The 288,358-nt window shown below is 38.4% G+C and overlaps 2 protein-coding genes across 4 annotated transcripts; both read left to right on the plus strand.

The window, feature by feature from the left end:
* Positions 1-2,237: 2,237 nt before the first annotated feature.
* DGKH (diacylglycerol kinase eta) lies at positions 2,238-151,886 on the plus strand (the record flags this gene model as incomplete). Its single annotated transcript, XM_083884657.1, has 31 exons — positions 2,238-2,294; positions 8,498-8,683; positions 82,343-82,453; positions 84,605-84,685; positions 100,414-100,518; positions 100,862-100,994; positions 107,533-107,639; positions 108,750-108,875; positions 110,049-110,151; positions 111,834-111,996; positions 114,432-114,540; positions 114,845-114,984; positions 116,607-116,691; positions 119,062-119,147; positions 120,568-120,667; positions 121,874-122,147; positions 122,636-122,764; positions 126,166-126,300; positions 128,172-128,289; positions 128,712-128,822; positions 128,977-129,073; positions 131,559-131,666; positions 134,549-134,662; positions 134,952-135,086; positions 136,175-136,341; positions 137,469-137,574; positions 138,412-138,504; positions 142,701-142,820; positions 143,222-143,330; positions 144,733-144,863; positions 150,692-151,886. 31 exons carry the CDS (start codon positions 2,238-2,240, stop codon positions 150,779-150,781), a joined length of 3,729 nt encoding a protein of 1,242 aa, XP_083740783.1. The 3' UTR covers positions 150,782-151,886.
* Positions 151,887-176,308: 24,422 nt separating this feature from the next.
* Positions 176,309-218,626, plus strand: AKAP11 (A-kinase anchoring protein 11). Of its 3 annotated transcripts, none has more exons than XM_083884828.1 (12): positions 176,309-176,385; positions 184,869-184,976; positions 190,573-190,689; positions 194,143-194,190; positions 195,570-195,704; positions 196,536-196,800; positions 197,254-201,907; positions 204,156-204,311; positions 208,150-208,263; positions 208,976-209,022; positions 211,488-211,648; positions 214,257-218,626. In XM_083884828.1, the coding sequence occupies exons 2-12, from the start codon at positions 184,917-184,919 to the stop codon at positions 214,401-214,403; spliced, it is 5,904 nt and encodes a 1,967-aa protein (XP_083740954.1). In that variant the 5' UTR covers positions 176,309-176,385; positions 184,869-184,916; the 3' UTR covers positions 214,404-218,626. The 3 variants fall into 3 exon arrangements, with proteins under 3 accessions (XP_083740954.1, XP_083740955.1, XP_083740956.1); XM_083884829.1 differs by having other exon boundaries at positions 208,180-208,263; XM_083884830.1 differs by lacking the exon at positions 204,156-204,311 and having other exon boundaries at positions 208,180-208,263.
* The last annotated feature ends 69,732 nt before the right edge of the window (positions 218,627-288,358 follow it).

Consider the following 288,358-nt stretch of genomic DNA (forward strand, 5'->3'; position numbering starts at 1 on the left):
TCTGGGGCCTATACTAGCTTTCCACTTATGGAAACCAAGGTTTGAACTCCAGGGGATGAAATAAGGTGAATGCAATTGCAGATCTAGTCACGGGTATAAGATTCAGGGCAGATGAAACAGAAAATGGGGCTGAAGGCACAGTGAGAAACTGAATTTCAGGGCAGAAAGGGACATATAGTGTGTGAACTGAAGAAGTAACTTCAAGACTCTTATAGTTTTAAGAGACTCAGTTTTTGTGGTTCAGCAAGCAAGGGAATGAGAGAGACTTTATATGACATATATTCCATGGCAGGTGACTTTTGCCACAAAGCTCCAGCATGACCAAGGCTAAAGAGGGCCAGATGTCAAAAGGTATAAACAACCATCATGTGAGATCCTCTGGTGCATCATGAGGAAAGGAGGGGAGCTGACTAATCTTACTCTGACACTCCTTCTTAGTGTAAAGCCCTTTATAACATGGCATTCCTCAGCAGCCTCTCATACTTGGGGAACAAAGGGAAAGAGACCAGACGTCCTTGGGCCACTGTTACTCACCATTAGCTTTAGAAAGCCACCTTCCAAAAACCAAAATGCTCTAAAGTCATCTTGTTTTCTTCCTTTTGAGGTTACACTCTTACCATCAAGGCAGTTCATCAACTCACTGCTGATAAACTTACTATCAACAAAACTAGTTCCTTTTTCTACATCTGGAAGAAGTGCAGCAATTTCAGTTCCTCAAATGAGCTGAACTTCGGGCCTGGCTTAGTGGCAAACTTTCTTAACTTTATGGGAGTATTTTATACCCTTAGTTAAATGAGTAGATAAAATTCATCTTTTTGCACCAATAGTACTCCTACATCTTTGCAAATAGATGTATTTTGCAAAAGCTAAGGCTCATGTCAGGGAGCTCTTTTTTTTTTTTTTTTTTTTTTTTTTTTTTTTTTTTTTTTTTTTTTTAATGAAAAAGCTTTGAAACACAAAGAAAATGAAAAGATATAAAATTACAACTATTACAACTATTACAAATACAAATTCCTTTATTTTTCCTTGTGAAATACAATTTCTTGTGCATGTTTGCACTCATCAAGTAGAAGATAACTTGTTGTAATCAAACATGATAGCGGCAAATTCAAAAGGGCAGGCTGGAAGTGAAGAACACCGTTATTTTGGATGGTGACTATGCTTCATTTTTTTTCTCTCTCCTCCAGTCCCTCTTTTTCAATATCCTGCTCTTCCACAACAGGGAGAAACAAATGAGTGAAAGTGTTGAGTTCAAAGGAGATACAACATCCACTTGGAGAGTTGTAATGCTTTGGCTGGTGTTCAAGGGATGCTGGTATCTAGTAAACCGAGAAGGCTAAAGTATACACACTGTGCATTAATAAAAGGTGTAGTGGAGGGCAGGGAAATCCTGCTACTCCATAAGGTTGGCGTGGTGGCCCTGGAAATTAGAATCCTCTGTGTCAGACATGGCCTACACACCCGTGCTCTCTGTTCCACAGTGGCTGTGCCCTGTCCCAGCTCCCGGCACTTTGTCTTAACGTGCCCGTGGGACCGCCCGGAGCCGCTGCGGGGGAACGAGGCGCCGTTTCACACTCAATTTAACTTCCACAGGGCGTCGAAAGCTCAGTAGGGCTCTCTCGGAGCCTTGGCGGAGGAGTGGGGCTGTCCCAGCACAGGGCCTTGACCCTGGCTCCCTCCTGGCAGGGCTCGGGGGGAGCAGCGATGGTCCCTCCCGGCTCGCAGCACCCAGGGGGGCCAGCCTGGGGGCCGGGGGAGGCGGCGTGTCCCGGCGGGGCAGGAGCGGCTCCCGGCGGGGCAGGAGCGGCTCCCGGCGCACCGAGGGGTTTTCTCCCCTGGCCGCGGGGCGCATCCTCGCCCGCCGGCCCCGCCGCAAACCGGCTTACGCCCGAGGCGATTTGCCCGTGATCCGCCGTCGGGAGGGGTCGGGCGTGCGGGGCGCCCGGGACAGCGCGGCGGGCGGGCGGGGATGATGTGAGCGGCGCGGCAGCTGCAGGCCGGCTCCCCCGGGAGCCAGGGCTGAGCCCGGTGGCCGTGGGAGGGAGAGGAGCCGGGCGGGGAGGGAGGAGGGGGCCTGGACAGAGCCGGGGGAGAAAAGGGAGGAGCGGGGCCGGGGTGGGGGGAGGACAAGCGGCGCCGGGGAAGCGCTGCCAGCCGGAGCCGCGGCAGCGGCGGGAGGGAGGCGCAGCCCGGCGGACCCGGCTCCGCTGCCCGTCGGCGCTCTCCCCGTGGAGGTGATGGAGGAGCATGGGTACCCTTCCTATAGCGCTCGCAGCCCCGCCTGGGAGGAGCTGGTAGGTACATGCGTGCCTTGCCGTTGCACAGGCGTTTCCTACCCTTTTTCCTGCCTGTATTGTTCAGCCGGGGGGTCGGGCTATCATCCTTATCTGTGCCTTCCAGCCCCCCCTTCCCTTCTTTCGACCCCCCTCCACGCCAGAGCCCGGCCGCCGGCGCTGGTCCCCTCCCCGCGGGGAGCGGGGGGTGGGAGCCTTTCGCCCCCGCCGTGTCTGGCCATTTGTTGACGAGCTCGTCCCTCTGGGAGACGGGGTTCATTGCCCTTTCTGAGTTTCACTGCCCGGTTGGAAAGCCCGGGATCAGCACCGAGAGCCTTGCCTTCAACTTTGCCGAGGGGGGTGGGTTGGATGTTGGCACCGTTAAACTCCTTCTCTTAAGCACAGCAAAAGCGACGTGTCCAAGCAGCGTTGGGAGGCAGTTTCCAGAAAGAGACACACACTTTCCCCCCTTCTTCTTCTGCAGCTAGGCTGGGAATGCTCCCATGGCGGCGGCAAAGCGGGACGGGGCTGGGGTACCCTGCTGTCACCCTGCCTTGGGGGGTGTGGGGAAAGTCGTGCCTTTGGGCCGCTGCGAAGGGAGGGGAGTGCTCGAGCTGGCCAGGAGGAAAGCTGCGCTGAGGTGCCTTTGCGGTTTGTTTAAGCAACTCGAAGACCCTCCTTCCAACCAAAGGAAATCATGTCACCGGCATCCTCAGCAGGCGATAAAATCAGATTTCCCTTTTCAGGGCAGTCTGGTCCCGCTCCTGGGCTTTTCTCCATTGTGCACACACACACATCAGGCAGAGAGGGCTAAAAATAGGCTTTGGGTAGCTGCTTGGGAGATTTCAGGCTATCGAAGAGGTCAAGGCTAGGCTGCCTCTGGCCCTGAACTTGGCAAAACAACATGAAGCATGGACCCGTGCCACTGGCGAGCTCCCCTTTAGATGGCTGTACCATGTTTTGCTAACTCGTTTTGTTGGTCCAGGTTTTACTTGTAAACCCAGTTTTAAAGAGCAAACGGAGGAGACACATTCTTTGCGTGGCTTGGTGTGCACACCCTCAGGAAAGCAGCAGCCGAGCCCTAGAGCTACCCACAACGAACTAAGTTCACTCCCTTCCTTGTTAGGATTTGTAGCCCTCACAAATATATTTTTACTATCCTAATTGTTGTTAAGTTGAACATCCCCCTTCGCTGCCCTCTGCAGCCCTCAAGCCCCAAAACTGTTGCTGGAGATGCAGCTGTGATAGGGAAAACAGCTGTATGTGTGTTCCGGTAAGACGGAGCTGACATAGAACGGATCAGGCAAGGGAAACCCGAGATTTTTGCCTGGAGAGATGAAGACATCGTGGGAGGAAGGCAGCGTAGTCAATTCCTGCGAATGCGTTATCCTATTAAACAGTGACATTTAAATTGCTGCCGTCATCCCAAACTCAGCTGAAACTCAAGAGGCAGATGGATTGCAGCCCCTCTCCACTTGGAAATGCAGAGTCCTGGCTGAAGCATCCAAGCCCGTTTCCTTCTGTGCTCACGGCTTAGATAAACATGGAGTACTTTTTTTCCTTTTTTTTCCCCCATTTTTTTCCCTTTCATTTCCCCCTCCCCCAGTAAGGGCCAGGATTTGGGTCACGTTTATCATTTCATTGCTGCATTTGTTAAAGAGTACATCCATGAATGCAGTTTTAAGGTTAACCACTGCACCAATTTCCTTTACAAGACTCTAATTTCAGCTGATCCACTCAATCCTTTACCTGGTAACCTGCTGGTAAAATACATGGTCTTTGTGGCAAGAGCCACATTGTTCTTTTCATCCGCTCATAAGCAGGCTTTTTACAATAATGGGAGCAAAGGGAGATTTAGGTGAAGAGCTGAGTGATGAAAGGTAAAACATACTTACCTCTCTCCCCTGCTCTTAAAACACAAAACGAAGAGCAGTAAGATAGGGAAAACTATTTTTTGCAGGTTTTGAATCAGTGCAAGTTAATAATCTATGTCAGATTACTGTGAAGTGTTCTTCCTATAGCTATTCTGAGAAATAAGTGATGGACATTAAACGCAGCCACATGTCCTTTGCCAACCAGGTTTGGACTTGTCTGTGTAGTACTTCAAATTTCTATAAAGTCCTTTCCCTAACTCACAGCACACTTTTTAATGGAAAAGCTCTTCCTGAATCCAATAAGAGTTGTATAAGAGCCCATGATGGAGCTAAGTAAAAGTGACTTAAAATGTAAGGCTCACCCTGCATTCTTGCAAGGAAGGTTTGGTGGCTTTGTAGTAAAAATGTGCCTAACATATGACTTACAAAGCTCTAGATACAACTTTCATATTTCATATGAGACCTGAGTCTTGGCTTTACCTTACTCTTGAAATGCATACGTAAGTCCTAACACATTCACAAACCATCTGTTTACTTTTATTACCTGCCCTGGTTTGGACCTATTCAGTCTGAAGCATACAACGTAATTTAGTAGTTTTCTTAATATTATAACCTACAGGTACAGGATTCCCTTGGCTAATCCCAAACCACAAGTGATGTAGTTACTTTCTTTAACAGTGGCATGGATACAAGTTGTTATAGTTTAGCTTCCTCTTTGCTAAGTAAGGAAGTCAAGAAAGAATAGTATCACTAATTCGATCTGCAGAGGGAGTTCAGACAGGCAGATCTAAAATGAACTTGTCCAGAGTGGGGAGCCCAGTTAAAAACCATAGCTATCACCAACCACCAAAATTAGGAAAGATTCAATAAAATCTTTTAAACATGATGAATAATGTATTGTTAATCTGACACACTATTGATTCAAATTCCCTCAGAACAACTTTCTGAGGTGTAGAAAAGTATTACCCTCTAGTTTTTAGATGCCAAAGTGATTAAAAAATAAAGATGTAAAAATGCTTGTTACAAAGGGAATCAGTTTTAGGTCTGGAATCAAATAGTGCAGTAATCTATTATAAACTATAATCTTCAGTGTAGCTAAAGTGCATGTGTATTTAGATTTTTTTCCTACACTGAATATGCATTTTAGTGACACATATACCATTATTGCGACTCAATGTGGTTGAGCTAAAATGTTCTCACAGTGTATATATGTATATTAAATGTATGCAATATCACAGTGTAAATATGTATATATTGTATATAAAGGGCAGCTCATCAGCTGATATTAATTGCCGTAGCACAAATGATGTCAGCAGAGCTGTTTTTGTTAGTTGAGTATCTTCCTTTAAATGCCAAGCTTTCTTTATGCTGTTTACTCCCTTGCTTCAGTTAGAAAATTTAAGGTCATTACTAAGAAGTGTGAAATTCTTAAGTGAAAGACACAGCATGTGCAAATATTGTATGTGTTTTTAATGACTGCACATAGTTGCACATTGTTCAAGAGCCCAACTTGCAGAAGTCTAGTGGTACCATTTGAGTATTTGTAGCTGTGGTCACTGAGCTGAAATGTGCTATCCAATATTTCTCATATTGAGTCTGACATTGATCACCTGGGAGAATCCAGCTGTGAGTGGAAGGGATGGAAGTCAGGTTGCAAGTCCTTATTGAGGTGAATTCCATGGCTACCTTAGGCAGCTTTATCTGGGTAAAGGCTGCAACTGGATCCTGATTATCTATCAATACCTTTGAAAAGAAGAACTAAGTGGAAATAGTGATATCTTTAAAACTGTCTTTGTGCCTGGGCAATGTATATCTTGGTAGAAACAACATTCTATGCTAACATGAGTGAGTAACTTCTGTATTTTCAACAATGCTTAACACTTGGTTTCTCCATTGCAGAGAACTCTTTAAACATTAAACAACTGCAGACTTTAGAGCCTGTAATTTCACAGAATCCACTGCATACTTCACAGAAACCATGTTCTCATATTCTCACTGAACTGTTCCTGTGGGATATTTCCTATCATTGGCAGACTTAGGTTATTGCTACTAAAATCTTCACATTAAGTAACCTGAGAGAACATTCCTAGTACTTTTTGGTTTTTTTCATAGCGCTCTGAAGTTTACCAAGATAGGATGGAAAGGACTTGCTTGGAAGTGAAAGGCTAGTGCCTTCTTTCCTGGTAACCACACTTTTGTGTTTGGACATTCGGGGGTGAGGAAGAGCACACTGGGGTAGCCCAGGTGAAGATGCACGGTGCAGAAAGTGTGCAGCAACTAGTGCTCATAGTTAAGCTCTAAAAATGAACAGAAATTGAAGAATTGTATTTATTCTAACAGTAACTACTATTGTTCAGCCAGCGCTATTTAATTCAGTTGAATTAAATGTAGTCAGCGTTGCTTGTGTTCTGTTATCACCAAGTGTTTCTCAAATCACAGATACTATTATGTGCACTATGGTAGCATTAATTAGGAAACTATGTCTTCTTGTCCCCTTGCAATATTCAAGTGACATTTACCTTCAAAAGAATTAAAGAATTACAGTGAGACATGTTCTGGCATAATTTGCTATTCCCAAAATTAAGATGGGGAAGAGGAAGAAAAGGGGGTGGAAAGACACAGTGTCCATAAACATTGCTTTTAACTCTTTTTCCTCCTAACTGTGCCCTAAATTAACTACTGAGAGGAATGCATACTTGCATCTGCTCAAGTTTTTAAAAATGGAGAACTCCCTCTCAGTTGAAGAGTGAGATAAGGCAGATAGTCCAGTTTCACAATCATTTTGAGATGCAGTATTAATGACAGGACTTAGGCCTTATTAATATTTTAATAGAGCATGTAGGTAATTTGATCAAAATACCTTTAAAATATAACTTAATAGATATTTTTAATTTTTAAATGCTACTTTTGATATTTTAAAAAATATAACCTCCACAATTGGTCCTATGTGGAGGTGGTTAGTAGAATCGTATTTGAAGCATCTGGTGCAGTAACACAGAACTAAGCCACAAGAACTCCCAGGCTTCATGGAAATATTTGTATCCCCCTACACTACTAGAAATAAATAATAAAAAAACCCAATAAAAGCAATGGGCTGGACTATAAAAACTCTGGGCTATTTGAAATTCAGACTGTGGCAAGGTGTCTGCAGTGTAGGACAGGCTGTTTACTTTTCCTCATTAAATGCTTTGTATTTAGGTACTGTGGCATTATATTATAGCATGTTAAGAGATGTCAGTTCTCTTGCTAGAAATATAAATAGAATTGTGGGAATATAGAAGCCACAAGTATTGATTGCTTTCTTATGTTTAATCCGGTCCATGCAGCTCGGAGTTGTGTGTTTTATTTAGTATCGCTGTGATTTAAACACTTATTTGGAACACTGACTACATACAAGCCACAATAATTTCGAAGTCCCACAATTCAGAACATGTGGTGACATTTCAAGATCGTGCGACTCGCCAGATCTGAGATGAAAAAGGAAAACTGGCCCTTTCTTTCCCCAGAAATAAGGGCTGCTCTTTCACAAAGACAAAAATGAATTGAATAACAAGAAAATTAGGCTGTTAGGAGAAAAATCACTGGAAAGCAATAGATGCATTTACTAAAACTGTCCAAGGCTTTGGCGCTGATGGATAGTTACCACGGGGCTGGCGGGCTGGAGGAACAGCACACAGATAAGAAGCCCATCGCACCAGATGCCGTCCGTGCAGTCCCGGGGAGAAACCCTGCGCTCCCGGGGGACAGGGCACAGCCTGGGCCGGGCACCGCCCGCTCCCGCCATCGGGGCGCTCAGGGCTCGGCTCTGCCGTGGGGCACCGGAGGCTCGGAGCGCACGGCGGGGGCCGTGTCCCACCTCCCGGCCAGCCGGGACACCCGGGGAGCCCCGGCAGGTGCGGGGCGCTCCCGCCGCTTGTCTGGCCGCCCGGCCCGGCCCGGCCTCACCTGCGGGGCGGGCACCCTCCTGCGGGGCGGCCCTGCCGGCACCGCCGCCCCCTGCGGCCGCCCCGGGCCGCTCCCGGTGGGCAGGGGGGAGCTCTGGGGGCCGGGCCCGGCTCTGCCCGCCGGCGGTGTCCGTGCCGCGGTGCCCGGAGCGGGCGGAGGCGGCGGCGGCCCCGGCCCGTGGTGAGGGGCGGCGGAAGATGGCGGACGGGCGGGCAGACGGGAGGCCCCGCTCCGCTCGCTCCGCTCCGCCACAGCCACCGCCCCCGGCCCGCCCCCCGCCCGCCCCTGTCCCCACCCTCCCTCCCTCCCTCCCGCCCGCCCGCCCCCGCCTCCTCCTCCTCCCCGGGGAGGGGAGCGGCAGCGGCTGCCCTGGCTGAGCCGGGCTCGTGTGCTTTCTCTCGGTAGGAGTCCGGGAAGATGGCCGGGGCCGAGTCGGGGATGAGCGGCGCCGGGATCCCGCCGCAGCCCCAGCCACAAGCCCCGGCGGCGGCGGCGGGGCCGGCGGACGAGTCGTCGGACAGCGAAGGGGAGCACGAGGGCCCCCAGAAACTCATCCGGAAAGTGTCCACCTCGGGCCAGATCCGCAGCAAGGTAAGGGGGGCAGGAGCCGGCCGGCCCCGCCGCTTTCACCGCCGTGTTCCTCATCCCTGTCCCGGAGCGGGGCCAGCCCGGGGCCGGGGACGGCCGCCGCATCCCACCCGCATCCCGGGAGCGGCGCCGGGGGGGGGAGTTGAGACAGCCGTGCCTCTTCCTTCCTTCCCTCTCCCCTCCTCCCGTCCAGCTGTTGCGTCCACATCTGTCCCCGGCTGGCAGGAAGAGCCCCCCGGGGCGGCGGGCTCCGCTTGGCCGGAGGGGAAGCTGCCTGCCCCGGCAGCCGCCCTGCCCTGCCCTGCCCTGCCCTGCCCTGCCCTGCCCTGCCCTGCCCTGCCCTGCCCTGCCCTGCCGGCCGTCCTGGGTGTGGGGGAAGCGGCGGGCTGCCTCCCTCCCTCCCTCCGGCTCCTCTTCCTCGGCGGCGGGCACCGCTGCCGCGGGGATCCCGCCCTGCCACCCTGCGGCGGGGTGGGCTGGCTCAGCGAGACCTTCCTCGCCCCTTTCCGTACCCGCCGCCCCTTGTTAGTTCAGTCCCGGTCCCGGGGCCGCCGCCGTGAGCCCCCCAGAGCGGCAGGCACCGAGCCTGCCCTGCGGTGGCACCTCAGGCTCCCCTTCGGGAGCAGGAATTCCGCCAGGGAGGGAAAGGCGGCTTCCACTTTGAGAGGCACCTCGCGGAAAGAGAAGTAAACTTCTATACATCCTCGCTCGTGGCACTGGATGCGTAAAGCAGCTGTCAGAATTTTAGGTTAATGCAGTTTTTTTGGCTGTCTCGGGCTGCCGAAATTGTCCCAGTGGAATTAACTTTTTTCATGGGTGGTGTATTTAGTTAATATTTTTTTTCCCCCTGTAAAATCAACAAACAGGCATTTGAAAGCATAAAAATAATGAAACAGACCTAGTTGTTGTGTAGAAGGATCCCATGACTTTTTACAGAGCGTGGTCCACAGTCGGTGATGGGGTGTGCACAAACCCCCATGGGGGAGAGCTTATGGATGCAATGACATGAAGATCAGGGTTTTTCCTGGAAGTGTCTGTTTTGAGGGGCAAAGTGACTCTATGCAGGCCTGGACTGATCACACCTAGGGTTTGATTTCTACACAATAGGTCATGTGGTGTTGTTTCCTCTACAGAGCACCCGTTAAAGTGAGTAGTTTGTGAAGTCCTGTCCGGTTGGTGCTGTTCTTCCCTTGGGCTTTTGCTCCATGCACTACGTGCAAAAGGCAGCCACCTTTAAACAGAAAGCCTGGTTGTTAAACACTAATGTTACTCTGTTATGTGAGGTGGAAAGCAGTTTTTTCCTGAAACCTCCTAAACAAGGTGTGTCATTCCATTTAGTTGCTCAATGTTAATTTTGCATTTACAGATGTTAGGCCTGGCTGAAAGGTTACTATAGTAAATAATGTACAACTGTTGCATTGTGTTGGAAGCGTAGTTCTACACAAACTTTAAGCTTAACACCCTTCTGTGTGGCAGTCTTCAGAACGTTTTAAAAGTTACAGACCATGATACTTTTATTAGCTGTAGTGGTATTAAGTGCATTTGAGTGTTTGCTCTCATAAAGGTTGATACTTGCATGAGGAAAACTTGCCTCTTATGAATGTTATCGACAGAGGTTTGTGAGAGTGAGATCCCAGCCAATTCTTGCCAACTGTTACAGATGGGTGGGATATTCTGTATCTGAAGGCTGTGAATGAATGCTAAGCTGGGATCGCCTGAAGACCTAAGACAGCTCTGCAAGTCTTGCTTTTGCTTATCTTAGCTTGAGTCCCAGTTCTATTTCTGTGAATCAGATATATATAGGAAAAACTGAGTGCTGACATAATTGGAGTTAAAATGTTGCTTTACTGGTTGCAATTTACAATAATATGCAACTCCAAATAGAAACATCTTTCTTTCAATTTAATTAAAAGTGATATATCATTGTTAAAGATGAGACCCCTGTTAAATAATTCAGTAGCACTTTATTTTATAACTCACAATGCATTATTTAAAAGTAGCTATATTTAGACAGACAACTCCCATTTAGTTTAAGGGTGTTGTATGTTTGCTGTTGTAGTAGTTGGTGATCAGTGGTTACATGAAACCACTAGAGCAAGGAACATCAGGGAGCTGCTCTTTTACCCAGCTAGTAGTCCCTTTCATTCAAATTAGATTTGTTAAGCTTCACTTACTTGGTGGATGTGTTTGTAAGCTAAGGTTTTAATTAAATGGATTGGGTTTGTCTTACATCTAAGAATAGACACTTGAAAGAACCCAAAGCATGTATATTACATTTATCATTGATGCTTGTGAGCCATTTAGGACTGTGCTATTTTTCTCCAGAGGTTGCTTATTTACTTACTTGAAGCATTTCAGCAACGTGGTATTGATTCCTTAGCTCAGAACTATACCCAAAAGTCTCTGCTGGTAATTGTTTTTATTTTACTTAAGGAAGATGTTATTTTTAGATGTTTTGGTACAGTTGATCATTTGTGAAAGCTACCATATGGTGATACTTTGCAGACAGAATCACTCAGGAGTGGATTTTTTTTAATGTGTGTATAACAAGATTTAGGAAATATATGCACAAGAACAAACCCCTTTCACTAGCACAAACAGAAGCCTAAAATCTTCTAACATCTGTAGCTCTCAAAGGGAGTTTTTACTCTTTGCTCTTTTCTTCCTAAATAAAAGCAATAAATTATTTAACTGAGGGTAGAGGGTGAATAAGAGAATGAGAAGATGAAAAGCAAGAGTACTGTATTGGCAGATGTAATTTCACAAAAGTTTATTGCTTGTTTGTGATACTCTAATGATTGGTTCACAGTTCTATTTAGAAAAGCGTTGTCCAGTTTTGCCATAGCTTACCCACATTGGATAGCAACTTCCTTGGCAAACTGCTTACTTGATTTCAGTGGAACTACTTTTACAGTCAGTTGCTAAGAGAAACAGATTGGTGATACGGCTGGACATCATTGTAACTTCTGTTATGGGTGTAGTTTTAGTTTATGCATTTCTATCTCTTAAATTTTTAGAATATTTTAAAGGCATATCTGTGTCAAAATGTGGCCATTGTTAATTACCCAAACAGAAAACTTGAAGATCAGCATGTGTTGGTGTCTGCCAACTCGAGGAGGAGGGAACAAGTAGTGGTGGAAAGGATCAAAGGACTGTTCTTTTGGCCGATGTGTCATTTGTCACTAGGAACTGCTTGCTAAAGCCCCATACTTGGCTGTAGAGAGACACTGTAGCAGTAGATACCTTTAGGGAAATCAGGACCAAAACTGATTAGGACTTCTGTGAGATTAAAGCCAGCATCTTTAAATGTCATCCTGGAAGCTTTTTCATCAGTGGAGTTTGTCTGTGTTCCATGGAGGAAATGCTTGTGAATAAATCGGTGACAGGTACCCTGTGAAGTTTGAGCACTTTTGAGCCAAAATCACTATTGGAAACAGCCCTTGGTTTTGTAATGTCTACTCATTGTTCCCCCTCATTTGGGGAGATCTGAATATTTAGTACATAAAATGTGTCTCAGTAAAAAAAAAAAAAAAAAAAAAAAAAAGAATATACATTTTGGTTTTATGAGAACTTTGGAAAACTATAGTCAGACAGTTTTGAAGTAGTATGTGTGATGATACTGGGTTACAAACAGGGTTACATTGGAGATTGAAGTAATGGAAAGTTTTCCATGTGAGTGTTAAATTTGGCTTCTTCATTTTTAAAGATGCTGCTTAAGACAGTCAGAGTCAGTGCCTTCCTTAAACAGATGACTTCAGTTCTTGGGGCTACAGCCCGAAAACTGCCTGTCATCAGCTGGCTTCTAGTTGCTTTAAAGTTAATTGCTGTGGTGCAAAGCACATTCCTTAAAAAGATTGCTTTGCTTCAGTTCTTTATAGCAGGAACACGTCGAGAAGGGAAGGTTCAAATTAGAGCTCACACTTTTTCTCTTTGAATTCTTCTCACCTTGAGAATCAGCACAAGATTAATAAATGAAACAATCCCTGGGTACTTGGAAGTGTAGTTGTCAGATGAGCACAGTTACAGTTCCCACTCTTGCCTTGAGTACTCTGCAGAAAAAAGTGGATGTGAAGAGTAGCACTTTTATCACTGGCCTAGCTTCCTATTTTAATGGGTCCATAACCAGTTAATGCAAAAAGCTTTGTTGGATATGTGTTTTGCTCTCAAATCTGCATTGAGTATCTGGCCTGTGTTTATTTTTGCATGAAGCAGACATTCTGGAGCAGAAAGTATAATTTAGGAAATGCAAGAACCCGTGGTGTATTGAGTAAGATAAATACACTTGTAAGGTGTGTGGGACAAAGCTTTCTTCCTCTCCTTCACCCCCAGTGGTTTTTGTTAGTAATGAAGTTGCTGTAACATGGGAGATGTTCAGAAGTGTGACTGTGTTATAATTAGTGGAGATAATATAAATATTGTTTGGTTAAATGGCACAAATTATTACTTGAATTTTCTTGTCTGAGTTATTAATATATTTTTTGAGATCTTAAATCATCGCAGAGTAATAAAAGTAAATTAATTAAATTCCCCACTGTGGTTTTATTTGCTTTAACATCAGCCATTTAGGAACTGAGCTTTCAAAAAGTTTCTAACCTTTTCCATATGGTGACTTTTGACAGTGCCAAGTCCCAGCAGTCACTTCCTGTTTGTTTCTAGTATACATTTCTCTCAGTTTACCATAGCTTGTTAATTCACCTAAATGTGAAGTGCTGTGAGTGATACCAGTGTGCAAATGCATGAGCATCATTCTTTGCAATGTAATCTGCTTTTCTTTGTTTTAATGGTTCCAAATTTACTCAACTAAGTAGTGGTTCTTTCCTTTCTGGTTAAGGAAACATGATTTTTGATGCACCCAAAGTTCTCAGGAAAATGCCATGGTAGCAAAGTTTACCCCAGTGGTGATCCTTTATATGCATTAGGATTGTGTGACTCTGCACAGCTTCAAAATGCATCGTAATTTTTAGTATGTTCTGCAACTGCGGTAATATGAATAGTGTCACTAGTGAGGAAATGCACAGCAATTGTCCTCAAGTTCTTGCCACCTGGTAGTGTTCACAGAACAGACTGAAGGGTTCTGCAGGATATCTGTCTTCAGAATTCATATTTTCCATAATTTTCATTCTGCAATTAAATTGATGTACTGTATAGCCATCCTTAGTAAAATATCTCAGCAACTTCCCCCCCCCGCCCCCAACTGTTGTAAAATCTGGCAAATTTGTTTCTCTCACCACATCCCAGGGACTTTAACCTATTTTTAAAGTGAAATATCCATTAATGTGTATTCTTGATAAATGCAACACACATATGTATGCACAGGGCATAGTATTTAAGTTTTGATAGGGATATATATATATATATATATATAATTTTGTTCTTGAGTATGCCTGGACAAAGCAAACCAGTTTTTAGCATTAAATGGTGTGCAATATTTGTTGTTTCTTATAATTGCTGTGTGTCTACATAAGCTTTCAAAATAGAGTCCATTAAAGGAAACCTTCAGGCAAAGATATGATAGTTTGGGGAAGTTAAAAATGACTGAACACACTGTGTAGAAGCAAGCAGGGTTAGAATGGAAAGAGTTACACTATTTAAGGCACAGTGGTCATTACCAGTCCAAATTCTGACACATGTTTGTATAAAACTGAAATGAAATCTGCTCAGGCGTTTTAGTGATGCATGTGTTGGCAAAACTTAAATTGCTAGCTAAGTACCAGAAAGGAGGAGCTTGTAACATTTTTCAGTAGGTACTTGCAAGCAGGTCTTCAAAGAATGTTCCTTTTGAGGTTTGGGCGGTTTTTAAATTTTTTTTTTTATTATTTTTTTAATTTATTTGTTTGTTTGTTTTTGGTTTGTTTGTTTGTTTTGTTTTGTTTTTTCATTTTCTAGAATCTTTAAAGTACTAATGCTATTTTGTACTGTGAGATGACATGGATTACCCCTTTTTCCCCCCCCAGCCAGCTGGGTGAGCTGTGAAGGTGGAAAAAAGATGATTCCTTTAATCTTTAATAACACTTCCATTTTTAATACAAGAATTTGATTATTTTATGTTTTGTTCTAAGGAGCTGGAGAATGCTTTTCTGTGAAAAAGATTGGGTGAAACACTTTAAGTTTATTTTGTACTTTAAGGAGAATTTCTGGTTTTTTAAGAAGCAAAAGAAGAGACTTTTTTCAAGAATAAATGATGACTGGGAATCCCTTTCCGAGATGCCTTATCTTGTGAACTTCATGTGCAGAGTCCCCGAGACACATAACAGCCACGCCAGAGCTGGAGAAAGGACTATTCTATAGCCGTGTCTTTATCCATGTAAGGCTATATAGATCATTTGCAAACATTTTGAATTGTTTCCAGCAGCTACGTCAGAATGCAGGATGCAAGACTGTTGTATGACTGCTGTATGACTACTGGATGACTAGCTGGACTAGCCAAATTAGTTTGGGTATCTAAAACAGAATACCTAGAATTACAGTGGTTTTGTATTTGAAGTAGTGATTAAAAGAACAGTCTGTCTGGCTATCACAAAGCCTTTTTCCAGAGGGAAGTATTGAAATTCTCTTGACTAGCTGAAGAGAATAAAAGGTGGCTTAGACCAATGTTCTTACTCTGGAACACTCCAAAAAGATATATATGTATGTTTTTTTAAAAACAATGTTCCTCTCATTTTCTTTGAACTCTGACCAGCCATGCTTCTTGTAAGGGATCTATAGAGGAACATATAAAATTTGTAGACCTCAAAATCTTAGCAAAGCAAGAAGGTAATGTGTGGATTCATTGATGCTCAGAATATAGAGCTTTGGGTTTAAAAGAATGCTCTGTAGTCATGCTGTTTTGGTTGTTTTCCTCTGACAGGGATAATTAAGACATAGTTTGATGTCTTGTGAGAGTACTTCAATAGCTTACTTGCAAAGGAACCACAAGATCAGTATTTCGTTCTGGTTGGCCATTAAATTTTTGAGATTTTTTTTATTATTATTTGTCAAGTAGGCGTAAATGATGTCAACAACTTCTTAAAGTTGTTGACAGCATGGCTAGTTTGTTTGGCTTTTCTTCACTCTGATATTTTGGTATCTGAACTTTGTCTTTATTAAGCGAGAGAACTCTTTCTTTCACCTTTGTATCTGCCACCTTTTTACATTGCTGTTTTATCCTTTCCCCTCTGGCCTTGAAAAAATCAGTTGCATTTTCCAAAATCTTCTTTTAAAAACCTAAGAACAGGCTACTAAATATATGCAGTAACCATAGCTGTATAATACTAAGTTCAAGCCATGACTCTCAATTTGCTACCAATGGCAAAAAAAAACCCCAAAAAACAACCCAACAAAAAACCCCAAAAAACCAAAAACAAAAACCAAAAAAATAAACACAAAAAAAAGGTCTGACTTGGAGGTATGCATAAATTATAGTCTCCATATCATACTGAAGAGAAGCCTCATTCTTTCTTAATGTAAACATTGAATTTATCACAGCAAACAAGCTTAATGCTGATCCAAAATAAATATTATTTCATTGATATGCTAAAAATAAGACCACTACATTAGATGCTATTTAAAATGAATTAAGAGATTTATTCTAGTACACCATTTGTGCACATACTGAAACACTTTAGTCACCCTGTACACTTTTATGTGACTAATTACTTCTTAAAGTTAAGCTGGTGCTTAAGTGCTCGTCAGATGTGGGTCATAAAAATTTTGTATATAAAGTCAGATCATAGTTGACTTAAAAACTTTTGCCATGTAGGAATTATCATGATATATTGCATAATTATGAAGAAGGAGCAAAATAATTATTTTTCTAACTAAGTTTTTTGTTTGAATAATATCCCTGGTTAGGAATATTTCACCACTTAGATACTGAAAGCACATTAACAAAACCTGAGCTTGTACTCTTGGGAGAGTTAGCATTATTGTAATGAATTCAGCAAGCTTTTACATTTGATGAGAATTTATTTATTTATTAGATGGACAGCATGAGATTTATGATGATCTTGACAATTCATTTCCTTGCCTTTAAGCATTTGGGGTTTGCAAATTGTGTGAGATTGCACTACTTTATTGTCACTTAGCAACCTGAATAGGGTTTTGAAACTGAGTAGTAGCTTGTGGGTGGCAAGTCTCCCTATATATTTTCTGGGTGGGAAGCAACAGGAGCCCCTCTGTGGGCAGCCACCAGGAGGATATGTGTCCAGCACTTGCCAGGGTCTCTCAGATGTGCTCGCCAAGGAGAACGGGCTGTGCCCTCAGTGTCATTTTGCACTTCTGGCATAGTTCCATGCTGGGAAGATCTGCTGAGGTTTTTCATGCCTGCAGAGATTTAAGTGGTTCTAAAGGACTGTCATGCTGCTCTGGTCAGTTATGTCCTGTTGTGTGGTTGCTTAAATTTAGTAACTGAGTTTGAATGGCTTCAGTTTGACTGCTGGTAGTCCTTACTGCTGCTGTGATCCGCTGGAGTGAGAGGAAGGTCAGTGGCTTCTCTGCTTGTAAGAAGGGTGACTTGCTCTGGTTCAGCTAAGGATGTTGGAAGGGATCAGTATGGCTGATGTCCATCAGGCAGAGACTTTTTTCCTCCCTGTGCACACTCTCCGTCGACCGTGAAGACAGGCACATAGTTCTGTGTTTGTTTCAATGCTCCCATAGAGACATCTTGCTTTACGTTCTCTCCCTCCTTTCCTGCCTGCTGCTCTCACAGTTTCTTCAGGAATTTGAACAGAGAAGGAGTGACATCCCTTTTCCTTTTAGTCTAGGTCTCTGCAAGATTTTTCCCAATGGTTCCCATAAGGAGAGTAACTGCCAAAGACCATGAAGTTTGTCAGGTGTGGAGTCTTGAAGAGGGTGTCGATATATGAGTTTGCTTCTTTTATATCATTTTACCCTTCACTGCCTCCTCCTTCAGTGGTGCTGATCAATCCTGGGAGCAGATGGTTCACTGTGGAGCTATTGACTTGAAAATTAATGCACTCTTTTTGCTGATTTTTCAGCTATTGTCATTTTTTGCCTGAAGCATCAGGGAGCTTCACATGAGTTACTCTCTAGACAAACATTGATTGGCCTCAGTCTCAGAGATCTATTAAAGTGAATAAAAGAGAGCACAAAGGGTAAAAGGGGGTTTGTGAGTCAAGGATCAGAAAAGAATATGGTGGTGTTCATGGTGTAAACAGTATTTTTTAAAAATTGTATATAATGGTACATTTATAATATGTGGGTTCTGCCTGGGATGACTGCGGAGGGGATGCAGATCTGTAATGTGGAGCTAGTGTGATTTACTTGGGTGTGAGATGAAGAACCAATTCCTCCTTTGTACAGCTCATTACAGACAAAACCAGGAATAACTTTCAGAACCATCTATCTGATGTTAAACTTGATTTTCTTTCCCCTGAGTGAAGTTGTTTAAGCAAACCTTCATATAAACCTAGAAGTTTGCATTATGAGGGTTTTACCGGGGGAAACCAGAATTTAGGAAAACCTCTTCATGTAGCTCAGTTGATTGCATATTGGATTTTTTTTTAAATTTGGTTATTAATGAATATTGGGCTAATAAACCTGATTCTGTGGTGCTTCTGGAAGCAAAGAAAGAACTTACACCTGTACAGAGTCTACTGGTTGACATTTTGTAGAGAGCATTAACATTATAACATTGACCAAAATGTGCCTCAAAACTATGGGCAGGTAAGATAATTTATACCTGAGATGGTTTTCTGCTTAGGCTGGTGGTCTCCAACACTCCCTGATCCACTGGCAAATAGTCTTTCAGAAATCTAAAGGCAGGTTGCACAAGTTAGGCTCTGTGTGTGTATCCTGTCTACTAGATTACAAGTTTTTCCCTTGCCCAACTTGGTAATTCTATAAAAGGCACTAAAAAAAAAATCCTTCAGGCTTCAGAGGATTGTCAAGTTTCTATCTATGCCACTGATGCTGCCTTGCAAGACTCTGTTCTGCTTCTTCTTCAGCATTTCAAAGGAACCGAAGATATTGGTAAGTACAGAACTTCTGACGAACTCCTGTCAAAAGCAAGCTATTAAATGTGCTGGCAATGTCAAGCTGTATGTTTAAAGACCTGCCAGTGCTTTTGTGTATTATCTCATGTTACCTGCTGTTGCCAGGTAAATCCAACTGCAGTGAATCAGTGAATAGCTTTTTTTTAATTTATTATTTATATTTTTTTTATTTTTTACTATATATAATTTTTATACAGGCTTTCTTAAGCTTTGCATTTTTGCACAGTTGTGATCATATGTGTGCTTCAGATGATCTTATTTCTTGCACAGAAAACAGTATTTAGAGCCCAGTAGTTCTGTGCATGTGTGTATGTGCATGCAAACTGATTTTTTTTTTTTTTTTTTTTTTTTTTTTTTTTTTTGCTTACACTGTTTAGGGTAAAAAAAAAAGATTTTTTTTTTTCATATGGTTGCTGTGTGCACCATTGAGGAGGAGATAAAAGGAGTTAACATCATAGGTTCTGCTCCATCAGCCAGGGATCTGCTGCCAACAGTTTTACAAAGGGCTCATATTTCAAATTACCCTTTGAGATTTTGATAAATCTGTGTCCCTGAGAGGTTGTCTCACAGTGAGGTGTTGGAAATGACAGGGAAATCTTACATTTTTCTATTTGAGTAAAAAGAAATAAAAACAAGTCATATCCAGGGCAAGAGGCATATGAGCTTCTGCTGAATTTTGTTACAGATGATTATACCTTTTCTTTGAAATATACCCCAAGGTTATTTGTAGCTGATCTATAGTTTAAATTACTGAGTGTAGGTGTGACAGGTTATAGAGAGGGACTTTTTATAGAAAAAAAATATTTATGAATGTTGTTATAGGATCATAATAGTAATCTGGGTTGGAAGACACTTTGGGAGGTCAAGTGTCCTACCCCCATGCTCAGAACAGGGACATTTTCAAGGTGACATTTGGGTGCCTGGAGCTGTGTCTCTCTGAATGTCTTACAGATCAATAGAATGTGATTCCTGATTTATTACAAATCAGGTATTCTGTCTTCCTTTTACACAACTGTTGAGGATAACCTGTGTCTGTTGAGGAAGATTTGTCTGTATTTAAAGGCCTGATTAAATACTTTCAGGAGAAAAAACCCCACAAAACCCAAAAAACACCCTTCTCTCCTCCAAAAAACCCACCACCAAAACAACTTTAAGAAAAGTCTGAAAAATGAAAGTGCCTTTCTTCTCCCCTTCCGTACCTCATAACATGGGTCAGGAGTGAAATGATGTGATTGTGTCTATTTATAGATTCAGTAATGTGCCAGCGTACACTTATTACACCTAATTAGGAGTATTCTAAATAACTTGTTGTTTGCATTACAGATACAGCTATATGATTGCAGATCAATGGCATGGAATTATGTCACACCTTATCAAGGTCTAAAGTCTTTCTCCTCTCTATAAATTAAACTTCCCTGTTCTGATTGCTTTTTTTTTTGAAAAGTCTCCCTACTGTGGCTGTGATTTATTTGCTGTGAGACTGTTTGTGTGCTGATTTAGTTAATATTGAAAGCTAGATTTTGAAGAGGGACTCAGGCCTCGGGGGAGCTGGGATGTGCTATAAAAGAAAATTGCAGGAATTTAAATAATTGCCCCCTTTTATTTTTTTAGTTTTGTTTATTAGTTTGTTTCTGATATCATTCTGTATCACATTTGATGACCTAGGATTTCACAAAGTGCAGTTCATCAAGATGCATTTGAGGGTGCCTGGATAGTGCTACAGCATTTTCACCATTCTTCCAACATTACTGGGTCTGGCCATGGAGGTGGATATTCACCATTTGGAGGTGGTAACAGATGATTCAGAAGTCATGAGTATGGTACAGAAAAGGACCCAAATAAATGCAGCAACAGAATGTGTGACACTGGGACTTGATAAAATGTAGACTTCTTGACTTCTTGGCCATTCATGTTCTGGTTATACTTTTAATACTTTCCCTCTAGTAAGTTGTTTATCATGGAAATGATTATCAAGCTTTTCAAGCTGTCTTTTGTTTGAGCCCAAGCTTCATCTTTCATTTTATTTGACCTTTGACCACGTAAACTTGGCTGATTGTTGCTAACACCGCTTGTCAGTTTTACCACAGCATATGATGATGGAGAAATAGTGATTCCAGCTCTTCTCCCCAAGGAGTTAAGCAATACTGAACCTCTGATTCTTGGTGTGTGCAGGATTTTGTCATGTATGGAAAAGCACTTCTGTGTTTTTCTTTCATTGGAGAAATATGTAATGTAATTTAAACAAAAAGAATTTTATAGTAAGCTATATGACAAAAATATCCAGTACCAACAGAAAAAACCAGGTAGTTCGTAGCACTGAATTTGCTTGAAAATTTTGATCGATGATTAGGGCCTAAGAATGTATGCAATGTTGTATTAGAAACACATCCAAAAGAAATTTTGTTCTTTAGGTACTACACAGTGTACAAAATTATTATTCATCTTGATAGTTACAAATAAGGAAAAAATGTTCTGACACCTAAGGTTTAATGGTGGCTTTTGTTTTAATTACTAAATTGCCTTATTCTTAGACTGAAAGGTTGACAATCCCTAGCAGTATCTTATAATAGGCTTCATTTTTCTGTTCTTTAGAGCCTCCTAAATTTCATTGGATCTGCACTTAATTTTTACTCTAGGGAATGGAGCTTACGGGGGGATTTCTATACATGCTATCTGAAAATTTCTTATTCTCAGTTTTAACTGACATGCTATGATGTTCTTAATCAATTAAAAAAATGTCCTTTTATATATTGGCAATAAAATGAATTCTAAACTGAAACAAGAATGTGGTCTTGCATGTTTTATTGCTCAGAGTTAATATATTGTGAAAGCTCATTTGAGAGTATTCAGGAATAAAAGCTGCTCATCATTGCAGTCTCTTGGCAACCTGTGCTGGGTTCATTGCATATAGGCAAGCAGCTGAGCATTGGTGGGAGGTTATCTTTGTTATTTTCACAAGTTGCATAGAGGAGATGTCAGCTTCCTGGGATTTGAACAATGGGGATAGATATGCTTAACGTTCCTAAAACCTTCAATGTAAAAGAGTGCAGGATGCAAAGGGCACTCTGCACATTTCATCAGTGTAGTTGAAATGGAATTTAATGTGTGGAACAGCTTCTTTGTGAAGGTACATCAAAGCAGAGGCAGAGGATTGTTTGCGAACAAGAAAGTAATTGAAGAACAGATTTTTTTGGGGCAATGTCTTGGAATCCTGGAAGTGCACATCCCAGTGAATGCTTAACTTGACTGTCTGTCTCAGTGACCTCTAAGTCTTTTGTTTGAGCCTTGACATGGGCATAATGTTGCCAATGAACAGGACTGTTCTTACAGCTTATAAAGGTGTCTTCATGTGTCATCACAGCCAGCAGAAGCTTTAGTGAAGGCTTAGTGAAGGAGAGGGTGTTCAGTGTGTCAGCAAGGAAGGGTGTAGTACTTAAGTCACTCGTGTGTATGCTCCTGCTTCAGACAGAGAACCAGACACAGAAATAAGGAGTATCTGTGGAGTAGAAGTAAGAGTGAGAAGTGTGATTTTAGTGTTTTGTGCAGTTTTCTTAGTATGCACCTAACCTGTGCTCATAGTAAACAGATCACACTGCAAAACTTTGTAGCAGAGAAGCAGGATTTAAGTGCCTGTAGATTTTGCTGGCTGCTGCACATGTGTACATCGAAATACCATGGGGCAGCTTGCTCAGGAAGATGACCTGTGGGCATTCCATGTCCAGCTCCATATCAGGTATTGCCTGTTGCAATGGCTTTGTGACAGCTTTTCTCCCGGAAGAGAGGTGCTTACAGGACAGGCTTTATTCTGTGGGTGGATCTTAAAAGGGACAATATTGCCTTGAGGGCAGTGTTGGGCCTCTGAAATTTTTCATCCTTTTTCTGCAATCTGTAGCTTCTGAGGCACTCCTTGTTTGTTTTCCTTGTTTGTTTTCCTTGTTTGTTTTCCTTGTTTGTTTTCCTTCAGGTGGGTCTCTTCCGTGAATTTAGTATATTTCTAAATGCTGCTGTTCGAGCCAAATAGTAAAATGTGACTGCTTATCTTAAAAATTCAGCTACGCCTTTCCATCTTTCAGGAGTGAAATGATGATGTTCTAAACTTCATATATGTTTTGAGGATAAGAACATATTTTGATTTTAAAACATTTATTACCCTAATAATTTGCTACACAAACAGGGAAGGTGTAGTAGGCTGGTAGGATCTGCCATGAGTGAGCCGTTTGACGTTGTTTTCTGTTCTTGTGGCTTTTCTTTTCTAAAACAACAGGATAGCTTCAAAGGGCTTGTGTTGCAGTGAGCACCAGGGTAGGGTGCTGGGCCACAGTGATGATCAGATTTGGCTGAACACCGATCAGCAGCCACGTCATGGGGACAAATGTCATGATCTGTAATGAAAGCAGCAGTGGAGGAATCTATGCTCAGGCAGGATCTGTGCTCTGTCTGCTCATCAAAAGGAGGAGCTCTCTTCCAATGTTGGTGAAACAACCAGCCTTTTTGGGGTGTAAGTGGATGCTCTCACCTTTCTTTTCACAGCACGTACTTCACAACTACTTTTCCAGTAAAACTGTGCCTCTGCATGTCGTGGTGATGATGATTATTTTTATTGTATCATGCTTTACCACTTCAGCTGATAATGTCAAGGAGGTGTTTCTCTGGAGGAGAGCAGTGCTGCTCGGTAGCCCTAAGTGAACCGCTTGCCTTCTGTACCCAGTGCAACCCTCTTGGGCTTTGTTTCTAACAGGGCTAATTAGTTGGGGTATTACATCATGCTGGAGCAGTTAACTTGCTTCCCGTTCCAAAGTGCTTCATTTAGCGATAGCTCACATATCTCTGCAAAATACAGCATTGTATTGTTTAGGCCAGTCCCAAAATACTTAGGAGGAGAGATTTATAACAGGGTGGTCAGTTCTGCTTCCTTATTTCTTTGGTCTTTGCACAGTGGTGAATTAGCTCCTCAGTTTGCGGGGATTTCTTCTAGGCCTGTTTTTTACTTCCTCCTCCTTTCTTATTTGTGTCACAATCAAACTCGCCTTTCTGCATCCTAACAAGCCCTTGGTCTTTTGCTCCCTCACTCAAAGTAATGATTGCCCTAGGAGTAGCCTGCCTTCCCTTCTCTCTGTGCTTATTTAGGAATGTGGTAACTAGTGGACTACATGAGGAGGGAGAGGGTATTGTGTACTTCCACTTGTCCAGTAGGGGAGAATCCAAAGCTTAATGTGTTCTGTGTAGGAACAGTATTTGTCTTTTCCTGCCTGCACAGTACAATGAAGTGCACTAAGCAATGTGCAGCAACACTTCAGAAGCATCTTGGTAATCGCCTTACTTCTTTCAGGGTCTGAGATCAGTGGAAGTGGAAAATGGCAGGGGGTTGGACCTAGATAATCTTTAAGGTCCCTTTCAACTCAAGCTGTTCTAGGATTCTACAATTCAATGAAGAACTGTCTCCTGTTTTCAACCTCTTCATTTTTTTTGATAACCTGTGTCCCCAGTAAAGAGCTAGTGTAAAGCTCAAGCAGAAGTGGATTCAAAATGCCCTAGTCCAAGTAGAAATGCTGATACTTTGAGGTGGTCTAATCAGGATCAGAACTTCCCTGGTACAGAATTTTCCAATGTGTGTGTGTTGCCTTTTTTGTTTGTTTGTTTTGTTTTTAATTGTCCATTGACCTAAGAAATACAGTTATTGTAGCTAACAATACTGTTATAATACACAGTGACAAAATCCAGATAACTCAAAGTTGGGCTGACACTTGATCCTTTACTCACACTATTGTTCCATAATATTTTTTCCTCCATGACATCATGAACTATGAAAGTGCCAACATTTTTTTTAACTACTTAGCCTTTTCTTCCTTCATGCTATAACCTTTATGTTTAAAAATAACTTCTCCTTTTTTTCTTTAATTTCTTTTAAAATTTAGTGTACATTTCAAGAGGAACCTGGTGGCCATGTAAGAGTGTTTAACATCTGTGGTGCTTCACCACCACATATTCCAAGCAGTTGTCACATATATTTATCTGCAGGGGTACAATGACATTTTTCTCAGCAGCTGTATCCATGACAACAACTGGGAAGGTCCATGCCTCCCCTTTAGTTTTCAGAAGAATGTGAATTCTTACCTTCCTAATGAAAGGCCCAGAAGAAAAAGCTATCTGATTTTAATTGTGGCAAATTCTTTTCAGTCATTCAATAATGACCACTCCCAAGTGTTTTAGTATCAAGAAGTACAGAGGGAAGGGCAAGGGTCTGTTTTATGGCCTACTACAACCAAGGAGAGGTTGTGGAAGTATTTGAAAAATGAGGCTACTTGGGAAATTTATTTTATTTTCAGTATGGAAATCTGTACAAGGTAGGTAATTTAAACACTTATGTTCAGAGAAACATGGAAGAGTGTATCATTTTGAAAGGCATTTTTGTACCACAACAGAACTGCTCTCCCTGTGTGCCCAACAATCAAAGTTGCTCCTGAGTAGTGCACTGTCTATCTGTCAATGTCATCTTTAAATCCAGTGAACAGTATGTAAAGTACTATAGAAGTCTTAGTTGGGTCAGCTCTTCAAGAACACTCAGCATCCAGCAAATCCAAAGTGACTTATTTACATGCCTAAATGGGACTTGTTGGTGCTGATTGCTCTTGAAAATTTGAGAGTGTTTAAAGCAGTTTGTTATCATGAACAGAGCAGAAGATGGGGAATAAAACAAGTAACTTTATTTTGCTTTAAACAGAAATCTTAGTTCAAGGACAAGGCTAATATTCACATCCTGCTAATATATGGGCTGTCAAAAAGTAGTAATTTCTTAGGAGATGAGATTTTGATTGCTGTGAAAATGAAGGTATAAGACTTACTGCTTTGGGAGATTTAACATCCATTTTGACACCTCTTCATGGTGTCAAAGAGCAGCATACTTTTTATGCTGTTCTCACAAGTAGTTTCTGGACCTCCAAGAAGAGCCAACTTATACCAGATTTTTAGATCACTTATTACTTTAGGAAACAAGAAACACTATGACAGGTGGTAGAAGTATTTCAATTGATTTATTCATAGTTACCTGTACAAATACTGTCTATTTTTTCCTCAGATAATTGGAAGTGTGGGAAGCAGGATAGAAGACAGTTTGCTTACTGTTTGCTGCCTCTTGCTTCCTGGTGAGGAGTGGGGAGGCGAAGAGGAATTAGTACCTTTATGTTTTGGTAAATTGCAGTAGAAAAGGGGAGGCATAGCCATGATGGAAGGAAACGGAAAGGCTTCTGAAGAACATGTTCAATTGAAGAAACCCTGAGAATTGTCAATGTACAAAGAGATTTACCCTTACCTCTTTTTAGATAGCTAGGGAGAGGTTTGCATGCAAAGCTTGTAAATGTTTCACTTGTTAGTTCTGAATTTTCACTATTTACAGGGTTATTATGCATTATAATGAAGTATTATTTCAGGGGTTCAGAATTGTTTTGTGCTTTTTGCTGTGCTCACCTGGAGGAAAAGGAGGTGGAGGATGGCTGGCTAAGGGTTCTGTTATGCCTCTTAACCTCAGTCCGTGGCTTTTCAGGCTAAGATCAAAAGCTTTTCTATACCCAGGCAAGAAGAAGAAGAGGCAGCTATGACAAACTCAGGAATCCCGAAGGACAACTTGGATCCTCCTCTAGAGAGAAATCATTCCCCAAAAGAGAGAACAGCATGTCTGGAGAGGTTGTTACAAAGCCATTACATGGAAAATCTGTCTGTTTACCCATCAGGGCATACGCAAGCCTGGCTTATCTGATGATTTGTGAGAGTAGTTGGAGGCAAGATAGAAGCCCTTGGGAAGGTGGGGAGAGAGACAGATTTACATGGGTTTTGGACTGGAATAAAGAGAGGTCTTTTCTACCTCATGATGAATCTTCTGAACTGTTCCATGAGAGGAAGATCAAAAGACTTCTTGCTGGAAAGGAAGTTGGGAAGATGTCTGTTTTGTTTTGAGCTCCCAGACTACCAGAAAATGACCGCTGTAGATCTGCCCCAGTGATTCAAACCCCAAACCTTTAATCTTTTCTTGTGAACATCTTCTTGTGAATTTTTGTGAATGAAGTAAATGGAAGTTCTTAATCTTAGCAAAATCGTGGGTATGATAGAGAATATGACCCCCTTATCCTTGCAGGAAATGAAGAAAACTTTGGAAACCAATTAATTGGAAAAGCAATTAAAAAGACATCACTTTTGTTGTATGAGCATAGTTGCCTTTAAGAGAACTTGGTTTTGATTTTGCAGACAAAAGTGGCAGGGTAAGAACTGGCTGTCTTTTTTGAAATCTCAGTTGCTCAAGTAGTTTATTATTGTGGGACTTGTGAAATGTCCCTAGTCCTGGTTATGTGTCCACAGACACCTTCTATTGGAAGTGTTTAACCAGAAGAAATGTATGTACAGTAAGTGTCCACGAGTTTTCAATGAGATGACCCCAGAGAATGACCTTTGGATTCAGCACGTTGGCTGGGCATCTGCCAGGCATTTAAGGTTCCTCTCTGTTTCTCAGCTATGAGTGGCATGGCTGGAGGGATCAGCTTCCCTTTTCTGGGGGGAACTGATGGGCAGCACCTGCCGCAGTGAGTCAGCAGGGCTGGACTGGCACTGGCTGTGGCATTCCTGCACCTGTCAGGAGCTGGTGCCAGCCAACCTTTGACAGTGTCAAAGGAAATAGTGATTTGAGAATAGTGGCACACTCTGCTGTCAGTATTTTACTGCTGTGCCCTAGGAATCTCCTCCCATCCCTGTTACTGGGAGTGCTGTGGTTGCTTCTTTTTGATTAAAACAACCACAGCTTCTTTTTCTTCTAGCTTCTACATTTGTTACATCATTTAGTTGCGAATGATGTTTGGTTTATGCTGAATGCATACCTGATGGAACTACTCATTTGAGTTCTTGGTCTCTATGCCAATAAACAATATACCTTGGCAGCACCCAGCATTTTTTCCCAGTGAACGTGTCAATGGTTTCAAGGACTGGATGGCAGTAAAAACTCGCGGATGACCTTGAAATAGGTGTATTTTTAATGATCGTTCCACTTCCTTGTTTTTTTTTGGTTTTTTTTTCTACTTTGTAGCTTTTTGTCCAACAAATTTATCAAAGCCAGGACGATAAGTTTTCTGAGAAAAAACTGTATGGAACCATAATTCAATAGTTCAATGAACTTCTTAGTTTCAAACCTCAATATTACTTCAGTGAATCGATTTATCAAGAGAACAGGCTATTTCACTAGAAAGATCTGAAAGAGATAATTAACTCTGTAGCTGATTCTGTCTGTCTGTCTTTTGTCCAATGGAGTCTGGAAGCAACTTAATAGAATATAAAGTATTTAAAATTTCATTATCTAAAATTGCTTTCCTTAATTCCATTCACTTTACATGTTGTAACACTGAATTAGTATATATTCTGTTCAGAGCTGCTAATGAACTACATTCTCTTTACCTGGTTACTTCTAGGCTTCTCTAATAAAGTAATGAACTAATAACCTTCAGAGTTGAGGTACAGCAGATGTATCTGGAAAGGTGTCTGGAAATAATGGTGATAATAAACAAAACAGGTTGTCATCTGTTTTGTTACAGATAACAATTAGTGTAACAGTGGAAAAGAGTCTAAACTATGGGGTTTTTGGGGAGTTTTCTTTGAGAAAAAGGGAGTCTATTTTTTGATATCAATGTAATTTTCCAGCTAAACTTTCTGCCACTTAGGTTCACATTGTCCAGATATCATGTCCATGCAACATTTATTAAAAACATTTTTTTTAAAAAACAATCACTTCATAAACGCAAATATAAATATGTCTTTCATTACAGAATTCACACTTTTTATACTGCTTTACCTTCAAAAATTGCTTTATGGTGCAGATAAATATAGATAATATCTGAAATGCTTTTTAACCATCAGTCTAAATATAAAGCCATAGTGCTTTTTGAGGTGAAAATAGATTGTCAGAAAAGCTATATGAAAAAATAATTTAAAAGCTATTTTGCTAAACCAAATTGTTTTATATAAAATGCAATATGTACAGCTTTTATAATCTCCAGAAGGAGTAGTTAAGAGGGGATTCATGTCTCTTCATTTCACTAGTACCAAGGTTAGTCATCTACCTTGTTACCCACACTCCCTCTATAGTTAGTGGAAAGAAAAAGGTCCTTGTCTAAAGCAATTACTCTCATTTGCAACCCCCATCTTTTGGGCTTCCCTTTTATTTTTCATGCCTTTCTATTATACGGCGAGATTTTACTTTATTTGGTCAGTAATGGGACTTGCAAACATTGAGCCTGATGGATACAAGGGATTTCTGTAGGATACTGCTCCTTCCCTTATTCCTCTTCACAGTAATTTAGATTGGGTGTATACTAGCCATTCATTGTTGTCTGCTGCAATGTACATAACTGCTCCAAGTACTTGGAGAGGATCTATTCTGCCTCCAAAAAGGTGACAGGTTTGCTACTCAGTAGGAAGGGAGTTGCCAAATCTTACCTAGCATTTAGGTCACCTTCTAAAATGCTGTATTAATTACCTTAGAAGAGCTGGCTAAATAAGAACCTGAACAGGGTAGCTGTGTATTTGGATAGCAAGAGCAATTCAATCACAAAACTTTCTGAATGCTCAGAGTCAGGTTTTCACTCTCTGTTCAAGGCAAATCTCACAGATCTAATCTTTCTCATGCCCTTTCCCACTACATGGAAGTGACTTTTAGTAGGGTAGTTCTACTAGTTTACGACTGCTGTGTAGAGCTACAATATCAAGTGTTTTGTGATTTATTTTATTAATATCTTCATAGAAGGTATGAATCAAAATAGCATGGGGAAGGGAATTCCATTTTCACTTAGTGTATCAGTGAATTTACACAAGACTTCTAGCTCAGCTCAGCAGAGGCAAGCACTGTATATTAGGCATTAAAACTGTTGTTTGCAAAACAGGGAAAATGTATCTTGTAAAGAGCACCTGAGCCATTTTACTTTACTTATGTTTAAGTAATTAGATAATGTAGTTAGTAGATGCATATTTAATGAGAACAAATTCAAGTGCCATTCCTTGGTGCTGGAATATAAATAAATGATTTTACTTTATTAGAAGGTTGTTTTAATCAGCTCCTGGTTTAGACAAGAAAATATACATTTTTTTTTTTTTTTAATATAGACATTAGTTAAAGATGTTAATAGAAGCTTTTAGGATGTGTAGACAAGTTAAGGTGTCGTGTCAAGTGGTTGAGGTGACCTGGGAAGGCAGAGGGCTTTTGTTCAGTAAATATTACAGTATTTTCACTTCTTTGTGTTGCCTCCATGCTTTTTCATACCTATCCTTCACTCCAGTGCCTTTGGACTTCAGTCACTTGTGTCATTGAATCCACCCTCCTTATTTCTTCCTATGTGTCATTATCCTCACTTTTCTGTATTTTGGGTTCCCACCTGTGACACTTGTGCCTTTCATGTTTCAGTCCTTAGATTACCCATGGGATAGAGGTCATCCATTGCAAGGAGGCTTTTCTGGGAACATGAAAGGTGCTGGGAGATGAGCAGAAAGTCTTTGTTTTCTGTGTTTCATTTATATTCTTCATAACCCCCCCCGCCTCTTACCTGACTCCCTGGGCAGGTAGTGAGGAGGAGCAGGAGTGGCTGCTCCCGCCTTCAAACTCCTGGATGGTTCAGTCTCATGTTTCCCTCCAGTATGAACCATGTCAATGCTGGTAAGAAATGCTGATGTTTAAAAATATCTTAAATAGCTGAAAATACTTGGAGTGTAGCTTTTTATTTCCTTGTAGATGGAAATTCTCTTTTCCTTCAGAGTGTTGTGCTCATGGAACATCCCAAGCTGGAAGCTCAAAATATTGCTTTATATAGCAGCATTTTGCTCTGCAGTTTAACCAATAGGATGAATTCTTTCTATATTAGATTATGTGGGGAGTAATAAATCTGACTGAGGGCAGTGGCATATAAAAACGTTGAGAGGCAGAATAGTTCAGTACATACTTGAAATCTTCTATTTTGCAGATTTGTGGGAAAACTCCTGGGAAATAAGAGTTAGACTAGACTTTTGGATTTGTCGAAGACATAGTTCTAGAGACTCAGTGAAGCAGTAAGTATTGTAAGAATGTTAAGCTTGTTAACTCCTAGGTGTGTATCTGTAAAATCAGATTTCTCTGTAAAGGCAGAATGATGGATTTTAACGGAGCTAATGTCAGCAGTAACATGTAACTTCAGAAAAACTTGTGCAGTGAGCTTAATTTCTTCTACAACAGATGTGTTTTATAATCATCAGTATGTTGGAGGAAATCACTGATTTCAGTATTTCTCAGCTCTTCTGGTCTTATGTCTATTACTGCTTTATCTTTTGTTTAATTGTAATTTTTTATTATGTTTTTGTATTAATCTACAACTGTCTGTCTTTCTCTATGTAATACATGCCATTATCTGTAACTAATTTACCTTAGTAATATGCAGTGAATATTTTGTTATTTGTGTAGCACCTGTTGGCTTACATTTTCTTTAACTGGAGGTATATAAATGTCACTTACCTGAAACTATTTTACCCTCTTCCTCATAGTGTTTTCTTCTCAAAATTGTCATGCTCATCAACAATAGCAAAGATCCAGAATATTGCTGTGCAGGAATCAAGCTTACATATTTGTGTTGCTGCTGGAGGTACAAAAATATTAGTTTTATTTTGATTCCAATTTTTATGAAGATGAAAATGATTAGTGATGAATGTTTAGCATTAAACATTGCATAATGAGTTATTACAATAGAAATGCTCAATGGTGGCTGCCTTCATACTAATTTTCTTAATTATTATGTCAAATTAAAAGGAATACATTTTGGCAACAGCTAGATCATTAACTTTCTCTTGAATCTTTTTACACAGAAGTCAGATACTTTATATCTTACTTAACTGAAATAACTATGTACTTGAGGTTGTTGGAACAGGTATTTAGAACCTGTCAAGGAGAGTATTATATTATGTTGCTGAATACTAATTGATGTGTACTAGTAGATAAATTGGTAGATAAAATACTTTATTTTGAAAGCACAAAGAAGCAAGATAAGTTGCCTGTTGAACATACAGCTGCGTTCTTCTTTTACCTAAGTTACTCTTAAATGTGACTATTAAATGTCAACTCTTAGCATTGTATAGTATTAAACAATTAAATAGGTTTGGTTTATTGATGTTTCTATTATTGTGGATGTTCTGTCTGCATTGCTGTGAAGCAGGCATGTCCTCTGAATATCATCATCCTCAAAAATATCTTCTTTAAATTGTTCATTTCAGTAAAGAATTCTAGTAAAAAACCTGTAAAATACTAAACATAAAATTAATTCAAAGAAAAAGATTTCCTATCTCAGTCTTGACTAAGTTTCCCATATAAGCACTACAAGAAGTAAAAATGGGAAGCCCATTTGGAATCAGCAAAGCATCCCTACAGAAGAAGGAGAAGGTTTATATTATCATACCTTTTTATGTACTATCGTATACATGAATACACAGACTTCCCAAAGATTAAGGCAGACTAAGCACATAGGTTGTCTCTGTGATGCTTATGTGGTTATGGAAGATCTGCTTGCTAGGATAGAGAGTGAAAATGCTGGATAAGGAGACAAAGGGAAAACCTAAAATGAATCCATCAAAAAAGTAAATGCATGGCATTGTTTGTAGGAGATTTTGGTTAATTCAAACTCATATCAAAGCGATGAAAACTATCAAGCCCATTACACAATGGAGCTTTTCCTGGTCCTGTGTTTGATATGTCTGCCTTGCTGAAGAAGTTACTCTGGTGTACTTAACAAATGAGTTTGCGTGACTTGCTAATATGTTTGAAAATTCCATCTTTTTTTTTTCCTCATCTCAGCTTCACTAAAGAGCATATTTTATCCGAACGCTTAGTGTTTCTCCATGGTTTGGGCAGAGTTTTGCAAAACCATTAGGAATTGCACTTTTCTCTGATTTCTAGTGAGGTTTTGCAAGTTCTTTTTCTTCCGTGTCTTCATTGCAATATTTTTCACTCAAACTACCAGGATAGTGAAGTCATACTGATTCTATTAATTACTGGTATCTGCATTTGGAGATGAATCAAAGAATCATACAATATTCTGAGTGGGAAGGGACTCACAAATTAATGCCTCCCGTGGTGGTTGCTTTGATGTTTTTTGGTTTGTTTTATTTTAATTTTATTTTAGTGTTGCCATTTGCTTCTCTTAATTATGCTGGTACAGTTTTATGGTTTACTCTGTAAATTATATGTTTGACATAATCTGGGATGAAAATAATTTAAGTTTTTTTTTTTTTAAACTCAGTTATTTCATTGATTCAGGCTTTATCACTGTAGCTGACAGAGGGCTGGAATACAGGTCAGTATATGAGTGACAGAGAATGGGAAGGAGAGGGTGAGCATCTTTAGGCTGCGTTTGCATGCAGGAGACAACCTGTTGTGCAACCAAGTTAGGTTTCCTACCTTGTTGACAGAGAGGAAGATGCCTCTGAAGGCCTCCAGAGGGAGATCCTGTCCACCTCGGTTGAAGTGCTTCAAGTTTAAAGGGGATTCAGAGTGCAGTTTATAGTATAATTAAGATTACCAGTAAATTCCATACCAACTGATGCAGCTCCATTACTAAAAATGTCTAAAATTAAATGGACTAATTTCCGATGAAAAAATCTATTTAAATTTCCAAGTTATAATAATAATTTTTATTTCATATTTTAACCTTGTGATGCTAAATTTCACTCCTGAGTTCAGATATTCCTATTTATAAATATAAGACTCCATGTCCCTAAATATATGTGAAACAGGGAACATGTTTCATTTTTCATCTGTGCTCTCTGTCGATATCCAGATTGCTATTTAAGGAAATAAACTGTAAAGAAAGGCAAAATAGGCAAAACAGCTAAAAATAGGCCCCCACTAACTAATACACACTCATCCAAGTAGAACATGTGGAAAACTTCTGTTGAGCATGCTGGGGATTAATTTTCCAGAAAAAAAAAATTGTTAAACTGGGGATAAACACAGTGTTTTACAGAGGAGGGGAGCTACGCCAGTCTGTTAGTTTAAAACTAGCAAGGAAATGGGGAAAGGAAGAGGGAGGTTTGTGCAGCCTGTGTGGTGAACTTGATCTGGCTCAAAAATAGAAAACTAGGGAAAAAACCTGGGAGGCAGAACCAAGTGAGAAGAAAGCTGGGATGTTTTTAGGGTGTGTCTGTGTATCTGTTGTTTTCATGCCATGTCAGCCCAGTGGTGAACTTAAACAGAGTTTCTCCAGTTGAGTGATTGGAATTTGGGAAATAGACTAGAGTGCCTTTCAACTGCACCATCAGAACAAATACTTTAATTCTGGTTTTATATTTTGGCACACACATTTTTTAATCCTTTTTTTTTCTCTGTCAAAGCAAATGTTTTCATCTAGGTAGAGCATTTTCTGCCCACTGGCGTTAAGTACTTTAGTGGATTATTAAGTCTAATTAAAAGGTCAGATAAAGGAGAAACAATGTGTTTTGAAATGAGATGAGGAAAAAGATATTAGCAAAAAACCAAATACATTTTGTTGAAAAGGCGGAAGATTAGAAGGAATGAGTAAGAGGGAAAGGCATGATCTGTGCTACCAGTGTTGGTTGCTATAACCAAGCAAGTTGGAACAGACCTGCAGTGTACCAGGAAGTGAAGACCAATTATTTGTAGAGCATGAATTGTGTGGGAAGGAGAATAAAGTCCAATCTTTGTGCTTCATTTAACCCAAGTACCGAAATTTGCACAAAGGCCTGGTTTAACCACCATTCTGGTCTATCACTAGAGCAAGGGTGAGGTTAAAATTTCCATCAAAATAAGGTAGTATTTTGGCAATGGAGTAGATTCCAGTATCTTGGATTGTGTTGATAATTTAAATCACAGTTCAGTAAGCATACCTCCTTATGTTGGGTCTCTTGATAGTGTAATGCGTCTTCATCACTAGGATCAGTTCTGATTTTAGAAATACAGTTTCTAAAGTGATACAAGAAGCATAGAATCACAGAATGGTTTGGGTTGGAAGGCACATTAAAGATCATCCAATTCCAACCCCCCCCACTAGATCCACTAGACCAGGTTGCTCAGAGCTGCATCCAGCCTGGCCTTGAGCACTTTGAGAGATGGAGCATCCACAGTTGCTCTGGGCAGCAGTACTGAGCAGCTGCTTTGGACAGAGGTATGAGTGCAGAGGTTAATGTCATATACTGGGGAGCCCAGAGCTGGATGCAGGATGAACAAAGGGAAGAATTTTGGACAACAGTTTTAGTATCTTTTGCACTTTTTTCAGAAAACTACTTTTAAAGAAGTTTTCCTTAATACATTTTTATAGGATATTGACCTTCAGGGGAACAATTTCCCCCATTCAGGGGAACAATTTCAGCTTGTATGGGACATAAAACAGAGAAAAAAATTATTTTCTAGTTGAGAAAAATGTGTTTGGGGACTAAGATGTTTTATTTCCTATGAGATTTTTTTTTTTTTTAAATTTAAAGCCTGTCCTAACCAGATTACGAAGGAGTGTTTCCTTATTCATCTAAAGGAGAACAACTGCATGTGTGAGACTATATATAAAGTAACTGTACCTTCATATTGCACTGAGGCATTTTACAGTGTATGAAATTCTGATGTACAGAACTGAGCCAGCTGACTGTGCTGATCAATAAAAACATGAAACATGAATTGCTTGAGAAAGAATTGAGTGTTTACGATTTGTAGAAAAAAAAGTGATGAATGCAAGCGAAAAGCAGTAACTTGTAGGAAATAGAGTTGATCATTCTGGAGACAGCAGCTCTTGCTATTTGTTGTGAATACTCTGGTTTAATAATTATAACTCATGTTAATTCAGAAAACAGATGTTAAGCTGATGAGAACAAATCCATTGTTGTTTTTTCCCAGTTCTGCTGTGAATTTTTAGTTCAGCTTCAGTAAATAAAGTCCCAGTGCAGTTAGTGGAAACCCTGGGGTAAGAGTCAAATGAAGCCCCCAGACTCTGCTCAACTTCCCTTAGTGCGTTGCACAGCTGGATGAAACTCTGCATCAGTGAAATGGTGGTGATAACCCTTCCATCTCCCCACAAAATGGGAGCACAGCTCAAGTACATCAGATGGGATGGTCCAGTGAATTGGAGATAAATTGGTTCTGCACCCAAATTTACTGCTTGGTTTCATTTTTAAAACAATAGGTTATTTATACTGTTTTATACTTTATTATATTTTGATTCATCTACTTCACCTACTGTCTGTTCTACTTCACCTACTGTCTGTAGTGGATGATGTACTTCATGATGAAAAGTAGGAGGTCAGCACCTGACATGGAGTAAAAAGCCTGTGTTGTCAAGAAAAAGGAAATTTAAAAATATGGGATGAGGAGTAAGGGTAGAATCTGAGAGCTTTGTGGTTTGAGGTGTAAGTAACGGTTAAAGATGATTTTCCTTGTTTTGAAAGCACTTTCATTTTTGACATTTTTCTCATGTGTTTTGATAGCTTTAAAAAATTTAAGAGTTGGATCAAATAATAAAGCAATTGAGTTAGAGATGTAAAGAGGCCAGTGAGCAATCCCTTTAAGTTAAAAAGGGTAGAGTTTTTTCTTTGCTTCAATTAACTTTCAGATATTCACTTTCATAAATTTCTAAGCTATGGCCTATGAATTAATTAGTGCTTTTGGGGACTTTGGAGACAGAAATACAGTGTTGTAGCTCTCCTCATTTCCATGCTTGTCAGTATTGAGCAGCAGTGTGAAAAAGAGGACTAGAAATAAGAGTGGTTAATGTGCTCTGCTGTGGAAGCAGGCCACAGTCCAAATTAAATTAATTGCATTTTATTTATCTATTTATTAATTTATTTATTTACTATCTGGTTCTCTTCATCCAAAATTTACCTTATTCTTGGGATGGAAATTTTGAGGAAGAAATGTGACTGAGATTTTGTCTGTGTGTGCATATATGTAAGTGCATTTATATGCATATTCACATATACAGAAATATATACAAAATAAGCATAGCTATGCTGCTTTTGGCTGGGATAGAATATTTCTGGGTGCCCAGTGTGATGCTTGAAGAGTTCGAGATGACAACAGATTTGATAGAAGAGTGCCAGATTGGATTTATAGGTGTTACTGTTACTGCTGTTTAGCTCTTAATTGGCAGGCTTCTGTGTTTGCCATGGGGCTTGCTGGCCTGTTAGACTTTAGTGCTCATTAGTGGCTGCTTTTTGCAGTGATTGTCGTGGTTTACCCCCAGCCAACAACTGAGCACCACACAGCCACTCACTCACTCCTCTCCAGTGGAACTGGGAAGAGAAGGAGGAGGCTAAATGTGAGAAAACTTATGGATTGAGACAAAAACAGTTTAATAGGTAAAGCAAAAAGTGCACACCAAAACAAAAAAAAAAAACAAAAACAAAAACAAAAACAAAAAAAAAAAACCAAAACCACAAACAAAACAAAACAAAACAAAAAAAACGCCAAAAAAACCGAACGAGGAATTCATTCACCAATTCCCATGGGTAGGCAGATTTTTAGCCATCTCCAGGAAAGAGGGGAGGGGGTTCCGTCACATGAAATAGTCACTTAACACCATCATTCTGAATTTCTACCCCTTCCTCCTTCTTCCCCCAGGTTTCTGTGCTGAGTGTGACACTGTAGAGAGCATCCAAAAAAATGGCAACAAAGATTGTGGAGGGTCTTGAGGAGTGGCTGAACTTACTTGGTCTGTTCAGCCTGGAGAAGGGGAGACCTCATTGCAGTTACAGCTTCCTCCTGAGGGGAAGAAGAGGGGCAAGCGCTAGAACAGCCTCCCCAGGGAAGTGGTCATAGCCCCAAGCTTGACAGGGCTCAAGAAGCGTTTGGAAAATGCTCTCAGGCGCATGGTGTGACTCTTGCAGATGGTGCTGTGCAGCGTAGGGAGTTCGGCTCAATGATCCTTGAGGATCCCTTCCAGCTCAGCATATTTCTGTGATTTTGTTACATGTTATAGGATATTCCTTTGGCCAGTTGGGGTTACCTGTCCAGGCTTTGCCTCTCTCCCAGGTCCTCATACACCCTCAGCTCACTCACTCTTGGGGCAGCATGAGAAGCAGAAAAGGCCTTTACTCTGTGTCAGCACCTCTCAACTGTAACAAAAACATACCTGTGTTAATACTCTTTTCAGCAAAAAACTAAGGCTTAGGACCTTCCTAGCTACTGTGAAGAACATTATGTCAGCCCAAACCAGCACACTAGTTGTAGATATTTATAATTTGAGATTTTTGTAATATTATATGCATACATGGGGCCTTCTAGACACATGGAGCTGTACACATCCATACATGTGTCTCTGTGTGTATATATCTGTGCATGCTAAAATGTGTGCATTAGGCATGCATGAAAGTTTTTAGGGAATTTTAGGGATGTTAGCGGTTTTTGACATATTTTGCCAGCAGAGGAGCATGTGAGGATTTTTTTGTTCTCTGTTTTCCCCACTCTTCTTTTTCACCCCAAAAAAGTCCTTGAGATGAATTGACATGTAGTGGCATTCCTGCTTTATCTCAAAGAGGAGAAAATTGTTTGGACATTAATGTTGGTTAGAAAAGCCATGTCTTCATTACAGTTTTTAAACAGATGTGTAATTGGTGGATGGGGTTGACTGCTTTCTGTCAGTATTCTGTGAGTCACTATAGCTGAAAGTTGACAGCATCTTTCAGATCATGGTTGTTTTCTAATTATCGATTTCCAGTGTCTTGCCTTTAATTTAATTAGCCATTTTGTGTGCGTGGGTGTAGTTAAGACTGAGTTATTAGAAGTATGACTGTCCTCTTAGTTACTGAACTTTTCTTATAGATGTATATATATATCTTATATATAAGAATCTGCTTAGGTACTATTCAATAATAACCAATTTTCCATCTGTTTTGGGGGCTGAATAGCAAGTTACAAGTGAGAACTGTGGCTAACTTTTCCTTTGAGTCTGGAAGGGAGAAAGTAAACAGAATCATGGCTTTAAATGATCTTACTGCATTAACTGAGTAATCAGCTCATTGTAAGAAAATATTAAAACCATTAAAATGGGTCTGAGGGCAAATGCCTTTTCTTAAACAAACTGCTGATGACTACTGATATGAGATCTAGCTAAGTAGGATAATCAGACTGATAAATGGAAATTTCCTTTTCATGTATCAACTTGATTGGTTATCTTAAATAATTTTAAGACATACGTTTTAGAGACAAGTCTTTAGTGCAGTATTTTTGTGAGGTCATTAGTGCAATGTTCTGCACAGTCCATACTAATCTTCATTGTTTAGCGTTGTGCTGGCTTTCCATCTAAAACACTTTTACCTCCAGCCCACAATCCTTTTCAAAACCAGCTGTATGCTGAGTTAAAAGATATATAAAGCGTGGTCTGATCTCTGGTTCAAATTTAATCTTAAATTCATTGTACAGTGTATTCTGGGTGATGTGGGAAGATAATTGGTTTTGTATTTTTATTGATCATCTCAATTTTATTGTGCTCATAGTCTACTGAATGATACTATTCATATTCTACCTTGATCTTGCCTCTTTATTTTGCTCATAATCTACTTTGATAACTATTAGAGGGGAAAACCCCAAATCTTAAAAAAATTGGTTTTATCTTTGCCTGTTTTGGTTTGCTGAGTTAAGAACTGTAAGGCAGTATGTACACTTCTAGCATTAGTCAGAGATATTAAACAGAAGGTTAATAAGTGGTCTGTTTCTCTGTTATCTCCTGTATTAATTTTTGTCTTCTATGTTACATTTGTATGTGTACAGCAGCAGATACTTTCATCTGACAACTGGTAGCATCTGGAGGAGTCATCCATGTAATATTAATGTTACTTATTTTTCCTAAGAAAAAATTACATGTTTAAGTAGCTAGAATATTCAAGCAGACTTATTTTTAAAATTAATTTCTGTTCACTGATGCTCAGTGATCATTCTGCACATCATTCCTTTGATCTGAATGTTTTTTTAATGTCAAATTGATGTTTTGCTAGGAAAGCTGCTTGTAAATACAGAATGACATAAAAATGTAAATTCTTGAATGTTAGAAAAAGCTATTTTTAAAACTCTGCTTTAATGGTCCAGTGGTTTACTTTAAGGAACAAACAGTTCATTTTTAAACATCCTGCTAGATGCAACTTTTACCAAATGAGCTGGACTGGGATTTTTTTACCTGTGTCTCTTCATTGCTCTCATATACTGGATGTCCACATACCTTCTCTTTGAGCGTACAACTGTATTTCCAGCGTGTGAGAGTGTGTGGAGGCTGACAGCTTTCTTAGGCTTGCCTGCAGTGATCTGAAGTATGAGATTAAAGGTTGGCTGTCCCCAGCAGAAGGAGTACTTGACATTCTTGCCTTTATTAGACTTATGACTGTACATTTTGAAAAGAGTTTAAAATCGCATTGATTTAAATAGTCAATCCATCAGCTCATTTGCTTGGCCCATGTAGTATTTCTAATGATGAGAAGGTGCAAGAAATCAGAGAATGTATTTTTAACCATTGACCAAGTTAATGTTAGATTTCCAGCTCTTTAGAATTATTGTTATTTAGATTTTTAGAGTGGGTTTTTTTTGTTTTTTTTTTTTTTTTTTTTTTTTTTTTTTCTGAAAAATAATTCAGATCTATTTGGGGTTTTAGGAGTTCTCCTTTTGGTTTTTAAAATAGATATTAGTAAAGAACTGTTATTCCCATTCTCATATCTTTGCCTGAGAGCCCCTTGATTTCTAAATTATAATAATTCAGAGGGAAGGGATTTACATCCATTCCAAGGGAGGCTCCTGCCTTCCTTAGCCGACGTTTGTCTTTTAAACCAAGACAATTTCATTTAATCACTGAAGCACATGTAAAACAACATAGAATATTTTTTTATTCAGGGAGCTCTAATGTAGTTCTGTTAATTCTGTGTATGTATTTTTGTGGATGACCATTATATTCTCCCCTTCCTGTTTTCACTGTCTTTAACCATTGAATGTGGGCATTGATACAGTTACTCTGTTTTGAAATTGTAGAGACCTCAGATAAAAACAACTTACGGTTGTTTGTGATCTGCTGAGACCTGACCACTAAGATACCTACAACTACTATTTTCAGATACTTCAATCCCAGTCTTAATACACTTTATTAAAGAAGAAGAATGTAAGAAATAGGCATTTTGAGTCTGGTCTTTCCTAGGAACAATTTTCATTATTCATCTTCAAAGGGAGGAAGTAGCCAGGCAATCCAGAAGCAAAGGAGAAATGAACATGTATAACGTACATGTAGAAATCCCAGGAGTCAGAAGTATAGTGATGAATACTTACAGTGGGTAGTAATAAATAAAGCCTAGATCTTTTTATTTATTTATCACTGTTTTGCAGTGACTCTAATCACTGCATTGGGTGCATCATCAATCTTTCTGGCAATTTGTATGCAGACAGAATTCTGCAAAAACAACTCATCTGCTTGGATTTTCACTGTCAGGACTGGCTTTCATTTGCCTTGATCAAAATAAATCCTGAAGTTTACCATAACCTAACCTCTGGATCTAAATGTTACATTTATAATTAGCTCTTGTATTTGTGAGTTTGTTTGGGGGTGGTGATGAGGGTGGTTTGTGGTTGTTTATTGTTTGCTTGTTTTATTTTATTTAACTAAGATATGATATTTTTCATGCAGAGAATCCAACTGACATTTGGTAAGCATGAATATCAGATATTGGAGTTTGTAACTGAGAGAGAACTGGCAAAGAAAAGCAAACAGAATAAAAAAGACAAAGCAGGAATGAGTCTAGACCAGCAAAAATGACAGTCACAGCTAATATTCATATTTCCTAATTTTAAGCCAGTCACTTCCACTTTATAATCAGCAGAGAGAAATGGGCACCATTAGGGTGATAGCTGGTCTGGTTTAGAGACTTCAGGATAAAGCACATCAAATATTTCTATTATATAAATATATCAAAGAATAAATAATTAAAAAAAAAAGATCTGAGATGTATAAATATATCAAAGAAAGGGGTTTTCTAACCTCTTCTCCACTGTCTACCCAGGCATTCTAGAGGGAGTGTTTGGGACAGATCCCACAGTGCTGCCTCGGACCTGCATCAGCTTTTGCAAGGAGAACAAAAGAGTTTGAAGAGGGAGGCTTTGTCCACACAATCCAAGTGCAAAGTCCTGCAGCTGTGTCAGGGTAACCCCAGATATGAGTACATACTGGAGGAAGTAGTCGCTGGCAGTGGCTGTGCAGAGGACATGGAGATTCTTCTAGGTGAAAAGCTGGACATGAGGTGCTGGACAATGAGCCAAGAGTGAACTTGCAGCCCAGAAGGCCAACCACATTCTGGCCTGCATCAAAAGCAATGTGGCCAGCAGGTCAAGAGAGGTGATTTTCCCTCTTCTCTGCCCTTGTGAGACCCTCCCTGGAGAGCTGCATCCAGCTCTAGGGTCCTCAGCACAAAGTTGTGCACATCATAGAGTGGGTCCAGAGCTGGGCCACAAAGATGGAAAACCTTCCTTACAACAGAGCAGACTGTGAGAGCTGGAGGCTCCAGGGAGACTTTATTGCAGCCTTACAGTACCTTAAGGGGGCTTATAAAATGGAGAGAGGAGGACTTCTTATAGAGGCTGAGAGTAACAGGACAAGAGATAATGGTTTTAAATGGTAAGAGGGCGGGTTTGGACTAGATGTTAGAAGGAAATGTGGGTGGTGAAGCCCTAGTGCAGGTTGTCCAGAAAAGTTGTGGATGCCCCACTGCTCTAAGTATTCAAGGCCAGATAGGATGGGACTTGGACCAACCTGATCTAGTGGAAGGTGTCCCTGCCTATAGCAGTGGGATTGGAAATAAATGATCTTTAAGGTTCCCTCCAACCCACTCTAGTCTATAATCTTTATCATAATGCTTCAAGTCAGGCCTGTGATACAATCACGGGTAGGATTTTAAGTTGCAAAGAAAGCAGCCTAATGAATCACAAAATAATACTCATTAGAGGAAAAAAGTTTCATATCTTTCAACAATAGGAAGAAATTTAATGAAGTGATGACAGTGGGTGAAATAACATTTTCCATCTTCATCGTGTTAGTAGAGTTCATTCCATCCTTCCAAAAGAGGATTTGGCTGTACTCATCAGTACATGTTGAAAGCACAGTTAAATATCAGATACTTTTTTTTCTTGGGTGTATTAGTCTAGAGAAAGAGCCTGTGTCTCTTTTGTGACTGAATATTCTATTGACTAAATTATTTCTGTGCTTGATGTGAAGAATGAGAGGTGATTTCCTCTTGTATAGTGTTTGATAGATTTTCTTTCCCATACCACTGCTCGGGAAAGTTTATGAGAGGGATAATGGACATACTTGTCCCATTTTATTGTCCCCATCGTTACATGTGGGCCACTGGTTGCCATAAGGAGAGCAGCTATTTGCCATTTCTCCACATCATGTCTGTGTGTCTATGTCCAGCTGTGTCACTTCTGTGCCCTCCAGTTCCTGTTGCATGGAATCATAGAATGATGTGTGTTCAAAGGAACCGTAAAGATCATCTGGTTCCAACCCTCCTGCCATGGGCAGGGACACCTTCCACTTAGACCAGGTTGTTTGGGGTCCCATCCAACCTGGCCTTCAATGCTCCCAGGAATGGGGCATCAGCAGTTTCTCTGGGCAACGTGTTCCAGTGCCTCACCACCCTCCCAGCAAAGAATATCTTCCTCATATCTAATCTCAACCTATTATCTTTCCGTTTAAAGCCATTCTCCCTTGTTCTATTCAGTTGGATAGTCAACATCCCAAATTTATTTTTAGGGACAGCTGAGGCCTTGATCACAGTTCTCAAAGACTGTAATAGACCAAATCATAGCTGTATCAGAGACTGCCTTATGTCCATGCTTAGCAAAATAAGTTTAATTCTAGTAGCTAATCAGACACTGAGGGGAAAGTGCTTGAATTTCCAGAGGAGTTTCTAGGCTAAAGATGTGCATTTTGTCCCTGTCCCACAATATGACTATGTGTGCAGAAGAACATAAATCCTTCTTGAGTCATTAGCAACAGTGCTATCTCTTTTAGGACAGTCTAATGGTATATTGACATTTCAGAGCAGTGAATTCCCTACAATTCTGAGCCAAATTGAACCTGTTGAAAACATTTAAATAATGAAAGTTTTGAAGAAAGATGGCTCTGTGATGATTTGTCAGGATTAGTGAAAAGTCAGTCATACACATCTTTGAAACCATCATCATCTTCAATAGTCCACATTTTCTAGTGAGGAAGGAGTGTTGCTTTCTCATTGTGTTTAATATTTTGGGCACAAGAACAAGGAGATTTCAGTTTCACATGTTACATAAAGTTTAGAGTCTTTGACTGTGTGACACCTCCCTGCCTTCCCCCTCTCCCTCCTTCTGCTCCCCCTGCCAAGCTGTTTGAAGCTGCATTGTCAAATGTTTTCCATAGAAACCTCCATGGAGATGTCTTTGTGCAGTTTTCTTTGCAGTTCAACACTTGGGATCAAAATTTTGCTGTTCTCAGTGGCAGCGGGTGCACTTCTAGTAGCTACCAATTCAGAGATTGTTTCTCTCTTGTGGCTGGTTCCCTCTGCTTTCCCTGCCTTATCTTTGAGCTGGGGGGGAAAAGTGAACTGTATGCAAGAAATGATACAGCCTCTGACAACTTTAATTTAATTGCACGTAGTTGGTAGACCAGGAACAGTATGAGATGGGAAAGAAGGAAATGAGGTCAACATTGCACTGATGTGGAAGTATCATTTCACTGAGGTGAATTTGGGATTTGTACATTATCTGGCCCACGGCTACTGCTTGAATTCAGACTGCAGCTGTCTGATGAACTACACTTTTAATTATTTTTTAAGGGCATCAAGAGTCTGCAGTTGGTGTTTTTTTATTCTTGTCTACGTTGTCTAACACTTTTCATTAAAAAAGATTCTGTTAAGTCCATTATTTACTGCAGGCCTTTGAAAATCAGCAGAGATAACTGCAAAGCCAAAAAAAGTGCTTTTTCTTTGTTGCTTGAAATCTTAGAGTGGCTTTTTTTTAGCTAAGTTACAAAAGATTGAAAACAGATAGTCTTTTTTTCTTGTTGCTTTTGTTGTCTTCAGAATTTTGGCAGCTTGTCAAAACACTTCCTGAGCACAAATATTCTTATCAAAATCTGGTCCCACACCTTCTGTCAGTAGCGTACGGTGCTTTACTGGGGAGGAGGGAGCAAATGGTATCACTTGGAGGAAGAAAGTTGTATCACTTCTCCAAGAAGGGCAGGGCTTTTTATTTGTTTTATTTTGCAATACATGGTTAACAGATGGACAGGATTCAAAAAGTTTGGAAAGAGTGAAGGCAAGATGCTGGGGCTGTAGTCTGAAAGTGCCATGTCTCACCATTTGTGTAGGGAAGCCAGAGATTACAAGGATAGGAAGGCTGATATTATGAATTAAATGAGTGATATACAAAGGAGGCTGTATATGAGCCTTGCTTCTTCTTTAAAGGATTAACTAAAACAACTTCAGCATGGATGGCCACTAAAATTGCAAGTTGTCTGCTTTTGGATGTTATTTATGGCAAAATAGGACTCTTACCATTTCTCCTGAGGTACATGGGAACATTACATGATAAGTCCATCTGTGAACTACAGGAACGAGCAATCTGTAAAATTGTGGCTGGAGACAAGTTCTGAAGTTTTGTTCCCAGCTCCATCAGTGATTCACTGCCCTTATTTATACAAGGGGAAAGGTATGTTCTTATTCCACAGAACAGATAAGAAGATAACATGCACTGGTGCTTGAATGATGTGATGATGAAAAGTATCTTCTTAAAAGGAAATTGACAGTTCTGAAGCCAACAGGAAGTCTGGGTAGTGTAGCATCCCCAAATCATCAGGATAAAAAGAAATACATTACTTTCTTGCTCTTTGAGGAGCTTATATCCTTCTCACTCTCTCACCTGCCTGGAGTTGAGGCTTCAGTGGAAAGAAATAGTGTATCATTTTGTAATTGCAGATCTTTAAAAACATTTTTGTCATTTACAGAGCTAAATAACAACTGCTCAGCCAAACTATTCTGGTTTAGTTAGTTTCTTAGTGCTTGACTTTGTCACTTAAAAAATCTTTCAGTGAATGTAATGTGACAATATTTTTGAAATAAAGATAGACCCAGTATAAATACTTGTTTCTTTGCTTCTTTTTTTTCCCTTATAATTGTAAAATGCTTCTCATGGTCTAAATAGTAACATTTGTGTTGCTACTCCTGATTGTATAATCAGGGCTTTTAATTTCCTGTAAGAAAAGTGGGAGTGGATTTTTTCTTAATTGTTTTGTGTAAATAGTAAACTGCGACAGAGTGTAATTAGATGACTCTGCTGGCTTGTCTTATTTCAGGAGATAGCTTCTCTATTTGGTTTAGGTGTTGTATTAAGTTTGGCTAGAAGCTGATATTTTGCAGGTTGCAAGGGCATTGTATCAAACTTTCTCTCAGGCTGCTTTCAGCTAAAGCTCTTTACCAAGAAATTCTAGTAATAATTTTAGTAGGAAAAATTTCTATTTATAGCTCTGCTCTCTCCACTCACATGTTTTGGTGGGGTTTTTTTTGTTGTTGTTAAGTTCCTAGAGAGCTCTAGGAATGAAGGGAAAGTACATCTACCGAAGTCTTCTTTAAACAGACTTATCGTCTGCTTTTTCTGCAAATAAGCCATTACCTGTTTTTAGACAGACTTCTCCTAATAGGGATGAATAGGTTCCTGTTATAAACTCGTGACCTCCTCACTCTGTTTTGTGGAGAATGGGGCTGGTAATCAGAATTTTCCAGAGTGTACCTTGTATTGTAGAACTGATCCTCCTCCTTCTCTGTATTTAGTTAATTCTTAGAAAATAAGTCTTTTGCTTAGTAAAAGAAAATTTCTGTGGAAGAGAAAAGATAATAAATACTTGAAATCATGCTTTCATTTAATCACTTTCTAGTCTCCCAGTAAAATATCTGTGCTTGGGACATTGTACTCTGAAGAGTTTTTTTGTGAGGCAGTTTTCCAAGCTGCACATGGATATCCAATCCTGTTTAGCTGCTGAACCACCATTTATCCTTCCCTTCCCTTCCCTTCCCTTCCCTTCCCTTCCCTTCCCTTCCCTTCCCTTCCCTTCCCTTCCCTTCCCTTCCCTTCCCTTCCCTTCCCTTCCCTTCCCTTCCCTTCCCTTCCCTTCCCTTCCCTTCCCTTCCCTTCCCTTCCCTTCCCTTCCCTTCCCTTCCCTTCCCTTCCCTTCCCTTCCCTTCCCTTCCCTTCCCTTCCCTTCCCTTCCCTTCCCTTCTCATTCTTTAGATATGTCCTTGTCTATGGCACCCTAACTGAACATTGGAAGACTTGTTCATTGTGAAAGAAAGTGAGAGAGTAATTAATGTCTCTCCCTTTAATGGGTCTCATGTAATGACTTGTGAAGCATTCAAATTCTTTCAGTTCTCTTGACTGAGTTAGAACTTTCTTTCAGTAGAAATTTGGGCACTGAAGGGTAGTTGACAAACTACAGAGTGTGGATATGTGAAAGGAAAATGAAAGATGGAACAGAAAAGTTTTAAAATTTGTGGTTTGGTAATCAAGAGAACTGGTTCTTTGGAACTAAACCTTTGATAACATCACTGAGTTACAGAAAAAAGGAAAAGTGTATTAATGAAATATGTTTGGAATTAGGGTGATGACTTAAAGCTTAATTTTGTTTAATAATATTGTGTATTTTCTTCCTTTCCTTAAACACTTGATCCCTTTGTGCAGATGGCTTAATCAGCAAAATTTAAGTAGCTGTAATCTATTGGGTAGACTTTATTCAAATTTCTCAGGTCTTTTAGAAGAAAATTATTTGGTTTTCTGACTAAAGAGGTCAGGAAGATCTGCTTTTGGTACTTAACGTGATCCAGGGTACAGGCTTTAGACTTCTTTAGATCTCAGTCACATGTGTTAAATTGGTCATACATGACATACATACATGAAACTTTATTCAATAAACTAAAGCACAACTTTCCAAAGACATACCCTACTCTGGCAAAATTGCAGGACCAGGCATTAAGTGCAAAGTAGCACTACCTCTAACTCTAATTCAAGTAACTACTCAAAATATCATTCATTTTAAAATCTGCTGTATTGTGGCTTTGCTTGCCATCTGCCAATAGGAGAAGGCTCCAAGGAAAATCGTTTGTACCACAGGTGAGATACAGAATTTTGTTGATGTAATACAATAAGTCTCTGGCTCTTAACAATCAACTGCACATAGCAGGCAAAGAGGATCATGCCAGCTCTTCAGTTCCTTCTTTTAGTGCTTAAAATCCTTAAATTCTTTTGCAGTCTCTGCAGGCACCGATTATAACTTGTTTTCTCAGGCAAATCTGTAGAATGACGCACACTATAGTGTATTTTGCTTACATATACAGTTGGCATTTCCGTATTTAATTGAAAAATCTGTTCAAGATACCTGCTGATACTGGCTATTGGGAGAGCCCATTTTTCAGTTATGATCTTCAAATTCTTAGAGTCTATAAGTAGCCCATATTGCTTTTTTAAAAGTCACGTTTCCATTTATATTTTTTCGAAGCAAAGATTCCCAGCACTTTTACAACCATGCAAGACTAACTTCTCGTCTTGTGATGAGCATGTCATGAGAGATTGTCAAAATGTTTCAGAACATGTTGTTTTTCTGTATCCCTGAGTACTGTATTTTTCTGTATTTTACAAAGAAAAATAATTTGATCATTATTCTTTTGCTCTTTCTTTATCCCTCTTCTTAACAACAAGGATGATGTTTTTCTCCTTGGTCTTCCTGACAGGTGTTTCCCTGACTTCTCAAGGGTATTGCTGATGTTCTGTCATGAATTTTGTTACATTGCAAGCAAACATTAAGAACTGATGTCTTTTGCCACTTGTTTTTGAGAAAGTGGGTGAAGGGATTTGGAGTCTTCTGCAGCCACTGCTTGCCAGCTTTCATTTTCCTTTCTTCTCCTTCTCCAGCATGAGAAAACTTAATCTCCCTGGAACAAAATAAGAGCTACAGGGTTGGGTTTTTTTTTCTTCACTGCAGTTTTTTTTATTATTTATTTTATTTTTTTAATCATGTATTAATTTTGTTTTAATGACTTGCTTCAAATAGGAAAAAAAAATCCAGTGGTAAAGCTTTCCATTTGAAGCAGAGTCTTTATTAGAATTAGATTAAATAATGAAATGAACGTTGTTTAATGGCCAAACAATTTCAGGAATAAATGTCATGTTGCAAAAAATAACCTCTTTAGTGTCCTTTGGTTATGTTAAGGTTATAAGCTCATTTGCCTATGTCTCTGTAGTCTGCAAGTCAGCGTCAGCAGAGATAGCAAGTACAGGCCATAATTACTGGTTCGTGGCAGGATGTTGAGTGTGAAAATAACTGGGTGTCATTGAAGGGGTTAGATTAACTCTTAGAGCTGACAAGATATAATTGCTTATGAACCACTTTCTTTAACAATGAACATTGTGTTACTTGAGGCTGTTTCTTCTTAGCATAGTGTCTGTGTCTGGCTGTGGAACTGGTTTTAATTAGAGCTTGGAACAGCTGAGAATTAAGTGCTCATTTATTTTTAGCCAGGATAAATATTAACTAAAAGATTTTTTTTTCTCAGAATAATATGAATAAAGGGCAATGTCAGACAAATATTTGAAAAAGGAGATACTGGTAGCTTAATTGAGTTTGAAACCAAGGGCTTCAAGCTCATAGTGTGAATAGAATCTCTCTCTCTCTCTCTCTCTCTCTCTCTCTCTCTCTCTGTATATATATATATATAGTCTTAATGGATTTCACCTTGATAGTGCTGACCAGAGAAAGGATCAGAGTTCAGCATGATTTTCTTGTCTGCATCAGTGTGTGGACTCTCCATAGGCCTTTTCAGTTGTCTGCTCTTGCATGGCAAGCTGGGGTTATTGGTAGTAAAGTTTAAGCCTCACTTTGTCGTGGCTGCCATGCTAGGTGCAGGTGTGGGAACGAAGGTTTGGCATATCGGGGCTGCTGGTGGATGTTAACAAGGTTTTGAGATTTTTAAGTTTTGACAAATTATGTATGCAATAAGACCCCAGTTATTTCTTACATTTTTTCTGGACCAGATTTTATGAATTAACCTAAGTAATCTCTGTTTCTTGGTTTTTCCCTTATGTGGATCAGTACTCAATTTGCTGCATTTCACAAGGGCTTCATTTCTTCTGAGACATCAGTCACTCTTTGGGCATCCAGAATCTGTGAAGGTTTTGTGCCAATCTTGTGCTAGTGTCTTTGTATCAAAACTCGTATAAGGGGAAAGAACCTCTGAAAGAATGTAAAAGCCCTTCCCATATTAATAGTGGTGGCCAGAAATGGCTCACAACACAGAACTGATCGCTGTCTAGCTGGGTGCAGTGTGAATTCTGGAAGGTTGTTATGCCTTTTTTGTAGACCTGGGATGACTCTGCCTGGTCTACAACATGAAAACCTCACCACATAGCCACATCCTGTTTTGTATTCAGCATTAATGTGGTGAATGCAATGCTTGAAACATTTCATGTGGCAGTCTGGAGCATGTAAGAAAGGTGGTGATGTCCAGTCCATACTCCATGGTCCAAATGCAAATTAGCCTTGTGTTTTGATAGAAATATATTATGGAAAAAAGTTTTGTCACTCCTTCTTGAGTTAATCAATTTTTATATGATATTTTACAGATTGGTCAGCTAATGTCAAGCATTCTTATGTTATTTGCATTAATATTTTATTCTATGGAATCTATTTTGTTGAAAAGTAGCTCAACTTTCTACTCAATTTTGAAGAAAATTTGTCAATGCTTTTAAGAGGAAAACATCAATTTGGACTTAACCCTCTTTTCCTCAGTCTTTGAAACAACCAGTGAATCCAGAAAGAGTTTCATGGGGACCTTTGGAATGGGTTTTCAAAGGGAATCATTTACCTTTCCCACTCTGATTGATCTCTTCATCTCTGTATGTAGTTTGTATCTTCCATGTGTCAAGTTAGTTACGTCTTGAAACAGTTTTAGGAGAATTGTAGAGCCACAGAGTGATTTGGTTTGAATTGGAAGGGACCTTCTAAAGATCACCTAGTTCCAGCTGCCCTGCAAAAAGTAGGGACACCTCTCACTGGAGCAGGTTGCTCAAAGTCCCGTCCAGCCTGACCTCCAGCACTTACAGGGATGAGACATCCACAGCTCCTCTGGGAAACCTGTGGCAGCATCTCATCACCCTCATTGTAAAAAATACCTTCTTTATTTCTAATCTAAATCTACCCTTTTGTAATTTATAATCATTATTCCATGTCACATAATTTTTTTTCAATACAACTTCAGTAAAGGTAAATCTGACCCCTTTTTTTTTTTTTTTTTTTTTTTGCTTTTGGACTCAAATAAAGAAAATGAAATCACAGAAGTTTAAAGTCGCAATGTCTGGAGTTGTAGACAACTTGTGCAGGATAATACACAGCATTTCAAAACAGTATAGTTGAGCAATCCTGTGCTCAATTAAGTTCAAATTAGGTTCATTTCAGTATATTTTATCTTAGTAAAAGTACTGATCTGAACAAAATGTATGTGTTTTAAACTAGTACGCATCCTTGGCAAGATTCAAATTAGGGTTTACTTTGCACTTTACATGAGACTTCATCTTTTAAAAATTCCCATCTATGCTCAAGACATCAATGTAGCATATGTTGGCTGATAGAGGAAGAACCTAAAGTGGGTAAAAAGCTATCAGGGCTGAAAAGTTGCCAGAAATTAATCTTCTCAGTGTTGATTTTAACTGGGCTCCTCTGAGACTTGTGCACTCAGAACCAGAGCAGCAGGGGACTGGCAGAAAACTTGCAGCTCATCAGTTGATGCTACTTTGGAGTTCTACTCTTAGTGAGTAGGTAGTCTTGAAAATGTGAGGTGATTTTCACAGACATAAGAAACACTTTCCCAGAAACCTGGTCGTGCCTTAGAAATACAGAAACAGGCTACCCATTAGTGCTTTGAGGCAGACAAGGAGCATGAAACTTTTCACCTTGACATGTCTAATTTACTTTCCGTGTGGTTCTGATGAATAGCTGACCTGGTTAATGTTGATAGGTGGAAATTCAGAGCTACTGTATTGAGGAAGTCTGCATTGTTATCAAAGGATACTTTTCTTTCCTGGTCACAAGCCAGAGTACCATACGGAAAGTTTAACTGTTAGGATATTAAAGCTGAGCTTTCCAGTTCTGCTGGCACCATCAGCATGTCTTTTCCTGGGAAGAAATCTCAAGGTGAAATTTTTGAATGGTTTATGTTTCCTTTGTAGTGACAAAATTATGCTTCTGTAGCCTTTTGGTGAGGACAAATGGGTGGGAGAAAGGTGCTCAGTTGAGGAATTAGAATGGAATGTGCATTTGCAAAACTGAACTAAGGTATTTGATGGCCACAGTCCAATCTGCCTTTTTCTCTGTGTCTTCTGGTTTTGTTTGTTTGGTTTTTTTTGTTTGTTTGTTTGTTTGTTTGTTTGTTTGTTTTGTTTTCTGTTTTGTTAAGATTTTCCTGAGAGCAAGGAATCCAGGCCTGTGGATATTGGGAAAGATGGGTAGCATAATGAGCTGTTTAATGAATGTTTTGAGAGCCAAAGGGACTCTTTCTTAGGATCACTTGCCAGGAAACATCTTGCTTTGCTTGTGTGTGAAGCCTTATTGGCAACACTGCCTGTGCTGGTGTGTGCATTGTGCAATGTTAGAAAGCTTGATGTGAGATTTACAGAACTCTTCAGAACTGCTCCAGCTTGGGTCTGTTCTGCAGGAGACAGTCTTTTAGGAAGAGACTGCTCCAGCATAGGTCTCCCATGTGGTCACAAGTGTTCCCAGCATGGGCTCTTCTCTCCATGAGGCCACAAGTCTTGCCTGGAGCCTGCGCCAGTGTGGGCTTCTCACTGGATCTCAGGACGTCCACCTGCTCTGGCATGGCATTCTCCACGGGCTGCAGGTGGATCTCTGTTCCCCCTGGGACCCCCATGGGCTGCAGGGGCACAGCTGCCTCACCATGGGCTGCACCAGGGGCTGCAGGGGAATCTCAGCTCCACTGCCTGGAGCAGCTCCTCCCTCTGCTTCTTCACTGACCTGGGTGTGTTTGCAGGGCTGTTTCCCCCACATTCTCAGTCCTCTCTTCTGGAGAGTTCAAGCCAATGTTGGGTGCATTGTGACCTAATACAATGCATAAATTCTCTAGCTTTTATAATATTCAGGTAAAAATCTGGACTCTCAGCTAGTCAGAAAAACAGCAAGCCTAATAGTTGGAGGATTTGACAAATAACCAATCATTTTTTTAGGACAGTTAGACATAAATGCTTGCTTTACTGAAGTTGTTGGTGATGGTGCTTTTGTGCCAAAATACACTATAAAAATCATTGTAACGATGTGTAAAAATACAAATATTTCATAGCAAAACCCCTGTAAATTCAGATGACTGTATTGCAGGTTAACTTGAGTGATTGCACTTTTGAAGTGTAGATAACCTTTAATTTAAGATGTAAGTACTACTGGGAACATCCCTAAATCAGGTACTTGATTTGCTGCTTTGCTTTGGATTAAAACTCTGAGATTCTGTCTATCTGAGCTTTGTTCATATATTACTTATGTTAGATTGTCTGTCCTTTATAATTTTTAATTTCTGTTTTGATTTGAACAACTTTGCAGGTATTAATCTAAACAGTCTCAAAACATTCTTTCTGGGGGTCCTGCAGCTAAAATTGTGCTCATTATCTAAACAGTTCAGATGAAAATTGTCTGCTTTGTGTAAATTTTTTTAAACACTAACAGAAAGGTTGTATATTTAGAAATAGATTGTGTATTGTACTCTTGAAAGTCTCTGATTACAGTTATACTTTCTCCCTTGTGTAAAGTAAAGCAATGCTCCCACATGGGTAGGCTATGTAGTAAATTAAGAAGCTGCTGCCATATGTGCAGGCACTGAACTGATTTCCAGAACACAAAAGCATAAAACAACTCTCTTAATTTATTTAGGAAGATAACATGAAAAATATTTCATAGGTTAAGATACTATTTAATGCTGTGTTAAATTCGTCATGCCATGCAGTCTTTTCACTTCTCATCTGATGTGAATGCTTTTTAAAAAAATAGATGGTTCCCTTCTAAACATTCAATAGACTGCAGTATATATTTATATTGCATAGAATTTATTTGAAGCTTCTGCCAATAACATCTGCCTGTCTTACATTCTGGATATTAGAATGTCTCCCATGGCTATTGTAACTGAATGAATCATCAAAATAACTAAATTTATCTTTTCTCTGTTCTATGAATAAAAAGGTATTTTTGCTATTTTAAACTCTGAAATGAAGGTATAAAGAGAGTGAAAAGTTACTTAATGCAATCATCAAGCAGCCTATAGCAGATGGGACCTGAGTTCCTGTTCCAAAATCACAAGTTGTACCTTTACCACACTGGTCTTTACAGGCTTCTTAAACAGTTTTGTAAAATTCATAGTTTTTCAGTACTATTTATACTCCATAAGAAGTCTGTAGTCATTAATTTACTTTCAGTTTTGACATAAGATTGGGCAGTGTATAAAAGGTTTCCATCCACTCTTTGCTTCAGGTTCCTCTTTTGTGAGGTGACATTATGAACAAGCCACTGAAGCTTCTAAATTGGCTCAAACACGGATGTACATGTGAGCATTTGGAAGAGATGTGAGGTGTTATTTTTAGAAATATTGTGATAAAGACAAGTGAAGAAAAACAGGTGCAGAATATAGAAATTATTTGCACAGTCTCTTTTTGCAATTTTTGTTCCTTAAGACCAAATCCCATTGAATAACAACTTCTGACATTCTTATGTTCTTGGAGCAGATCTGATTCTACTGAGAATAACTTTTACATACATATGTGAGCATTTTATTATCTACAACACAAGAGAAAGCTAAGATGCCATAGTCCTAAATGGTATCACTGACCGAAATGTTAATGAAATTAAAACATAATAGTAATTTTTTCCCTAATTATTTGTGATTGACATTTTGGCCTGTGTTGCTTGTCATTTAGAAGAAAGTTTGATAAACATATTTCAGAAGATAGATATTATTTTAATTCTTAAGAGTTTATACATGTAAGATGCTATTAAATATGCAGTTTAGTAGGTCTATTGTCTCCATCTCTATTTAAAGAAATAATTAAAACAGAAGAGTTTTTTTGAAATGCAGTTACTTTTACATTTCTTTATTTGTCTAGTGTGTGAAACTTCCTTTTTGTTTGGTTCTTGCAGACTACAAACAATTTAACAAACACGATTTGGCAGCCAGTAATTTGCCAAAGAAAATGTTTGCAACATTGTCTGAAACAGCTGTTCCTAACCCAGAAAACCATATGATTTTAGTCTGTTGCATTGTTTTTTGTAAAAAACCCACCAACATTCTGAGTTTAGGTCACAAGAAAGTGGGATGTGATAAGCTGGTCTGAACTAGTCTAATGTACAGTAGGCAACAGATGGAGTTACATAGATGGTTAATTCTTCATGTGTGTCTGAAGTAGCATGAAGTACTGGAGTGCTCCCAGATTTGCATCTAAGTGGGGTATGCAGAAACAGAGATTTTTCTGTTCATACACTTGAGCTGAGAATAGGAATGTGGGAAGATGAGATAGGATGCTGTGAATAGCTGTGTATGTCCTGGGATGAAAAGGTACTTAAAAGGGAAGCTGAACTGTGAATTCTTTGGGAACACAGCCTTCCTCCTTCCATCAAAAACAAAGGAATTTTTGCTGTTGACTTGGAGAGGACCTTGAATAACATCTGGGCATAACAGATTGCTGTGTCTGCCTTTGGGAGTGCTGTATCAGTGCAGAAAAGGAAGAAGCTGTGTTTCCAGTTAGGAGTTCCTGTTGGAAAAAAAAAAGAGGAATTTGGCAGCTATACTTAGAATTGCTTCCCTGTTCATGACAGTAGTATCCGGATGTATAACACAGGGTGTCATGTGCTTTTGTTGTGCCTTAAACAGATTTAATCCTCTCATTGGCATTAAATAGCTCAGTTACTCAGGGAAGAATCTATTTGGGATTGTCTGCAGCCTAGATAGAAGAGTGTTAAACTGGTAAAAGGTTTTTTTTTTTTGCCATCGTTCATTTTAAATAAAGAAAATTTTCAACACCCAAAGTATTGTAAAGATGAAAAGAGACTTGAGGAGTCATAAATTCATGTGCTAAAACCAGATTATTAATTGACGAATGAGTGTCAAATATAGCATTGCACATTCAAAACAAAGTTATTTTTGGGTGCTGGTGGTTATTTTAAGGTAAGTGGCGTGTTGACAGTGTAGGAACAATAGTAACAGGAACCTCAAAATGTGCAGATGTAAAGCTGGTCTGCTAATTCACAAGGTTTTGTGGTGTAAATACATCTATAAAACTATATTTTTATTTAATTCTGGAAGTAAAAGTGTGCTTTTTGTTTGATAGAATGCTTTCTGGGAAAGTGTTTGTTGACTCATGGAGTCATGTTGATTTTTCAGAAGCCCTTTGGACATTGCTAAGTATTATTTGCCAAGTGATGCACCTTCGGCGTTGCTGTAGGCAGTTGCTTCTTGACTAAACAGTTTCTAGTGAAGTTCCTCCCTTCAAAAGGGACAGCTTTGGGTCCCCTACAGTTTTGGGTCCCCTGCAGCTGAAGAATGGAGTGCAATCATGGGTTTCTTGCAGCAGGGGATAATACATTAAACTGGACCTACTTGACCATCAATGCTTCCATACGTCCCTCAATATAAGTGATTGTGATGGCTCTTTCCTGGGGGTCTAGTTGTAGGTTTTGTGCAAATTTATGCTGACAACAGCTGCCAAATCAGACACTTCTGGGATATCATGGGAATTCGAAGCCTGTTTCCGGTGTGTGCATCTGGACCAGGCAGATGTGGCCCAATGTGAGCACTTGTAGAATCAGAGCTTCAGCCTCCTATGCAGTACTTTACTATTTGGAAGCTGAGGAGTCTGAAGAACCAGGTGGTGAGGAGTTTTATTAAATCATGTTTGGAACCTTAAATAGAACTTATTTTGTCCCAAGCCAGAAAAATTAGCTTCTTATTCCACCCGCTGAAATGCCTATGGAGGGTATTTGTCAGCTACCAGGATGTTGCTCTGGTTTGGTTTTGGTTTTCTTGAGGGAAAAATTTTTCACTTTTTGGGTACTTTTTCACCCAGATGCACAGTGTCTGTGGAAAAGTTTTGCTTCTGTATGTCCCCTTTCATGCTTGGTGGACATGAGAGCAGAGAGGAGGCACTTCTGAAAACTTGCATTGGACAATGTGTTTTAAGGAACATAGATTTTAGAAATGTTTGGTACACAGGATAAGAGGATTTGAAAGCCATAAGGATGTGCTTCTTATTTATCTTCAGTGCTGATTGGTGTGGTTATATTTTCAAAAGTGCAAAAACAGTTCCTGCATCAGTTGTGGTACTTAGAGATATGTTGAAGTAGCAGGTATACTTTAAATGACTGTAGAAGTCTATTCTTTTACCTCTTATGGTTCTGTAGAAGCATAAGGCATTGTAGAAAAATGCAATAAACAAATAACTTTGAAACATAGCCTCCAGTGTGGTTCCCTAATTTGTCAGGAAGCTCTTAATTTTGCTTGTCCCCACTGGTTGCTGTTGTGCTGTGATGAACAATCAGACATCATTGGGATGGGTGGAAGTGCAGACATTTGCATCCTTCTGTATTATTTATTTTAATTTTGATAACATATTCATTCAGGCTGTTATGCTGAGGTTGAAATCTTGTATAACATTCAAGTTCTCTAGGTTATATTTTCTGTGCTTTTACTACATAGAAAATTGTTACAGGGATGTCTTGAAGTTGTGTTCATGGCTGATAATCAGCAGTTTTACTCAAATGTTTCATATTTAGGAAGCATATGTGCATGAGATTTATCTTCACTTGTGTTCTAGGCTTGGACTCACTAGTGTGATTGTATGAACATTACTCTTGCCTTAGGGCCCTTTTTTAAGAAGTTATTAATTCTCCTTCATTATTCTATGTCCCCATATTTTTTGATTGTTCACTTACCTTCCAGACCAGTATGATGCCTGTTGCTATTTTCCTCCCCCTTAGAGAGATATATGCATGTAAGGTATGTAGCCTGTATACTGCTGCTAATATGTAGTTTTTAATTAAGAAAATGTAGCTTTTCTTATGATTATTTTTGACATTTATTCCCCTCTTCAATCTTTGCTTAATGGGATTGTGCTTCTTGTCAAATTCTGTGGCTATTCACTGAATTAGTGTTTCCATATCTGTCTGTATGTAACAACTAGAATTTCTGGTAGAAGTGTCCTCAATGATGTGCCTGATTGTTAAGCTCTGTTTTGTTAAATATTACTTTTTTTCTGTATATTTTTTTTATTGAAGTAATTAGTGTCAAAAATTTAACTCCTTTTTTTGCCATCCTCACTATTATTGGTACAAGCATAAAAATAAAAGGTCCATATTAAACACTGAATTTTTCCAATAGATCCTGTTGTACCTTTTTTCATCCTTGGATTTTCCAGGACAGGGTAAGGGCGACCAATAACTTCTCTAATTTATCACTCGAGAATGGAAACCTTGCACATCAGTGTAATCAGAAAACATGATTATGTGAATCATGAGCATTAAATAGACTTAAGATGTGCTTAGGGATTTAAGGGAGAGATATATATTTTTTTTAATTTTACCTTTTTTCACTTTACCTTTGGCATTTTGCCTGTTTGACTCTTAGCACTATCAGAATTTTGCCCATTAGGAAACCTCTTTGTATCACTAGTGACAGACAGTTTTTGTTTTGGAGTATTTACACATGCTGTGCATTCTTTGGGAGCAAAGTATTTATGGTTCCCTTTACGGAGCTACGTTCTGTTCGTGCTTACCCGCGCGTGCACCTTCAGTTAACGGGGCAGTGGGAGTGGCACGGCTGCAGAGGAGGAATGGTTTTTGTAAAGTGGAGAAGTGGAGGCTTTGGCAGCTGCCTTTGGCTCTTGCCTGCCAGCCTTCATCTTTAACCCTACGCTAGGCATGAACTCTGCTCTTTCTCCTAACTGTGCAGGGAGGTTCTTGCTCCCTGTATCCCGTGTTAATTGAATTTGTAAATGTGTATAAGCAAACACTTCCAGATCCTCTGTTGAAAAGCTTGCTATTAAGCTTTAAGCATTACTACTGCAGCTGTTAAAATGCCAGCTGTCCATCAGCAGTGGGTGTTTTCATGGGAATGAAAAAGTCCTGCTTCTAAGGAATGTACAGTAGAGTCTTTCCCACTCTACTGGGGGCAGAGCAGTATTTTCTTGGTGGTGTTTGCTCTTCTTGAGTAACGAAGTTCAAAGCTTTGTCTCACTTCTGACTGATCACTTGAGAGAATATCTGCATGAGACATGAACATTGTCCCCCTTGTGGAAGTGTGACAGAGATTGGGAGTGGATATTTTATGGATACTAAACAAATGTAGTATGACCTGTGCACTTCACTACTGGTGTTTTGTTTTGGGTTTTGTTGGGGGTTTTATTGAGAAAGAAATTGCTCCACTTAAACTCAGAGCTTAACTAAATCCTCCCACAAAGGGTCACATTTTAGGCTTGGCCTCTGTTTCCTGTGACCGTGATGCTTAGAGATGTAAGGTTGAGTTATTCCATCATCTTGACATAGCCCTGTGCTGTTGGCTATTATCCAGAAACGTTAAAGAAATATTTTTTCCCCTAAAAATAACAGCTTTTGATTTTTAATTTTTTTTTTCCATGCAGAGATGTGATAATACAATTTGGTTAAGGCCAGATTGCATGTCACCTGAATAAATTAGGTTTGATATAGCATTTCTTAGCCCCATTTTTCTTGTATTAATATATTTTGTTGTATACCTCAAAGGTTAACTTAATAAACACTTTTCAAAGTACTCCTTATAACTTGGTGTTTCATGCCCCGAAAAAATTAGAATTTTACTTTTGATTGCAATTTTAATTGTGTTAAACATTTATAGCAGCTATTGAATGTGTTGGCTGGCCATTTAGAAGTGTTCTGAGGTGCCTGTTCTTTCTACAAAAGTTCACCTCCCACCACTGAACCGAGTAGATTATGGAATCTTGCCAGCGAGAAATCTTAAGGGAAAAACACTGTGTTCAGAAAATGCTGCTGTGTTCGGAATCCTAGGACTTGTTCTAAAAATAAACTTAATTGAAAAGATTTGTTTTCTTTTCTAATGTGGTTTACATCACTGTGTTATTAATATTTAAATAACAGAATGTTGTAGCCCAAAGTACAGAAATACTTCTGTACAGAGCTTCCACCAGAATCTTGGAAACCTTGCATGAAGCATTATGATGTTTATTTTGCCACTGGCAATTTTCTTAGTTTAACGTTAGAGTACAAAGGAAGATGAAACTCTGGGTTTTCTCCAGAATGAAAACCAGATGATTAATGGGTTAAAAAGGAAAGTCATTAATTTTACTAAGTCGATGTGCATAGTCGTGAATAAGGCTTTATTTGCCAGGCTTTACTTGTGAGAATCTTTGAAAATTACTTGGAAATTTCTTTTTTGCTTGCACCAAACTTTACAACCTGACAAGAAGCCGAATATAGATCATGCAAATTTTGATAAATTATATTTTTTATTTGCAATTATTTTACTATATTAAACACAAATTGCCTAGCTTCCTATCTGTTTCCAAATAATTATTGTTTTTTACTTTGAAGAGAAATAATTGGATTGATGCAGAGCTCAATGACTGGCTTGTAAATGAAAATCATTTTTTCCAAAAGAAAACATTATTTTTAGTAACTTTGAAGTTGCAGCTTCAACTGAAAGCTCTGAGCAGGCTGGCCTCTCTTCCAGTGGCTACCTATATTAATGTGTATCTGTTTAGTGTATTGATTTCCTTTTCCTTTTTCCCCTGCTGTATTATCCTCCCATAACCTGCTATGCTTATTATAAATGTGGTCATGACAAAAATAGATGCTTGATAAATTCAGATGCAATGAATCTAAGGTCAGTTTGACATTATCAGGAGCTTGCCTATGAACAGGTTTATGACATAGGTTTTATCTTACAAAGCTTGAGTAGGAGTACAGAGCAATTTGGGGACCAGCCAGGCTTTTCTATTTGTCTCTTGAGTACTAAAGTAACAGTAATGCAGTGAGTAGTGGTGCTTTAGAGTTATTTGTCAAACAGTTACTTTGCATGCAGGTATAGAAGTTTCAGTTTTGTTATTATTTGATAATTTAGTATATAAACTTTAGGATTTTCTCTGAATCATTTTTAGCTATGTGAGAAAATAAGAATAGACTAAAAATGATGGCAAAAGTGAAAGCTTTTTCTTAAGGCCAAAAGAAATAATATTAATTACACTTTCTAAAGTAAATCATTATTTGAGCCATTTGGAGACTGTATATTTGTTTCACCTCCAGGCATCCACCATTGACTGTTCTATTTGAAGCGATGTTGAATGAAGCTGAAGAGGCAAAACTTTTAATGGGCTTTTTTTTGCCCCCTAAACTTTCAGCTGTAGTTCTGCTGATCTTAATGGAAGTTATACCACCCTATTATATTTTAAAGACATTTTATCAGAGTTTTAAAGTACAGAATTATGTAACTTGGCAGTGTGACTTGATGGAGATGGAGACAGAAAGTAAATCAGACTGCAGTCACCTCTACTTGAAAGAACAGTGTATTTTCATTTTCAGCTGTCCAGTGCTTCAGATGAGCTGCTATTTTTAGCAAAATGTAGTAAAAATTAGCTGTTTGCCAGAGATCTTATCTCTTCCTGTGTAAGATCACTTAGGTGGAATCAATGAGATGATGGCCTTTCTTTTTCTTTTCATTGTCCTCCTCTTATGCTGTGCAGAAAATACCTTGTCCTCTCCTGTTCATCTACCTATTTTGAAGAGGGATCAATATGCATGATACACAAGGAATGTTCTTGCTCTAATTTTTCCTCTCATCCCCTCCCAAAACAGAATTTCTCTGCTTTTATATGTGGTGTGCAGTTCCTTAAACTTGCCATGAAATTGTCCACAACTTCTTCAAATTTCCAGGATTTCCTCAAACTTCCCATGAAGTTGTCTACAGGTGGAGATTTTTGTCCCCATTGCCATGTAGGATTTTTTTGTTGAGAAGTTTGAACCTACTGATCCCAGATGAAAACAGGTACCACAAGGAGAAGATATGCTTTTGTTGTGGAAAAGAGCCCCCATCTAGTCTCCCAATGTCACTTAGAGAGGAGATGTGGCTTCGCTGTGTGCAGATACACACATTTGCAGCATAGTGGATTTTTGTAAGCATTAGGTGTATTACTTGTGGTCCAGCTCACACTCATGTGTCCATAGGAAAACTTCTTTTTCCAGAGTTCAGCAGCACTTTAAACTATTTGCTGTGTTCACCATGTATGAATTTTACTTTTAGTCTGCATGTAAATGTTCAAGAAAGGCTGCATTTCCTTAGGAAGCTTTTATTACATTAATTTTTAAATGGTCTTCTGATGAAGCATATTGTTGACTTGAAGTAAAAACAATTCAATACAATTTCTGAAGATCTATTGAAGTAATAATCTGTCACAAAGCATCCAATTGCTGCAAACGGGGTGAAAATTTTATTTGAAATTGTGACAGAAGTGCACACATAGCATCCAAACTTTTCCAGTTTTTTAAAGGTTATTAAATTCTAATATGCTCTAATTCACAATTAGAAAGGAGCAATTAACTAAATTGAAACACTTCTGGTTTTTGAATGAAAAATAGGAAGAAGTGTTAGAGCATTCAGAATTTTCAGCATGCTTTTGTATACTCATTTTCCAAATATTTTTTTCTTGCTGATTCTAAATTAGGGGTTGGTTATTTGTTTTTAATTTAAAATGGCCTTATGGGTTGAAATTAGCCAAGTTACACAGAATTGCTATTGGTTTCCTGGTTGCATAAGCCTACCAGGAAGGTTGTGAGAGGTCATGCTGCCGGGGAGAGCGTGGCTGCAGTTTGGGTGTGCTCTGGCTGAACTAATCAGAAAAAAAATGTTTGTAAAGCAGGGAGTGGTTCTGTGTTAGTTTTTGCATGAGGAGAGGAACTACTTGCATCTATATTTCTGTTTTCTAAGGCAATGAGAGAAGGCTCAGTGAATCAGGTTATTTAGTGTCTTTTGCATTGCAATATGACTTTCATTTATAGGCACCTAAAATATCTGTCTTTATGTTCCTGTACTGCCATAGGCACATAGCTTTATGAAATTTGCAGAAGCATTTTTAGGTACCTGCTGTTCCACATATTTCGTTACAAGTAATGTAGCAATTTGAGGAAGTGCTAATTCTTCAAATGTAGTTCAATCCTATTCTCGTCTTTGCTGTAATACTTTCAGGAAACTTCATGCAAAGTCCTCTGCAAGAGGGGATGTACTTGGAGTTGTCTTCTGCCCTTCTCTTAGAATCACCATTCCTTTTGAAGAGTGGGAAAATGGATAACCTAGGAATATATTCTTTCAGCTGTGAAAGGTAGATCTAGCTCTCCTGTGGATCAAACAGAAATGGAGGAAGTGATTTAGCAAAGCAGCTGTTGAACCCCTAATTTTACTGTGTAGATAGAAATGCAAATTTCTGATGGCAGTAAATAGAATATACTGATTTTTTTATTCCACAGTTAGACACATGACACATCAGTGGAAAAAAACCTGTTCTCTACATGTTTGAAGACTTTTATTAACTACTTCAAGATGTCTACGTTATTAGAATAACTGAGAAACAAGAGCAGAAAAATTGCACAAACTCCTGTTTTGTTAGATGCCCCAGAATATGGAAACTATGCACAAACTAGAACTAAAATTACACATTGATGGCTCTATCACACCTCTGCTTCCTTCTGAAATTATGATGTTTCTGTTACAAACCCCACGCACTTCTCATAATGTTTTCAGATATTTTTTTGATTACAAAATTTATCTTCCATTATACTCTGTCAAACATGATTGTCTTGTGATATGAGTAGTCCCTTTTTTAGAGCAATTGATCCTAAAATATTTTGAACCAGCAATGAAAAATCATTTATTTTGGTAAACTGTGGGTATTTTAACATTCCTTTTTAAATACATGGTAGTGTTCTGTGTTAGAAAAACACAGAAGGAGGTGTAGGAATAATATTGTCTACTTTAGGAGATCATGACTATAAAGCTGGGTCTTCCAATAAGCAAAAACTAGTGTTTTCTCTCTGAGTTATGGTAATTTGATTTATATCCATTGCAGGATGCATTGAAAATAACCTGGCACACTGTAAAACAGAAGGAGATCAAAGGCTGTGTACAAAGGCTAAATAATGACTTCCCTGCCTTCTCTGATGGTGGAGGCATTGTCTTCTCCTCAGTGTCTACAATACATGTCATGGGAAACACGGGTGCTGGAAGATGTTAAAGGCATTCCAGGATTACTAAATGAATCAGTAGGGAGGAGTTTTGATTTTGGAAAGTTGATCCAGTAGTTGTTTTCTAAAGAAAAACCCCAACGTTTCTGTACACCCAGATACATAATTGGAAATGCCTAAGTTTTTTATACTTGTTTCAAGATCATGACAGCCCAACCAATGAATAGTATAATCAGATCAGTGCTCAGTTTGCTGGTCGAGGGTACTCTGTGCTCTGAGTCAGTTTATTTTTAAAAACAAGTGTATTATTTCTGAGGATTGCTTTTACCACTATATTAAATAATGTAGTCTTTAATTCAGAAGTATATTTTGTGGAAGAGTACAGTCTGCACTAGCATTTTATGGGGTTTATTTCAATGTTCTCACAATAAATGCATTGCATTTCTTAAAGATTTGTGGACAGTTGATATTGGAGTTGTTCTCCTGGAAATGGAACGTGAAGGTCTTTAAATTGGATACTGGCTCAAACTAATTGAAACCATTTCAGGCTATTTATAACTGAAATCATTCTGGCTATTTATAATTATCAAGTGAATGGAATATACAGTCTCATAATTCTTTACCATTGACTTGACTTTAATTTGTCAAATTTGATTGTTCAAAAAACCATTTTGGACTTGATTCCTTCAAGGGGAAGGATTAGGGTTAGACAAACGTTCTTGGGGAATTTTTCAGCCAGTGTCTGTGCATCTGCACAGAGGTTTGGGATCTGTGAAACCCAAGAGAAACTTCTGTCATTGTGAGGAGGGAATCAGAGTGTCATTAATATTTGCATCAAGAACCTAAACAAACTATCAAAAACCACCATAAGCTTTCTAGTACAGTTTGTTAAAATTATTTCCTAGTACAATTTATAATTCTTCAGACAACTGATGTAGCTTATGCTGGCAAAAATTCAGTTTGCTAGTGTATGTGTGACTTTCACAGTATCTGTGAAAGTCTGTTGTCATACAGGTACGTGTCATTACAGCTCTACCTCTTTCCAGTGCAACTAAAGTTGAGTGGTTTTAAAAGTGCTATTTTAAAAACCTTGGGGGAAGTTGTCAGTAGATTTTTTTTCTGTTTCTTTTCTTTCTTCTGGGTTTTGAGTGTTTTCTGCTATAGCACCTGTGAGTTCACAGCCCTCATGTGCTCCCAACTGGCAGCTAATTTTCAGCTCTTGAGCAATTGGTAACAGAAAATTTCACACTGGTATCTTTAGAAGAGTGAAGAGGTGATATGGCCCCATAACCACTGCCTGTTCTCTACTGTTCGGAATTTTGTGATCTTTACCTTTCCTTTGTTTCAAAAAAATTAATTTCCTCACATACTAGTTTTGTTTTAAATATTTTAAAATACATACGTGTATCTATTAATTATTTTATTATAGCCTTTCAGATACTTTAAGAGGCCTTCACACTCATGAGGATGTTCTTTAAACAGTGCACTAACCATTTCATAGTCTCCAGAGTGCTTAGCACAGCCAGGTGTATCATGCCTCTGATTTTTGCTCTAGCAATGGAACATACGGCATAAGCAGCCTTTGTGTGACAATTTCTAGGCAGAATTTCACATCTTTCCTACTTCTCATAATGTGACTGACAGTCTGTGCTGCTGTAGCCTTGGAGGGTATGAGGAAATTGCAACAGAAAGATAAGAAATTCAACTGTTTCCCCCATGCAGCAGTTAAATATATTAACAACTGAGTACTTTGCCCCTTCTATTTAGTTCATTTGTGAATGAAGACATGAAAGAGAATTTTGTAATTGAAGCAAAGCTGGGACATTCCTGCATTTAAGGCAATGCTAGAAAACGTTATGTGACTCCCTAGTGTCCTTAAGAGTAAAGTTTTGGGTTCTATCTTGACCTGGCTGGGCATGTCCTTGGTTACCTTGGTTACCAACCAAAGGGAATTGCCTTCTCCCAGCCCTAAGACCTGCATGGCTTCTGCTGTGCAGGGATGGCTTTGCTCTATTTATGACACCCCAGGGAGGCAACTCTTACCACTCTCAGTGAGGTTTGAAGCAGGAGGGTTGACAGATTTAGATATAGTGTAGAAGGGAAGACTTTGGCCTTTGTGTAGTCTCTTGGTCTGAGTTGTCTATAACAGCTGGAGGAAGAATAAGATACTACTCTGCTTTCAGCAGGCAACACTGGAGCTTTCAGTGATTTTTTTTTTTTTTTTTTTTGCAAGAGACTTCTCATGAAGTTGGGAGAACAAACAGGATCTGTGGCATCATTTATGGGGATCTTCTGAGTTTTGAAATGGTCATTTTATATGAAAAAATACATAATTTAATGTTATTTTTGTTCTCTGAGCCAGAACAGATGATTCCTGAACAATATTGTGTATTGATTTGCAGATGTAATATCTATATTTTAGGTTATGTATTTTGTGATCAGTGTCTTTTATTGTAGAAATATATTTCTAAGGAGATGCATTAAAACTATTTCATATCAGTCGTCAGGAATGCCCAACTTGACTCATTTATCTAGCATTAAGCAAGGATATCCAACATGACATGGGAAGTGAGATCACAGAAGTTCATTAAAAAGGAATGAAATGTCTCCTTGGTTGATTTACAAGAGTGGGCTGTAACATGAAAAATTCCACTTACAGAAGCAGCTTCATGATTTGAGTGGGTTATTGCATAAAATACAAGTAGAGTAACTGGATGTGGGAAGTAAGTCAATTTAGTAGTTTGAGAATGGGATTAGGATTTCGATCAACTGTTCTGTTGGTGCTGACTCACTGTGACCTTACGCAAGTCAGTGAGGTTTTCTACATATCAGCAGCTCAGCCTAAAAATATGCTATTCCTTCTCACCTTTGCTTGCAAGCTTTCACTGTTGCAAATGAAAGGGCATAAGTACCTAAAAAATAATAAGAAATTTCTGAATCTTGTTCTTAAAACACTCTCTAATGTCTCTGAGTTGCATTTTCCTGTTTTATTACTGTTTTGCAATGTCTTTCTCTGCTGCACTCTGGAGAATTTTATATGGGAAAGAATTGTCTCTTTGCCTTATTTTACAATTAAAGCAAATATTTTATAAAATAATTAGCAAACACAAACTAAAACCATGAATAGCTTTTCTAATCCCTTTTGATCATGTTTAACACTGGCATTTTAGTTACCATGTTATTTGTGCCAGAACAACCTGCTCAGCCTCATCTGGCTTAAGGGGAGGGTATTAACTTAACAGATTAGTTCCTCAGTGATAATATTGTATTATTTAATATTAATTACTATTTTATTGTTAAAAAAGGTAAAATCATTCAGGTAAAGTGAGATAACATGGTATTTAACCAGGCAGTTGAAGTTTCTGATTTTAAGCCTCTCCTTTTTCAGAGAGTTAATGTGGTAAATAAGTTTTGTGCTCGTGAATTTTGTTGATATCTACTGCTGCTACCCTCATTTGTCTGCTCCATCATTTTTTGTCATGAGATACCTTGCCCCATTCTGAGCTGTTTTATTTCTTCTAGTGTTGATTTAATGAATCATCCTGACAGCAAAGAAGTTTGTTAGCTGGGGATTAAGGAAACAGGAATGTGATGCTTTTGCTTGGGGGTGAGTGACTGCACATTGGGTTACTGCTCGGCTGTTACGCTTTTGTGTCAAACATTCCCATAATGGGCACCAACTTTCAGGTCTGGGCAAGTCCCTAACAATACTTCTTTTAGTGCTGTTCACAGATTGTAGGAAGGCAGGAGTTTGACTTGGTAACATTTTACTTACGAAAGCACTGAGTGGAAAAATGGTTGGGGAGGAACAAGTCAGTGGGCTATAGTTCAGCTTGGCTTGGCAACTCCAAGACTCCTTTCTTTTCCTGGCTGTATTCTCTGGCAAACTCTGACTGTATAACAGTGCTATGTGATTGGGACCTCGATATGTGTAAAAATAATTAATATTTGAAATATATTCTATTATATATCAAAAAATAGAATATATAAGAGTAAAACAATAGAAAGTTTGAATTACTGTGGCTGAATAGCAAGAAAAGATATGGCAAAACCAGTTTGTTATGATGCTTAGCTGAGCTGTATCTTCTATGTACTTAGAGCTATTAATATAACAAGGAACCACTTTCACCTGTTTTCTCCTCTATGATGTTGTGTACAGTACAAATCTAATAAATATTTATATACTTATCTTAAAAAAGGCAAGTGCCTTACACAGGACCCAACTTTTTTGAGTTATTTATGATACCGACTGATGTAACTAAGGGAAAAAAAGATTGACCATATTTTACACTCAAAAAATTAGGAATTAACTTGTCTTTTAATAATGGTAAAGCCTGAGGATCCTCTTTCGTGTATAGAAAATTCAAAAATGTATGTAAGAGCAGAAGCTATTAACCACATATAACTTAGCAACTTGCCTGAGCAAAAATCTTTACTCTTCTGTAATTTAGCAATTGAAAATGTCAACTTTCAGTAAATGACTGCCAAAGCTCATCTATGTATGTTCTCAGTAAATGTTACTTTGAGACTGTTCTGGTTTTGTACACAAAATCTGTGTAGAATGAAAGGATAGCTTAGAACACTTCTTCCTTGAGTCTCAAACATTTCAGATTTTGACTTCAGCTTGAGATTTCAACTATGCTGCAGTTGTCCATGCATATGTACGTTCTGTAGTTAAAGTGTTTATGCCGTAAAGACTCAAAAACCTGCTCCAGAAATGCAGTTATTTTACCCAGCCTGAGTACTTGCACTGCTGTGTGCTGCTGGGCTGCACTTGAGCATTGCGTCACGCTACTACCCCCGCGTGGTCATTTGCCATAGAACAATTTTTATGAAAAAAAATGAAAGTTCTTGTTGATTACTTCAACTTAAAAGGCAGGAATAATTTTCAGAGGGACACTGTGTGTTTTATCTTTGTTTAAGGCCTTAGATGGAGTATTGGGAAATGGCAAAACTCAAGATGTGTTCTCGTTTTCACATAATAGTGGGACAAAATATTGTTTTAGAAATTGCTAGAACTACCTTTTCCAACAGTGTTTATGGCTTCATTAGAGAAACAACACCTGGAAATTTCAGGCATAGATTCTAAGGTAATTTTAATAAGCTGTAAAACATAAACCAGAATGTATATAAACAACATTGACATGAGATTTCATTGGTATCAGCTATTCTGTATTCAAGTGCTAGGCACAGTATTTATTCTCAAAGTAGTTTTTATGTGCAGAAACAGTGCATGCATTGGAAGTGTCTGTGACATTCTGCTATGTAAAAGAGTGGACTAAAGAACAAGAGCACTCAGAAAGAGGCTTCAAAAGTGCTCATTGTTTCCCAGTAATTTCTTGCTGTCTCAACATGTAATAAATTTTGAAATAATTACAATGTATTTTTTGAAACACTGCAGAAAACTTTTGCTTTGCAGTGATTTGTTGCTTCATAAGGATATATTTTAGAATTTATAAAAGATTAAATAATTTTTGTACATGTTAATCATGTTCCTTTTAAGTCCAAATCATCACTGTCATATCTAAATTTTAAATCTTATCGAAATTCCTTACAAGTAGTGCTAATTTTAGTAGTGAAGCTATATTTGTATCTTGCATTGTAAATGTACTCATTTGGTTATTGGGAGTGTATATTCTCACCCATATGAGGGTTCCATGTAATGGTGATATTTTGTTCCTTCCTGTGTACTGCTTCTATGCTATCTCCATCCTCACTATTAGTGCAATTCTAGAAGGTACTTTCTAGGATAATTTATAGTCTCTTCCAACCATTGGGACCTGGACTGAGTCTATTGCATTTTTCATGTAGAAATTAGCATTTTGTACTATGCCAGGGCAGTTTGGGGTGAGGGATTTTTCTTCTGTCAGTTTCAAAAACCTGTCTCAATCTTCATTAAATACAAAAAGATGGTCAATGGTCATAATTTCTTATTCAAATCCTGATTTGTAGATAAGACTACACAAATCATTCTTAAGAAGTGTGAAAAAATCTGTATTAATATTATCCAGCAATTGTTCTGAAATATAAACAGTGCTTTCCACTTATTCCATTTTTCCCCCTGATTTTACTGTTCATATACCCATTTATACTCCAATCTGACTCAGCTCATAGGTTCTTGTTTTTTATACTAAAGGAGTGTTAGTGGTATTTTAAAATTGGTTGTATTTTTACTTTTTTTGTGGAACTTCTTCAGACAACTGCTTAGAACCAGCTTCCAGCTATCCTTAGAACAGAGGAATGTTGTACTTTGATATAAAGTACATCTCCTCACTACTGGTAACCAGTCTCCTGTTTAATACTGGTGGGGCTTGCTTATCCAGAAAGATGTCCCTACTCTTGATAGTGCACGTTCTCTCTGTGGTTCAATAATGATCCCGTTTACATATTGAAAATGTTTCTAGGTAGGTGACTTAAACAGCTCGACTGAATTGTATGTTTTCAGGGACACCATCGGATCCAGTAACAAATTTATGCAGAGATTCCAAAGCATAGTTTTTCTCAATCATTGATTATTCCTAGTGAAGACTGTTCACATGGATAGCTCTTGATTATTCACAGCATATCTGAATGGCTGCTATGGATTGGAGGATGTACTCTAACACTGCAAGAGACCCTCGTTGATCTGTGTGTGATTTTTCCCATCATCACCAATGATGCTCAACTTAATAATCTTTCTATTCCTTACTCTTCTTTTGTGCCAGTTCTGTCCTAAGAATCCTCTTTTTCATTTAACTCATATTACACCACCTTTCTCTTTTCATTTAGCTGTCTATGTCTACTTTTGACATTGAAATGGTAAAATAACTTTTGTTGGGATTTAGTTTAAAACTGACGTATTCCTTCCTCAGGGTGGTTTAGTAAATCCTTTTCATATCTGGATTGTTTAAAGCTGCTCTTTGGGGCAGCAATTCCCTGTTCTGTGCCCTGGACCAGATTCAGCCCATTTTTGGTCCAGATATAAATGGCATCAAAAGGATGCTCCAAGTCACAGCAGGAGCATCTTGCCTTCATCTTTGGTGTTTAAGGCAGCAGAAGGTAAAACGACTATATTCTTTAAAAAAAACTACTAACATGAAAAGAAAACAGTTTCTTGTCTTCGGTCAATGTACTTTATATATCAGAATATTCATTTTTAGTTATGTTTTTCATTAACCCATCAATCCATTAAAATTCAGTCTTTAATAGAGGACTATATGTAATAACAATTTAAAAAATGGTATACAGTGGAACTGTAAAAATTACTAGCTAACTAGCAAGTTACAAAGTGTACAGATGGCTTAATTGTTTGAGAAGCATTTCTTTGGTGAGATGAAATAAAAAAGGGGAAAAAATAAAAAGAAGTATTAATTGCATTTATTCTCAGACTTCTTGCTGGTATAGGACCATATTAGGAATCTGGTTGGAAGAACTGAGTGATAAGTTCAGGTGATTACTCAGGTGATTCAGAAATTAACTCCTGATATGGGTGCTTTGACTTTGTTGTTATGTTTCTTTTATCCAGGTCTTTGTGATCAGCATCTCTGTCTAATGTCTGAAACCAATTAATAAACGCACAGTACTTCTGCGCAAAAGACATTTTTGAACTAGTCTTTTTTTCTTAAAATAATCCACTTAAAGGGGTTTTCTAACAAGAAAAGCATTATAAAAAGTAGCTAGAATTATTTTTCTTGGAATTAAGATAGCATAAGACCACAATTACCTAGCTTAGTCTTTGGAGCCTGGCTAATTTAAAGGAGAGTGAAGATCATCCTGTAGTTTTAAAATTTTTATCATACACCTTAGATCTGATTAATATATTTTTAATTATTTTAGCTGGTTTTCTGTGGCTTCTTCTGTGTGTGAAGAAAGTTCTAATGTCTCTCAGCCTCCAGTGCAAAGATAATGAGATGCTCTGGCTCAGAAGTTTTGATGGGTTTAGTGCTTGGGAGACCTGCCCTGCCTTTCTGCTCTAAATTACTGGTCCCAAGGCACATTGTGCATCAATCATTGCAGCATCTAAGGGCATTGTCTCAGCTCAGACTTAAATATTGTTGGCTGCTTGACCTGAAACACTCCACAGTGGCTGCACCCTCCTTTCCATGACAGTCACAGTGTGGGAGACAGCAAGAATTTCTAGGGTGTATCTCGCTAAGTCCTCCAGATCTTGTCTTGGGGTATAGACAGCAGCTCCAGATGTTCCTTAAGTACTTAGTTCTTAGAAATGGGATGAATCTCAGAAGTTTATTGTACCTGTATTAAACACAAGCAAGCAATTATGAGGATAAAAGTATTTCAAGCAGAATAGATCAGATACCAAAGAAACACGATCAGGAAATCTTAGCGGAAATCTGATTAACCGTATCTATTTTTAAAAAATATTTTCCATGTTTTTCACATTTATGTGAAAGGCCAGTAAAATAAATAGGACACTTGATCCGCATTCCAGAGGAGAGTAGAGCTTCTCACTCATAAATACTGTTGAAGATGGTGTGAGAAACTTCGTTGAGAAGTTTCAGACCATAGTTGTGTTTACCTCTATGGCTGTATGTTTAGCTTAATCTTAGTACACAACAGGATAGAAGACTTCCATAACATACATCCTCTGTGGAAAACAATTTCCCATCTTTGCTCTGTTTAAAAATACTTATAGATGTAAATTTGGTTTGGGCATTGATTGGTTGATTGAGAATTACTTTGGTCAAAAAGAAGAACAACCTTATTAGTCATTTAATAGCTGTGTGTTCATATTATTTTCTCTTGCTGAAAAGTTAGTGTGATTTTAACAAAAGAAAGTTGGAGTGTACCAGGTAAAGAACCATAACAATTGTCCCATTGAGTGCTTTGTCATGTACTGTGAGTTAGTAACAGCCTTTGAGTTAATTTATTGATGTTTTACGTACGCATCATTGTCCTACCAAAGCACTTTATGAGTTTGAAGTGCAACAAGAAAAGTTTACACAAGGGAATCCATTTTAGTGGTAAAGAATCTCTCATCTGTCTTTATCAGCTATTCTTGAAGTATTCCCAGAAGATGTTTTCCTAAGATGTTGGTAAAGACATGGACATGCTGGAGAGGGTCCAGTGGCTGGTCACAACTATGATTAAGAGACTGGAGCATCTTTGATATGACACGAAGCTGAGAGACCTGTGACTGCTTATCCTGAAGAAGAGAAGACTGAAAGGGATCATATGAATAGATACAAATATCAGAGAAGTGTAAGGAAAACAGACTCAGTGGTACCCAGTGACAGGACAAGAGGCAATGGGCACAGATTGAAATACAGAAATACAGAAACACAAGAAAAACTAAGAAAATTTAAACACAAGAAAAAAACTTTTTTTAAAACTTTTTTTTGTACCCTCCCTCTTTTGAGGGTGATTGAACACTCACAAACAGGTTGAACATTTGCCCAGGAAAGTTGTGGAATCTCTGTCCTTGGAGATACTCAAATATATGTATGGAGATACATAGATATTCTTGGGTGAACTGCTCCAGATGTGACTGCCTTGTGAGGTGGGCTGGACTATATGGATCTCCAAAGATCCTTTCCAACCTCAGCTGTTCTGTGATTCTGCAACAGCTGGGCTCCTCAACTGTAAATATATTGATCCTGAACCTACAGTATCAGAATTAGTTATAGAGTACAAGTATTTAAAAAGTTCTTCTACGTCATGTCTCAAAAAGCAGTTTTTTGTCCTGCAGTTTTGTTTACAAATCTGTGTTTTTTCAACATTCTTTCTTGTAATTCTCATCTGTAAGAAAAGGAAATGTTAATGACTTCTCAAGTCCCTGTCTTTAAAAAAGCCATTTATGAATATTTTTGATTAAAATTAAATTCCACTTCTAGTGAGATGCTTAATAAAATGGTAAGAAATCACAACAAAACTCATGTGGACAAGAATAAAGAAGGTGTTTTTTTTAGTGTGGAGATCATAGAACACACAGTAACTGATTTGTCTCAAGTTGAGCATAAAATCTATAGTCAAAACTGGGAATAGATTTCCAGTCTCTGGATTAACTATCCTGTATTTCTGCTTTCTCTGAATATTTTTGATGATAATCAAAAAAGATTCTTCACTATCTGCAATAAATTAGCTCGTCTAAGTCGTTGTTGCTTGACATTATCAGTCTTTTCTGTGTGACAAATTTCACTAGTGTAATTTTACCGTCATCACTCAAATTAGATTTACAGCTTTCTCACTTAAGAATGAATTTTTTGATAGTGGCAAGTATATTGGTATTTGTCTTCATATATACAGGTAAATGAGAGAGCCTTACATTTGAGTTACAGAATTAAAGATTTTGTTGACTTAGCTATTCTAAAAATAGAGTGTTAAGTTAAGACTGTTAATGGAAGAATATTAGAAAATGTAACTCAAAACACAATTGATATGTATGCAGGATTTTATCTGCCGTGGAGTAAACCAATATTATGGCCAATATAAGCTCTACACCAGCAGAGCACAGCCACTGGATTGAAGTATAGTCTCTGTATCTGTGGACATCAGAAACACTATAAAAATTCAGGAGTGCTTGGCTATTCAGTTCTCTTTTTCTTATTCTGGATAGAACAGGATTTTGTAGATCACAGGGCTACAGTATCTGTGAAACTGGTGTCTTGTCATTGTGGACTTGAGTATTGAGCAAGATACCAACTACAATGACCAATAACAGTGACTGATATTTCAGCAAAGCTTAGGGAGTGAATGGATAGGATGGTATTGTTTCATTTTTCATTTCTTCAAAGAAGTGGTGAAGATGCTAAGAACTTACTTCTTAAAACCGCATTTGTGTGATACTGAAATTTCCTGAAATGGTATCTTTACAATCTGTATGTTTTGGACTACATAAAGCCTCTAGGTCCCTTCCAACTAGACAGCTCTATACTATTCTACAGCTCTTCTTGGCCTTGTGGGATTTCTGTTGCTAAAAGCTTTTTATCTTTCCTAACTTCGTCAGCAAAAGTCAAATAGAGGTGTGGAAAAAGCCTGCAAGAAGGAAATGAGGCTCCCTGAAGAGCCACAAGCTCTAAGTGACTCTGTGTAGGCTCCTCTCTACTGAGTGTAGCCCCTAGGAAGTCTGACAGCATAACTGGAATTTGCTTAAAGATTACCAAAATGACAAAAATGAAAACTGCAAGAATTAAAACACAGAAGGTTTGTTATAACAAGCTTAACTTCGAGTTTGTTTTCAAGAAGGGATAGTTTAAAAGTTTGTAGCAGTGGGTAGATTTTTAAATTATATGATGCTTTTGTAATTTCCTCAGGTAATTGATCGAGTTTATTTGCATATTAATACTGGTCAGAACTAGAGGAAGCTTGCTATTTTCTGTGGAGCGTATTGGGATTTTTTTCTGTATCTTGCTATGTGAGGTGGCAAAATGGTTTTTTTGGGCCGACACTGTATATGCATTACTGATTGGCAAGTGTGTTGGGCACTGCAGTTGAGAAAGACTCTAGGTTATTCTAGTAAGGGAGAAAAATCTTTCCAGCTGAATGCTTTGACTCTTTATTATGAGTTTAATTTTTTTTATTTTTTATTCCTGAAATATGTACCGTCTATATTCTTCTGTCTCAAAACCAGTTGGTTTTGAGACAGACTTAGTTGCTTTAAATCTCTCTGCTCAGAGCATGTGTAATTTAAAAGGAACAACTACTGAAGCTTCAAATGGTAGCTGTGAAATACTGCTCAAAGTTAGCTGAGTTGCATTACAGTACCAAAACTCTTAAATCTTTGGCACCAAGTCACAGCCCTATGAAGTGTTTTATCCTTTTTCAGCAGATTGCAGCTGTTTCATGCCCTGATTAATGAGAACACAGAGTGAGAGCAACATGCTGTATATGAGTGTAAATTATGAGTTTAAATACTTGAACTGCAGATAAAGTTTCTTCTCAATCTAGTATCAACTTTATATCTAAAATAGGGTGTTTCTTTCTTTTTTTTTTTTAATTCCAAGTGTAATATTTTATCCCAATATGGAAATATCTTACTCATATTTGTTATGTGCTGCAACCTCTATTTTTAAATCACTCTGCTAATTGCATTTCACATTGCTACTAAGATATTTTTGTTATGGCAATTTCTCTGTAATTTTGTATTTACTTCATGTCTGTCTGCATTACCATATGTCACAATTAGAGGAAGCTGAAAACTTTAAAAAAATTATTTGCTTTAACAATAGTAGTGCAAGAATGTGTTTTCTTAGTATAAGATGGAAGGGATCATGAAGGGAAAATGAGGTTGAGGAAGAAGGGCACTGCATAGCTTTATACTTGCATTTATTTGTATTAGAGTTTCACTTAGGCTAGAATCCACCCACATAAATGAACCCAAAATATGGAGTATAAGAATAACTTTGAAGAAATAGACTGTTTATTAGTACACAGAAATGGTGGTTCTTATTCACAAGTTAGTGTGTCGGTGGTGTGTGTGGCTGGCTTTCATTCTGAGATTTTGGAAAGCTGTTTTCTCACAGCTGGCTGGTCTGTTTTTCTTCTTTAATAGGACAGAGATAGCTGTCATCAACAGTGACAGATTGAACATGTGCAACTTGCTGCATTTTGTGATTTCTGTCACTGGTGTAACCTGGAGGATGTGTTAGCAGCAGCAGCCTGGGGCATCTCAGTTGAGGCAAGTGTCATGCTTTAGACACCCCATGACACAGCTCCACTTGCTCCACTGTGCTACCAGTTCTTGGTGGCACTTGTTTTATTAAAATTTTCTTGACATTAAAACAATGTTATTTAGTCAACATACTGATTTTCAAATTTCTTTTGATGCTTTTTAGCTGTATTTATTCATAGATTCTTTGTTTGGTTTTAATTTTCAAATGTTACAGTCCTTTCACTGTGAAGAGGAATCTTCAATAAAATGTAACCTTGCAGTAAGCTGCTGCTGAAGTTTTTATTCTTGGTAGATAAAATCTATTTTTATTTTGACATAACTAATGAAAAATCTGTCAGCCTAAGTGACAGTAATGGAAGCTGCTATACAGAGATTGTCAAGAAAATCACAGGCTTGGAGTTCCTGAGTCATAATTTTAATATAAATCAAGTGTTTGATTGTCACATTTTTAATAATAAAAATAATTTACAATCCAGTGTACACATGGAATATTTTAAGGGTTTCTCAGTTAGTATGAGATGTGAGATTTTACCTTGTAAAATAAGGAAGGCACTGTCTGCCCAATGCTTTACCTGTGCAGATGGTGAGAACATTCCAATACTGAAAAGAAGAGGGTTGGTTTTATTTTGGTACTCAATTTGGCAAAGTCATAGGAAGTATTACAGGATTAATATCAAAGAGTATCATCATATCATATCATCATATCATATCATATCATATCATATCATATCGTATCTCTCTCTTGCCTTTCCTTTCTTTAACTGCCTGGTCTGTCAAGAATCTAAATACTAATTGTTTTGGTAAATGAAGGCCTAGGCTCACTCGCAAATACAAACATCAGACTTGAAGTCAAAAGTGATGCTGTGTGCATAGCAGGAGAAATTCAACCTGTGAAATTTTTCGCTTGGTTGCACAGTGATCCAGTTTGAGCAGTGGAATAGAAAAGGCTGTTCAGGAGCAGCACGTGAGCCTGGTTCCCATGGTACTTCCTTATGGCAAATTAAAGGGACCACGTACAGCTACACTGTTCTTGAATTTGTCTTTTTTTTTTTTTTTTGATGTGTGCTTGCTGATGCTACCTGCCTGTACAATCTCTTGTGACTGCAAACTTCATAAAATCACTACCTGCTATGTTAAGATATGCTACTTTTTATCTTTGTTAAGCTGATCTCAATATTCCTCCTTGTTATAATGTTGTGGGCTTTGGTGAGCTGTAGTTCTGCAGTCACCTTACATTTCCTTAATGCTCTTTAACACATCGTTCATATCACCCCCTTGGTCTTCTGCTCTTCAATCTCTCTTGTTGTGAGGCAGCTACTGTTGTGTGAATCATTTGTGTTGCCCTTCTGTGTACCTACTCTTAACCCCAGTTCTTGCGTTGGACAGACCAGAACTGATCCTGTCTATAACAGTGTTATAGAACAGCCAAATTATATTCTGTCTTGGGTTTGTTGCTTTTCTTAGTGATAGGCAAAATTGTATGGCATTTCTGGCTGTGGTTGAGCTTAGAAGCTTAGAGAACTGTGCACTATAACTCACAGATCTCTTCTTTACATAAAGTAGATGTGAGAATGTTAATGAGGTTTAGATTTTTCCTTGAGACAACTTTCAGTTCACAACATGCCCCTTTTCCCAATTTAGTTCTAATAATATTTCTTCAGTATTCTTTGGTGGGAAGCTTTGTCAAAGGCTTTCTGAAAATCCAGGTCTGCAGGGTCTTAGTTTATTTACTTGCTTTCCTCTACATCTCCTGAACACATGGTAGGTAGCAGGGCAGTATTTTCCTTTACAAAAGCTCTGTTGACTGTTTCCAGTTGGGTATGTATGGGCTCAGCAATATTCTTTTGTATGGACTCTACTGTTATACCAGCAGTGGTCCTTTTGGGACCTTCAAGGCTCCCATATCAATGCCACCTGGCCCACAGGACTCGGTGGTTTGGCTGGTCTTGTATATGCCCTCCATGTCCCTGCAGCTGTTCTGACATTGTGGAGAATGTGCTGTGTGAGATACCTCTCATCCTCTTCATTGGTAAAGACAGATGCTGAGGATTTGATGAGCCTCTTTCCTGTGACCTTCTTATCCTTGAGTACCCCTTTCATACTTCTGTTGGAAAATGATCCTGCCAACCTGCTAGCTGTGTTTCATTTTTCAAAGTTTTATGAACATCTTAGTCTCACCATGAGCATCTGTTGCAAGATTATCTTAAAATTATTTCTTCATGCTCTTAATTTCCTGTTTGCATTTGGCTGCCCTGTTTTATGGCTTTTGCTGTTCTCATTTTCATCCTCCTCACTTTCATAAATTTCCTCATGTTCTTTTATTCACTTTCCTGACGCATTTTGAGCAGCATGTCCACTTACTTACATGAAAAGAAGTAGAAGGTAGACTTTTATCTTTAATCATTTAGTGTTTCAGTTTGTAGTTGCCAATAATGGGTCCACATTTATTATTTTCTAAATTCAGAATATTTTCTCCTTTCTTTCCATCTTTCTGGCAGCAGCGGAAGTAAGAAATTTATCTTTGCAGAAATCTGGGGCTTTACAAAGTGAAGGAATTAGAAGTAAGGCAATGAGGTTGGTTTCCTTTGAGATAAAAACTTAGTTTGACTTTTCAGGTGTTATATAGGAGATTACTGGACATTTTTAAATCTGCTGATACAAAAGAGGATGTTTCTCATTTTTAGTGACCCAAATACCCACAAATACTTTTTTTTTTTGGTCATTGAGATTTTGGAGATGCAGAATTGTGTTTGACATTCTTGGATAATTGAACACATATGTACTGCTTAATTTTATGAAAAATGGCTGTGATTTTTATAATTAGATTTCTTCTGGAAAATATACCACAGTGGAACACTGTGATTATAACATTGTCAATCAATGGCTAAAATAGTAAAGATTATTAGGGATTCTATTCTATTCTGTTCTAATTATAGTCCCATACTTCTGGAGGGACAGTGTATTACTAGATGACACAAGATGCAGTATGGGGAAGTTCAGAGGTTTTGGCAAGCTGATGAGAGGTAGTTCTGTAAAGATGAGAAGTAGTGTGGGATTGTGGGATCTGTACTTCTTGTTTCTCTTAAATTACAGTAGGAAAGGAGTTAATATAATTACTGCTTATGCTTCAGATTTCATGTCCAGCTGAGATTAATTATAAAAAGTCTTCTCAGAACAGTGAGATCTTGGAGCACTGTCTTAATTACCTTGGGGAGAAGAAAAAGAACTACTTTTTTGAGGTGTAGTTATAGCCTGATCATTGCTTTTGAAAAACTTAATGTGACCTGTGTGTAGGCAATAATGGGGAGCCAAATTCAACCACCTGGGAGGTCCCTTCCAGTCTCAAATTACTGGAAATGCTCTAACTTGGTATAGACTCAGGAAAGCATTATTAGCAGATTACTTAGTGACTGGAATTTTAAACATTTTAGAGTCTAAATAAAGTTAATGAAGAGTATTGAGCTAAAGCTTTGTGCTCAGTTTTGATGTCTGGAGCCGTGGATTTTTCTATTTAAGATTTTTATATTTAAGATTAATCTCAGCCCAATATAGTTATTTGTGGTAAAATGTAAATTTCATGAATGTACTTCATTATGTGCTTCTACTCCTTGAGTGAATGCTTACCAGATTTTTTTGAAAATTTTGATGCAAAAATAAATTCTTTAGAACCTGCGAGGTTATTTACTGCCAGCTTTAGGAAGCTAATTTCAAATGTCTGATTTGCAAAAAAGATTTAATTTTGAAGGTATTGATTTGATGTTAGGGATATTGGTGCATAAGGAGTGAGTAGAAATAGGAGACAATGGTTTAGTAGGCATAAAAATGACAAGAAGGAGTTAACTAATTCTTTAGTGAGTAATACGTCAAGGTTTAGGGAGCTTTATGGGTTTTTTTATCAGAGTTTAAAATTCCCCAAAGTATTAAGCTCAATGTATGTTCTGTGTCTCCTAGTATACCTAGTGCACTTTAGGGAGTGTGGATTTCCTTTCATTTTGGAAATTTTCCCAGTAAATCAGTGTCTGTTGTTAAAGTGGAGTACCATTTCCTTGGAACTGAATTTCTCTAGTCTTACCATCTCCTGACCCTTGATAAACACACAGGTCATCTACTCCCGTCCTTGTGATGAGCTTCCAAAATCTCGGAGTGTGATCGAAAGCACAGGTGCTGCATGGCTGCAACAGACAGCTTTGAAGAAGTGCTTGTATTTGCTAATATTTGCTTGTATTTGATGAAATATATATGATGGAAAACTAGCTTATCTTGGGGTCTGATCAGAAAATTGCAAAGTATCTTCAAATGGTGTGTGGTGAGCAGACCCTTTCCAATGGGAATTGCTACCCCTTAGCTAGAGCAGAAGGGCTGAGACTGAATCCACTCCTCCAGGATGTTGGCATGTGAAGCAAACTGTGACAGCTCTAAACTTTGAGCTACAATGTTTGATTGAAGAGGGTTGCTTTTTTGACACCATTAATTCAATCACTTTGTGATCATTGGACCACGTTTTTGGTTTGTGACGTTAGGACTCTCTGAATGAAGGGTGGGATCTCATTGCTGTACATAACAGCAATGTTTCTCATTTCAAGGAAATGGTAGGAACAGTAAAGTGCTTTCTGCTTTTTCTGTGGTTTTATTACTTGCATTAAAGTTCAGGAGAATTTCACATCTGATAATAGAAGATGTTTATGAACTTTAGGTCAGGTCTTGGTTAAGCTTCCAGAAGCTCTAGAATAACTTCCAATGATGTTTGTCCCACATTGTCTAGAAATTGTATTATAAGATTCTTATCGTGTTATTATATTAAAAATTGGAAATATTCTGGAAGTAGTAATTTTGCAATATAATATCCAAATATACTTGCTTTTTCTCACACCTCTTGTGTGCATCAACAGTGAAGAAAAATTGAGACTTGTGCAATTAGTATACTGTGTTCATGTTGTTTTGTCTGATTACGTGAAGAATTTCTGTAATCGGATAAATCCCCCACACACTGATGCAAACATCATTTACCTTTAAAATATGCTAATTTATCTGTCTATATAAAGCCCATTTCAAAAAATGGGCTTTATATAGACAAGATTCAGTATGCAATGGAAAGGTTTGGATCAGTGAGTCATTTTATGCCTAAAAATATTTGCATGATAAAAATATCCCTATCTCTTACTGTTCTCACACTTTCCAGATAATAATTATCTCTAATAGTTAGCTGATTTCATGCTGAAGGCTTCAGTTCAGCAGCACACTCAAAGTCTTGCATGACTTGCATCAAACTGGATTATTCCCTCTATTTTAAAGTAATTCTTGTGCTTGAATCAGACACATTTAAGTACCCTGTTGAATTAGTATCTGTGTGGAAATTGCTTTTCTCCTCAACATAATCAATTTTGGAACTGGAAATTCCCTTCCGTTGATGGTTTTAGTATTTTTTTTCCAATTTGTGGCACCATCAGTTGTTGCTCACTTTAATATTTGTGGCTTTGCTGCTATCCCAACAATTGAATTATTTTGTGTTTATCTTCAGAATAATTATATGTCTCTTGACTACCTTTTCAGTTTACATGTGAAATTAGCCTTTTGCCAAGATTGTTGTTGTTTCAAAAATAGCAATGCAAAATCTGGCGATCCAAAGAATTAGTCTCTATTTAATGTTAACAAAATAAGTTTAAATTCACAGTTATATGAGGTGTAACATAAATTTTAAAAAGCATAGCTTTAATCTATATGTGCAGCTGTCTCTACATGTTTTTATTTACCATGGTTTCTGTATTTTAATATTTTTCAGACAAGTATAAAAGAAGGATTACTACTGAAGCAAACCAGCTCTTTTCAGAGGTGGAAAAAACGTTATTTCAAACTTCGAGGTCGTACCCTTTACTATGCTAAGGATTCAAAGGTAATTCTGTGCTAATGGTAATTCTCTTCAAAGGTAATTCCAGTGTCTAATGCCATTTACTTGTGACTTCAGTTTTGTTTAGGTTTATAAGTTTAATACTAATAATAATAATTTAATGATTTGCTCACTGTTGTTTTATGTAAAAACTGCTGTATGTAGGACGTAGTGTCTTAAATTAACTTTAAGGAAAACTGCTAATTTCTCTTGATTTTTTTGAAATGAAGTTTATCACAGTTATTTTAACCTTTTTGGCTATTCAGACAAATAATAAAGTCATTTTAACAAGTTGTGGGGGTTTTTGTGGCTCTCAGACAGTAAAAAAAAGTAAAAACTGGATAATACTTAGAAGTTATCATTCTATTAAAGGCTGCATTCTATTAAAACCCTTTTGCTGTGATGCCCGTATAAACAGTGATGTGAAATCAAGATAGGCTGATTTTATGCCAAAACTGATATATAAGGGAAAAAGCTGTTTCCCATCTATTGAATTTTTGGTGGGAGAATTGGGGGTGGGCAGAGGGGAATACTTATCTTCTCTTTGAAAGGAATTTCCTTCCTCCCTCCCAAGGCTGGGGCCAAGAGCATTTTGGCTGACTCAAATTGTGCTGTTTCACAGCTGTGGGCGTTACTCTCCTTTACCCTGTGGGGTTGCAGCATCTCGTGGGAGCTGTAGGTGTGCTGCTTCAGGTCTCCATCATCTTCTGTAGCCTTGTTTTTGCAACAAAACTCTTAGTAAAGACAGAGATCACTTCTTGTGGGACTGTAGGACTGCAGCTGCAGGGTGCTCAGTTGTGTGGCTATAGTGAGTCAAAGAAAGCACCATTGCTCCAGGGAGCCCAGCACTGCAGTACCTCTGTTGTCAAACCTCTCTGCATTTGGTGCGACCATGAGCAGTTTAGATAAAGGATAAGAGCTCTGAGAAGGGCAATCTCAAATCACAGTATGATGCTGAGATGGTTTGAAAATGTGAGCCTACTCTGTTGGATGAGGAATATGGGACATTTTGGGTCTCTGTTGGTCTCACTCCAACAGGTCTGTGCCCTTGCTATCTTGGAAATCATGGAACTGTTGTAACATGTCCAGAGGAGGGACACAAAGATGAGCAGGGGGCTGGAACACCTCTCTTATGAAGACAGATTGAGAGAGGACATGGGAGAATGATTTTAAACTGAAAGAGGAGAGGTTTGGATATTAGGTAGGAGGATATTTTTTACTGTGAGGGTGGTGAGACACTGGCACAGGCTTCTCAGAGAAGCTGTGGATGCTCCATCCCTGGAAATTTTCAAGGCCAGGTTGGATGGGGCTTTGAGTAACCTGGACCACGGCAGGAGGTTTGGAGGTGGATAATCTTTAAGGTCACTTCCAATTAAAACCATTCTGTGGTTCTATTATAAAGATGAGAAGGTGTTATGAGTAGGCAATTGTTCCAGTACTCTAACGCTGAATCCAGACTCTAATGCTGAACTCCCCCAGTACTGATTTTCCTCCCTGTGGTGTGGAAGAGGAAAAACATGGTAGGGCTAAAAAAATAGCCATTTATGTTGGACTGTTCTTCTGTGCTACAAAATCTATCATGAGCATAGCAGAACCTAATGGATCCTTTGCCAGAGGCTGGGGTGTTTAGAGTAGACATATATTTCTCTTGTTGGCACGTCAGACAAAGGAGTGGAGGGGATCTCTTCAGCCCTTTGAGATACATCTTCTCAAATACGTCTTCTCATACTATGTCATAGCTTCTTACATTACTTTAGAGTTCCATCCTAAAACTAAATAATTAATTTACATTTTACTGTGTGTGAATCTCTTTCCTCTGACACCACATTTATCCTACACAGTAGACACTCTAAAACTTCATCTATGTAAGAAAATCCCCTTCTTTTAAAAGAGATTTTAAAGCAATATAATTATTGAGCCCTTTTTTTATGCTCTCATGTACCACACTTAGAATAGCAAGTAGGACTGTGTTTAGGGGCCACAAAATGATGAAATTTTATCATATCATTAGTGTATTCTATTTTATTCACTACTTTTATTTTCTGTTTTTATTTTCTAATTGGAATAGACACAATGAAATTAAAGCACATTTTGTAAGCATACCTGAAAATGGACTCAGACTTAATTTAATGCTTCTGTGTTCTTTTCCCTTCACAGTCTCTAATATTTGATGAAGTTGACCTGTCAGATGCCAGTGTAGCTGAATCAAGCACAAAAAATGTCAACAACAGCTTCACGGTATGGAACAATTTAATACTGTTTTTGAAGGCTATAGATAGACTGTTACTAAGAAAATCAAGAATCCTCTCAATTGCTTATTTTCCTCTGTTTGAAAATAAAATGTCTTTTTTTTTGGAAATGGCTTAATATATGAGAACAATATCATGTCAGCTATAGAACATTTTATTTCAGTGAGCAGAAATGTCAGATGGCAGTTGCTTCAAAAGATGATGATAGAAGACCTTAAAAATACAACAATAGTAGTTAGTACTTTCTAGTACAGCTTGAGTTTGTGCTGTAGTTTCTCTTTGAGATGACATGCTGAATTAAATCAAATGTAATTTTGTTTTTGTTTTAATTTTCTTTTAATAACATTTTTAGTTTCTTCCCATATTAAAATGTTTTATTTTATTTTATTTTATTTTATTTTATTTTATTTTATTTTATTTTATTTTTTTCACTGCCAGTCATACCCATATATGTTTTCAAGTCACTTGGAAAAGCTGTTCCTTGATTCTTATACTGCTGTAAGAAGCAGAGTATTCATAAATCCTCATTTCTGTAAGTTCACAGGTGTTTTTTACACAAATGATCTTTCATTTGTTGTTCAACTGTCTGTTAGAACTAAGTGATAATGTCTAACACAGTTCCTCTGCTGATTCTTAACTTCTGGAAAAAAAAAAATTCAAACATGAGCCAGTTACGAGGAATACCACTGGTGACTTTGTCCTTTCGAAGGACATCTTGAGATGTCCCACTGACTGTAATGGCATCATTTTCCTTAACCTGTAAGTCACTTTATTCTCTATTAAAATGTTGATTTTTCATTTTCCTGATGGTCTTAATTCTCCAGGTGATCTATATTACTCCATATTACCAGTCTTGGTTTGTCTGCTCCAGAGCAGTCAAATGTGAGCCTCATGAGGGTTTCATAGTTTTTCCTTGCTGTGGTACTTCCCAGGCAGCTGCTGAAGTAGTGAGAGCATTTCAAAGATTGCTTATGTTGGTCTTGACAGCCTAGTGTGTTGTGTCAATCTAAGCTGCTTTACTGACTAAGAATGCAATTAAAAAGACTCCTTTGATGGAAGGTCTCAGATAAGATGGTGGCTGTGTAAAGTACCAGCCTATCTTTTGGAAAGGTTCTTTCTGTTGTGTAGAAGTTCCGCTTCTTCAGAAAAGTGGGATGCTTGTGCTTTTTATATTTTTTGACTTTTTTTCCCCTGTTCAATATTTGGTGTTTCAGTATCGTTTGTAGTCCTTTAGGCCCATTCAGCATCTCATTCTTTGCTGAAAGCATGTTTTCTTCTAGTATCAAGAATTCTGGGGAGACAGTAGTGAAAAAAGAAATCTCTGGCTACAGCTTTAACAGCTTCAGAGACACTGTTTGTTTTCATGTCCTGGGTATTTTAGGGCAAACAGTGTTTTCTCTAAGGAGTCTTCAAACTCATTTTGAAAAATTATTTGGATGTAAAGCTCTCCTGGATTGAAGAGTTGTCTGATTTGACTGTGAAATATGGTAATAGTCGTCATCTGGCTTAATCTTTTGGCTTCTTTCTTTGTGTTTGCCTAACCCAGTCTCCCAGCAACACAGCTCTGTGAAGTGAGACATCTCTGACCTTGCCTGCACTGTGTTGGACTCGGGGGCTGGGGGTGGAGTGAGTGGATAGCTCTCCGGCAATACTCCTTATAAATAAAAATAAACTTTTCTTTTTGCCATTTTATTTTCTTCCATTTTAAAAAGATAATTCTGCCTTTCTTAAAATTATGGGTCTTTTTATTTATGTTCTAAGTGATCTATTAGCATTCTCTTTGTTAAAAAAGAGCAAACATTAAATCCTTAACTTTAGCCTTCTCTAGTTAATGTACTCTTCTTGTTTCTTTGCCCCAGTAGATAATATTTTTAACACAAACTGACGTAGATATACACCAAATGACAATTTTTCCAGGAAAACACACCTTTAAAACTTTATATTAAAAAAAAGATTTTAATTTTTTGTTTAAAAGAATTTTGTAATTTCACTTAAATCCCACCGTCTGCCCTCAGTTTCTCACTCCCAGCTTGTAGAAGTTACTGTTTTGCCTTCTTTTGCCCTTTCTAGTTTGTCTATTTGAAGGCAGAGGTGTGTGTCAAGTTTTTCCATGCTCTTTTTTTGGATAAAACTCAAGTCCTAAAATTAGTCATAACACACAGATTTAAGGTTGGGTTTATTTGTAATGCACAAGCTTGCAGAATATTTTATGTAACTAAATAACACTGTTCACCAGAATTACTTTTGCTATTTTTATGCAAACAAGTTGAGGTTGAAGGGAAAGTTGAGGTACATAATATATGCTAATTAAAATACAGAGCTGATAAACTTAAATCAGCTCATTTGTTTCATTTTTTTCCTTATTGCTGATGATACTACCTTTCAGTGAATGATCTAACAATTAGTTTCTAGTGCACAACATTTAAGAGTTTATAAAGTGTTTTGTAGTTCTGAGCATCTTTACCTAGAGGTTAATAGGTAACCTAGAAGGAAAGGTGCCCCTTGACTTCAGAGCCTTTGCATAAGACACTCAAGGCTGGATTCTTCCTACCACCTTGTTAGGTACCAGTGTCCCAAGTCTGTGGGAAGAGAGGGAAAGGTTCAAGCAGCCAATTCAGCCCATGAGAGATTTGCATCACTCTCTCCATCAGTCACATCAGGAGCTAAGGTGGGATTTTGCTCAGCCCATGCCCAGTTCAGCGGCATGGGTGGGTGCCGAGTCCTCACAATGATATTGGGTACTCTGCAGAACATGTTTTTCCCCAGAACTTTGCTTCTGCCTCAGAGGGTGGTTTACGTTGTCTCAGCACAGCCAGAGGAGTGTGGTTTCTCAGCATGTTACCTCTCTGGGGAAGCTCCTGGGATTAATCACTTCCCACCCTTATTGCACAGAAGCAGATGGGGCAATGACCAATTCTGCTGAGAGCTGTAATTCCTTGTAATTCCTTGGAAGTTGGTTTGTTGATGTCTCAAGTGCATTTAGAAAATCCCTCTTTATTGTTCTCAAAATGAGACTCGAGACCCAGTGAGGCTGGAGTGTGCTCTCTGGTGTGCAGGCGTGGGCTCGTAGAGCAGTGGTGGAGTGCTTTTGTTCTAACAGGTATAAGGAATGAGATTTTTAAATACTAAAAGGATTCTTGAACAGCCATATTCAGATAAAGAAGTTGCTCAAGGCAACAAAGGTGATTATGAATTGTGATTTAAAAGGAAATTATCTTAGGTGAACTTCGGGCTTAAGTTTCTACTTCTGCCTTGCTTCTGATGCTGAAGAACTGATGCACGTTACTGAGGAAAAAATCTGTAGATATTAAGCACGCTGCCCCTCAGTAGTTGAGCCAGTTGAGGTTGTATAAAATGCTCTGGGTTGCTATAAATCTGTGCTAGAGTCTCATGTTAAATGCACAGGCTTCATGTGTCAGCACCTGTATTTTAATCCATCCGTTTTGAACTTTCGTTTGAAACTTTTAATTCAGTTATGTGTTTTTTGATGGTAAATGTGATGAGAAATAATAATATTGTTGTAAAATACTGGTTTTGAGGTACTACTTTTTATAACTGGCTTTATCTAATTGCATCTAAGAGGAAATAATTTCTCTGTCATTCTGGAAGGTCTCCTCCAGGAATATGAGATTTAACATACCATACTCAGGATGGGGATTCAGCTTGTCCTAACTTCTGGGTGGCACTTGATGATGGGTTTATAGGCCCCTAAATTTAGGTGTCTAAAAGAAAATGAATAGATCTTTAAAGCACATTTCTGTAATTGCTCAGTTCAGTTTAGGCTCCAATGATTTATTAACTATAATGATTCTCCCTTAGCTACAATAGCAGCTTTGTCATCCAGGGCACCTAAAATGTAGGCCCTTGCTTTCAGCTTTCTGAATTAGGTGCTGAATCAAGTGTTTTTTGTTGAATATACATCTTATAAAAGTTGTCATCTTGAGGGGGAGGAAGCTGCAGTAGGCAGATCTGCTATACTGGAAAGCCTACTGCGATTTTCAGTAATTAGAAACAGGCTGGAAAGGAGACTTGATGTTCCAGCTAATAACACTGATTACTAGGATTCTGGATATGCTTGCAGAAATGTCTAACATAGTACATTTTTTTTTCTGATTTATTAGTTTTAGCAATGCTTTAGACCATATAGACCATAGGGTCCTGATCATTTATTCTGTGAAAAAATTACTTTGTTGGAGAACTTTTAAAGTACTGGGCTTTAATAGTTTTCTCACCTGGTGTTGCGATGTAAAGGCAGTAGAAACTGATAAGCTGTCTTGGTTTTTGGGTTTGATTTTTTATTTTTATTTTTTTTTATTTTATCCCCTCCATTACCTCCTAGTCATTTGATTTGACTATTTTCCAAGGTAAATAATCTTTGTCAACTTCTTTCTACATTCTTACCTATTCTTGCTGTTCTCCTGATGGTTATTCTGTATCATCATCTTGTAAGTGAAGTTACATGCTTGACACTCAGGGAAGCCCAAGTCACAGACATCTGAGATTATTTTTTTAATTAATGCTCATTTACATTCCTTATGGATTGCAAGTTTTGTCTGTTTTCTGCAGTGGCATAGTGTGCATTTTTGTGTCTCCTATACTGATACTAAGATCCTTCTTCTGTTAATTTGGAGCTTCTTAATTCTTTGGAGCTTCTTAATTCTTAAATATTTAATCTCTGCATCTGTGATGTGTATTTCTTTGTTTTTACTAGTGTTGAATTTTTTCAAGTCACTGTACTCTCTACTTAATACATTCCTTGGCTCACTTTGAAGTGCCTTGGAGATGAAGAGAGGGAACTAAGTAATCAAATTTTTGTGCTGTCTGCAAATATTCCTGTATTGCTACTTTACACTTCTCTTTCAGTTTAAGAATCATACCACAATTTTTTTTGGAGAATAGTAAGCTGCTTATTATCTATTAATCTTTTTTCATTTTAAAAATCCTTCTTATTCCTTCTTACTTTTTTACATCCCTTAGCTTTTCATCTCATTGCATGATGGTGAATAAAATAATTGGTCTTTTTAGTTCAATGAGTGAATTAAACATGATTATGGATCGGCCTGATATTTTAAAATTTTTTGAACAGAAATACCTAATTTTGTTCAAATTAATCCCTTTAATTAATTAATACCTTTATGGATTAGGATTTTTTTAATGTATCTTTTAATATTATATTAAAAAAGACCCAAACAAAACATGAATGGCATTTCATTAAAGTTAGTCCCTGAATGTAACTTTGTTACAGAAAATAAAAGGGTTTTTTTTTCTCTGATTCCCACTTTTTTTGGTCGGACATACCAGTTCGCTTGGACTGAAAAGTAGGGAATTTGGCTTAATATGTTTTTAAACAAGAACAGCAACAAAAAATTCTTTATGCAGTTGGCTATGGTTTTCTTAGTATTCTCTAAATTTGGTTTGAAAAACCAAAATATTAATATATGCTAATTTTGCTTGGATATATTATTTTTAGAAGATTAGTTTTTTCTATAGGTTAGTGAAACCAAATATTCTATTTGAGCAACTGTGTTTCAAGTATGGTTAAAATTTATATTGTCTTCTTCTAGTTTATATTATTTTCTTACAGACCTCTGATTTTCCTTATTTCTTGTCCTTATTTCTGAATGTAGCATATCCTATGTCTTGGTTGGGGAGGTAAAGTTTATTGACATATGAATTATATGAACCAGCTTGAAGGATAAAGTAATTCTTTTCATCTTTATATCCTCTTGTTTTCAATAGGAGGTGCCTCAGTTGTACTGGAATTCTTGTGATTTGTCAGGATATCAAGTTGAATATTGCAACTAGTCCTAAAAGGCATATTGCTTTTAGCACTTCATTTCAGTCCTGTTGCTTCTGACGTCAGTCAGCTCTGTTTTCATCATGGAGATTAGCTGCTTCTAATTGATTTTAGAGAACTAACTTCTAATATTAGCTCTGGGCTTGGGAAACAGAATGTGTTACCAGAGTTTTGCAGTATGTTTCAGAGGCAGTGTTAATTTCTCTGGACTTTGACATATTTTGCTTCTTTCTTGCCACTGAGATTTTTTCAGAGTTGTTGTTGAGACTTTTCTTCAGGGACGACAAAAACTTCAGGGAATGTGAGAACTGCTTAACCTTCCCCAAGCCACATCAGGAAGAAATAGGAAGAGCCTTTTCCTGAGGAGTTTCAAACCTTTCATCTTTGGGTTTGGGCACTCCATTCTGTCTTTCCAAATATTACAGACAAAGAGAGATATTCCTAAAGCTGGGAATAATTATCCTAAAACTTCTATTTATTTATTTAATTAATTTAAATTTAAATAAGATAACATTAGTTCAGTTTTATTACTGACTCTTGATTTGCCCAAAATTTAGGCTCTTGAGCTTTGTCTGAGTGCAGAAAGCTTATGGATTCTAGTGGAGGTATTTCTCTGCTGCTGTCCTGCATGATTGCGAAATCCAATTTACTGCAGTTCCATCTCAGTGGACATCAGGAGATGGTTTCTTTACTGATAGCCTCAAGCCTCTTTCAGACGCTCTTCTATCTCAGTCTGGTTTGGTCTTTTTTTCAAAGCGCTGCTCACCTGAAGGTTACACAAGCTTTCTCTGGTCTTTCTGCTGCTTTTCTTTCACTGTCTTTCTCTACTTCTTTAGTTTGGTGAGATCATCTTGCTACTCCTGTGTTGGCAGGCTCCTGAGATCATGGGGTCAGCAACTACCCTCGAAGTTCCAAACTTGGGATGGATTCCCTTGATTTCAGCTATTGCTAAGGAAACATTGCCTTGTTTGTAGCCTGGATTGATTTCTGGTTTGCTGTGTAAGAATACTCTGGAGCACAGCTATCTGCAATTTTTCTTCGTAAAAATCTATGTTGAGTAAATGTCTATATATAGTCTGTGTTGATCTTCTCTTGAAAGAGACACTGTTACTTGACTTCTCCCTTTAATAAACCACAGGGACATGAAAGGAATGGGTTTGTGTTTGGAAACATGTTTCTGTTTTTTATCCTTTAGATCTGCAATAATCTCCTGGATTTGTGTATGTTTTGAAATTTCCTGCGCATTCCAGTTGCATGTTGATGTTAATAGTATATATGGGAGTTCAGACACATTTGCAGAAGTCTGCTTTAAGTACCGTCCTCTGGTGAGCTGAATCCCAGTCCCAGAGGCATTGTATTTTAAATTTTGCCCTTGGGATTATCAGAAGGGTCAGTGCATGGCACTGTTTAAAGATAGGGGAATGGCATATCCAGACATTCCCTATGCCCTGTTGGCAGTGTAGAGCAGGGCTGACAGGTCCTCCTGTGACATCTGCAAAGGTGCTGGAGCCTCTTCTTGTCTCCTGGAGGTAGAACATAGCTGGAAATGGCTCAAGTTCCTCTGCTGGCTTCACCAGCATGACTCAGCTTTGCACGAGTAGCTAACTCTTGGAATGGATTTAGTTTTTCCCTGGTTGTGAACCATCTGCTGTTTCATACAGATGGTGATTAGCCTCTAAGTGATGAAGGCTTTTTGATGCTCCCAGCCTGAGCAACACCCAAACCACAGAAAGAGAGGGGAAGTGCTTTGGATTCCATTTTGTTCAATTTTCTACTCAGGGTTGGGATTTTTTTTCTATATTCAGGCTGATTAGAAATAAGACAAAAACCGAAATAGCAAATTAATATGCTTAGGAAAAGAAAAATTAGACAAAACCAATTAGTGTGCACTTGTGATCCATTTAGGGTTTTTTCTTCCATTTAGCACTTGCTCATTTCCCCTCCCTCTCCCCTGCCATCCTCTGACTGACAAAAAAAATGTAATGAAGCTGAGAGCTTTTTGGGTTGGACTTCCAAGTTTTAGGCTCTTTTTCTCTGACTTGATAGACTGTCCCTTTCCCTAGTGTCTGGAGATTTGTTGAAGCTCTAAGTTTCATTTTGAATAAAGCAATAAAGCGTTTCAGCTGTGATGCTAAAAATCCATAGATGAGTTGCTTGAGATTGATCTGTTACAAGGAAGCTGAATACTTTTCAGAGAGAAAAAAGGGGATACTTAAGAAAGTGACCATTCTGGTCTATAATTGTACATTTTGATTTTAGTTGCATTTGCCTGGAGCTTGTTTTCCACACATTTCATGCTTGGCAGAAATTTTTCAAAAATAGCTTGCAGAAAATTTCCCTGTTTCATTGGTGAGGCATTTGGGATGTGTGGAGAATAAGCTCTGAGGACTGGCAGATTTCATTCTTTCTGCACTTTTACACCTAACCTATTCTCTGATGTTTCTTTCCATTCATGCTTTAAAAGTGGTTGAAATACCTATACAAAACTCAGAAAGTATCCCTCACTGCAGTTCCTGTTCACCAAATAATTTTATAAATAAAGTCACTGGTGTAAACTTTGAAAAAATTTCCTGTTTCTGGTGAACAACGATCCCTGGCTTCAGGCAGCTGAATGATTTTTAAACAGGAATCTGTTATTACAGACAGAAAAAAAATAGTCCTTTGCTAGTTTATTTTGTATAAATTTGCACCTACTGCCATTAAACATACAACTATTTCCTTGAAGCAGAGAAGCCATGCCATCGGATAGATGTGTAGTGAGCTGGTGAAACCAGAGCTAAAGGCACAGCAATGCAATGCTAATGTGCTTAACAAGTTTTTATGTAAGGACTTTAAAGAAACATGCAGGCTTTGAACTATATATAGCAGTTTCCAGTTTACATTTACGAGAATGGTTTATTAGTTTTGCTGTATTTAAATGCTGATTTAAAATAAATTTCTAATTCTTCTGTCCAAATCCATGGAACTTTTCCTACCCTGCTTCTTGTAACTGTCTCTTTATACAGTTATACTTCTACAGGAATAATGTTTTTCTGTTAGCAGTTGGTTTATGTTGAATACATGAGGTGGATTTGGGGAACTGGATTTCTGACAAAGCAACCTTTGATAGATATTTTTGCAGTTCAAGGCTGGACACATAACTGGGTGGCTTGATTTACCTGGATTCAGTTTTCACAGAATCATAGGGTGAATTGGGGGTTGGAAGTGGCCTTTGAAGGTCATCCGGTCCACCCCCTTTGCTGAAGCAGGGCCACCTGGTCCAGGCTGCCCAGGACCATGTCTAGGTGGCTTTTTAGTATCTCCAAGGGTGGAGACTTCACAAGTGCTTTGAGCAACCTGTGCCACTGCTCAGTGACCCTCACTGTAATAAAACACTGTTTCCTGACATTCACAGCCTCTCATGTTTGTGCCCATTACCTCCTAACTTTTCACTGGGCACCACTGGAAAGAGCCTGGCTCTGTCCTCTTTGCATCTTCCTTCCAGGGATTTACATATATAAGACACCCCTGAACCTTCTCCAGTCTAAACAGTTGTAGGGCCCTCAGGTTCTCCTCGCATACCATATACTCCAGTCTCTTCACTGGGATGTCTGCAGTATGTCCATGTCTCTCTTGTACTGAGCAGCCCAGAACTGGACACAGCACTCCAGGTGAGGCCTCACCAGGGCTGAGTAGTGGGGCAGGTTCACTCCCTGGACCTGCAGCTTAGGATACCACTGGCCCATTTTGCTGCAAGGGCATGTAGCTGGCTTATGCTCCATTTGTTGTGCAACAGTACTGCAGGTCCTTTTCTTTCCAGTTGATTTCCAGCTGGGTACACTGGTGCCTGGGGTTGTTCTCTGCCAGGTGCAGGACTTGGGACTACTTCTTGAATTTGATGAGTTACTCCCAGCTCATTTCTCTAGCCTGTTGAAGTCCCTCTGGATGACAGTGTGATCCTTGGGTTTATCAGGCACTCCTCCTCAGTTTTCTGTCATCAGTAAACCTGCAGAGGATATGCTGTACCACATCATCCAGATCATTAATGAAGATGTTAAACAGGCCTGTTAAATAGTATTGTCCCATGAGGTTCACTGCTAACTACTCCAGCCATACTCTGTGCTGCTGATCACCACCCTTTGGGCCTGGCCATGCAACCAGTTTTCTACACACCTCACAGTCTGCTCATCCAGCCTATACTTCATCAGTTTCTCTAGGAGGATCTTAATGGATAGTGCTGAAGGCCTTACTGAAGGCAAGGAAAATGATATCCACCTTTGTCTCCTCATCTCCCAGGCCAGCCGTTTTATTACAGGTTGATCAAACATGGCTTCCCCTTGATGAATGAATCTAAGCTGACTATTCCCAACTGTTTTCTTCTCCGTGTGCCTGATTGTATTCTGGGAATTGCTCCTTCATTTTTGAAGCCACTTAAATTACACAGGCTGGATTCTACTGCAGAATGAAGTCCCTTTACCTTTTTTCAATGGTGTAAACATTTTCGTCCTGTCTTTTAGCTAAGCTCACTTGTTCTGGTGTTGTACTTGTGCAGGAGATGCTGTGTGGGACTAATCCTTTTCTTTTTCCTCCTAAGAGTTTTTACTGTGGGAGCCAAAACCACGCATTACATCAATATTTGTGAGCTTGGGAACAGTGAAATAGGAGAAGGCCAGGAAAAAGAGGGAAGCAACCTCTTAATGGAGAAGACAGAGCTAATTGTTCTGATTATAAATTCTGTATTGTACTCAGGCAAATATAATAACCATTTATTACCTATCTTGCTTTTAACTCCTCCCTGTCTTTGTAATCTATACTTTTGCCTGGCTTGAATCATCATGAAAAATAACAGTGACAATTCACCATAAAGCACCAACTAACAACACCTTTGACAGTGACAGTACTGTTATAATTTATTTAGTATCCATATACCAAGAAATTATGAATACTCTGGAGAGATGCCCAACTGTTAGCACTGTGATTTTTGCAGATAAGTTCTGGAAGGTGTGGGAGCATCAATGACCCCAGCAGTCTACTTCCACCATTGATGGACCTGCCACACTCATACAGACCCACCTGCACAAGGACAGGGGAATGGAGAGGCAGACAAAAAGCAAGGGAGGCACAGCATGTTTTCCTCGTATTTGCCTGTACTGACTCGCCAACATCCATAAGCACAGAGAAGTTAGGAAGCATTAAATGTTATGCTCTTGCCCCAGGCATTGAATATAGTCTCTTAGAAGAGAGTTGGGGTGCTCTCTCTGTGTAATTCTCTCTTCATTATTTCCAGAAAGATATTTTGAAAGTATCTGTCCAGAGAACAGGAAAACCATTTCCCCACCCCTTTTGTATTCTAAGTGATATTTCTACATTAGTAATTTAATTCAAGATCAGCCATACAAAGTGCTATTAGTCTAATGCCTGATAATAGTTCAATGGCAGAAGGTGCTTTAATGCAAATATCATGTTGCAGGAAGCAGAGTACTTTACAATAGCTGCTTTGTTGCTACTTAGATATAGAGCACAGTTCTCTTGATTAGCAAACATTGTGTCTGCATTTTGAATTAGTAAAAGAAGCCAGAAATGGAGCCATCAAGCTTTGGGAACTGTATTTTCTCATGTATTGCTGATAGTAAAAAAAAAAAAAAAAAAAATAAAATAAAAAAATAAAAAAAATTAGGCAATAGACTTTAATCAAACTGTGATTTTATTTTATAGAATATAAGTCTAAACCCACTGGGCTGAAGGCATATAGAATGTCACTGGTTAAGTTATTCCCACCGAAAGAAGAAAGGGCTTTCAAATGTACTCTGAATTTGATGACAATTTTATTGCCTTTCAGGACGTTAAGCTTGTTCCTAATAAGTGTTGTCCAAAAGAAAAGTTTCAGTAGTGGCCCCAAACTTGACTGTAGAAATGTCACCCAAGTAATTTCATGATGCATATGTACACATCTCATATATATGAGTGTATGTATATTTTTAGAAGCCAAGTTATTGTAATGTTTGTGTGAAAATCCCAGTTTAGGGCAAGACCTATCTGGTAGCAGAGTGAACAGTGATCTCTTGTTCTCTCTCTCATTCCCCACACAAAAAAAATCCCCCTACTTTTCTGAACATAACAGGAACATTATTGCATTAATAGGTAGTTTTACTTCCCATTCAGACATTCTTTATTTCCTGGTATTTTTTTAGGGTTTGTGTTGGTTGTCTTCAACTTTTAAGACTCTATACACTCACTCTTTCCCAATGCCTACTGCGTTAAAAGTTTTTTTTATTCCATTACTTCTATTTTATTACTTTCCAATGTACTGCAATATCTGCTCTTGGTACATCTCCTCCAAAATCAGCAATGACTTCTTGGCTACTTGACAGTGGTGAAAATTTTCAAAGGAACATAGTCTTATTTATTTTTTAAGACCATTTGACTGTCTTCATCTTTTGTGATTTGTCTCCTGCTTTGTCAGCATGCAAACTGTTGGTATCTGAGTTCCTTCAAGACTTAAGAGTTTTCTTATTCTTATATTACCTCAGTAGTCTTTCAGCAGTTCCTGTAACACTTCTTTTGCAATGTATTACAGAACATCTTCTTTCTTTCTTTCTTCTTGTCTGTCAAGAGTTCAGCATATATCAGAGAGCGATATACAAACAGTAATATTTGGAGCAGCAAAGATCAAAAAGGGTATATGCAATTGAAGAAAAGATACCAACTTGATTCAGTAGAAGAGAATATACAGGACTCTGAATATGAATACATGCAATGAGATAAGATTACTAGTTAAATTCAAATTTACATGGCAGGAAAACTATTTTGAGGTCAATTACATCCATTTAATTTTGATTATGTCTGTGTAGAGGTTCAGCTGTCTTTAGTGAATGAACTTCAAACATCCCACTTAGTTAATCATAGCATTGTGAAAGCATTCAGAAGGAAGCATGCTATCTGTATAAATGCAAATTAGAAGGTTTAGGAGGTCAGTCTCAATTTAGGATAAACAAGGAAAGCTATACTGAGTTAGTGTAAGGCTCATAAAACCATGTTGAATCAAAGTATAATAATATAGTAGCAGATGCTAAAGAATGAAGTAGAAACAGCAGAGCATATACAGTCATTCTTAACCTTGCGTCACTTCCCAACATTGACTCATTGTTAGATTTTTGAAGACCTGATAAGTTGAAGATTTCAGATATTGTCTTTTATAGTATATGATGCATTTATTTGTGATGGATTTTTCAAATGCCTTTTTGGACATTTTTACTTTTCGTCTCCTTAACATCCATTTCAAGTCTAAAGAATGCTTTGCATTTAGGGAAAACCACTTCTTGTTGTTTGCTAACAAACAAGTTCCCTTGATTCCCTGAGTTCTTATGTTACATGAAATATCTAAAAAATAATAAGAGTACATTTTCTCCATGATTTTGTAGACTAAAATAGGTAAGAAGCTAAATGGGCTTCTTGGTTCCTATTTTATTTTATTTTAAAAATTCCAAGCATTGCTGATACTTCCTGCATATAATGCATTTTTTCTTTTCTTATGTTACCTTCTTGAAGTTTGTTGTTGCAAATATGCAAATCAAAAATAATATGTAGTTTAATTGTATTTACAAATATATATGTCTTCCAACGTCCCACTTTATTTTTGTAGCATTAATAATGATTGATCCTATATTCATGTGATTGACAGTATCCTATTGAGTTGTTAGACTGTTGCAGTGCTGTGAACTTTATTAAGTTTTTTGCATTCTGTTTTTAATAAGAAGCCGGAATATACGAATTTCTGCTATGTTTACATGCATTGGTTAGCAGTGTTTGGTGATGTGATTTGATTGCCAATAAAGGGGTGTGCAGTGCCTTTTGAGATGAAGTTTGGTTTCTCACTTCCATTATTTATAGCTACTGTTCTGGTCCTTTGTCATACTTACCCCTCCTCTGCCAAAACTTTCGATCCCAAAGCGTGTCTCCATTGGCAGTAGGTAACTAGGTGTGAACAACTGAACCAGGACCTTAATGTTGGCAGGACTGGGTGGAGGGATGCAGAGTGGATTTCTGTGACCAGTAGTATTTAAGACAGGAGTAATATATATAAATATTACTTGAAAAGAATCAAGATTAGTCAGGAGTTTTCAGCAATAAATGCAGCTGTTGTTGCTTAATGGCATTTCACAAGGTCTGGTTACAGGTTAGAATCAGTAATAACTGTGGCAGAAGGATGGATGTAACGTGCTGAGTCTTGAGTGGATTTATCATTATTTAATCTATATTATAAACTCATACTATAGAATAGAAAATAATCTGTGGCTTGTATTTGCCCGAATAGGGTTTCTGTGTCCACTGAAGCCTGGAAATTTCAGCAGAATGCTGATTGTTGTTGGAGCTAGGTTTATATTATGATTTAATGACTTTTTTTGGCTTCACTGGATGACCTGGCCTAGAAAAACATTTTGAAGTAATAAAGCGTCTATTTGGCTCCAAACTAATGAGAGAAGCATTGCTCTTTGCATAAACTGTTCTTTAGGAAAAGTCATGGAGAACTACTAATAAACCTTATTAAATAGCTTAAGGGAGATTGAAGGAAACAGGAAACAGAGAAACTATTCCCTTCCATGTGAAGTGAGTACATTAAAAAAAAAAAAAAAAGAAAGGCAAGCCCAAAGGGTTTCTGCCTCCCCTCCATGTGACTTGCAGCCTGCTGCACTTCAGTTACGTCGCCTCTGAGATATGTTAAAGTGCAGCTCAGTTTAATGAAGGAGTGGATAGGACAAATCAAGGCTAGAGACAATTTACGACAGGGATTGGGTAAGTAACTGCGGCTGTAGATGTGTATTTACTAATATTGTGCAAATGTTGTAATGTCTAGCTTGTAGCATTTAAAAGAATACCCAGAATTAGCATTTTTTGGTGGTCCTTTCTCTGTTTTGTTTAAGTAATTTTCAGGTGTTGGTGGTACATACTATGCAATAGGGTAAAAATGTATAATACTGATAAAGGATTTAATTTTATTTTTCAGACTTTCTACAACAAAGCAAATAACTTTCCTTATTTTCTTGTACTTGTTTAATTTTTTTTGCCATTTAAGTAACTGCTTTGTCTATTTCAATGCAGTGCTCAAAATAATTTCAGTGGGAGTTAGCTGATAGTTTCTGCTGCCTTCCTGTTATTTTGATTATTTTTCTACTGTTTAGGGAGAGGGGAGAGCAGCTTGTACTCTGAACCTCCTTGATATAGTATTTTCAGATTTCTAGATTCCAGTTCCTGACCACTGAAAAATTCCCAGCATCAACTTGTTCCAGGAATTCATTCAATTCTCCTAGTAGGATATTATTTCAACTGTTTGCTTTCGTTCTCTGTGCCTTTTTATAAAGATTTGTATGTGTTCTTATACTGAGTTGATAGAGTTGGATATAAAAAGTGCTGTTTTAAATTTTTGTGTATATAAATTTGTGTAAATATTTTATCAATATGCAAGATAGTGAAATATCATGACAGCTTTTGTGATTGTTTAAGACTTCCAAGCTTTTGATTTGGGTATGTTTTTGTGTCTAGCAATTGGAATGGACTTTGCAGTTGCTATGATGCAGTTATGAAATAGGATTGCAGTCTCAGTCAATTAGTAATTTCGAGAATGGTTGTGTTAGCATTTCAGTGCCTGCCATTTGAGCATTTAAATCTCAGGGCATAGACAAAGAGCTGAGAAGGGGTAATGATCAATGTAGATTTCAGAGACCTGTACCAAAGCCTGATTTGAATCTTGGGAACTGTACAAGGAAAAGCAAACTCTTTTGTTGTTGGTACTGCATTAAAGAAAATATTTTTAAGTGTTTAGTATCTTGCCTTGTAGGGCGTGTCATCCTTTTGCATCATCTCATGGGGAAGAGTACATTAAATATCATAGTCTATCATGATTTTTACTATCTGGATTAATCAGGATGTGTTATCTTTTTCAGATAATCACTCCATTTAGGAGGCTAATATTGTGTGCTGAGAACAGAAAAGAAATGGAGGACTGGATAAGCTCTCTGAAGTCCGTTCAGTCCAGAGAACACTATGAGGTAAGCTGACATCCCTCTTGGTGCAACCTAGCACCAACAGGTTTCTAGCTCAACAGATCAAGCTACAGGACACAGAACTGGAGTATTCACCCTCCTTAGTGTGAAAAATGTGTCTAATGTCAGAGTGAAGCTTCACGTTAAGAACTTCACTAGCAAAATGAGAGCTTATTATCACACTTTGATTTAGAATTTTGGAGGGAGTGCAGGCTAAATAAATACCCTTTGGAAAACCCTTTTGGTGAGCATTTCACTGTCGTCCCCTGTAATATGGAACCGTGCGTAATGTCAGTCACTGTAGCTGTGTTCTGTACTTGCAAATTTGTCTTAACTTCTCCTTTACTAGACCGCACAGTTTAATGTGGAACATTTCTCAGGGATGCATAACTGGTACGCCTGCTCCCACGCCCGACCCACCTTCTGTAACGTGTGCAGAGAGAGCCTCTCTGGAGTCACTTCTCACGGCCTGTCTTGTGAAGGTAAAACAATGCTTGCTTCTCCTTGCCTATCTTGCTATGTGTGTGGACAGATGGCTGCAAGTTCAGTATGAGTAATGATCCTGAAAATAATGAGTAACAAAAGACCCTGAAGGGAGAAATCTCTACACCAGAGTCACCCTCCTCCGGGCAGAGGGACTGATAATGATCTGCCTCACCTTCCTGTTGCTCCAGGTGCCTTTTTCAATAGAGCACTTCTTTCTATTGCAGCAACCAGTTTGGAGTCTACAGGGTGGAAGGGTTTGCAAGAAAAGATAGGATTTATTTGATTTGCACATCAAAAATGTGGAACAAAATAGTCCTACTGGTTTGCAGAATCAGCGTTTCTCAGAAAAAAAAATCACGATGGTATTTTCTGCCCCAAATCTAAAAACATTTGTAACATTGAACAAAGTGTTATGACCCTTCCCCTACAAATCTTGTTTGCTCTATTGCTGCTGCCTGATCTGGCAGTACACACTGATTTACTGCTTTAAAATTTCTCTCATGCTGTGAGGGGGTAGAGATGTAGATGACTGCATTTGATGGTTCAACAGGGGAAATCCACCACAAAGAAAAAGGAAGTGTGGCTAACACTTCAGCATTTAGCTAGAAATTATATTTAATGAACAAATAATTATAATATGCCTGAAACAGCTTCTTTATTTTTTCCTGCAAGTTCTGTGGAAAAGTGGTAACAAGTCTGCTTGTGTTAGGAGCCAGCAGAAAATAAAGCATCTGTGTGACCTTATGAGATATATGAAAGGTAGAGATATTTAATTACTAACATAGCCGACTGCCCAGAAAAATGTTGCAGTTACTCAATTCATAATTTGATTTCTTTCAATGTCTGTAACCCAACTGCAAATGCATTTCTGTTATTGATGCTATTATAATACTTGAGGATAATAATTTGTATTGAGGAAATCTTACAAAGGAAACATTAACCCACTGTCCTGAATTGTCCATGCTTTTAATGTAGCTAATGGTGCAGTTGCCAAGGAACAGGACAAACCCGTTTTGTAGAAATTAGAAATAGCATGGTTACTTCCAGCTTCTCTGGTGTATGTTTTCCACTGTGTGTAAGTCCTTTGGACAGTTTAAAGGCAATTATGGTATTCTCAGTGTCTGATATTGGCAGATGGAAGTATCATGTGCTTAACTGAAATGCAATTTTATTGCCTCGATGTACAAATACAGTTATATTTGCTCAGGGAAAGGAAAGGAATGACTTTCATAAAGAATTTATCCATTCCTAAGTTAATATTATAGCTATTTTAAAAGGCTGTTTAGCAATAATTACTACTGTAAGATTATCAATGTTAATGTCTTTAGTTCACCCTTTTATGTTTTTTTTCAGTGTCTAATTTTGCATCTAAGTATGTTTTTAATATACAGGGTGTTGACATTAACTTTACATTAGGGACTTTCCCATAATTTCCAGATTTGGAGTTTGTCACATTTCTGTATAACTTATGACAAACTAATGCTACATTTATCCACATTTCTGATGTCAGTTTTTACAAATAGCTTGTGAAAGTGTTTTGGATTTCCTTTCACTGTTACACATTTCATTATCGTGTATGACCTGGAATGTTTTATATGTAGATACTGCGATGTTCTTTTGTCTATTAATAAATTTCTCTTAATTCCTAGCTTCTATTTTGTATCTATTTTCTTCTTTTTTTTTAATAAAATAAGATCTTTAGTTATATATCTAATCTAAATGATTTGACTCTTTTACTGTATTACTTTATACTTTCTCTGCAATTATGTATACATGTTAAAACCTTGCATCCTTAATTTCTTGATCTAAAAACTGCATTTTTGTTTGGTACTTGCTTTTGCTATATGCACTTCTAATGCATGTAATAATCTATTTTTTTCTTTAGCTGACCTGTATTAGCAGTCTATACAGTTTGAGAGGACAATTTGGGAGGTTTGGAGTCTTAGAATTCCCCAGACTTGTTCTGTGCTGCTTTTCCCCATTACATAATTTAAAAAAACCTCTTTAAATATTCATGCCTGGTTTCTCAAACCTCCAGCACTGCTTTATACTGGGAATCCATTTATATCTATACTTAATTCAATTATTTGTGTGGTCATTGATCCCAGGCTACTCTGTTATGCCTCATATTGAAAAGCATGAGAGGTTCTTTCAAGAGATAGTTGAGCTCTTCCTCCTGTTAGTGGTTTGGGTTACTGGCAAACCAAGTTGTCTTGAAAGTAGCTTAGAGCCTTTGGGGTCTGATTCTTGACTCTTAACTATAGGTAAAAAAGAAACCCCACTGCTGATGTCTTGCAGCTTTTGATAGTTTAGTTGTCCTGTAATATTTTATTCTCTTAAAATTGCTGTTTTCCAGCAGCCCTGCACAACTGGTTTTTTATGTCTGACCATAAATCAAGCCACATTTCTTCTGGAGATGATGGGTGACTTTTTTTCTTCAGGGCACCTTCCATCTCAGCAGCCTTTGGCAAAGGTTGGCCAAATTAATTGCAGGCCATCCTGAAGATAGAGTCTAAGTTTTATGGAAACCAGTGCAGAAAAAGATGGTAGGTCAATGCCTTTGCTAGGTAAAAGACTAGTGTGAATTCGCACCTTTTTAGAAGTCAAAGAACTGATATGTCTATCAGTTTGAAGATGTACGTTATAACAAACCAGGCTTCATTCTTGCTACTACTCAACAAACAATTGACTTCTAAAAAAATTATTCAGAGTCTCCTTTGAGATACAATGGTGTTCTTCCCACAGGTTCTCTCTTTTGCATCTTCTCAAAAGATAATCTACTTTTTCAATGTTGTCTGTGTGCTGTGTTGCTCTAGCTAAAGGACTAATCTCTGCAATGTTCATGCAATCTTTCCTAGGACAGAGTAATTATGATCTCTGTGCCTTGCTTTAGGAATAATTCCAAACTAGCTGAATCAAGAAAGGGTTTTGGGTTTTATGCTCCTCAGAGTTTAGCTTCAATATGGAATATTTAGGAAAAGAAGCTTAAAGAGTAATATATCATTATCTACAGAAGCTCTTCCAGAGCTCTGTAACCTCAGTTACTCATTTCTATCTAAGTCATTGCCAGTGGAACACTGCCTGCCTTCATGGTTATTCTCAGAAATATATTTTTTATGTAACATTTTGTTTATCATGACAGAATCTTGATTGTTGAATATCAAGTATGGCTAATAAGTGGGAGAAACCTCTCTCTTAAACTGCATTCTCCTGTGAGAAATCACACAATATTATAAGAACACTTTAGGATGATGAAGTCAATCAGTAAGAACATACTGGGATTAAATTACCTCTGCAAATGCACTTTATGCACTTTGTCTTTTTCCATTATGATTGTGGGGTTTTGCCCACAAAACCCTGTTCTTACCCATTGCCCAGGGAATTGTACTTGCACAGTCATTGTCTCTGATACTTTTGCCACATTTTCTGCACAGTCTGGAGAGTGAATAGTGAATGAAGCAGCAAGAAAGACAAGGGATATTTGTTGTTAAAGAGTGAAGGAATAGTAGAAAACTGTTCTTTGACTTTATATCACATGTACCCTTCTGTGATGCTGGAGAAAATATTTAAATAAGATTTTTTTATCAAATCAGTAGTCGTCCATTGTTTATAGCCTGCAGCCTGTATCACAGAAATGCTGTTTTCTATTACTGCAAAAATCAGTTGAAGCTGTTCTGAAGTCCCTAATGCTTTGAAGATATACCATATTGGAAAAAAGTCTTAATTGTAGTAGTAGTATTACTGAGCACAACAACAACAATAATAATACTACTAATAATTTTTAAAGCCCAAGAAGAAATTAAGATTGATGGCTGAAAAGCAGTATTACATCAGCTTTAGGTCAATTAAGCAAATACCTGTTGAAAATTATTATGAAGCAGAGTGTGGCACAACCCCATACTTATCAAGAACCATCCCATTACATGCAGTGACTGAGGGTGTTGTTCTCTGAAAGCGTGTGGTCATACAATCAACAACTGCACACCTGCATTCAGAAACTATATTGCAGTGTTAAGTTTCCTGAGTAACTTAACTTTTCTTGTATTTTAGCTTTCATTAGCAAAGTAATGGCAGTGGATGTCTAGCCATATGTCTGCATGTTTTCCAAAAGATTTCAGATATCAGACTGTTTAATAAATGGGATTCAGTGTAACCTGAGACAAAAGAAGTTAGGTTATAGTGGTAACTAATATTGGGGTTTGATTTAAAATTTTCCTTCTTTGCTTGCAAGTTACATCTGTGTCTTAAAGTTATTGTTGTTGGTAATATTTAAGGTTCAGACTAACATAAATTGTTGTTTCATGATCCTGAGGTTTCAGAGGGGTGACCAAAATCCGATCTGAGATTTGGTTGGTAGGTTATTTACAGTACTTACAAAGCAAACATTACCTGTCATTTGCCATCTATAGAGAGGCTTGCTGCAACTCTTCAGAGCCTGGGGTTGATTTTGTCCTTGCCTTGTTAAGAAAGAGGCTGAATACAGGGTTCCTAAGAGCAAGTTCAATCATAGCTCAGTAGAGTTTGAACATTCTATTACTTGTAATTTGTAATTTTCTATTCTCCCTCCTCCCTGATTTGTTGTATTTTGATCTGTGTGGCAAAACAAGTGTTTGTCAATTTTGAGTAGGGAGCTGAATTCAGTGGCGTATCTTCTCTGAAGCATTCAAATGGTGAAAACTGCTGATGGTCCATCACTTGAGAATACAGCCTTTATTTCTGTGCTTCTTGTGGGAGCTGGCTTCATTAGATGCTTGGAATGAGCTTAGGTTGGCAAACGCACAATGTGATGCTGACCTGTTTAGAAAAAGTGAGTCTTACCACGTTAGTTGACAGTTATGGAATATTTTCATGCTTTGAGTCTGTGTTGGTCTTGCTCCAACAGGTCCATGCCCTTCTTTAGGTTGGGGCCACTGACCTATTTGAGTGAGTTCATAGGAGTACCATGGAGATGATCAGAGGGCTGGAGCACCTCTCCAGTGAGGAAAGGCTGAGAGAGTTGGTATTGTTCAGCCTGGAAAGGGGAAGGCTTTGAGGTGATGCAATTGCAGCCTTTCAGTACCTGGAGGGAGCCTGCAAGAAAGATGGAGAGAGACTTTTTACAATGACGTGCAGGGAAGGACAAGGGGAAATGGCTTCAAACTGAGAGTAGGTTGACATTAGATAGTAGGAAAAAATTCTTTACTGTGACGATGGTGGGACACTGGTTGCCCAGAGTCGTGAACACCCCATCCCTGGAAGTTTTCAAGACCAGGCTGGATGGAGCTCTGAGCAACCTGGTCTAGTAAAAGATGTCCCACTCCAGAGGACAGAGGGTTGGAACTAAATGATCTTTAAATGTCTCTTTCAACCCAAATAATTCTATGATTATATGAATACTGATTTTTGAAATGACTGGGGGAGTTGCTGCAAAAGCAATGAAACTTTGTTTTCTTTCATTCTCTTTCTTTCTAGAAAGTAAGAAAGTAAGAGCTGAGCACTTTCACACATCTCCCAGAACAGTTAGGATTGCTCTCAAACTGAGATGTTGCTTACATAGTCTCAATTCACTTTTTAAATTGATCTGGCAATGGATCAGTGGAATTAAAATGGGAAATTTATTATTCACAAGACATTTTGTACCATGGCTTAATGTTTTTTAATGGTAGATAAGCGATGGGCCAAAGCCTTGATAATTTCCTGTCAAATATTTGTTTGAAAAGAGACTACTACTTCTGATCTGCTGGCTAGTTCTCATAAACCTTTAATGGTCATTGCCAAAATAATTTATATAATGCACTCTAAATAGAATTACATCATGCACTTCCAGTAGAAGAGATACCCACAGTTGGGTGCGTCAGTCTGTTTGGTCTGATATGGTATCATTAGCTTGGCATATTAATTGAGTTGAACAAAATTCAAATAGTTATCAGGTTGTCAGAATGTCTGCCTAACTACACAGTTGTGCTGGGTATTCCAATTAGCAGACTTCTAATAAAGAATGCAGTAGAAAGTAAGGTTCTTCCTGATTTGATATAGGCTCTTGGAAAATTTTGTAATCCCCAGTATCCTGAATTAAAATTTCACCACATAAAAACTTCACTTTCTCATGTTCTGAGAAAAATAGGCCCAGCATGGTGCCCCAAAGGCATCTTTTGAACAAAGGATCAGAGCTCCTGATTCAAAATACTTTTGTTAAACACTCTCCCATGAGTTCCTGCAAATTTAAGTCAGATATCTGAATCATGTTACCAGAGAAAAAGGCAGACCCATAGTTAGAGATATATTGTACCTTGCATCTGAAAAATGGGAACTGATGTGGATTTTACGGCACACTTAGCATGGGCTGCAGTGAAGCAGTTAAACCTGGTTTAGAGAGTTGAAGTTAGGGTGATTATGAAATGAATTTTCTTTGGGTTGTTTTGTGTCATGTGTGCAACACTAAGTGACATGTACTTGGCTATTTTATGGCATAGCTGTGTTTAATTTTTTAAAAGGTGTGTATCACTGAAATACAGCAAATAACACCGGACATATATGTTTATCTGTGTCTTGCAGTGTGTAAGTTTAAAGCACATAAAAGATGTGCTGTCCGAGCAACAAATAACTGCAAATGGACTACATTAGCCTCAATTGGAAAAGATATCATTGAAGATGAAGATGGTGTAAGTACTATTCATATTTACAGTATTTTCTAAAGCTGTTTCTCCTTTAGGGAAAAAATTAAAAAAAAGTCCAACCACAGAAATATTGCCATGCTACCCATTGAAGTTAATGGTCAATGGCTATTTTCCTGAACACTGTTCAAAGATTAATGTGGTTTTTAGATAAAAAGTTGTATTCCTATCTCACAAGACAAATCTAGCAACTGTGGGCACTAGACTGCAGTGTATTACAAGGCCATATTATTTTAAAGGCCATATACGGAGAAACTCTGCTGCTGGAGAATTGCTCCCGGAAGTTCCTACTGCTCTTAAGCAAAGGTGCTTTTTTACAGTTACCATGCTATTTTGGGAATCTATTTTTTTGTCCTGTTTACCTGGAGCAGTTCCCCAGGAGGCCTGTTTGGAATTCACTGAATTGGGAGGGGGTTTTGGTGATGAAAGCAGGAATTTTAAAATTGGCAGGAGAAACAACAAAAACTTTTGAGAGGTTGATTGTGATAAATGGACTATTTTTACAAACACAGCTGTATGTGACCGCTGGTGTGAAGCCTCTTCCTAGAAGGCTGGTACTAAGTTGAACACCTGAGTGTCCTGAGTTGCCCATGGTGTTAATGGGACAAAGAGTGCACTGAGTAAAGCTTTGCACTGCATTTGGAACTGCTTTATAGAGCTATGACTTACCAGCCATGGTGACTGGGTAAGTGAAGTGACAGAAGAATTCTGCTGTCCTGCCTATTCTTATGAATTTTAGGAGTTTTTAATTGGTTTATGTCATGTAGTCAGCATAACCGAGTGGGAACTTGTTTGTATGACGGAGTCTCTGGACTTAACTGCCAAATTGTGTTATGGTGAGTTGTTACCATGAGTGAGACATGTCTCCCTTCTTCAGGTGTCATGTTTTCTGTCTAGCATGTGGAACAGCAGAGCAGTCCATTCAGTGCTGTTGCCTTCTGAGCATCAATGTCCCTTATCCTGGCTGACCAGCATACCTGCTTCTTTTGATGAAAGAGTACAGCTGTGAGAAATAGTTTAAATCCACCTATATCTGAGAGACAAAAGCCTTTAATTTCTCTTTCTGGGTATTTAACTCTAATGACTCCTTCTCCACAGATAGCTATGCCTCACCAGTGGTTAGAGGGAAACCTGCCCGTCAGTGCCAAATGCGCGGTCTGCGACAAGACCTGTGGCAGTGTCCTACGGCTGCAAGATTGGAAGTGCCTTTGGTGTAAAGCTATGGTAGGTGTGCTGAACCACATCCAAGCATCTCGCAGCTTGACAGCTTTATTGCTTGCCATTATTTTTGTTTTGTCATTTCACAGCCTGCTTTTGGATTAAGTAGGAGCAGGCAGCTTCTGCAAACTCAAGTCTCTCTAGCATTCAGAATTTCTGATGACTGTCCTACTTGCACAGTTAATTTTTAATACACCCACAGATGCAGCTTTTCTTTAATAGGTGTTGTCATCCAATGTGTTTTCTCTGCTTTCTTCTAGTTGTTAACTGTATGTTCAGGTGCCTGTTCCTAATGCCTAATAATCCTATGTTACTTTCTTGTATTTTTATTGTAGCTATTGCTCTATTAATATTTTAGTAATATGTTATAATAATATTTATTAATATTAATGTAGTAACATGATTATTAATGCAAAATTTTGTCTTTCTCTTCTTCAGGGCAATCTGTTCATTGCTGATTTAAATTCTCTTAACTCACTACTGCTGTTTCCCCAATACATAGTTTTCTCTTAATTTTATCAACTTGTCTAAAGTTGATGGGTTTCTTATGCAAGTCAGCAGTTTATTTGTTGTTGAAGCTTCTGGCATATTGTTGAGCTTCAAGGCTCTGTGTGTGGGCAGTAGGAAATGATTGGCATCTCCAGAGGTGACTTGAAGCATTTAGGTGAAATGAAGCCACCTCTCCAATGCCTCTCTTTCCAATACCTGTGGAAAAGACCTTTACAATATGGAGTTTATGGGACCCAACTTTGGGAAATGGGTCTGGCTTGGTAGGTGTGCCAGCTTTAATGCAGATATGTCTTCCAGAATGGTCCCAGTGGACCAGGCAGGCCTATTGGCAGAGCTGTTGTTTTGTCTGCTGCCACCAGCACAGATGCTGGGAGCTTGGTACTTCCTTCCTTGTGGATGGGGGCAAGTGATTCTCTTGAAAGGATGATTCTCATCTACTATAGGGGTAGTTGAAGATGAAGTTCTCCAAAATAAAGTTTTGTTGAATTAGTAAGGAGGCTCTGTGGTTGAACATTCAGGTTTTTTTCCGAAGGTTTTTCTCACTCCTTTTCCCTCTACAGCTAAATGTTATATATGAGTCCATTTTTTGTTACATAGATAACATAGCATCAGTTGTATTTTCACCTCAAAATCTTGCTGAAGGAAAATATTTTTTTCTTTCTTTTGTAGGTTCACACGGCCTGTAAGGATTTGTACCCTCGCAAATGTCCACTTGGCCAGTGTAAGGTATCGATCATCCCTCCAACAGCACTAAACAGTATAGACTCCGATGGTACGTAGTTCTGTAGTGTGGCTCAGTGGTACCTCTGGACTTCCAGTCCCTGTTGAGATCCGTGCTAATAAACAAGGCTAAAATCCTTCTGCTGAACAGGTGAATGCAGTCTGCAAATTTAGAGAAAAGTATAATTTTCTGTGCAGGTTTTTAGAGAATTATTCAACTGTCACATTTTTAAAGTTGCCCCAGCAGAAATTTTCTTCTATTTTACTTATGACCCTTAGAAACATTTCAAGTGAATGAGCAGAATCCTCAGATGAAGTGGGCTGATGCCTGCCTGTCATACAGCACTCCTTCTGTGAGTTCTCAAATTTTGCATAATTTTGCATTATGCAGAGATAAGCTAACTGAATAACTCAGATGCAACAACTACTTTACCAGGCTTTGAGAGGAATTGCTTCCATAGCTTCTCTAATTTATTTTTTTTAAATATAAGCAGTGTAAGAATCCTGCAATGCATAGATAAAAACCCAGCAAATGCGGAAGACTCAGAGATGCTTTTTGGTGGTTCGGGATAGAGACATATCAACAGTGGGAGACTGCACTTCAAGGCAAAGAGTGGATTTAAAAAAGTATCAAAATCTTAGCTGCTTTAATTTTATGGTTTGTGTCAGTGGCAAAGTAGACCAACAACTTGAATGCAATTCAGTAAATTTTGTTACATGAAGTTAGTAAAAGTGATTGTGTATGCTGTATATATTCAGTCTATTTATTTGCTTTGTAGTGTCTTAGACATCATGCTGTCATTTATTACTCATGCCAGGAAGATTGTTCAATATGTGAAATTAGTTTTCTTGGCGTTTAAATTAATTAATAAAACCTTATTTGAAATTAGATATTATGATAATGTGGAATTAAATTAGCATCCCTTAATTAAATTTTTATTTGTAGCTTTAGTATTTTTTTAGTAATTGAAAACAGCATAATGATTTTAATACTGCCGGAGACAAATGTCAAAACCTATACATGTGATGTCTGATTTTGAAGTGTTGCTAGGGAACCATGGAACCGTCACGTTAGTGACAACAGTGTCCATTAGTGCTTCTGACTAAGGACTTTGTAGAGAGCCTGCTGTAATTAGTTAAGACCTTCACTATCTTTAATAAGCTTTGAATCATGGCTGAAGGTCTTCTGTTGTTCAGTGATTCTGTTACGCTTAATAGTGTAACCTCAGTCTGAAAAAAAGGCTCCTACGTGAAGCCTCACCTGGGAAGAACTGAGTACAAGCAACTTTTAAAATCTGTGAGTGCTCTTAAAAACCTCATACAGACATGAATGATCCAGTTCAACCCAGTAAAGTTAAAGCAAAATAAGATTGAAAACCAAACGCTTGTAAGTGAAATACATATTCAATTATGTGATAATAATCTGTGAAGATGAGATTTAAGAAGTATTCTAAAAGGTTAATAGCAGTTGAAAAACGATAAAGCTATTGTCTTCAGGATTTTACTGAATCTAGGTACTGAACATACCAGAAACAAACAAACAAAAAGAACAATAAATCTTGTGCAATTATGTTTTCCTTGCAGGACTAATACTCAGTTTAGCCTTTACATTATGCATGATAAAATGTACTCCTTTTGTCCTTCATCCCTATCTTCCTCTTTCACATGATTTCTTTTTGTGTTATTCATATTAGGAAAACTTATTTATTTCATTCTTTCTAACTATGTTTACAGGTTTCTGGAAAGCCACATGCCCGCCATCCTGTGCCAGTCCTCTTTTAGTTTTTGTTAACTCAAAGAGTGGAGACAATCAGGGAGTAAAGTTTCTTCGTCGATTCAAACAGTCGTTAAATCCAGCTCAGGTGTTCGATTTAATGAATGGAGGACCTCATTTAGGGTAATAACCTTGGAAATCTTGAGCAAGCCTTTCCATGAGGGAATTAGGTGCAAAGTATAGTGTTGTGTTCCCCTGCTTTTATAGTGTTATTTCCCCTGTTGCTATGATTCTATCACCAATATCTACTCTGACTTCCTAATTAAAATCTAAGAGACAACAGAATCTCCAGATAAATTCTGGTGCATGAAGGGATTGTAGAATAACATTTTCCTTCTAGAAAAGCTTGAAAATTCAAAACCAAAAGCTCTTGGCTAGTTTTGACTTCTGTTAACTGGTAAGGTACAAAACTGTTACAAATGTTCAGATGTTTTCCTGTGTCACAGGAACTTTGATTTTGCCTTTATGCACAGTTGCCCAGGTGCTTTTCTTCCATTTCACACGCATAAATCTGATATTCCTCTGACCTTTTTGTGTGTAGCTATGGAATATAACCATTTTCTAAATGTACTCTGTATATTTTAAAATTCTGAACACAAATGTCGGCAGGGGGATCTGCAGTGGGTAATGGACAAGTACATGAAAAATTTTTCATCCGAAAAGTATATCCAAATTATGATTTATGCAACCTATGCAAATAGTCAAGAAAATGGCCATCCCACAGAATTTGGAGCAAGAACACAATTAAAACCACCAGGCATTTTTCCTCAAAATCTAAGAGTTGATTGTTAGAGAGATAACAATGAGATTTGCATAGTGGTGGCCACAACTCAAGCGTCTTTGCACATTCATGAAGATTAAATTCGTGCCCATATTTCTGTTGCCTAACTCAGTTCCACTAAAATATATTGATGTGGTTAAATGGCCAAATAGTATCTGTTATGACAACTAGAAGCACTAATTTTTGTACTCTTAAAGAGTACAGAATTAATGAGAAAAAGCAGATGAAGCAAATCCACAAAAATTCAGTTCAAGAAGTACGTAAATAATACAAATATAATTGATTACAGCTGTAGATTATAAGAATTAGTACTTTGTTATGGCCACATCATATTAAGTCTTTGAGTTGAAATATTCTTTTCATTGTAACCCTGATAATCTGAGCTGTATCTAAGTCACTTTTAGCTAGCATTTTGTACATGTAATTATAATGACATATAACATTGGTCTTAATTGATTAGACAGTCTTTGGAAGGAGACAGTCTTAAAAATATGTTTGCAAGTTCTCTTCCTTCATATAGCTCTACCATGGCTGAGGCTGCTCACTTGGATTTTGCACAGAAATTGCAGTTCATGTGGGGTGCTTTTAAGTACTTCTCCCAGTTTCCAAGGAGAGGTCTTTAGCTGTTATTCCATGCAGTCGCAATGATGTCTTCTTTTTTTCTAGTTGATCTAAAAAGCAGAGGTGCATTCTGTGAGACAGTGTATTTCTAAGGTTTTCTCCTTTTCCTCAGGACAGGATAAATTGCTCTGGTGTCAACATTTTTTCCCCTTAAATATCCCCTTTTTTTTGTTCTGAATAAGTATGTGCCCATCGTTTGCAAGTGACATTATTTTCTCTAGAAAAAATAGAAATGCTTCAAAAAATTGTGATCTTGATATGTTGCTTTTTAGAAATGATTCAGAAATTATACATATTCTGGAAAATAACATGCATTAAAAATAAATCTTTGTTGTTAATATTTTAAGAGTTTATACTCTCCAATTTTTTTTTTTTTTTTTTTTTTTTTTTTTTTTTTTTTTTTTTTTTTTTTTTAGTTTAAGTCCCTCCTGTTTTTACCTCTTGGCTGTTTCTTCACATCTCATTCCTATTTCCTCTGTGTCTTATCTCTTACCTCACTGCATTTTCTGTCTCTCTTGTCCTACTTTTCTGTACTGTCCAAGTGTTGTATTCTAAAGGTGTTAAAAGTTGGAGAGCAGGAAGAAGACCAATAGGATGCAAAAGCAACATATGGCTTTAAGGATATAATATGAAATACTTGTATTATTTGTCTTAAATTGTTGTGATCACCTTTATGTTTAAGAATTGCACTCAATGGTCCTTACATTTAGATAGCCCTCCCCCAAGAAAAGCCCACTCTTATTATGGAGCACATCCTGTCATTGTGTCTTAACCTCTTGTGAAAAATTCCCACTAGTGCATTATGCTTCTGGCTGAAGTGAGAAGCATAGAGCAGTTGTAATTTTATCACTTACATTTTAAATTTTTTTTTAGTATTAATAAAATCAATAAAATCAGACTTATAAAATCCTGAAAACAATATCAAGGGATTTTTTTAAAGAACAACTCAGCATGTTATTTATCAGAAATGTCAGTATAAGTGGAATATACAGCGACAGATGGGCTGCAGATAGGTTAATTAAGTGGATAGTTGTATCTCCAAACCCCACAACAATAAAAGGATCATGAAGATGCTGTGCACAATATTTTCTTGTAACAATTGTTAATGAATGCTCTCTTGCTAATGGATGTAACTAACTCTGCATTTTCTCTGCAGTTTGCGGTTATTTCAGAAGTTTGACAACTTCAGGATTCTTGTGTGTGGTGGCGATGGAAGCGTGGGTTGGGTCTTGTCAGAAATTGATAAGCTCAGCTTGCACAAGCAGGCAAGTGTCCATATTTACTTTCCTTGCCTAGACTGACTAGGCTTAATTTTGTGTGCTTACCTTTTCCTTGACTTGGTTCTGTGTTGTATCTCCGTGTATGGGGCAAACTCAATAGTTACTGTTTAATGGAAGTTTTCACTGTTGTAAACAGGATGAGCTGTAGCAGAATAGCACACTTTGACTTACAGGCTTTAGACATCAGCTGTGAAATTAACATTTATTAGTTGAAATAACAAGCATTTGTAACCACTTGTATTTTCTTTCTAGTTTTCAATAGTAAATTTGTTCCTGTGTTGTGTTTCAGTGTCAGTTAGGAGTGTTACCCCTTGGTACTGGAAATGACCTTGCTCGTGTCCTTGGTTGGGGAGGATCCTGTGATGATGATACACAACTTCCTCAGATTTTGGAAAAACTAGAACGAGCCAGCACGAAAATGTTAGACAGGTAAACCTACATGTGCATATGCATCGCTTACCATGAGATTTAAACTGTATATATTTGGGTTTCTGATGCCTAAAATCCATCTTGGAGACTTGATGTTCAGTGGGTTTGTTTTTTGAGTGCAGGTCTTCATCATGAAGGAAACTGCAGTTGTAATGGGCAGGCTCTTTAGCCTGCTTTTTAAACTAGAGTAAGAGGGATGAGTGGTTGGTGGAACTGGGAAGTGTGCTGTTCAAACATTGACATCAAAAGTTGACAGCTTGTTGCATGGCTGAAGGAGCTGCATAACTGCTGGTTACAAGAAGTTGTGAGCATTAAGAAGCTGTGTAGAGTCAAAACTGATTTGAGCAATTTTATGGACTCCATGCATGCTTATTAAACACCATTAATGGTAGCATCTTTATTTAGAAAACGCCTGAGCTCTTTGTCCTTGGATGTGGGGAAAACTCACCTTGAGTGCTTTCACCCTTTCCTGAGGCATCAGCTGTTGATAAGATGCTGGGCTAGTTGGATCCATGACTAATATTTCTGTTTAAGGCATTTTCTTAGTCAAAAAATTAGGATATTCCCACTCCTTGTTTCATGTAATTTTTGTCCATAAAGGAAAGCAGGAATCCCCATTTTAAAAAAAGATAAAAATCAGAGATGACGATGGTCATGTTGTTCCAATGGAAGTCTAGCACTGCTTTTGAGAGGAGTATTTCTTATCCTATTCCTTTCTCTCATGAGTGTTTCTTTTCTTGCTCTAGTTACAAACACTTGAATGTCATCATAAGGGATTTTACTTTAGGGTTTTTTGTGAAATAGAGAGAAAAGAGAAAAGCTTTTTTTTATTTTATTTTAAGTTTTTCTGCAGACTACTTGATTGCTTTACAGCAAAGTATGTAGAGAAATGCTTTTTACTGATCCTCAGATTCTGAACAACTTGTAGATTAAATCATATTTCCCTTTTTCTGTAGTGAAAAAATGCTCTGTTTCATTTTTTGGTCTAATTTCAGTTGACTTGCTCCCAAGGCCCATCTACAGTTCTTTTCAGCAGGCTTTGAAGGATGTTGTTGCTATTAGTGGTTTCATACTATCTATGCCGTCAAGTGCTGTCCTGTACCAGACAAAAAAAAGAAAAAAAAAAAAAAAGAAAAAAAAAAGAAAAAAGAAAAAAAAAAAAGAAAAAAATTTTAATTTAAAAAAATATATATGTCAAGGAAGACACTTAATCATTTGCGTTGTTTTCATGCCTGCCTCCTCTAACTGAGATGGAAGGCTCATGTCACCTTAAAGATTTTTCTTTAGGTAGATGCCTAGTTTCCTTTGACTTCTGCAGTATGTTTGCAAAATTCTTTTATAATGTGAAAGTTTTTTCCCAGAAAATCTTTATTGCCTATATTGAATGTCCCATGGATCTTTTCGCAAATGAGACTGATAAACAAACCACTAAAAAATAATTTGAGCAATAACACAAATTATTACCTTTAATCTCAATTATTTCACCCAAATAGTTTACAACTACAAATTAAGCTGCTTTTTTTTATACATAGCTATTCTATGGTGTGACAATGAATTTTCTGTTTGTTAATATAGTAGAGAGAGTGTAAAACTAACAGTCTGGAAACTTGTGATTCTTTTAGGTGGAGTATAATGTCGTATGAACTGAAACTACCAGCAAAGCCTTCCATTCTTCCTGTGACTGCAGAAGAGTCAGAGGAGTGCCAGGTGCACTTTTACTTTTATTTTGTTGTTCTGTGTACTTAACTTGGAGCTTCTGGGATGACAATAGCTGTAACTGAAGCATTTATGTGAAAAATAGATGTTTTGTGATCTTTTAACTGAACTGAATTAAGGCCTTTTCTTGCTGTGTATCTCAGGTAAGTAAGGTTTCCTGTTCTATATTATTTGCCTAGAAGGAATGAAGGTAAGGAGTCTCCAGCAAAACTTTCTGAAAAAATTCATACTGAATATATGTGTATATTTTAATATGTATTAGAAAGTGTATTTATGTAGCATGTTAGACAAGAATGTAATCTAGTGTCAAATTTTTATGTAATATAATACTATATATTTTAGATAATTCTTATATATGAGTATGTATTATATATAATTTTGTATATAATAGCATAATTTAGTGCTATGCTACTGTATAATAATATATATACTGTGATAATCTACATAAAGATTTAAAATATATTTTTTTCAAATATAAAAGCAAATGTCTGCTATGTTAAGTTTGAATTAAGCATTAAAAAAAAGCCCCCAGAATTTTGGAGGCAAGGGTTGTATTCCTAAAGAAAGACAGAAGCATTTTGCAGCTTGTATTTGATCAGGTGATGTCACCCAGCTTTCTCTTTGTTCTTTGAGAGAGCTCAAAATCCTAAGCATCATCAAAGAAAAACTTAGTCTGTCTTCCAGACTAGATTTGTGCTTGTACTAGCTGATGAGGTTTCAGTTTTGAGAGAGGGAGATGCTTTAATCAAATTAATTGGCATGAAAATTCTGACGGAAAAGGAGAAAATAATATATTCCCAAGAAAGTTAATGCATATCAACTGAAGCTCAAAAGTACTTGAGAAGCCATAATTAATCAGCAGTCTCTTGAACAATTTAATAATTCAGGCTCTTTTAATTGGCAAGGAGGTTATAACCTTTGATGGATTGCTGGATATAGAGATGCAAAAAGGCTGGGATTTTATGGGGGTTGCCTTGCACACAGCTCTGAGTCTGGTGTCAGGAATGCAGATCAAGACTTTATCACCCCTAATTTTTCAAGACAGTTAAAATTTTCAAGTGTGTCTTCATCATCATTTTGTTCTAGTTATTTCTGGCTTTGAAATTTTTTTAGCCCCTTCTGAAAATGCAAGGAACTTCTTGCTCATATGAAACTTCTTTTTTAGAAAATGTATTCTGTAGGCTATATTACCTGTCATTACTTGAGTTGGACAAAACCATTTGCTTTTGAGTACCCTGTTCAATCTCTATTTTAATTGGGTTTTTTGCATTGTTTACTGAGTTAGGCTATTTCAGAAAAAAAATAATTAAGTTTATAGTAGGTGTTGGAGTATACCACAGTTTGAAAAGCAAATGGAAGTACATATTTGATTTTTTCTTTTTCCCCTTCCTTCCTCCCGCAGTTTCAGGAGACTAGTTCCTCTTGGTTTCCAGAAATCTTGTACTGATGTTTGAAAAACAGTAATTCATTCTTACAGATCAGGTGTTTATGTTTTGTTTTTTTCCTTTGAAATGAAAACTGATTCAATGTTAGAGTCCTTCAATGAAGGCTGGGTTTTAGGAGGAAAAACTGAAATGGTGTATCTGCCTGCTCAAAATCAAAGACAAAGGCATGCTCAGAGATTTCAAGAGATGCTTAGAGGGAGCCCTCAGAAGTGCATTTATTTTTAGCTTTGAATTTGGAATTTTGTTGGAATTTTCTTTTAAAATTGAGGTCTAGATCCAGAACTATTTTGAGATTAGGATATGGTGTGTGAGGATCCATTTTCGATCCAGTCCAAATATTTTCCTGAGTATTTTATAATTTGTAATTTTTAATGTTCTTGTGAAGATTAAGCCCTAAATGGTTTTCTCCTTGAGGATTGGTTTTGATAACCTTATACCAGTTTGGCAGCCTTTGTCAGTTGTGGTTCTTGGGAAGTGAGAGCCCACCTGACAGTAAAGTGAAAATTCTAGATTATAACTACAAACTAGATTTAGTCTTATTGAGCAATTTGAAGAAAGCTTTGCTTATTTTAGAAGTAAAATATTAGATATTAGATATTAGTTTATAATACTGTAGATCAGAGAAGGTAAATTCTTTTCTGCCTCACAGACTGATTTTAGCCTAGAAATGACTTACTGTTTTCTCTACAGGAGGAAAAGAGCTGTGGATCAAGTTCTCAAATGCACTCTAACTTTGAATATTAAAAGTCTGGTACATAAAATGCAGTATGCACATAGGATCTTTGTTGCCAGATACTTGGCCTTGTAATACATCTGAAATGGAAATCCTGCTATTTTTGAGGTGTTTAAATGCACTACGTGGTGTTAAACTGCTGGAATGTGTGGAAATAAAAGTCTCTTTTCTCTCTATTTTCAGATATCTGCTTATGAGGATTCAGTTGCTGCTCATCTTGCAAAAATTCTCAATTCTGATCAGCATTCTGTTGTCATATCATCTGCCAAGTGAGTCAATCACTTTTATGTACAATGTGGGGGATAAATTCCCTGTGAAACATCATCACAGGGAACAGCATTCTGTCTAAGCCTGATTTTCTTATGGATGTCCAACTGGCTTGGCTTAATATACTTTGATTTATATCTTTCAGAGTGGATGTTCTTTTCTGCAAAATTTTTAGATGGTACAGTTGTAATGGATGGCTTAATACTAAATCAAAAAAATAATCACACAATATCTATATAAAATGATGTTAAGTCATTCAAAATCAGTGCATGGCCTACATACAAAATTACTGTTACAATTGCAAAGATGTGATCTACTTCACACTGCATTTCTTCTGCTATTTTTTGTAATGCATATGTTTAGGGGAGAAACAATTTCACCAGTGTGAAGCAGAACTTTAGCTTTAGGTAGCTTTGTTGTAGCCCTGTCTGTATCAGTTCAATCAATGCTGATCTACAACATGAATGCGATTTATTTCCCCAAACTGAAACATTTTGAAATGAGAGAAATTTGGCAAATCATGGGCATCATCTGAAATCAGAACTGTTTTGTGTATACCTTCTCTATGAAAAAACATCTTATGTTTTGCAATATACACAAGACCAATCACAAAATTTTAAAAATATAGTTGAATATCATTACATCTTTTTTTTTCTCATAAAAGCAAGTTAACAAAATTTCATTTTTAGCTATATATAACACATGTAGAAGATTAAACTGCAGGATATTATTAACTCCAGATTCTAATTTGGTTCTGTACCTTGTTAAATCTGTTTAATTTCTGTCAGAAAAAATGTCAACCAAATAAACAGTACTAAGCAATTATCCTTACCTCATTAGTAAGTTTGCTATCTGTCTTCAGTGCAGGTAACAAGAACCAAGTCTTTTTCTGATTTACACACTGAAAATTCGTTGCAGCCACTGTAGTTTGCACAGATAAGCTTCAGGGTCAGTTGAAAAGCATGAGCTGTGCAATGGGATGAGTGTGGCCATATGCTTTCATCTAAAAAGTGCTCTCTTAAAGTCAGTAATTTTTTTCCATGGTTTTTAAACTCCAACTTTGCATGAGAATTTGCATGACTGTGTTTGAAGTTACCACAGTGAATGCAAGTTTGCTAAGTCCTCTCGTAGGGAAGGTCTACAAGCAAGGGAGTGGGTAAAATCAGGCATGTTTATTTCAGATAAGGGGCTGAGATACAATATATGCCAAGGTTAAAATGAAGGAGTTTTTATTCTAAAGCGTATCACTTCAGTTCTGGAAGCTATGGAAAAGAGTGTCATCTTATTTGCAAGTATGATCATGGAGTTCAGTTTCCAATAAGAATGATTTATAACATAAATAAATTGCCATAAGAATTTAATATTCAAAACATATCTATTTTATTTAATTTGATTTCTTCCCTCCCCTTTTTTTATGTGAAGAATATTATGTGAAACTGTAAAGGACTTCGTTGCCAAAATAGGGAAGACTTACGAAAAGCCAATGGAAAATGCAGAGGAAGCTGATGCCATGGCCGTTAAAGTAAGATTATGACTACATTCAGGTTTAAAGTTGTTGGGTTCTTAAAGTTTATACCTCATGGATGTTTAATTTTCACATCGCTCTAGATTGCCCAGCTTGGCTTTCATTTTAACAAGTGACTTCAAAACTCTTCTCTTCGTATTGCATAGAGTTAATTATTTCCAACAATCTCTTTCAACTGTTTATACTTTCTTTCTTCATAAAGGATAAAGTTCATGGTAGCACACATAGAGATAAAAGGATTTTTTTTTTGCCTTAGTTATATTTCTAGGGATTAAGTTAGCTACAGGAAAACAGTGGGGATAATGAAGAGTATGCTATGAGAATGAAGAGGAGACAGACCACAATGTTAAAAATAGTGGTTTAAGCTGCAAAATACAGAGATCATGTTGCAAAAACATTGGGAAAGAAAACAACAGAAGGATTTGGTATGAGACACAAAATTTACATGAGCTGAAAAGAAAAGAAGAAAACAAAATCCTTGACAATTCCAGAGTCAGAAAATGTATTTGCTAAGTGGCAATTTGTGGTTCATATTTCTATCCAATGCACATTTTAGAAAATTAGTTTTCCTTTTTAACTGTTCCAAGGCCAGATAGTGTTTTCTTTCTCTTAGGCAAAGAAAATCCTTTCTTTTCTTTGTACCTAGAGAGAGCAATTACTTGGTACTGGGGAGAGGCATTTGACAGTGTCTGATTCTGACTTGAGCCATTTGCTCTGTGACAACTCTCTTGCTTAAACATACAGCTGTATTGCAAAAACAATCCCATGTGTCTCAATCTAGCAGCAGATAGATGCCTTTCAAAACTGGGGTACTGAACACCCATGTATGGGCAAATCTCTGGTGGTTTTCCGTGCTGCAAGTCATTGGGCAAGGAGTAGGATGTAATCTGTGCAGTTATGGGGCAGGCTGAGCTTAGTGTGGAGCGTTATTTGAATCTAAGTGTAGGGGGTTTATATTAAAATTGCGCTAATTTGGTTGAGTGTCACAGGGTCTGCAAAAAGCCCATGCAGACCTACTCATAGTCTGATATTCTGAAACATTGAACCTTGGTTTGGATTTTACATAAGGAATTACATAGACAGTAAAGACACTTACAGTTTCAAATAAAATCTGGTACTGTATTTCCTAAAAATATCCACATGTTCATTGTTCAGTTGTTGTTTTTTTTTTAATGTGTGTGTGTCTTTTCCACTTTGTCTTAGTGCTCAGAGTTGAATGAAAAGCTGGACCTATTGCTCCAGGCTCTTCACACAGAAGCCCAGGCTGCTCCCATTCTCCCAGGCATTGCTCCCCCCATTGTGGAAGAAGAGCCAGAGGAGTTCTCAAGTGAAGAATCCTTGTCTGAAAGTAAAGAGCAATTAGTAGAGTGTGTCTCAAAGTCTTCCCAGAAGCTCTTCAAACCGAGGGAACAGCTAATGCTCCGAGCAAACAGCTTGAAGAAGGCTGTGAGGCAGATCATTGAACAAGCAGAAAAAGGTGCACATCAGCAACCTTTTGATCCAGACTGGATAGATCCAAAATAGAATAGAATAGTATAATGATGTTTGTTTGTTTGTTTGTTTATCTAACTAGAATAAGTTTTCATTATAAAATTTGATTTTTATGTTTTTACAAAGATAAAATTATGTGTAATTACAAGCTACAAGGAAAAGAGTTGCAGCTTGTTTGAATGTTGATGACTCTGCACTGTGAGTACTTATGTATGTATGTGTGTGCACATATAATGAATGTATGTATGTGTATGAAAGTGCATTTCTTTTAACTATTAGCCTCCACAAAATGAAGATTTCTGACAGCAGATCTTTATCTACTGGTAAAGAATTGACTGACTCTTTTCTCTGAATTGATGATCGAACTCTTTTGTTGATGTTTTAAAACTGAAAGCTACAAAATGCGGTGCTTATTTAGATGTATCCAGTTTTTCTTTAGAATCCTTGAAACTTTGTCTTTTCTCTTAATAACAGTTGTGGATGAGCAGAATGCTCATAGCGAAGAGCAAGTGAACCAGTCTCCAGTAGAATACAGCAAAGAATTGGATGAATCCAAAGAAGAGGAAAAAGAGGAAGATACAAAGGAACTTGAGTCTCCATCAAGTGAGTAAATTAGGTATAAAATAGAAATATTCCATCTAATTATAGTTGTATTTGGAGCATAATTAGTTCCATAATTAAAAATACTAGCATCCTGTTTGACTGGAAACTACTCAAAATTCTAATAGATTCAAATAAATAAAATTTAAGGGAAAAATTAGGGCAATAATAGATGAAGAACCTTTTGGAATATATTTACAAAGCTGAGAAAGCACTTGTTGAGGAGAGAGGTGCCTGAATTTAACCCAGATTTTATACTCACCTTTCTACATGAACCTGAGCAAAGACTAGAGCCTAGTTGATGGAGGCAATAGCACATCTCAGTTGTAGACTGAGATTCTCAAGCTACATGGAAATTTTAGGAAAGCTGCGTCTTAGCAGTAGAAATTTCAGTCTTTTCCATATTATCAAAATGGACAGTGATGCACTGCTGGTGAGGTCACAAGATGATCTGTGAGTCACAGAGAAACTGGTGGCTGGTAGGCAGGAAAGTCCAACCTCTAGATACTTGCTGAACAACTTCTTGGGGCAAAATGAGAAAAGTATTTTGGGATTTGCATCTCCTTTTTTCACCCTAACCCACAATAACATGCTCAAAAGTTGTCCTCATAAGGCTCTGCTCTGAAGCTGGTGCCTGTATCTGTAGCTCCTATTTTGGAAACAAGACACTGGACTGTCGGGGCTTCTGTCGATCCAGGATCTCACATTTTCTCCAGAAACACATCATGCTTTCTCCAGTGACTGCTCTTCACTAATCCCTTTTATTTTCTCTTGGTTGTAGGAATCAATGCATGCTGGTTGTCCCTTTTCAATAGTAGCTCAAAGAGGATGCTGGCCCTACAAATGACCCAATCCTATTGCCATAACTTTATAATAAAGATATACAGGTCTAGAAATTTATTGAACTCCGTGTTTCTTGGTGGTATAATCTCTACAATTAATGGGGAGCTGTATTATTCTTATGTGTGTGGAATAGAGTGCATATTAATGCTGTCACTGGACGATAGATGTTTAGGGATAAAGCATGAAACATGAATTCAATTATCTGCACTGAAACATCAGTTTTACTCATTAGGGCTCTGTTGTTTTTATCAGAGCATTCACAGCAAAAGTTTATCTTTATTGCAGTTATTCCCATGAGTCTCATCTGCCAAATAAAGAGCAGCTGCTCTGCTGATTTTCCTATTTAATACATCTGCCTTGTTTGCAAGTACAGACACAACAGACTGTGTGAACGGTGTTGTGAATTTTTCAGTAGTATTATGAAAAATGAATGTTAATTTTGTTCCGAGTATTATATTTTACGCTTGGAGGATCTTCCTGGTCATTTGAGGAAGATAAAGTTTTTCCATATGTTAATACCTTCATCTAAATATTTAATGACTCTTGTTAGATACCACTTGCTGTTTTTATTCCTTTTTATTGTTTGACATTATTACAGTGTTTTAGTCATGCATAGATGCCAATCAATGTGTTCTACTGCTACCATGCAATGCTGTAGCATTTTGTGGTAACTGCTATGGCTGTTTTGCAGGTGTTAAAGTCAGAAGGAGCTGCTAGTCCATTTGGTCTGTCCTTTGATATAAAGCAATCCAGAAAAATTTACCCACTTTTCTTTGTCCTGTTAATAATAATTTCTGTTTGACTTCAGCAAGTCATTCAGAAAGGTGTGTAATCTTACTCCAGGGATACAATAAAGTGAAGAATTTGCCATTCGATTTACAGTTCTACGTTAGATTATCATCACGTAACCCCATGAATGGGCAAATCCTGGCCTGAAGTAATGTGAATGCAATGTCTAAACTTTGTTCTAGTTATTCCTTTTGTCCCTAGATTTATTCACTCAATATTTTCTCTCCATTAGTATTTTCATACAGTACACTCATGTTACTCTCAAGCTAAGTTATGATTGACATGACCTGATTTGTCCCACTCCTGCCACTGAAAAGGATGCAGCCTATCCTTCCCACCACATTCCTGGTGCTGTTTCCCTGTTGTTGTCTTGGTGCTAGTCCTACTAATTCTATTTTTGCTTGATTAGTTTTCATGTTTTGAGAGGAAAAATCAGATTATCTTGAAATAATTTCATTTTTTTGTTGTTTTGAGCTTCTTCAGATGGTCAGGTTTGAATTTGTCCTAAAAGTTGAAGTAGTTTAACATGTGAGATAATTTGGAGCAGAGATAGCCAAGAAGTTTTTGTCTGTGACAATCTGTTGTGTGAGAGTTTCTACATGCACATAGAAATGCTATAACAAAGCATTTGGTAATACCCAAACTTTTTGCCTTGGGGCACCAGTTTCTGGGTATGTCTGATGGGGCTGAATTGCACAAGGATTAAATTCTCCAGGCTGAAGCAGGCATTGGCATATTCTTTCAGACTGCATGAAACAAGTTCTGCCAGGAAAGTAAATTACAGCACCCAAGGTCAGCCCTCTGCAAAGCCAATCCTTCTTCATCACCTCCAGAGGCAGCCAAAGGATAACTGGCCTCACTGAGCCACCAGTTACCCTTTGTGAATATCTTCTCTTTCACCTTGATTTTCTTCCCTTTCCTTTTCCTGAGCCTTTGTCAATAACAGTTACATCAGCTACTAATCATTGATATCTGTCAAGGTTTCACTGATCAATCTTCCGGATAATTTTAATAATAGGTTAATTATTTGGGAAATTGCAGGTTGGTTTGTCTTCTGAGGTTTTTCTGTGAAAAAAGATGATGGAAAGCTGATGCCCCCCACAACGTCTCTAATGCAGAAGACAAAAATGAATATGGCTTTTTCCCTCCCCTTGCAGTTTTCAGTTTGGCTGTAAATAGAGATGTCAGAGTGTTCTCTGATTTTTCAGAATCTGATGCAGGCATGGGCCCGTTTTAGCTGCTTGAAGAAAATAATGTAGGTGTTGATGAGACAGATATTCTAACCTACAGGACATGGAACTACCTATATTAAAATTGTTATAAATTATAATATACTGTATAATATGTGTATATTTATAAGTAAACATAGATCAAATTTTAGTTTAATTATTTCAGTAATATGTTTATCAGAAGCTTACTGCAGTGTTAAATATTGTTGCATTTTAAGGTGAATATAATACATTTTATTAACATATTTACATTTAATACATATAATACTTTTGATGGTAGCTTGAAGTATAAGTTGGGAGCTTGTCATGTTGAATGCCATGCACACTTGCTCATTTTAATTAGTGTTTGTGACTTGATCCATTTCTGAGTTTTCTTACTGTATTTAGAAGAAAAACTGTGGTATGAGGGGGAAGGACTTTTGTCATGGAGTGGTAGCAGATTAAATTAATGCTTTTGATGTATTTTCAGAGCTGTAAAAACTATGTATTGGTAATGTCATAACAAGTCTAATTAGTGTTCTTACTTCTGTTTTTCCTGCACAGCTAAAACTGCACCAAGGTCTCCTGATAGACGTACAAGCCGAGGTATCCATTCTCAGACAGGTTCTTTCTCTGCTCCAGCTTTGGCAGCAAGCAAGGAAAACCTTCCAGTACTTAACACGAGGATTATCTGCCCAGGTAATTATGATTTTGAAATCTGCTGTTCCTACCCTACTTAATATTGTCTTCCAATCTCCTGCTTGCTGTCAAATAATGATTTTTACTTCATGCCCTGAATTTGTTTGAACTGACATACACATCTTTGTGTTGTATTGTATAGGAGGAAATGCATAATAATGTAGAATATTTCTGATTGTTTGGCACAACACTAGAAGTAGCAGAAGTGTTGCATTTGATTCTGGAGGGTGAAAAGTAAAATCGAAGATCACAGAATTGAGGAGTGGTTTGAGTTGGAAAGAGACCTCTAAAGATGATCTAGTACAGCACTCTGTCATGGGCATTGATATCGTTCACTAGATCAAGTTGCTCAGAAAAGCATTCAGCCTGACCTTAGACATCCTGTGATGGGGCTTGTACAGCTTCTCTGGGCAACCTCTGCCCATGTCTCACTAGCCTTATCCCAAATATTTTCTCCCTTTTGTCCGATCTAAACCTACCCTATTTGAGTTTAAAACCACTGCCCTTTCTCCTGTCACTGCAGGTCCTGGTGAAAAGTCTCTCAATCTTTCTTATAAGCCTGCTCTATATTTTACAAGGGCACAGCAAATTTTCCCTGGAGCCTTCTCCTCTCCAGGCTGAACAACCCTGACTCTGTCAGCCTGTCTCCACAGGAGATGTGCTCCAGCCCTCTGATCATCTTTAGGGCCCTCTGTGGACGTTTTACAGCAGGTCCATGTCCTTCTTACGTCAGAAGCTGGAGACAGTGTTCCAGAGCTGGGTGCAGTGTTCCAGGTGGGGTCTCACCAGAGCAGAGCAGAGGGGCAGAATCCTCTCCCTCACGCTGCTGACCACACTGCTTTGGATGCAGCCCAGGAGACATTTGGCTTTCTGGGCCACAAGCTCACATTGCCACATCCAATTTTTCATCCACAGGTGCCCCCAAATCTTTCTATTGTTTATCCTAATCAATGGATTAGGATGAAGAGGCTGAGGGACAAAGCTATTTAAAGTTCAACCCTCTGAGTAAGAACTGTCTGTGGATATCTCTCTGGAAGTGGAAAAGTGAAACCACACAAAGTTGCTCTGTAAAACAGTTGAAAAAAACCCAACCTGTTCTTACCCCAATGCAATTGAAAGATGAAAAAATAGCTGTTCTGCTCCAAATGCAATTAATACTAGAGAGCACTAGTAACACTCTGTTTTAATTAATTTTATTAGTATAGCTAAAACACAGTAGAACCAAATTTATGTTTTTTTCCTTAGGCAAGTTTAAGTGAAAACTGTTAGTATTTTGCTTTGTTTATGTGCATGACAGAGCATTTTGTAGAGTGAAATTGATATTAGTCGAAGCAGGCATGTTGAGGCCATGATCTTTCTACAAATTAAGTTAAACTATGGCTCTGCCAGTTGTAAAAATGGTAAGAATATTCCCTATGTTTGCTTCCAAAGGATAGGACAAAAGAAAAATCACGGGCAGTTAGGAGATGAAGATTAAACTGAATGAAAACCTCTAGCAGTCTTTTTGGATGTTAGGTCACCCATTTGCTTACTGTATCAGCCAGTGAGTGTTGGCTTGAAACCCTAAATTTTCTTTGCTTTTTTCTTTCTCAATGGTGATACCTGAATAGAGCCACCACAACTTAGCATAGCTGCCTTTTGCTTAAGGGAGCCAGAGACCTGAGAAGGTAACCAATTTTGGTAAAAATTGAGATAGAATCACAATCTTTCCCTGTACAGATTTAATGAATTTTGTTTCCCAGTATGTGGCTTATATTATATGTTTGTCTATTTATCAAATACAAATTTTTTTTTATTATTTTCTTTCTGTTTTGTTTTCTTTTGTTTTCTTTTTTTTTTTCTTTTTTTTTTTTCTTTTCTTTTTTAATCAGGTTTAAGGGCTGGTCTAGCTGCTTCCATTGCAGGAAGTTCAATTATTAGCAAAATGTTGCTAGCAAACATCGATCCATTTGGTGCTACGCCGTTTATTGACCCGGATCCAGATTCCTTGTAAGAAATATTTTTTTCCTAAATATACTGTTTTGCTTTCCTTAAGGGCATCCTTCTTACATTTTTGTAGTCTCTTATTTTTTTTGCATTATGGAGTTCTTATTTGCCATTGAGGGAGTAGACCTCAATGTCTGAAAACAAGCTGGATTGTGCTGGTTTATTTATGAGCAGTGCAAATTTTTTTGCAGCAGCTGAAAATAATGGGAGACATTTGCTCACTTATCCTTTGCTCACCTGGAGGAGGACAGTAGTCTTTCAGAGTTGGGTTTTTCAGAGTTTACTCAGGAAGATTCAGAGGAAAGATCTCTTGAAGTATCTTAATTCATATTCTGTTCTGTGACCAATCACAGTGTTGGTCAAAGATGTTTGCGTGTCCAGATTCTGTACAAATGTACACCTGATTTTCTCTTTTCCTCCAACAGGGAGGGATATTCAGAAAAATGTGTCATGAACAACTATTTTGGAATTGGGTTAGATGCAAAAATTTCACTAGAATTTAATAACAAGCGAGAAGAGCACCCTGAAAAATGCAGGTAATATAATTACTTTGTCAGTAACAGAGCCAAAATGTTTCCATTCTTTTATTTTCCTAACTCCTTTATATGAATTTCTTAATTTTTTTCTACAAATACAAGACACAATAATGTGTGTATGTCAATATGTGAATCTTGTTTTGCCTGCTTTCAGAAGTCGGACGAAAAACATGATGTGGTATGGAGTTCTTGGCACAAAAGAGCTATTGCAGAGAACTTACAAGAACTTAGAACAAAAAGTTCAACTTGAGGTAAATTTTATTTATGGAGAGAGTTGCTGGCACAATGTGTAGTGAAGAATTAGTGCTTATTTTTGAAACCCTATATTGTTCTCATGTCAACCCAAGCTGACCTCAAAGGCTCTGTGTGAAGATGTGCTGTGTAAAACTAGGTTCTCCAAGTCATGTTTTTGAGTAAATTGTCAGTACTTTAAGATCATAATATACCCAGTATTATGTTTCCTGTAATTACTGATTGAAAAAAGATAATAAATTGTGTAGGTAGGATATATTTCTTAATGTTCACTGTATCAAAAGACACACCAGGTTTTAAGGGCAACCCCAAAATGACCATAAAACAAAGAGAAGAAAAGAGGTAAGGAATCTTAATACTTCAATTCAATTTAAAGTATCTGAAAAGCTACACATATAGGAAGAGCACGTAAATAGTAAAGAATTCCTGACAAAAGAGAGGAGATTCTTAATATGCATTATGAGAAGCCCAGCTACACCAGTAAAGACTTTCTCTAGTAGTCACACAAAAAAAGCAAGATACTATTAAAGCAACGACAAGTTCCATTCTAAACATAGTTATTTTTTGGCTTTTAAGTTCTTATGTAAAATCTTCTAACATTAGTCTTCCACATGGTACTGGCAACTTAAAGGAGATATAAATGATTTGCAAAGGCAGAAAAAGACTACAGGATGGTTGCTGTTCTTTTCACCCAAGGAATGTCTAAGGTGGATTATGACAGAGAACATATATAATTTCTCTTTTTATTTCATGCTAACTATTTCATATAGAAGTTTATGATATTTATATGAAGCTAGCTTTTTAAGTTGAAAGAATTATTTTAGGTTACTGGAGCTCTTTCTCACTCTGAGATTTGGGAGGATTTTGTCTGGTAGCAACAGATTGCTGTTAGCTAAGGATTGAGTAATTATCAAGGAATTATGCAGTAGTTAGCAAATATAAAGACAGGAGAGAATGTTATGTATACTGCAGATAGCATTCTAATTTTAGGATCTTTTGAATTGGATTCAAATAAGATTCAATAATACTGCTGACTTTTACCATAATTATTTTTTTAATATTCCTATAAGTAAGTCTGCAAGTAAAAATTTCATATTTACTGTTGTCTTGCATAACATTAGATATATTACGCCTGTATATTCAGGCATTAGAGGCAGACTTCTATGTAATACAAATGGCTGTGAATATCACATCATATTTTGGATACTGTCACATCTTGATTAAAATGTGACATTCTGTCTTGCCGATAAGATTAAATCACAAAAAGAGAGCACTAAGCACATTTTGGAAATAATTTGCATCTCTTTCTCCTCCTGATAAAGATGCTACAGATTTTGTCCTTATTTCTTTAGATTTTCTTTTTCATTTGTATAATTTTAAGATCTTTCTGTGGACTGGTAGTGTCCAGTCATCTAGCAATCTTCATTAAAGGCAACTTGACCAGCAACTTCATGGTCCACAAAGTGACACCTGGGTCCAGCATTTAAAACCCTGTGTTCCTAACTTGCGTCAATTCCATGCCTGTGGCACTGCTGAAGGACTGCACTTTTGACTCCCAGTGGAATGGTTTGAGATCATTGGGCTCCCCCCTGCAGGCAGTTGTACTGCTTTAAGTCAAGAGTGATTTCATTGATGTCTGTAAATTTACTCTTGGCCAAAAGCAAGATTGATGTCATCCCATGATCGTGCTGAGCAGGGCACGGAGTTGCTCATGTGTTTTGCGAGATAAAGCAGTAAGAAGGAAAGACTGAATGGTCAGACATAAGAGCAACCTCTTATCTGCAAAGTCAACAACTCCCATCTACAGCCAGCATGACACCTGTGGGGTTGGTCCTAGATTTGTCTTTGCACTTTTGGGAGGAGAGTGAAGTTATTTTTACAGGAAGTCAACGATACATGCAAACACTGACAGCTAACCACATGTTTGTGACTATGCCAGAAATATTCTTGGATATTCTTGACATAACCCTTCTCCCTCTTCCCCCCGCCCCTGGCTTAAATGGATTTGACTAAATAACAAGTCTGTTACAATTTTGGGAATGCTGATATAGGATGGAAGACTAGTTATTGAATGTGTAAATGAATATTTTTGTAATGTCCTTGGCAATCTTACTGTGTGCACTCAGGGAGATTGGTTTTCTTACTGCAAAAAGATTTTTAATCTTTGATGGACAGACCATGGTCTAAGTGCATGAGGAATTTCATAACAAGGGATGTGAAAATGTTTCTTTCAAGACTCATGGAGCACCAGTGCTGTAGATACTATGTATTTTTTACCTCTGCAAAAATCAGTGCTAAGATTGGAAAGAAGAGGTTTGTTTTAGAGGTGCTTCATTGCATGGAGGGAGTAGTCTTGTGTCAGACCTCTTAGTGACTCTGTGCTCTCCTACCAGCTCTGCTGAAGCTTCATGTGCTAAAAATTACTCTTTACTGATTACTTTTATTGTATTATTTATGTACTGAAGGAGCTTTTATCCATTACAGTGTGATGGGCAGTACATCCCCCTTCCAAGCCTGCAGGGCATAGCTGTGCTAAACATTCCCAGCTATGCTGGTGGGACTAATTTCTGGGGTGGAACCAAAGAAGATGATGTAAGTAGCATTAAAGAGACTTAACCTTCTGGGCAAAACCAGCAGTAAATATAATGAACTGCTCTTCTCACTTGATTTTAATAGTAGTAGCATATGGTTTGGATGACAACTCTTATTTGAGGACGCTGTTTCAGTTGAAGCTATATTGTCTTGCTGGCTTTTTTACTGAAAGTATATTCCATGATTTTTTACTGTCCATTATCTTCTGTCATGTCCATTCCAGCAGAATTTTCATAATAAAGCATAATTATTTCATTTTTTAAAGACTGTATGAGTATTTTTAGAAACTAATTTTATAAACAGAGGCACAAGTAATTTCTCTCTATAACTGTTTTACAGATGCCTGTAAATAAGGTTTCTCAAAGCATAGATTCCTCTGTTTGCTGTAGTCTGACAAGCAAGGTAGACAGGATAATCACTCAAAGTTTATACCTTAATTTTCATCCTGTTCTTCAAACAGCTGTGAGGGATGGTGATTCAGAAAATGAAGACTGATGCATTTAGGGGGGGTAGTAAACTAGTTTTTGAATATTATTTTCAATGAACCTTTAACATACTTTAAGGGACCTTCCCCCCTTCTTCCTTTAACTCCTAAGAAACATTTCACCACATGGATCCCTACATGCCTTACAACCTACCTGCTTCACTCACAGTGCATCAACTGTAATTACTAGCACATTATTCTAATCTGCATGTCCTGATTTAGTGTGTGATGTCTGAATCACCTAAAAATGTAGTTGCAAACTGGCTCATGATTTTGATGTAGACAATCCAGGACTTTTTTTGTGAAAAAGTTTTAGGTTTCTTGTGAGTTGTTATCCTCTCATTTTTTAATACATACATGTAAACATACCTATATACAACATATGTAGCTTAATATAATATCTATTATATATAATTGCATGTTTATATCATATAATGCATATATAATTACCTATGTATATATGTTTTATATCTATATATTTGTATATATGTATAAATATATATGTTTTATATATGTGCATATATATACATACACACACATATAAAAGTGAAAAAAGAAATTTAGACATGTTTTAGTGCCCTTTTCTTATTTTTGGTATATGTCAGAGGATGGAAATTCTGTTTATATTTGGCAGTGGATATCTAAAGCTTTTTATATATATATATATTCCACATTCATAGTCAGAACTTGAAAGCTGCTCTAACATCTGCTCAGCCCCTGTTTGGGAGTTTATTATTCTCACTGGACTGCTTCAGTGAGAGAGAAGATCTGTCCCAGCTTTCATACTGGTACACAGCAAATATGTGTGTCCTGGAGCAGTTTTACTGATATTATTATTCTTTTAGTGAGGAGATGTGCCAGCAAAATGTCATGTTTGTTCTGGACAAAGTTAGGAGCATAATTCACTGCTTTAATGCAGTCTTGAATGACTCTTCATCAGGAGGTGGTGGTGGTGGTCTGAAGTGCTGCTGGTTCTGCTTGTCTGGACAAATGGAAGACATTACCTTGACAGCTCTGAGTATTGCTGAAATATTAGCCATGAGCCAAGCAGGGCATCTGCACCCTGACTGGCTTGAGCACAGCTTGTTAAGACACGTAATTTTGGTTTCCAAAAGACAGACTAGAAACATGACCTGCAGCAAGAAAGGAGTCAATTTGAATGTTGATCCACAGAGATTGGTTTGTCTTTAAAAGAAAAAAAAAAAAGGAGAAAAAAGTGATTGGTGTTCAGGACAGATATTACTGGTGGAGAGATACAGCAGAAGACTGGTTTGAGTTTTTCCTTTTGCTGAAATGGCAACACAAAATAAATGAAATTTTACAACTACTTTTTCTTTACATATGCCAGAACTAGCTCTGTAAATGTCGGTTACTGGATCAAGAGCTCTCTACACTTTTTCTCATGGAACAGCAGAATCACCATCTTGGTTATTTTCAAGATGTTCATATAGTCCTGCGGAACATGGAAAAAGTTCTATGGAAATTGGGGGAAAAAAAATTCAGATGGAAAAACTGGGATTTTCTCCAGTCTGGTCTCGATGTTATTGATGCAGTGTACTCTACCTGGGGTGCTAACTGAGGGAGTCCAAGTACTGCTCAGAGAGATGATCTCTACGCATTACTGGAGTGATTTCTCCTGGTGATTTTTCTCCCTCATTGTTCCCTATTGCATATCAAAATGAAATGGCTAAGCCTCAAATGACCTTAGCATGGTATCACCTGCCAGACCCAGCTGAAGTCCAGGCTGAGGTCTGTCCTGTGGCTGAATTCCCCAGCAGCACACCAGGTGGCGAGACTTCCTGTGCTTTGTGTGCGTGTGGAAATTCAGCCCCTTGGCAGCACAGAAGGACATTTGTTCCATACAGAAGTGATTTTCCTGTTTACAGTGGACCATTAAACACAGCACAAACAAGATTGTCTTCAGCATCAAAGCTGTGTTAAACAAAGCAGAGCATGGATTTGGATGTTGGTATCCAGAGAATTCAGAATATAAGCAGATAAGCACTTCTGAGAAGAAATGGAAAGCATTTATATCTCTTACCTTCAAGAACCTCTTAGATATTAAGTACATTAACCAAGCAGAGACTTCAATTGGTCTTTCATCTTGCCTTGAAAAACATTTTTTAATCTTCATGCTGAAACATGCCATCCTTCCTATATAGGGATATGCAGTCATTCAGATATTTCAAATGGTATCAGCATTGCTGTTTTAAATGATATTTGCCTGTTGTCTGTGGTATCTTACTCCTGTCACTTTGGAGAAACAGTGTAGTTATTCTACAGTAAAGATATTAGAGCATTTAAATGTTGAAAAGAAATCTGTAAATGAGTCTGTGTTTCATTGCAATCTAAGCACTGGATTTGTCATGAAAAATGGAATACTTTCTTTTCCTCACAGATATTTGGAGCTCCATCATTCGATGATAAAATCTTAGAAGTTGTTGCTGTATTTGGCAGCATGCAGATGGCAGTGTCCAGAGTCATCAAACTGCAGCACCACAGGATAGCCCAGGTTTGTTGCTTACTTGCAAGCGTGCAGGATGGTTGGCAGCAGTTTGGGATTCTGGCAAGTAGTGGGACTCTTGATGACCACCACCCTATACATTAATAAAGCACTGACATTGTTTTGCTTTTAGCGGGTAACAAATTGTCTTCAATGATGAATGAAGTGTAGGAGAGCTTAATTCCTGAGACAGTTCTGGAGAGAAGCCACAGCTCCTCATAATCAACAGATTACAGGTGGCCTGTCAGTCTCACCAGTATTTATTGCCCTGTAAAATAATGTGTTTGTTCTTTTCCAGTGTCGGTCAGTAAAGATCACCATACTTGGTGATGAAGGGGTTCCAGTGCAAGTCGATGGAGAGGCATGGATCCAGCCCCCGGGAGTTATTAAGATCATACATAAAAACAGAGCTCAGATGCTAACACGAGACAGAGTATGTTGCAGAAAGAGCTACCATTGCTAACATTGGTTTCTGTAATCATTTGTTTCAGTTATAACATGAACAAAACAGTACTTATAAAAATGTTTTATAACTATTTATATAATTCATACAGTTACCTAGAGTGATATAATTTCTAGAATGAGCCAATAGAGAATTATTATTTTGTGTAAGTGGCAAAGCTTTGTTAACTTTTATTTGTTTTATTCGTGCTATTCCTATATTCTTACATTTATAGTAATGGTCAACATTTTATCTATTCCTCCATCACTCCCCTTTTACTGCTTCTTTCTTTTTCTCTATGTGTGTTATACCAGTCACATACTGGAAATTTTAGCATAGTTGCATAAATAGCAAAGTTCTATTCTGTCCATTTTCCAGAATAGCTTTCTGCAGATTTCTCTCTCTGTCCTACCGCTCCTCCCTCTCCCTCATGAGCCAGTCTTAGACAGGAGGGGCACAAGTACAGCCTACTCACAAAGCCACTGGAGAGTTCATGTTTGTCTAGGACTATTGTATGAAAGGTACAACTGCCCCTCAGTTCTCGATCCACTAGCTGGATCCTGAATTTAGGGTGGAGTTAGGGTGGAATTTGAACTCTATTTTAGTAAATTTGGGGTTTTCTCCACGGTTTTTAGTGTTTGAATTCTGTATCAGTGTTGAGTTTCAAACTTGCTATCTCTAACACAATCTTGCTTGTGTTAGAGAATCACAAAATTCTGGAATTATCTAGATTAGATCGAAGATCATTGAGTCCAACCATTATCACTCTCTTTGTGTTCTTATTGTTTTGGAAGACACATTTTGAAGATCATGGGGAGGAGACAGAGTACAAGCTTTTAGAAGTGACTTTCTATACTAAGTTATAAAAACTTCAGGTGTAAAATCATTATTTAATCAGGTAGTATTATTTATATGAAATTATATCAAGCACTTGTGTATTTGTTAAATTAATTTTAACTAAAATAATATCTAATATTTAAAATAAATTTTAAATTGATGTAAAATGTAAAATTAATTTTTTTAATGAGTAAAAATGCTCCTAAGTGCTGTGAATTGAACGTGTAATTCATTTTGATTAGGCCTTTGAAAACACCCTGAAGTCTTGGGAGGACAAACAGAAGTATGATTCCTGCAAACCTGTCATTCGATCTCCCTTGTACCCTCAGCAAGCTGTTGAGTTGGCTACAGAAGAAGAAGTTGCACAGATCCAGTTGTGCTCACAAGCTGCAGAAGAACTTATTACCAGGTAGAGTAAAATTAGTAAGTTGGACTGGCAACCTAGACACCAAGACTGAATTATTAATCCAAATTATTGGATTATTAAGGTGTATATTTCCCTTGGTTTTTGGTTAAAGTTTTGTTGCCACTATATTAGTTGTGTTTTTTTCTAATTTAAGAATTTTATTTCAATTTCAAGGCTCAACTTCTTTTTGTGTCCTTCTCTTATGTATTTTAAAAGGTTTTATGTATGTGGTTTTGAGTTTTTGGGGTTTTTTTCTTGTAAAAACCAACTTTCTGAAGTAGCAACAGAAATGGAAGACAGGAAAGCTTATTTGCAAAAATTGAAACTTCTCTTTTTATGACACGCAAAAATATAATTGGGAATTATTGGAAAAACCCCTTTAGAAGTCAATTCTAGAAGTCAGCAGGCTGGACACTTGAGTCATTCAGTCACTACAGTCATATGGGCTGAGATAAAGAAAAGATTTTTTTAAAAATCAGAACATTTTATAAAGCTGCTATTCATTTAATCATAACAACTGATTATCTTTAGCCTAAAAATCCCCAATAATATAAGAAAGGAAGGGTTACATACTCTATTTATATAGACAAATACTTTAGTTTATCAATTACCCAAAGCGAAGTTTAGCCAAGACAATTTAAAAACTTTACTGTTCTAGAGATGGTCTGGAGGTTGTAGTATACAGCTGGACCTCCCATAATCTTAAATGATTGCAGCCAATTTTCGTGTCACATCTGAAGGATATGCCTTATGAAATAGATGTAAGGGTTTTAAAGATAATTTCAAGGAAGTTATTGCAATGTGCTAGAGTTTTCCTCTGTAGTTCACTTGAATTAATAGGACCAACATTTTTTGGTCCATTTTTTTGTATGCATTAGTGTTCTAAGAAAAATAAATGTGCCTCAGTATTTTGTAGCATCATAAGTAATCTGTGATGGATATAATTCCTACGAGGTGCTATATTGCTTAAGATACTTGTGTTTTAAGTTTAGTTATCAAGTACTGTAATTTTCTAAGTGTTTTGTGAAACATGTTATTGTGTATTTTCTCATCTGATGAAGTTGTGTACTTGAGAATTACTCTTTAAATAAATTAAGAAATATTATTCTCCTTTTTAAATGTTTTTGTAGGATCTGTGAAGCAGCAAAAGTACATGGCCTCTTGGAGCAGGAGCTTGCTCATGCTGTTAATGCATGTTCACATGCATTAAATAAAGCCAACCCAAGGTTTCCTGAGGTAAAGAAGAACAGAGATTTGTGTAAATAAGCTATAACATCTGGGTGCACAAGCTTGTGGCGTGGGGGTTGTACTGTACTCCCCATCCCCATTTGAAAACAAGTTGGATGCGAAGGCAGAAAATGCAGTTTCTGCACGCACCAGTGTCCACCCCACCTGGTACTGTGCAGGCATTTCCTCGGAGAGGGTGGAGGCATGACAAAGGCTGAACCATGTAGTCTGTTACTACATAAAGGTCAATTTCTGTGGATGCTTTCACCAAAATTTGTATGCTTAATTGCTGTCCAAGTTCTACACAGAGAAGGCAAAGGGGCTGTGAGGGGAAATGAGTTTCCTGGTTTCTCTCTTCACACTAGATAATCTGGGTATTTTCAGGGATTGGACCCAGAAATGATTAATTAGGTAGAGGCTGTCCATATCTAACCTAAATTGACACATGTAAGTAAATATGTTAGTTGATTGTTGCTTCTTGAAGTATGGTTAGTAGCTTGCTTCTGCAGAGGATAAGGGGAAAAATTGTAATCAGTAGTCATTGTTAAATGAGACTCACAACTTGTCTGGCAGCCTTTGTCATATATGGATTGATATGGTGGCTGATCACCTGACGATCTTCAAGATTGTATTAATGTCATACTAATGAAGTGGAGGAAAAGACAGTACATAGATACTACATTTTCCAGTTTCTTTTCTCAGTGCTTAACAGGTTGTCAGTTTAGAGCTAAACTGATGTATTTTTCCTAGGAAAAGGCACTTAAGATCTGTGCTGTAAGGTGAAAGTACTTATTCTCAGTCTGACTTGCATCACTTCAAAGAATGCTTATGCTTTTTATTCCCCAGAGCCTTACCAGGAACACTGCCATGGAGATAGCTGTCAATGTGAAGGCCTTACACAATGAAACAGAATCTCTGCTAGTAGGAAGAGTTCCTCTGGTAACGTCACAAAGCACATGATTTTATTCCTTCATTCAGATTATGTGAGATTTGTTTTTTGCTGATTTTTGCAAATTGGTGCCCAAGTGAGGACACACTGCAAGAAGTTCTGCAAGGTTGATAGGAGAAGATTACACTGAATTTATGGTTGCATCAGAATGAGTTTTGAAATCTTCTCTTAGGTTAGCATTCATCTTGCCTCACTTCAGACAGCTAAGTCATTGCTTGAGCTCTTGCTAATAGTCAGTGGAGAGAAATAGGTATCCTTGTGGGGCTGATTCACACTCAGCTGTCTTATGACCTATGTCAGAAAAAGATGATTTATCTTCTGGAGATGTATCATTTTAAGAGAACTTCTGGAGAACTATTATGTGTCCATCCTCAGAGTTTAAGGAGAGCCTGGGGTGGGGGCTGTTTTGACCCATACTATCAATTTCTACAGACCTAATCTGGGCAAGTAAATATCACTCTTGTTCTAATACATCTCAGGAGTTATTTTACAATCTTTAACTGGTAAGTATTCAGTAAACCCCTAACGGTACTTGAAGACTTTGGACCTTCTTTGGCAAGTGTATGTGCCTAAAATGTTGACGATTTCTCAACAATTGTATCTGGATGTATAATTAGAAAATTTCTCTATTGACATTGTGAAGATGTCAGGTTTTCTATGCTGGTTCTGTTTTACGTTAAGAAGATACTTAGGAGGAGCAGTTACATTTTCTTTAGATTCAAAACTAGATTTCTTACTAACTTGTTTATTTAAGTGGTGCAATTAAAAATGGATATTAAATAGGAATATTTTCATTTAGCTGAGTTAGGATATAAAACTTACTGCAGGTTCAAATACCTTTTTAAACAAGTGATAAATGGTATGAGTCTTTTTTAGAGTAACCAAAAGTGAATATAGTCTAAAGGCTAATAATTGTTTAAGTTATAGAAATAGTCAAAGATTAGGTTCACATGTTTTAAGTGTTTTCAAAGGTAAAGGTATTTCATTAGATGTTTTTGTCCAAGAAAAGGGAAAAAATGTCTGCTTTTTATTTTTTTCAAATTGCTGTTGCTAATCCCATATATCTCAGATTTAGTGGGGAATTAAAATAGAGGGTTTTTTTTTTTAATTTATTTAAATTGTTTTACAAAAGTAATTAGAAGAAAACATTTCAGTCTGTGATGCCATAGTAGGACCAGTGAAATTTATCGAGACAGTGTGGAAATAATATGGAAATCTTCCCATTGAAACATTACCTTTTCTGCAGCAGGTTGTGATCTCATTGTGTTGTTGAACTGGGCCTTTGTTCAGGCTCCGAAGCTTAATTTGATTCATTTTTCTGTTTCTGAATTTTTACATGTTGTACTTCTGCTTCTCTTTATGGTTGTGCAAATGTCTTCCTGAGGCTACATCAGGCCCTTTTTTTTAATAAAAAAGCTGTTGGGAAGGCACTAGCATAATATTCCAGAGGCGTCCATTACACTCATTTGACATCATGCTTGCTTAGAACAATATTTCACAGTCATAGTAACAAGGCACCCTGGTTAACCTTATTGCTATGTATTTTATAAATGCTGAAATCACCTGTATGTTGGTCTCTCATTCTATTAAAATAGAAAGAGATGAAGTGTAAGATGCTGCTTGATGTATCAGCCACTCTCATCATAAACTGTTCTCCTTAGGATCTTTCTCCTCTGACAATGACAGACATTATTTCTTTCATATCTTCCTCTATTTTTTTTTGGCGTCATCACTTCTCCCACATCCTTCTTTCCTGTGATCAAAGCTCTTGAAAGCAGTAAACTCATGTCTTTGGTGGTTATACTACTTGGTTTAACCCCAGTCAGCAACTAAACTAGGTAAGCTGCTTCTTTGGCTATTGGGTTTTGCTGTTACAGCTCCTGAGGATAAGAAAGAAACTGTAAATAAACATAAAACAAGTCTGTGGTTCCTTCCAGCTCCTTTAAGAAGAACTGTGATTAACAAAGTCCATACAACAGTAGGAGGATTAAATCACCAAAAATGGTAAAATACATCTTTTAGTGAAATAATAATAACATAGGATCACAGAATGATTTGAGGAGGATGTGACCTTAAAATATCTTCTACTTCCAACTCTCCTGCCATGAGCAGGGACGTCTATGAGACCAGGCTGCTCAAGATGGGACAATGAAGCTGATTTGTGGAATCTCTCAGATGCTTATGGCTGAAATATAGTTTGGAAAAAAAATTAAAAGTACGATTTTTTGTCAAGATACTTTCCAAAGGTACTGTTTCCATTTTTTAATTTTAAAAAGCATTTCCAATCTGGAACAGAGCACAATTTTTAAATGTATTAAGGAAAAAATATGACAGACTGTTTCATTTAAACTGAATAAAATTATCTAAACTCAGTGAAATTTTTTTTTTTCATATCAAAATTTTAAATAGAGAAGGAACTGAAAAATCCTTTCTTTTTATTTCTTCATTAATAGAGTAAATTTTTATCTTGGAAATAAGATTTTCCAAGATGTTGTAGGAGGAATTTGCCCTGAATAGCTGATTCTTTCTGTACCAGAATTATTTTTTTGGATTTATTTCAGGACCACCATCAGATGAGCATTTTTTTGCCCCGAGGCAAAGTGTTTTCCTCTGACAATCAAGCAATTAGATAAGTACTTGTTGAGAAGACAGACTTCTTAGCTTCATTCTTTTATAGAAAATAGATAACTTGACTAATTTCTCAGAAATGAAAACACAAGAAAAGTTGCAACTTCTTCAAAGAAAAGTATCTCTTTCCCTGTGCTCCAAATTAAGTGAGCTGTTCAAATGGCCAAAAATAAAAAGATAATTCAAAAGAAAGATCAAAGTCTGCTTATGGACCCTGAATTCTCTGAGCTTTAGCGGAGAAAATAACATGATAGCAAAGTGAGCTTATATTTCCAGTATCTCTATATTAGATAGTAAGATCTTACCAAAGATGGTCTCTCCTTTGAAAGATGGGAACATATGCAGACTACTAAAGCAAAGGAAAGGCATTTTTGTTAGATAGGTTAAATTAATAGGGTTTGTAATTTATCACCAAACTCCAACAACTTTTTATCACCAAACTCCAACTTTTCCAGCACTAAAGATCCAAGATCTTCTTACAACTCCATTTAAAGAATGCATTAACTCAGATGTGACAGAATTAGACCTTTTCAGAAGAATATTCTGTGCTGCTTTAGGACTACTTTTATTTTAAAGAGAGAAATAGATGTTCAGATTGCTTTATTAATGGTTCCAAGCAACTTGGTCTAGGATTCAACTCTATACCTCAAAATGGTGTTTCAGCAATCCCAGATGAGCTCAAAGCAGCTTTTCAAGGGATCAGCCGCCTGCCTTACCTCTTCCACACGGGTTCACGCACACAATAGCTGCAGAACAGTTTTCAGGCTGGAGTTTTAAAGGAAACAGGTCTCTCTGTGGGGTTCTCAAAGTCTTAATAGAGCCAAATTCACCTGCATCGTCAAGTCCCAATGTTTTTGCAACAGCCACCACTTTATTTTTCCCTTTGGCCTTTACTGATGTCCTTGTCTTTTTGTCTCCTGCCAGGGAGTTCTTTCCACCCTCCGCCAGCAGCAGTGCCTATTGCTCCCAGTCTCATCTAGAACGGGTAGTGCAGGTATCATATCACCACTGGAAGACCTTTGGGAATAGAAATCTTCAGCAAGATCCATTTCTTCTTACTTGAACATGAGAGAGTGATCTACCATCTGAAAACATTTGCAAAAAATAACTGAGGCTTATTACCATCTACTCAATTTTTTACACCACTTTTTGTACAAAGATTTTTCAGCAGCTTGCTCTTCTCATCAGGTTTTCTCTCCCTTCTGTTGGTGGTTTCCATTTCCAGTGTGTCCTTGTAGTGGTGTTATCAGATAACTCTTGCTCTGTGAGGACTCAGGAGTGTAGTGAAGGATGACAGTGGTTGACAACTACACCCAACTGGTCTGCATCAAAAGTCTCAGCCATCCCTTTGTGATTGGGACCATACTAAATGTAGTATGGGGGTGGTCTCGCACATCTCTGAAGGAAAGTCTAATTTTGGAAAATTATTTGTCTTCACCATTTGTTGATATTCACCATGAAGTAGTCAACTGTTTGTGTGTGGTAACAGGATACCTAGACTTAAATGTTAAATCTCATGAAACTAAAAGTTCTATTTTTCTGGCCTGTTTATAAACAGCAGTTAGAAGCCCCCCATGAAGAACTGTTGTCTGATGCTTTGCACAGTGTGGAAACAGAGTTGAGAAAACTTGCTGAGATTCCTTGGCTTTATTATGTTTTTCAACCAAATGATGATGAGGTAAGTTTGATTAATACATTCTGATTTTAACTGAACTTAATTTTCTTTTTATAGGGAAAAGTAAATTACAGTTTTTCATGATCTCTTGAGGCACTTTCAGTAGCGATGCTGGATCATTTCTGTCTGCTGTGAACAACCTTCTAAGCTTAGTGCACTTTTTTGGTGCTTTATTCCCTGTTGTGAATTTAAAGTTTTTGAATGACAAATAAAAAAAATCAAACATATATATTTATGTTATATTTAATAATTCAAATATGTATAGAGTTAAATCCTGACATTTTTCTTTACAGAAGTGAATTTGGGTCTTACTTTTTGAAGTTAACTATGAATAACCATCACAAGCATATAATTTAACTGGTTTTCTCTTAATTAAAGGTGACTATTCCTCTTTTCTCATGCAGGATCCCCCTCTGGATTATGCTAAAAGAAACAATAGAAGTACAGTGTTTCGTATAGTGCCAAAGTTTAAAAAAGAAAAAATTCAGAAGCATAAGACCAGCCCTCAGCCTGGTATGTGTTTTGAAATTGCAAGAAAAGTAGTAGCATTTGCAGTAAATGTGATTTTATGGAATTTTTTTGGTAAGATGTGACATGACTTAAACTAAGACTAAAGTCAAAGTGGAAAGCAGCTGAGCTAACTTTCAGTGAAGCTGGCATCTTCATTAGGATAAATATTTCTTTCAGTGCATTTAGAAAGCATTCAGTAGGACCCCAATACTCCCAAGTGAACCAAAGAACTACTGTGAAAATATTTTAAAAGTTTTATCATGCAACAGGATCTGTGTCTTCGCTGGTGGTTAAATTTGATTTACTCATAGCCATATAAGCCATGGGTAAACACACTGTTTCCCTGTGAAGCTCCAGTTCAGGTTTTTCAGGTTAGTTTTAGGTGTGAAATAACTTTTATCGCACTGGTTTTAATTAACCAGTTATTTTTAAATTTTGGGTAGGTTACAGGTTCAGTACGTGAGACAGATCAAACAAAAAATCATGATAGTCAACACTGATTTTTTTAATTAGAAATTGAACAAACTCCACCCTCCTCTCTTCACATTTTTATTTGTGAACTTACTTCCTTCAAATTATGTCCAGGACATAATCTGTGATTAGATGGTCCTAAAACTCTTTCTATGTCTGTATTTTTTAAATTAACAGTTGATCACAATCTGCAAAATCTTGCCATTGTTGTTCAGAATTTAAATTTCAGATTAGACGTATTTCTCTTCATTATTAAGTGAAGTGATGAGCATTGAATGAAGTTGCAAAATTATAGCAATAAGTAGCATAACTATTTTTGTAATATATGTGGTCTTAATGGGACTAATGTGGGCAACTAACCTTAGAGAACAATGTTTGACAGAGAGCTTCTTAATGGCCTGTGTAACACAGTAGCTTAAAGAGTACTTTTCGTCTTAATTAAGAATACTAGAATCTGTTTATTAAAACTGGACTTGCTTGCTGCCATTGCTATATTTGAGGTATGGTTGCTATTTTAATTTTACATGTTAATTGGTTTTTGAAGGCTTCTCCTCTCCCTGGATGACTACTAATAAATTAATGGCATAAAGCAGAACAACATTAGACTTTGCGTCACTGATCCTAAGCTTGTTTAATGTGAATTTGTTGGGACATGAGGTTTAAAGGCTTTACTGAAGAAACTGGAGTAAAGCTGAAAGCATGGCTGCGAAGCAAAGAACCCCAACTTTGTTTAGATACTTTCTTCTGTTAACTGCTAACCTGTAACCTGCATGTAAAAAGGAAATTGTCGGTTTTTGTGGAAAAGACACCTCTAACCTTTCCCTTTGCTAGCACGGCAATTCTACTCTGTTTTCCACTCTCTTTGGCCTAACCTTTGCTTGTGATGCATTTGAGCATGTAGAAATTAAGGGGGTTTTGCTCTTAACTTTGGTAGTTCAAAAATGGGGCACAGATGAAGTTGCTGCTTGGCTGGATCTGCTCAGTTTGGGAGAGTACAAAGAAATCTTCATCAGCCATGACATCCGAGGCTCTGAGCTTTTACATCTGGAAAGGCGAGATCTTAAGGTATTTCCTTTGTGCTACTTTTCTGCTATTGACCATTTTCTTTGACAAAACAAGAACCAACTTTTCTTCTTTCCCTGCACTTGTCATTGCTTGTAGCTTGGCTTACACTGTGCAAATATGCAATAAACTAATATGCGCTGTCCTTGGGCCTGACTTTCTGAAGTGCTGACCTGAACTCACAACCGAGAATATCTGTATTACCCAAAGTTTCCTTCTTTTTTTTAATTTTTTTTTCCATTTTATGTAGAATGATAGTGTTGCAGTTTATGTCAGAAGACATAGGAGAAGCACATTTGATATCTTACTAGTATCTGTGTAATAGAATGTTGTCTTCAAGAGTTCACTGTTTCCATTATACATGATCAGGATGGATCAGTTGGTGGTGGTCATAATAATTTTGAATCTATCTCCTGCAGGGGCTGATCTGCTCCACATGATTTATTGTGTCTATATTGGATATAGTGGGTGTGAGAGAGATAAGCACCTTAATAAATTGCAGTATTTGGCTTACATGGCGTTGGTGTTTGTGTGTCAAAATAGGTTTTCTCATCAGTGACTGACCTCTGATTTTGGCTGTATAGATTTTTAAAAAAGAGTATTTTATTTTAACTCAAAAATTGTAAAACCTTTTTCCTCTGAGGTCAGATAGATAAGTTTTGCAAAGAGAAACATTATCCCGCAGTTTGAGGCTGTTATTTGAGCTTGCTGGTCCTTTTCAGGAATGACTTAAGTGCATCCATTATATGTAATAGCAGCTATATCTTTGGGGATTCATTAAATTACTTTTTCCAGGAACTCAGTAGTAATGAGTTCTTGGTAATGGGTTTTGCAACTGCTTTTAGCACATAAGAGAGGAAACAGGATATTGTATAAATTGCAAACATTTACATTTAGAGTGCTAGTCGTTGTTCTAGCCACAGTGTAGTAGTAGTCTCCAGGTAGAGACAATATTTTCATACAAATGTGTTATTTTATGTGAAGTTTTTTATGTAGTGTGAAACCTTGGTGTTATAAGGTAGTGCTTTCATTGTGTGACTGTTGCAGTAGAAAGCAGCTGCTGAAAATAGCTGTGTTTGAGATAATCTGTTTGGCTGTTGTGTATTATTTTACTCTTTGGTATTGGATTGCCTAAGCTTCTTTGCATGGAAGTTAAATTCCTTTCCTTCAAGATAGTTTCTGACAAGGAGGGACAGTTTCAGGACAGTGCCTCCCTGCAAAAATTTAGAAATAGAAGATTGTCCAAGCAATCCACCACAGTGTTCCAGTGATGGATGTTGCAAGTCCCTGTTGTAAATGGGTGCCCAACAAACTTAAAATTCAGCTGAGAAACTCTGCATCACAGAATGCATAGTTTTGCTAAAATGTTAAGAAAATTTAAAAAGTCCAACTTGTTGGAATAAATGATGGTGGGTAAGATCAGTGTTAAACTGGACATGGCTTCTGACCATGCCTTATTTCTAATAAGGAACAATTTGACTGCATGCCCAGAGGACTGGCACTTAAACCAAGGAAATATCTGCAGGGTAATTATCAACCAGCTATCCCTGTTGCTAAGGCTCATGCTGGTTCAGTGTAAATAAAGTCCTGTCACAAAGATCTATGCTATGAAATATCTAAAGGCTTGTCTTAGAGGGCCTACAGAGAGCCTACTGTCTCCTCCATCCAGTGCTGCCCAGAGACACATAAGATGAGGAGTTGCTCTGCACAAGCTGCCAAGAGCATGTCCCAAGCTAACCAAAATCTTGCTCCAGAATCTCCCCATGTGCTCATTAGCAGATGCTGAGAGCTTCCAAATCAGTGCCCTTCATAAGCTTTTGGCCGGGCACGGTTGGCATCCTGTGTAACAGCACTGAATTTACATAGCAGAATTTAGTGCTCATCCTGCTGATTAGGGGACATGGTCTCTGCAGGGAGCCAATTAAGGGTGGCTCAGGCAGCCTGCAGTTTTCTGCCAGTGACCTGAATCCGTGTCAAGATCTGTAATGTGGTACTTGGGAAATGAGGAACACGTCACAAGCTGCCCTGTGAATCTTTCCTCCCTTTGGCTATTGAGGTGTACAGATGAGCCTCCAGTGCTCTTGTACAAGCTATAATCTGCCTACAGCCTCTCTTCCACTGCAAGGCTTGTGCTACCTGACAAGCTAAAGGAGATCACCATTGATTCGTGATCTCCTGACGCAGGTGCAAATTTACCTCTGTTACCTTTCATGTCTGCAGCAGGAAAAATTGCTGCCTGTTTTAACTGAATCCTCTGAGCCCACCTTTCTTTCTGCGGTGAAAAGGTGAGATAAAAAGCAGTATGGAAAAGGATTTGATGAAACACTCTTCTTTACACACACTGCTGGAACAGATTGATATGCTGACAGAAGAATTGGGCACCTCTAATTATATTTCTGCATAGCTTGTGGATCCCATTCTCAGGGAGCTCTGTGTGGCAACTGGCAAATGAAGAACCAGAATACCTCTTTCCACCCAGTCCTTGCAGTAATGACCTTTTTCCAGCCTCTTATGCCTGATTTCATTTAGGGGGATCTTAGAAATTTGCACTCATATGATTTTGTTTTGATTGATGAATGGCTGGGCAGTAAATAGTGAATTATTCTGCAGAAACTGTAGAAAGAAGGCTTGGTATGACTTTTTTTTTTTTAAACCTTATTTTACAAGCCAACTTACTGAGAATTAGACTGATTTTTCTGAAATAGATAGATTGGCATTCTTAGCATTGATAATCATGTTCCTATGCATGCAACTTAGTCAAAAGTAGAACTGCAACACATTTGGTAGGATGAGGGGATGACTCCTCCTTAAAGATCCATAGCAATGTTGCTTTCCTTGGAGAAAGGCTTCTCATGCCACAGATCGACTTGACAACCAGTGGCGGTCAAACTAAATCTGTGCTGAGGACTGTGACACTTCATCCCTGTGTTTTGCAGTAGCATGTTTTGAAAAAGTTCTTTTATGGAAAAAGTTTTGTAAGATTTGTTAGATTTCAGACATGCTAAATGGCTTTTTACACTAGGGATGCAAGTAGGGTAGATTTCACATTTGGAAGGTGTTATTATTAAGGAGTTCTTATGTAATTTGTTTGCTAGTGGTGGTACATTTAGTCAAAAAATGTCCAGGAAATGGCACAGTGGTTGGGGAGAGCAGGAGGAAAGGTGATACTGTAGTTCTAAGGCCATATCTGGAATAAAAAGAAAGCCTGATTTTTTCCTCATGCTCTGGCTAGAGTTTCTTCTTCAAAACTGCAGTTTAGTCAAATTGAATTTTTGTTAACTAAGTATCAATTACATTTGAACAGATTATGTAGAGGATGATGAAACCTTTGCATACACAAATATGCAGATATTTGAGGATCTTGTTCTTTGAATGATGCATGATATGCTGATGTAGCAGATCCTTTTAGTCTGAGATGAGAGAATTTCAGCAAACTTTTCTGCATGAGCAGTAAACTGAGAATACTAGATAGCATCTAGTGTCATGACTGTATAAATTTTAATTTCCACCAAACCAAAACCTATTATAAAAGCATAAAAAATCTGGGTTGTTGATTGGAGTTTTCCCCCCCCGGATGTGTAGCAGAAAGGGGCCCCCAAAATTTTCGATGACGCTCTTGAGCCTTGCTGTTCTGATATGCATTACAGCAACTTCACCTGGAACAGAAATAAACCCAAAATCTCTTGCCTCTAAATCAAAGGTGTTGTGAAATGCTTTACAAAGGTTGGTGGGAAAAGTGGCTTAGTTTTTTTTTGGATTTCATAATGTATTTCTTTCTTCTGATTTTGAACTCTGGCAGCATCTCACTATATTGCTTATCCAACAGAAGTTCTGAAAATTCATGAAATTGTATTTGTTCTGAAGAATTTGTGAGTTCTTAACCTTTAAATTGTGCGGTGTGTTGTGATTTGGAAAATATCCTTATGGGTTTTCCCTTATGTAGAATTTCCTCCACATAGCAACTAGGCTATTTCATTAGTTTCAGTAGTCATGTGTGGGTTTTTTGATTCACTTGAGAATTAAGTTTAACATTAAAAGGACAATATTACAGAAATGTGAAATTATAAATATTACTGTCATTTTAGGATGAATGTGACTACTACCTACATTAACTGTCTTAACTTAAAAAATTAGTGCTACATTTGTTTATAAGTGAGATGATTATTAGCAAAAATAAAATAAAAAATTATGTGATGTGGAAAATCAGGAGGTTTTTTTTGTTATTTATGAACAAGCACTTGCTTTGGTAACTTTTATGAACAAATGTTGAACTCCTTAATGCTGACACCTTTGTGCCAAAGTCCTGTAAAGGATGACCATCTATTATAGTGCTGACAGTTCTCAACTGAAGAAACAACCAAGTATTTTTTTTCTGTGCCATAACAAGAATTCAGTCTTGACTCTCTGAAAATTAAGCCATCTGTTTAATCTTGGCTGTGCTACCTTTAGAATAAAATAATTAATTTGTGCCCATTTTACTGTCCCTTTCTTCCAAAACTAAATGCATGCTAACATTTTAGAATAATACAGAATATAGATTTTCTGAGGTCTCTCTGGCTGTAGAAATGTAGATACAGTCTTTGCATAGAGTATGTACTGAATAATATATGTGGTTTCATTTTCCACTCTTTATGAGAAAAAATTTTTCAAGCTGCCTAATTATACTCCCTTCTTTTTTAATGTCTTTGTAATGGAAAAATCTTCCTATGAAAATGAAATTATTTCTATTTTAGAAAAACAATGGAACTTTTCTAATTTTTTTTTTAGTTATTTAACCACAGTCTATTTATATAAGGTTTATTCTACAAATAACTAGTGTTTGACTCTGCTGATTGCTCAACACCACTAACACATGGATTTTAAAGACTTTTTCATAGCTGAGTTTCACAGATAGGGGAAGCAGATTTCCACCAAACTGAGCTGAAAATTCATTAGTGTGGTGGGAGATCATTAGCACAGCTGGGCATCCCATTCTGCTTCTCTGATCTTTGGAACAGCCAAAATTGAAAAGGGATGCTGTTAAAGCTATTACTAATACTGGAAGACGTTTGCTACAAAAATTCTTGTATATTGCTGCATACAGAGATGGGTCTGGAAAACAAGAATAGAAATATTTCAGCTGATGTGAATGATTTAGTGGCTACAAGGAGATTTACTCTTGTGCTTTTTACATTTCCTTTGGGATATGACTATCATGTTTCTGAGAATTTTTCTTCCAGCTCTCTAATCAGGAACATCCATGCTAGGAGATGTAACCTTTCTGGAATGAAAAACAAATGCTTGCTTGTTCTATTGCTCTCTAAAGGGAAGTTGTCCTACATGCGTGTAGCCATTACATCCACTTTCCCTTGAGAAACTGGAGATATGTGTGTTGATTAAAGCAAACATCATAGGGCCTCAGATCAAGTGACATTACTGGACAGAAGTTCCAATCCATCACATCCTATCAAGCATTTGATTGCTGTGTTAGAGAGGAGGGGGAGATTGTTCTCTTTATTTTGCCAGAAATTGGGAAAGGTGTTTGTATCTAGAAGTTAAGCCAAAGATGGTTGTGACATAAATTGAAGTTCTCTGGGTTGTCACTATTGCAGGTAAGTCATTTTTTGTCTGCCAGACAGAGAGGGATTCATTGTGTGCCCTAAGCAGTCTTTCTGTAAAGCAACTCTTGCTAACATTTCCTGGTTAGTGTTGATCAGAGTGAGCACATTTCTAGACATCTGTTGCATGAATAGATCATAATCAATGGTGTTTCTTTTCCTCTTTTTTAAAGTAAACTTCCTTCTTTGTCTTCTTTTCTTTGTTTTCTTTTTCTGTTTTTAAATTTTCTGTAGGACCTGGGGATAACGAAAGTGGGCCATATGAAGCGAATTCTCCAGGGAATTAAAGAGCTCAGCAAGAACACCCCTTTGTCTGAAACATAATTATGCTGGTGCTTTTCTTAAAGAGAGAAGAGAAAGTTGCTGGAGAAGCAAAGCTGTTGCAGGCACCTGGATGTCCTTGTAGTTTACTCTGTGGAAGAATAAGCACTGGTGTTTGTATAGGCTAGCATCTCTGAATTCTTGTGTGGTGAAGAACTTGCAGCAAGAGTACTAAAGGATTTGTGCCAAAACAGAAAGGAAAAGGTGATATGTTCTGCGAAGATGTTGTCTTGGTGTGCAAATTGGCCAGTTCAGATAAGCCCACTTTGGTAAATTGATTGGTTGATGGTGAACTGCAGTGACTGGAAAATATAATCAAGAAATGATTGCTTTGCTTACATGCAGCTCAGTATGCCTCTCTTTATGCTGCAGCAAGATGCCACTCTACAGCATGAGGTCATCTGGTTATCCTTCCGAGGCGTAGGTCTGTAAAACCTCCTGTGCAGGAGACCAGGAAGTCTGGAAGATTCAACACGTGAGCCTGGCATGCCGCAGGTATCCAGCACTCGCTGGCCATGCAGGAAAGGGGAGAGATACCTTGGGATACCATGAATGCAAACTATAATGCATGGTGTGCCTGCCTGAATTGTCTGTTGTTCTGTTGCATGACACATCTGATACTTTAAACACTTGAACAACTTTTTTATTGGTTTGAATGAGATTTAATTTATTGCTACTTGAGTGTCTTTTTTTTTTTTTTTTTTTTCTCTCCAGTTTCAGGCACTTTTCTATTCTTCAGTGTTGTGTTATGCCTAAAATGTGTTCTATGGCAAAGGGTGTGTGGGTGTGGAAACTTAGCATTTGTGCCATATTCAGCAGAGTATATATGATTGAAACACTGTACAGTTAGATTTTTAAAATATATCATGTACAGAAGATGTATCAGGTAACTAACTTATGAGAATTTTTGAGAGACCGGTACCTCACAAAAACATCAATTGGCTTCCTGCATGGAAAATGGTAAAGAATCTCCTCATGGTGCATTTTAATGTAGTTATTCAGTTATCTTAAACATCTGTAGCATATTTGAACTTGTAGGCACTAACGTTTTATTTATTCTATTGTTCAAAAGCAGGTTTAAATATTAATGAAATTTTCTTAAAGGAAAATTTAATTTTATTTATCATACATAAGAAGATATTTAAAATGTAGCAGCTGATTTGATTTTTGTGGGGTAAACTTTTAATTGTTGCTAATTAACTATTACTATAAAAATGCATCTGTGTGCATTTCTTTAAAAAGGTATCAATTTATTTCTCGACAGCACTCCGCCATCAGTAGACCATAAAAACTAAAAAAACCCAGACTCTAAGTTTTTAGACTATGCATGCTAAGATGAATCACATGCAAGACAGGAATCCATGAGTGTAAACCGTTTAAAAAAATTAAAACCATCTTTGTTTAGAAATTGCTCTAGACCAGGGTTTGTAAGGTTATTTACACTTACTTTAAATGAAAAAGGTTCATAATTTAATTTCCTGGTTAACTTTTCACAAAAGTATTAATCTAGTCAGAAAATAAATTTCAGATATCTACCAAAAAAAATCCTACCTAAATGTTTGAGACGAAATGACTTTGCACCACCTGCCAGAAAACTTGCACAGAATTGTTGTCTCCTTGCTGTTCCTTGCAATGTGTCATTGCGGCACAAGGAACACTTGACTTTCACTTAATCAAGTAGCTTTGATGTTTCTTGCACATTAAAGAGTATCTATTTATGTGCTCCTCATGGGCAGCAGAGTAAGGTTTCATTCGGTTTTTACCAAAACTTATTTCCTTGTATAAGGGGTCCAATGTCAAGTACTGCATCCTGGTTTTGCCCTCCATTTCTCATGCATATGACAGGAGTTGTTCCATGGCAAGTAGATGGGACTAACCCCTTGGGAAGTAAAATCTATTATCCTCAATTGTTTTATTGGAGGAAAAAAAAAATCAAAAGAAGCAAAACAGGCTTATTTTATTTAAATTGTATTGTATTGTAGTGCTTTGTGTTCCTGCTGCTGTAGGTTCAACAGGCACCACTCTGGGAGTTCTGTGGACATAATGATAGTTCTGGTAAACAAACAAAAGTAAAAGGCTATTTTCTATTAGGTTTTGCATAAAAAAACAAATCAAAATGCCTTTGCCAAATGATATGATTTCAGGCTTTTGTATGAAAAGCATATGCAAAAAATTGGAAAGTTAGGCAAACAATGGAAAATTTGTTGGTTTTGCTTTTAATGTACTTGACATTCACCCCTTTAATGATGTTCAGGTGACATCTGTCAAGTCTTTGTAAGCTTTATTTCCTTTTCTGTTTGGTTCTCCATAAGCTACACAGTATTTTAACATGTGGGAGCATTTTTGCATATTGATGTTACTGTAGACAACATAGCTGATCTTCTGGTCTATTCAAGGACATAATACATAGCAGATCTTGCTTTCCTGATTGTAAGATACAATATCTTTACAACTTTCAGCCTTGCTGTCTGTAATGCATTAAGATGGGCTATGGAACCAGATCTCTTCAAGTCACTGTAGAGGTCTACATTGAATATATTAAAAAATGGGACCTGCTTTTCAGCAGGGAACATGGGCAAATGTTTGTAATACAACTTTCTTATGGCACTCCTCAAATTACCTCAATATAGGACAACTGATCAACGATCATTTTTCTAAATGACCACCAAAGAATTTAACTTTAATTGTCCTAAGCAGTTTTTTAAACGTGTGAGTAGGGAAAAAAAAAACAACTGTAAGTATCATTTATGCTGTATTTATTAGATGCCCAGGAGAGCAAATTTTATGCAACTCTATGCCTTAGACTAGTGTTGGCTGTGAAGTGCAAATGCATCTTACAAGGAGGCTCAAAATATTCTTACAGGGGTTCTCTGCGAAGGTCCTGGGTTGTAACTGTGTTTAAGTGATGCAGCTTTTCTGAAAACCTGAACACACTGTTACTCTTATGGTTATTTTAAGTATTGGGGTTTTTCCTTACTGCTGTAAAAGTCTCAGCTCCTAGAACTAAGTACACAAATAGCTACATTTTTTAATGAACTGTATTCTCCCTGATTTATTCCTGCTGTTAAAAAGTGCTTCAAATCCCAATATTTCAACAAAACCAAGGTAAACACATCCCTGAAAGCAGTTATCTTTTTAGAAAACAAGATCCTATGGAGCCTGATCCAGCATGCTAGATTTATCAAGACAATCCCTATACAAAGTTTACTGGATTAATTTTTTTCCCCCCAGTTAAATACATGTGACTTCCATGGTCAGTATACATTAAAGCCTGAAAGGAGTGCAAAAAATCTGCATTTTTTTTTGTAGTGGCTGGTATTCATATAGATGAAAAGCTCTGCACCTCAGAGAGAGGAACACAAGGACTGCATGTTTTAGAATGGCAGCAGGTTGCTAAATGTATGTTGCTGTTTTGTCATTTTCAAACAGGATTTTCTCAGTTCACTGTATTTGATTGCTGTAGCAACCTCTGATTTAGGTCATGCAAATTTTGCCTTTATAAAGCCTCATGCCTTCTTTTTAGAAACAGAATGAAATCAAGCCAACTCGTGGTTTTAGGTGTTTGGGATGTTTTGCAATACTTCAAAGAAAAGGAGGTTCAAAAATCAATTTTTTTATAAGATGGCAAGTAAAAATTTTCTTTGATACATTTTTATGTCTCTCCCCTTAACCACTATTCTTTTCTTCTGAATGTCTTTCTTTCAAAGGAAAATGCTTTGAACTTGGAAGAACAGTAAAATGTAAAGCATATGATCAAAAATCCCTCCCAGACTATTTCATTCCAGTATTTCTTGTTTTGGGACTGGAATTAACATACTCGGTCCTGTAAAAAATTACTCTGTAAAAAATTACTCCTGTAAAATCTTACTCTCTCTATCCCTGCTCAATGTAATTAATACTGCAATGCTGCATCACTGTAATTCAAAGGAGAGGTATTGGGGTTTTTTTCTTCATAAATGTCCATTTTATATTTTCCTATGTTTTTCGTAGAGAAATAAGTAGCCTGGCAATTTTACTTTTTAATTGAACTCACTCAAGCTATTAATGAAAATTATAATGAACATTACTTTGAGGGTAAAATTATCAGTGTCTTTCAAAGCATCTGGTCTTCATTTCAGGAAGACTGGCAAGAGACCCTTTTCACATGTAATGGAAAATTAATATATAAAACAAATATGAGATGATGTTCCATAGTCCTACTTTAAAAATATTTGTAATAATGTACATGCAAGACAAAACCCCCCCATGGTGATTCCATTTTGCTTGATGCTTTCTGTTAATGGTTGCATTAGTTGTGTTTACAGCTGTTTCTGCAGTGCTCTCTCTGTGCCCCTAAGTTCTTGCCTATGAGTTCAATAGTTCTGGTAATTAATAATTAGCAGTGCAAAAAGTCTTTGTGAAAGGTAAAGTCACAAGGAATGTATCTTGTTGAGGATAACTGAGCCGGAGCAATTTGTTTAGCTTACAACCAGGAAATCATCTTGTCACTTGCATGAGTGTAAGTAAAGAGCCACAGAAAATGAAATTAAATAAGTAATTTTAAATTTATTTTTTCACCCCAATAACTTATGTACCTCTCAACTGCAGCATCCTATATGCATTTATAACACAGGCTGTCCTGTATTTTTGATTCTGTTCTCATGGATTGTATGTTTTGTGGTATGATTTTCATATCATCAAAGTTTGATGCTGCTTATTCTAACTGCGAAGATTTAATGTTTGCAAGAACTGTACATGACTATATGTGGCTGCATCGTTGTCTTAAGGAATAAGTTTTTAATGACTTGAGGAAGCTGAGGAGTTTGGACAGAATTTAAACTTTGAGCAGGGCTTAAAATATCTCTGCTTCTTCTTCAGTGATGAATGGTAGCATCAGCAGGAATGATAAAACGTCATTTAGTAATTATCAACATAAAACCTTTACTGGTTATATAAATTCCTGTATTTGTATCCAGAGTATAGTGTGAAATAGATGTTTTTTACAAAAAGAAAAAAAAATAATTTCTAGTTGTTTTCTACTACTGTTGCATTAGGTTTCATAGCTCTGTTAAGTATTAGCTTATGTACTTGAAATGTTTGTTTCTGCCATACAGAAGCCCAGTCTTTTTCTCAGAAATTTTAATCCATTTGGAAGCCATCTGGAGACCTTGAGAAGACTATTTCTGTAGCCAGTTGGAGCTAATACCAAAATTCATAGCAACTTCTGTAGGCTTAATAGTGATCACCCTCAATATTTTAACTGAAAAAAAATAAATTGAAAAGTTTGGTTTTTTTCAGTGCAAAGAATTAACCTTAAAATATCATCCCCTTGTCATATGTAAATTAAAAAATATTAGCATTGTTAACACTTTTGCAAAGAAGCAAAATGCTGATGAATAAGTACACAAGAGGATTCCTGGACAAATTTTAAACAATTTAGCTGTAGTGGTTAAAGACCTATCACCTTCAGAACAGTCAACAGAAAATTCATATTTGCACATGGTAGAATTATAAACATCTGTTTTAAATAATTAAAGACTTGTTTCCCAGTTGACAAAAACTTGATAAGCTCTCTGATGGGATTTTGAGTTCATACAACCTATTGCTTGTATTAGTGGGGCAGAAGAAGCGGGTGCCTCATTTATGTTTAACACCAGTCATGCCTTTATTAATGTTTTTACATTGCTTCCCTGCTCCTGTGTCTGGATGAGTTCCCAGCTTCTGGCAAGATGAGACCCTTGCGTATCTCTCCATGGTTTCTGTTCAGAAGTGCTGGACAGGCAGGCCAGGAAAAAGTTGTAGGGTGCTCAAGGAGAGCAAGATAGAGCAAGGCTTCAGGCTCCAAACTTAGCATAGCCATGGTGGACTAAAATCCTTTAAGGTATATTTTTGCAATCCCTGATGAAAGCTCTGTCTAACAATTAACACTAGCTACTGGAATGCCCTTGGAAAGAGAAGTCTTTTGGTTAACTCTACCAGCTGTGTGAGACATTGAAAATACTGGACATTATGGTAGCTATTAGTAGGAGCTATAAGTATCCAAGTGGCCAATGAGTATTTTATCCTGTGGAACAAATACTTTGTAAAAATACAGTTTTTGGTATTATTCAAAGACTTGTGTTAGGATTGAAAAAAGCTACTGAATATAAAAGCGATGTGGTAAAAAGTTTAAAGTAATTTGCAACTATCTTTTTCCAAATTCATTAGAAGCAACTATTTTAGGGAGCTGTGTTTGAGCCAGGTATAGCTAGAGAAGAGCATATGAACTGGAAGGTGGAAAGAGGAAGAAATGAACTAACAGTAAAATTGGATAGTTTGTTTTCATTATGGAAACTGTGTGAAAAGCCAAACATAAAATCTCCACAGTGCCCCAAATCCCTTCTATGACTTTTTAAAGGGAATTAGCATTTCAAGTCCCAGGTTTTTTAAACTAAAGCATTAATTGGATTAAAAAAAATAGTTTAATTAATAACCTGATAGTGCCATTAACAGGGAAAGAGTTAGAGACATAACTATGTTTTTCTCCTGGTGTTGAAGTAAGCTCTGTTCGGGACTAATTCTCTTTGCAGTTGCAGTCACAATCAATTATTTTGTGAATGGGGAGATTGAGGAAAGCCATTCAAAGCTACTTAGTCTTGCTTTTCGGGGATGGGGAGAGCACATGTGCTGAAAAGTAGGACCTGGAACCTTTTAATGAGAATTTCAAGGATACAAGATTTTCTAGTTGGATAGTTTAGGAAGCTTTACAAGGAGCACACAGGTATGCAGATTCTCACTGTGAAGGTTCCGTGTAGCACTCTCTTCTCCCAAGATGCCATTAGGGCTATGCATTGAAACAGGCATTTGGACTGTGTGCTTATCCACATTCCAGAGGATTTTCTACAGTAATTTGTGGTGTCCATACTTTTTGTCTTGGTTTTATGTCTCCTTAAATTATGTACCTTGAAAAATGCCATTGTCCATACACAGCAAAAATTACCATTTTTCCCACTCAAGGACCACACCTTGTAAACCTGTCCTGAAATAGTTTGTTTCACTAGCCACCTTTTCACATCATATCCTTTGAATCTTAAAAGAGCTGAAACTATGGCACCTCCCTGGAGCTGCCAGTTACCTTAGGAATTTAATATGCTTGTATGTTGATGGGATCATCAAAGGGCAAGGTGATATTTACAGTGGTAGATGAGACATAGATGGGATTTGTACATAAAGAGTACAAGCTGTTGAGGTGCTCCAGAAAGGTGAAGGGGGCCTGATCTCTGCACCTTCCCTCTGGCTCTTCTTTGCTGCTCTCATCACACACAAATAATTTAATGTCATATAATATTAGCAGCTTCTTCGTAATTCATGGTGACGGCAAACCTATCAGTCACTACTAACGAAGCTTCTCACTGTCACATCTGTCTGTCTAGAGCAGGTATCTTCAAATGTTGAGCATTGTGGAATTGCATTAATGCATTTTTAATGCATGTTCTGGCATTTAAGAAAGTTAAATTTCATCTAAAGGTATTTCAAAGGTTCTGAGAGGATCCCAGCCCAGCATGGGTGGTTTCTGTCACGAGCCAGGCTTGTAACTTACACTTGTATTCCAGTCAAGTACAGCTGTTAGTTAAATCTGTAGTAACATCCACTTACATGCGTGAGTGGATGCATGAAGTACATCTGGAAGCATTGCAGAGATGTGACACTGTCTAGTTCTCTGCATAACTCATATATTTGGGTCTAAATGGCAGTTTGTAGCAAAGAGCTGAAACACATGATTTCCACTCAATCCAAACCTATATTCTATTGAAAATGAAAACATATAACATGGTTTGCACAGGTTTAGGTAAAAACTGGTGTGTACTCAGTAGTTTCTGCCCTTTGTTTCCCCTTCTTCCTGTTCATTCCACAAGAAAGCCCATTGTCTTTGCAATCATTTAGATATTTTGGGACTTAGGCATATGCTGTGCTTTAAACAGTCCTTTAGGCCCCTTGGAGATTGTTCTTGTATTTCACTTATAGAATTTACATGTAAGCCTACAGATGATTTGCTTGGAGGGAAATTGCTCCTCACATAAAAGTGATCCTCAAATTGATCATGGGTAGGCTTTTACATGCCATACCTATGAATGTCATTCCCTTGCCAGTATTTGTGTGGATGTGTATAGTTTGTAGTGTGTATGTGAGAGCACACCTGTACATAGAGATGTATATACATACCCTGGTTTTGCCCAATATAATGATGCCAACTTGTGTGTAGAGCCAAAAAAAAAATCTTAAAAACTATACAGTGCTTAAGATGCTGCATTGTTTTTATTATAGTATTTTTTATATCAGATGAATTGCAGGATGTTTACAGATGCTTATTAATATTTAACTTATACAACAATGGGGTGGCAGGATGTTTATGATTGTTGTCAGCTAAAGAATTGTATATGATTCTGGGTGAAATTTTGGCTTTTTTGAAATCCTTGGCAAAACTCCCATTGATCTCACTGGGGCCAAGATTAAACCCCTCTGAATCTATTGTTTACTGGCTATTTTCCTACTGTGATAATTTTTTAAATGAGTGAAATGTATTTATTTTTTTCCCAATGTGAAATCTGCAGTTTCTATTTGGATTTTTCTACGGAACCTGCAAACTACAACACAGGTGGGAATATATGCCTCCCAGAATGTACAGAATTTTTCATTGATCTGGTCCTTGAATATGTCTAAGGAAATAGCTTCTAAAATAATTTTTGTAAGATTTAATACAAAATCATCTAAAAAGAGGTCACCTTTCATGCCTCTCTCCACAAAGAGGGAATGCAACGTGGCAGGCGAATGTGTAGAAGTATTCATTGATAAATAAAAAGTAGTCCTATCTGTCTTCTGTACCTACTGATCTCATGCAGCTCATCTATCTCTGCAGATCTGGTATGAGACACTTGAAGTACCTTATCCAAAAGTACCTTATTGGGGAAAAAAATGTCACATAGTATGTGGCTTTAAGCTTCTCAACAAGACATGGAGGTATCTTCATAGCCAGTGTGTTGAATGACTTTTGATATTCCATGGATCAATTAAAATTATGAAAATGTTAAGTTGTAAGGCAAGTCAGACAACTGCTTGACATTAGAGAAATCACTTGTCTAGAGGCAGAAGGATCAGTTCTTTAATAGCACAAGGGAGGACAAATACCATAATGCAGCGCTTCCTAAATCCCTTTCCAGGGTATCTTTTAATTATGTATGCTCAAGGTGTATTCTTACTGTAAAAAAAATATATGGCTGTGAAACAGCTAAATAGATGCATCCTAATTTCTTCATCTAAGGCTAAAATACCATTTTCAAACTAGAGCTGTCATGCACTTTGAAATACATGTGTTGGGAACAGGTAAGTTTATATTTATCATAGCTAGTCATCCCAGGGATAGTTGGACTTGTAAAATGAGGTAGTTATGTCAAAGGTATCAAAGCTGAAGAAATAACAAAGCAGACACCTTCCTTCATGAGGCTCTTTCTGAAGACATCTGTGCAAATGCCCACCACTTCCAGGAATCTTTTCCTATAATTTTGTTTAAGAAAGGATCATATTCAGATTCCTATCCTTCCCCTTGCTAATAAGTCAGGAAGTATGCACCTTGCTTGAACTTTCTAGGAGTTTGTTGGATGTAGAAACAGACCTCAAAAGAATAAACATTTGAGGCAATCGGGAGGCTTGTAAAGGTAACACAGGGCTCTGTCTGGGCTCATTAGTCTGCTGATGTGGATCTGATCACAGATTAGTGGGGGGAAAGCTCCTTTGGTGCTCCTGCTTCACTTGCTGGCAAGGCTCCATGGTTGTTAGTGGAGGCAGATGGGCGCCAAGCAAGCAGACACCTTTCCTTTTGTGTGTTGGTTGGCTTTCTGCTATTCTAATCAGGACTGGAGTTCAGGACACACCTTTATTTGTCTATAAGGCCATGTGATATCTAAGGAAATGAGGAGGAACTGGCTGAAGGTCTGGATTCTGCCTCTGGTTTCCTGCCAATGGAGCTGGTGTAAGACTGGGGGCAGCGTAGTTAACCTTTGAGTGCCTCACTTTCTCTGCCCAAGAGAATAGGGATGCTCACCACCTCTGTACAGCCCCCTCGAGTCCTGTAGGAGAGCAGTGTTACATAAACCGCTGAGTTTTACCCACACTATTATATGTAGTAAAAATAAAATACTTCTATCCATAACACTGCAAGAATTGCTTTTCCTAGTTCCCGTTCTCTTTGATGACCTACTACATCCTGGGTAGTCAGTTTTGAAGCTTAGCAATTGCTCTAATACTTAGAATTACACACATAGCAGGCTCTGTTTGCTGCAGAAAAGAGTAAAACTTTAAACTGCCTGACAAAACTTGCCAATGAAGTATATCTAACAGAGCAGGGGTGTAACTTTTGGCTTTATTTACTTGTAATAATGGTAAGGAACAGTGAATTTTGTTTGTTTACATACTGTTTACAATGGCACAGTTTTATTTTTAATATATAAAAACAATTGAGGTATTTATTGCATATACTATTTTAAAGATGTTTTATGTGTTTTCACCTTTGGAATATATTGTTACATTTCCTTGTACAGATAATTTGGGTGGCTTTGTTAATATAGTTAGTAATTTTTATGACTACTAAGTGACCAGTTTTCCGTGCCTTTTTATTGTTGGATGCATGATTACATATTTATTATTGTATGGAAGTCACTGAGATGTGTATTTTTGTATTCTGCTGGAAGCAATGGTTGATTTTATTGTACATGATAAAGAGATGCCTTCCATAACAGGCACTCGTATGAGATCTTCCTTCTCAAATAAACAGAATGCATTCAATGTATATAAGTCTTTGAATTTATTTTGTGGCTAGAAATCAGCAGAAATGCTTGAACATCATGACACTGAATTTTAGATGTCATCCACTCAAAATGTGGGCTGCAACCAGTGCCATCAAATCTAAACCGAAATTCCCCATCAAAATCAATACAATAGCAACTTCTTGGCACAATCTAAGACTTTGGAATTTAAAAGAAAACCCTGTGTGTTAAAGACTACATAAAATTTAGATGAATGACTATTGAGTGTCATTTCTACTCAGTCTGCCAGGGACTGCCTGAAAATTATTTTAAATTAGGGGCTTTGAATGCAGCTTTTACACATTCTCTACATGGCTGTGTGCAAACCCAGATGTAAGCAGGTCGCTGTGCATGTAGGTGTTTACACTTGCAGGGATCTTCCGCTGGATCTTGCTGCCACACAGTGTATTAAGTGTAAAAACAGATTTACATTTGCATCCATGGTAACAACAGCCATTAAAACAGAACATTTAGTAGTGCCCATTTTTCCAGGAGTAAGTGGCACTAAAGCAAACACATTTTTCCTCAGCAGTATGGGCTGTGCCTTGCTAGCACTAAGCCTGATAAACACTCACAGGGGTTGATTCCAGAGGGCCATTCTGCAGGCAAGCATCAGCTGCTGTGTTGTAGGTCAGTGAGCTGCTAGGCTGGCACTTAGCACCAGATGTGATGTGAAAGTAACCATGATCAGTGGCATATTGGAAGGAAAATTACAGTGTGTAGGAACCTAAGTCAGTTCACAAAGGCTGTAATCTTGTGATTGATGAAGTTGTCTTGTGGTTGGGATCCCATTGTCCTGAATGATCATACATTGGAGAGGCAATTTTATGGATAACCCAGAAAACTTAAAGGTCAGTGTTGGGGGGTTTAATGCACCATGAGTTCCATGTGCTTACAGTTTCCTTAGGATTGAAGCCTGTACTTTAATTTTAGGTGTGTTTTGGGAGGATTCAACTTCTTTAACCAAACTGAAATTGTTGGTTTCAATAACTGAATGTGTAGTATAAATGAGAGACTGTAGTAGGAGAAATAACTCATGGGGTAGAGGCCACCATTAGGGATGGCACTCTGCAGTACATGAGGAGACTGGGTGTGATGGCGCTTGGACACTGGGAACTCTCCAGAATTTCTTCTAGAAGTCAAACTGCACAGTAAGCTTCCCACAGTTCATCTTGACCATAAATTAGTCTTCTGTAATGAGAAGTCAGAGAATGTGAAAAAATGTAGTTGGATTATAAGCCTTAACCTGGAAGGTGCACTGAGGGAGGTTTTTAATAATTTTGAGAAGAGTTTAGTAAATGAACTGTTCATACCACATGTTAAAAGTTGTGGCATATAATCAATCCGTCCCTGTCAGTGGCACCAAATAGCTGATGATGAAGCCTGAAACTGTACTAACTTTTAAGTCCTATCACTAAATTAATGAAAATCTGAAAAAAAGAAGTTTGTAGACAGGCAAGCATTGAAATTGGACGTGCTGAAGCAAATCTAACAGAGTTATTGCTCGGAGTTATTTTATCAGAAACGGCTGTGTGGATATCTTGTCTAAAACAAAATCTAGTAGTAAATTATTTAAAGAGATTTAGTGGGGATGGCATGATAAACTATAAGGGCAAAAATGAAATTGATGCAGTATTAACATTCCATGTTAATATTAAAATACTGGAATATCTAATATTAAAAAATTGGAACAGTGAGCATGGTAAAAAGTGAGAAACAAAAACTTTCTTTAAACTATGCCATTCAGGACACTAAAAGTTTGTGTTTAGATTAAAATCTGCCCATTCTGGAGGCAGATATAGGAGTATGGCATTAGCCTGAATTGGCCATGTATTTAACTAGTTGTTTGCTCCATTTCCTTTGGAGTTATTGCAGACTGTTTCCTAATTACATAAATACAGTTCTGATCATATTTATAACTCTAATTTTTTCAAAATAAAATATGTCAGTGGAGCCACGGCCTTAATCATCCCCACTTGTCTAATGGTAAGAAGGTGTCACGGATTGAATCTGTCTTGAAAGCATGACAAAACACAAGGCAGGTGCAATAGCTTCTGTCCTGGCCAAATGCTTGCAGATGAGTGAAAGCAACGGCTGGCCCATGCCCTCCTCCTTCAGATGAGAACCGAGGGGATCTACACGGAAGTGCATCTTTCTTTTTATAGAGGGAGAGATGAGAGATGTCATGGTGATGAAACGGGACATCCTGGGATGTGGCAGATGCCTCACTGAGCCAGCAGGATTTTTTGCTCTAGCTTTAGTTTCAATTTCCTTTCCCTGACAGCAGTGCACAGCTGTGCCTGCACTTGCCCCTCTGACCTCATTCCTCCCCTCTGCCCTTTTGCTGCTATTTGCATCTCCCATGGCTCAAAGGCTTCAGCCCTTCTCAGGTACCTACTGTCATTTCCCACTTACACTTTGCCAAGTTTAATTTCCTGTCTTCAATTTCATTAAAAAAAAAAATTAAAACCCATCTGCTGCCTAGTGACATTAACGTAACAGCAGATATATGTTCTCCTGGAAGTCAGGCTATCCTCTAGCAGAGCAGTTCATTAATTAGAATCAGACATGTAATACCTCTGAATCCCTAACACATGGCCCTTGTAACAATAATCATCTGCTAATGGTGTCACAATTCAACCTATGGTGTGTTTTCCCTCCCTCGGAGGGAGCACAGCTTTGCTCAGACTTCCTGGGCACAGTGTTTCCAACCTGCTGTTGAAGCCATCAGTACTCTGAAGGTCAAGTCACACAGGAGCCTTCAAGTGGTGTAAGAGTATGTTCTTCTGATTTGTGCTTGAGGACTTGCTTTCCAACTTACTTGCTTAAAAGCATTATTCCAGTCAATCAGAAATCTCAGGGGGCTATTTTCAGGTGAATAAAAAGGAAAAAATGTTCAAGAAGTTGAAGATGCCATGGAGCTGTTCCCAAAACATGTTTTTCTTGGAGTGAGGGGATCTGCTTTTTTAAGGATTGTAGGTTCAGAGACCACTTCAGAGTACCTGCACTAACAGCTTGGTAGGAAGATTTTCATGATAATATTTCTCCTTCACCAGCTTATGTAAACTGTGGGAGGAACAGGTAAGTTCTGGAGCCAACTCCTCATCCAAGGCAGAGTGACAGTTTAGAGGAGAGTGCCTTACCTGGAGTGTGCGGGCAACCCCTTCCTGAAATTAAAACCCACGGACTTGAATAAAACAGGAAGTTATAAAATGAGTTTTCTTTTTTAAGCACTGACTTTCTACAAAGATGAGCCTTACATAGTTCTGCTCTGGCATTCCATCTCTCACTTCCTCACCACTGTGTTTTGAGCATCTTCTTTCAGATACTGCACAGACTGTAAACCCAAGGAAATGTAGGGACAGGGGTACTGCTGCCTTGTAAAATATTTTTCCAGGTGCCAGTTGAATTCATATCTTTAATTTATTATCTTACCTCATCAAAAGAAAATAACCGAATGAGTTTATATATGAATAAAATCAAATATGTTCCTTAGAGAATTTATAAAAGAACTAGGCAGCTACACAGGGAGAGATGGAGGTGACAATACCTGTGCCAGCTCTGCTCCATTGAAACATCAAGAAATGAACAGCATAAGTTTTACAGTTGCAGTGTAGAACCTTCACAGAGTTGTCTTAGGAAGGTATATACTGCTTTACAAATCAAATGTTCTCAGAATTAAAATTTCAATATATCCCTCTGACCACTCAGCCATGAAAACGATTACTCTGTAATTCCCAGAATCTTAAGCCTATTTAAATTATTGACAGGAGTATTAATTAAATCTTTCAAACATTGTGGAAAGAATAGCCTAGGCAAATGAGCTTAAGTTGTTGAAAACTACAATAACAATTAATTATGTCAGGCCAATCAATCACCATTTATTTCTCAGTCAATAAGAACCATTGTTAATGGCTGATTAAGCTCAGTTAAGGTTTGATGGAACGCTAGTTTTTAAATAGAAGTTAAATTATTGTATCATTTACTATCAGGATCAAAAACACATCATGGCTTATTATTTCAATATAAATCAATGTATATATTTTGAAAACAAGATTCAATGTCCTTGGTTTTCTTAGCTGGCTGGGCAATCCAGGCTTTTATTAAAGACTTTTTCCCTTGCTAGATTAAATGGAGAAAAATTTGAAACATAAACCTTTGTGGTTCTTTTACATCTATTTAGCTAATACCCAGTTTAAATGCTTCTGATATCTTGAATAATCCCTGGGGGAGTGGAAAGAAATAATACTTTTTCTTAATTTAGAGAGGACTTCTATCCTCTATAGACCTACTTACTTTGTGATTCGTAGGAATCTGACCATTGGGTTGGTAGAAGGGGTTTGCCTGGAGGAATCACAGTGCTAAAATATATTACATGATATTTTACCTATCCATTAATGTTTCCATTCTAGCTTCCAGGCTCACTTTTTTGCTGCCATCAGTTTCCCACCTCCCAAATTAAACAGAGAAAAACGAGATTTTAGGGTGCATACCACATTAAAACTCTGTTGCACCTCAGTTTTGGGCACTGAGTGACTCTGATTTGTAAGGTATCAGTGAGCATAAGATGTGCAATGATGCTGCTGAAATTTGTTAAATCACTTACTATTTCACCAAAGCTTTGTTTGTTTTCAAAATTAACTGATTTTTTTCTTTAGTTCATTAGGTTGTTCAAGGCCTGTATAGTAATCAAAGTTTTCCTTTTGCATTGACTCTTTTTACTGGCACAGAATTGAAGTCATTCTTTGAGAGATACACAAAATATAACTGTTGGGAGGACTTTCCCGAAGATATTAAATACTGCAGCTAAAATGCAGTTTCTATGTCTGAATCCCACACTTTGCAGGTCAGCTGCATCCCTTACCTTCCATTGTCATTTGGCCTCAGTGGCTTTGAGGGTACCCAATGTCAGCACTGATGGTGCCCCTTCCTTCTGGCACAGGACTAGTGTTCTACAGAGGTGATGAAGTTTTAGCATGACTAGCATGATGTGTAAAATAGATGCACAACTTGTGCAAATTGTACTTTTCATCTGCTCTTTCAAACAGAAACAGATGGGATAGCCCATTTCCTTTAAAAGCAGGCCACCTAGTGCTTGCAGAGGTTCAGCACAGAGAAGCCCACTGCCAGCACATGTGTTTGCTCCCTCCCTCACTTGCACTCCCTTCAAACCATGGAGCCGCTCACCTACTCTTCAAAAGACACTGTGCCACCATGCAACTTAAAAGAACAGAAACTTTAGGTTGTTGATATCATAGGCCTGTTTCCTGTCTGGCTCTCTGCTGCTTGCTGTGCTCCAGCACTGGGTTTTGTCAGACCCCTCTGTCAACCAGCATTAATGCCCTAATATGGCCAAGAAGCATCAAGGAACATGACAGTGTGGTTGGGACCAGCGGGATTAATGAACTAAGCCAAAGGATAGAAGGATCTAGCACCACGAGTGGCCCAGTGAGGTGGCAGTAGTACTGGGAGAAAAGAGGAAAGAAAAAAGGGAAAGAGAGGACAGTATTCCCCTTTCACCACCAGCAGCAAGCGGGCAGAAACTGCATCCTCAGGTCCACCAGAGAAAAAGAGAATTAAGGTAGAAACACTGACAGCTTCTCATTCTCCAGACTGACACTAGGGCACTATAAGAGGAAAGAAATATACGTCAGTCCTTTACATCAAAAGGACTATTAAAAAATGATGAGCCAGTAGTACCCATACTGGAATGCGACATCTTCAAAGAAAGTGGATAGGCACAACCTGGAATGATGTTACTAATTCTGTAGCTGTATGACAAGACATGTAACCAGTGTCCCCAGGAAGATACTTCATCCCAGCATTTTGCTGGACCTTCCTTTCCTCCTCCCAGTGAGACAAGGAGAAAACCCAGACACCAGCTGTGTCTGTGGCACTTCTTATAGAATGTCTAAATTCTGGTGAAGGTAAATCCTGTCTGAATTTTGTTTTGGGTAAATCTCTCTGTGATAGGTGAGTTTGGGGTGTTTTGTGCATGTGTAAGAAGTGTAAATACTGAGCTATGCAGCTCTGGTTATATAGCTGGTTGTAAAGCACAGCTAAATTCAGTCCTTCATGGCTGCCAATGTATTTGGAAATATTCTCCTTTTATTGTAGGGGTTTAGCCTTTTAGTTAAAATGAAAAATCAGTAATTTTTTCATTCAAATCTGTTTTTAAAGGCATGTAGAGCTCTTATTTTTATTTTAAAAAGAAAAAAAGGGAAATCTAACACTAGCTAGAGGATCAATCTGTATCACTAACAAGAACATTTCTGGAAAAGCTATGTCTTAGACTTTAAAACTTGAGAAAATTATTAAATTAAAGAAGGTATAAATAAATGTTTTCTACATTTGGTCTGCATTGGATAATGGGCACCTCTGCATATCTTTTGTTAATTACTGTCAAAAATACAGGCTGGACTGTTCTATCTGGGATGGAAGTCCTGACATTTCCATAGTGGAAGCAAATTAAATAGAAGAAGAGTTCTAAACAAGCTTCTTTCAAAACGAAAAAGTTGCAGTCTTGCTCCTCAGTACTTGGTCCTGTTGGCAGAACTTTACTTTTGACTTAGGATCACTTCACATTACTTCTGTATCACCCTGGCAAGTCTTCTTCACCTGCAGTGTGCATCATTATCTTTCCTGAAAAGAACTGGAAAACACCCACACTAAAAAGCCTCAGCAGAATGCTTTCTTTCAATGAATATAATGTATTTTCTCTAGCACAGTGTGTATTTTTTACTCACATATGCATATATACTACCTTTGAATACACCGTATAGCTATGCTGTTGCAATTTATTATTCATATAATTATAAATATTAATTGCAAATTTTCAAATATCTTAAAACTCATCAACTATAAAGCTGTAATTAAGTTTACTTGGAAATCCAGCCTTATAATCAATCATCAATATATATCAGGTTTCTGCAATCTCATGAAATGAATTGACATAGAAAATTATCCTCCCCCAGCACACCTGAGACAGAAGGGGATCAAGAAAACCAGCCTTGAATTAAAAACGAGCCAAAAGAGAGGAAGCTATAATTTGTACTCTGGATCCTGGCACATTTCTCATTTCACATACCAGCTATCAGGAGTGGCCATGTGTGTTCTAAAACTGCCCCTCATAAAAAACCCCAAACTTCCATTTCTGTGATAGGGAAAAATAAACCCTAAAGCTGCAAAGCTGGAAAAGGCTCCTCCTCCCTGGATAATGAGGGAGGCAGGAGAAGAAAAGGTGCCTTCGAGCAAACCTGTCTTGCCAGAGACTAAGGGAACCAAGATGAGAAAACAAAACATTGGATTGCTTCCTAACAGGAGCAACGTGCAAAGTCCTCCATGATTCTTCTGAAACCCTGGAGTTTTTCCCCCACACAAATCATTCATATCCATTAGCTCTCAGCCACAAAAAAAAAAAAAAAAAAAATCCTTTCCATGGCCTGAAAAATGAACACATTTTGCCAATGAATAAGCTAAATCAGATCAATGTAACTTCGTGTTCTGGTACAAAAATAGTAAAGCTGGGCTTGTAGGGGAATGGAAATCCATTTCCATTTTTCTCCTTTGCTGTTTTAAAAGGTGTATTACTAAAGAATCAATCATCAATATGTTATTGTAACTTACCCTTCAGTGGCTTTATTATACTCATAAAGAATTAAGTGATTCAACAGTTATGACTATCACAGACCTTTTAGCATAAAGTAAAGAGATATAAATATTATCAATGCTTCAGCCACTAATTTCTTTCCTGTATCCCACCTCCATTGCCCCTAGGGAAGAAAAAATCACAGGTGGTCAATCCTTACGTAACTTTTAGTAGCAGGAAAATTTTCAATAAACCTTTTTTGACTGCAATGTCTCAAGATAACCAACTTGCAGGGACAAGCCTCAATATTTCCGTGTATTTAAAGCTCATGAAATTTAAAGCTATTGGTAATTCTGAAAACTTTTTTGGCAGACAAGGAAAAAAAAAACTAATACTTTTACAACCCAGCTTTCAGGATCAAAGTCTGATTTATCTATAGCACATCTGTTTTATTATGTAATGTATGACCCAGGCAGTTATCTGAAAGCAAATATTAATTCTCATTTCCCATTCATTTAAAGGCAGAACAATGTCTTATCAGTTGTAAATGATGGCACATTGTTGAAGTTCAAACGATTTGATTTTAAAACACTTTTGTTATGTTTTTAAATATTCCTAATGCAGTTTCTTGCAACTGAGCAAAGAGGCAATGGATTAGCCCATTCTGACTAATGAAAAAGATTTTGACTTTATATACTAAATTATATATTTATATTATGTTTTTATATATATATCCACAGCTTTAAAGCATAAGTGACTACAAAGAAGATATTTTCCTTTCAATAAAGTTAAAAATTAACTTCTTTAATTACAAGAATAACTAATACTTCAATGGTACATGAAGAGTCAAAATACCCAGTAAAATACGTTACCAAGATGTATAATTTTGAGCTACATTTTGACTCTTGAAAAACTCGATTTACTGTCACAATCAAGTGAGCCTCAATTTAAAAACAGTTTAAAAATTAAATTTATCTGGTTGTCAGTATGCCATGTAAAAGTAATATTTCTGAGCTGAGAAATGTACCTAGAAAAATCTCATTGGAAAAACGAAATTGCCTTCTGTGAAGGTAGCTACTCAAAAATCCTACAGTGGTAGGGAAGAACTCACAGCATTTTTTTCAAGTATTTCTGTTCTGTGCTTCATTTTGGCCAAGATTCTGTGTCTTCAAACAGTAAATTACAAAGAAGTCCTTGGGAAGGAGTATACAGTGACTTTTTCACAATGGCAACCCCCACACGATAAAAATTCCCTCTTTCTGGCATGAGGTTTTCAGGATCCTTTGTATTACAGCATTTTTTATACAGCCATGTGGATGGAGAAATGAGGCATTTCTAGTTTGTCTTAGGTAATGGTTTCCTTGTCACTCCTAGTTTTTCGGAGAAGCTATCAATATTTCTATTTTGCTGAAAAGGTATCACCAAGACATGTAAGGACTTGGTAGTTTTCAGTCAACATTTTGATGGAAAAAGATGATAACACTGTAATTAAAGTGTGCTCATGTTTGAAGAGCATTTCTATTATAGACTGAATCAGAGGGGAAATTAAATAATCTCTGAGAATGTGGCAAAACTGAGGAAATTGAGAATCAGAAGGACTTAAATGACACACAGCAGCAGTAATTCATGTGTGGAATATAAACAAGACAAGCCAAATGGTCATATTGAGACTGACTTAAACCTTAAACATATGCTCAAGTTATTTCATCTGAGATGAAGAGCACACTTCAGGATATGTTGCAGCAGCCCACAGAAAAATGCATAACAACTCCAGCAGAAATGAAGGAGAAAGCACATCACGAACATTACACTGAACTATTTCCATTGTGGGAAAATGCTCACTATGTAAATGATTTCCAGTTCAAGAATAGACTCTGTAAAACCAGCAATAAACTGGGCCATGCTTAGAAAAGATAAAGGTCACTGAAAACTGACATTGAATTTATTTGGAATCCAGACGCTGTAGCGTCTCCAGAGTAGTTGAATTTGAGAGAGAAAATAAGTCACATTTGTTTACATGTAGAAGACACAAGATTTGAAATGTGTCTCAGTAAAGCATCTGGTTCTCCTCTAATTTCACAGCAGAAATATTAGAGACTACTTAAATAGATGAAATTGCAGAAAATTTAATTACCACTGAACATTTACAAGGAAATTCATTGTTCCCTAGAGTTACCACAGTTGTGGTAAGGATGGTATATAACATCTCTGGGCTTTAAAGAGGAAGTATACACAACAACTGGTTGTAAACAAACAAGAGATGTGTATAGTGTGTACAATGTCTGCAGATTTAAGGAATTGTAAGATTTATCCTAAAATACAAAATATTTAAACATTGGAAAAAGCAGCAGATACCTTTTATGATGATGCCATAACCGTGAACTGCAGGAGGGCGAAGATGTAATTTTTTTTACAAATTTATCTGCTATCTTTCCAGAAATACACTAAAAGGGAAAAATAACTGGAGCATTCCAAGAATCCTGCAATAATGTTTAGGTTTGAGGTTACATTGAGCGAACAGCTCAGTACTTGAGCATAGCTAGTTCTGACAGAGAAGGGTGCTCTACATATCAGTGTTTACCTCCACATCATCAACTTCCCAATAAAGATCAGTATCACTTCCCTAGTTCAGAAGATGTTTTTGCCTCATTATCTTACATTCATCTGCAAATAAGGGCTGAAGACAAGTAGACAGTGTGTTATCTGATAGCAGACAAGTGTTTACTCCAAACTCACACTGTACTGCCTGCAGTAACTGTATAACTCTCATCAGCAGGGCAGACACAGGCAGATACCATGAGGTATTGCTGCACACAAGGTTATTTGAATGACAATCACAAAACTAGCAAAGTGGGACACCCTGAAAATTCCCTCATAGGCTTGCGTATCATCATTAATCCTTAAGGAAAATTCTTGGATTTAACCTGCTCATACAAGCAATAGATACGTGCCTAAATCACAAGGCAGAAGCTGAAGAAAGAAATACATAAGAAGCAGTAAAATAAAGTGCAGTAGAGTTACAGCCTCTCCTGACAGGAGTCAATTATTGAGAGGGCATTTGGCCATCTTCTAATTGAACAGATTGGCACTGGAAATTCTGGATTACCCTGGTTCCATCAAAACTTTCTACAGAAGCTCTAGCCATGATCTGGCTGTGGCTGCTGGCCAGACTGGCTTCTTACAGTAGCTCAGTTGACTGGCTATCCAGCTCCCTGGCATCAGGCCGACTGCTCAGTTGGCTTCTTGGCTTCCCAGGCTTGTCAGCTGGCAAAGAAATAGATTGTTCCATTTTTGCCAGAAAGGCTGCAGAGCCAACATGTTTTGTTCCAGCACTCGATGAGACAAAATATTGACAAGCTGGAATTTCCTGTAGAATAAAAATTTCACTTCCCAGCCAGCTCCAATTATTATTGTATGGTCTTGTGTAACACAGTGACGGCGTTTATTGCGTCCTCTAATAAACACAATGCACAGAGAGGATGTGAAGTCAGGGAGCTTTCCAAGGCCTTGGATAATAATCTCACAGCATCTGCAACCCTCTCTATGGAATACAATGCATCTTTTGATAAGGTTAGCGTGTGATGCTTTCCATTCTGCACTAAAAGGCCTCCTAGGCTGGCTCTGAGAACTCGTCTGTCAGCAGGACATGCCTGGCCAGTTCAGTACAGAATCTGCGGATGACATCCTCTATGCATATTGTTTTGGAAACTTACAGAGGTTACAGATAAGCTCCGGGGAAAGAGGAACCAGTAATAACTGCAACACACTTGCAGTTATATGAACATCATTGGGTTTTCACTCTTGAAAAAATGAGTTTAAATACCCATAAACATGCAAAAAAAAAAAAAAAAAGACTCCTCAAACGTGTCACTGTAAACAATGGACTTGTGAAAGATTTGGTGAAGAGAAACCAAATGCCTTCACATTATCACATTGTGCCATAATGCCAAAAAACCAACCCTCGTTGGAGACAAACACCATGGTCCAGCCCAGTTTTATGACAAGATGACTCATAGAATTACCCACTGAAACGCAGAGTTCCAGTTTTGGAGGTGTCAGGAGTGTTTTCAAGGAGACACTGAACAGGCACTAAATGGCAGATCAAGTCAATGCCTGAGTGTGCACTTACAGCAGAACAAGACCATTTAAGCTGTGCCTGTTCTCAGCTGTGTCTGTGCTGTCCTCAGTGCCATGCTGACACATTTATTATGCTGGTGAACTGGATCAGCAAAACGGAAGGAAAGCAGGTTGTTCTCTGGTCCTCTCAGTTCAATCTCATTTATCGCTTGACTTCACAAATGCTCACGCTGGCACAGGCCAGAAGCGGCGCAGACGCAGGAGCAGGGAGCTGGGCTGCAGAGCTGAAGGGTATGTTACAAACAGATAAGCCACTAGAAGTCATTCATGAAATTATTACATTGTGAGCTATGAGCTTTAGATTTTTATTTTGGGCAGCTGGGGAGGGAAGAAGGAGGGTGGAATATTTTCAAGCATGGCAGATCCTTCCCAGCTTGCTGCAAGAGGATCAATGGAGAAGGCTTACACAAGTTTTAAGACCGGAAGAATATGCACCTCCTGTTAAAGGTAGAAATAATACTATAAATTACTCATCTGCCCATGAGAAGGCAACTCCTATTATTTTAAGTGTAGCTTATAGGATATAATTTCAGGTCTGGCCAGAACTTAATAAAGCTTTAGTTGTAGAGGGACATTTTCTAGAGGTAGTATCATTAAAAAAAAAACAAACAACCAAACCAACAAAACAACACTGACACAATCATGCAACTGTGTAGCTTTCATGTACAAATGAAAAATATAAGTAAGTGATTAGTTTAAAAATGGACAAAACAAAAGTCACATAAAGCCACAGACTATTTCTTTAACACCTTTCGTAGAACTGGCATTCAATACCTGAGAGAGATGACATATAACTCACTCTGAGACAGCCTTTGAACAAGTTGTTCCAAGCCAGTGATCCTGAAATATCAAGCTTAATAGTCAGGTGCAGCCAGCCAGTGAGTCAGGATAGGAATAGGGACGTGACAGTAGTTTTGACAAAAAGATTCTAAAGATGCCTATTTCCCATACCAAATGAGCAGGCAGAAAACATTAGACGTGTATGGTCAGCTCTGCCTGATGCTGATTCCCTTCATGGGGCCTGATCCTGACCCTCACACATGGACTGGTGTCCCAGCCTGGCCTAGACCCATCCCTGTTCCCACAGGTGCCTGATGCCCCTGGCTGGGGCTGTCCTGAGCTTGCCTTCCCCCCTGGCTGGGCTCAGTGGGATGGGCTCTGACTGGCAAGACCCTGCCCTGAAAAATATAAAATTAACAGGACAGAAAATACCAGAGCCCAGAAACCAACACTGTAATTCTTCATAATTAATATAAATTTTAAGAAATGTTGGCTAACCAGACAAATTTTCTGTGCTCTACCATAGGCAGTATTTAAATCAATTGTAAAAAAGAAATAAAAAAAAAAATTTCAAAGCTATCCTCATTTTTATTATTGCATAAAAAAGAACTTTTTTTTTTTTTTTTTTTTTTTTTTTTTTTGTGACAAACAATGGCCTGCCATGGGTTATGTTTCATAGTTTCCTGATGAGAGTAAACTTTGATTTTTCTCAAGGTTTTGGCAGGCAGCCATAGGAACTCATTATTCTGAACAGTCTAAGGGGAATTCTAAAACAAAGGGAATAAAAGGTTTGAATTTATTTTTAAAGCATGCTTTTTCATGTTTACATTGCTTCCACAGCTATTTTGTTTTGGAAATTTTTTACTTACTGTTGGTATATGAAAAACAATGATATATTAAAAACAACAAAACCAGAATTTTTATCGCTCATGAAAACTAAGAAGTGTTTTTAATGATGGAGTTGGTCAAAAGGAAATATTTTATTGTTAAGCTGAAGATGAGCAAATTGTTAAAATGTCATTATTCAAAAGACAGTGTGTTTCCAAATCAGGCTGGTCTCAATGGGTACTGAAATGACGACTAACTTGAGTTAAATTTGAGGCTATCAGTCATTTACTTTATCTCCATCCCACAGGGACCCGCAGGCCCTTGGAATACGAGGAACATTTTATTTGTCCCACTTATGGCACACAGTGTGACACAGTTTAGAACCAACCTCTTGTTTCCTTTATTTGTGTAGTCTTTGCATGGCTTTGTTGCACAGCTTAGTAGTTTTTAGGGTAAATGAAAATGTAGTTCACCTACCTGTTGGCAAAAATGAATATACACCCCCTGACTTCTGAAGCGTCTAAAATGATTGTAGAACTCAGAAACGGCCCTTCATGAGAGACTAAATAGAAATAAAAGCCACACCTTAAGTAAAAACAGAAGACAGCCTGGACGAGCTGCTGCTGCTGCTGGAACGGAGTTGTATGCTGGGAAGCTACACGGGATTACCGCTCCCATCCAAACAAGAAGAAATCCAGGCCCCAACAGCACCTACACTGACACACACATCGGAACAACTCATGAGGAGGTGAAGAACAATTGCGTGTCTGCTGGCTAAAGCACACCTGGTGCCCTGAGGGATCCGGCAGCGCTCGGTTTAGGAAGGCGGCGTGAAGGGGCGGGAGGCACGGGATTTTCACACAGGGTCTCACAGTCTTGTCTGCGCCTCGTCTCAACTAACACCAGGCTGCGGCCTCCAGCTGAGGCGGCCGGGCCGGCCACGGGAGGCGGCCCCGGGCAAGCGGGTGGCTCCCCACCTCACACCGGCGGAGCAGGCGGGAACGGCCCGGCTCCTGGCAGGCCCACGCCTCCCGAGGGCTTTGCCAAGGCCGTGCCCGCGCCCGGGCGCTCTCGGCGGGGAGGGGCGGGACAGGCCAGGGCCAAGGGCAGGGCTAGGGACAGGACAGGGACAGGGACAGGGAGGGTCAGGGAGCGCGAGGCTCCCCCTCGGGGCGTGGCCGGCACGGGCCCTGCGCGCGCTCCGCCGCCGCCGCCGCTTCCGGGGCGGCCGCCGTTTTCCCGCCAATGGGAGCGCGCGGCGGCGGCGGCGGCGGGGGCGGGGCTGGGCGGGAAGCGTCGCGAGAGCGGGGGCGGGGCCGGGCGGGCCCGGAGGGGGCGGGGCCGCGGGCGGGGCGGGGCCGGGCCGGTCCGGTGGGCGCTCCGGGGCCGCTCCGCTGCGGGGCCATGGCCGCGGGCGGCGGGCGCTGAGGAGGCGGCGGTCACGGCCACGGCCACAGGTACGGAGCGCCCGCTCTCCTCCCTACCCCCTCCGGCCGCCACCCCGCGGGCCGCCCCGCTGGGGAGCTCGGGCGCAGGGCGGGGCGCCGCCGGCGGCCTGTCAGCTGGGGCTCGCTGCCACAGGTGGCCCGAGGGCGCCCGGGGAGGCGCATCCTCCCCCGCCCTTCCCGGGGAAGGGTCCCCTGGGGCAGCGCAGCTCCCGCGGGCCCCGCCGGTCACCTGGAGGCGGCCGGGGGCGAGGCCGGGCCCCTGGAGCGCAGCGCGGGGGTGACGCGAGGGGAGGAGAGGGCAGGGCAGCGCTTCGGCCCCAGGGCCCAGTGTGGGGGATCGCCATCGCCCTGTGCCCCCCGGCCCCCCGGGCAGGTCTGCCCGCCCGCGGTCCCGGCGGGGAATGACTGACTCGGGCTGGGGCGGTCGTAGTCGGGCCACCGAGGCTCCGTGAGTGTACGGTCCCTCCTGCGTTGTTTGGGTTGTGGTCGCTGCGCTCGGGTTAAGTGAGTTCAGCCTGTTCTCAGCATTTCGCTGTAAAAGTTGTCTCCTCGCCCTCCCTCTCTCCCCCTCCCGGCACACGTCCTCCTCCCAGTTCCTCTTCTCCCTCAGGGGAGGAGGAACGAGGAGCGTTCCTCCTTTGCCTTCTTGGCTCCTTTGAGGGGCTTTTTTTGGCTCTCTTATTACAACCGAAGTACTTTTCTCTGATTAAAAAAAAATAAAAATCCAATAGCAAGAGGGGAAAAAAAGGGTGAACTGTAGATCTGAACTGTATTTAAGGATACAGCTTTCTTATCTCTGATGCATTGCCAGAGTGAGATAGGAAGGAAAAAGTCCCGCTTACATTGTATCTGGGAAAGATCAGTGACACTGAAATAATTGGTAACAATGCTCGAAATTTATCCAGGTTACACTTGGGAAGAGTCTTATATGGCTTCAAGTTTGTAATATTATTTCAGAATCATACAGTTAGACTTTAGTGATATATATACCACCTATATCTAATTAATTCTTGAGAACTAAACAAGGTATTCTCTGGTGAAATTTTCTCTAGGTCGGAATAAGTTTTCTTGGGAAAATGATGTTGCTTAGAAAATAATAGCCCCACCTTACTTGGTGTGGTTCTGTTATGTACAAAATACACAACAGACTCAAGTGCAGAAACTTAAAGTTAATTGCATAAGCCACAAAATCCAGACCAATGGATATCCCTAGTAGCATTTTTTTCACAGGAAGTGTTTAAGAATTGAGACCCAGGACTGGGGGGAAACTGTGGGTGATGACTTACTGGTGATGATCTAGGAAAAGAAAATGATTGATTCTTTTGAAATTGCTGCTTCTATGTGACAGAAATAAAGTGTAAGAGAATTAAAACCAAGCAAGAAAAAGAGGACCTAGCCTGTCATTAATGCTTACCATAAATGATATATTTTGCTTGCTTCTGATGTATTTTGCTCATGTGGGTCTGGCTGTGGTTAAGACAATTGCATTTCTTACCTGACCTTTTCAAGACTGCTGACCTGGTCAGTGAAACTGACAAATCATTAGAAATGAGAAATAGAGAAGAATCCTTTAGACTATTCTGCCTGCTTGTCAGTGTAGACTTGCTTATTTTGGTTTTTAATAGCAATTGCTTGGTAAGGTTATAAATACACATGCAGGACAACCAGGGAATCGGGCCCAACCAGTGTGGGTTTACGAAAGGAAGGTTCTACTTGACCAATCTGATCTCCTTCTATGACAAAGTGACCCACTGAGATGAGGGAGAAAGGCTATGGATGGTGTCTATCTTGACTGCAGTAAAGCATTTGACACCATCTCCTTCAGTGTCCTCCTGGAAAACCTGGGTGCTCGTGGCTTGGATGGGAGGAGTCTTCAGTGGATAAAAGACTGGCTGGATGTCTGGGCTGAGAGAGTGGTGGTGAACGGAGCTAAACCCTGCTGGTGCCCAGTCACCAGTGGTGTCCCCAGGGATCAGCTCTGGGACAAATCCTGTTTAACATCTTTATTAATGATCTTAACATGGGGATTGCATGTACCCTAAGTAAATTTGCTGACAGCACCAAGTGGGATGGGAATTGTGATCTGATTGAGAGTAGGAGGGCTCTCAGTGGAGACCTGGACAGGCTGCACCAATGGGCTGAGGCCGGTGGTATGAGGCTAAACAGGGCCAAGTGCTGGGTCTTGTATTTGGGTCACAACAACCCTACTCCATCCTGCAGGCTGGGGGAAGAGTGGCTGTAAAGCTGTTTGGTGGAAAGGGATTTGAGGGTTCTAGTTGACAGCAGCTGAATGTGAGCCAGTGTGTGCCCAGGTGGACAAGAAGGCCAGTGGCATCCTGGTCTTTATCAACAGAAGTGTGGCCAGCAGGATCAGGACAGGGATTGTCCCCCTGTACTCGTCACTTGTAGGGGCACACCTTGCATACTGTGTTCAGTTTTGGTCCCCTCGCTTCCAAAATGACATTGAGACACTGGAGCACACCTAGGGAAGGGCAACAAGGCTTGTGAAAGGCTTGTGAAACATCTTACATGTTGGGGGTGCTTAGCCTGGAGAAGAGGAGGCTTGGGGGAGACCTCATCACGCTCTATAACCACCTGAAACAAGGGTGTAGTGAGGTGAGGGCCAGTCTCTTCTGCCATGCCTGCAGTGTGAGGACCAGAGGAAATGAGTGGTTGGACTAGATAATCTTGTAGGCCTCTTCCAACCTTGATGATTTTATGATTCTAAAAGGGTGTTGTTCTTAAGGTATTTTTAAATTTCATATTTGGAATGAATCATTCAAAACTCAGTGTTTCATTAAGCCTGGCTTGTGCAAATCTTCATCAGAGTTCTCTAGGCTGATTCCATGCACTGAAGACAAAAAAAAAGTCATTTTTTTAAAAGAAAAATGTCTATTTTTTGCTCTAGTACTACAAACACCTCCTTTTTAAAACATAGTATAGATATACTATTGTCATTGCCTAGAATCATTTATGTGCAGTTTATTTTAAAATTTACTGTTCAAATTTGTCATAACCTGTATGTGTTTACATAGGTGTGCACATGTCCACATATGTCCCTATAGCAATTGAACAGATTTACAGAAAAAAGATAAAGTTTCTTCTTTTCTGCTAGCTAAGGTTTGTCACTATACACTGACTTAAAGTAAATTTAGGCATGGGATAGACTTACACAACGAGATTAAATGCATGGCAAATTTCCTGTTGGATTCCCTTTAAGCTGATTATTTAATTTTGCTCCTTACATATATTCAAACAAGGGTACATGTATAATGGAAAAGCTAGCTAAATGCTTATAACGTGCACTGATGAGAAGAGTGTTCTTCAGCAAATCACTGGAAAAATGGATTTATAAATTTATAGAGTTCTTTGGGCTAGAAGGGACCTTTAAAGGCCATCTAGTCCAATTACTGTGCAGAAAGAAGGGACATCTACAATCAGATCAGGTTGCTCAGAGCTCTGTCCAGCCTGACTTTGAATGTTTCCAGGGATGGGGCACCTACAGCCTCCAGACAGCCTGTGTCAAATGCCTCACCACCCTCATTGTAGAAGATTTCTTGTACCTAATCTAAACCTACCCTCTTCTAGTTTAAAGCCATTCTTCCTTGTTCTCTTACAACAGGTGCTGCTAGAAAGTTTGTCCGTGTCATTCTTATAAGCACTATTTAAATATTGAAAGGCTTCTGTAAGATTTTCCCAGAGCCTTCTCTAGGCTGAACAACTCCCACTTTACCATCCTGTCCTCATAGCTGAGGTGCTCCATACCTCTGATTGTTTTTATGACCCTCCTTTGGACGTACTCCAGCAGGTCCATGTGTTTCCTGTCCTGAGGACCCCAGAGCTGGATGCAGCACTGCAGCTGGGGTTTCACCAGAGTAGAGGATCACCCTGCAGGCTACTTGTGCAGCCTAGGATGTGGTTGGCTTTTTGGGTTGCACTTCATGTCATGTCCATCTTCTTGTCTACCACCACCACGCCCAAGTCATTCTTCTCAGGGCTGCTCTTAATCAGTTCATTCTACAGCTTGTATAGCTGATGGAAATTTTCCCAACCTAGGTGCAGGACCTTGAGTATGGTTTTCCTAAATGTGATGAGCTTCATATGGATCCACTGCTTGAGCTTCTCCAGGTCCATCTGGATAGTACCCCATCCCTCAGGCATGTCAACTGCACCACTCAGCTTGGTGTGGTCTGCAAGTTTGCTGAGGCTGCGCTTGATTCACTTGGTCCATGTCATTAATGAGGATACTGAATGACACTGGTCCTGCTGTGAGCTGCTGGGGGACACCACTTGTCACCAGTGTCCATCTGGACATTGAGTTGTTGCCTGCTCTCTTCTGGATGGATCCATCCAACCAGCTTCTTATCCACTAAACATTCCACCCATCATATACATATCTCTCCAGTTTAGAGAGAAGGATGTTTTGGGGGATTGTGTCAAAAGCCTTATGGATGTCCGGATATAGGACATCCATAGCTCTTTCCTTGTCCAATGATGCAGTCACCCCATCATAGAAGGACACTGGGCTGGTCAGGCAGGTCTTGCCCTTAGTGACACTGTGCTGGCTGGCCTGTTTCCGTGTGTCTTAGCACAGCTTCTAGGGGCATCTGTTCCATGATCTTCTCAGGCACAGAGGTCAGACCGACAGGTCAGTAGTTCCAAGGATCTGCCTTTCTACCCTTTGTTAAGGTGGGTACAGTGTTTCTCATTTTCCAGTCACCTGGTTGCCATGACTTTTCAGATATGATGGGGTGACTTGATAACTGTGTCAGACAATTCTCTCAGAACTCTGGATGTGTCTCAACAGGTGATGTAGACTTAAATACAGTAGGATTCCTCAGGTGGTCGCAAACCTGATCTCCTCTTTGCTCCCCCAATCCATGCTCTGGAGAGGTGTGGGAAAAAAGGTTGCCAGTGAAGACTGAGGCAAAAAAATGTGTTGATGACTGGGTACCTCAGTCATCTCATCTGTTGTTACTAGTTTGCCAGTCATGTTCATTGGTGGGAGTGCATTTTCTTTGACCTTCCATTTCTCTCTGACAGTAGAAGCCCTTCTTATTCTTTACATCCCTTGCCAAGTTCAGCTTCAGCTTCACCTTGGGCTTCTGACCTCATCCCTGCAAAACTGGGCAGTGTCCTTGTACCCTTCCCATAATACCTGTCCCTGCTTCTGCTGCATGTTCATCTCTGACTTGCCCTGTAGTTTGATCTCAGCTGCTCTTAGTTTGGTCTCAGCTCAGCGATGCCAGTCCCAAACATTCCTTTCCTGATTTCTTACACCCAGAGGTTGGTAGCTCTTGGGCTTTATGGAGTGTCCTTAAAGATCTGCCAGCTCTGTCCTGCTCCCATATCTCTGAGGACAGTTTCCCAGGGGGTCCTATGGATTTAGCTTCTTGAACAGCCAGAAGTGTGCTAGTCCAAAATATAGTATCCTGAATGTACTCTTTGCCTGTTCCATGTCCCTCAGGACTGCAAACACCACCAAGTGTGTGCCTCCTATGGCCAGGCTTTCACCAGTCTTGTCATCACTGATTAGTTGGTTGGTGACTAACAGGTCCAGTGTCGCATCCCCTCTGGTCAGGATTGTCTGTTATGTATCATAAGAAGCTATCCTCCATGCATTCCAGGAATCTCCTCCTGTGCACTTTTTCAGTAGATTTTGGGGTGATTGAAGGCCTCCAGCAGGATAAGAGTGTGTGAGTGTGATGCCTCCTATAGCTGGAGCAAGAAGGCTTCCTCACTAGGTTTCCCTGGATCAACCACTAGGCTCTCTTGATACCTTGTTCTGTTTCTTATGCCAATGTGCTTTTGGCCTGCTCGTGGCTGTTCTTCAGAGACAGCTTTTCACACGCCGTCTGTTTCTTGTTGTAGAGGGCAACATTCAGCCACTCATTTCTAGCCTGTTCCTTCTTAACTTTCTGTAGCCATCCACAGCCACACTCCACCTGTGGGATTTTTCCCTCCAAGTTTCAGTAATGGCAACTAAGTTGTAGCTTCCAAGCAGAACAGAGGCTTCCAACTCCTCTTGCATATTGCCCATACTGTGTGCATTTAAGGTGATCCAACTTACTAAAAAGGTAAAGATGCTGTGGGTGTTCGTTAACTACTTGTGTGATCAATTTTTTCCCTTTTACTGGGTGTCTGATGATAGTGACTCAGTAACAGGAAAGTCCTGTTCCTCTTATATCTGATGCTTCTGCCATTTATTCCCTTTTTTTTGGGTTAACAATAGGAGGAAATTAAATTTAATGGTCAAATTCAATATCCAGAAGTAAAAGCAATTTTAAAAGGCAGGTTTTATTTATACAAATGAGTTATTTCCAGGCTGTTTTGTTGTCAGTGCTTTCACTTCCTTTTCAGTTAGTGTTAATGTTTGTGTACTTCTCACATGATTGGACTATTGTTGTATTGAAAATGGATAATAATTTTAAATATTAAAAAGAAAATCTTCAGGTTTTGCTGCATTGTTGGACTGAAGGACAGTATGCAGAGAAAGACAAAATATTGTAGTGTTATGGTGATAAATCATCTGATTTCTGTTCAGTATTTTTCAGAGTCTTCATACTGTGATTTACAAGTCTGTTTTGTAGGTAGAGGACCCTACAAGTTGATGTTCAGGTCTGGGGAGTTTAGTAACATGACACAGGAAAATACTTAAGCTGAAGGCAGTTTACAGTGTAACTGTGAACTACTGTACCTGAGTAAACACTACAGCACCCAACAGGGTTAAAAGGTCATCTCTGTAGAGCATTATGTTGGACTTCTTAAAATTGCTGCAAGGAGGGATCCATCCTAAAATGTAGAGCTGAAGTATCTGTGTGAAAACCAACTTTTTCTATAGATGGCTTTTCTTAGGACAAGGAGTGTCTAAGAGTATTTCCCCATATGGTTTGGATTTTTACTGGATTAGCATTTAAGATAGAGCAGTAGGGACAGGTGAAGTGCATTTTTTTTTTTATTGTCTGATACTGTTTTGTGGATTTTTTTTCTTTGAAACACGTGAATTTTAACAGAAGTATTGTCGTGTTTAGTCGTCTAGCCATAGTTTACTATGAAATTAATTTTTTATTTGTATTTATTATACTTACATATGTTATATATATACAATCTGTGGATCATGCTGCTGTATAATCCACAGCTGCTTCATGTAATTGTTTTAATTTTCTGAACTTCAAGCATCCAGTTGACAGTTGTGCTCTAGAGATAAAAATGTTGCAGTTTATTTGCATAAGTGTAACTTCTTTCCTAAGATTCTAGCAAGTTCATCTTGTGAAGGAAAGCAAAGTGAAAGAAGAAATCAAAGTGAAATGTGAATAGATGTACCTAATAATAATAATGTCTTGCTATTGTATTCTTGAAGAAGTTTTACTTTTTGATGTGCTGGGGTGGAAGAAGATGAAAAATAGTTACTTCTATATTATAGGTGACAGTACTGATCTTATTTAAATGACTTATACTCAAGACCAAACTCATATAAAACTTTATTTCCCATATAAAGGTTAAATACAAGATGAGATTGACAAAACCAGTCTGGTCAGTTGTGTGAAGACCCATACTCTGATATCATGACGTTTATTTTTTAAATCTTTGCAGTCATTTTTACATGCACTTGCTTCTTGCCTGGTTTATTTTATATAGTCTAGGAGTTCTTTTTCCTGATTAAATTGTGCGACCATGGGAAAAGATGAAGTATTAAAATTTCCATAGAACTTAAAAGCTCACCACATGCTTTCGGTCTTTATTAACACTCTGTCTTTATTGCCTATTTTGGTAGACGCAAAGATGAATGGAACAAACTGGATCCATTGCTGCTGGTTAAAGAGGGAAACTTGAAAGAAATACCTTCATAGCTGTTTTTTTTATCTTCTTCTTGTTAGAATTAGACTTAGGATAAGTAAGGGCAGCTGACTCGAGCAGTAGTTGTTACCTACTTGCTTGAGAGTGCTGGTAAATGCATGTGGTCTGCTGTGTCTTGTCAGCAGAGACTGGGCTGCCCAGGGTGGAACCAGGGAACAGGAGTGATGATCCACATTACCCTGTAGTACCTCAGGGTGACAGACATGACTGGGCCAGTTGGGTGGGTGGGCGAGTTGTACATTTGCCTCCCAAGATTGTTAAAGGGTGGTTACAGCGTGTTTTATTGTACATGAACTCGCTGAAAAATCTGCCAGCACCTGCGTGACAGTGAAACTATTTAATGTAATATTCCTCCCCACCCCCAATGCAGCCTTGAAATTCTAGTTAAAGGAAAATGATAAAACTTACTGCCAAGTGTCTGTGTTCTGCATTTCATGCCTGGTTTTGAAGGTCATTAAGGCAGTACTTTTTTAAAGGAAGCTGTCACTATGGATTGTGTGCTGCTTAATCTCTCCTAGTTTTAAAATGTTTTTTAATTGTTTCTATTGGTTCTTGTTTTGTCTACTTGCATCTTTAGAGTGGGTGCGAACTAAATGGATAAACATAAAATAATCAAATATAAATGTTTTTTGTAGGCATTTTTGAGCTGACATCTTTCATCGAGTACCAAGACTGGTAAGATCATGGACACGTACACCAGGGCTCAGGGCAATCGCATGAAATCAAGAATATCTGTTGAAAAGGTAATTATCTGTATTTAAATAAAAGAAGTATCTCAGAGCTTTTCAATTTTTTTTTGAATAAAGAAGCAAGTGAACTAGCTTATTTGGGGTTTTTTGTGTGACAGTTTTCTTTACTATGTTTTAATTTTGGTTGTTTGACATTTCAAGGAGGCACAGAAATTGCTTTTGCTTTGTGTTTTGGTATATTTAGTGTAACTGAACTGAGAGACAGCATAATTTAAGGAAAAGGTGCTTTTGTCTTTCAAGATGATGTGATAAAATTGTGATTTATTAATTTCTTAGAATTCACCATGTTTATTAGAATATAGCTTTTATTTTAGAGCAGATTTTTTGAGTTTATATGTAATAAATTAAAATATGACTATACAGTCTTACTGAATTCTGTGAAGCCTGTGTTAGGGTTTGTAATATCTTTAGATCTTGGTGTCTTGTCTGGTTTATCCTTGTGTTTACATGTACATTTAGGAAGTGCCTTGGTGAGGAAGAAAATATACTTACAAAGGGTATTAGTGGGGATTTCTAATATTAAATTAAGTGTTGGTTGTTTTTTTTTTTTTTGTCACTTTAAATTGGAGAACATAAATATAGTTCCTAAAATTTTCTTGCAACTTCTACAAGCGCTTAATTAAACAAAAGTTGCAGTTTATGCTGAAGGAACAAATTTATTTCTCAAATCGTATTTCTCAAGGTAGTTGAACACAGATGAGTAATTTTCTACGTCTTTTTTGGCTATTAATAACTTCCTTATTTGCAAGTTGCTGCAACAGTAAGAGGAGAAACTGAGCAAGGAAGCATCCTATCATGTGAAAATTACATTATTTTATTTCATAAGCAGATTTTGTTGTTTTAAAGAAGCAGTGTCTGTGGTATATGTCCTGTTTGAAGGCAGAGGAGAGTGTTAGGAGACAGGCAGTAGTTGTTCCAGGTCCTGACACAGAATGTTCACTGCCATATATTAAGCAATTTTTAATTATGGATGATAATCTTTCACTTTAAGATGTGTGGTATAAAACCTTGTATTTTGTTAGTTTATGAAAACCACCCAGCTCAAATAGAGATCTTCAACGGCAGTAACTTTGCATCCTTAACCTGTACATAAGCTTACTTTTAAAGGACTTATAAAATCTGCCCTTTATTTGTTTTTCTGTTTCAATTTACTGAACAAAACAAATAACACCCTCCCTGCCCCACCAGGTTTTTAGACCTGTGGGTTGCAGAACCATCTCTTTCTAATAATTACACTGACCAGTAATTCCTCACCAATTCTGACAGTTGCTTAAAATATTACTGCTCCATTAATAGCAATTAGCCAGTATGGACTGTGTGGTTCTAGAAAAGTTAATTCAACCCTTCTTGCAGAATTCTGCATTTTCCTGCAGCCAGACTCCATTGTTTTGATCTGTGGCTGCCTCCTCTTGATGTTTACCTGTGAGGTGTCTATTTAGATTGTGGTGTGGAACTTTCATTCTCACAGAGCTGGGCAGTAGGGTGGTCAGTACTGCACTGTGTGTCACCTTCTGTTGATTTATGGAAGATTGCAGTCTGATTCCTGTCCTCTTTGTAATACTTTGTCACTGCTAACAGGAATTGTTGCAGTAGTAGCTTTTAAAAGTCAGTGCACAGTTATGGTATGCATATTTAAAGCCTTAGTTTCTATTTTTACTAAATTACCTCAGAATATTCAGTCCCTTTAAATCTTACTGAAATCAGGAAGAGCTGCTTTGTTACTTAAGTGCAGAGGAAGCGTGACTGTCCAGCACTGCACTTCATTTCTGTAGAGATTGTGGCATCTTACAGGTTGTTTGAAATATTAGAAAACGATTGTTTTCTAAAACATTTCATGAGACCAAATATCTCCTCCGATGTATTGTGATGGATTCGTTGATAATGACTTTTCAATTTGCTGGAACAATGCAAATCTTTGAATTGCTCAGTTGAGCTAGAGGTGTGAGAACGATTTCCACTGTTTATGTCTGAGCACCTTGACAGTATTTTTGCTTTTCCCCTGGCAGAACTTAGTAAATTTGAAATCTGTGCTTGTGAATGAAAAAGGATTTCTTGCAAGAATTTCTGTGAGGAAAGAGTACCAAGTCCTAGAGGCCTGCCACATAGAGCTTTGTCAATTGCTTGGATATTCTTTGCCTGTATGTTGATGTATGTTGGAAGTGTACTAGTTATAAAAAAAATTACATCCTTTCACTGAAGTTTACCTTTTGTCCTTACCTAAACTGGGCTGATAGTCTTGGGAACTTGCTAGTTTTTAGTTTTTAATGTAGTTGCTTCTCCTAGTTTGGGATTGTGAGAGAACTTGCGTCGTTGCTTGTTGGATAGGAGGATTTCTCAGAAATTGGGTCCAGTCCTCTGCTGTCACAAGCACAATTTTGATAAGAATAAGAATATCAAAAAGTTACTAAATACAGCCTCTCAGTTAATGAGGGGTTTAAAACACCTCCTCCCTCCCCTACTGCTGGTTTTGTCTTCTTGAACCACACAGTTGTAATAACTAAGACTATGAATTTCAGGCTGAAGCTACGCACAGCAAATTATACCTGTTTGTTCATGGATATCTTTATTCTTCTGTTTAAATAATTTCTTTTCTTCTGCTGATGTTCATCCTTCTTATTTTTTTACAGTTGGTGATCTGTCCTCTGTTAGCCTTGGTTTTTGGAAACAGTGTAAACTAGGGTTTTAGTCTGCTTCTGCATGAAAGCCTCTGCATTCCAGTGATTATCCTTCATAGTCCTACTTTCTGTGCATGTTGTTAGTTAATCTTCTTTTTACATGTGGATAATACTGTATGTGCAATTACACAGGATGTCCTTCTCAGTGACTCTGATGTCAGTTCTTTCACTAGAGGATGCATGTTTGCTATTTTGAGTGCAGTATCATATTGACTGTTCATTCAGTGCTATGCTGTGATCAAGAAGCCAGCTAAAGTCTTTTATTTCCCAACTTGTGAATTTACAATTCAATTTTAAAGCTTGCTTTAAGTTTTTAAGGAAAAATCTTTGTGTTTCTTATGGTTGTTTTTTAAAACACTCAGGCTCAGCAAGTTCTTCCTGTATGATTTGCTATTCTCCTTCTTAGCTGATGGCATGTGCTTACTTCAAATTACTGAGAGTCTCCATTTCATATTTACTTTTTTCCTCGTTAAATTTATTAATGATGATGATGATGCCTGACATTAGTCTCAAGATAAATTTTGAAGTTGCCTAATGACCTATATCAACTATTTTCAAAACCCGCCTTTTTTATCTCCATCCAGGCAAAGTCTTAATTTCCAAAACCAGCTCTTTTAGTTAATTCTGTCTTTATCTGGTTTTGTTAACTCTTCACTTATTTAAGTGATTATGGAAGTCCAGATAGATGGGATTTTTTCTTCTGTGTATGTAGTGTGCCTGTTAATTTCCATATGGTTATTATTTTCACATTCTCAGTTCTTTTATATTCATTCATATGATCTGAAAAACATATCACTTCATTCCTCCTCATTTTAGCTATGGATATTTTCTCTTCAGTTGCATGGGCTGCACCATGGGCTACATTTAGTCTTGTATGCTGGTCCTTACAGACCTTAGGGAGATTTTTCAAGTTGTTTCATCTTTCTTCTTCTCCTACTTCAACTCAATATTCTCCAAAATGTTGAATTGTCTTTCATCTCAGTGGTTCCTCATACCATGCTCTGGTTCCTAGTTACGCATTCTGCCTTTCAGGTGTTAAAGTAGGGAAAGGTCATTGTTTATAAATATGGTGTGTGTAACAGTTCGTAGCCTTAGAAAAGCCAACTAGAGAAGAACAATGATCCCTTCTTAAATTGAAGCACTGTTGGCCTGCAGAAAATTAGCAGGTCGTGCTTTTGGGTTTTTTTCCCTAATTACTATTTTGAATGTTGTGACTGATTAGATTATTATAGAAGCTGAAAATCAGACATTTCAACATACTTGTTTGGCTCCCCAAATTACTCTTGTACAAGATGAATGAAGGAATTACTGGGGAGCAGTCTTTGAGCATTGCAGCATTTGAGCAGTCTTTGGTATTGCAGCTTCCTGTGAATTTGGAAGATCCGGAGAATCAGAGAAAGATGCTGACAGCATTCTTGGGAAAGTACAAAGTGGGAGAAAATTGCAGCTAAACGTGGGGGCAAGGGAATAGATAAAAGTGGAAATTAGGTGAACGCTTCATTAATTTATTTCAAATGACCCAATAACTGCCTGAAATACTTTAAGAAATAGTTCAGCTGTTACTTTTCTATAAAAGTTACTGCTTTGACTTCTTTAGTGTCACTTGACCTTGGCTGTCAGTATGGCAATCTGAGCCTTGTTGGCTAGCATTCTAAAATGTATTTTGGAAATTTCAGAGATCCTGAAGTTCTGTTTTGCTTTTGTGTCTTCATTCTAGAAGTGCTTTCCTAATTTTGTGTTGCCATGAGCACAGCCATGGTGACACTGGCCTTGCTCTAGTAATTTGGCTTTCAACGTAGCAGTATTTGATACTGCTTTTTATACAGAGAAAAAATAAAATATTTCTTGAGGTTTAACAGTAATACATAAGATCACTTTTTGCTATAAAAGGATTGTTCTTGTTGTGGGAGTGCCAGAAATATAAAGCATTCTCTGTCCAAATATCTAGCATTTCTGCTATTGTTTGAGAAGCTAGGAAAATTTTAAATACCTTGTCATAAGTTGGACACATTGATTTCTCATGTCATTTTTAACAGGGCAGTCTTATAGGGAATAATTACTGGGTTAATAATTTTTAACCATCTGATGTTCTTATTTGTCTTCTTAACCTTCCAATTTGCTGGAGAAGATGAAAATTTTAAATTAAAAAAAGAAAAAATTGCTGACTTCCTAAAACAATTTAGAGGATATTTTCTTTTTTACAAGCTAAGTGAACCAGTTTTTGTTGTTCTGTAGTCTTATTTGCCTTCATAGTGTTGGCTCTTTTGTTTGGCTTTGCTTTGTTACACTGGGAGAAAGTCTTGGATTCTTCAGCCTTTTTTAGCCATCCCTGGGTGCTTGCATGTCACCATAAGTGTTATTACAAGAAATGTTACAAGAACTATTTACATAGGATTAAGTTACAGATGTTTTATATTCTTAAAGGAATGGGAAAGAGTGTATGTGGATTTTTTTTTTGGCGTTTTTTGTTTGCTTGTTTGTTTTCTTCCCCTCTGACTTTTGAAGCCACCTCCATTACTTTTCTTGGCTAAAATTGCTTTTCATCCTATTTAAGGAGAAGCTGATGGAAAAGTTCCATATGCAAGCTACAATGCAAGGAATAGATGCGATTTGGATTTCTTCTTGGATTCATCTGCTCTTTTTTTCCATGTATTCTCATCTTGCCTTTTTTTCAAAAGTTCTTAAAGAATATCAAACTATTTTGGAATAAAAGTATTGATTGAAAAATTGTACCTGCTTCAGCTTCATGTCCTGAAGTAAATTTAAATGTCAAACCTGGTTATTTATGTACAAAATTATTTGAAATAATAATCAGAGTAGCAAAACTTGTGGGGAGTAGAGAATAGATGGATGTACTATGTATCTGAAAGTGATCATGCATTTTTTTCTTAAATTTATTTTTCATTTTTTTCCAGAATTTTGGTGAAAGTATCCTGCAGTCTATGAAGTCACTGCTACACAGCAGGAAGGAGTTATGCAATGTATCAGCAGAGGAATGCTTAAATCAGGAAGAACAAGATAATTTTATTGAGGTATGCTATAATATTCCCACTTCTTTATATTTTGTGGCTATGATAGAAAACAATGTTTCTTGAAACAGTATAGAAAGCTACAGGATAGTAAATAGAAACAATGCTGCAAATTACTGGCCTTTAAATCTATGCCCCCTATTGTCATTCTTGAATTTAGTCACTGAAGTCTTAAAAAGCTGTGACATTTCAAGGTGACATTTCTGTGCTTTAGAGGATTTGTGAAGCTAGAAAACCAAGATGAGTAAATAGATGACTTGGGTTGTGTTGCATTTGTTAATGATTGTATGGACGGTATCCTAACAAAGTAGCAGAACCCTTTGATTCCCATTTGCAGATAAAAGCTGAAGCCTCAGAATTGCAGATCTAAACTTGTTTTATGTGATTATGGATGGTCTGAAAGCTCAACAAGGTGTGGAGAGAAGTAGACCTGACAGAATGTGGGATTATCCAGGTAGATCTCAAGCTGTAAGGAAGAATTACTAGAATTGTCTGAGTTACAAGGCTAACAACTTCCCCAAAGGGAAAAGAAAAAAGTAAAAGCTGTATATATCATATAACTTGTGTTATGGGTTTTACAAGACTTCTAATTTGTAGTTAACAGGTCTGACAAGGAGCTTAGAGAAGGAAAGGCTGATCTGAACAAGCCAGGCAGAGGAGCTGAGATAGGGAGAATTGAAGCAAAGAAACTGAGGCAGTGGTTAAGGAAGAGTGATGATCGCATAAACAGCAGCAAGAGGCAGATTGATGAGTTAGGGTTGCTTGGGTAACACCAGAGGTTGTGTAACTGGGGTACAGTCAGAGGTTAAGACATCTGGGGAGCAGGCAAGAAACTGAATTTGTGAAGGATGAAAGCTATGACAGATTAACGTAACACAAAAGAGCTATGCAGTGGAGGTGTGAGCAAAACCTTGTCTTTATCTGATCAGGCAGATCATGCTTTAGAATCTATGAAGGTTTTTTTGTCTTGTAGAAAATACCTGACAAATCGCTGGGAACGGCAGTGATGGTCCCTGTGGAGAAAGATAGCTGACTATATTTAGTTACCTTATGAGATCAAGCAATTAAGAGCCCTCTCCCTCTGGTTGAAATGTAACAGGGTCAATATCCTGTCACAGAAGAGGTATTTTTTCCTCATGAAAACATAGGAAAAGATAACTTACATGGAGGATGATGTTAGAAGAACTCAGACTTGAGAAAACCAGAATTGAGGTTTTCCTGTACCATTTCCTTTGTACCCATGGTTTAAGGTAGCCTTCGATTACAGTGTATCATACACTTATTTTTAGTTTAAAGAAAGGACTTAGGTTATTGATGACCTTTTTATTTCCTTTGCCTACTCTCCAACTTTTGAACTGATGTACTAAGTTCATACATGTTCAAGGTATTAAAAGATGACATTTTTTTTCTGTGAAAACTGGAGTTTGACCACAATAAAGAGATCCAGATTAGTCTTGTCATCGAGGCAAAAATAGACAGACTTAGGAGTGTTGTGGTCTCTTTGACAGCTGTTTGCTGATCTCACAGGGTAATAGTGCCCTTCATTTGTGTGAAGCTATGACTCCTGCTTACTGCCCTGTCTTTCACAATGAGTTATCCAATGGGAGAAGACAAGGGTTAGATTCATTTTCTTGAGGAAGAAGAAAGGACATGCAAGAAGACAAAAAACAAATGCCCATTAAAAAAACAGAAGCAAAACTGCCAAAAAAACCCGAACAGCAACAAACTCTAGAGCCTCTCAAAATGTTCTTTGGAAAACTAGTTTTTCCCCCAGGTAGTTTAAACTGTTTGATATTTTACTCCTTCTGTAGAGGAATTCAGTTCATATTGTACATACTGTACAGATAAAAAAATGTAGAGGTTTAAGTATGTCTTGCAGATGTTGTGCAGATGAATTGTGTAGGAGTTGAAGAGAAACATTTCTCAAACAAGATTGTTTCACAGTTAACACAGTGAATGTGGTGCTGCATATGTGTAATTTGTCTGGGACTATTTGGAATGCTACAGAGAGGCATTATTTCCTTTATGATCTTGTCATACCTGACATAAGGATAAGTGGATGTAAGCTAGAAGATAATAACTGGAAGCATAAGATCTTTTTTCTAGCATGAGACCCCCTGAAATAAACAAGACAAAATTTTTCATAGTATGATTTCAGTTGAAAACAAAGACTGGGTTGTGTTTTTGTTGGTTTTTGGGTTTTTTTTTTTTTTTTTTTTTTTTTACTCACACTGAGAAAGGACATACTCAAAACACAGTTCAAAATACAGTTCAAAATAGAATTCTGGCCATTCCTTTTTTCTAGCTCTGTACTTAGAGAGATTCTGTGGATATACAAGCATGTAGTTGAACTAGTTGATAATATATCAGTATAAACATAGTGATGTTCTTTGGAGCAAATGAAGTAGCTGCTGCAGATTTATGAGTTATGGTTCAAAATCAGTCTATTGCATAATGCTCAGAAAAAATGGAACCCAAACCATATAAAACTGAATTTCAAACATCAGTGGAAGTATTTAGTCTCTGTTCTTTATTTCATGTCTACCAAATGGAAGCAAAGTTTATTTTCTGACACCCTTGTTTTGAAAGTAAATATGAAGATGGCCTATTGATTCGTTGTTAGGGAAATAACAAATGATAACCGACTGACATTTGAAACAAAGTTTGAGTAGTGACTGACTCTCTTCAGTCTGTTTGTGTTGAATGGTACAAAACACCTGTAGGCAGAAGAGAGGGACTGTATGTGATAAAATATCTCCCTTGTCCACAAGCACAAAAACCTGAAGTAAAACTGATATTTCTGGCATACTCAAGGTTCCTGAGCCTGACAAGGTCTTTTTTTTTGTTTGTTTGTTTCTTTGTGGAAGGTTGAGTTTTTCAGTTCTTTTATGTTAGGGTTATTTTACTTGGCACTGGCATGCAAACATGAGGCTTAAGTAATCTGTTGTGTTTTAGCCTTAGGCTAATCAATTTACATGGTAAATTGCATAATATGTTGGCATTATGCTTTGTTCAGTATATCCAAGTGTATAACAGTTTATCAGCATGGACAGATTTCAGACTGGAACAGTTTTATATGTGCCCAGCCTGAAGCAAGGACAGATGAGCTCTGATCTTTGCAAAACTGTCTGTGTTTTAACAGATGTAATGAGGCTTGGATGTGTTGCTCTGTATATACCAGCCAGTAGAATAATTCCTGTGTAGTGAGTTTTCAGTGTTGTATATGCTCTTCAGTCAGATCTGACCTTTCTCAAGTCAAATAGTATAGCATTACCATTCTTTACGTATGACTACGTGTACTGCTTGAGCGAGCTGTGCTACCCTAAGGTATGGGTTTTGAGGCAGTAGAATGAAGCTTTAACTTTGTCTGCTGAATTTTTAACTCTTAAATATCTGCAGGAAACAAACAAAAAAATCTTTACTTTACTTGACTGTACTCATGGATTTATTTTACAGATTACATTTATAGGTTTTGTGGAAGAGATGGGTACTGCTCACTTGCAGGTACAGTATATATCTATTTATATTGTAAAATTTCTTCTAAGTAGCACCTAATTTTTTAACTGGAGGAAATTTAGTGTTCTGCCGGAAATGGAATAGATGTATCTTGAGTATTTAAAAGCCTAAGTTTCAAATGTCATTTAAAGGTCAAAAAAAAATTACTAGAATAATCAGTGTTTTATATATATTTACAGTGTTACCTGGGTCAGTCTTTGTACTTAAATGCAGTGGGGGAGGATGACTGGCTGGGAAGGGGAGGTGTTTGGGTGGGAAGGAACCTCAGTTGGTTGTATTTTTTGTGGATGCTTTTTTTTTTTTTTGTGGTTTGGGTTTTGTTGTTGTTAAAAAGTTATGTGTATCGGTATTTTGGTTTGATATCTTACCCCTAGTTGAGTTGTGCTTCTTGATATGGTGCAGTTGAATGTGTGAAACTAAACTTCACTGATCTGACCTCTAGCTGTGAATTGCTGGTGGGGGTTTGGGAGTCAGTATTATGGTTATGCCTTAAGATGTTATTCTGGAGATTTAGATAAGGAAATATTATTTTAAAAGGTGGAGTGTAGCAAACTATGAGGGTTATGACATGCCATTTTCATAAGTTAAGGATTTAGTTTTCCTGTGGAATTTACATATAAGTATAATTCTTAACATACACGTTCACAGTAAAATTCCATGTTTCTGCTCTGTCTAGATCTTAGTAGAGATTGCTTGTAATAGTTTGCTGATGTTTTAAAATATAAAACAGAAACTCTGAATCCATATCTGTTCCATATTAGATCAATGTTGCTAATTCTTCAAATTATAGTACTAGACATTCTTTCAAGTGTGGGTAAGAACTGTTTGATTGTTTAGAATTAGATGGAATTTAGAGAAGATTGGACAGAACAAATTTATGGAGATTTGCTTTGAACCATAGTGTTTCAGTAGTGTTTGAACTGTTGGAAAAAACATTGTAACTCTTTCATAGGCCTCTTCTGTATTAGATAAATCTAAAGGTTGTCCAGGGTCATGTTAAAGATGTGTCTTGCTCATGTTTTTGTGGTAGGGAGCTATCATGTAGAGGTCCATTGAAAACCATCGTAGCTGAGGTCAGTGTAGTTGGGTATTTTGTAGGATGTGCAGCTGCTTTTCAGCACTTTCAAGATTCTGCTTTATGACTTTTAGGCATCTTCCAAGTATGGACTGAATTAAATCTTGTTTTCACAAGCTTTACATCAGTTTGAGAGAGTAAGTGGAGGGGATGGAGTAAGAAATAGGGAAGAAAAAATCTTTACCAGAATTAGCAACAGTTAGGATTTAGGGGAGGTATGAAATCAACCCCATTGTCATTTGCATACCTTTTTTTTTATTTTGTATTCTCAATGTTTTTTATTTAAAATCAGGAGTTGTCAGCTGTTTCTGCAGAGCTTGCAGATGTTCTGAAATCGCTCCAGTTGCGCAAATTAAAAGAAAATGAGGCTGTATTTCTAAAAGACATAAAGAAAACCTTGGCAAAACCTTATGTCATGAGACATCAGGTAAAATTTTTCTGTCTTCTTGCATGTCAGAAGCATTACAGTTTACCTTCTAAAGAGTTTAGTCTTTTTACACCCTGTCTTGCTTTTGATTTTGGGCCATCTTAGCCACAGTAGTATTAATATTATATTTCTGTTGTTTTGTGAAAATAAACTGTGCCGTATTGTTTACAGAAAATACTTAATTAGTATTTAATTATGGTTCTGATCCCATGCTTCTGCTAGGCTATAGTCTCTTTCACTGGCAATTTGGAAAGAATATCAAGTTTGTCAGTTTAACTATCTCTGCTCAGCTCATATAGCTTTCTTCTTCAGCAGACTTTTTTTGTTGAAACAGAGGTACCCAAAATTAAGGAAATGTCTGATGTTCATAAAACTCAGTGATCACTTTTCTTAAAAAAAAAAAAAGCTGTAAATTATATAATTTCCATTATTTTTATCCCTATATTGTTCCCATTGTTACCATGCTAATTATATTCTTTCCAATTACAAACATTGCATATAAGATTAAAGGTACCTTGAAGTAACAGATACCCTGTAAACTAAAATATTTTACGGCATAAACATGCTCTGAAATGCTGTGTTCCTCAACAAATTTTTAACATGCATTTGTTAATAGATTCTTGGATATATGTTATCATGGTTGTGTTACATTATTGCAATGATTTATTCAGAATGCAGACCTTACAAAAATGAGTAATTCTATCTGTCAGTCTACACAAACTGTTGAATTAATTTTCTTGTATTTAAAATTACTTACTCTTCATAAAAATGCATTGAAAAAAATCCCTTGAAAATTGCTGTGTTTGTTTTCTTGTTGCTCTCTTTTTCAAGAATCAGCTTCCTGAAGTGTTTTGTGTGATGAGACTGTCTCCTTCATTCCCAAGGATCAAAGTTGATTATATATTTACCTTGCTAAGCAAGTATACTACAGGCATAAGATATGCAGTGGAAATAAACTCATCACAAAATCATCAAACAGAGACAGCCCATGGAGAAGAAGATGACACAAATCAGTCAGTTTCTTCAATTGAGGATGATTTTGTCACTGCTTTTGAACACTTAGATGAAGATGAGCCTTCAAAGATACTGAGTACTGGTAAGGTCTTGCACACTTGTAGAAATTGATGTTTGAAATTTAGGCTGTTGGGATTTAATAAGGTAAATGTAAATAAATTGTAATTTTTTTTACATTAATCATGCCTTGTAAAGGAATATTATGCAATTGAAAGATTAATTTTTTGCTCTTTTCACAGCAGCCTGCTAACTCATAAAACCAAAGATTTCTAATCTCAGTGTCAGTTTGATATCAAATAAAATCTTGTTCCACTTTGTGTACTGAGAAATACATTAATTTGTCAGTGATTAGATTTGTATAATAGAATTTAAAGAAAATGAAAGATTGCTTTAATCATGAAAGATGACCTGGCATTTTGCAACAATAGTAAACTTGGAAGTTGCCATTAAAATCTGCCTAGTTTGCTGTAGTTCTGTGGAAATTCTTGGTTTTGAAGCAATTTCTTTTTATCTTTTTGTTGTTGTTGTTGTTCAGGTACATGCAGCTTTACTTCTCAAAACCATCGAGATGCTGCTTCACAGACCATCCCTGCTCAATGTTTAGAAGCTGTTGACTCAAAGATTCTTGTGGGTTCTGCACGTCGAAAATCATCTGCCAGATCTTCTACTTTGATTGATATTTTGGGACTTAAGGAGCTGTCCTCAGTAAAGAATTCAGTTACAACCTCAATTTCTGATCCTTGGATACAAAGGAGTTTCTATAAGCCATATAATCCTTCTGATCAAGGTGTTAATTTTTTACGTAAAACGTTGTTTTCTTCCTCTCCAGCTGAATCCTCTGAGTCAGATTGCTCCAGCCCAAGCCCCATCATCTTCTTAGATGAAGAAGGGTATCAAAAAAGCTTGAAGGCAAAACTTCAGCTGCCAAAAATTCCAGTAGTAAAAGATGGTATAGAGGATTCAGATTCAGAAGTGAGTGAATTTTTTGATAGTTTTGATCAGTTTGATGAGCTGGAACAAGCCTTGGAAAACTCTTGTAAAATTATTAGGGATCCCATCCTAGGGAATTCTGCCCAGAAAAGGAGGACTGCACATGAAAAATTGTCATCTGCAAGCGTTACAATGAATCCTCAGAAATTCAAGTTTGATCGTCCCACTCTCCCTGCCAATGTAAAGAAACCAACTCCTCGTAAGCCAGAATCACCGTACAGCAGCATCTTCGAGGTCCCGGATTCCCCTCGCCCAGTTAAAACGTCGGGGGAAGAGAATGGAGGCTTCTTCAGCCCCATTAGAACATCGGCCTTCAGCCCCCTAGGGAGCTGTGGTTCTTCCGAATGTTTGTGTCGAATTAATCTTGGTGGAGATGGGACAGGTCAAAGTCACCGTGAGGCAGCTTATAACAGTTACTCAGCATATGCTGACAGTGTTTCATGTGAAATACTGGGTTCTGTTTTTTTTTCTGAGTCCTCATCAGAGCAAATGTGTGCCGAGAATGATTCAAAACACAAAAGGGTTACTTTGAAAGAGAAGAGGCAAGCTGCAGATCTCAAAACAAAAACTAGTAAGGAACCAGAGAAGCAAGCAAAATCTAAACATAAGTCACTAATGATAAGAGATAGCATTCAAAAATTTGCAGCTGAATTGGTTGAAAAAAGTTTTGGCAGTGCATTTAAAGACCTCCAAAAAGGTGTTTCTTCATGCACAAATGCGCTTTGCCATTTGGCTTCTAGGTTGACTTCTTCAGTCTTTCAAATGGCTTTTTATGAGATTGGAAGACGTAGAGCAATCTCACTGAAGGAGCGTGCCATTAACGGCATAGCAAACTTTTTGGTGAGCGAAGCTATAACTGGTGCTCTGAAAGAATTGCGTCAGGTAAAGAAACAAATATTCACCAACACCGTTGCACGGTTCGCAGCAGACCTTGCTGAAGAACTTGTGTTTGAAGGAATCATGGAAGTATGCCAGTTTTCATATCCATCAACACCTACTGCACAGCCCTCATCATTTGATTATGAAAACAAAGTGGTAAGATCCTATGCCCGAGATTTGTCTGAATCTGTCATTCAGGAGGCATTTATTGAGCTATCTCAGGTTGATGTGACCTTCACAACACAAGCAGCCATTAGTGTTTCCATGGACAATATCAAATATGTAAGTGCAGAAAGTATGTTAGAGTCAACACAGACTTCCACAGTTTCTCCTAATTTTAATGATAGGGCAGCACTAAAGCCAATCCAAAACTCCAAGAAGGAATATACAGTGCAGCAAGCTCTATTTTGTACCTCTGGTGTTGTGAGTTCAATACCTGTGCCCTTAGCTGGAAGTGCTCTTTGTCAGCAACAGGTTTCCTCTGATTCTTACAAAGCAAAAGTATCCACTGCTCTAAATGCTGATGACAGTACAAAAGTATTCAAAGACTCCATTCATCCATTTTTCACAAGCAGAACGAGAGAGGAGGAAGTTGCTTCTTTCAGAAATATTTATCTAACTTCAGATCACAGTCAAAATACTGAAAGTACTCCATCACTCTTTTGTAACCAGAATGATACCAAACTAACAAATAACAGATCTGGAATGAACAATAATTCAGAATTAACAAGTGGGTCAAAAGGCATTAATACTTTCTCTGGAACTATGGTAGATATGATAGTAAATGAAGCTTATGAAACCATAACCTCATCTAGAGTAACAAAAGCAGTAGAAGAGTATTCAGATTTTTTAACAAGAAAAGTAATAGATAAAAAGCCTTATGTGCAAGGTGCTGGTGAAGACTCCCGAAAGAGCCTGTTTGCAGATCATTTGTCCAAGTATGTCATAAAACAGTCTGTGGAAGAAAGTAAAACTCTGTTATGCAACACCGGTGACAATTTAACATGTAATGTGAGCTCGCAAACTTACAGAGATACCAATCAAAGAGAACAATGTGTGATAAAGAAGCAAGAGGCTGAGAAACAAAGTAATGTTTCTATAATTGTGGAACAACAACAGTTGCCTTTGAATAATCCATGTAAATTTCTTACTCCAACTCATTCTGTTCAGTGTTTTTTAGAATCTAAAGATTGTTGGCCAGAACAAAAAGGAAACAAGTTTTCTTCAAAATCACCCTCATCTTGTTCCACTGTGACTTTTGCTAGGCATGTTCTAGAGGACTGTACTGACACTGGAAGCTGTTCAGTAACATGCTTAAACAAGCCTTCCAAAAAAAGTGATACCCAGAAACTATCAGCAGGAGCTTTGAATTACAGGCAGACTGATTGTTTTCTGCATGCAAGTAGCTTTTCTTCAGAGGTGCTTGGCAGGGAAGGTACTTTGCAGATGGAAGAAAAATCAAGCCTGAAACATGGAAATACCTGTTTAATGCCCGATACACCCCCACCAACTCCTCTAGTACCATGTCAAGGTAGTTCTGAAAGGAACTTAAAAAAGCTGTCCAAGAAACTCAAGGGAGAATTAGCAAAGGAATTTGCACCTGCAACACCACCTTCTACACCCTACAATCCATCCATTACTGATTCATCTGAAACTGAACACGACTCTTTGGAAAACGAGGAATTTATGCTCAAACTCATGCGGTCACTTTCTGAAGAAGTGGAGAGTAGTGAAGATGAAGATCATTCTGAAATGCCTGTTGAGAAAGAGGAGCATTCAGCAAAAACAATTCAGTATGCAGATTGCTTAGCTAGCTGCATAATTTCAGTGGCGACTGAAATGGCTGCTTCCCATTTAGGTGGTAAAACAAATGAAAGAGAAGCTGGTAGGCAGGCTCAGTTAGGGATGCAAAAGAAAAGATGTGGATACACTGCATTTGTAAATATCCCGGAAGAGACATGTAATTCCTTGTGGAATTATGCAGGTGATATGGCAGGAAAAGTCATCAATGAGGCCAAGAAAGTAGTGAAGTCAAGGCACTGCAAGCTGTTGAGAATGAAGCGGGTTAACTGCCAGGTGGATTGCTTTTATGTGAGAAAAGGCGATAAAGATGGCGGTGCAAGAGAATGGTGTGGGCCAGTACAGGACCAGTGGCCAGGGGAGAGGGATTCATCTGTGCTTCCTTTACCACAAGGTTCAGGCACGACAGGTTTGACTTCCAAGTACCCGAGCTGTGAAAGTGTGACTGACGAGTATGCAGATCATGTTATCCGGGTTCTGAAAAGAGAAGGAGGAAACGCTGAGCTGTTAGTGGATCAGTACGCCAGCAGACTTGCTTACAGGTCTATCAAATCAGGCTTGCAGCAAGCTGCTAGAAAAGCCAAATTCAGATACAGCAGAAGGACATTTCCTGGGCAGAATGCACAGGTAAATGGTAAGCTGGAGCTGATCAAAGCAGGGAATAAAGATGCAGTACAGCAAGTGAAAAGCAGCATTCATTGCTGTGAAGGCCAAATGTTTGAGAGGAGTGTCGGTGGACAGAGAACGGAGTGTACGGAGTTTTTACATTTTTCCGAATCCCTTGCGCACAGTATCACTTGTGACGTCAGGAAGAAACTGAAAATGTCAGGAGGATGTTTGCCAAAGTCTCTGACAGATTCTTGTCTATATAAAAAGACTGAATTGGATGAAGTCACAGGGGATATCATTAAAACAAAGTTTTCTAGGACATTTCATCCTTTCTCCCCAGATCATAAACTCTATCATAGTACAGGTAATATAAATGAAAATGGCTACAGTGAAGGCATAATTCAGGCTATAGAACAATATGCTAGGAAAGTAGCAGATGATACTCTAGAAATGAGTTTAGAGTCAGCTGTTCTCCATGTGGCTGAAAACAGAAAAAATGGAGATAAGCTCTTGTATACTGAGAAACTGTCTCCTTTTTCCGGAACTGTCTGTAGATACTGCAGTGTGAAGGAACACCGCTACTGTACAGAAAGTATGTCCCATCAACTACCTGCACAAGAATCCTGCATTCCAGTGAGGCATTTTCTTCATTCTGGATTGGGTGGTGCCTGTCAAAATTCAAGAGTATTTCAGCTCGATATTCCCAAAATTCATGTTGATGTAGAACAGAGGACAGTGTTTTCTGACAAGGGGGCTACTGCGGCCATAGAGAAAGCAGAAAGAGAGCTGAGTTACACGAGTCTGACAGCTGACAGTGGTATTGGACAAGATGGAGTCAGTTTTGCTGAAAGCCTTACTACTGAAATAATGACATCAGCTATGACTAATATTGGTCAAGCAGTTACCACAAGGTAATATTAATTTTCTCTTATTTGTTGCATTTTGTACCAGAAAAAGATTGTGAATACAAATATGTGCTTAGAAGGAGTTTTAATATATGTTTTCTTAAAAAGGTACCTTACGTTCTGAATGTTTTCTTTTTGTTCTTATGGTTATATTTAAATGACTCAGAACTGGGGGAAAAAAGCTTTTTATGTGAGCTTGAAACCAAGGATACTATGTATATCAGCACACATATGTTCCAATAGGTGAATAATAAGTGGAACTTATTTCAACTTCAAAATAGTGCCTACAGTTGTACATACTAGTCCTTAAATGTTTTGTTTATCTATGAGCAGTCAGAGAATTGAGGTTTGTTCCCTGTTCATATTTCCTCTTCAACATCTGATGCTGGTCCAATGAGCCATTGCTTTGCAGTATGATAACTTAATTTTTTTATTATGGCTGTGTTGTGATAGTGTCTTTACTACTAGAAAAAAAAAAAGAAAAATAACCTGTTACTTTAAGAAAAAACAACTTATGAAACTGCACTTTAGCTTATAAAATAGTAATACAATAACAAAGGAATTGACTTTCAAATTCTTGTGTATTTAGCAAAAGGTAACATACTCTTTCCTTTAATAGGTCTATAAATAGGAAATATTTGCCACAGTAAATTTGTGGCAAACAGCTGTTTCCTAAGACAGATTCTGCTCTGATCAGAGTGAAATCTTTTCAGGTCCAAGAGCAATTTGTACCTTTTTTTTTTTTTTTTTTTTTGGGGGGGGGAATTCCTCACACTGGTTTCTTTCTCTAGCATTTAGAGGGGCATCATGATAAAGAATAAATTGATTTTTATATGTTCAGTGGCTAAAGGCCACAGTGGGAGTGAACTAAATTTTTCAAGGTTTAATATAAAACAAGCATGAAAATGCTCCTGAGCATATCGTTGGTCTTCACACAACAGGGTTGAGTTCTTACTCAATATGTTTCAAAAAAAGAAAGTCACGTGATGATGTTTTTCTATATCTATGGTATCAAAGATGACACTTTATTTAAAAATTCTAGTCAGAATATGTCAACAACAAAATGCAGAGTTCAAAGAGATACTATTTCTTACTAAATTTGAGGCAAGGAGGCGATATTAGAATTTTGCTGTGATAGAATTTTTAAATATTTCTTCTATTGTCATCTAGTGTGTAGTATGTAATGCATATGCTCCTTGAGAAACTGCCTTGTGTGATGTAGAGAACTGGTGCTGGTATAATTATAAACAAAAATGGGAAAAGTGACCTTTTTTGTTACCCTGATGGGTTCCAGTTCAGCTACGTTTTTGTACAAATTCATACTTACTGGAGCAAAGTGTTAGGAATGATGTGGTTAAATCAAGATTGGCTTTTTAAATAGTGGATGTTACTGTGGCTGCTTGCTATGGGGTAGTAGGCTGATCATTCTTCTTGACTTCTTACTGAAATATATATATATATGTATAGATAGATAATCACAGTGTGCACATGAAAGTTAGTTCATAACTGCATGTTCTCATTTTGTAAAGCTTTTTTTGTGGAGTTTTTTTTTTGTTGTTGTTTTGGTTTTTTAATAAGGAGTTCAAACTCTTTAAATGAATTTTTTGAAGTGTCTTCTGAAGATTAACTTCTATGATTGCTCGATAGGTTTTTGGATTATAAAATGAACTCTCTGAGAGGAAAAATTCTGTAGAAGTCATGCATTGCTACTCTTTCTGAAGGAGAGAACAAATCTTTTCCTGCAGAAAACTTTTTAAAAAATGTAATCCTAGTATTTTAGACACCATTTAATACATAAGCACTTTGCCCTAAGTAGCAGACCACTTAGCTGATTGTACTGAAGGCAGGCCAGGGGAAATGTTTGGCCAGCCAAACAGTCCTAGGGTGAACAAGTTCAGAAATGGTAAGTCTTCTACTTGGAAAGTGTACCTTGATACACAGTCTGCAGAGCTACAGTGCCTTCTGTGCTTCATAGCAAATAATATTCCTAATGAGAGAATTCTTTGTACCACTTTCTTTGATTTCTAATGAAACAATTCCAAATAGCAATCCCTGACCTAAGCCTGTTGATGTTTCAGTTTAATTTGGTTGCACTATTTCTTGTGTTAAGAATAGGACACAAATTAAGGGATTCTCCACCTTTTCTTTTCCAATGGAATTTGATGTCTTTGGAATGGTGTTAAATTGCTGTGAATGAACTAAACACAGATCAGCATGAAATGCAGTGATGTTTTTGTCTTAAATCTTTGTTTAGCTCTGTTGGAAGAGAAGGATTTCACTCTGTTGAATCTGTTGTTAGCCAGCAGATGAGTCTTAGTATTGGTGATGATAGCACTGGGAGTTGGTCCAATCTAAGTTTTGAAGATGAACATCCTGATGAGAGCAGCAGTTTTCTTCACCTAAGTGACAGGTAACTATAAAGATTTAGTATAGTTAAACAGTTACCTTTGACATCAAATAACTTGTCATCAAGTGATATTTCTCCTAGGGTTTGGGGGAGAAGAGATTTTTTTTGTCTTCAACACACAATGACTTTTTAAATTAAAAATGGCTCTAATATTATGATTTTGTTTTCTTACAAAATGTTGTTGGCCATGAATGTTCATACTCTGTACAATATATGGAGAGTGCATTGTCATCGATGCCAGAGAATCTCATCAAGTAAAACTACATATGAATTTTAAGTAGAAGATGCTTACAGAAAGATGCTTAGCAAGAGATGTAAGCATTTTAAAAACAGCTACCCACTGTAAAATACAGCTAGAGAATACACTTTATAAGTTGTGCTCTAAAATATTAAAACTTAATCCTTGAGAAAATGTTTTACATAAATTCATTTATTTTTGGAAAAAAAAGTAATAGCTTGATTTACATGATGAGCTTTTACAGCTATTTTTGTCTTTTTTGGGACTGGAATTTATAAGCTGCTCTAACTGATATTGGCGGAGTCTATAAACTGACATTTATATACTGCTATAACTGGACTTGCAGGTGTTTAATACTGGAACTTGCCTGTTCAGGGTAGTAAATTTTTCTACAAAGCTTCTCACTGTACTGTCCTTGGCTGATTGATAACTAACAAAGATTAGAATGGCAGTTCTAAAAATTGCAATGTCTCTGCCTGTTTCCAGGGAGAATTATACTGAGAGTTGTGTCCTGAGCTTCTATATAAGGAATGTATGAGGAACGAATAAACTTAGTTGTTTTTATGATTGATATAAAAAAAGTTCTGCATTTCTGTTGAAGAATAGCAGAAATGGGAGAGATATTATTTTTATTTAGTTAGCACTTCCAAGATTGCTGAGATTAAAGAAGGTATGGGAGACGTGCTTGCTTAAGTAATATCCAGATGGGTTATTTGGTACCAATGTGAAACTACTCAGTTAAATGTCTGTGGTATTTTTCATGTTTTACTTAACTAAATAATTTAATCAGACCACTACTATAATTTATCATTCATACATCTTAAGAATTTTATAAAAGAATACATTAACTCAGAGTTACTTTAGTAAAACATCATCTCTTGCACAAGTGAAAATGATTATGAAAATTTGAGTGTAGGGAAGAATATTTGTTATATTGGCAGTTACAAATACACAATAAAATATAGATTAGTTAATAAGGAAAAAAAGTATATAAAATTTTTTTGGACCAGTAGTGCCCATGTTGTATTTGTTATTTGTTTATCATTCCCAAACCAGATACAAATAAAAAGAAGGCAATTTATATAACTTGGAAGAAAATCTGTGGCACATTAGAGGAGGAATGACCTGAATTAACATGTTACTCATAGAAGGGGAGGCATAATTTGGATAGCAAGTTGTTGATGGAGGAAACAGGCATGTGCAAATTGATCAGCTGGTTTTACAGAACTATTTGTGGCTTGGTAACAGCACTTGCGTTCATCTGCGTTGCTGAGGTTTAAAAGGTGGAAAGAAGGAGCTGGGGTTGTTGCCATGTATAAAAAAAGATAGCCAGGGGGAAATCTATAACAAGCTCAGATTCAGTAATAATACCCTGTTGTGGTTTAACCCCAGCTGACAACTAAGCCCCACCCATCCAGTCTGTCACTTCTGCCAAGGTGAGATGGGCGTGGGAATTGGAATAGTGTAAGTGAGAACAGTCATGGATTGAGATAAGGAAGTTTAAAAGGTAAAGCAAAAGCCTTGCACAAGCAAAGCAAAACAAGAAATTAATTCACTGCTTCCTGTGGGCAGCTCCATTAAGATGAAAATTATTTAGAGAAATTGCTAGTTAATTATTCAGGGGAGTGCTTGTGTCTTCTGCTTTTCATGCCTAAATCTAGTGACTTAAATTTAGAATTGAAAAGTTGTTAAGCTTTCCCTCTAGTTGATGTATAGGTATAAGTGTAGGTGTATACACAGGTTTTTCTTTCAGCATTCAGGTGGGGTTATAACTCAGAGCAGAAGCCTCTTGCTTTTCCTGTTATCCTTCTGCTGGCTCTTGTTGAAGAGCTGCATGAACCATTACAGAGGCATTATTATGCCTTTGTCTGTTTATTGCTTGTTTTGTGGTTACAGGAGTTTATTTTAAAGACTGCTGATTTGGCTGTTAATTAGAAAAAGGTCTCATCTCTTTCTCATACCTCACTGTAATCATATGGTTATATATATATATATATGATTATTTTAGACCAAGACTGACCTCTGTAAAGTGCATTAAGTCCTTTACCTAATCAGAACAGTAGTATGCAGAGGTTATTCTGTTAGATTACAAAATCTTTATTTTTTTAGTCTGAGAACCAGGGCAGCTTTTACCTCTCTTTATGTTCTGCATCTGTAACTTCCAGTGAAAGAGGCACTGTGAGTGCAAAGTATTTATACAAATAGGCTATATTTAAATTTTTTATACCTGTAATTTAACAATTTTAATCCAAATTTAATAGTTCGGGTAGGGTGTGATAGTCTCAGCTCGAGAAATGTTTTTTAGACCAGGTTTGCATTCTCTGCGAATTGGGTTCTTCAGAAGCTTCTGCTCTTTGATTTTCTTTTTTCTTGTTTGCATAACAAGAGAACTCTTTGAATTTTCTTTGGACATGTAGTCTAAATACACAACAATGTATTGAATAAGGCACTTAAAACTTCTTAAAGTTTTTTTCGTGTTATTTGAGTGTATTTTTATTGTCGACTTGCTAACCTGCTGTTCACTGTTTTGAAAGGGAGATCCAAGCAGGCATGCTGGAGAGCAAGAGACACTGATAGATGATAATGTTACTGGCAAACACTTGAAAGAGATCAGTGTCTGCCTCTTGAAATGTTTTCTTCCACCATTTTGCTATTTGCCTTGAGTGGTATGTGTGGAAATAAGCTTCAACAGTCACGTAAGGCTTGGGTGGAGAAAGCATCTTCTTACTGCGGTTCTCTGCAGTTACTCCATGGCTTCTCATGCCATCTCTAGTAGACAGTCTGCTTTCTTGAAGAATGTTGGATATTTGGAAGTCCTGTTCTTGGAAGGCTTCCAGACGTGCTCTGGGGGAGGTATGAAGTTGGGGAATGGAGATGTAATCATATGAGTTCCTCAATCTTGTACGTATTGACAGGCTTAACAAACTGTGCTATTTATAAAGACTGAAATTAATGAATGTAAAAACATGCTCAGTTTCTTCAGTTCTTTGATTTGCGTTGAATGTAGTCATAGAATAAATGCAGTATTTTTGTGAACTGTGAGTGAAGTAATCTTTTCAGTGTTTTTTTCATAGATTTATAGACCTCTTGTTTTTTTAAAGATTAACTTGCAGAACAATATTAAGAATTTAAAAAATATTTACTCCAGGAATTCCTTCTCATCAGGCTGTTGAAAATCGTTATTGGGTTTTTGGAGTGAGATGGAAGGATTTTTTTATGTGAAGTTGTCTTCACAATAAGTAATTTTATTCACTGTTAGCTGCTCCTTAAGCAAATAATACAGATGTAATCCATTTTCCTATGAGTAATCTTTTTGAAATTGTTGAGCTTTTATAAGTAACAAGTGATGTGCTTAGATCTGAGGACAGAATTCCTGCTAGCACTGATCTGAAAAATTAATGACTACAAATTAATACTTTCACCAGTGTATTGAAACCTGCAAGTTTTGCATTATTGTGCACGTTGCTGCTCTGGATAGCACTGAGAGTCACGGTTTATCTGGCAAACCTGTCTAGAAAGTTTTGGTGCTCTTGCATTGAATGTCTTGACAAAAGAATTGTAAGGAAAATGAAGGTTCTAGTTTGAGCTGTTGTTCTTTTCTAGTTCAGCTGTCTTCTCTTCTTCTCCTGGCAGTAATGGTAACAGCAGTAGCTGGAGCAGTCTTGGTTTAGAAGGGGATATGTATGAGGAGAATTTATCCTTTCCAACATCAGACAGGTTGGTTGAGTTGAGAAATATAAACCAGATGGGTTCCTCATAATTAATGCATGAAATCATCATTTTTGAAAATAAAAATACAGTATATTTTTTATGCTGATACATTATTCACATTCTTCTCACTTAATCACAATATGATTTTTAATTAATTAATCCACCCTGAATGATTAAATTTTTCTGTGCTTAAACTGATGAATGTGTTTGGCTTGCAAAAAGGTCCCTTTTTTGCATGTTCTTGCCTGCAGTTTTACAAGTCGTTACATTTACTTTTTTTCATGCAGACTAGAGCTTGCTTCCTACAAGGTTTCTGGGTTTTTTTCCCCTTTAGCTTGTGTAAACTTTCAGAATTGCTTAGTAATTGGTTTTATAGACCACTTATGGGTTACCTGTAGCTGTTCATATCTGTGACATAACATGGCTCAACCTTTCCACATATGAAGCAAAACTATTAAAATCAATAAGTAGTGCCTTTAACACCTTTCTGTTGTTTCTCTTTTCTCCCTTTTTTTCCTAAGAGCAAATCTTGAGAAGTTGACGATAAGTCTGTTTACAACATGAAATAGTGTGAGAAGCAAAGTTGCTTTTCATGATCACTCCTTAATTCTTTTATGAACTTCCTGTTGTTTAACCTTCATTACAGTCTTATAATTTACTACTTTTAGTGCATATAATGGATTGTATTCATATTTTTGTTTTCTTAATCAAAATACAGTGATGGAACAGAAGATAAAGATGAAGATTCCAAGGATGCTGTAGAAGGTAATGTCAGTTCCTGCATATACTACTGTTCTTGTTGTGTGCACTGTACATTAATTTTTTTGTTAATTCTTTGCCTTTGTATGCAAAACAAGGTGACAACTCTATTATCCCTATTCATCATAATGACTATCAGTCAAGTGTCAGAATGTATTCTTAGATTAATGCCCTACATAATCCTCTTAAGGCACTGAAATTTGCAGCCTTTGGAAAGTGATAGTTACTGATGCTTACATGAAGTTAATAATGTAAGGTAGGGAACTTTGATCAGCTTGTTGGAAGTGTGAATTTATATGCAGAGCTTAACTTTAAAAAAAAAAATCTGTTAAGGAGCCATGGCAATGCATCCACATGGCTGCATTCAATGTGCTGAAGAAGATACTCAAACTGGACACATTAATCTTGGGAGAGAGTAATGAAAAACACTATAAATCTTGGATTCGATGCATTTGCTATTCTTTCTTCTTAGTGAAGTATATAACATAGGGCCTATCCAGAATCTTGTTACAACTTTGTGGGTTGTAGAAGATCTTTGTGCTCTGGTTCCAGTCTTACTGGTGTGCCAAAGGTTAGCAGAAATGAAAACAGCCTGAAAACACAGTGCGTGAAGATGGTTTTAAGATGAGCTGATGTCAGAACAAGTTGTAACAGAGATCTTCTTTGTGTTGGGTATATTTTGAAGTTAAAAGTAAGTGTTTCCAGAAACTTCTGCAACTTCCTTACAGAGGATATGCAGCCTTGTTGCACATCTTCAAGTAGTCTTAATGTAAGCAGAAAGATGTGTGGGTTTAGGGTTTTTTGGTTAGTTTGGTTTTTTTTTTTTTTTTCTCTGTTAAAGCTCCTGGAAAATGTATATAAGTGATCAACATCTCTTAATTTTATTAAATCAGATGTGACTGTAAGGATATAAGGAAATAAAGCTAAATTATTGAGTATCTTTTCCTCAGAATAATTAAAATGTTTTTTGCTCTGTAGGTTTCATTGACTTTATCAATATGTCTTTGCTTCCTTTTGGTCTCAACTTTAAAAGGTTCTGGCATCTCAAATACTCAAGTTGCTCAATTAGGGTAGTGATTGGATTTTTTCTTTACATGGTTTAGGTGTCACCTACTGTCTGTAGTGCAACAGACTGCTTTATAGTGTATTAAGGATTTTCTAGTGGAATTTTTCCAGTGTAAGTTCCTCATCTTCTCTCTATTGTTTTGAGCAGGCTCTTCATGTTGTGTAATTTGTAGGACTGTTTAAACAGTGGGCTAGGTAGCAAACCATTGTACCTGGTCTTGTACATTCTGTTCAAGTCATACCTGTTCATGTCATACCTGCAAATGTCTGGCATTTTCTAAGCTGACTGTGCCTTGTTCACCAAAGAATCTGAAACAAAGCCTTATTATCAAATGTACATCTATTCTATAAGACTAAAAAATGTAACAGAATTTCCCAGCAATGTTACCACACAGTGCTTTCTACCCACTGTCATAATTTTTTTGAATTGTTCTTTCTCCTATAAAGAAGTTAGATTTTGGGGCTTCTGGACAAATAATCTGTCATCCACTAAAAGCACACTTTTGTTTGAAAGTTTTGCTGGTTAATTTTCTCTTGCTTTTACTTCTGGGGGAATCTGTTTCAACTTGTTTGACTTTGCCAGTTAGGAATGAATACCTTACATGCCTCAATTTTCATAAGCTTAGTTAGAAGAGTAGTGGAGATTGAGGTAAACTCAACATGAATATATGTTTTTGTTGCAAATATATTCCATGTTTCTAGAGTCAAGTTCCGTAGTCTGGAAGTAGTAATTCCAACTTGGAGAGCACTACATACGTGCGTAGTTGTTCCTGGGAGTGTGACAAAGGATCTATGTGGTAGCTGGATACAGAAATTCAGATTGGGAACAGAAGTTGACAATACTGTAGTTCCTAAATGTTATTAACACAACTACTCTTCCAATGCTATAAAAATTTTTGGAACTTATGCTGTAAAAGAAATGTTGTAAAACTGGATATGCCTCAGTAAAACCAGCAGTGTATTTTGGAAATGTTCAAGAGGCAGTCTCATCACTGCAGGAAAGAATTCAGAATTTTAAAAGAACACACTTTCAAAAATCAGTTAGATGAACGCATAGCAAAAAATAGCAGCTGGAATGGAAGGAACTGATGGGTCATGTGAGAGCCATTGCTGTTCACTTTATGAAAGTCTGTGGTAAATTTCTTGTCATTTGGAATATACATTATCGTTTAGGTATCTTTTAATACTTAGCTATGTTTGCATACAGTTGTGAATGGGATGAACAGTACTTCCTAATGGGTAGATCCTGAAACACTTGAGACCAATCTAATTTTTTCCTTTCATATTGTCTGTGTATATTAAACAGAGTTTTTTAAAGATAATACAGTCTATAAACAAGTGAACTGCAGAGATTTTTTTTAAACAATTTGAAGCTATAGATTTGATTATTTTATATTTAACGTTAGGTTTGGAGCAAATGCGAAAGACTTTATCAATAGTGAATATTGATCTGGAACCAAATCTAGTGGACCCGCAGCTCAGAGCAGCCCTCCAGTGGCTGGCAGCTTCTGAAACAGAGGTGTCTGATCTTCATTTTCGTGATGCCGCTGCAAGGGAATTTGTCTCTGTAAGTACTCGGGTTTGATGGGTGGTGGGAAGGGGGAGGGATTTCCTTGGCTTCCATCTGCTATGATACACCAGCTGCTATTACTTTGTTTGCTGTACACTGCATGACTCCAGCTACCTTAATGAGAGGACATACTGAGAAGAGCACTCTGTAAAATAGAAGTGTCTATTATGTGTGCCCTCCTAAAAATATATAATATTTTTCTACTTGACACTTCAGTCACAAATTGATACTGAGTTGACACCTGAAGGTAAGACCTTCCAGCAGTAGTAGTCCTGCAGTCCTGAAAATGCTGCGGTAGTTAATTGTTTCAGTTAGTTTTATAGATTATTTTTGGTTCTCCAGATGCAGTTATGTTAAAATAAATTGAAATTTTGTTTCCCTCCCTGGAGGCAGAGAATGATTACCTGCATTTTATTCCATCCCACTTCCCAATTGGAATGGTCTCTGACCCAGACCGAATTAAATTGGAAATAATCATTCCCGGGTGCTGTAAAGCTGAGCGAGCCCCTCCAGAGGGCGCTGTAACCCAGCAGGATCCGTGGCCGGTGTCCCGGTCCCTCCGCAGCCGCGGCCTTGGGGCATCGCTTGGGGACCCTCGGGGGGTACCTCGGCTTCCTGGGGAGCCATCCCGGGCTTAGAGCACATTGGAAACAGCTCTTTCCTGTGTAAGCAGCTGGGGAGTTCTGGAAGGGAGCAAAGGCTTGTGTTAGCTGATCACAGCAGGGTAATGAGCCACCGATGTGATGTGGCTGCATAGAAGGCAGAAGCGCTCCTGGCATGCATCAGGCAGGGTATTACTTGCTGCAGGCTTGCTGTGAACTCTTACTGAAGGCGACTTGAGGCAGAAAGAAGCTAAATAACTATGTATGAAACAAAATACATTTGTTAGGCGGATAACAAGAAACCAGTAAATTAGAATAGATAGTTCTTGACTTCTGTGAGATGTCTGGCAGTGTGAATATGCAAGTGCCTGGATTAAAAAAATCATATGTATTCAATTTTTAATCAGACCTTAACTAGCTGTTTTAAGATTTCTATTTTGAGTAAACTCTAATATTTCACTTATCTGGCAGTAAGAAGCAGATTGGTCATCTAAAGAAATAGTGAGATTAAACCTAGAATTAAAATTCAGATGCCAGCTCTGTAGTTTTGCCACGGTGGAAAACTTCTTTGGACAGAAGTTTTATATTGTATTTGCTGAAGTAGGTATTTGGACATTAGCCACACTTTCCTCTGGCAGAGGAAAGAAAAATGACCATTCTTTTATAAACCAACAAGCATCATTTACAAAATTGCATGTTGTAGACTATAAAACTCCTGCTTCCTGTGCTCTGCTTTAAAATTCACAGAAATAGCTACAGATTTCAGTCTCTTCTTATATAGAAAAGATGTCCTTTTTTCCCCACTGAGAAAAGTTTCCAGTGTTCAGAATAAATTATACTCAGGAGTAGAGAGGATTTTTTTTTTTTTCCGCTTGTTCAAGTTAATGATTTTCTCAAGCAGTTAATTGTTTAATACATGTTTTTGTGCCTGTGTTCTTTCTGGCAGTCCTACCACCTGCCTTGTTGCAGTTAAGACATCAGCTAGGTAAAGAAGCAGGGAAAGATTGTCTTCCTTTATATTTTTTATAGAACTTTATATTGCAATCTGACAGGTCTCATGTATATGAAGCATATGAATTTATGAATGAATTATGTATATGAATTTTAAATTTTGTAGCTGTGAAAAATATTTCCCTGAACACTGTGCAACTTTTTTCAAACATAATGTGTGGAATGTCTTGGTAGGGACTATAAAAAGGGGTAAAAATTTACAACTCCAGAGAACAAGTAGGGTGTGTCAACTGTGTTTACAAAATACAGCATTGACAGGTGTCCAGAAAGCTACAGAGAATAGTTTGTGTGGGTGTTTGATTATTTATTTATTTAAACTAAAAATTGTTAGGCTTTTTACTCCTGGGCAAGCTGTCAAATTCATTCTTTCCTTAGAGTAGGCTTTCTTACACATATAGCTGAGCTTGACACATCAGCAGTGGAAGATTTTTTTTCTTTGGATCCTGGGGGAAAAGAAATGTTTTCAGCTACACTGATCTCTGCTTCTGAGTGGTAGTTTAACTTAATCATCACCTTTTCCTCTTCCCCAAGATGTTATAATTTCCCAACTCTGAAGACACTGTTTTCATTGAGGGTAGTGTCTGTGCCACCCCAACCACACTATATGTTGTGAAAGGAAAATCCACATCCTTTTATTAAGACAGAGTTTTGTCTTTTTATACATGCATTATTGACATGGGAGGGGTGGCAAATGTCTTAATCTTGTGTTCAGAATTTCCTGTTTTCTACAGTCTTGATGAACCACAGCCCTCATACCTGTGGCACCACATAATTTGAAAACGGTGCTCCCTCCAGAAGAAAGTTTTGTAAAGACTGCCCTAAATAAAAGTGCTTGAATCTTGCGGAAGTTTTTGTTTTTGTAGATGTAGGAATAATGATTAACTCATTACAACTGATCTTTTATGACTTAAGTTTCAAGAATAACTTCTGTAACTTAATCAGGATGTCCCAGTCAAAATATTTTGTTTTGTGTTCCCCTGTCTCCCCTTTAGCTTTCCAGAAGACTGAGAGAAAGAAATTGGAAAGTTGGAGATCTCTTGCAAGCAGTGCTGAAATATTGTGAAATGTTAGAGACAGCATCTGATGGAGAGCAAGCTCTAAGTAAATCTTTGGTTGATTGGCTTCTGGAAAATGTCTGAAAAATCCAAAGATGCAACACTCTTCACTTCATTCCTCTTCTGAAAGGAGATAGAAGGAACACAGATGTGTAAAGTAAAATTCAACCAGTGAATGTTTAAGTAATAGTCAGCATTAAAAGACTTCGAGGTGAAAGTCAAAATAGCTGTGCTGTGCTTTGTGATACTGTGCACATGGTATGTTTATTCAGTTCATAATTGGTGTTGTCCACCCACTCATAACTTGTATTTACTGCTGTGTTCATACCACTGAGATATTTATGAACAACCCTTGTCTATGATCATAGTCCACAGTCTCAGACATGATATACGGGATTCCCCTTGAGCCAGGATAGCTCTTTTTCCTACTCCTATGTGTGCTATATTCACAGAAGGACTAAGAGCACTGATTTTAGCAAGAATCTGCTCTGGAATACCTTGCTGCAGGCGGTGGGAAAATTATTCATCTGGGCCAGGTGTTAAGTGCCCAATAGCAGCATTGCCAGGAAGAAAATTGAGACCTTCCCAAGCAGCCCCTTAATACAGTCTGGCTTCAGAGCCGCCTTTATCAGTTTTAACTTCATGTGAAGATGGGAGAGTCTGCTCTGAAACTGCTGAGGTGCAAAGGCATGAACTTGTTGACTTTGGTAGAGCTGGTAACTTCTGGTACAAGGGCAGAATGAGAAGTTGAGCATAATTTCGTATGTAATTCTTGAGCAAGGTTTCCTGAAGCTTTCCAATCAGATTTAAATTGCTAAATTTTTTACTGAGGCTTTTTGTATGCAGATACTTCTATGACACTAGTTCCATATCAAGGAATTTGTACATTAGTGTCTCATGCAGATGTGTTAAAAATAGAAGACAGAAATTTCTGAGGAGTTTGGTCATCTTTTTGAATACTTTTAATTCTTAATTTCAAAGCAGCCACATATGAATTTTCTTTTCAAGAATAAAGACAGTTCTGTTACTCAGTGAGCACAGAAGTGTTTAGCAAAGATAACTAATAAAAATGTATAGGGGAAATTTCTTGCAAATTGATTTTTCATTTTTGTTAACTACCTTCACTGAATTTTTTTAAAGGCACTTTTAATTGAATATTTTTAGCAGTTTTGTCAGTTTCTCACCAATGCTGCTGATTTGCCTTTCTATCTGAAGGGAAATCTGGAACTTCACTTAATCCTGTGGTTCGAAAATATTTTTTTGGGATTTGTTTTTTAATATATCTTTTGAGAGAAAAAGACATGTGCTGGTGATTACCAGGTTGCCACCTAAAACTTGGCAAATAATCATAGAGCGTTACTGATTTTGGATGAACAGAAAGATCTTAATAGCTTTTTCACATAAAAATATACTGTTGATAATGGTGCACAGTTTTAGGATCCCATACAAGGAAGGATATGGTCTCCAAATCTATTCCTGAGTTTTAATGGCATTTGTAAAATTTCGATTTCCCCTACCCTGTGAATTGCTATGAAGTGTCACACTGGTAAACTCAAGAGCACTGTTCTTGCAGTGTCTTTGTATTTCAGGAAAGCATTCCACTGGCCTTTTTGCAGAGACATGGTTGGTTTTAGTCCTCTTTTGTCATCTGGATTTTTGCCTTGGATCTCAAAAAATTCACCTTTCTCACAGAGCCAAAGATTTTTCATGTTTTTGTATATGCACATATGTGTGTTCACACATGTGAATACACACAGATACGTTTATCTATATGTGTAAGAGATCTCACTGCTGTGAAGTCCTGGTGCAAACTTCTACCATTAAGTTAAAATTCTGATATGCTCAGTTTATTTCCTCACTTCATATATCATTTCACTGATTGAAAAATGGATGTATGTGACAAAAACACGAAAAGCCACTTTAAAGTCTTTTGTATTGTTATAGGTTATATAATCCAGACATCAGGAATGATTTTTGTCCAGAGCCCAAAGCATGTTAGGGGAAGTTATTTAATTCCTATATTTAGAAGATAGTTTTAATAGCAAATATTTTTAAAGAATTGTACAAAGATTGTCTGGATTTTTTCTTCCTCTTCCAAACCCCTGTATTCATTTTTCCTCCCCTTTTTCTTTTAAGGTTGATTATCAACATTTCTTTAGACAAAAAATTGAAATAATTCCCTGCCTATAACACCTTCTCCTTAACACAGAAATAATATGCTTGTACAAATCTACCTATAAAATTGAAGTGTCAAGGAAATAAAATGCTAGTAGTAGTGCCTCATGAGTAAATTTTGATCACCAAGTGGAATTTCAGGGCATGAGGCTGCCATACAGTAAAGTGTTTCTGTACAGTGAAAAAGTTATTCAAGGTATTGCAAATGTACAAAACTGTACATTAAAAAAACCCTACAACACAACCAACAAAAAACACTGCAGGAACAGCCATTTTTAAACTCATTTATTCAGAACAATGGGTTTTATAAAGTTGGCCAAGTGCTTTTTCTTTTCATTGACTTTTTTGGAGAAAGGCAGAAGATCGTGCCATTCACAAAGCTTACAACTACTCAGCAAGTTAAGAGGAACAACAGTTGCACTGAAAATTATTTTTATAAATGGAATCCTGTTTTCAGACTGGATCAAATATGTTGTGTAACTATTGATTGGTGTTAATTAAGGAAGAAATGGTTTCATTAGCCTCTGAGGAAAGTAGCATAGTTTCCAAATTTTCATGAGAAAAATGTTATAAACTACTTCATTTTTACTGAAAACAAGCCAGAAAACCAAACTAGTTTTCTGCACAAATTGCTTCAAATTTATTCTGAATAACTTGGCTTTTCTCCTTCTGTATGAAGTTAAAAAGCATTAAAACTAGCCTGGCAAAATTAGTACAACTCAATAATTTTAATAATCTTTGAAAACCTTACTCTGACTGTATCTAACTGGTGCCATTTGCCGTATTAATGAGAAAGCTGTTCCTTGCTCATGCAAGTCTTAAATTACACTTTTACTGAGTTTGTTTAAAACTCCTGACCACAAATACAGAAACATAAGTGAAAACTGTAAAAACATGAAGGACCACATTCTGATTCATTTAAAGCAGACAATTCTGCTTTACAAACAAACATAATAAGGTAGAGTTTGTTTCATCTTGCATTTTTTCTGTATGGGAAACCCTGGTAATTTTATTTTTATATTGAGGAAAATATATCCTTGGATGTTATTGTTTCAGAAATCACCCAAACACTTCATAAATACATTTGGCGTTCTAAAATACGGAAGTGTTGGGATGTTTTGTAAGATTCTGTAGAAAAAGCACTTTGAGAAATAGTCCATCTATAAAGCAAGTTAGAAGTGGCCATATTTAAAACTAGTTTAAACATTCAGAACAGGGTGCATAAATAATACAAAGTATGCATAAAGCCTTAAAATAAAAACCAAGCAAAACTCAAACCCATATTCTAAAATTAAAGAGGATTTGCAGTCTCAAAACAAGTATGTGAAAAGGCAGCTCAGACAGTGTACATGAATGCAATTTCTGTAGTTTCTTTGTTCTCGAGTTTTAGAAGATTGTGTACGCTTTGTAGAAAAAAGCCAACCAAAACCCCAAAACCCAGAAACCCACATTCCAAGACTAATTAGGTCTCTCAAAAATCCTATCAGATTTTAAATCTTACATTTTCTAATGTAACTTTGTCTGGGACCTTTCCTATGAAGAGAGACAAATTGTTGGAGACAATGGGAACACAGTGAGTAGTAAACACCAGCGCAAACCCCTGTAGTTCTAGACAGTCGATTTGCAAAGAAAAATACAAGATTTGGGAATGACTTTTAATGTAAGAAGTTTGGCTTTTCAGCAAGAGCCACTACTGTCAAGCATTTACTGTACTTGAGCTCTGAAGAGGCAGGTACAGAGCCCAGCCACTTTAGTCACTTTATTTTGTACCATCTTTTGTACATTCCTGTTGTATAGCTGGTGTTGTAGTTTTAGAGGGCCTTTGTTCTAATGTCTGAACAGTATTTAATAATAAAATTTATTATAATTTGCTGGAACTGCTGCTTATTTGTGCAGTGTTACAGTAATTCACAGCCCAGTTAGTGATGCAATTGTATACCAAAAGCAGTTTGAATAACTAAATGTTTATGTAACTGTACTCAATGAATATGAAGGTCTTGTACTGTATAATGGTGACAAGTTTTGCCATTTTAGTAATTTAACTATATTCAGTTTTCAGATTATGAACTCCAGGTTGCACTAAATTTGTCCTTGTTTTAGCAGTGGCTTAAAATAAAACACATTTCACTGGCTTCAGGAGTGCTGTTGTTTCTTGTAAATTCATGGAATATTATTTTTCTTTTCAGCCAACACGGCTAAGACCAGTCTTGGTGGCTGTGTGAAGACGCTTGAGGAAGGGTGTAGTAAACAGTGGATCAGTAGATGGCATACTTCTTACAGAGTTAAATTGGAGTCCTGCAAGGGGTGAGGATATTCCTTTACTGACTTAAGAGTTCCACTGACATGCAGTAAAGTGTCACATGGACTATACTCACAGCACAAGGGGGATGTAAGAACCAGTCAGCTTCATCTTGCCTGAAACTGTGTTAGTAAGGTTGCTTTGATATTTCCTTGTGGACTGAGGTTGGACTTGGGCAGTTTGTCCAATATTTGGGAAATTAGCTTAGAACTTGGCTTTAGTTTTCCGGACAAAACCAAGAATACTCTGCTAATGAAAATGTATGAAACAGGACATTTCTCAGGCTTTTACAAAATCCTCAGGTGTTTTAGAATCTTGTGAAATCCACCAAACAGTATAATGTCAAGTACCCTAGAATAATAATGCTGAGCAGAGATGATGTGCACAGGTACTATTTCTGAGATTTAGGAGTACTGCTGTTACAAATAGCTGTCCTAGTGTCTTTTGATGTATAAGTTGTGAATCTATTATTCTCAGCTGGGTTTCATTTCAAGGATTAGGAGATTTTTGCTGAAGTTACTTTAAAACCAGTATGCGTGAGTAACTCTCCTTGATTTTTTTTGCAATGGTTGTTTAAAGGAGGTTTCTTTAGTATTTTGAGATTGCTTTCAAAAGGAGCATTATTGTGTTTCATTGCCATATCTGTTTCAAAGATTTTTTGTTTGGGTAATCCTTCAAGGTCAATCACATGGAGAATATTTGTTAACTGAAGCAAGTAAATAACTTACTCTTCAAATACAGTATGTTCAAAAAAGGCAAGTACTGAGTTGGAAGCATAGAAAAGATTATCATAAAGGGAAAGAAGATACTCATGTGGAAGATAAATCTGAGCTTTTTTCTTCCTGCCTTGGACTTTATTTTTCTTTCATTCAGCAGTCTGGTTCTGGCTGGCTTCATTCAACCACAGAACAGTATCCATGCACTTTGTTTAACCTTGGTGCATTAAATTGAGAGTTAAGTCTCCAGCTAGTCCACCGTCTTCTCCCAACATGTGTGCTACTCCATCTCTTACTGCCGTTGGTCAGACCTTCCTCTCAGTCCCTAGCCTGAACTTCTGGTGTGACTGAATTCCATGCTGGCAATTGCTCCGAGTCTCCGACTGGGAGGTGGCTATGGAAAGTGAGTCATGCCAAGGCTGCAGAAATGTACCCAGATCACTGACCTTGCTGGTTATTGAGCACTATATTAATCAAATGCTGTCTCTTTCCCCTGCTGTTGAGGCAAACCATGAAGCGTGTGACTGCTTGGGGCAAGGGAACCAGCCGTGACAAGCATGAGGCCATGTCTGTGGTCAGGGTACTGGCTATCTAATCCATGACCACACAACACCTTTCCACAGAAATTACAAAAACTGAAATTAGGACCTTTATGTAGTCAGAACATTGCCTTTATCCCTCTGCATTGCCTTTATGCCTCTGAAAATGGCTGCTGCTTGTAAGACCGTGAGGGAGCTTTGTGTGCATTTACTTGGGTTGGTTTGTTTGTTTTTAATTAAGAAAGGACAAAAGAGAACAATTGTGCAATTCATTTGACTTAGGTTTTTGAAATTCCAGTGCTTCAACCAAGAATCATATGAATATTGAGAAAAGAAAGTATGTCATAATGTGGTACTTCTTTCTGCTATTTGCCCCTGTAGCCCACTTAATTCCAATCTCTTATTTTGTACAGCCTCTACCTCATTTAACTTGTAAGTTAAATCAGAGGCTCTTCCTATGCTTGTAGCTGTTACTGGTTTCTACCTTTTTTCTGTCCCTTGTCAAGTCTTGTAGTGCAGCTGTTGTCTTTATATTCTCTTTTGACCCTGCTCTGTTGTCCTGATGTGACTTCTGGCCTACTCATTCTTGTCTGGTGGAAGTGGTTAAAACCCAGCAAGGGGAGTCTTAGCTGTGAGGCTATGGAATCAGGCTTGCCTACCAGAAATCGTCAAGCAGTGAAGAAGAGCTAAACTTGCTTTTGGCTGAGTTTTTCACTCCTGTAGGAAAGTAATCTGTGGTTGCTTTGGTTTGGAACCCAATTTACTGCTTGCAAAACCCTTGGATTTTATGCTGATCTAAAAGTAACTTTTAAGCTGATACTAAAGTATAATGTAACTCTAACAGACTCCATAATTCCTGCTGCTGTATGTGAAGTGTGCTGCCGGTTGGCTTCCAGAAACAGGGAAACTCAGTCCTTTGGAAAGCTGGCAAAATCCCGGTTGTCTCACCCAGTTGCATCAGGTCTCAATTTAGATAGATAGTAACCTTTAATAGCAAATAATCAAGACCTAAGAAGGTTGTGTTTTCGTATTATTGCCTCATAGTATTGTGCTGTGAACAGATGCTGCAACTGGATTGATAACCACACAAAATCAGACATGATGCTATGAAAATGCTAACAATATGGACAGAAATATAGCAGAGAGCCATCTGCTTCTGCTGGAAGTTGTTGTTCAGAGGAGACACATGATGTTTCTGTTAGGAAGTTAGAATATGGCTCGGTGGAAACCAAGTTGTAAAAGCACAGAAATTATGTCAAGAGAAATGGCAGGTGTCCTGTTGAACTCTTTACAGTATGTTATGCAGTATGTGTCAGAGACTTAGAGTTCGCAGCTAAATCCATTGGAGTTAAAAGGTACTGGGAATAGGAGAGCATCCAAGCTAACTGTTACAGGACTGTGAAATGCTTAACTAATATTTCTGTGGCAACAGATCATACACATTCTTCATTCTTGTAGCTTAAGAGGTTCAGAACTTGGCTTGTGTCCTAATTTATTGCTGTAAACCACATTGTGAATATTTTATCTTCAGGGCAATCAGAGTCTTCAAAGGGTTAAGCCTGAAACATCCTGACAAGCCTAGTACATGCTGGCATCTTCAACAAAACCTCTTTTCCTGCCTGGGAAAATAAAGAGGTGGGTGTTGGAAATTCCCCAAGGAGTCCTCATCAGTATGCTCAAAGTGCTTTTGAGAGGCTCCTAGAGACACGGTTTCAGAGAATTTGGTAAATTTTGTTTAAAATTATCTTGTGAGATTTTTTTTGCCTTGTGCAAGTTTTGGAATGGCACTGCTTATGGTATGTGTCCATCATGTCGTCTGCATGTTTAAAATATGACTTGCTTTATTTTTTTCTATGTATTAGCTTGCCACAAATGTTAAGAAAAAAATTAAGTACACAAAATGTCATCCTTCCTGCTGCCATCCAAATTACACTGGATGAGTGATTTAGATTAATTAGGGAAATAACCATTAATCTGAATGCAGGACAGCAATGAGAAGGTTGGTTGTTTTCATCGTTCATTTTCTTTTTTTTTTCCTAAAATGTAAACCTTTTCCAGTAATTAAACTGGAAGTGCAGTAAAGCTAAAGCTCATGAAATTGTCTCTAATTAACAAGGAGAAAATTAAAGAGAATGAACTGTGGTCGCAACACAGTTTTGACCCTGGAACTCACTGAATTTGAAATTCATTTCCTACCATCTTTTGTTTGCAAGTCAAATGTTCAAACACAGTTATGTCCAAAATTCCATATCTCTTTTTAAATGCTCAGTTTCTACAGTATTGGGTTGTTGAGAAGAGTGAAGGTTGCAAAGGTTTTCTTTCTTTTTGGTTGTGATGTCCTTATTGGGTGGGACTTTTTGACTTGTCCACCTTCTCAGTCTAACTAGTCCCTTTCACTAGCGGTTCTGGATTGTATTTACCCCACATAGCATCCTTGGCACCTATTCCATGGAATTTCTGCATTTTGCTTCCCTGACTTGGTTTTGATCCTACTCTCTGTTCCTAAAAGGTCTCCCAACTTCAAGTCCTATGCTGCAGACACTTCATTGACCCTGAAAAAGGTTTGATACCCTCAAAGAAGGTGAAATCTTTTGGAAGCAGTCAGTCTGTATAATGGAACTATGATCCTGGGCTCTTGTGAAGAGTTTCAGACATTCAGAATGACTTCTTGTATTTACCAAACCCCACAACAGCTAGCATTTTTATTACTCTCCCAAATATGATCAAACTACCATTTTACAATTTCAGATACTTCCCTGTAATAACGCTTGAAAACTGTGGGCCTTTTCAGGCAAATCTGGGAATCACTCAGGGACTGTCCCAAACTGGTTGCATGTAGAAAAATCCTCATAATTTCAAAGGTAATCACTTTGCAATTTCAGCTCTGGGCCCCTCAACATAAGGACATGGACCTGCTGTAATAGGTACATAAGAGGCCACTAATAGGATCAGATGGCTGGAGCACCTCTCCTGTGAAGACAGACTGAGAGAGCTGTGGCTGTTCAGCCTGGAGAAGAGAAGTCTGTGGGGTGGCCTTACAGCACCTTCCAGTACCTAAAGGGGTCTGCAAGAGAGCTGGGGTGGGGGGCTTTTTACAAAGACATGTAGTGACAAGAAAAAGGTGAATGGCTTTAAACTGAAAGGGGAGAGATTTAATCAGATACTTGGAAGAAATTTTTTTACTCTGAGGGTGATGAGGTGCTGGAACAGGTTGCCCAGAGAATTTGTGGATGCCCTATCCCTGGAATTGTTCAAGAGCTGGTTGAGCAACCTAGTCTAGTGGAAGGTGTTCCTACCCAGGACAGACAGCTTGAAACTGGATGAGTTTCAAGGTCCCTCCTGATCCAAACCATCCTATCCTTCTAAGTACTTGACTCTGTGTTTTTGAGTCTTTCTTTCTGTGTTTTTGAGTTTTTCTTTCTGTGGAGAGTCAAAAGGATGAAAAGTCTTGCCCTGTTCTACATGATAAGCCTCTTTCAAGGCAGTAGCAAACCTATGGCTATGTGAAAGTCTAGGAATTCCCAAAGACAACACTAGAAGTGAAAGGATCTAATGTTCCACATGATATTAGCCCTCTTTGTATTGTTTTCCCAGGGGCATGACTTTGTAATAAACGCCACAACAGTAAAGACTGCATTAAGCTGTATGATGTTTGTAACACTGAGATTGCCTGGAATAAGGGAATTCTCTGCTCAGCTCTGACATGAGGCTTCTGGAAGATCTTTTGTGTAGGTCTCCTCTCTTATTCTTCTTTGTTCCTCATTTTGTGAAGCTGACTGATGCCTCCTGCCCTTTGCTCAGGGAGATGGGTGGGAATTGTCTCCCTCTCTCCTCTACGAAAACAAGGAGTCTCCTGTCAAGCTGAGTTTGATTGATGAGGCTCCAGGGAAAGAGGTCATTGGCCGAGGATGATGCGTGGCAGATGGATGTTAACAGGCACGTTAAATGGTCATGTGTTAATTTAGGTTCAGAAAGCTAATTTAACAGCTAATTAACTACCCCTTGAGAAGACCTGAAATAACCATATCAGAATTGCAGTCCTCTCCCATTGAGAAAGTATTAGCCATGGGTTGACGTAATTGAAAATTGCAGCATAAAAGGTATAAATGTTCTTCGTGTTATGCTTGAAAGAAATAAAAAACACTTTAAGTAGAGTTACATAAATAACTGGGTATTTCCTCTTGGAGTTCAGACTGAAAATGCTCCTTGTTAGCCTTAAAATGTATTCTGATGCCTGCAGCCCCTCCAGAGAATGGTTCTTCATGCACTCTATTTACAGCTGAGCAGAAGAGAGGCCTCTGGGATGGTACTGAAGCACATATAATGGCAACAAGGAGATAAAACCATCCTGGCTGTGCTACTCACCTGACAAATACCGTGCTCCCAAGAAAGCCACAAAAATGTTTTGAAGAAAGCAGTATAACCACACTCCTGCTGGTGGTTTGGTGAACCTCATGGGGCGGCCCACAATCGGATGTCAGCCATACTTTCCAAGCGGCAGCAGGGCTGGTAAGTGGTTTGACATAAAATGCAGCCAGGCTTGTGCTTTGGCTCCAGGTAACGCCACCACAACCTGTTTAGAATGTTTGCTGTGTTTATGGATAGCCATGGATGTTTTGGCCGGACTGGACCATCACAAGCACCTTCATGATGAACTACTTTGCACAAATTCCCCCAGTCGTGGTCTTCTTGGCCTGAATCTCATTTAAATGCTAAATGCTTGAATTTTCACCCTCACAGAAATACAGAGCTTTGATGCTATGGGCTTGCATGGTAGCAAGCTTTGCCAGGTTTTCAGCAAGGCCAGTATGTTAAATTGTAGTAAATGTAGTGCATGCTTCTCTCTGTAGCTTGATAGCTGTAATTTGTTAGCTAGAAATGCACTATTACATACATACTGAGGTTTTGTGGATTTCCTGGCTTCGTTGTTACAATGAGGACAAGTGATTAATCATGTAACATGTCTAGTGACGAGTGAGTACATCCAGTCCTGTTTTTATTGCTGATTTATTTTACTCCCTTTTTCTGTACCTCTCTAGCTTACACATAGTTTTATACTGCTCAGGTTTAATCTTTGTACTTACCACTGACAATTTCTTTTTTAAGGAAAAGAATGATACAAAAATAAGACTTTTAAATGCTAAGAAAATTGTCAATACTCTTTTTTTTCGCTTTGGAGATGTATTCTCTTAGTAGGTAAGAAATTTCAATTGTTCATGTCTTCTACATTAAGGATGAACATAGAACCCTCCTAAAATTGTGGGTTTTGACATTTTGTGAAATAAATCTTTCCTATCAGGTTCTTATTGTGAACTGTATCTGTGACATACATATGTCTTTATTTTCAGTGGCCTTAAGTGATCTTCCACATCTTCCATCTGCCTCCCACCCTCACTTGACCAAAAACAGTGTCAGAGAGATTCAGCATCTGCAAAATCCTATAAGTATTGTCATGGGACCATTTAGAGGATACTGGCCCATATTTAGTTCTTTACATTTTTCTGCAAGTCCTTTTAATAACTTTGGTCTGGAAATTACAGTAAAATCTGGCTCATAACTGAATTTACTTTCAAAAATATTAGGTTTACTTTAAAACTCTGTCACCTTTCTCCTCACCCACAATAGGAGTGGTGATTCCAGATTGTAGGAAATTTGTTATGGCTTTGTGATTTCAGTGCTAGAATTAAAGAAAATGCAGATTTACCCAGCTGTGAAGATGACTGAGGTGGGTTTCTGCAAAGGGGATTTTCCCATTTGATAAGTGTTGCAAGAGAGTGAGAAGAGCAGTTGGCCAAGAGGTGAATGAGGTTACCCACAGGCACCAGTGGTGCACCCAATATGGCTCAGCTGTTGAACTGTGGGTATATGGGTCAGCGAAAAGGAAGAAATTACCGGAAAAACAAAGAGGTGTTAGAGCTGGGGAATTCTAAGTAGCAGCAAAAATAGGCAACATAACATGTTGGAGTTTTCATGCAAAAAATGAAACCAGACTACTTTGCTGTAATGGAGTGCCCAATAACAAATCTTTGGAGAAAGGCATGGATCTCTTAGCTTGTCATGTGCACCTCCAGCCAGTGTGCAACCAAAGAAGAAAATGTCGCACTCTGCAGAACCAGAAATAAAAGTCCAAACAGAGGTAAAACTACAGGCCTAGTGAAGCCCAATAGATTTTTGTGTAACAAGATGGATGTGCTCACTACTTACGTCATCAATTTTTGCATTGTCTGCTTTATGCCTGTCTGCTTGTTTTTGGTTGGCTATAAGTTCACATTTAGCTGAACGCCTGAACTGCTATGAATGGGCAAACACACAAGTTTAAGCCCAGCTGAAGATGTGTACATGGTAAAAACAGAGTTCTGCATATTTAGCTCTAGGATATGGACTCTGCCACTGCAGGCTTGTCAGCCTACAGTTTTTAGGTCTTTAGAGAATGTGTGCTATGTCACCAAGCCCAGCTTTTGGAAGGATTTTTTTAGATGGAGGGAGAAGGAAAGTAAACAGTATTCTCAAGTTTGCATTTTCACAAAGCTTTTGAGTTACTTGGAGAGATGCATTTGTGTAGGCATCACAGATGGCTGCAGTTCGAGGATTTTAATGCCAAAAATCCTGATCCTAATTTCCAATTAGGCAATTATTTAAACTGGAATTCATAATTATTGGAAAGTCTATTAAGACTGATGGCATTATGTACATAATGGAAGATTTTTGGAAGTACAAGAATCATGTGGGAAGATGACGCCTTTGCTGTTGACTGTCACTAGAAGCATAGAATGAAGGTGATAAAGCTTGTTATTCCCATGGCTGTTCTTACCCTGAGCTTTTATAAAAGCCAATGCATCTGACAAATCAAGATGACTTATGGATGGCTGAGATGGAGATATCTGGTGTCCTTACTACTTAACAGTGAGGTAATTTTCTACAGAAACATCTACATATCCTCCAAGGTCTGGCCTCTGTAAAAGGGGTCAGTAAAATGCATTTGTCAAAATGAGTGCCTCTTTGGAAAATTGCCACTTAGATACACTAATGGGTATGAATCAAGAGGAAAATAAATAGCTAGGACTCTTTAGTGGGTTATTGGGGTTTTTTTAAGTTTTGGAGTCAGAAATAAGCACACAGTGGTGTCATTAGATTTACTTTATGAGACCAAAAAATTACTATCAGAATTTAAAATCAGTGTGTTTATGTAGACAAAATCTATTTCTTCTGTTAAGGGTTAGTTTTACAGCACTTCAACTTTACTTTCCAGAAACATGCAGGACAATGTCCTTGGCCTGTGTATAAAAACCAGTATTTGACAATATAGTAACACATACTGCTTCATGCTGAAAATGGTCTTATCAGCCCATTAGAGGAATGCAGACATCTCTCAGCCCAAACCCCACTGCTGACTGCCTCTTGATTTGCCTGTCCTCAGGTATGAAGGCAGCTTGACACTGCTGATGGACAGGCCGGGGATCTGCCATGAATCCTGTTGTGTGCCCCCTGCAAACTTCTGCAGTGAACTTCTGGATGGCTGAGCATGAAATACCTGATCTCCTGCTAGATATCTTTATTTTCTAATAACATCTCCCCTCCATCCTTTTAGCATGGCTGACAGCATAAAGCTCCAGCTAATGAACAGTCAGGCCAAGATCTGTATGCTAAGGTGGACATGGAAAGATATTTTCCAAAGCATTTAAGGCTTAATTTCAGGAATGGGCCCAGGATCCTCTTTTGGCACCTCTATCACAACTGTTTATGCATTTTCTCCAAAGCAGCTAAAATGAGATGTGTAAAATGCATAAGCAGGCCTAGAAGGGAGGCCAAGATGTTCCTGTCTTCAGGGGAGAAGCCAATTTATAGCGCTACAGTCAGAATTCTCCTTTTATTTCTACTGCTCACTCTGACATTCACAGGGTATTTTGCAGCAAGGCTTGGTTAGAACTGTAAAGTCGAATTTTGCTGTAGCAGTGACAAGCAACTCTTGGAGTGCAAGTACCTTGGTGGTTTAAGCCCCCCCCAGAAGAGACAGGCACAGGAGCAAGTGCATTCTTTCTGGGAGCAATGTTCCTACCAAGAAGCAAGTATGGGAACAACAAGAGGTGTCTCAGTTGTCTGCGGGTCTCCTGTGAGTCCATATCCTTTAGACATTGCTTGAGCAGAATGGTATTAGCCTCCCCAGTGAATTCAATAAGGTTCTGAATCCCTTCCCTCTCCAGTCTGGAATTACAGCAGAGGTTTGGGGTATAGCTGAAACCCCAACCATAAAACCTGCAATGGTAATAAAAGACTCCTACTCCATAAGCAAAGTCTCTATCACAGCTGTCAGAAATGTCATTTATGAGAAATATATGCGCATAAGGTGATTCACCTTGCTCTTATGTTGGAATCAGCTGTTATAAGTTCCCTGTAGGACTCGGGAAAGAAAACCTCCTTCTGGAGCATGATTTGTCTCATTTCATGGAGACATTTGAAAACAGAGTAAATGTCTATTTCTTTTAACAATCACAGAAAAAGAGAATCATAGAATTAAGGTTGAAAAAGGCCTCTAACACCACCGAGTCCAAACATTAACCCAGTACTGTCAAGTCCATCACTGAACCATGTCTCTAAGTGCCAGATCCACATATTTTTGAAGGCTTCCAGGGATAGAGATTCCACTGCTTCCCTGGGTGGCCTCTTTCAATGCTTGACCATCCTTCCAGTGAAGAAAATTATCCTCATATCCAATATAAGCCTTTCCAGGCACAACTTAAGGCTATTTACTCTTGTCCTGTCACTTGTTACCTGGGAGAAGAGATTAACTCTCAGTTTTATACAGTCTCCTTTCAGGAGGTTTTATAGAGTGATAAGGTCTTCCTTGAGCGTAGAAAATGAAAACACATTAGAAAATACAATTTACCTGAGCACTTCTGAAGAATGTACCTTTGCTTACCAGACAACTCAACACAGCTCTAAATTCACCCTGTGTTACATTTTCCCCAACCCTTATGACTCAGCTAAGTATTTTGATAGAAGAGCCCAACTGCCTAACTTTATTTCCACCAAGAGGATAATTCCAGAAGTCTCTAGCCATAGCAGAGAGAGCAATTAAGACCAAACAAACAGCAGGCTGCATGTACTTGTGTTCTTTTCCATCCTGGTCAGTTATCAGTGGTCTTGAAACATTGCAAAAGTTCTGCGGGTAACAAAGTTAATCCTAAAAAAAATAAAACCCATAATGTCTATCAAGAGAAAGACCTATTTATTTTACAGTTCATGCTTAAAAAAATAAAATATTCTGATAATGCGGAAGAAAATGTCTTGGAGCTGGGAGAGGCTGTCTCACCAAGGAACCTCAGCCCCTAGCACTGGAGGGCTGGCATGAGACAGTAAACCACATGTTCCTTGGGATGAATGATTATTAGTGACAAACAAAAGCAGTTTTGGCAACCCTAAACTTTCAACACTCATGAGTCAGGACCCCAACCAGTCAAAACTGAGAGATGTGCAAAGAATGTGTTTTGTATTGTTTTTATTTTCTTGCTGGTGGTTGAGCATTCAGGGCTCACTTTTTTGTTTTCTTTGTGCGATTTGAGACAGTGAACAAATTCTTGTTGTTGGGTGTTAGGGGTAAAAGGGCTGGTTATTGCGATACCTACAATGAAACCTCAAAAGGTTGCAAACCCACATTGTTTGTTTTGAACCTGAGCTTGCTTTCCATTTGCTAACCCACAATTCCTGATGGTTGTGGATATGCTTTTTAGCCATACTTAAGAGTTGCTTGGAAATACTATCTTAAAAATGGAAAATGTGGTTCTCATAAAAATCAAAATTTACCACAGGAAGATGGTTTAATTTTTTTTTTTCTGACATATTTCCATCAACACATAACATTTGTTGCCTCAGGTTGGGAGGATCCAGGATGCTTGGTGAGTTGCATGACAGAATCCAAATGAAAAAAAAAAGATATTAATTTCACATTAATATTAACCCATGTCCTCTGATGTTCTAAAGGATTCTTTTTTGATTTCTAGAGCCTCATTTTTTTTCAAAGAGTAGAACTCTACAGTTGTCATTCCTTTGTCAGTATCAGTTGTCAAAAGCCAGTTGCCAGGCTTTTGACATACATCTTCTCTATGAGATGAATCAAAGATATCTGTGGCTGTCATACAGCATGGAGGTATGGCCTGACCTGATAGCCTAGATAGTTGCCTGAGCTATAACTTCCCTAAAATACAGAATTCATGCTTCTTCCCATATTAGGAAGCATGATGAAATTCGAACATACTCTGTTTTCTCATGAGAGAAAATCCTCTTTTTCATTAGCTGTGTTTGTAGGTATTATTGAATCTGCTTGGATAAAAGCACTTCTGCATATAGATTGTTGAGAAAACGTTCATTTTGCTTCCTCACAATATAGTTTTGTTATACAAAATTCTGCTTTTATTTTTAATGATTACAAACAGAACCAGACAATAATTAATGCAAATAATATATTTCAGATGAAATTTCAGGGAAGAAAATATATTCCAAAGTGCTTGAAATGTAATTGACTTTTTAACATCTTCATAAAGATATGATGGCTTTTTATTAAGGAAACTTACCACTGTGAGCATTTGGAAGGCACTGGCAGTCACATCCCAAGGCCAGAGCCTGCCACTGCTGGGTCAAAGCCCCTTTGCCATGGGCAGCTCCCGTGATCAACGTGTCCCCCTTGGCTCCCCACACACCCACTCCACAGTCAGACCAGGTTTCTTCACTGGTTCAATCCCAGGTTTCCCATGACAGAGTCTCAAGCCTCTGGTTCTTTTAAGAAATTTTATCATGATGGCTGTGGTTTAACCAAAACCACTACAATGATGCAGCAACAACTCAAGCTGGTACCTTTGAGGAGGGATCCTGAACAAAAGAAATCCTGGGGTTTTATACCCATAGCGTCGATGTGCACAAAAATCTGGATTCTTCCAGTTGAATCCTTGGCCCTGCCATGTGTCTGAGTGATTGGTCACCTGGCTGGTGCCACAGGTCCCTGTTCCCTTTGTTATGCAAAGGGTCACCAGCCCAAGGCCTCTTGCGTTGGGCTCCCACCACCCAGAGCTCAACCTGCAGCTCCCACTGTATCTTCACACTGAGCTACCTAGACCAAATGTATTCCTCAACAATCTTCAAATATTTTGGAAAGAAAAAATATTTTAAGTGCCACAAGAATCTCAGTTTGTTTCTCTCTTTTTTTAAGTGGCTAGATTTACAAGAATATTTAGTTACCAAATTGCCTTGACTCTCACTATACACAATGGAGGGATAGAGGCATATCCAAAAGAAGATAAGGCAGCTCTCCCAAAGTTTGAATTTGCTTCTGAATGCACTTGTGCAGTCACAGAGACAATGGAAGGATTCCAAGGGTATGTCTACATTGCCAAATAAAAAAGGGCTGGGAAGTGAGCCCCAGTTATCCACAGGGCTGAAGATCTGGCTTGCTCTCCATCACCGTTTCAGACATTCCTTGGAGGTTGTCTCCAGGGCAAACCTGCTATAAAGAGGGGGTTAGATTTATGCAGTGAGGACAAAGGCCTGTCTGGATCCCAGTCCAGTCATTCACCTTCTTTCATTTATCTCTTAAGACACCAAATTGTACAGAAGTGGTACTGAAATTTTGCAGAAATCAATGTTCTCATTTGAAAATCCGGCCTCGTGTACAAGTAAACCCCTATTTGTGCTGTATGAACAATTCACTTTTCTTCTAATCAAATTTTTCTGAGCATTTGTCTAATTTGTCATGATGGGTAGACTAGATTATTCATGAAAAACTCATCTGACAACATTGGCCTCTAATTTTTGGTGCCTCGGATATTTAGAGGATTGACTAGAGACCAGGAATTTAAAGGACTCTGCGATCAAAGTCAAGGGGAATTGCAAACAGTTCTCACCTTTAAAAGCTTTGCTTGGGAAGTAGCATGTTAGATGGGCCTGAGGCAGAAGGCATGTATATTTAAAATGCCCAGACTTTTAAACTTTGTAAGACTTTGGCTACAAAAGCGCACAAGAAAAGGAGGATGAGAATGATGATTCAGAAACACATTTCCACCTCAGTGATTCTGTTGGGAAGAGGCAAAGTGATGCATAATCCTAATCTGTTAGGTTTTCTATTGCTTGGCCATCCCTAGACAGGAGCAGCAAGTGGTCTTCAACAGTATTTGAGATCAGACTGTCCTTTCATTCTTTAGTCAATTAAATTAGTTACAGTTCTGCTTCAACATAGCAAAATTGCTACATGGTTTCAACTTGAATTGTTCTGAATTCAGTTTTGGACTGGTCTCCTGAATTCTTCCTTTATCGCTTCCTTCGTATTCCCCCTTCTCTCTTGTTGTCATGTGCAGTCATGGTACAGCAATCAGTATACACTGGCCTGGCAGTCATTATAAATTGCAAGTGCTTCTTACGCTTGGCAATTACATGCTGGTTAAGCCAAACCAGGCAAGACTGTGTGACAAACCCGTAACATCTGTGTCCTGCCCCATCATATCATTAGAATGTATATATATTCACGGAGTATGGTGCGCTGTTGGCTGGGAGTCTGAACAACAAACCATAAATAGGATAATGGCTTTCCTCAGTACATTATCATTATTCAAAAAACAAAACCTCACTTGTTTTTGAGGACCTTTTTGGTTTGTCTAAATTTCTCCATGGATATGGCTTGCTACTAGGGATTGATGACAGAGGTGCGCATTTGTTGTCATCTTAACCACTAAAAGCCCTGTGCCCTGTCTGCGGTACAGGACATCCTCCCTGTGTCTCCTGTTGCGTTTTCCACCCTGCACTGCACCGTCAGTCTTGGCTCTCTGTCAGGGGGACAGGCAGCCACCAGCAGCTCATCTCCTCTCTGCTCAGACAAGTTCTTTCAGCTCCATAAGGGGGGTCTGTAAACAAGAACAAACCCTGTTACCTTGAGGTATGAAGAATGACTGTTAATTATTAGCGTGTTTTGACTCCAACAAATTTAACCTCCAATGCAACCAGGCACCTGTTCATTCCAGGGCTAAATGAGGCATGATTTTTAAACTCTCTGAACAAGGAGATAATGAAGAGGTTGCTCAGCTGCTTAGATGGAAGATGCTGGCTATGGAAGACTTGGTGCATATGCATTCCCATACTTCCATTGGTAGAATGAAAGTTTCATTTTAGACTTTATATACAGGAAGAGATGGATACATTGACCTCAATTAGGTAAGCAAAATTAAAACAAAAGCTTTTCTATTAATTTCCTAGGTTTTAGTGATATTCAGCTTCTTTCAAGATTCATTTTATAGCAAGTTACTCAGTGTATCATGGGGGTCCACAACTACTCCATAGATTTTAAATGCTGCAAATATTATTACGCAAATATAATTACAGTAGCCAAACACCAATGTTCTGACTAGAGTCTGCCATTCATCTTTGGGCCTCTCACTGGCTATATATGTGTATATAGCACAAACAGCAGTAGCTGAAAATCAGATTAAAGCCTTTAAATACATATTTCTTTTTTTTTTCACTCAGAGAATCCAAGGGAAGATTCATAAATGTGGGGTTTTTCACTCAGGGAATTCCAAGGTAAAAATCTGCAAATGTGCGTTGCATCACTAAATTGATATGATGATAGGCCTGCTGTCTGATCCCTAGCATTTGGGTCCCAAAACTTCTGTCCTATGAGCAGATGGCAGAGCATATCTTGCCCTGTCTCATCTCTTGTTGACCTGGCATGGATAGCTGGAGCCTTTATGTAGCTGAGTACACTTTATGTTATCAAAAAAGCTGGGCTCCTGCCTCCCTCAACAAGAATGGAAGACCCCACTTCAGCCTCAAGCTTTGATTTCAGTTCGTTTGAGCACTGAGTTTGAGCCTGTTCACAGCTGAGTTTGAGCACTTAGCTGGGTCTTGATGCATTTGCTCTCCTTTCTCAGTGCATGCTTGGTTTTGTCTTTAAGTCTCACACCTTTACTGAACAGAGAGTAGTGGTATTACACAGTATATTGTCTGCGATTCCCACACACAGTTAGTTACTTGAATTAAACCCATAGGGAAAGATGCATTTCTTTTGGGTGGAACTTTGTTGTAGTCGTTGAGCCTTGTTTTTTATCATTAGCTATTGGCAATTTAGAAATCAAAAGAGAAAGGTTAAAAAATGCCACCTGGGCTCTACCAACTAGCAACACTAGTACCAGTAATCAGCACATACTGTGCAACCACTGAAGGGTAGTGTGGCCAAGGGACCCTTCCAAATGGAGGGTACAAAAGATGCAGTGCCATTGTGGGATGGAAGAGTTCATATGTGCAGAAATTATTTGTGCTGTGCTTCCTGTCTTTGGGCTGACAGAACAAGTGGGGCATACAGTAATATAGACAAATATTTAGTATCCTGGGCAGCAAATGTTTCCTATCACAGCTCTTTACACAATATTCAGATTTTGAAGGAACATGCCTTTCAGCTTTACCTTCGTCAGAACATTTTAGAGATGTCTCCACTCAGATAGCATGCTGGAAGTACTTCTGCCTGTAAGAAAAAAAAGTATTCAGGAATGTTTTAGACAGCCTATTCTAAGGATGATGTTTGGAGGAGAAGTTACACAGTTCTGACCTACATTGTCTAAGTCCTTTTGGGGGAATTAGATACTTGTATGCCTTGCTTTTATCATTGTGTTTCAGTAACAACAGTTAACTTGGTTCATTCTTGAAAACCCTCATTGTCTTCCCTGCCACTAGCATTGCTGGTTCCCAATGGTGGGTAGCCATCCCATTCGCTTGCTGATAAATATTGCGACAAAAGATGAGCCTAAGTGCCAGATTTAAAAGCAAACACATTTACTCATCCGCAAAGATGAAAGAAGTAAGATCTTGACACAAGTGAAATGAATCATGAATAGGAATGTTTTGGGTTTTTTTTAAAACTGCAGTCTTTCACAGAATTTAGTGCCACAGAAGAGAATTAAAAAGCACTTGGATGAGATGGAGAGAAGGCCATTTACTTACCTATAGACACCACCAGCACAATGGGCATGGCCTGATGGCTGAACTGAAGGGATGTGGGTCACAGAACAAGGCTGAGCTGCCAGGACAAGAAGTACAATAGGATGGGACTGAGAGGACTTGAGAGCACTTGAGCAGTTCTCAGGTAGAAGCTGGAGTGAAAAACTGGCTTGAGCAGAGGAGAGAGAGAAAAAGAGAGAAAGATGTTCTCAACTCTAAGAAAGATTGATGGTCTGTGGTGGCAGCTGATATCACAGGCAACCAATGCAGAAGCAAATATAATTGAATGCCTCAGAGTTAAGACGATGAGGTAGTTGGTCAGAACCTTGTGCACTGAAGACTGTGAGGATTGCAATGAGGTATGGGAAACCTGAGAAAAGCAAATGGATGTGGAGGCCTTTGTTTTGTCCTGTACTGGTCTTCTATAAGTCGAAAATACGTTCACAAGCCTTGGCAAACCAGCAGTACTTGGTAGCACTTGGTAGCGTGCAAGAGAAGTGATGACTGAGAGCCTTCAAGGGCTTGCACAGTGGGTGCATTCAGGTGGAACGTGCTGGCTGGACCAGGGAAGCTGTAAAGTGGGGGTTTCACATCAGTATTTTCTCCTGGCACATCACTGCCCCCCTGCCAGGCCCACCTTGGCCTCCCTGCACCTTCTGTCAGGCTGGAATTGGGTCTTGTGGCTCCATGGATGACTCCTTCTGCTGCTTGAAAGTTAATTTAGCAAACATAGTTTAAAATAACCCAATTTGCTGTGGCAGAGCACTCTTTTATGCTGGCCTGTTGTCCTCACAGAGCTGGCCTGGGGGTTCCTACCAGGAAGGTGGAAGGCAATCAGTTGCTGGGGAGGAAAAGAAGTTTCCAATAAGAAACTTTTTGGCCCATTGATTTGTCAAGAGACACAGCAAATGCAAAGTTACTGGTAGGTGGAGCAAGAAATCAAGCCACCAGCCAGGCAGACTTTTAAAGTTTTTTTTTTTTTTCCCGAAAACTTTCAAGTGGGTGTTTTTAAGGCCAGGCATGCACTCTTAGCCCTTTTTGTGTCAGAATGAGCTGCCAGTAAAACATGGCTCTCAAGATGGATAGCCCATTTGGGACATTGAGGTCCTTTTGGAGCATGAAGTGATAAAATTTCAGGACAGGGTTCAAGGTTATTATTTTTCTTGAGGCTTTGAATGGCAAGCTGTGGATTTATTGTTCTGTATCTTCAGTCAGCACTTTTCAAAGCACTTGGAGGCAGCTATCAGTAAACCAGACAGATGGGAAACACACTCTTCTTATGTTATGACACGTCCTGCCTGTGCCAGGATATTTCAATGGCAAAACAGCTATAGGCAGGCTCTAGCAGTTCAGGGGATCATGATGCTGTATCCAGAAGCCAGGATGGACAAAGGTTTTTTTATATGAATGAATACCAACCATCTCATGCTCAATTTCTAGCTATCTTAATTCCTACCCTATCCACCCACCCCATCCCACTCTGCCTTCACTTGAAACCAGCCTAGTCACAGGATTGGTCAGATTTACTCAGATTGAAAGCAAGCAGTGGGGGAGTGTGGAAATTCTGAAAATGGTATATGCCCACCACCCCAAGGCAACAGCGATGTGTGATCCCTCATGGCAGGAAGCCTGGAAACTTTCTGTCCTTGGTATGCCACTTCCTTCACAGCATGAGGTTTGCTTGTAGCAATTCACATTGACATGCAAGAAGAGACCATGGGTCAGCAAAAGAATCATTTTGATTAAAGAACTTCCAAATCAGTCTCAATGAAATTAATCATTTAGACTATCCGTGGATATTAATTTTAAAGAAAAATCAGCTAATATGGAAGAACATGTTTCTCAGGTGCACACCTTCATCTTTTGAAGCCTGATAGAAGGCTAGAGATTACTAAAGTCCTCAGGACTTGAAGAATCAGTCAAATTAATAGTGACAATCTAGCCCAATTTGCTTGAAAACTGGGTCAGACTCCAGCAAATAAAGACACATGCTTAAGAATCATCAGGCTCCCAGTATCATTACTACTGAACTACTTTTATTTATTTTTCTTTATACTCACATGCTTTCCCCTCTGTTCCCTTGTGGCTTTTTTCCTGTGATCTCCCTGGGACTACAAGGGATTTCAGGTGAAAGTAGATGGAATTCTCAGGTAATAAATAACTTGATTCTAGGGTCTAGGGCTTTAAGAAGACAACCAAACATGCTCAGTCTCAACCATTAAACCACAAATACTGTCAATATTTCAAGACTAATTTAGGAGTTGGGTTTTCATTTCCAAGTTGTTGGAAAGTGATGTTGAAGCCCTCTGGAAAAAAACACTATCCAAATGACTCCTCAGAAGCTGCTATGAAAAGCCATTAGGAAAGTCTGAGGATAGACATACCTGAACTTTCTCTGACTCCACCATCTCCAAGTTGGATAACCAAGAACTGATGCCATTGCACTTTTGAACAGATGAGTCTTCATCTCTCTGTGTAGGTTCCATGTTAGCCGACCTCTATCATTTTGATCGCCCTGACTCACTTTCTGGTCAATGAAGATGCACTACTTCTATGGAGATATTAATCTCCATGACACTTAAAATAGGTCAGAAGAAGAAGGTGGATAACAGAAATAGGAGCCTCACTCAAAAGCTGACTACTGCATGGAACTGATGTGAAGCTAGGTGAGATGCAAAGCATAGCCAGTGTTGGTATTTCCATTACTGAAAGCAGCTGAGGAAGCACAGGATGTGTTATAAAGATGGAATTGTTTCTTGGGTTCATTTCTGTTGTGCAGACATGGTGTGCTTGCAAAATATCAATTTGTTTCTGAGTGGCAATATCTGGTTGATAGCTGTTGATGGAATTCATGAATCTTATTTCAAGGGCCCTGCAGATACTACCCATCCCTTGCAGTTGTTTTCAGTTAAATTGGTTGGCTCTTCTCCTGGACAACTGAAACACTCTAAGTGTCCTGACATTTTTATCTGCTGTTCCCTTAAATTTGAGTTCTTGTTTCTTGGAATAGGTTTTCAAAGCCTTCTTTGGACTGTCTTACAGAATTAAACCACTGCAAGTTAACTGATCCTGGCCTGGCTTTCAGTAAATTTCTAACTGATTTTGTATACTTGGTGAGTACACCCTAGTTAAAACAAACAATACAGGATTGCATGAGAAACTCACAGAGGTGGCCCCACCTGTCACAGCATTACAACATGTATTTCTCCATATACAGCACCATGTCCACTCTGACCCTGAAAAACAAACCATAAATAAGATAATGGATTTCCTCCGTGCAGTATGATTACAGAGACAAAACCTCTGTTATTTTGAGGACCTTTTAGTTTCTCTAAATTACCTCATAGATACTTTGGTCTTTTGACTGTCATTTTCTGCTAAGAGCTGATTACAGAGGTGTGTATTTTAACCACCAAAAACTCCCCAGACTCTTTTTGGTACATCACATCCTCCCTAAGTTTCCTCTTAGCATGTTTGCCCCATGATGCACACACAGTGTGCAGGCAGGAAGAGGCATGACAAATTACTTTCTTTAGCTTCTGCTTGATGCTTTTTGGAAATGGGCTACAAAACCATACCATATGGACAAAGAAGGACTTCATTTTTCTTATCTATTTCACCAAGGGGGAAGCAGTCATTGCCTCTTTAGGTTCCTCCTTCACATCCATGGTTCACCAGCAGAAACCCCTGATTTTACCTCATCTGGGGATTGAGCCTTGGAAAAAGAGGAGACCTCCATTTTGGGGAGATATTAAAAAACAGAAGTGGAAAAGGATACAGATGTTTGTAAACTTTGGTGCTTAGGAGAGGGGCCCAAACAAGGTGATCATTCTGGACATTTGTTATTATGGACTTACAGGCCTGCTCTTGGCATCAAGGATCAAAAATACTCTTGGAAAGCCACTTCCACCCATTCAGAAGGAAGGACTAGGGATGCAAGGTACCTTAGAATCCACACTCATAGTAATCTTAATCTATTTTTTCCCTAAATCTATGTGATTTCCATAACACAGCCAGTTGTTGTGATCCCATAGTTGTGGGATCAATACCTAAGGCAACAGATCTTCAGTCAGGTGTGGTGGGGAGCTACACAGATCATTGAGCCGTGGGTTGGAGAAATCATTAGTACCAGTACTGATGATTTCCATTCCACAGGCTGTGGAATGAAGAGATTGGGAGTGGCCCTGATGAGAAGGACTTGGGGATATTGCTGGATGAAAAATTGGACATAAGCCAGCAACATGTGCTTATAGCCTGCAAAGCAACAATGTCATGGGCTGCATCAAAAGCAGAGAGGCCAGCAGGGTGAGGGGAGGCAATTCTGACACTCTACTTTGCTCTTATGAGTCCTGTTTTGAGTACTGGGTGTAGCTCTGGTGTTCCCAGCACAATTAGGACATAGACCTGTTAGAGTGAGTGCAGAGGAGGGTCACTAAGATGATCTGAGGGACAGAACACTTTGCTTACAAGGAAAGGGTGAGACAATTGGATTTCTTCAGCCTGGAGAAGAAAAGACTCCAGGGAGAACTTATAGTAGTCTTTCAGTCCCTAAAGGGGGCTAATAAGAAAGACAGAGCAAAATTTTTAGCAGGGCCTACAGAGATAGAACAAGAGTTAATGGTTTTAATCAAAAAGAAGGTCAATTTAGACTGCATATAAGGAAGAAATGCTTTATGATGAAGGTGGGAAAACGTTGAAATATGTTGTCCAGGGAAGTTGTGGATGCTGCTTCACTGGAAATGATAGAAATTGAATAGAAAAGAAAAGAATAGATTGTTCAGTTGGAAGAGACCTACAACGATCATCTAGTCAACCGCCTGACCAGTTCAAGGCTGACCAAAAGTTAAAGCATACAATTAAGGGCATTGTCAAAATGCTTCTTAAACTAAGACAGGCTTGGGGTATCAACCACCTCTTTAGGAAGCCTGTTCCAGCGTTTGATTACTCTTTTGGTAAAGAAATGCTTCCTAATGTCCAATCTAAACCTCCCATGATGCGGCTTTCAACCACTTCCACACGTTGTTACTGAATCCCAGGCAGAAAAGCTCAGACCTCCCTCTCCCTTTCCCCTGCTCAGGAAGCTGTAGAAAACAGTGAGCTCAGTATCCTTCTCTCCAAACCAGACAAGCCCAAATATCTGTAGCTGCTCCTCACAGGACATTCCTTCTAGCCCTTTCAACAGTTTTGTTGCCCTTCTCTGGGTGCATTTGAGTATCTTCATCTACTTCTGAAGTTGTGGGGCCCAGAACTGTGTGCAGTACCCCAAGTGGGGCTGCACCAACACTGACTACAGTGGGATAATCACCTCTCTTGCCTGGCTGGTGATGCCATGCTTGAGGCACTCCAGGATGTGTTTTTCTTTTTTGGCTGCCAGGACACAGCTGGCCCACACTGCACCTGCTGCCAACCAGCATCCCCAGATTCCTTCCTGCAGAGCTGCTCCCAAGATGAGTGTTCAAGGTCAGGTTAGATTGGGCTTCAAGCAACTAGACTGAGTGGAAGGTGTTCCTGCCCATGTGGGGGTGTTGGAAATAGATGATTTTTAAAGGTCTCTATTGACCCAACCATTCTGATTCCATGGTTCTATGATCCCTGCCTGCAGTGCTCTCTTGCAGTGCCCTAGTGGAGGAGAGAGTAGAGGACAAAAATCTAACTCTGTAGCTTCCTAAGCTATTGCTTTGTCTCCAGTGTGCTCTGAACACAGACCAGGTGCTACACTGGGGCCCTTGCTGCCTGTGCCCAAAGGATGACCTGCATGCTGTGCCGGTGGAACAGCACCTCTTATTGTGCCCCCAGGTAGTCCCTGGTATCTGTGAGCCCCTAATCAGTTTTCTATCACAGCCTTGTCTGGCTGAGAGGTGGAAACTCCTCCTTTTGCCCGTTTAGGGCATGAGGCTGAGAGAGCAGTGCCTCCCTGGCTCAGCCTCCTCAGTCCGGGAAGAGGCATTCAGTCAGCCAGCAGCTCGGGTCATGGAGTAAAGCCCTGGCAAAGCTTTTAATGAGCAAAAACTCAACAAATTGCTGTTGCAAACACTTGGGCTGACTCCTTTCTAGGCTGGAGCCATCTGCTGAAGGCGGCAAGAAGGGAAAGATTTTTCCTTTTTTATCATCAAGCTGCTGCCTGCAGAATGTGAGAGTTCTAACTAGTGTGCTGACTCTGGCAACAAGTCAGCCCCAGTGTCTGCATAGCTGTTGGCAGAGAAAAACTGGACTCACAAGTTTTCAAAATATTTTCTTTTTCTCTCCTCCTCATGATTTTCTTTGTTTACCCAGGAGAAAGAGATTTGTTGGTAACCTCTGAAGATATAACAGTGTCATATTTCAATTGAGACGAGGACATGTAAGCCGTTTACTCCATTTAAAGTTATTGTATTCCAAGATCTATGAAGTACTGTATGGATTATAATTGCTTTCAACAAATACGTTAGTGAAATTGCAGTGTTTCAGGGTGAACCATATAATCAGTCTTCTTGGAAGTTTTGGAGACAGGAGTTAATAATGGGTTATCTTCTCAGTTATGCTATGATAGACCATTTCCTATCTGGAAATAGGTCATGTCAAATAGTAGCAGCAGTTTATTTTTGCTATTATTTGTAACCATCAGTAGCTGCTATCAAAACAGGAACTTCATTTTGCTGTGTGGATTGAACACGTGAGAAGCAAAAGCAGCCTACAAACTTTGCTAAAAGTAAAATGCCATAAGTGGATGGACAAAATATTTTGTGGTGGATTAGATGAAGCAGAAATAATAACAAGGAAAGTATTGTTATGAATACTGACTGCATATGTAAAGCAGTTTTCCAGCTGCTTATCCATTTTCCAACAGCTGAGTGGTGTGGTGGTTCCAGAGTGGGCATTTAGTTGGAGAACGCCCGCATGGCCGGATGATTTGGCCGTGGCTGGCAGGAGACTCCACCATGCTTTGAAAACTTTGCCTGATATGCTTTATTTTCCTGCATATATGGAGGACTGTCTTGAAGTGACCTTTGAACTTCTGGTATTAAAGGGGGAACAATTTACTGAGGTGATTTTAGGATTGGGTTGATGTCTTTGGGTGGTTTTTCCATAAGTATCCTTATCGATCAGAGGCTAAGTCAAGAGCTGTGGGACTCAACTCTGCTTTCCAAGCCTACACTTCTGACACTGGGGCAAGGTATCTGTCACTCAACTAGAAACCATCACAGTTCTTCCACATTTCTCAGAAATGTGACATCTCTCCCCACCATGACCAGAGCTGTCCTGATAATTATGAACTTGGTTGCTGGGAAATGAGCTCAGGCTACCTAAAGATGTTAGGAGTATTTTTTTCAGCATGTAAAGATGAAAGTACACTCCTCATGCTACTATAACAGGGGGATACTTCTACTTCTTTTCCTACTTCCATCTTTTTTAATATTCTGAGAAAAAAAGAGATTTCAAGGGACTCAGAATTCTCAAATTAATGTGAAGTCATTGTGCTTAAATTGTTCTTCAGCTTTGACAAATGATGCTATAAAACCAGTGATGTGCAGTCCCTTGTTAAAAGTGTCTTTCTGACTCAATGTCATTCACACTCCCTGACAAACAGTTTTATATGTAATACAGGAAAGGACAAGCATGAACTCTCACAAAGTCATTGTTAGAGACATTATAAGCAGAAATCTTCATCTCAGAAAATTCTGCCACCTCATCTTACTGTAACTACCTTCTAGTACAAGACACAGAGGTGGAGGAGACACTTTCCCTTGAAACACCTTGCTTAAGTAATTTCTAATGTTAGAAATACCAAAGCATAAATCAAATTGCAATATAAAACCAAATGCTAATATAGTAAGGGAAGAAAAGTCCCACACCATCTAGTGATGAGTCACATTTCATTGTTTCCAAAAGCTTTGTGTACACCAGCATTTAACCACAGCCAGTCACAGCCAGTCACCTTTGCCAAGAGCATTTCCAGTCATCCACCCCTACCCACTTAGGTTAAACTGAATCCTCGGAAGGTTGCAAATGCCACAAAAAGCTGATATGTATGTGACATATTGCCATAGAAACGGTGGTACAATTCCACGTTGAGGACCTCCTTACTAAGTGCAGCCAAATAAAAGAAGTAGAGCTGCTAGAGAATTGCAATGCTGCCTGACTCCATGCTCTGTGTTATTAGTGACCTTCAGATTCTGCAGAGTGTGATCATTCCCTCCAGTAATGTAAGCAAACAAGTGAGTAATTTTTCTTAAAAGACAATACTGAACAGGAAACAAATAGAGAAAACCACTATGTATTAATTCATCATAGTAAAAATATAATGCACAGTAGGCTACTTGTGGCTTTGCGCAATTCAGGGTTTCCTGATGTGCTCGGACATCTTGGTATGTGAATGAGGTTTTCTGATGCAAGTAAGTGCAATTCCCTAGCTTGATGTTAATCCTGTTTAACAGAAGGTGGGGAATAATAAAAAGTCATTTAGAAGTCTCAGTGTTCACTCTCTTGACTTAAGGACATTTCCATAGGGAATACAATAGATTTTTCCTGTGCACATCAAAATTTTTTCGAAACTTAATGTTTGGTTACGAAGGAAAGTTTTTTTATTCAATAAAAATACGACACTTTCCACTTTGTTGTATCAGATATCCCCAATTTGTCTTTTATAATGGATCTTTTCTGGACCCCAGGATCCCATAAAATCCTGGCTAAAATGAGAGCTCATGGCTCTAAAACTTTGAAATACATTTTTTTCCTATTAAGAGAAATTCTCTGTTCCCCAAGCACCTCAGTCTTTCCTGGATCTGAAACATTTCCATCTGGAACACTTGAGGACCTGTCTGAACAGCAGCTGGCACGCAGGTGTTTTAATAATATAAACTGAAATTGTCATTTGGGCAGTCTCAGTCTTGTCATTACACTGTTAACGCCTTCAGATGCTCGGAGATCAGTCTTAAAATCCAGGATGTGAGAAGGAAATGAGCAAATGCATCCTGCTGTTGTTCCGCCTGCTCAGGGATTGTGAGGTAAATGTGTCCATGCAGGTCCAGCCATTTCGCCCGCTCTTTAGGAAAGAAGATCCTGTTCACGGCTTGTAATTAAGACTGTAAATCTGTCATTTCTTCCTGCATTGCTCTTTCATTCAGCTGTCACTTTTCAGCTCCTCTGGCAGCTTGGTCCTGCCCCCACCAAATCATTCTACTCACTTCTTGCCGGAGCTCCATCCGCTTTCCCTTGTGCAATCCGTTTTCTTGCTCCACACATCCCTGTGTCCCTAAATCCTGCTCTCTCTTGCCCAGCTGTTTCCCTGTCCCCTCTTGGTTCCTCCTTCCTTCCACCCAGTCAACACTTCTGGACCAAGCCAGCATCCAGCTGTGGTTTTCTGCTGACTTTTTCATCCTTGTCGGGAATGGACATAGAAAAGGGGGAAGTGTCGTCCTAACCAAGACAGCGGGATAGGATTTCTTCTCATTGGAAACAAGCAGAGACAGAAACCCTCCTCAGAGGCGGCTCTTTCACTTATTCCTTCAAAGGTTTGGGAAAGCAGGCAGTGATCTTCCTCTGGACAGACTTACTCCTACACTGCAATTCATGGAAACTGTTGACCATTGCAGATGAAAATCACAAATTCATGGGAATATTTCTGGATTTAAGACTACTAAAGGCTCTTTGAAAATTCCCATGTGAACAGAGCTGCCAGAAAAATTTGCTGTGTGGCAACATCTGAGGTTTCAGTTGTTGTTTCCATTCTGCGCTCACAGGGAAATAAAAATCTTCATTAAAAATGGGAGGTGATGGGATACAGTCTAGAGACTGGCAGCTGATAGACAGCTTGGAATAAGGTGAGCACAAGCTCAAGAGATTAATCTATTTTAGTAAAATCAGAACTGTATGGAGAAAGAACTAGACTGTGCCTCCCACAGGAAGTTGGCTGTCACCTCCCCTCTCCCTCCACAGAAAAACTCCCAGGAAATTGTTTCTGCAGTAAATGTGAGTCTTGGAAATGTAGAGTAAAGTGCCAAGTTTATATGGCAGCAATCATAAACTCAGTCCTTATATCTGCCAGAAGGGCTGGGCAGTATTTCTTGATAAATCCAGAAATATTGGGGAAAATGCAGAAGAAAGGGTAAAATGCTTCCGAAGCTTGTAAATATTTTGCAAATCTTAAGAATTCATACCTTTTTAGCTTTATCTTTCTATTGAGCACATGCACAAAATCAAAGCTTTCACTTAAAAATATATAGAGAAGTCCAAGCCCTCAGAGCTGCATAAAAACCCCATTTTCGACTGTGAATCCCAAGAGCCTGAAATGTTGAATAAAGAGAATTCAATTGGATAACTTAAAAAAAATTGGATTTCTTCTAAAGCTAATTTTGGGGCCACACCTTACAATTCTTGAGTGTCTGAGGTTAGGACGATATGGGTGCCCAGTGGAGAGTAGCTTTACACTACAGCCATATGTCACTGAGTGGGTGGAAAATCAGAAAATGAGGGAATAATTCAAGCTTGTGCACGAGGCATACACAAGGGAGTGAAGCAGCGAGAGAAAATGCCATTGGTAGCTGGTAAGAGAAACTTCCTGGCAGTAAGAGCTGTTATTTTGTTGTTATTTTGTCTGACATTAGCAGTGAGATGAACTGAGTGATCTAGGAGTGTTTTGTTATCTCTTACTTCTAGGAATCCTGCAGCCACAATGCCACTTGGACAGAATTTACGGACAGCTTTTCAAAACAAGCAGGGCAAACATGAATGTGCATCCAAAGGAAGCCTGGGCAAAGATGGCTTTGGTTTTCTTCCTCCTTTTTGTTTACTGGTGAAAAGATGAACTTTAAGATAAATTAATAATTAGGCATTAATTTAAATGCTTCATACACTACAGTGTTAATGTTTCATATGCTACACACCTTTTTCAATTCCTTAAAAACCCCACAGGTGTCTCTGTACCTTTTGAAAGAAAGTTGCCATTAGAAAAAAATAGGAAAAAATACACAATGTGATGTTCTGAAAGTGGTGGAGCTTCTGTCATCTCCCTGTAATGTATCCCACAGGTCACTGACTGCTCTGCAATTGCATATTTGAAAAAATCAGAAGTTTAAATGTGCATGTGCCTCAACTGATTGTTTTCCATGCTCTTACATATTTGCGTGTGGAAAAGGGGATGTAACTATTTTCAGTTTTTGCAAATCCTCTTTAGGGACTATTTTCTTGCTCCTATAATTATTCCATTGTTAGGATAAAGCTTGCAGTCTTACAGCTTAAGCCTCAGAAATTTTAACAGTTAACAGTTTTATTTTATCATTAAAAATACCCTCACTGGGATAGCATAGATGTATTTAATATCCATGATAAAACTTTACTCCTGTTGTCCATTCCTTGTAATGCAAACATGTACCTATAAAATGACTCACTGCCTTCCTCCTTAATATTTCATTAAGCTAAAATTTGGACAATGAATACCTAGAAATGCTTGTATGGAATTTATCCATTTAGGCAACAAAGCCCCACTAGGAGTGCATATTTAATTCCAGATATTACATAATAAGAGCCTATTCCATGCTGCACAATTTCAGCATGACGGACATTTTTTTTAGGCTTACATTTATTAACTCTGAAAACCATAGTGACTTGGAATTTATAAAAATAAACATATTATCATTCTACAGTATTTTCACTGCACTTAAAAATATTTGCACTGTTGGGACTGGAAATCTTGCTCACTTAGAGCAAGTTAGAGAATTCAGACTCTTGGGATTTTTGGGGCAGACTTTCCCGCATTTGATAGCAATTTTCAGTGTCTTTCTTTCAAACTCAGCAGTAAATATTTGCATGGGCTTCTTTACATCTTTTGTCTTCATGTTGTATCTGTAGCTTTTTGCCTTTGTCTGTATTTTCTTTGGCTGCAGAAAGGTGGACTATTGAGCATTTTTCCTTTCTTATGATCATTGCCATTAAATCTTTGAAGCTTATCATGCTTTGTCAAAGCAATCTTCATTTCAATTTTGATTACAGATTTGATTCTCCTAAGGATTTATCTATAGTCTTGAGGGACTATATTTTAATTCCTTTTTAATGTATTAGTACATAATACCATTCTAACTGAATGTGTGGGTTTTGTGGTGCTCTTGCACTGAGCACACACAAATGAGTGATTTTATATGAGCATGTAGGGAACAGCTTAGGTCTTTGTACAGTGTTTATGTAAGTTTTGTATTAAATATATCTAGGAGATTCAAAGGCTGAAAACTATCCAGACTAATTGCTTTCCTTTTGCATTGACCTGTCATACTCCTACTGTATTCCAAATGAGCTTTATGGTACATGGAGTATACTGCTAGGAAACTGCTGTATGGAAAAGAATCTATCCTTTGGCAGAGGAAAGCACACGCTGCATCACATGGGTTGGGGTAATTACAGTGTATCTGGAGCTGGAGGCATTCAAGATGGCCACAAGCAAAATTTGTGTGAGATGCTGCAGAGCATAATACCCTGTGCCATCTATAAATTTAGAATATTTAGAGTTTTGGGTTTTTTTCTTTTTAAATTTAAAACCAGAACAGACCATTGTTTCCTGCATTTGGGGTCCAATCCCCCAAATGCTTATGTAAGTCATTCCATAGGCTTGGAAAACTTGTTTTAGTTTTTTTTCCTTTGTTGCTGTTTGGTTTTTTTTTTTTTTTGTTTTGTTTGGGTTGTTTTTTTCATTTCTTTTAACATAAAACATTCGCATAGTAAATACCAAAGGACAAAATACAGCCTGTGCAGACTGTGTCTGTGCTGTTAAAGTAATTACAGGCATAGGCTGACTGCCTTTGTGGTCTCTTGGCCGCTTTAGGAGTTCTGCACGTGCAGTCACCTGGTTCACACATACCAAGGCAATTTTGTTAAATTAGCCATGCAATTTCACTTGGTATTTTAACACAGGGCTGGAAAAGCTATAGTGATGTGTGAGAAAAACATTGACTCTAAAAGGATCAGTATGACAATTTGGTGTATTTAATACTTTCCAGTCTGTAAACTGGCAAATTTTGCCTTTATGGTTCTTTCTAGAAAGCGCTGTGCTCCAATATTACCTCACCTGTACACTTGGCACATAATGGAGCAACACTAGAAATGATCAGTCTGCTGTGTTTCTGCACCTCTGTCCATCATCTGCATCACACTTAATTCTGTAGCTTTTGGCAGTGTGGATTATTCCTGTTTTGGAGCTACATGATTGTATCTCCAATCTGAATGCCACAAATACATGGTTTACTGACTCCCCTCTTTGGAGTAACCTCATGCTTCCTACCAAAATTAGGCAGTTGATGTTGGACTCAAAAATCTCCTTTTTTAAAAGAATTTAAACTCTGTGGAGAGCTCCACATTTATTTATTTTTCTGCCACTGATTAATCCCTTCATTTGGTATAATCTGGTAGAAGTTGTCCAAGACAGGAACCAAAGGCTCATCAGTAAAGGAAGTCAAGCCAAGAAAGGTGAGGCTCTTACCTGAAAAGAAATTGCCTCCCCAAACTTGTTCATCTAAATCCTGAAATAGAAACTGGAAATGGATACATTCTGGCATCTGGAAAGGGGATACAAAATATAACAGTGAATTATATCCTAGAGTCTTTCAAAATAAGTATATTTTGTGGTATCCAAGGTCATAGAGAAAAGCAAAACTGATGTTTCACGGTTGCGTTCCTAAGTTTAGTTCTGAGTAGGATGAGCTACTTCAGTACTGATAAAAGGCTTCTTGTTTGGAAGAATCCCTTCAATCATTTCTCTGGTCTTTTTGCAAAGCACATGCCTGTATTTGGCTTGTATAACAGGGTTTTGATATTGGAGGGCTACAGGGGTGGCTTCTGTGAGAAGCTGCCGGAAAGGTCCTGCTGTGTCCAAGAGAGTCTGCACCAAGTGGGTCCATGGACACACCACTGGCCCAGTCTGAGCCCATCAGTGATGGTGGCAGTGCCTCTGGGACAACAGAGCTATAAAGAGGGAAAAATGCTGCACAGCAGCAGCTGGGAACAGGAATGAGTCTGTGAGAGAAAAAGCCCTGCAGACACATATAGATCAGTGAAGAAGGAGGAGAAGGAGGTGCTCCAGGCAGTGGAGCTGAGATTCCCCTGCAGCTCCTGGTGCAGCCCGTGGTGAGGCAGCTGTGCCCCTGCAGCCCATGGGGGTCCCAGGGGGAGCAGAGATCATCCTGCAGCCCATAGAGGACCCCACACCAGAGCAGGTGGATGCACAAGGGAAGCTGTGAATTCATGGGAAGTCCATGCTGGAAGAGAAATGTGGAAGGACCTGTGGCCTTATGGAGAGAGGACCCCACACTGGGGCATGTTTGCTGGGAGGACTTGTGATCCTATGGGGAACCCTCACTGTCCCCATGGGAGGAGCCCATGCTGAAACTGTTCATGCAGAACTACAGCCCAGGAGAAGGACATACACTGGAGAAGTTTTTGGCGTGCTGTCTCCTGTGGGAGGGATCCATGCTGGAGGAGGGGCAGAGGAGTCCACCGCCTTGAGGAAGATACAGTAGCAGAGAAAACATGCGATGAAATGACCACAACTCCCATTCCCCATATCCCTGTGCTGTGGGGCAAGAGGAGGGAGAGTATTTGCATGTAAAGTTGAGCCTGGGAAGAAGAGAGAGGTGGGAGCCAGGTATTTTATTATTTGCTTCTATTTGTCATTTTCCTCCTCTGATTTGATTGGTAATAAATTCTATCAATTTTCTCAAGCTGAGTCTGTTTTGCCTGTGATGGTAGCTGGTGACTGACCTGCCCCTGCCCCTACCATGACCCATGAGTGTTATATTTGTCCAGTTTTCTCTCTCCTGTCCAGCTGAAGAGGGGAGCAATGGAGCAGCTTTAGTGGGCACCTGGCATCCAGCCAGGGTCAACCCGCCACAGTCTATCAGCTGTGGAGATATTTCCCACCAGACTCCTCTTCTCTTACCTTTGAACAACCTTATTTTTCTTGGCAAAGGCATTTGGAACACCTCCAGGAGAGAAGATCATATCCTGAATGTCACTGCTAAGCCAACTGCATTCTAGTAAATGGAGAATATTTGTGTCTGGGGGTGGCCTTACTCCATACTCACTTGAGGCCATATGGATTTGTGCATCTATGTATGTAGACACTAAATCCTGAACCAGAGAGTCTAGGAGCACTTTGCACATCTCAGATCCAGATGTGCATCCAGCCACATCCTGATTACAGTTTTGGGTGAGATTTTTCGCCTTTCCTGTGTCTCTTCCTCCTTCTCACTATTCAGAAATGTTTCTTTCCCATCAGAAAAAGGAAATTTAGTGAGGTGAAGCCTCTGAGAGCTAACAGCATTTTGCATATGTTTCTGTGTCCGAAGTAACCTGGAATATTTCTGCAAACCAAGACTATTCACATGGGGGTGGTGGTGGGGGTGGGGGGGTGACGTACCACTTATCCTGTCTGGATGAATAAAGAAAATATTTTGATATTTTGTATTTTCTGTGGGTTTTTCTTATATTATTATTTTAAAAATCTGTGTGCCCCATTCTTGCTTTTTTGGCAATAATAATAATGCCACAGATATTACAAGTTTATTTTTCTGTGCTGTAGATACTTGCATATTATATCACTTTAAAATAAAATTAAAATGAAGAAATGGAGAGTAAAACTTCAAAGAAGTTTCCAAGGCTTTGTTTGTGATTTTCTTTAGTATCTTAGTATGTTTTCAAGAAAGAATAATATTCCTTAAGTATATTACTTTTTGCCATAAAGATTAAAAACAGACTAAATGAGATAATTGTTTTATTTTTCTTTTCAAGTAAAAGATTTACAGAATGAGGTTGGAAAATTGTGTGTAGGCTGATGTTTCATGTTGTAGCTGGTTATTATTCAGTGAGTCACTAAGTTTCCAGAGCTTGCCACACCTTAAACTGCCTCAAACCAGGCAGCAAACTGTTAGCTGAGGTGCTTTGAATGACTTTTTTTAATGTAAAAAGATATATATTTAAACAATATGCAAACTTTTCTGAGGTTACTCAGATCCTCTTTTCTTAAAAAGTTTTCTCTGCACACTCTCTGTTTTTTTTTCTTGTAGAATTGAGCATAACCAAAATAATTAATTAAATGTCATGGTTACCAGTATTTCCTAGGAAGAGTCAGAGGCCTCCCTATTGATAGGGAGGTAGCCAGTATTCAACAGCATGGTCACACCAAGTAGTTTCTTTGAACTTTAGAAAGATATGTCAGAAATCCGCAGTGAACATTGAGTAAGCATGTGCCTGTGTCTAAGATGTGAAACAGGGGAAAGAAAATACGTGGAGCAAACATTCATATTTTCAGTTTAATACTGATGCCTCAGAGTCTGCCTGGCTGAACACTGCATGTGGTATTCAGAATAAATACTGAAACAGCCAGTTCTGGAAATACTATTTTTAAAGAAATGTAGTATCAAAATAATTAATAGATATGGATTCAATATCATGTACTGTTTTCACAGGATGGCTTCATTCTGAAAATTGGATGCTTCAGTAACCAGGCAAACACAGAATATGGATCAGCTCAAAGCATATGAGCCACTCCCCTGGGCTCTGTGCAAGACCAGAACTGAACTTTGTTCTCCTTTGAGTGCTGTACTCTCAAATGTGAAGCATGTTTTGAAGGTATTTTCAAATGTGGTAGAAACTCCTCAAAATTTCCTTTCCCCATTAAAAAGTATATTCATAAACCTTCAATTTAGAGCTACCTTAATAATAGTAATAATATAAAATTTAAAAAAGTAAAGAAAAGAAGATTAAGTAAATAGGTGTTAGGAATATTGTCAGAGTAGGTGAAAATTTTATTGAATTTATCAAAATAGAGGAAGGTATTCACAAGACAAAAGCTTGTCGCAGTAAAGAGTCCACAAGAATGGGTAGCTAAGAAATCAATAAAATATGTAGGTTGGGAGAAAATTAAACACTTTCCTCCCTCTCCCTTTTTTGTTTGTTTGTTTGTTTCCTGGATATTGTCATGTTGAATTTCAGAGGGCTTGCAGAAGCTTTTCAGAAATTGTTTATTTTACTGGTGATATGCAGGTATTGAATATTGGCATTCACAGTAGTTTCAAGTAGCTACACAGACACATAAATCATGTGAACTAGTAAGTGAAAGAAGGAAAAAAATCCCCAGTCCCCATTCTCCCCAGCTACTCACTATGTTTGTTCTCTTTGCACATTTAATGGTAGGCACTGACTATCTTTTAGCACTCAATACTACAAGCCTTTGCTCTGTACAGCAGGAGATGTACAACAGGAAGTGCTTTCTTTTTCTTTCCCCTGTTTTGTCCCATTCCGTTGCTGTCAATGCCTCTTGCTGCTCCTTGGAGTACTTGTTCTGAAAATGGGAGCATGGGTGATGGTTATGAATTAGCTTTCAGTTACTGGTAAACACTTTTTACTTTGGGTCATGGATTAGCCCTTAGTTTTCTGGGGTTTTTAAATATATCTCAAATCTTAAAAAATGACCCTCTTAGGCATAGAGCAGTAGGAGATTAATGAAGAGAAATCTTATCTGGTCCTGTGGAAGGGCTGTTATATACCTTTTCACAGGCACGCTGCAGGTATGGTGCATTGCATTAGATCAGTGGAATGCCAAGAAAAGCAGTGATGCCTTTGAAGAACCCTGGAGAACAGATCCATCGAGTGGAAAACAGGTTTTAGCAGCTTTTCTCTCTGTATGGATTGGAAGGGTACTTTTAATAGCCCCTGCCAGGTCTGCAATCCTCTGTTAATGGCAGCTGAAGCCAAGACCCCAGGAGCTGTTGTACCACCCTGCTGTCCAGGGTGCTTCCTCTCTGCTGGCCTTGCCATGTTTGACTTGAGAGTTGTTCATTGGAGGATGTATTAATGGGCATCTCATGTCACCACAGCCTCTCTACCCCTATTTCTGTGGCATATTGCAAAGCCCACCAGGAATAATCTGTCAGGCAATACTTGCAGAGACCTCTTCAGGGGCTCAACTCATCACAGCTGATGTCATTGAAATTCAGAAAAGTATGAGAGTCTGTGGGATAAAGGTTTCAGCTTGGAACTTTCCTTCTGTTATAAATGATCAAGAGCCAATTCAAAATAAAAGAATTTATTTAGCAATTTTCCAAGATCAAATTAAAAGGCCACAATAAAATTGGACAACATCGATCGAATGCTGGGTGGACAAGTTAACAGCAGCAAGGGTGCTGTCCAACCTTGCCCACAAATGCTGAGTCTCAGTACAGCTTTTGTACAGTTTTTCTGTCTGGAGGCTATGTCTATTGAGAGTCTGAATATTTGTGCATTTCTTTATTCCCGAGTAAGGTTTTGAAAGGGTTCAGAAGTCTCAAGAGTCTTCCTGGACTCCTCCTTTGATCATCCTCCGGATCCTCCACCAAGATTGATATCAGGTCTCGAGTAGCCATGAAGTAGAAGTCCACTCTTGATGAATGGGCCGTTTCCAGTCTGGCCCTGCCGTTTCTGTTGCAAATGTTGTGGTTCCACAGTTGCACAATGGGCCTTGGAATCCCGGAGATGCCCCCAGCAGCTTTTAATAGTCTAAACTTTTGATACAATATTTTTATATGCGAATTTATATACTACATCTATCACACTTCTCACCAAGAGCTTCTCACAAAAGGTGATTGGGTTTTCAGGGCAGGATTTTCAGGACTGTGAACACTTCCTAAGTCTCATCACCGATCTCCCAGCCATGCACAAGCTGCTGGTTGGGTAAAGTGAGCTAGTCAGCCCCAAGCTGTTAAACCAGCCAGACACAGATGTCTGCTTTAGGGAGAGCAGAACAGCTCTCCAGACTCCTCTGCCCCTATGGAGCACTCTCCACCTGCTATAATGGGAGCTGGATCACACAAAGACACCCACATTTAGAAAGCCTATTTATGTGTCTACAGTCTGGACCTGAATATCAAACATTTGTGGCTTAGGGATTAGGCTGCCTAAACATAGATGCTACGTGGTGTCTGAGACATCTAATGTGTACTTAGGGGTAGGACACAAAGACTATGAGGGAGCTGTGGGCCAGGAGATGGAGTCCAGGCAAGGCTCTCCAGGGAACATCAAGTGCCTCTAAATATCTGCGTGTAGACAACAGACCTGAGTCTTTAGTGATAATTCACATTTACAGATACCCTCTAATCCTGTTTCTTCTATTTAATCTTCTCTTGGCATCTTTTTCTTTTTTTTTTTTTTTTTTTTTTAATTCCCAGTTTTCCATATGTAATCATCAGTAAACCCAGGAATTTAGTGTGACCAGCTACAAAGAGGAAGCCAGAACTTTATTTTACCTGATGCACATTTATTAAAGGCCCCTTGAATGGCTGATTCATGCCGCTCAAAATAGAAGTCTCCTTCCTTGACTTCTACTGTCTTCCCTCCCAGTTAAATCAAGAGAGAAAAAGACAGCAGAGGAATGATAAAGCTCCAAAGAAAGGTTGGTCTTTAATTTACACAGAACCATAACTCTTTACTAAGTTTGTTGTTTTAAAAGACTTTCCTTATACATCTGCATCAATACCAGTCGGATATTGTGAAACAGGATAATCCTTGCTTTAGTGGTTTAAGAAACCTCTCAGAACATCTGACATTTCAGATGTGCTAGAAGTGCCATAAAAAGGCATATAAGAGGAGCGTGGAAGAGGTGCTGAAGTGTTAAGGCACAGGAATACCTGTAAACGTCTTGCTTTGCTTGCTTTTGCTGAGAATTTGGAGTTTTTCTTTTCAAGCTTTAAAAAGTGCCTTAAGTAAAGGTACCTCCATGGCAAACAGCCATAAAAAGAAGCAGAACACAAAATTTAACAGCCTGCAATTGGAGTTAATGCATCTTCTGTTTGTGGACAGAGTGCCAGACTTTGTGAAAGATTGAAACATGACTAGAAACATGACAGTCCCATCAATGACAGCTCAAAAAGGTGGGTTAAATTTGCTGCTGTATGATTGTTACCAATATAAAGACTAAAAGCATGTTTATTTTTTTCCTTCTTACAATGCTTTTTTTTTTTTTATTCCCTGGTGTTCTTGTTCTCTCACAGTTTAATATTCTGTTCACATAGAAAGGAGTAGGCACAGCCTGAAATTTTCTTTCTGTAGCTGCCTTACAGAAAGCATTAGGACTGAAAGAAGGACAAGATTTCAACATTCACAATAGACTTTAGAATGGAAACATGAAACACTCACATCCATAATAGGAGACTCTACAGGCAATTTCTGAGACAAGATAACTCTGATTTTCCAAAGGATGTATTTTCTGTGTTGGTGCTCTCACCATGGAGTCCAGAGCTTCACAGCACTTGTCTCAGGCCATGAGAGGGCTGAAGCTCAATGCCATAAATAAATGGTGCCTCACTGCTGAGGGTATCTCTTTGAATAAAAATGCAGTCATTGTTCAAATAAGAGTGAAACTCAGCACCCCAGTGATGCCTTGATCCCTGATTTAATGCCACACAGGCAGATTGTGGTAGGACCAGGACTGCAGGTGATGGCTTGGTCTGTTAACGTTACATAGTTTACGCACAGGTTTACTCTTATGAGTGACTATTGAAAACAGATAAATAAGATAAATATCTGTATGAATGTTATTTTGCAGCTCAAAATGAAATCTCTTTTGCAATGTCTGTGACAGTTCTAAAGTTAAAGATTGGTTACCAGGAAACAGAGGCTACTTCTTTTCTAGCTTGTAAAAGACCTCAACACAACATGGGCCAGCTAATTAGTATTATGAAGGTAAAACCTTGTATGTGTTACGATCAGAAGGGTCAGACAATGAGTGGGTCTAAAACCAGCTCATTCCATGACGCATGCCTGTGCCAGATTCTGTTGCAGTTTGGAGAAGCAATTATGTAAATATAGATTTGCAAACAATTCCATCAAGTGACAAAAAAGAGTGTTAATTGCCAAAAATGTTAGTGATCTGTCTAGCCAACCACAGAGTGATGAAATCATGGCCATGTTAAAATTGAAAGCCTGATGTAACCACCCTGGGTTGTTTAGGGGTTTTTTTAGGAATATTATCTTTCTTCATATCTTGGACTTTTAACTCTCAAAAGCATCTGGATTTATTTATTTTTTAAAACTAGGCCCAGGAAAATGACACACATGCACACAGTGAAAATAATGTCTACTCCTATTGACACACAGGAATATCATGAGTAGTGCCACCACAAGTCTTCATAGACCTAAAAATCAGTTAATTTGTGCTCAGATTCTCATCCTGAACTAAATAAGAATTTTACTTTGCTTTTGATAGAAAAAAAAATCCAATCCATTTCCTTTTAACAAAAGAAAAAGCAATATTGACAGTAACCTTTTCATGTTTTGACTTGCACAGTTTCTTACATTACATTGTAATCACAAATTAATAAAGCTCTTTTTAAATATTCATTTGATTCTTTATCTATCTGCCTGTAAGCTCAGCAGTTCAGCATTACAATTTAAAAGGCTCATTTCTCAAGAATGCAATCAGTGCCTTTATTGTACTCATTGGCTACTTGGGCATTATAAACATAATAGATAAATAGCAAGAGACAGAGCAGATCCTACTGGTACTAAATACTGGTATCCAGTTACTCTACTTTCCCCAGATTATGGCTATAGATGTCATACAGGATTGACTAAAAACATTCTTTGGAAGGACTGTAGAAGTTCACATCAAGTTTAGAAAAGGTTCTGGATGCAGTTAACCATAAATAATGGTTATTTTGTAATATTCAGAAACATCTTATTTCCATGGATAAATTACTACCTTCTCTTTCTCTGGTGAAAATTTAAATAGTAGCTTCAAACAAAAGCTGCTTCTATTCCTGCCACAAGCTTATACAACACAGTGTTGATACAATTTAAAGGAGCTGACATACTGCTTAAAATATGGATGCTGCATATGACTTAAATAATACGAATTATATGCTGAAGTCATTACTGAGTTGTTACCCAGGGAAAACATAGTGTTGCTTCAATGAATATTTCAGGATTCAACACTATAATTCTTTGGAGACATTTTACAGAAATAGGATGGATAGTAACTTAAAAAATGCTGTGGAATTAGTATTTTAGTTTATAAATATTTAGCCAGGACTTCACTGAAATAGTTTTAGTGGATTGTTTCCTCCACATTTTGTTCACCACATAGTAAATTTACGAAGGACAGATCATATCTCCCATCTTCCCTCTCCCCCATTAAATGAATGTGTAATAAGAATTCATTCCAATCCTTCTAAAAGTCTGGGCAAATCAGTCTTGCTGCCTATGTCATAGCATGAGAGTGAAGTTTTGATGAGAACACGTCTGTGAACAAAAGCTCCCTTCTAATCCAGTCTGACCTTTAATCTAACACATGAAATAAAGTTCTATCTTTTAATCAGAAATTATTTTCTGCAAAGAACATTTGAAACACCTCACAGAACATTCAACACAACTTTTATTTCTGTCATACTCAGAAGAGGTTCCATTTCTACAGAAGTAGAAAATCAGGTGCAGGGAGAGAGTGTGTCTGATGATGGTCCAAACTTCTGAGCTTCTGCTTTTCAGTCTCTTTGCTAAAGAGCTTGAGTTTGAATCACAAGATATGCTGCAGATTTCCCAATGCTTCACAGCCAGTGAAGTGCAAACCCCAGGAAAAACAGGTTTGGCATTTCTATGGCTTGTAATAAACAGACTAGCAAAGGATGTGACTGGCAGGCAATAGCAGTCTTAATGTATAGCACCAAATTTTCCATGCTACAGAGAGTGTTGTTACTCTTCAAAAGATTCTAGCATGCACATCGAAAATGCACATTTAATTCCTGCCTTAACTCCCACCTGCAACATCCATATGAGTGCCAAAGGCATAACTTTCAGTTGAAAATGAGTTAATATTTCTAGAGGATCAGGCTCTTACCTTGTATCTATATACATATTTCCCACAGTGATCAGGTTAATGGGATTTGCAATCTCCAATTATAAAGATAACTGTTATAAAACACCTCCATACTTTGAAATGAGTAATGAAAAGAGGAAACTTTTAAACTTCACTGTTTAATGTATTAAAGAGTGTTGGCTCTGATCCAAAACTAAGTAATTCAGCTGAAAGGCTCCTACTGATTTCAATGGGCTTTGAACCAAGGAATGGTCTTTAAAATGTTCTGTGCCTCCTGCTCAGATATGAGAAGCAAAAACTGAAGGGAGAGACTTTTTATTACTTTAGTGTTTGGGATGACTCAGATGCAGCAGACTGCTAGGAAATTGTATTTATACCACAAGGACAACACTTATTGCAACTCCTTAGTCATCAGAGAGGGGCAACATTTGTTGTAAAGTCTGGTACAAGGTCACAATATGCAGCTTTTGGATTATTAATTTACTTATTTAACATATGGATTTTTAAGATTAATTCTATCGAGGAGTTGAAGATTAAGGTGTTTCTAAGATTTTTTAATCCAGAATGTTGCAGATTAGTGGGTTATTTCAGTGACACATATTGATTTCAAAAGCTGGGGAAGCAAATCACACAGATGAATTTGACATAACACTGTTGCCAGACACCGCTGCATGAAATATCTACTAAGTATTAGGGATAAGAAACTTCCTCTGAAAATTTCCTAACAGAGAAATGATCATCCTGTTTAATCTTGATATTAATTCTGTTTGGGTCCTGTTATTCAAAAAGAAAAGCTGCTTCATTTTAACTGTCTTCAGCACCTGTGCAGCTGCCCATCACTTTTGTGCCACATTCACATCTCCGTATATGGATGCACTACAAATCTTTGCACATCTGAAACCTTTAATTTAGTGGAGTGAGATCAGCCTTTGGGCTGTGTGCAAACTCAAGGATTTCTTTTAAAAAATCCCTCCTGATTTTAATATCTATTTGATATTGACAAAGAGCATTTTGGCTGTGTCATGCTGTGCTTATAGGCTGCCAGATTTCTTGGTTGGTTTAACTTCTGCTGCCCCTAGGTAGCAAAACCCTGCGGTCTCCGAGGACAACCCTCGAAACTCAGAAGAGCTGGGTATTGACTCCCAGCGGGGCTTCCTTTGTGTGAACTCAGCCAACCAACAACTCCATGACTCCAGCAGATGTTTTTGGCCTTCAGACCAGTGGGTGAATTTATCCATCTTCCCTCATTCCCTCAGTAATCTATCTGGCTGAAGCCAGCATGGTTAAACCTGGATCTATGCCGAGGGCAATCAGGAATGAAGGGCTGGCCCGGTGAGGTTTTCCAGCATGTATCAAGCAGATTGTATTCGGGGGCAAAGGGTCCATGCTATATAAGTGCCTTAGAGCCTGTACCAGTGTTCTTTGCTCCCCACTGGGCTCTCTTTGATTGCAGGTTTTAAATATGTCATGTATTTCCAGATGCATCATTTATGCTTGCTTGTGTTGTTGTGCAATTTGTGGTAGAGTGAGGGGTCTGCTGGAAAGCAGCCCTTGGTTTAGTGGGCAGCCCTGTAGCAAAATATTAGAAATACAGAAATCTGCTGCTCTAAGTGAAATTTGATTTAAACATGGATGACAGAATGTATTCAAATAATTTATTATTTTTTAAAATGTTGGTTACATTCAAAAGTGATTAAGTAGAAGTGTAGGTATTTTTAGGTTTTATCTTCTGTTTCTTGTTCTATCTTGCTTGTTCTTTCTTTCCCTTTCCCTTTCCCTTTCCCTTTCCCTTTCCCTTTCCCTTTCTCTTTCCCCTTCCTTTTCATTATGCTTCAATGATGGGAATGAGAGCACAAGCTGTGGCTTGATCTGGTGATGCCTGAGAACTACCAGATGGGGAAAAGTGGGTGGTGGCTGTTCATCCCTGTGGCAGTGGCTCAAATAAATAACTTTTTTTCCAGCCAGTCTGGGTAGGAGGCTATGTCTGCTTCTGACTCTAGACTCAGATACCAAGATCTGTGTACACACTAGCTGGAGTTTAAGCAGTACTCCTGCCATAAAACTGTACTGTCACCCCTTCCAGAAAATGCAGGAAAGCACAATCAACATGTGGTGTAATTGAGTGCCAGCTTGTGACACTGGTGTTTCAGTCAATCATCTCAGATGTTTTTATTATGATTTACTCTATCTGCATTCTGGTTTGATTTGCTATGCTAAAAAAAAATGGATTCTTGATTCATGCCATGCTGCCTTGCAATCAGAGGAAGCATTTAACCAAGACTATCCCAACTTTAAAGAAATGTAGCTTCCAGAAGTACATCCTTCATGTTGTATTCTAAATTAGAGTTTTTCCTTTCCCAGACCAAATATTTTAAGAGTAAACGCTTATTTATACATTTGTGTATAGGTTCCAGGAGTTCAGAAGAAAATGTGTACTTAAAGCCAGATAATCTGTGGCAGAACATGGTAGCTAGCCTTGACTTAATATTTATGTGGCTATTTCCAAGAATGATTTCATTATTGATGCAATTTAAGTTTTGGGATACCCTAAGGTGCTTTGTTTAGGAATTGGAAAAATCTGTAAAGTTACAGGAGTTATAAGTGATCATTGCATGATCATGACAAACTTTTTTTTACTTGGCTGACCATTAATTTGCCTTAACTACCACCTTTGTGATCATCCTGCTCTGAATGTTATGTATCGTATACTGAAATTTACCCTACTCATCTGTGTGACCACAAAAGGAATCCCCAGGGCCATCTTCAATTTCACAGTCAAATGCACTACTTGACTAGCAGCCTTGACACCAGTGTGTATCCAACACTTTGGATCTCCTCTGGGAACAATATTGAACAGTTAATTTAGCTATTTTGCTTTGTACATGAATCTCAGCAGGACAATTTTGTAGAGGTGGTGCTGGAGGAAGGACAGGGATTGGGAAAAAATATATGTTCAAGTTAAAAAAAAAGAAAAAAAAGAAAAAAAAAAGATAGAGCAGGACCCTAATGTTTTTTTGAACAAGATGTAATCAGTTGCCATAATACTGTACTGTTTGTTTGACTTTTTTTTTCAGTGTGGTTACTGTTACTTCATCCCTGAAATGTTTCCAAGAGAAACAAGGGATTGTCCACAAGATAATCACCGCTGTGTCTGACTCCTCTGCGTGTAGTATGGTGTGTCACTAAGAGAGAGGTATTATCTACATGCAGCCCGTGAACAAAAATCAAGAATACTCACTGGGGATAAAACTTTAAGTGCAAATTGTTCTGCAAATGGATGGTTTCTCCAAAAGAAGTTCCTTGCTACTAGGTAAAAGAAGTACTCTGTCTTTTCCAGTATCAGTATTCCAGAGTCTGCTTTGTTGAATGTGATGACACCTTCAACATCTTTAATGTCTTCACTGGTAGTTTAGGAGAAGGCCAGTTCATGATTTCTGAATTGATTAGCCTGCACAGTGGGCACCAAGTCCCCTTGTGGGGCTGAGCATGGTGAGCCCGTGCTCCTGTGCTCTCAGAGGCAACCAGACCCAGCCACGCTGGCTGCTGTGAGCTGGACTGTCCTCATGGCTCAGTTAATTGTTGTCCTACCTGCAATGACTGGAATGGGTGAATCTCCCATCCTACAAAATAAAAGGCAAAGTTCACCAATGCAGTGTTCCCATTCTGAAATTATAACCTTCTTCTCCTCAAGTGTAAATCCATACTATGAAAATGGATGGTATGAAACTGTTGGCTTTGAGATGGGGAGAGTCCCCCAGCTCGGAGTGTCATCTGGCAGGGCCTTCAATCTCCAAGAAATACTGAGGATCTCACACAAGCTACAAGAGTCACCAGAGCCAGTTTGCAAGTGAGCATGTTCACTCAGCACAGCACACAGAGTAAATTTTCATGAGTAAACAGCTTTTTAAAAAAATGTTCCATTCATATATTTGCATGGGATCTATTCAGCCCAGCCTAGCAGGGAACCTAAATTTGACTTGCTTGATGCAACATTCTTTCCTAACTGGGTTTTAAAATTCTCTCTACAGTCACCAAGAAGAGGAAGGTACCTCTAGAGATATTCAGAAGATCGAGCTGTCACCTAAAGCGGTTCCCAAAATGGCAGGCTGGATTGTAGCATGTATTTATACACCAGCACTGGTTTAGGGGAATTTTTTAAAATGTTGGTTTTCATTAACTAAATAAAATAGAACCATGCTAGTCAGTTCATGCTTAAAAGTCCTTCCCTTCACATCAACAGTTTACTTGACTGTCAAATAAGTATACTTCCAGAATTAGATATATTAGACATCTTGTGAGTTTTGCTATCATTTTGCCAAGAATTATTCATGTTTCAGCATGACGGCGGAGCTTACTTTTACAACCATAGTAGAAATTGATGTAATGAGAGATGAGTAGCTGGTGGGTCTGCTAGTAAAATCTACAGCTATTCAATTTTAGAGTGATTGTATTTTCGAAAACTATGATCCTGGTATTAGAAAAAAGGGTACATTTTTGGTATTTTTAATACCTATTGGACGGACATTACCTTAAATCCTACATGTAACAAGATGGCATTTATACCCAGTGCCAAGTCTTTATGCCTTTACTAGTTTGAGTAGGTTTTTGCTTCACAGCTGATCTCATCAGAGCAAATTTCTGCTTTTTGTGCATCAGCTGGCAAGGTCTGAAGAGTGATGGCTGTTGGTCACTAAAGTAAAACTGGACACAAGATAGTTGTAATCAATTCAGAGGTAATCAACTAGCTTTAATAAATCCATATAAACTATGAAACCCAGTCCTCCAGTGTCAGAACACCTTGCAAAAAGTTTTCTATGCCTCTTGATTTTATTAGATTTTCTATGGACCAGTGAAGAGGGTAATATGTTTGATGCAATTTATGCATGTCAGCACTTTTGGACTAGAATTGAATAATTGCATACCCTCATAGAGAAAATTTGCTTCTCTGCTATGAAAATGTCCTCACAAGCTGTTAATTCTGTGCAAAAATTGAGTGATGATAATTAGCAGAAGTGAGTAAAAAATAGCAAAAAGCAATTATGCAAATTAGCAAAAAAGCTTGTAAAAATGTTGCGTAGGTGCAGCAGCTTGGAAAGAAAGCCTTGACTTTGTTATTCCTTCTCTGTCCCATGACTTAAAATACAAGCCCTCTCTCCTATGTTGATGGGAAAAGCCAAAACATATGCTCTTCAGCTAACAAAAAAACAACACACAAGGCACAATGTTATTGCAAGTGTAAAACTAAATGGAACTTTTCCATAAGCCATATTCAGAGCAGTGTCAATGGCCACAAGGCCAGCTTCAGCTTGCTTCTGGGGGTGTTGGAGCCCACACGGGCCAGCATCCAAACACAGTAGAAATACAATACAACAATGTTTTCGCCTCCCGATGCTTTTCATGAAACCACCAGAAGTCCTGCATCAGGATCACAGCGTATGAGTCTAGCTCAGGAGTTCAAGCTCGGGAAAACAGCTGGTAAAACTGCTTCACGCATCATGCTTTACAAAAATTGACTACTTTGCATTTGAAGAGGCATATTTACCTGTGTTAAATATCACTGGTTAGAAGCTGCACTAAAAAACCTTGACATTTTGATTGGTTATTACGGCATGGACAAGATGAATAATTTTCAGCATTTTGACAAAAAATAATTGCATAACTTAGTACCTCAAATTGCATTCTTCAGAGTGACTGTGTGAAAACGGTGTTTCTCACCCAACGTACTCATCCTCAATGTGAATTTAGTCATTGCTGCCTTTATTATTTGAAATAAATGTTTAACAGTTTTACATGTAGAACTTCTGCTGAGCCAGAACTGAACGAGGAGGGAGAGCTGAAGGCTTTTGAATTCATTGTCTGTCAGAAGCATTGTTAAATGAGCAATGACTGACAGTTTCTCAGCCCTACACCTACAGGCAGAATACCCACATCCTCAGGTGAAATACTGTGGAATAGGATGGAAAGCAATGGCAAGGAGCACTTGCCCCGTAACATCGCTGCTAGTGGCGTTAATCAGCAAGCCAGGAAAAACATGGTTTGGCTTTTTACTCCTCAGACGTGTTGACAGAGCTGACAGTTAAGAGTTCTCTCTTTTTTTAACTTGTGAAGCGCGTGTGCTTTACCTGGAATTACTGAGTCACAACAAATATGGAAAAACCGCTCCCATGCCATTTCCCAGAGATGAGCAGTCATTTAATAACAGCATGTTTATACAATATTTGTTTCCACTGTCCATGTTAGAGCCTCAAAGCACTTTGCAAATGTTAATAAAACTATTCATAATACTTTCTAGCTAAGCAATTTATTTCCGCTTTATTGACTGGAGCCATGAAGAAGCTGCTAATAGCTTTTATCTGTTACATGAAGGACTTCTGAGCTGTGGCTTTCCATGTTCTTTGAAAAAGAAAAAAACAAACAAAACCCAAAGCTTTTTATTCTTAAGCCTGTTCTGCAGATAAAGAAATAAGGCTTTCAAAAGAACCAGGACTGACTGACAGATGTATAGCCAATGATACCTATATGCCATGTACATGCAGCATGTTCATCGTGCAAATTTTTTTCACCAGTCATGGGGGATTTCTGGGGCAGTGTGAAGAACTGGAGGGCAAGTGGAGGAGAAGCAGCCCTCCTGTGGTCATGTCAGTGTGTTTTTTTTAGGCTGCTTCCAAGAACTTGTTCAGTGAGCACATCTCAAAGTAGACAGTCCCGTGGATGTCCTCATAGTGGGCTGTTGCACTCATTCTCATTGCACTGAAAGCCCACGTGCATTGCACATTTGTGTTATGGGGCCTCTGGTACTGACAAAACCTTGCACCAATTTCTTCAGGGCTGATTTGCTTCTAAAATATATGTATATGTATATGTATATGTATATGTATATGTATATACACATGTATATATCTATACTTCAAAAAATAATATATGCATGTACCTCAATCATACAGCAACATCTATCTTCTGTTTCTCCAAAGGCTTGGGGAGTAGGATTGCTTCATGGACAAGGGAAGCTCACTCCAACTTTCCACCATTTGGCTCTAGTCTGAGGGTCTTCTCTTTGGAGATGGTCCATAGAGCTGGTTTGGGATCTGTAGCATTCGCCACAAGCCCAAGAACAGCCCCTAAAACTGCAGAAGACAGGTGTGAGGGCACTGTTCTTGGACTGAGGGATTGTCAGTGGGGGACTTTGGTCACTGAAGATTTTACCTCAGGCATTGAGTCAGAGGAAAAGTCCCTTACCATCAAATGACACACACTTTATTCCTGGCAGGAGGCAAGAAATATTGTTGTCTTGAACAACATCATTGTTATTCTAGGCAGTTGGCAATGACCAGGTTTTTGAGCCAATGGCTTTGGTCCCTTGTTGTAGTCTAGACATCACCTGAAGCACCAGTCAGAGATGGCTTTGCCTCTCCATTTTGAATTGCTCTCAGCAATCTCTGTGGTATGTAACTGATTTTTTTTTTTTTTTTTAATTATGATATGCAGAAGCGGATTCTCACCAATACTCATTCTTGCCATACTTCTGCCTACATTGATGTAGATATACTGGCACTGTCAATGACTTTTGGAGAAAAGAAACTCTAATAAGTGTGTATGGTTCATTTTCTTGCCCCTCTGTAAGGTATTTTGACTTCTCTAGCATCACTGTGTAGGTAAACTTTGATCCTCTTACACTGACAATTCTCTCTAAAGTACTTCTCTAAACTCATAGAATCAGAGAATGGTTTGGGTTGGAGGGGACTTTAAAGATCACCTGCTTCCAACTTCCCTGCCATGGGCAGGGACACCTTCCACTACACCAGGTTGCTCAGGATCCCATCCAGCCTGCCTTGGAACACTGCCAGGGATGGGGCATCCACAACTTCTCTGGGCAACTTGTGATAGTGAGTCACCATCCTCTGCGTAAAAAAAAAATTCTTTAATAATTAATAGTTAATCTAAATCCCTTCTCCCTTCTTTCAAAACGGCTTGTCCCATCACTATCTGCCTGTGTAAAAAGTAATTCACTAGACACCAGGAGAAATTCTCTCTTTAAATTTATGCTTTACTCAATGATTTTCATAAAGGGAGGCTGTATGTGCTGGAGAACTATGCCAGTCTTGAGACTGAAATATCTCAGGCCCCTGGTTTCACCTTAGAGTGTTTCAAATGACTCTGTCTCACAGTTGTTACCCAAAAGAGAACTCAAAGAATGGATCTTCAATTAATACCTGTCAGAAAGAGCTGATACGTTTGGATGCAGAATATCTACACAGAATCAGCCCTCCACTATGAGTCCATGAGTCAATAAACTTTAAATACAATTACTGGATTTTGAGTTCATGGTCTTTGAAAGTGGTCTCAGAAATGTGCAGAGAAATATCATGGCTCCTGATTGCAAAATTCACATGATACTGGTGAATCTCCAGTCAAAAAAATCCGCAAAAACTATGTAGGAAGAGACACAGATCAGTTTTTAAAATTATGTTACACTTTTAATATAGATTTATCAATTGCATTTTTAGGTTTATACAGCCAAAGTCTACAGATGTAAACAGAGGCGTCATAATAGAGGTGGAAAGTAATCCATTGGCAAGATCTTAACGGATAGTGTTTATTCCTGCCCTTTGCAGGTTTTCGAGAATATTTTCACTTGCCAAAAATTCCCACTAGATGGCAGTGCTCAGTGCATTAACAAACGAAAACAAAATTACCACTTTGCTGTACAGCGAACATGAAATACAGAAAAATATCACGCACAAGATCAGTGGCTTCTTAACCCTTTCTACCCATCGCACACACTAAGGCAATATCCCCATCAAGAGCACAAGAATGTGTATGTAAAATCCACACTGAATATCCACAACCTAAAGAACAGCCAAATCTTGCTTTGTTACCCAGATATACAGAAGTGGTTTGCTTAGCAAGCTAATCTTCCAAACGGCAAGAGAAAATGAAAATGACACCTGAATTTGTCCCAACTTGTTATGTGTATACATATATATATATATATATATTTTTTTTTTTTTTTCTTATCTGTCCCTGAGGTTCAGAGCTTCCAAGATTACACATAACCAAATAGTGGGATTTTTTTTTTTTTCTTTTTCCAAACAGCGTGTAAGATAACAAACAGACAGGCTTAGCCTCCTCCATGCTTCTCTTTCTGCTTGTTTGGTAATACAGTAAATGCAAGGATTTCCTGCACCATTGCAGTGCAGTATTGTATTATGGCATTTTTAGAGAGACTGTTTTTTTCTTAATGAATTTTCTCAGTGAGTGCACATCATCTCTATTTGAAAACATCTTCATTATTTAGCTTGAGAGGCGTTCAGAGCATGCCAAGTTAAATATCTAGAAATAGAGAGTATGACTTCTCCTTGTTCAGAGCATCATTTCATAGATGCAGCTAACCAGCTGCTGAGAAAACAAAACTCACTCCAGGCTCCTGGACACTCAGGATTCTACCTAAAGATCAATGCTCAGTTTCAGTTTCCCACTTCTTAAGTTATACTCAGTGGCAGGAAAAGGAACCAACAAAGGAGCCAACAAACCTCCTGCCTGTCTTTGTGCTGAAAAGACACAGGTTCATCCCTGCCTGGCTGAAGCTGTGCTGAACTATAAAACTGTGCCACCATGCCCCATCCCCTGCCTGTGGTGTGCCCAAGACCAAAAAGAGTAGGCCAGTCCCTTTCTTGTAGGCACACCCACAAGCTGAGTCAGGCAGTTGGCACATCTGATGCTTTCATCAGCAGCAGTGTGAAGCCATCAAGGGACCACAGCAGGGTCTCCTGAAAAGAATGGGACCATGGTTTTGGAGAAAAAGAACACAAACCACAAACCCAATATATAATGGCTACAGGTACTCAGAGATTTCTGCCTGGTGGCAGGGGGAAACAAGGGGACAAAACCATATGACAAAGTCCCAAGAGGCACCTGATTTCCCTGAGTGGGCATGCCCAAGTGCATGTGGGCATTCTTGTCTTCTGGAAGGACAGAGGATAAGGTATTCCTGGGCCCCCAGGATACTTCCAGGGACACGAAACATCTAGCTACCAAATGGTGACTTCCCTTAGCTGGAAACAGTCCTGGGAAGTGAGAAAATGCCCCTCTTCAGTATCATCCCTCCCCTCATTGCAGTCCCCACCTGGCAATGGGCTGCAGCTGGCAGGGCATTTAGTGGTGTTTTTCACTTGACAGTGAGCTACTTTTCCCAAAGTTATCAGCTTTTCCCAGCCTTTTCCTCCTGGCGGCAAGCCACCACCTTCAATCTTCAGGCAGGTGTGGTAGCCAGACCTTCTTGCAGGCAAAGCCTGCTGCCCTCAACCCCATCCTTGCAGGGTGGAAATGCTCCCTCTTACTGTAGCAGCCTCTTCTCAGTGGCAGAGCAGATTTTGGGCAGATGTTGAGCCAGCATCCTGGCAGAGGATTTCTCCAATTTGTTTAACTCCTGTGCTGCCTGGCTTTGCAGTAAATCCCAGCTCTTCACAGGTGCAGAATGAGGCCAGACGTGCTGTTCCCCTTTGCTGCACAATGGTTTGGAATCAGGAGTAGTCAGATACCCTGAGAGCTTCATCGAGATCCAAAACCTTGCATCTTTGAGTGATTAAAATAATTCTTTTTTATGCTGGAGCAGACAAATGGTGCATCTGGAATAACATGAAAATATTTGTTTGTCCTTTTTATTTTTGCTGTGCTAACAAAAATGGTTAGAATAAAAATAGCTCCTGTAACAAAAATATGTTGTTTAAAACTCCTACCAGACCTTCAGCTTTATCTTAAGTTCTATTAAATACATTTTCCTCACAGCGTATTTCTTGTTATATTCAGATTTATTCAAAATTATAATGTTATTTCACTTTGCCAAAAATAATAACAAAAAAAGGAGAATTGAGTCACCTGGCATACCTATAGAACACTGGCAAAGTAGTAACAGATTCTAAAAATGTAAAGACAACTGTTCCAAAGTCAGCACCTGCAGCTGTGAGCTTGGTATTATTGTTTTTCTGGTACTTCTATTTCTCACTGTTTGTTGAAGCAGATGTTGCCATTTGGGAAGATCTCTAGTTAACAAGACCACTCTTAATCAATCACAGCATTTTTCCAGCAGATTTATTCCTTATGGCAAGGTGTGCAGTCATACAGAATGTTCACTATGTGCAGGATCAGAGCTGAATGAATGTAACATAGTTCCCCAGCCCTCCAAGCAATAATACCAAATGACACAGTTAATGTAGTTCCTCATTAAGAAAATGCAATGACAGATTAACACTTCACTCCTTCACATCTGAGATCATCCTCATTCCCATGGGACATGAGTATTTCCTTTTATCCTTGTCAAAACCGCGCAGTGGGAAGGGAATGTGGCTGTGTCCCACAGGGGAGATGTTGGCAGTGTTTTAACATGGGAGGCCATGCCACCATGGCTCACGCTACAGTCCTGGTCTCCTCATATGGAGGGATTATGAGGCTCATTTTTGCATGGACAAAGTAAACCTGAGGACCCACTCACTGCTTAGAAACAACAAGTCACTGCTGGGATGAATGGAAGCTGAATTTGAGGGAGTGCACAATGTCCGTCCCTGTTGTGGGGTTTTAGTACTGCTTGATTGGGCTGCTCAGAAAAGTGATGAGCTTGTCTGGAAAATCCATGGCCGCACACAGGAAATGAAACCTAGAGAGTAATTTGTGGTTCTTACCATTGTAGGCAAGTGTGGCACGAAATTAATTGTTTAAAAATTGCGCCTTGCCCCAAGAGTGGTTATTCAGGTATGACATTCATCAGACTAGATTCATGGCCAGATGATGCACTTGGAGACAGTGATGCAGGTGTGTGCCTTGCTATAAGCTCTCTCCCACAGCCACAGCTCTTACACTGTGGTTGTGTTAAAGCTGAAGTTCATGTGATCTGATGTGGTCCAGCTCCCCTTCCCCTGCCCTTGAATGTCCTTTCCCACCCATTTCCAGTGCTGCTACCACTGACTGTGAAGAGTGGCAAGTCAGTTCAGGAAGCTGATGTAACTAAAATCAGACCTGACATGGTTGTGTGGCAACGTCTGTTGGTGAGAAACCCCCTACAAGTTATTATTTTATGGCTTGTTTCTCCTAAGCAATAGCACAAACCACAAACATGGCTTTGCATGACTTCCCCTTCCTCTGCCCCTTCTGTATCAGTCCTTCTTTACCTTGGAGTGGCTGAACTGTCATGACAGTGGCCGAGGTTTAGCCTTACTATCAGTTTTCAAATGCCCAAACACAATTTTCCCTACTCTGCTGAAAGACTATAGCTGATGTTGAAGCCAATCTGTGGAAATCCTAAAAAGGAGCATAAAAAGAGGAAAATAAAGAAGATCATAATGAATGCAGGGAAATGTAATTCAGTAGTAAGTTACTTGTCTAGGGATGTGCTAACATTTTATACCAAATGAGTTTCTTTTTACTGAACCCATTCTTTTCAAATTACTGTTCTCTGTACGGTGATAGGAAATCTCCACTTCTCCCACTGATTCTAACTATTCACAGCCACTCTTCCATTTTTTCCCATGTTAAAAAGTCATTTTATTCAAGGCAACACTGCTCCTCCTAAACCTAAATGTTCAGAGCATCATCACCAAATGCCCAGTTTGCTACTTTTGGCCATGCTTCAGCAGAAATCAGTATGGCCAAATTACAAGGAAAAACTTCACTGAGAGGATGTTCAGCCCCTGGAACAGGCTCTCCAGGAAAGTGGTCACAACACTGAGCCTGTTAGAGGTCAGGAAGTGTCTGGATGATGGTCTGAGTCATATGGTTTAGTTTTAGGTAGTCCTAACTACCATCAGTGAGCTGGGCTTGATGATCCTTAGGGGTGCCTTCTAACTCAAGATATTTTGTGATTCTGTTTCTATGAACTCTGGTTCAGCGTTTTGTGGACAAGCCCGGGAAATATAAAATACCGGACAAATCTAATTTTAAATAACTAGGGGATAGCCCAATGTCATATTGATGGGAAACAAATGGTCTCCGTGGCCAGAGACAGACCAAGGAATAGTACTCTGTCCAATGGTATTGACAGGAGATCAACTCTTTTTGGTATTAAAATTATGCACTCCCCCCCTCCTCTCATTTTTCTACCTAAAACTTTGTAACCCCAGGCCTGGATAAAAGAAGTCAGACTTTATGCTTTTCTAGTTTATGTATTTCCATCAAGACTGAAGATTGCATGCCTGGGACTTGGCAATAACAGTATAGAGCAAGAGGAGAAGCAATAAACTTATTATGTGTGTCAATAAAGTCAGCAAGTAAGTCTTGGAACACACACATGGAGTGAAACTGCTGAGTAAGGGAGAGAGACTTTTCCAATTATAACACCACATTAACACCCATGTCAGAGGTTGAAATATTAAAAAGCAGTTAACAGGTCTCTTGAGAAGCCTGGTAATGCACTGCACTCTGCATACTTGCAGACAATGTAAAAAGCCACAACATTATCCCTTAATACCGCACACTTAATGTGCAGAGCTCAATTAGTGAAAGCTGTTCAGGAACTGAAATGTTATTCTGCTGGGAGATCCCCTGCCTGCAAACAGAAGTAACAGCACTGTGCACCCCAGGACCCAAATGTGTACTGCCAGGCTGGGACACTGCTGAAGGCTGTCTGAAAGCCAACAGCTGGAGAAAAAAATTAAAGGTGCTGCTGCCTTTTTACACAGATAAACATTCTCACTCATGACTGCCCTTGGGTTGTCAGTTGCCACCCACCATGCTTGATGTAGCAACACTTTGGTTCTAACAATCTTCAACAGTTTCAAGCATGTCACACATCTCCAACTAGACCTAGATTGTTTTTATAGAGAGGTCTAACCCCAGTTAGGCATTGAAACTCTGTACCTCTTACGGCTCTTATGCAATTCACTACTCTCAACCTACAGACTCTTTTACTGAGAGTCATTGGGAAACACAGCACGTGTCCTTTCCAACCTCCAGCTGAAATGTTCTTATCAAATATGTTTTCCAGCATGGGGGGCTTAGTGTAAGGGATGCTAGAGCTGTCAAAAGTACCCCAGGCTCCATGCACATGCAGCTGAGTCCTACCTATCTCACAGTCCCATGCTCTGGATGAGCACACTGCCTGCTTCTCCACCCTACAGCATTTTAAGGTCTTCACATCTGTCCTATAGGACACATTGATGGACTTAAGTCAGTATGGAAGTTCATGATTGTTTCCAGCTTATCTGGTGAATTTAACTCACTGTTGTACTGCATCTATGCTTGGCCTGCTGTTAGGAACACATATGAAATGATTGTCCTCCTAGCTATTCTGGTTTAGGGGAGAAGCTAACTACTTGCTAAACAATATTTGCTTGCTTAGTATTATACTATAATTGCATCTAAGTCACTGGAGAAGAGGCTTTAGTTTGTCTGTAAACTCCATGGCTTTTGTGGTTTTGTTGCAATGATTTCATACCCTGAATTTAAATAAATTGGGAAATAAGAGACTGTTGTAGAGCCCACCCAAAAGATTGGTGGTCTTCCCAGTGCACTGATCAGGCAATAAGAAGGGAATGTAAAACCTACATCTGACCAAAACAATATGAAACCAAAGTTTCTGCATGCACTATGCCAAACAAACAAACAAATGCTGAGCCTAGTGATTTTTGCAGTCAATATGCTCCATCATCTACATGATAACTTGGTAGATGCAGTCAGATCAAAGGTTTCCTTTCAGTCCCAAAGCAGAGGCTGTTCAACAATGAAATCACAACAGTTGCTTCTGCTAAGCAAAGCAGTGCCTGGCTCTGCCTGAGATAAAGCTCTGCCTGTTGGGAGGAAAATCTCAGTCACTGTGGCGATGTCATCCTCACTCTGGGTGGAAGTTGCTTTTATGGGTAACAGCTGTTATTTTCATTGAAATCTGAAAGACCTGTCTACATGTTTTGGTGTTGGTTTTTTTCCCTCAGTATAGGATGTGAGAGAGGGAAAAATAACCAAATTGACCTTTCAATTGACAGAGATGTAGTGTAAAAAGAACTCCAAGAAATGAATATCCTCACAATTATGCATAGTAAGGCATTCTTACTCAGTTTTTCTCATGTAAAGAAAACCAAGAAAAACAGAGCTATTATGACTTTACCCACCTACAGACAAAGATCTTCTGAGAAGATCCTATTTCTCAGACCTTTGTCAGATTTTCAGTCTATCTAGTGGGAATTCTTTTTCCTCCCTTAAAAGATAAATATGCTATGTATTCTCAAAGGACAACGGTTTTTCATCTGAGAAAACAAATGTCATCACTGTTTCTCATTCTCAACCTTGTCTTCCTTTCCCTTCTCCATCTTTTATCCCTCTAGTCACAGCAACACATATTCTCCTTTGCCATTAATCCCTTTTCCTGAGATCTTAAAACATTTGGAGGCAGTACATACTGAGACAAAAATTGCACTTTAGGAAAATAGCCTATGTTTCTGTTTGGTTTTAAGTAAAATGTAGTAGAAAAAAAAATTAAAAGAATGAGTGGCAATAGAAGGCAGGGCAAGGGAAAGCATTTCTAGGAGCCATAGCTAGGAGATATTCAGAGATCTCCCCTCTCACTCTGAAATAGGCTGTGTGCACATTTGAGGCCCAGAAGACTGAAAAAATTGTGGAGGTACATTTTTGCCCACTTCCATGGGGTCACACAACACATTTTCTTTGTGGGAACTGGTCTGGAATTGCTCGAGACTCTAGAGAGAGAGTTTGGCCAGTTCTGCCACTGCAGACAACACTGTGCGTCTTTTGATGCCTTGCCCAAAATATTTGTATCCCAAAATAAGGCTTGCCAGAAAATAAACAACAAAAAAAAATACTCTAGAGATGAAATTTGTGTATGATTCTGATATACACAAAACACACTATAGTGTATATATGCCTGCCACATCTCCTAAATTCCTTTGCTATCTTTTTTGTGTTCTTAACAGATTTGTGTGTCTCCCTCCTAGATCTTTAAAGATAGAAAATGAAAGGATAGAAGTTCCAGTGCTCAGCATCATTGTGCAATGTGAATTTGAAGGACTGGAACATTTCAATCTAGTACATGGGCTTCTGCCATTTGAACTAAGGAAAAAACTGCTTTTGTGGGTAGTGTAACATAATTGCAGGGAAAAACCCTTTAAAGCCAGATACTGAAACATCTGTAGTGCAAAATCAGTCTGCCAGCTGATACCTCACTAACCATGTCCAAAATAAATGGTTTTGACCTTTTTTTTTTTTTTTTTTTTTTTTTTTTTTTTTTTTAACTTACCCTTGTCATATCCAACATCAATGATTTCAACCTGGACAATGAACGATCTGCTGACTGATAAAAACTTAAATTAGATCTGAGTGTTATAACAAGGAGCATTGAGTGAGACTAGAGATAGGCAGAACCACCTTTGGCATCTACCTAGGCGAGGAAACAAGCCCAAATGCACTTCCAAATTTGGAATTAAGTCACAAGGATGCTGTTTTGTGCAATAATCTCAATGATCCTGTTTACTTTTTCTCTCTTGACCTCTCTCAATTCTGTTCTCTTGAATTCTTTGATAATCATTGCAACATATCTAGAACTGGATTACAATGCTGGTGTTGGTGAGTCTGGCTCACATTCAGATTTCTTGGTATAGCTGCCTTATTTTGGTGTAGCAGTGACCATAGGTTATGAGCTCAAGAGGTATGATTTAGGCTGTTACCCAAGATGGCCAAACTATGACTTCATATTCAAGAAAGAGAAAGGTATTAACAACACCCAGACCCCTACTGCAGGTACCTGACTTGGCATTGACTTCTCACTGAGAGTCAGAAAATTGCAGCCTAGACTTCAAGTATTTGTATCTTTGCGGTGCTATAGACAAAGCTGATTTCTCCATGCAGCCTTTAAAACCAGCAAGCTCAGGGTGACATCTAGTAAGAAAACTATGTTTGGGCATTTTAGGGAATCACCCGTCTTCCCACTGCCCCTTCCTTGCCTTCTGGCTTGTGGTTGGAGAACAGGAGTTTTCCTCCAGGCAATTCCTCCCTGCTTTCAGCTGTCTTTAGGCTGACTCCTGCAGCTGTACCGAGAGACGTGCTGGCCTGCAGGCTCATCGATACTATGCAAATTCACCCCATAAGCAGATTACCTGTTACTGTGGGAACCGACTAACCTGCATCTGCCAATCTGCTTTCGCTTTTACTGGACAAGGTTAATGATGAAAATCAGCTTAATCTCGTAAGAGGTTAAGCAACTTATTACAGAACAGGAAACTGAGTTACAAAGAATGACAAAAATAAAGCAGCGGTGCTGCTGTCTTTGCTTGGTTCCTTCTGAGTTTCTTTTCAGCATTTTAAATTTGGTTACTACTTGGGGTTTGGGAAAGTAATATTTCCTCATTTTGGCAGATGGATATTCTTCATATTGGCAGGTAGATAGTCTATGCTAGTAAAAAACTGATTTAGTTAATTTCTGTGATAAATGGCGCTAATTTTAAATGTATCAGAAGAAATTAATTGCCCACTCTATCTTATTTGTTGGTGGTTTCTTTTTTTGGTTTGTTTTTTTCTTTGTTGGTTTTTTTTGGTAGTGTGTTGACTGTACATTGCAGAACTACTTTCAGGTTAATTTTAAACTTAATCCCCCTCTTATTCCCCCAAGTTCAACCCATAGTGACTCCCATACAGACCATACAATGCGACTTCTAAAAACCGCACCCGAAACTTAAATTTTAACACAGTTTTAGAGTGAACAACTCTCTTACCAGAATGGAGAGCTGTGCTTGTTTTGTGATAATTAACTCCCCAGGTATTAAGGTCTAATGCTGAAAATGGTGTATTGCAAGCAAGTGAAAAGAGCAAATAGAAACTGCACAAACCAATTTACACTTTTCACTTATGCTTCAGAGCTCTGAATGTCATCTTAGGTTGAAAACTTCTGAGCAGCTTTCTCTAGCCATCTGAAACCATTCTAATATATTGAAAAATGGCAGTGGCATTTCCCCAAGATATTTTTATGTGTGATACTTGGTCAATCCTAGGTGAGAAGCGTTATAAACAATGGAAAATGTGTCCTCAGTAGAACAGTTCTTTTTTCCCCCAACAATATATACATTTTTGTTGTTGTTGTTGTTGTTGTTTTGTTTTGGTTTGGTTTTTTTCTGGAAGAATAATTTTTAAGTATTAAAAATACTGTATTAAAATAAATGCATTTTTAATTCAGAAATATAACTGAAGTAATAAACCCCTTCCTCTTCTCTTTCTTTTTTTTTTTTTTTTTTTTTTTCTTTTATGTAGACAAAACAGCAGTTGCAGTTACAATTCATTCACTTGCCTTTCTCTGATCAGACTGAACAGAGCCTCTGAGTGGAACCTCTTCAATATCAGCAAAGGCATTTGGACTGGCAGACAAAGGGCCTAATTAAATGGATATTTCCTTTCTCCCCATATGATGGTGACCGAGCTTCAAACAAGCCAGTGAACTTCAGGTGAACTACAAACTTTATGTACATATAGAAACTGGGAAATAGATCCAAACCAGCCCTGGAGTAGACATTTACACACATGCCAGTGTTTACAGTGTCTTGGGGTGTTGCCTTGTGTGGAAGAATGTTTTCCCCACTAGCAGACTGACTAAGGAAAGGTCATGTTCAGGTTTTAGCTTTCCTTGGAGTACCTGGAATAATGCTGCACAGGTATATCAAGATATGCTGCTCATGTTGTCATAGCTGAGAAGGCAACAGGTAGTAACACAGGGTGGTATAAATACTTTTTGCTATAAAAATCCATACACACATCCCCTGGAATCAAGGTGGCTTTAGAGCAAAACTTGCCCTGGACAAGCTGAATGCTTACATGCTTCTCCTCTAGCATCTGGTGCCAACTCTCCTGTTTCTGAAGATAGAAATGATTTAAGATGAGACCATACCTGCTCTGTAAGAATTAACATTTCTTGCTGAATCAAGCTATATCTCTCATGCTGGTTTTTTTTGTGCATATATACTAAGAAATTAAAAGAGTAATTTCTACTGTCAAAAAGAGTCTTAAATTAATATTTTTCAAGTGATATTTTATTTTGGACTGGGACCAAGTAGGAGTCACTTTTATTTCTGTATTTCTCGCATAAAATCAGAGATAGGCTTCCACCTTTAATGAACAAGAGGAAAGATTTATTATATAGAGAGGAAAATCTATGACCTAAAACCAGAGGTGCTGTTCATGGATGTATGATTTTTCACATATGTATATCAGCTTCACTCTGTAAAGAGAAGAAAAGCAGCTGCAAGAGGAGCTCCTACCTTATATATATAATGTCCTGCCACCGTCATGTCTGTGGTGCAAACAGACCATGCATACAAAGTAGTGTCACCAGGTGGGAGAATGCATCCATACCTGTAAAAAAACCTGGGTAAAGCACAGGAGTGTGTGAATGTAAGTGATGTGCAGCCTTGTCTGTAAGTAGCAGTAGAGCTGGAAGGCCAAATAGCTCACTTTGAAAACCTCAGACAAGAGGTTGTTCCTTATTTGTTGTTTGGGTTTGGTTATTGGTTTTGTTTTGATTTTGGTTGGGTTGGCTGGGTTTTTTTTTTTTTTTTTTTTTTTTCTTCAGGGATGTACATGATAACTGGTGTTTATTCAGATTATCAGCTTCACAGAAAAGATTGGGAGCATAAGCTGGATTTTCATCCTGGCTAGCATATTTTTGAGACAATCACTAAAGTGATTGTAAGAAAGCACTGGAAACACAATTCCTGGAAGTAATTCCCAGCTGTCATGTTGAATTATAGAGAGATTTAGAGCTGCTAAGTTTTCTATGTCTTTGTTTAATCCTCTGTAAAGTGAGCAAAGTAAAACATATCTCAGAAGAATGTAGTAAGTTACCAAAATGATATTGTGAAAGATTTCCTGTCTCTTTGAAAGAGGTGAGCTGTCTAGTGTGAGGTATTAGTGTTCATCTGTGATGAAGCAATCATTCTCCTAGATAAAACAAGGCAAAATCCTGTAATTTCGTGCTTCAGTACTGATGACTGACAGCTTACTTTCAATTCATAATTATAGTCAAAACACATATCCATTTTTTCATAATAAGTGTTTGGATTTGTGATGTAAGAAAAAAAATGTTTAGACCACTTCTTTAATTTCTGTAAAGAGGAATAAAGGAATAGCATGACATAATACACCGGTTTCAAAGAAAAACCATCAAAAACATATTTGCATTTTGCTTTCCTATATGTTACACATTTTCTATGTTATGTTAGAAATACATATTCACTTCATATGTAACGTATTTGCTATTTTCTGGTCTTCTTCCAAGACATTTTGCCATTATCCTGCCAGGACTGTATGTTGTCTGACCACTTCCCCATTGCAATTAAGGATTGAAACCACTTGCTTACGCACAACGGAGACCATCATACCTAACCCCAAAGGAGGCCAGAAACTCCTAGCACACTGCATTTCCCAGACCAACCAGGAGGCCCAGGGCACAGAAGGACAGCATGCTATTTGCAACAAGGGCTGGCACACTGACAGTCCACATGAGTGCAGCTATTCAAAATAAATTTAAAAAACCCCAAAACTTGTGTGTGTGGGGATTTAACACATCTCATAAAGAGATACTGCCTGAACTTCCATAATAAAATTAGATAAACTGCTTCAAAATCAGTTGTAAAGAAGACGCTGCTGAAGAACCAGCCTCAAGGAATTATGTTTAACCAGAGGTTTTTCTTCAACTCATGCAGTACATGTTTAGTAGATAATGTGCAGAATTGCAGGCTTGATTTGAACAGACATTAGAACATGAAGTTTGCACAAGAAACACAGCCTTTCTTAAGAATTTCACTTTGTCCCTCCTACTCTTTCCTTGCTTTTTCTTTCTTTCTCCAGTACCTAAGCCAAAGAGGAGGAGAGATCATGTCTTGGGGTGCTGGAGGTGGGATGTAAAAGAGGAGGCAGTCCCTGACTCTAAATGGAAATATTTCATTGACTTCAGTGTGAAGATGAAAGTGACTGCTGAGTCCAGACTGCAGTTTTTATATACATGTGTTTGTGTTTCTGTGTGTGTGTGCATGTGTTTGGGCCAGGGATAGTACTAATAGATCATGTTTATGAATCTTTAGTTTGCATAAGGCAAAACTTGTCATATTACACAGCAACAGTGAAGTGTGTGTGAACCTGGTAATCTGTGCTGAAAATAATCTTTGCAGCCATCTCTGCTTCAAGCCTACTATTTAAGGACTTTAAAATGAAAATTGGTGTGGATCATCAGAAAATACTGAAAATGAAAAACTGAAAAAATGAGAAAGAACAAATTGTATTTGATATCCACGTCCACGTGGCAACATTTTTGAAATGCTCTCGCACAGTTACAACGTGAGGACACGGTGTTTTCTTAGGATTAGGAAACACTGGGAAAGGAAGAACCCTCTCAAATGACATACTGGCACAGACATGCATACATACAGAGACCTTAGGTGGGGGGAGTGCATATTTAGTTTGAAAGTGGTTCCATAAGAAAGTTCCAATTCAACAGTTAAGAGGAAAGATCCTATTTACCTTCTGAATTTTCAAATTAGTCTGAAGTGACTACAGATAGAAAATAAGAAGCTGTTTGGATTTATTGTGTTCTGGAGCCATTAATTATAGTGACTCCTGTTTCTGTTTATTTGTCTTAGTTCTTCTTGGTGTTGAAACACTGACCCTCATGGACATAAAAAAGATTATCTAGCTTCATCTGTCTCACCATCTTCTGTGGCTCAAGTCCTTGTGGTAGAGCACTTCCCCAGACTACATGACACAGCCAGATGTAGCAACCAGATACCAGGCTATGAAACAGTACTAATTTCAAATGTCAGCCTTCACACTCCATAAAACAGGGAGCATATTACAGTGTACATTAAATTCCAGAGCAGATAATACTTAACATCTATGTGGATGCATTGTAGATTTGAATAATCTGGCAGAGTGTATTTGGAAATATTCTCTAAATTTCCTCTGTCCCTGCCCTGAGACTGTGGTAAGTAGCACAGAGACCAGCTGTCCAGCCTTGTTTTTCTAAGCCATTGACTAAACAGTGAGTTCATGTTCCAGATAACTGTGGGGAACCAGTTCATGAACTTCTTGAACTCTGCTGTCCAAAAGTGTGGGGATGGGATAGAAAAGCTGTCATTTAATTAATGATGAGTCTTGTAGCTAGAAATGAACCTTGGGGCAAGTTGTGGTTTTGGTTTTTTTTTTTTTTTTTGTTTTTTTTTTTTTTTTTTCTTTTTTTCTTTTTTTCTTTTTTTTTTTTTTTTTTTCTTTTTGTCTTTTTGTCTTATTATTATTATTATTATTATTATTATTATTATTATTACAAGATGTCTGGAGAGTAAAAATAAGTAAAATCCACTGATGTTGCCCAGGAAAGGCTCCATAAAACAGGAATATAAAACCATCACCTGCATAAACAGTTCAAAGACTTGCAGTGCACCTTGGCTGCAATGTCAGAGCATTAATATGGTGCAGAATATGTGCTCCTTTTTAGATTCACTTCCCAATTTGTAAAATTGCTAGCATGGAGTTGCTTCCTCCAGTGGCATCTATTTTATTGCAAGAGTTTGAAACTTTCCCTTTTCTTTGTGGGCTTCAGTTTCCTGCTAATTACAGGCACAATAGGTACCAGTCTCTGAGAGCAGAAAGCTGCACAGAACTTAAAATTGAAATCCTCTATCGCAGTTTCATTCTATAAATCTCTCTATTCATGTTGATAACAATACCTAGATACTGAGCCTTTCTCCCATAAAACTATTCACTATTACAAATTTAAAACTGCATGAGAAACAGCCTTATTTTATAGATCTAAGGTTGAAACCACTTAATTCCTCTGTGCTTCAAGGTTCAATTCCTCTGTGCTTCACACGCACCTTGAACAAACATAGAATTATCTTCTCCTTTGTTCTTGATTTCCAGAAGCAGAAGTCACCACAGGAGGAGGACTGGAAAAGACCTTTCAAGATAGATACCTGCTAGCGCAAGAGTTATAAAACACTTAAATAACTCTTTTCACAGATAAAGTAAAGTCTATTTAGGGAGGTTTCTGGAGAAACTCCTTGCTCCATTTACTCTAACTGATAGTTTATTCAAGAACACTACTCCTCATATGGGTAACAAAAGGAGCTATGAAGCTGGTGAAGAGTCTGGAGCACAAGTCTTAAGAGGAGCAGCTGAGGCAGCTGAGGGAGATGGGGTTTACCCTGGAGAAAAGGAGCCTCAGGGGTACCTTACCACTCTCTACAACTGCCTGAAAGGGGAGTGTAGTGAGATGGGAAACAGCATTTTCTCTCAAGCAACTAACAATAGGACAAGAGGAAATGGCCTCCAATTGCAAGAGGAGAGATTTAGATATTAGATATTAGGAAAAATTTCTTCAATAAAAGCATTGTCAAGTGTTGGAACAGGCTGCTCTGGAAAGTGCTGCAGTCACCATTCCTGCAGAGATTAAAAGACAAATATGTGTGGTGCTTAGGGACAAAGCTTAGTGATGGAATTGGCAGTGTTATGTTAATGGTTGGACTCGATGATCTTAATGGTCTCTTCAAACCTGATGTATTCTATGATGCTGTGAAAGCCTTCTTCTGATTTCCTGTTTAATAATCATTGACAATTTATATTGATTTGTTTGGCTCTACTTTAAATAAGATCCTTTTCCACTTTCATATATCTAATGCATTTATACCCCTTTATACAAGTAAATATATACAAGTAATTATTCTCCTTTAGCCTTGACTGAAAGCTTTTCATTCCTCTGATATTCTGATAGCACTTCTTTGTCCTGCTTCCTGTTTGAAATTTTTCTTCAGTGTGGGTACCAGATTGGGACAGATTGTGAGCTTTCACCAGGGCTTTAGCCCTATCCCCATGTGTAAAGAGATCTGGAACAAGAACACTGTATTTGGAGTCTCACCCAACTTCACCAGCTTGCTGATAATTGCCTTTGAGGAAATAAAGCAAATGCAAACATTTCAAACTATAATTAGTAGGAAGTTTTCAACAAGCAAAGTATTATTTTAACACTTTGCTTTTATATGAGGCATCAAAGTATTTTATGATATGTAATTAAGACTGAGATCTTCAAAAATGTGGCAGAATAAACAGCATTGTTCCCTGTTTCAGTTCATTCTTTTATTGTGCTTTTGTATGATAAAGCAGAATATGGTGTAATTGTCTGTAAGTAGTTATTCATGAAGAAACTATCCTATTTCTTCAGGCTTCAAGAGATGCTGAGGGAGTTGCTGCTTCCTACTTGAATATTTCCTGAAGCCACTGCTATGTTAGGTGGTCCCAGACTGAAACCTGCCTCTGCTTTATAATGCTCCTGGGCAGCTTCTACCACAGTCTTCATTTGAACTGTTAAGTGGTACTGGCTGCAGGATCAAATGAGGTGATAAAGGAGGAAAACATTAGTGAATGTGTGTTTCAGCAGGTTAGTTCAGCTACTGTGAAGGCTTTGATCATCTGCAGTGCTCTGGGGCTGGCATGTTGGGCACTGTGACACCAGACTTCATGTTGTCCTTACCAAAGCACCGGGACACTGTCCTGAGATGGGTGTGCAGTCAGTTCTCCATAGCAGGTACTTGGAACGAAACTCGCAAGGCCCAGTGCTGAGTGTGAAACTCCTCAGACCTGCCTCCCAGCTTTCAGGATATACAGCCAACATAACATCACAATTTACATGAAATCTTTCTCCAATTCCATCTCCTTTCTGCATTGAACATCCTACTAAGTTGGAAAATCCCTATTTGTTTTCCTTCTAATCATTCCAAGCAATATGGAACAGTTCTGGCAGGTGGGCTTACGCAAATACATTTGCTACGGCGTCAGAAGAATGGATGATTGTACTTCATTTTGGGGACGTGGGACATGCTTCTGTGCCTTCATGGAGGCAGAATTGAAACCAGATGCTCTTGCCCCATGCTTTAACCACTGAAATACGTGGAGAAAAGAGGAAGTGTGAGATGAAGACAGATGTTCCAGATATTATCTCTAAGGCAAACATTGCTTTCCATGAGAACACACCTATACACCACCTCTGTCCCCCGCATTACTCTTTTTCCCATTTTCTTCCTCTTCAAAATCCCTAAAGCTGTGCAAATTGGGAGAGTGAATTCTTCAGCTAGCACACAGATATGTGGTTAGGATTTCTTCCTAGGGATCCTGGAATATTTGTGGGCTTGACTCCCACTGGAAAAAAAAAGAAATGTCAAGGCAAGTCTCCCACATCCGGTGGAGTGAGTGTGGGAGCGCCCAGCATCTCCTCCTCAATGGCTGCTGTGTGCCAAGCCCAGAGAGCACCTACAGACATGACCACTGCCAACAAGATGAGTGGGAATAAAGTAGTTTGTGAAATTTGATGGGATTGATGAGAACACTGACAAAACTTTAATGGGAAGGGTAGAGGCATTGCCTTTCCTCTTCCAAAAGGAAATCCTCTTCTGTCCTCCCATATAGCCTGGAATGGCATATTCCTTTTTGTAAGATGAAGATTTGTCTATATCAAGTGGACACTTATCTCGATCAACTTCCTTTCCAGTATCGCTTTGATCTTAAAGAGCCTTTCCAACCCAAGCCTTTCTATAACTAAGTTAAAGTTTAAGAAGGAGGGTTTTTTTGTGTTGGCCTCCAAGCATTTCATCTTGCTCTTTTCCACATCTCCTTTGTTCAATATCCCCTCTAAAGGATCTTTGCTACATCATCTGTAACTCTTTGTCCCCTCTTGTGAGCCACAAGCACTGCTGGGCGTGTCTGACAGCTTCTGACTCATATTCCTTGTTGTGATCACTGCTGTGTTATGCCTTTTCTTTTTGTGTCATATCTTCTTGAGCCTGCCCCATCCAAGACTCAGCTCCCACCAAGGCTCCATCACATGTCCACACACCATCAGAATCTTCAGGCACAAACTTAAATACAAAAAAATACCACCACTGACATAAGGCATCTCTGAGCCGCAAGCTGCTGGAGTGTATTGGGAAGTCTAATTACATGCTTGCCCTGTTCTTTTATTTCTTTCCTGGGCATAAACTGTTGGCCATTCCTACTTCTGAAATTGGAACGTTATTCTCTTGTCTTAGCTGGGTTTACTCACTATTGATTTTGGGTTTCTTGGGAAGCAAGAGTCTGGGTATTGAATGAGCATGAAACTGTTCTGCTCCCTGTCACTGTGGATGCAGAACTGCTGCTGCTAGTGCATAATCCTGGGTTGGGAGTATTTTATTTATTTATTTATTTTTCCTGAACCAGCCAGTTCAGTAGTCTCAGACCCAGAAATTCCAGCGTGGTGGCTGGAACTCCAGACTCCATTTGATTAACAAAACCATCCCTGTGAAGGACAGGCTCCAGGCAACTGCATTCTGGTTTCCAAAGAGCAGGGCTTGGGCTAGCCACACTGCTCTCCACAGCTGGACATGGCTACTGCTACTCTACAGCACTGCCACCCACACAGGCCAGAGTGAGTAGATGGATCTCCATCTGACTCAGTCCTGCTCTTATCCTCCCGTGTGAGAAAACTGTCCTACAGCACAGCTGCTCTCAAAAAATGGTTTGTTTTCAACTGCATATCCCTTAACTCAATCTGATCAGTACTAGCAGCAACAGGAATCTGAGCAATTCCACCATTTCTAGGTAGTGCTGAAAGCAGTAGATGCGTAGTAGCAGCCTGGAAGACAGCCATAAGAAGGTAAAGTTATACAGTTATAAAGTTATACAGTTCCTAGCTGCAATGTAAACTGAAATATTTAAATTTAGGCAGCTGGTCTTAATAAAAACTTAGGGCTGTGTGTATTTCAACATAAAATCATGGAGAAGGAAAGGCTGCTCAGTGAAATAAAATAGAAAGTGTTCATCTAATTCTGACAGCATCATTTAATGAAAAATACTATTTCTGGAATACATTAATACATTCAGCTTATTCTATTGTATGATGTTATTATTTGTTTTATTTGGAAAATAAAATTGAAGCACTTTTAATGTATGGTTTGACTAGAGTGACCTTGTCCAATATCAAACTCTTCTGACCAAAGTGCTTCACTGTCTATGCTCCTGGTATGGATTACAGTCACTAGGATGCACTCTCATCTGACTTTTGACTCCATCTCAGGAGATTCACAGCTCTGTATGTCACCTGTAACTTGGACATAGACCAGGATACTTGAAACACCACAAAGAAATGTACCATAACAGTACATGCGACACTAAAGTGACACTAAAGAAATTTTCTTATTAAAAAATGTTTTAGAGTATCTGGCTTTAAAAATATCCAGAAAGTCTCTCTTCTGCAAAAGAGGTCTTGAGGTGCTGCAATCCTAATGTGTGAAACTGGTACAGTACAAAAATAATTTGTGCAAATCTATGTAAGGTGACCTCAAGCCTTCTTACTGGAGAAACCTGATCCAAAACATGTTGAAGTCCTTAAAAATATATTCATCAATTTCTCTGTGCTTTTTAACAGACTCTGAGGACTTTAACTACTGACAAGAGTGTGGGTTTTTTTGGTTTTACCAAACCTAGAGAGATATGAACTCTTCTTCCAGTATTTTCCCCTACACCCTGTTGCTGTCTCCGGCTCTAAAATAACGTAAGAATGTTCCTACAATTTCCTTTCAGTTAATTTTTCCTGAGAAGGGACAAAGTTACTGCTATTATCTTAATTTCAGTGTTTTAACATAAATATAAGAGACTAATATACTAATTATTTCTGTTGATATTTCAAAATCAGTTTCATTGTTTTGACCTTTGTCATACCCACTAGACTAGAAAGAAGCAGAATGGCAATTTGCTCAAAAACTTAAATGACATTTTAATGCATTTTTCCATTCTTTTAAAATATAGTAATTATTTCCAGTGTATCAATTGCTGTTTCCCAGACTTTTCTAGAACAGGAAATAAAAGTCTAAGTTGTTACTAAGGCATTTTCTTTTATTGGTCATATTTTGCCATCTTTCTCTTTACACTTACATATTTACTTATACTAACCACTGTATAGCATGTTGAGAAGTGAAAAAAAAGAAAAAAAAAAAAAGAAAAAAAAAAAGAAGTAAAGTTCCTTTCATGGCAATTTTGGAAGTTGTAGAATTTCATTCCCTCCCAACATACATGGAATTTCTATCACTACTTTCATCAAAACTTCACCATGCACACTGAGTAGATCAGACTTTCAGTGCAGGATTTGCTTTACACCCCCTTAAGAGTCTGTGCTGTTCCTTGGAATCCTTACTGTCCAAAACATGCTCAAAATTGACAAAACTCAATTAAACATTTGTGTCAGGTCAAAAACAACCTTTTTCTAATGAAATAATTTCACTGACACTGACTGACAATATTCCAACCAATTGTAATACCAAGAAGGTTTAGTTACAAACATATGTCCACAGGTAAAAAAAAATAAAATAAAATAAAATAAAATCTTTCTAGTGTTAAGAATATAAGACTTGTTTAAGTACCTTACCAAAATGGAATACTTCAGCTGCATAATCTCTCTTGAGGTAGAAAACACTGTATTATTTGAAGTGTAGGTCAGGACAAGAACTTATTGTGATTCTCTGTGTTTTGAAAGAGACCAAATTAAAATTAAAATGCCTAAATTTTCCCCCCATAATGTTTTACCTTGACCTTGTTGCTCTTTGACATTTTCAGATTTTTCAAAACTTTCAACTTGGCAATGAGAATCAGCCTCACAATGAGAACTACTTTCAACACAGCCTTTTTATGTAAACACAATTTCCTGTTTTGCTTCAAAGCAAAATGATGAAAGAAAATCCTAGCAGCTATGCAGTCTTATCACAACAGGTACTATATTTGTGATCATCTCTTGCAACACAAGTATTTCGTAGTGTTCATATTACAGAGCCAGGACTTTGTTTATGGGAACTTTTGTGTAGTCATTAGTCCTCACATAACCCAAAGAATGACATGTTTTAAGAAGAAAGTACTTTTATTAGGCCCACAGAGACAATTGTGTAAATGAGATACTAGAAAAAGCAGATTAATTTTCATGCAGATGAACTACTCCGAGTCCAAAGTACAGAGAAAATATGAAAGCAATTGTAGCTTGTTGCTTTGAATTCAGTTTGATTATCTTAATCAGTTGGACATTGAGAGAAAAGTGTTTTCTATTTTGAAAGCAGAGGATGATCCTGACCCAAATAAGAGTATAAATGGTGACAGAAGCAGAATGATCAGAGCAAACAGTAATCAAAGATCGGCAAGACTTGAGAAATAGGGAAACTCAGAATTCTTTGTCAAATTCATCTAATATGAAATCTGGTATCTGATAGACTTGCATGTTTTGGTTCTCTGGCCCACCTTTGGTCTTACAATGTCAGGACTGCAAGGTTAGAGATAGTAGTTCTGGGAATGTAATTTTCCAAATGATAAGTGGGTGTCGCTGTTCTTTCTTAATTAGGTATCATGTAGTGGATGTTTGGTTTCACTCACAGTGCTCCCCAAGAGCAGTGAACACATTTTGTGCTGCTTATGGCACTTCAGAATGCTCATGTGTAGGATCTGTATATTTTGGTGGTTCTGCTGGAGCAGGTGTTTATCATGAGGGCTGTGGCAATGTTTGGGTACGATTTTCCTGAGCTCTCTGGCTCTAGCCAGCACATACTGGTCTGCCAAAATTTGCTTTCAGTGATGGAGCTAATGATAATGAGTGTGGTTTGAAGGGAAGGATGGGTGTTTCTAGGAAAAATAATTTCAAGGTATGATTTTCTTCCAATATAATCTACAACTCGTTAACATTTTCCAGTATACATTTCTTGCATATTGTGGTATATGATACCCAGTAGGGGATTTCCTCTCTGTATTGTAGTAAGTTTGGAAAAGGCTTAGGTGGCTTCTTCAAATATGCGATCCCAGTGGAGTGTCAGTGTTGGATGAGCATCATCTGTAGCTTTGGGAGGGCGTGTCATGAGTGCTTTCCTCAGAGCAAATGAGGTGATGTCTGTGGGCTATATCAGTTTTTCTAGTGTGTTTTGGATAGCTGATGGTTTGTGGAAGGAGGTGTGTTGGTCTGTGGATTTTCTACATATGGTATTTTGACGGTTGCTATTTTTTATGTTGACCTTGGTGTCTAGAAAGTTGATGCTGATGTAAGTTTTCCAAAGAGTTTGATGGGTAACTCTGGTTGCTGGATTTGTGGTAGAAATCAATGAGGGAAGTTTCAGTACAGATGTCATTTATGTACCCCTAGCATACCCTAGGAGCCCATGTTGGTTTGGTGGGAAGGTTTGTGTTTTACGCGGGGTGATCCTGACAAGCCTGACGTCCTGGCACTTGGATGCAAGCACCTGGATGCTTGTAGCTGCACCTGAGATTTTGTGAGGGTGAAATGGTTGTGGATGAACATGAAACAGATGGGCTTGATAATTCAATGTCAAGAGACCAGCACATATAAGACACTTAGGCAATAGGGTCAGTGGCAATGGTTCCCTGGTGTAGCATAAAATGGCAATAATAAAGATGGTGCCAGTAGAGAAGATAGTTAATGAAGCAGCGATCCTGGTGGAAGCATGTTTGTCTGGAGAAAGTTGTTTCCATATGTGACAAAGTATTCAAAGATG

Source organism: Zosterops lateralis (assembly GCF_965231275.1).
Source record: "Zosterops lateralis genome assembly, chromosome: 2".
NCBI lineage: Eukaryota > Metazoa > Chordata > Aves > Passeriformes > Zosteropidae > Zosterops > Zosterops lateralis.

Coding starts and splice junctions, on each gene's coding strand:
- AKAP11 (XM_083884828.1), top strand. CDS start 184,917: ATGGACACGTACACCAGGGCTCAGGGCAATCGCATGAAATCAAGAATA. Junction 194,191..195,569: donor TGGGTACTGCTCACTTGCAG/GTACAGTATATA, acceptor ATTTAAAATCAG/GAGTTGTCAGCTGTTTCTGC. Junction 196,801..197,253: donor TTCAAAGATACTGAGTACTG/GTAAGGTCTTGC, acceptor GTTGTTGTTCAG/GTACATGCAGCTTTACTTCT.